Source organism: Sorex araneus, chromosome 7 (genome assembly GCF_027595985.1).
Source record: "Sorex araneus isolate mSorAra2 chromosome 7, mSorAra2.pri, whole genome shotgun sequence".
NCBI lineage: Eukaryota > Metazoa > Chordata > Mammalia > Eulipotyphla > Soricidae > Sorex > Sorex araneus.
The window spans coordinates 47,170,900-47,459,257 of NC_073308.1; the positions used below are offsets into that span (position 1 = coordinate 47,170,900).

General features: G+C 44.3%; 2 protein-coding genes across 3 annotated transcripts; one reads left to right on the top strand and one right to left on the bottom strand.

The window, feature by feature from the left end:
* Window positions 1-24,820: 24,820 nt before the first annotated feature.
* Window positions 24,821-32,400, bottom strand: PNMA2 (PNMA family member 2). Its single transcript, XM_055144726.1, has 3 exons — window positions 32,212-32,400; window positions 29,064-29,145; window positions 24,821-28,733 (listed from the first exon to the last, which is right to left on the bottom strand). The coding sequence occupies exon 3, from the start codon at window positions 28,269-28,271 to the stop codon at window positions 27,180-27,182; it is 1,092 nt and encodes a 363-aa protein (XP_055000701.1). The 5' UTR covers window positions 28,272-28,733; window positions 29,064-29,145; window positions 32,212-32,400; the 3' UTR covers window positions 24,821-27,179.
* A 240-nt stretch (window positions 32,401-32,640) lies between these two features.
* Window positions 32,641-183,808, top strand: DPYSL2 (dihydropyrimidinase like 2). 2 transcript variants are annotated; one of them, XM_004619136.2, is made up of 14 exons: window positions 32,641-33,023; window positions 100,335-100,423; window positions 102,297-102,481; window positions 145,100-145,264; window positions 148,814-148,875; window positions 149,342-149,422; window positions 150,088-150,156; window positions 157,456-157,576; window positions 168,069-168,225; window positions 168,585-168,726; window positions 171,582-171,752; window positions 177,645-177,824; window positions 178,650-178,815; window positions 181,211-183,808. In XM_004619136.2, the coding sequence occupies exons 1-14, from the start codon at window positions 32,679-32,681 to the stop codon at window positions 181,300-181,302; spliced, it is 2,025 nt and encodes a 674-aa protein (XP_004619193.1). In that variant the 5' UTR covers window positions 32,641-32,678; the 3' UTR covers window positions 181,303-183,808. The 2 variants fall into 2 exon arrangements, with proteins under 2 accessions (XP_004619193.1, XP_004619194.1); XM_004619137.2 differs by lacking the exon at window positions 32,641-33,023 and adding an exon at window positions 95,365-95,745.
* The last annotated feature ends 104,550 nt before the right edge of the window (window positions 183,809-288,358 follow it).

A 288,358-nucleotide genomic window follows, 5' to 3' on the forward strand; every position in this document is an offset into this window, starting at 1 on the left:
GCACTAAGCAGCCATCATGTTTGGTCCATAGCCTACTTTCAGCATGCATCTGCCATCCTGAGTGATCCCTCCAACCATCATTTACTTAGTGACTTCTTCTCCATCCCACCTGCCTTTTCCCCCAGCACACAAGATTGACTTCCAAACTGTGGGGTTACCCTCCTGGCCTTTATCTCTACTATCCTTAGGTATTATTCTCCTATCATGTTACTTTACTTTCCACAAATGGGTGCAGTCATTCTGTGTCTGTCCTACTCTTTCTGACTCATTTTGCTTAGCATGATACTTTCCATGTTGATCCACTTATATGCAAATTTCATGGTTTCATTGTTTCTAACAGCTGCATAGTATTCCACTGTGTAGATATACCAAAGTTTTTTAACCAGTCATCTGTTCTCGGGAACTCAGATTTTTTTTTTTTTTACAGATTCTGGCTATTGTAAATAGTGTTGCAATCAACATACAAGTCCAGATGCAAAACTTTTATCTGTCCAACCCACTTAGTACTATAAGAATCCTAGGGAGGAATTCTAACATGGGAGCACTTAAGTACCTAAGAGCTTGGAGACTGTGGTTTCTCCCCGAGACCTTGTCTGCTGAATCACTGTCTGATTTAGCAGCCTCTTCATCATTCTTCTCCACTAAGAACTCATTCATGTCTTTACCCATCCATCCTCCCATCCCTCGATTCATTCATTCATACATTTCATCATCATGTATGGCACAGCGATGCAGTACCAGGAGCTGTAGTCCCAAAGACACAGACTACTTAATTCACTGCCTAGTGAAGATAAATTATGAGAAAATGATCCATTGCAGGTGAATCAGAACTGAAGCAAGTGGAAGTTCCGTTGCTGGAGCCCTTCATGCTGGCACTGAGCCATCATGATGTTCTGATGGGCAGCTCTTTTTTTGCTTTTTGCTCTAGTGACTTGAGTACTTTTTGAGTTTTTGTTTTATTTTTTAAATTTTATTAAAGCATGGTGATTTAGACAGTTATTTATTGTTGAGTTTTAGTCATAGAATATTCTATCACCATTCCCACCACCAGTATCAACTTCCCTCCATCAAAGCCCCTGGGCTCCCTCCTACGCCCCCAGCTTGCCACCTTGACAGTCATATTTTTAGATTAGGTGGTTGTTAGTTTGAATCTCCTATTTTCAGTGGTGTTGACTCCGTGGTTTGGATAGAGAGCTTGTCCACAGTTCTATACCACTGGTGTACTTGTGACTTGGGTGCTTTGGGTCTTATAATTAGAGAATAGCGTTTCATTTTCTAGACCACCTGCAGTTGAACAATTTCTGTGATCTCTTAGATCCTGCTTTCAACTGTGTTTTCAGTTGCATAGTAAAGTAGGGCTGTGAATCAAGGATCAGGGTCAACTTCCCTCTCTATAATTTACAGGTTGGGTGATCAGGGAATCTTGATTTCCTCATCTGTAAGGTGGGACTACTTCAAAGAGATTATTATGAAAATTAAGTGAAATTATATTTTAAAAGTTTCTGGTATAGTGTTTTTTGAAATATAGATAAAATTAAGTATTAGTCTCTTACATTCTACTCTTCATTTTTCTATGCCCTTGCCTCTTTTGCCAACTATTTGCCAACTGTGACTGGAGCAGTGGTTCTCTGGGACCCAGCTTTCCTTGCCACATGGTATTCTCCTTCTACTTGATGCCAAAGCAGAATAATATCCTCAGCTTCCCTGGCCACCCCAATAGGTAGATTACCTTCTATATCTTTGAAATCACTCCCCACCACACCCTCATACCCACTCTGCTCTACTTTGTTGTAGAAGGATAGGCAATGTATGAAGTTTCTGCGATAAACAAGGAGAAATGAAGTTCACTGAGTAGGCTATGTTGAGAAGACACTCAGCAAGAATAAATTCAAGTTCCTTTCTCTTGAACTGATAATTTATAATATTTCTGATATTCCCTGAATTATCTTACTGCTATATTTTCATTTATATTGACTTTTAGTCTTTTTACAATACCTTTCATTTAGCATTTATGGAGTCATTAATTTTTTGAGAAAACTAAAGCTGCATTGAGGATCATTTCTGGCCTCTGAAAGTATTTGTATCAGGGCTGTCTGTCTAAAGAGACGGTGCAGGCAAGATTTAGTAAGTTGCGATTTGAATGGCATCTTCTATGCCCAAATATCTCCCCTCACCAGCTGTCATAGTGTGAGAAGTTCCAAAATTAGAAAAATGCTCTTTTGGTGCCCTTATTAAAATGTTCTGACAAATGCAATTAGTGAAAGGTGTCATGAGATAGCCCATAGGGCCAGCCTGGAGCCTGGAAACTTAGAAAAGCTGGGAGAGGTTTGTTGTCCCACTGTTTTTTTTTTTTTTTTTTTTGCTGCTATTGGTCTCAGCTGTCTGTCCCAGCTGAGACCATGAGCCCAAGGAAGCAGAGGAGTCAGCAGAGAGGACAGGATAGGGGACAGAGAGAGAGAGAGAGAACAGAGAGAGAGGGAGAGTGAGGAGGGGTGTTCCAGATTTCCTTCAAAGATAGACTGCAGCTATTTGGGTCAATGTATTGTTATGAGTGTTAGGATTGGAAGCATCTCAGTGAAAGCACAGCTGCAACTTTGTGACTTGTCCAGGCCATAGTTTCTGGATGGCAAAATCTGTTTCTGTCCATCCACATGCTCTTCAAAACTCCAACACATATTTCAGACTTCTTCTAGACTCCCAATCTTATTGCTTTTATTCGTGCCCCAAGCTAGCAGAGGGAGGACTTCAGGTAAGCTGGAAGGTGTGAACAATTTCAGAATTAACAAAGAAGAAGAAGGTGACAGCGTGAGTCTGGAGTAACGGCCACAACAGTTAGAAACTGTGCATTTTCCTGTGAACAGAAGGGAAGCTGACCCAGCTAAAGAAGACATTTATGTACGCAAGGATGGAAATGAGGGGAACAGGACCATATAGGCCTTGGAATGGCATCAGGAGGAATTAATAATAAATTCTACTTTCACTTATTCATGAGTTCATTTAAATTAGTCTATTGGAAGGGCTTGCTCCTTCAAGCCCATTTTTCTCCCTTGTACATCTGCCTTTCTATATCTCTTCACTTGCTTCTCTTTCAAGCCCATGTTCTCTCTTGAATATTTATTCCTTTCCTTTTCCTGCACTCACATCTTCCTAATTTCATTCCATGAGAACTAGCTTACTTCACTAAAAATGTATTGGGTGCATTCCCCGGGCAGGATCTTGTAGTCTGTAGGCTTTGACCGTCATTGAGATTTTTTTTAATGAGAAGAATGAAAGGACACGTGAGGCAAATGCTAGTAAGTACATGGAATATCATGTCCTTGGGGAGCATAATGCACGAATCCCCTTTAGCTGCTGTCCCTGAGAAAATAAGCTTAGATGAAAATCATGGTTTTATCTTTGTTCTCTTGGCACAGCTGTGGACTCCGTTGGCTGTGTGCTTAGTGAGGGAGGAGTCAGATGGAAGAGCCCAGGACAGGGTCAAAGGACTTTGGATCTGGCCCTGGTTTTCTCCCTGCCTGCTTCAGGCAGGTCAAGTCAAGCCTCTGAAACCCTTATCTCCTCCTCTGTAAAAGAATGTTAGAAACAAAAGATCAGCAAAAAAAATAAATAAAATAAAAAAAAAATTATTTTAAATTTTAATTCCCCCCCCCAACCTGGACTCTCTAGTTAATTTTTCTTTTTTTGGTTACACCCAGGGAAGATCAGGGGTTACTCCTGGCTCTGCACTCAGGAATTACTCCTGGCAGTGCTTGGGGAACCATATGGGATGCCGGGGATTGAACCCGGGTTGACAGCGTGCAAGGCAAAGGTCTTACTCTCTGTACTATCGCTCCAGTTCTTCCAATTTAAATTTTAATTAAAATTGTTTTATTAGAGGGGCTGGAGTGATAGCACAGCAGGTAGGGCGTTTCCCTTGCACACGGCCAACCCGGGTTCAAATCCAGCATCCCATATGGTCCCCTGAGCACCACCAGGAGTGATTCCTGAGTGCAGAGCCAGGAGTAACCCCTGTGCATCGCCGGGTGTGACCAAAAAAATTTTTTTTATTTTATTAGAGAGCCATGATTAAAAAGTCCCTTTTATTCAAGAGCCAGTATCAAAGTTACTGATAGCTGTTCAATAACTCAACACCAATCCCTCTGGCAGTGCCAACTTCCTCCACCAGAGCTCCCAGACCCCCTCCCCACTCCATCCACAAAGTTTCGGTGGGCACTTTTTCTTTTACTTTCCAGCCCACAGCTTCCTTCCCTTGGTCTGAATAAGGTGCATTCATTTATTCAGAGACAGTTATTAAATGCCCTCATGCTAAGTGCAGTCCTGAGTGCCTGGATGCAAAGCGAGAGGAGAAAGTTTCCCAGCCTGCAGGGGTCCCCTGAAGGGATCTCACAGACACTGGGAATGCTCTGAAGCTTGGCCCCGCTCTCCCACCCAGCATCACGCCAGCTCAGGTAGGCCTCCTTTTGCCCCCTCGTGCGCAGTGAGTAACCGGGGTACAGGGAGAGAACAGGTTGTGTAGCTAGTGTCCAGAGCTTCAGACACAGCAGGGAACAGAAGCACCCCCTGGGGACCCCCTGAGGGCAGTGAGTTCCCTTCTGCACTTACTGGGGAAAATCCCTCTCAGGCTGGAACTGCAACGTAGAAGGTTCAGACTGAGTTCCTGCAGTTCCAGTTCTACAAATGACACCTCTGCAGCCTGAGAAAAGTCGCCTCCATGGGCTCTGCTGGCACGAGCCACAGCTGGGAGTGGGGGATTAAAGAGCGCAGATGCACCTTTACACATCCCTGGATGCTGGCAGTGCCAGCCCACATGCCCCAGGCTTGCATTCTCCTGGGGCCCTTCCTCGGCCTGTGGGCATCACTCCTGAACCATCTTAAGTGACCTATTCTCTGCCCATCTCTGGTGTCTTTGTGTATTTGAATCTTTTCATTTTTTATTGGGAAATAGGAGGTGCTTGGGACACACACAAAAGTGTTCAGAGGCTACACTTGGCTCAAAAGGGACCCCTGAAAGTGCTCAGTGGACCATGCCATGTATGGTGTCAGGGATCAAACCAGAGGCTCAGTGGAAGCAGCAACCCCCCAGCCCCCCAACGCCCACAAGGCAAATGCCTTACTTCCAGTACTATCTCTCCTGGCCCCTCTTCCTTTTTATAAAATTTTCCTTCCCTTCCTTCTTTTGCTATTATGTTAAGAGGACTCGGGGAGGGGGGAGAGGTCACCCTCCCTTCCCTTGTGGTGCCCTCACACTTGGTCCTGTCTCACTTGGTCATGGTGCTTGCACACTCACATGAGGCGCCCAGCAGGGTCGCACACTCCAATCGTGTGCTCACAGGAAGTTGCACACCTACCTGCTGTGCTCACATGATTAATAGCAGTGCTCGCCAGAGGCCCAGCGCTTTAATTGAGATGCCCGCACACCGGACTGCAAAGCCTAGAGGTGGCATGCAGCTGCTGGGACTTCGCCCAGTGCATGTGAGTGACAGCAGGGGTCAAAACCTTTGTGCTTGCAAGGAGGGTACTTGGCCCTGAGTGTTCTCCCCACCCTCGAATGCCTTCTTCCTGGGTCTTTCTTGCAGGACTCCCATCAGACAGATTCAGGTTGTCTTGAAGGGCCTTATTTCTTTCTCTCTTTCTTTCTCTCTCTCTTTCTTTCTTTCTTTCTTTCTTTCTTTCTTTCTTTCTTTCTTTCTTTCTTTCTTTCTTTCTTTCTTTCTTTCTTTCTTTCTTTCTTTCTTTCTTTCTTTCTTTCTTTCTTTCTTTCTTTCTTTCAAAATTCTTTGTTTATGTATTGGTTTTGGGGCCACCCTCTGCAGTGCTCAGGGGTTACTCCTGGCTCTACACTCGGGAATTATTTTTGGCGATGCTCGGAGATGCTGAGGATGGAACCCAGGTCAGCCGTGTGCCAGGCAAGGGGCCTCCAGGCTCTCCTGTGCTCAGCCCAAGGGCCTCATTTAAACTTAATCACCTCTTTAAATGCCTTATTCCAGCCCGCAAGTGTCACGTGTCGAGGTTCGAAGGGTCAGAGCGACACTCTTGAGTTTGGAGATACAGTTCAAATTGCAACAGCCGCCAGCCCTGGATTTCGCTCTGCTGGGCGTAGGTGTCAGGGCGAGGTGCATGGAGGTTTGTGTGTGTGTGGGGGGGCCAGGAGCGAATCTCCTGGGGGTCGGGGAAGCAGTGTCCAGGGGCCAAGGCTGACAAAGAAGCCCGAAATGAAGCCAGCAGGCACTGCGGCTCAGGATGTGCGAACATGGCCTTTTCCAAAATTAGCGAGCTCTGCGCTGCTGCTGCTGCTGCTGCTGTAAATAGCGCCTGTTGATGCTGCTGTCAGCAGTATTCAGGCGATCTCCTGGCATCTTTAACTCTTGGGTGAGCAGCAGCCTGGCCCGAGGAGAGGGTCTTTGAAGGCCTCCCTCGGTGTGTGGAGAACCCTGGCGCCATCGGGCTGCGTCTCCTGTCTGGTATCCCACCTCCCTCCCCGTGTGTCTTCTCTGATCTCATTGTCAATGCTGGTCATTGCTCCCCAGAAGAGGAAGAGGGGGGTGTGGAGGAGTGGGGGGGGAGGGGTCCGACTCGCGGAAGAAGAAATTATTTCAAGGAAAGCCTGTTGCCATGGGGACCGCTTGTCAAATGCTTTTCTGTGTGGAGGTGTGGAGGGGGGCGGGGGAAGGGGGTGCGGCTGGGCTGGTCTCTTTAACTTGCAAGAACAATGACTGATGGGAGGTGGGGGTGGGGAGGAAGCGCTCCTCCCCCTGAGAGTGAGCCAGGGGCTTAAGGTCTGGCCTTTTCTAACAGAGCCTAGCCGAGCTGGCAAATCGCAGGCTTGGGGGTGCTTACCTGGTGTGGCTCAGTGGGGTTCTATCTTGGCATCTCATGTGGTGCTCCAAGCCCTGCCAGGAGTGAGCCCTGAGCACAGAGCCAGAAGTAAGCCCTGAGTGTTGCCGAGTGTGACACCCCCATCCCCCAAACCAGTAATAAAAAAAATAATAATAATAATAAAAAATAAAATCTTCCAATTGCATGCTTGGGGATGGGTTGGGCAACGTGGTGGGTTCTGACGAAGAAACAAAGAGGATGAACCTTGGGTGGATCAGAAAGTGTGTCCTGGGCTTTTACTCCGCCAGAGCATTGGGGAGATGGAAACAGCTGGACCGGGAGACCAAGACACCAAGAAGAACAGAAATGACCCAAGCCAACAGGTGGTGTTGGCACAGCCTGTGCTGCTGCTGGAAAGACGTCCTTGCCTGCAGGACAGTGCTGCCTAGAAGGGCTGCAGACTTGGGGGACTCCAGCCCCCGCAGCACTGAAGGGCTGGCTCCCTTTGCTTCTGCCCAAGGCTAGTCTGCAGAATCTCTGCTCCTTCGCGCCTGCAGAATAGCACTGGCTCAGGCCTTCACCGTCACCTCAGCATTGAAGGCAAAGCCACCTCCTCTGAAGAAGGGGTTGGGGGTGGGGTCTGGACGATGACTGGGCCTCTGCGCGCCTGGCCTTTCCCCCCCCACTCCTCCTGCTGACATTTGCTCCTGAGCCCCTCACAGGCAGCAGCACTCAGACTAGACCTGCGCTTTGTCAACTCACCCAGCTCTGCTGCTTCCCGCTGTTTCCTCTCAGGGATGATTCCCTCGCTGTCCCCTGAGCCAGTACACCAGTTGCATTCTTTTTTTTTTTCTTTTTGGGTCACACCCAGCGATGCACAGGGATTACTCCTGTAACTCCTGGTTCTGCACTCAAGAATTACTCCCGGCGGTGCTCAGGGGACCCTATGGGATGCTGGGAATCGAACCCGGGTCAGCCGTGTGCAAGGCAAATGCCCTCCCCACTGTGCTATTGCTCCAGCCCCACCAGTTGCATTCTTGACTCATGCAAGTTTCCCCAAGGAACCAACTGGCAGAGTTAAATTCTCACCAGAATGTGGGTTGTAAATGCAACCAGAGAAAACTTTAGCCTGAAGGACACCTCAAAATGTAGGGGCTAGCTTTTTCTTTGAGAGGAGTGGTCTACACCACTCCTGGCTCAGCAGGCAGACATCACTGCTGGCGGCCTCAAGGGACCGTAGGTGGTGCCAGGGATCAAACTTGGGTCTGCTGTATGCAAGGCAAGCACCTTACCTGCTGTATCATCTCTCTGGGTTCAGCTTTTAAAATTTTATTTAACACTCACCTTGGACAGAAAGGGCAGGGCGTCTAGATGGAGTTTTCAGGGGCAAGAGAAGTACAGCTGGGTGGCCTCCTCCTGAGACTGTGAGAAGAATCTGCTCCCTGCCTCATCTGGTGCCTCTGCCCAGGGAAAATATTCTTTTATTTATTTATTATTATTTTAATTTATTCTTTTATTGAATCACCATGTGGAAAGTTACAAAGCTTTCAGGTTTAAGTCCCAGTTATACAATGCTCAAATACCCATCCCTTCACCAGTGCACATATTCCACCACCAAGAATCACAGTATACCTCCCCCACCCCCCACCTCCCCAGCCCTCCACCCTGCCTGTGTAACTGATAAATTTCACTTTTCTTTCACTTTACTTTGATTACATTCAATATTTTAACAAAAAAAAACACTCACTATTATTATTTGGAGTTTCTCCCTTCTAAAGTTGGAGCTGCTGAAAAGGAAGCATTTGATAATTCGTTTTCCATTGCTGAGAATGAAGAGATAGGAGGTCAAGCGGCCGCACTAGCAGCCGTACCAGTGAAAATATTCTGACGGTGGCACAATCTGTTTCTGGGTATACAGATTGCTAAGCTTGATCCTACATTCTTCCTAGAGCACCCACAAGCTGTCCGATACCTTTATGTGATTCTCTGTCTTCGGGTATTATCTGGATCCAGTTTCAGCTGCCGATCACTAAGAACTATGGGCACTTGTAAACGAGGGGACAGTAGATCACAGGAAATAACTTTTCCTGTGGGTCCTTAGCGGCAAGCTGGGAGCATGCTTGCTCTCGTGAGAGACCCCAGTAAAGGTGTGCTATGGATTGAATTGTGCTCCCCCACCCCGATCTCATATGCTGAAGACCTAAGCTTCAAAGTAACTCAGGGAAGTGAGTTTATTCAGAAATAGAACTATGCCAGAGGTGATTAAGAGAAGTAGCTCTTCCTGGAGTGAGGCGGGCCACCGTTCTAGGATACTGATGCCTTATGACAAGGAGAAATTTGGGCCCCACATGTGCAGGAGGAACACCAGGAGAAAGAGCTGCAGAATTTAACTTGATGCATGGGCCAGCTAAGGAATGGCAAAGATTGACCGCAGATCACCAAGGTCAGGGACGAGGCAGGGAGCAGATTCTTCTCACAGTCTCAGGAGGCGCCCACCCAGATGCGCCAAGAAATCCAGGATGATGAATTTCTGTTGTTGAACTCAGTGCTTCTCAGTTTCCTGTAGCGGTGCTCACAAACTGCTCCGTGGGAGCACTGAGGAGGGAACAATGCTCCCAGGTAGGTAAGAGACCTTGTGGGGGACCAATGAGGCCCCTGGATGAGATGTCATCAGTAACCCCACTTGGAGTATTCTTCGGTCTCCCCTTGCCATGCGCAATCACTCTGTTGTATTTAGAGGATAGAATGGAAAGAACTTGTAGGAGGGAATGGTAACTGATGGAGCCTTTGTAGAAACCTTTGTTCAGTCTTTTTTTGGGGGGAGAGCAGGGGTGATTAGGATCACATCCAGTGTTTCTCAGGGCTCACTCCTGGCTCTGTGCTCCGGGATCACTCTTGGTAGGGCTTGGGAGACCATATGTGGTGCCTAAGAATCTAACCTGGGTACACTGCATGCAAAACAAGTGACTTATCTGCTGAGCTATCTCTCTGGCCCTCTCTACCCAGACTTGAACCAGGAAAGTGCTTCAGTCCCCTAGTAGAGTAGACATTTACCCTTGTGCCAATAAAGACAGCACCAAATAAGGTTTGAATGCTTCCCCCAGACACTCAGAAGGCCACCATGATTAGAGCATGGGTCCTGGTTGCTGTTATAGGAATATGGAGGATGTGGAAGCAGGATGGGTACCAAATGATAACATCTCATCAAAGCTGGTCTTCCTTTCTCCTCCTTTTCCTCGGTGTCCAGGTACTTCCTTGTGTTCCCTCCTCATGCAGCACGAGGTGCCAGGCTTCACCCCAGAATTCTCTGACACTATCCACTGGGCTTTCTCAGTACAGTACCTGGGCTGGTTGGAATGTCCTTATTTTAATTGGCTTGGGTTGCTTGGGATTTTTTCCCCAAAAAGGTGAAGAGCATCTCTCCAGTGGTGTTCAAGGACCTCAGGGCCACTCCTGGCAGTACTCAGTGAGGCAGTAAGGGCATGATGACTCCTTACTTCTGCATCCACAAGCTTGGCACAGCCCCACTAAACACTGCTGAGTGTGGCACTTGGTGGCCCTTGTGAATATCGGATGTGGCCCTGGTGGCCCTCAGCACTGCTGAGCTTGATGGATGCAGCATTGCCATACCTCAGAAGAGCCACAGAGAGCCTCAGAAGCAAAAGTATGCAAGTGCCACAGCTTGGAAATGCTACTCTTGGTAAGCGAGCATGTGAATACCACAAAGACCCTCAGCAGGCACTATAACCAGAATGTGCATGACACAACTAAAGAGTGTGACTTCACAGTGAAAGTCGACAATTAAAGGAATGTAAACATGAGTACCTGATGTGAGTACTGTAAGCTGATGTGTGGGCTCTAGGGAGCATCATATGGAGAGCATCCATGCATCAGGCATGGGGACAATCCCTCTCACTGCACAACATTCATCCGCAACATTTATCCCTTCTCCTTTTGAGAGGGCAATGGATAAAATCGCAAAATGATTGATTCAGACCCATTTAGAATAACTACTATTTTACTAACTTAGAGGTGACTGAATAAAAACATGAACAATAATCAATAAACTTCAGACTATTAAAAAAAGAAAAAATTGAAGTAAAAATTTAAAAATTCATTCAAAACAGTACCTGGATTTGTCTTTGATTGAAGAATTGAGAGGAAATGTGTATGTTTGTGTGTGTGCATAATATAAAATAATTTTGCTTTCCTCTCAGCTCCCAATTATTTTGAGAGAATATATTTATTTATTTATTTATTTATTGGGTCACACCCGGCAATGCACAGGGGTTACTCTTGGCTCATGCACTCAGGAATTACTCCTAGCTGTGCTCAGGGGACCAGATGGGATGCTGGGATTTGAACCTGGGTTAGCCGAGTGCAAGGCAAATGCCCTACCCGCTGTGCTATTGCTCCAGCCCCCATTGAGAGAATATCTTTAAATATCCTTTGTGCCTTATCATAATTGGAAGCATACTGGAAAGGGAATTTTCAGAACTATAGGTCAGCCTAGTCAAGTTGATATATTAAAAACCATTATATTCAGCACTTTCCCAAATTATGAGCTATGCAGTAAGGCAGGGAAATGAGACCTATAACCAGGGAGAAAAATAGAAACCTAGACACGATAGATGACGGAACTGGATAAGAATGTGAAAACAGTGATCATAAACATGCTCAACAATTTAAAGAAAAACCTGATGATAATAAGACATACAGAAGGCATTACATTTAATATAGAAGGCATTCAATATAGAAGGTATTAAAAGAAACTATCTGGAACATCTAGAACTATAAAAATGAAACAGCTAGAGTGAAAGTTTCACCAAATGAGTTTATTTAGACACTATAGAAGATGAAAACACATGTGCTTAATGGCATGATAATAAAAACATTCTTAGTTGAAGCTCAGAGAGAAAAAAAGACAGGAAAAAAATCAACAACTGAATTTGGCTATTTGTTAGGATAGTAGGACAGTACCAAGAGATCTAATTTATATACAACTGAATTCCCAAAGAGAATTGGATCAAAACAATTTGAAAAAATAATTGAATTTCCAAATTTGATGAAAAATATAGGACTCTTTCATCAAATATCTTTGATGAAGAAATATTCAAGCTCAATGATGGAGACCGGAGAGACAGGAAAGCAGGTAGGGTGCTTTCCTTGCACTGAGCTGACCTGAGTTTGACCCCTGCACCCACTGTGGTCCCCTTCAAGCCCCACCAGGAATGATCCCTGAGCACAGAGTCAGGAGTAAGATCTGAGCATAGCTGGGTCCCTTCCCCCCAAATGCTCAGTGAATATCACACACACACACACACACAAATCAAAACACCTCGTGATCTAATTGATAACTAGTAAGAAAGAGAAAATCCTTTTATTGTTGTTTTGATTTTCCAGTCACACCTGGCTGTGCTCAGCACTCTGTGCTCAGGTGGTGTTGAGATTAAACCAGGGTCCGCTGTGAGCGGTGCCAACAGTGGTGTTTTACCTGCTGTACGATCTCTCCATCTCAAAGATAAAAACATGAAAGAAACGGAAAGAAGACACTATATACAAAAGAAGGAAGATTAGATTTATAACAAAATTTTGGAATGGTGCAAGCTAGGACACAAAGAAATGATGTCAAGTAAGCTGAAATAGAGAAGAAGTTTCAACTTTGAATTCTGTATCTAGTGAAAATATTCTGGAAAAGGAGAGATAGAATAATGACATTTCACATACCAATAAGCTGAGATAATTCACTGCCAGTACACTAACACTATAAGAAACTGTTAAAAAGATTTTTCTCTAGACTGAAGAAAAATTAAAGAAACTGAAATGTATACAAAAATTGAAGAGTGCTGGAAAAATTTAATGGGTGAGTTGATATAAAATGCTAATTTTAATTAATTAGTGCTAATTTTAATTAATTTTGTTCAACAACATTGAACACAAAACAGTCAAGAGGAAGTAACAGGGATTGAGTTGAGTTTTGTGTGTGTATTTGGGGTGAGAAGTTTGGGGATTCTGTATCTTTAACTTAAAATAACATTTCATGGGGGCTGGAGTGATAGCACAGCGGGTAGGGCATTTGCCTTGCACTCGGCCGACCCAGGTTCAAATTCCAGCATCCCATATGGTCCCCTGAGCACCGCCAGGGGTGATTCCTGAGTGCATGAGCCAGGAGTGACCCCTGTGCATTGCTGGGTGTGACCCAAAAAGAAAAAAAAAACCAAAAAAATAACATTTCATAAGAGATTAAATATTGGGTAGCAAGGACCAGAGATCCCCGTAAATCAATAAGCCAACAAAATGATTCCTATATTTTTTTTCCCATTTTACAGATTAATGAGGATTTCTAGACTGCAGAGCAGGAGAGGATACAAGCAAACCCAGGTTAACCTGGTTGGTTTCCCTGAAATAAGGAGGTAAAATTAAAAGCATAAGACATATAGAACATCCTGGTCAACTATTCAGCTAACAACTATGAGCTCATATGTGTGTGTGTGTGTGTGTGTATGTGTGTAGCTACCCAATGCTGGAGAAGGAACATCTTATAAAGATTAGAGAGAATAGTTGTTAGTACTCAGAGAAGGGCCAGGAAAGAGGTGCATGTTCCTACCAGCTGGAGTAAAATGTCACAGAATCATGTGGCATTCATAAAGTATCATAAAGATTTTTGCTTTAGAGCTGTGAGAAAAAGTAGACCTAGATATTCTATTCTAAATTCTATTCAGGTGCTACAAAACAATATTTAACAATAAGAAAGAAAAATAAAAATAAAACTGTTACTAAGTCATTTATCTGCACCCTGAAAAAAAGAGATTAAGAATATTTATAAGATTAAAAACATTCCTGCAGGTAAAAAATATCAGTATTTCCACTAGAGATGTAACTCAACACTAATGCACATGCTTGACATGTGTAGAACCCTGGTTTTGACCCTTAGCATCATGAGGAAAAATAGAAATTAACTAAATTTTCAGACAACAGCCACCAGCAGCATACAAAAGCATAAAAAATTATCAGAAACTAGAAAACTACAATTAGAAGCAACAGAACTATAGAGTGTGGTAAGTGAACTAAGAAACTCAATGGAGTATGTTGGCATCAGAGAAACAGCAGCTGAGAATAAAGTCAGTGAGCTTCAAGATAGGATGCACGGAAAAAAATGATAGGATGCAGGGAACATCTAGAAAACAACAGAAGCTAGAAAAGGTGTCAAAATAGAGGAACAGCACACAAAGGACCTATGGGAAGAGTTTAAGAGGAGCAACATGAGAATCATCAGAATCTCTGAAGCACAACAAGGAACTTCTGGTGAAGAGTCATTAGTCACAGAAATCATAGCTGAGGAGGATATAATGTTCAGCAAAGTAAGTGATAAGAAAAAGAAGAAAAAAATAGAAGCATCTCACTTATCTGTGGTATATGGAGTAACAGGTCAGAGAATACAAAGTATCAAAGGAGGATTACCTAGATTATCCAGATCCCTACTTTACAGAACTGAATTAGAAAAAGGAAGAAATTAAATTGGGGGTGGGGGTGGTGGGAGCAAGAAGAAGTGGATGGGAAGTTAACAGGCAGAGGAGTAAGGGCCTCCAATGCATTGGCAGTGTAGAGCTGTGGTTATGTCTTTATATTTGAAACATAGAAGCAATAAAACTGAAAACATGAGATCAAAACTACAACAACTAAACAAAATGTGGCAGTCAAGGAGGAGGGAGAGAAACTGGGGACATTGGTGGAGAGAAGTTGACATTGGTGGTAAGATTGGTGTTGAAAAATGGTATGCCTAAAACTCAGCTATGTGAAGCTTTGTAAATCACAGGGCTTTAATGAAAGAATATATTTTTTTAAACGAGAAAAATCATAACTGAGAAGTTCCCAGAGTTGAAGTGTGCATCACCCAGATTCAAGAGGTACCAGAAAACGAGAGAAGCAACATAAGCAACATTGAGACAAGATATAACACTAATGATAAAAATGTTAAATAAAATGGAATTGGAAGAAATTTCTGAACATAGTTAAGCCATTTATCACAATCCCACAACAAATATTGTACTCTATGGTCAAAAACTGAAAATCAGCACTCGAAGGTCAAGCATAAGTTTTCCACTGTCACCACTAGTATTCAGTACAGTACTGGAAGTCCTTGCTATAGTAATTAGGCAGGAAAGCAAGGCATTCAGGTTATAAAAGAAGTCCAACTCTATATGCAGATGACATGGTTCTATAACTTAGAAAACCCTAAAAACTCTACAAAGAAGTTTCTAAAAATAATAGAATTGTAAAGTATAGTGGCAGGTTACACAATCAAGATGTAGAAATCTATGATTTTTCTATATGCAAATAATAAAATGCAAGAGAGAAATTTAAAAAAACCATTCACAATTGTGCATCAGATAATCAAGTACTTAGGCATCAGCTTAACAAAAAAAGGTGAAAGATTTATACAAAGGAAACTATAAATCACTATTAAAACAAATGAAAGAGGATATGGGGAAATGGAAACACATTCCCTGTTCATGGATGGGACAGATCAACACTGTCAAAATGACAATCTTGCCCGAAGCATTATACAGATTCAATGCAGTCTTTATAAAAATACCCCTGACATTTAAAAAGGACATAGACAAAACACTCTTGAAATATGTAGAATAATACCCCCTTTCCTTTCCCACCCCTCAAATAGATAAAGCAAATCTCAGGGAAAAGATGGAGGTTTTTTCTTCCTCAATTTCAAAGTAAATTGAAAAATTTATAGTAATAAATTTATAGTAAATTTATACCATAAGTTTATAGTAATTAAAACTGTGGTACTGGAATAAGGACAGACTCTCAGATCAATGGAGTAGAATTGATGTCCAGAGACAAAGTCACAGGTATACAGATAATTAATATTTGATAAAAGAGCAAAAAGTATGACATGGAGCAAAGAAATCTCTTTAAGAAATTGTGCTGGGATAAATGGTCAGTCACATGCAAAAATATGAATCCAGACTCCCTTATAACACTATGCACAAAAGTCAAATCAGGGGCTGGAGCGATAGCACAGTGGGTAGGGCATTTGCCTTACACGCGGCCACCTGGATTCGATTCCCAGCATCCCATATGGTCCCCTGAGCACCGCCAGGGCTAATTCCTGAGTGCAGAGCCAGGAGTGATCCCTGTGTATCGCCAGGTATGACCCAAAAAGAAAAAAAAAGTCAAATCAAAGTGGATGAAAGACTTAGTTATCAGACTTGAATCCATAAACTACATATATGAAAACATAGGTAGAACACTCAGTAACATTGAAGGTAGAGGTATCTTCAATAATTCATCATCACTGGCCAAGCAAGGGGAAAGAAAGCTAAATAAATGGGGCTACATCAAACTAAGAAGCTTCTACCCCCAAAAGAAATGATGAATATAAGGAAAAGATACTTCACAGACTGAGCGAAGATATTTGACCACCATTAATCTGAAAAAGGGTTAATATCCAGGATACATAAAGCACTAATAGAATTTTACAAGGAAAAAAAAACCAAATTCCATCAAAAAATGGGGTGGGGGAAAGAGATAAACAGAAACTTCCTCAAAGAAGACATACAAAGAACCATAAGGTTTATGAAAAAATGCTTGACATCACTTAGCATCAGAGAAATGCAAATAAAAACAACAATGAGATAGCTTCTCACACCAGTGAGATTGGCACACAGCACAAAGAACAGAAACGACTAGTGTTGGCAAGGATATAGGGAAAATGTGACTCTTACTGCTGATGGGAAGGATGACCGGTCCAACTTTTGGGAAAACAATATGGACACTCCTCAAAAATCCAGGAATTGAGTTCCCATATGACCAAGCAATTTCACTTCTTGGCATCTACCTCAAGATTCTCTGAAATATATTCAGGAAAGACATTTGCACTCCTATGTTTGTTACAGCACTATTCACAGAAGCCAAAGTCTGGAAATGGTTCTAGTGTCCAAGAACAAATATCTGTATAGAAAATCTATAATACATATACACAAATGGAATGTTACTCAACTATAAGAAAAGATGAAATCATGCAATCTGCTGTTGCATGCATGGATCTGGAGAGTATCTGGCTGAGTGAAGTTAGTCAGGAGAGGGACAGACACAGAAGGATCTCTCTCATACAAGGGACATAAAGACACAGACTAGGTTATAACAAATGTCCAAAGGCAACAGAAACCAAGAACTGGTCTTCAGTAGGAAGTGTATCACAGAAGAGGGTTTCTATGGTAGGTAGGGCATTGCGAAAATGGTGTAAGGAAGTGTATATTCTGGACAAAGATGTGATGACGAATTGTGTAATGCAAGAAACCCTATAACTAGGGCTGGAGCAATAGTTTAGTGGGTGTGGTATTTGCCTTGCATGCGGTTGACCTGGATTCAAACCCCATATGATCCCCATATGATCCCCAGAGCATCATCAGGATTAATTCTTGAGTGCAGAGCCAGGAGTAACTCCTGAGTATCACTGGGCATGGCCCCCAAACAAAAAACAAATAAAAAGAAGCCCTATTGTTAGCAGTATTGTAAGCCATGGTCACTGTCACTGTCACGGTCATCCCGTTGCTCATCAATTTGCTTGAGTGGGCACCAGTAACGTCTCCACTGTTAGACTTGTTGTTACTGTTTTTGGCATATCGAATACACCACAGGTAGCTTGCCAGGCTCTGCCGTGCGGGCAAGATACTCTTGGTAACTTGCTGGGCTCTCCAAGAGGGACAGAGGGATCAAACCCAGGTCGGCTGTGTGTAAGGCAAATGCCCTACCTGCTGTGCGATATATATCTATATCTATGTATATATGTGCACACATATATACATTTACTTATTTTGTTCCTGGTGTCCCTCCAAAGACTAACTCATATTTTAACAAAAGTATCAAATTCCCTACCTGCTGTTCGATGTATATATACATCTATATATATATATACACACATATACACATTTACCTACTTTGTTCCTGGTGTCCCTCTAAAGATTAACTTATATTTTAACAAAAGTATCAAAATATTGCATATTGAAATTATAGAATGTAATTATAGTAGCATTTAGAAATACACCTGTCATTCATTAAAATCATGAAAATAAGAAACAAAATCAGGAAATAAATGAAATGATAATGAATTTTATTTTTATTTTTTATTTTTATTTATTTATTTATTTATTTATTTATTTATTTATTTATTTATTTTATTAAATCACCGTGTGGAAGATTACAATGCTTTCGGGCTTAGGTCTCAGTTATACAATGCTGAAACAACCATCCCTTCACAAGTGCCCATATACCACCACCAAAAAAAAAAAAAAAAACCCACACAGTACACCTCCCATCCCTCCCCCCACCCCCTACCTTGTAACTGATAAGTTTCATTTTACATTCTGTTTACTTTGGTTACATTCAATATTTCAACACAAACCTCACTATTGTTGTTAGGAGTACCCCACTAGATTCAGACCTACTGTAATTTCTGTACTTTAACAAGAAGTCCAGGGAGATTTCTTCCAGATATTAGATAATTGCAGGCTTGAAAACCCAATCTGTGGTCATCTTAATATGGCGGCCACCGCGCCCTTCATCCCCGGAGAGAAAGAGGCGAGAGAGAGAGAAATACCTTTCCCCTCCTGGGCGGGCACGGGGCCGAGGCTTAGTTCTCAGGCTGGAGACATTCTGCGAGGAGTTGCCCATGCCAAAGGAGGTTTTGCTGGGTCTGGATTCACGCTTGTGCAGCTGCGGAGAGGCCGCACATGCGTGCGGCCCCCAGGATCACATCTCGGCGGTGGGCGATAATGAATTTTAAACATGGTCAGAGGAAGAATAGAAGAATAGAAACCTCAACTAATAAAATAGTGATAGGATGAACAAAGCCCAAAACTGGTTCTCTGGAGAACATCAATTTAGCTAAACTTCTGGGACTATTAATACAGACAGAAAGAGGAAAAAAACAAGTAATACTAAGAATGAAAAGGCACCGGGGCTGTAGCAATAGCACAGTGGGTAGGGCATTTGCCTTACACGCAGCCGACCCAGGTTTGATTCCCAGCATCCCATATGGTCCCCTGAGCACCCCCAGGGCTAATTCCTGAGTGCAGAGCCAGGAGTGACCCCTGTGCATGATTGGGTGTGACCCAAAAAGCAAAAAAAAAAAAAAAATGAAAAGGCACCATAGCTACAGATCACGAATATTTAAAACATCCAAAGAGAATGAATGATTATAGATGTAATAAAACAAACTTAGACAGGGGTCGAAGAGGTAGTACAGCAAGCGGGTAGGGCATTTGCCCGTATGTAACGGGACTGACCTGAGTTTGATCCCCATTCAGCTACATGCACCTCAAGTGGTCTCCCGAGTCCTGATGGATTAACCCCTGGGTGCAGAACCAGGAGTAATCCCTGTGCACTGACATGTGTGGCCCCCAAACAAAAACAAACAAAAATAAATAATTTAGATAAATTTAAAAAAAAAGAAGATCTGAGGTTTTCCAATTGATTCCAGCTGAGAAATGGAAAAGCCAAACAATCCCCCTGTACTTCCGGAAGTCCAGCGGTCATGCTAACACATCGGCCCAGCGTTACTGACTCACAGCTAATCTCCGGAGAGATGCAAGCGAAGGCACGGAAACTCATGGGGACACTAGTCTTGTGGCTGCACACTCTGGGGCGGCCTCTGGAGGGAGCAGACCTAGTGCCCCTCCTGCTGACGGGAGGGCAGCCGCACCCACTCCCCACAGCTGCCGCGATGCCAACAGCCCAACTCCACTGCTTCCCAACTAATCCCTGCAGACACCACACGGACAAAACTTCCAGGCACACAGGTTTGCGGGATGAAAACTTTGGGGTCTTCTTGGAGTAGGGGGCAGGCCGGCAGCCTCCTTGCCCCTTTCCTCCCTTAAGCCCTGGCAGCCACACCCACATTCCACACCCACTGCCACTGCAAGGCATTGCCCCAGGTCTATGGATGCTGGAATTTCTGGAGTGTGAGGCTGCGTTCACAGCCATCTGAGGCCTCCAAATTCTGCAATACTGATATCCCAGTAGGAGACATTCCAAATGAGATGATAGGAAAGTAACATAGATGCCAACCAAGCTCAGCAAACAAAAACAATAACACAAAAGGCTCAACTAATAACAAACATCTTAGTAAACCCTCAGACATGGGCTCAAGGACCCCAGAGAGAGGTCTAACAATTTTCACCAATTTTCTTTTGCTGAGGAATTTTTTTATAATTCCATTAATCATTTAGTTGTAACAAGAAATTATTTTGTTCCTGCTAAGTGGGCAGACTTGGGGGTGGGGGCTGGAAAACTTGGGACAATGGCAGAGGGAAGGTCACACTAATAGTGAGATTGGTGTTGGAATATTGAACGCCCACCCATAACAACTGCACTATGAACAACTGTGTAAACCTTGTTACTTAAATAAAGTTTTTATTTTATTTTATTTTTGCTTTTTGGGTCTCACCTGGCGATGCACAGGGGTTACTCCTGGCTTTGCACTCAGGAGTTACTCCTGGCGGTGCTCAGGGGACCATATGGGATGCTGGGAATCGAACCCGGGTCGGCCGCGTGCAAGGCAAACGCCCTACCCGCTGTGCTATCGCTCCAGCCCCTTAAATAAAGTTTTTTAAAAAAGGAAAGGAAAAAGAAAACAAAAATATATTATCATGAAAAAATATAGTAAGTACTTAAAATTTTTCTTTCTTGGGATTGGGGATGTAGTTTATTTTCTTTATTTTTCTTTTTTCTTTTTGGGTCACACCAGCATTGCACAGGGACTACTTCTGGCTCTGCACTCAGGAATTACTCCTGGCAGTGCTCAGGGGACCATATGGGATGCTGGGAACCGAACCTGAGTCGGCTGCGTGCAAGGCAAATGCCCAACCTGCTGTGCTATTGCTCCAGCCCTGATGTAGTTTATTTTTAAAATTTTTTAAAAATTAAATCACCGTGAGATAGTTATAAACATTTCATGTTTAAGTTTCAGCCATACAATAATCAAACACCCATCCCTCCACCAGTGCACATTCCCCATTACCAATGTCCCCAGTATACCCACCCCCCATTTCCCAATCCTCCCCCTGCCTCTATGGCAGACAATCTGGGGATGTAGTTTAGTGGTGATCACTTGCCTTTTATATGTGAGACTCTGGGTTTGTCTCCCAGGAACACACAACAACAATAAAATCTTTCCCCTCACCCTAACTCCCTTTCCCTGCTATCACTTTCAAATATGTTCTAGATTCATTCTGATGATTCTAAAGGCATTTTTGGTGCAAAATTGTTGCCAAATAATATATTCCTGCATATACCAGCCCTACCTTTGGGCCTCTGTTTTCTTATGAGAAGCCTTCAGTAATTCCTATCATTATTCTTCTGTAGTCTGTCATCTTCTGGCTGTGTTGAGATTTTCTTAATCTGTGTAAATTTATCATGAATTTTATGTGACTATATGTGCTTATCCCACTTGTAAGTGAAACCAAAAGAAATTGAATTCATAAAAGCAGAAAGTTGAATCGTGTTTTCAAGGGGTTGGAGACAAGAAATGGGGAAAACTTAGTCAATAGTGTACTAACTCTCAAGTAGGCCAGAAGAATGAATTATTCTGGAGCTGTAGTCATACAACACGATCATGACTGTAGTATTACATTGTGTATTTAAAATTTGCTGAAATACGTCTTAAGCCTTCATAACACACAAAATTATGAAAGGTGATAAGTGTGTTAATTGATTACTTCACAGACATGTATACATCGTGATGTACCCATATATCAAACCATCATTTTGTACTGCTCAAATACATACAATTGTTGTCATTTGCACTTTAATATAGCTGAAGAGGCAAAGCTTTTTGTGATGATTCCTTGAAACTTCAAGACACTTCCTTGGTAAAGTCATAGGCCAAGAGCTCAGGAAAAACTTTTAGTGAGTCTGCCTAAAGGAGTGAGAGCAGAGGCTGGCCTGGGATAAGAGGGGACGGAGTTGTGCCCCTACCTTCCCTTGGGACCTGCTCTCTCAATATCACCAGTCTAAAGAGCTCCTCATTTTGGTGACTTTTCCCTTCAAGGGTCAGTGGGGGTGAAACAGACTGGGAGATGGTCTCAGCTGCTACTTAAATCTGCCTAGACAATTAATGGGGGCTCCAGATGGTGTCCTGAGAGGTAGAAATCCTACACCCCTCTTTTTTTTTCTCCTATGATAGAATTGATTTGGACATACACTGCTGGATTTGCTCTAATTTCTAAGAAAATGTCCCCTGGGAATGTCAAGTATCACGGGGACACAGCAGGAAGTAGGTAATGCATGGTTGCATCAGGGCCAACACCAGGGTCTGTTACAGCAGGGAGGCTAGCTTCTGTGGAGCCCATCCTATGGGCACCATCATCCTGTCCAAGAGAACTTCCAGAGGGGCCCAGGAATGTGGCTCGGGGGTAGAATGCCTTCTTTGCATGCTGAAGACTTGGGTTTGACCAGTCCAAGATATGGCTTCACCTTGGCATGTGCATTTCTGAGCTCTGCCTGTGTGACCCTCCAGTGGAATCAAAACCAAGTATGCAAGCACCATAACCAAGCGTATGTCACCTCCAGTGCACCATGACATCACCACCACCAACATCAATCACAAATCACAAATCATGAAATCCCATTGATCGTTGAGTAGCTTGAGCGGTCTCAGTAACCTCTACATTCGTCCTATCCCTGAGATTTTAGAAGCCTCTCTCTTCTCGGCCATCCCAACAATGCCACACTGGAGGCTCTTTCAAGGTCAGAGGAATGAGATTCAGTTGGTTGCTGGCTTTGGCATATAGATACACCATGGGAAGCTTGCGAGGCTGTCCCATGTGGGCAGGAAGCTCTCAGTAGAGAGTCTCTTGCCCGCACCAACAACAATAAAAGGAAAAAAGAATTAATATCTAAGAGAGGTTGAGCTACTCAAAAAGCATAGACCTTTCCTGGCAAATTTAGTACACTTACATAAAGGGGATGGGAGAGAGGTCTGTCCTGATCCTGGGCAAAGAGAATTCTAGGAAATATTCATTTCAAAAAAAAAATCAAAACCGAAACTCAAACCAAAGAACACATCAAGAATGTCTGGCAATCCTTGTGTCAGATGTTCTTACTCCACTGCTGTTTCATTTTCAGGCTCCTTCAGACCCCCTGGCTTCCAACCCTCTCTGCTTTCCCAATCTAGACATGTTGGACTCCCTTAGATATGGCACATGTGCTTTCATTTTCTTCATCACATTTTTTCTTCCTCTTCTTTGCCACCTTAGGTAACACCTAGCCAGATTCAGTCTTGTTGAGCCCTTCTCTCTGGCTTCCTTGCCTATGTTCTGTTCAGGTTTGTTTGTCCAGACCACCCCATGGTGAGTGGTTGGGCAAGTGTGCTTTTGAATGGAGATGATGCCAGGTCAAAAGAAATGCTACCACCACTCTCCAATCTCTTTTCAGGTGGTGGACACTGAGTAGTTTTCACCCATGGCACTTGAGGGCAGCAGAAAACTCAATCAGCATCCAATGAAGGAACATGGTGACAGAATTCTGAAAAAGCTAGTAACAAATGCGAGTTAGTTGAAGTCACCATGGAATTCCGAGTAGGTTTCATCGAGGGTCTCAAGGATCAGCACCGGGGAGAAAGCACAATACAGCATGGACATAGCAAAGGGGAAATTGATAGTAAGAGTCTTTGTTTTTAGGATGGACAGCAATAGGATAAGAGGCTTGTCCAGAATGGCTGGTACAAGCAGAGATGACAGGTGACCCCATAATCAAAAAAGACTGAGTCAAAAGTACTCTTCAGCACTGAGGTACATAATCTTGAGGGCCTTTGTTCTCATGGATTAGGACTGGACACATTATAGTAATGTTAGACTAGCCTCCTAGGGTTTTTTTTTTTTTAGTCACATCAGGTGATGCTCAGGGGTTACTCCTGGCTCTGCACTCAGGCACTACTCCTGGTGGTGCTTGGAGGGACATATAGGATGATGATCCAACCTGGGTCTGCCAAATGCAAGGCAAACATCCTACCCACTGTGCTATCACTCCGGCCCTTCCTAGGAAGTTTTGACTCAATGGATTGGGAAAGAGTTTGGGAACCCCACAGGAATCTCATCTCTAATGGCCCCTCAGATCTGTATCTGGACCAGGGAAGAATGCACTCCAATGCACTGCAGAGCCAGGAAGAAAAACAATTTCCAAGGGTCACAGGCAAGAAGAATTTTTTTCCTCAACACACCTAGAAGACTAGATAAAGATACTATCTTTATCTAGTCTATGGAACTATATGCACAATGGACTACTACTCGGAGATTAAAAAAAAAAAAGAGGAAACTTCCTGGGGGAACATCGAATGCCCAGAGGCAAGAGCAAAACTGATCTTCAGAAGGAAGCTTGCCACTGGGGCAGGTGTGGGGTTGGGTCAGTTAGGTAAAGGACACTAGAATTGTTGGGGGAAATGGGCCAACCAGAGGCAGCTTGGGGCCAGAGAGAAACTGGGGACTCTGGTGCTGGAATATTGTATGCTTAAAACTCAATCACAAATAACTTTGTAACTCACAGTGATTCAATAAAACTAAACTTAAAACAATTAAAAAACAACCAAAAAAACTCCCTCATCTAGAGAATAAAACAGGACTGAAACATGACAGCACACATGTTTAGGTCATTTCACGCTGGGCAGATAGAGGCTTGTGAATTTATCGGTGCAGTTACTTGCTTAAGTAAAGGAGTGGGAGGTCTCTGAGGGAACTGGCTCCCATCTGTTGTCAGGTACTTTCAAAGGGAAACTGCTGATGGGTGCACTGAGATCTCACTCATCCTTACAGACAAGGCCCTGGTGCTCTTAACTCCCATTTTGCTCTCAGGTTTCCTTGTGTAGAAAAGCTGAGGGCTTCTTGGCTTTTGACTTTAGTTTTATTTTCTAAACTTATCCAGGAAAGGCTTTTTAAAAAGTAATGAAATGCCTTCTCCAAGCAATAACTTGGAACCAGAATACACAAAATAGAAAACAACTCACAAATTTTATTAGCATTTATTTTATTACATAACATTTATAACACTTAACTGTGTATATCAATAATCGATGAGGAAAATGAACCATTTTATGAATACAAAACCACATAAAATCAAGGTGTACAAGATGAGGATTTTTATCACTTTGGTCGAATAGTATTGAAAAATATCACTTGATATAAATGATCACAAATGGTTAGAAAATGCTTTTCTTACTATTTTAACACAGTCTTCAATTAAAATTATCCATGATAGGAAAGAATAAATTATTATTTCAAAGTTGAATCACTAAATAGACAAGAAGTACTGAAACTTATATTAAAAGCTATTAACATTGTCCTAATGCAATGCTATCACAGTGCGTCAGACAGATTACATATTTATTGGCCACTGTAGGACTGCAAGAACATTCGAGAGAGCATGCACTGAGCAGATAAGAAGCATTATGTCTTAAGGGCTTACTATGTTCCACTGACTTATACCATGCTCAGTGCTTAAAAGGCATTAAGTCTTTGATCCTAACATCCACCCTCTATTATCTTCCCATTTTTTCTCTTAAGGAAACTGGTGTTTAGAGAAGTTAAGCAACTTGTTTATGCTAGACATCAATTGCAATGGAGACTTATCGGGTAACTCAATGAGGTTCATTTACATTCAACTACACATTTGACATCACAAGACATGCATGGGCCTGGTTGAAACAGCCATTAGGCACTATAGCCTCTTTCATCTCTTACTAATATCAAGAAGCTTGCTTATGGGTTCAGCTGTTGCAAGGAAATCTTTCTTCCAAAGTCTGCTTAAAATAAGTCAAGCTAGGAAGAAAAAGGAGCCTACTGATGAATGTCAATGTGTTAAAATTTGGAGATAAAGACACTTGAGTCTACCTATCATTTAATAGAGGTTTAAAGAGTTTAAAGTACATTGTAAAGATGAACCTGCTTCACACGTTTCAAAAATCATGATTAGGATGCAGATTAGCATGAGTCAGAAAGTTCAGAACTTTTACTTGATTCTGCCAACTGTAAGCATTCTGATATTGAGAAAAGCCCTTAACCTATTTGAGATTCATTTCTTTTCCTTTGGAAAAGAGCAAAAATTTTACCACATCAGAGTTGCTGTCTATTGAACAATAAACATAAAGCATCTCGTGTATGGGACTTCCTCAATAAAATGCAAGTTCTCTTCCTCTTCTCTGCTACTGTCACACACACACAAACACACACACACATACACACACACACATACACACACACACACACCAGCCAGCTTACTAAAACCATACAAACCTGCACTGCTACTGTCACACACACAAACACACACACACACACATACACACACACACACACACACACACCAGCCAGCTTACTAAAACCATACAAACCTGCACAACCTGACTCTCCAGTCTCTTCCCTCTTACCCCTGTACCTCTTCAAAGCATGGACTGCCTGAGTCATCCGTGTCTTCTGGGAAGAATGGATGCCTGGAACTGTCTAATCAATTCCTAGCCTGGAAGAGGCGGAGGGAGGAGTGCTTCCTAAGCCATCTCAAGGCAGAAATGGTTGCATTCATCTGGTAATGACACTTTCATGGGCCTTGGGAACTTTATAGAGGAGATAATTTAGACTTTTCAGATGTCAAGGTCCTATTCCCAATTGGACTGCGAGCTCCTGACAGCACGGCCCGTGATTGTAAGTTTATAACGGCTAAGTTCCTGTACAATCCTCACATTTCTAAAGATTCCAGAGAGAATGTACTGACTGAGCAAGGAATATACCTGATAAGTCTAACAGGTTGGATTTTAAATACATAACAAAATATATATATATATATTTATATCAATTCTTCTATGGTAAGGGTAGGCAAACTTTGGTCTATTTAGGAGACTTAAAGGTGTTTCAGACTGATTTGTTTTGGGGTCACTTGATGCATGTTTCAGATTTATTTTTATTTGTTTTGGGCTCACAGTGCTTGAGGGCTACTCCTGGTCAGTTCTTGAGAATTGTTTCAGGGGTTGCTTGGGAGACCTCGTGTGGTACTAAGCATCTACCCCAGGCCTTCTGCCTGAACGCAGGTGCTCAGCCCTGAATAATCTTTCTAGCCTCCCCCACCCTCTAGCCCAGTTTAGATTTTTTATGCTTAAGATCACATATTAGCAATTATTCTTTTAATAGTAATATAATGTGGGGTCCAAGATATTTTTTCTTGGAAAGAGGAGTCAAGACCCAGTTTGAATTTCTTGATTTTGTACATTAAAGAAAGCCAATCTTGTTTTAATGTCAGGGTCTTAGCTTGGCAAAGCAAATATTTCAAGCCCAAAGGCTGTGGGCAGACTCCTGAGCTAGTTTTCAGTCATCCGACTCATCCCAGTGGCCATAACCATCCCCCTCATCTGGCTCTTCCGCATTCTCATTCTCAAAAGAAGCCTCTTCCTCTTCTTCTTCCCGTATGATCTTCATCAGCTCCAGGAAGCTGGGAGGTGAGCCCTGATCTTTCATTTCCCTAAGCCTGCACCAGAGAACTTCACTCAGGCTTGCCCCGGCCATGACTTGTTCCAAGCGAACCTGATCTGCAATATTCCGGGGAATAGCCCGTTTCTCCACAGCTTTCCGGAGCAGCGTTTCTAAGCGTAAGACATAGGCCGAGACTTTCTCTCCTTCCTCCTGATAGGTCTTCAGATACTTCACCTGGGAGGTCCTGCGGCTCTCCAGGCTCCCAAATACTTGCTTAAATGCCTCCAAACAGTCCTCCACACCTATGGACGGATCGTCTGCCTGCAATATGTGCATGAGGTCCAAGGCAGGACCACGCAGACTTTCCATCAACCACCTTTTCTTTTCTGCCTCCGCTACGGGCCACTCTCTAATGATCTCAGTGGCCTGTTCCAGCCAGACTTCAAAGGGCTCTTCCTCAGGGCCAGGCACAGTGCTCCCGGAGAACACTCTCAGTTTTCGGTACCTCATGGGGAGCAGAGGCTGAGGCGCATGGGCTATCACCTGTCCCACCAACTGGGCCAATACCTCTGGAGACACGGGGGGCAGAGTGGCTGGATTCACTCCTTCATACCCAAGGACTCGGAACATCCCCGTGATTGTCTGCCCCTCTTTTTCTAGAAAGAGATTCAGTCTTTCCAGAAACTCCATGTCCTGATTAGGGGTCTTAAAGACCACTTTCCAAACCCCCCCTTTCCCCTGCACCTCAGTGGGAATCAGTGCGACATCAGTGTCTTCCAGTAGCTCTAACAAGACAGCATAGGTATTCTCCTGCTTCCTGAATATTTTGCCAAGCACTTTGTAACTGCCTAGAGCTTGTAAAGTTTCCTCGAAAACCTCCTGAATCTCAGCTTCCTCACAGTCCGCTGGGATCCCCGTGACCATCAGAGATTTCTGATCGTCTACATTCATGATCTTGCACCAGTCCTCCAGCAGTGCCAGCGCCATCCTTCCGAGGCTTTCCCTCCCTCTAACCTATGGGCACCGATTCGCTCGAGGCGCAGATGGGCACGCGTTAGGATGGAGACCACGCTGGGTGAGCGTCTAAGCTCAGGGTCCACCAGTGAATGGGCTTAGGTCAAGCCAACAAAGTCACTCCAACAAAGTCTCAGTCTTCCAGGCCCAACCCCCGGAGTTGCCCTGTGGCACGAACTCAGCGCTTCCCGTCAGTCTCAAGGTGTGTGGACGATGCCTGGCACAGCACCACGGCCTGTGGCTGCTGTTTTTCTCACTGACCGAGCAGCTGTGGAGTGATGATGAACCCTCACGCAAAGCTGACGCACCTTCAGGAGCTGCTTTCACTAGTCTCGGATCCTGCTGTGTTGCTTCTCTCTAGATAGTGGGAAAACACGTTCGACTCTGGCACCGGAACTCCGGGAGAGAAGTCTCACAGCAGAGTGGCTTGGACTCCTAGGGAAACAACCGTCAGTTTTAGCACCAAGCCCTCTCCTGCCCACTGAGTTGGGAGGGGAGTGGGTGAATGACTGGGGGCGTTGTCTCACCCCGTATCTCCCTGTCTCTCGCTCCATCAGATCCCCTCTTGGCTTCCAGGCACACTTTCTTCCCTTAGGGACCCTCCCATTATATGACCTATCTACCATTTTTGCATTAGATTTAGTAACAAATATTGGAGACCCCAGTAGGGACAGCCTCTTTCCCCAGGAAGAAAGAAATCAGGACATGGAGCGAGGTACCGGGATTATGGATTCCAAAATGTTCCCCGAGAGTGAAGGAGCTTACTTTTGCAGCTTCTTGCAGAGACACGTGTCCCCCAACTTCACAAAGGCCGCTCAAGGTCCTAGCTCCAGCCAAGTCAACTGCCCTGTTACACATAAACAATAATGTATTTTTATCACTCAAAAATATCCAGTGACAAACCATCAATGCACATAGTTTAAAAAATGACTCACAATTTAAATCTACTAAACAATGTTGAGTTGCTTCATTTCTTTGATTCAAAAGCCCATTCAAAATTAAATACTTTAGGGGCTGGAGTGATAGCACAGCGGGTAGGGCATTTGCCTCGCAAGCAGCCGACCTGGGTTCAAATCCCAGCATCCCATATGGTCCCCTGAGCCCCGCCAGGGGTGATTCCTGAGTGCATGAGCCAGGAGTGACCCCTGTGCATTGCTGGGTGTGACCCGAAAAGCAAAAAAAAAAAAAAGAAAAAAAGCAAAAAAACCCCCAAAATTAAATACTTTAAGCTAAGCCATTTAATAACAATGTTATACAAGTATAAACTTAATAACATAATAATGCAGGCATAAGAACTATGGGTACGGTAATGAAATCTTTTACAGGACTATGTTAGAATAAAGAATTGATTCTCTTGTCACTTCTACTCAGGACTTGCAAAGGCACATCTAAGATTTTCTTTTGCTACAAATGGGACTTTTATCATTGCCACTGAACTTGAATGGGTCACTGGAGGAGAAAGGAGAGGTAGCACCTCTGGGGACAGCCTTAGGGAAGAATTCCTAGTGTGTCCCAGTGACTGTTAAGGAGTATATGTTACGGGCCTGTGTCATCAGTCTGAGTGAGATCCATATGCCACAGACGCTGCTCCCACTGCAGAATATTTCCCTGATATTTGCTCAAGGTGCTGGGGGCCAGAGGGAGATGCTGAATCACATCCTGAGCCAGCAGCCCTAGTGACCACTCCTGCCCACTTAAGAGCCAGTCCTTTCTTTTTTTCCCCCCTTTTTTCTGCTTTTTGGGTCACACCCGGCGATGCACAGGGGTTACTCCTGGCTCTGCACTCAGGAATTACTCCTGGCGGTGCTCTGGGGGAACCATATGGGATGCTGGGAATTGAACCCGGGTCAGCCGCGTGCAAGGCAAATGCCCTACCTGCTGTGCTATTGCTCCAGCCCCACCAGTCCTTTCTGAGACGTGGAACAGACCCCCGCATCCCCTTTTATCTAGAGGAAAACGAGATGAAAAAAGACATCAAATGAAAAAGGCTCAGCAAGAAACCTCTCTAAGGTCTACATAACCGGGGGTAGGCTATTTGGGGGTGGCTCTTCCCCCGAAGGAAATCCCGAATGCAATCTGACCTTCAACTAAAAAAAACTATGGCAACAGTGTATCATGCCCTTGATACACAGTGGGGGCTAGGGATGGAAATATCTGGGATGGTGAATGTGTAGAAATCCTGTACTTTCTCACATAAAGATAAGATAGAAAAAGAGACTTTTAGTCTTCACCCTGGGAAGTGGTGCTGATGATTTAGCATAGAACTGGAGCGAAGAAGAAGGAATTCACGTGGACAAAGGGCTTCCCCCCCTTTTGGGCCACATCCGGCTGTACTCTGGGATTACTTCTGGCTCTGTCAGTGCTTGCAGGACCTTATTGGGTGCTGAGGATTAAACCCTGATGGCTGTGTGCAAGGCAAATGCCGCACCCACTGTTCTACCCCTCTAGCCCTAAGAACATTACAGGCTGTGGAGCGCATCCGGTGCTGGGACTGAAAGCCTGCGGGCGCCATCCACCAACCGAGGAGACTGGTCCTCCCCCTCTGCCTCTCCTCATCTGGGGGCCCCTCCCCTCCTCTTGGGTAGGTTCGTCTCCAAACTGTGACTGGCTGTCTCAAATCTCAAACCGTTCATCAAACTATAACTCAAGGTCTGGGGCCCGGGGATGCGGTACCCGCAATTGCCCCTTCCGGGGGGGGGAAGGGCGGACAATGGGCCCGAGTGATTGGTCGCACTGCCCAGAGCCAGAAAGAGCTGAGCCAAAACCCACCCTGCGTTCTGAGCATGCTCAGAGCTCCCCCTCCAGCGGCCTAAGGATCCGCTTCATTTCTGCGGGACTCGGCTACACTTGGTTGGGATGGATGGGGACAGGTTTGTGAGCCGCCAGCGGGAGTCTCAGACATGGGCAAAGACGTCGGGTGGGAGTACGCCAGAAAGGCCCCATCGAAGATCAGATGGCACAGATCAATCTGCCCCCTGGTAGCCCACCCGCCTGGGTGGGCCGCGCGGGCAGGTGGAGGCTGGCCACATACCGACCCAATCCCCACAAATCTATTTTCTGCTTGGCCTTACACGGTTCAAGGCACCCAGTCGCATCCAGCACCCCACCTCCAAGGCCCGCAAGGCAGGCGCGTTGCCAAGGCCCCCCTCCCCCGCAAGCGGCTCCCGGGGAGCCGGGAAACCCCGTCTCTGGCGCAGTGCGCAACAGGGGCGGGGGAGGGACGCGGCGAGGCGGGCGCCCTAGGCCGCTCACAGAGCTGCAGAAGTGGGGAGTGGGTTTCAACCTGCGTTTCGCCCACCCCTCCTTTCTTTCTATTTATTTACATATATTTGGAAGGTGGGGAGAAGACACCAAATCGAGATAGTCTAAGGCGCCAGCGGGGCTTGGCTCATTCTCTAGGCCGCAGCCCGGGCCCGCACCACCGGGAGTAGGTCGAGGCCCGGAGCTGGAATTTGCAGGCGGCTCTTGCACGCACCGCGGACGCCCGGCATTCTCTAGACCACCCTCCCTCTGCGTTGGCTCTGCCCCTTTGCACATCTGCCCGTCCAGCTGTGCGCCCCCGCTCCCCCCTCATCACCGCACGCCAGAGAGGTCCCTCTCGCCTCCCACCGAGGCCCGTGGGGTCGACTGAAGCTCGGGTGCCCCGCGCCCCGTCTGGCCTGCACCTGTCCGCGCGGCCCGCCCGCCCGATCGCCCCCATCCTCAGTGCCCTGCCGGTGCCCTGCTCCCCGCCCCGAGGGTCCCAGCGCCTTCCCGAACATCGCCCCCCAACACGGGGTGGGGGGAGGGCGCCCTCCGACCCCCGGGCCCCTCCGCAATGCGGCGGGGACTGGGCCAGCCGGCGGGGGGTCCGCGGGCCGCGCCCGGGGGGTCTGGGGGCCGCGCCCGGGGGGTCTCGGGGCTCCGGACTCACCGTGGCGACCGCCGCGCGTCCGTGCGCTCGCCCAGGGTCCGGCCGCCTCACTGCTTCACTTCCGGAGCGCGGGGCCGCCGTCGCCGCCGCCCCCTCCCCGCGCTGCAGGCGGCGCCTCCCCGCGCGCTCCCGCCCGCGCTCCGCCCGCCGCTGCCGGCAACTGGCCGCCTCTCGGCTCGCGCTGCCGCAGCCCAGACCCAACTTTGCAGCGCGGCGGAGCTCGCGGCGCGGGGCGTGGGCTGGGCGGGGGGGAAGCGGGGTCAGGGGGAGGGCCCGCGAGGGGTGGGGAGCCCGCTCGCCCCCCGCCTTCCTTTCTGTGCACCTTGCGGTAGGCAGAGCGCGGCGCCGCGGCAGCAGCCGAGGGTTTGTGCACACGCGACCGCCAGGCTTAGGGATCCGCGGACGGACGGACGGACGGGCGGGCGGGCGGGCAGACGGACGGACGGACGGAGAGGACCCTCCGCACCATGGCCGAGAGGAAGCCGTCCGGGAAGGCGGCCGAGGACGAAGAGGTCCCTGCCTTTTTTAAAAACCTGGGCTCGGGCAGCCCCAAGCCCCGGCAGAAATTCTGTGGCATGTTCTGCCCGGTGGAAGGGTCCTCGGAGAACAAGACCATCGACTTCGACTCGCTGTCGGTGGGCCGGGGCTCGGGGCAGGTGGTGGCTCAGCAGCGGGACGTCGCCCACTTGGGCCCCGACCCGCAGACGCCCTACTCGCGCCAGGGCCGGCGGGAGCCATCTGTTGAATCGGGCCGGAAGGTGGAGATCCGGCGGGCCTCGGGCAAGGAAGCCCTGCAGAACATCTACGACCAGGTGGGTCTGGGGGCGGGGGAGGGGGTCCCCGCGTGCCCGCTGTCCCGCCCGTCCTCGAATACTGCCTCCCGCATCTGCACGCGCACCCCGCCCTTCCCGCCTCTTCCCCGCGCCGGGCGCGCTGCGGCTGGCGCTGGGCGGTGGGCGGCTGTGTGCGCCCCTCCCTGGGCCTGGGCACTGGGGTGGGGGCGGGAGGGGGGAATCGCTGGGATAGGAGGGGCCCCAGCCGGGCAGGGTGGGGTGGGGATGGGCGGCGGATCTGTTCTCGATCCCTCGGGGCGGCATCGGAGGGCAGCGGGGCCCGGGTGCCCCACCCTTTTAGCCTCCGCTGGAGCCCGGAGCGCGCCGTAGAGGGTCGGCCCCGAGGGGCCCGCGGGGTCCCTCGGGGGTCGGGCGGCTGCGGGGGGCTCCGACGGCGGCTCCGGGCCGCGCCCTGTGCACGCCGCACCACGCCTCCTCGAGCGCCCTCCCCGCCCCGCACCCCCACGCGGCTCTCGGTGGCGAGCTCCGAGGCCAGCACCATGGTCAGCGCCTCCCTGGACCGCCAGGGAGAATCTCGCCACCCTCCACTGCTGGCAGTCGGCACGAGAAGACTGAGAGGCGGTGGAGTCGCCCGGGAAACCCAGACGCGCCCCAATAGCCCAGGTGGAGAACAAAGTTCCTCTAAGTACCGCAAGCAAGGGCTTCCCGGAGCGCTTCCCTCGCCGCTATTTGGGAGGCGCGTTGGAGAGGGGGACCAGGCGGATTGTTAACGTGCAAAGGGGGAAGCGAGGGAAGGAAAGGAAATAGACTGTCAAAGACAGAAGCCCTGTGCCGTACAGCAGGGAAACAAAGGAGGCCAATTTGGTAATCCCAGACAGCAGAAAATGCCAGCTCTGACAAATCGCAAGTGTTTTAAGTGCAATGATTTCTCACACCATATTTTTTCTCCAATCAGGGTGACCTTCATAGCCCCCCCAGCCATTATTTCTTCACGGACGAATTACGGTGTGAAAGGTTTTAACACTTGTTTTCTCTTTCTCTCCCACGTGCCTGGGTGAAGATATCAGTCAGTGGCTGGGTTGTGTGTTGAATGCCCATTGTTTGCCGTGTCTTGTGGAGCTGGAGGAAGGTTAGCTATAAAAAGTCCAAGGTGATTTCTTCTTAAGGGGCTTCCAGATTGGCGGGGAGTGGTCTTTACATCTTTCCTGAGTGATTTCACAAACGCTTATCTGCACTCGGGTTGTGCACGGACGGCGGGCAGTTAAGCATGGCTAAAACATGTTACTGTGTCTTGAAGTGGCATAGTATTTTCCAGATGTAGACTTACATATGATCAGTTCTAAGAGAGACTGCAGTCATTTTCTGATAGGGGCTACTAATGAATTTATTTATCCCTCCGCCTTGGCCTCTGATTTATTCATAGAAGAGGGGGGCATCAGCTATAACATTTCACTCTCAGTCAAGCAGAAGAATCCAAATATAAAAACTCACCTTTATTTCAAGTGATCAGACAACCGGAGTAAATTTTTCTAATAATGTGACATCCTGAAAGCTGAATGTAAAATACTTCCGTATATGAATACATATTGGCTGAGGGCCAAAATCATATCTCATCATAGTTATGTGAGGAGCCTCATCTTCAGCAAGTTGTACAAGCACTTGTAACGTGAGTAGGGAGGTGCCTGGACATTAGGTGTGAGATTTACAAATAAGCCATTCAGAGGGTAGAGATTCAGGATGCATTCCCTATAACGATGGAGCAAATCACAATTCATATCTGAAAGACAAACTTTCACTGGGTTGAAGGGCATCACCTTTCTTGACACTTAAATATTTGTTCATCAGAGCTTTCTTTTTTCTAATATTCCCCATATTTAATAGAAACTCCTAAATTGTAAGTCTAGGACTCATGGAGGAAGAGATTTGAAGAGGAAATACCCAACCAAAATCCCAAGGAAGTTTGGTATTAACAAAGTCTGGTTTATTTTAGTGGGTTACTAATGTTGGTTCTTTCTCAAGCCCTTTCTGCAATTTTTTTTATAATGTAGGAGCATTGCTATTTATTCAGCCATTGATTAAGCTGATTGAATTGGGCATGAACTCCACATTACTTTTTTTTAAAATTTAATTTTTTAAGTTAGTTCACAATGTTTGATTACATTCAATTGTGCAATTATTTCTGAATTTAAGTTTTAAGTCTTGCCTTATCACAGAAGGGGTGTTCTTTGGAATTTTTCCCTCAGTCATAAGATCATTTCAGTGCTTATAGAGTTTGAATATTTTCTTTTTATAGAAGAGAGAATAGGTATTTGGGTGTATATGTATATAGTAATAGTGATTTCCAAAACCACAATTGACACATCATTCTAACTGTATTGAGTAGTCATGACATAGATAATAAGTGGGATCACTGCCAGCATCTCAGTAATTACTGTTGGGTACCTAAAGCACAGATGTGGGAGAAACAAGAGGGGTGGATCCTGGCCCCTCAACACGTCCTTCGAAGCTTTATTTACAGACACAGTTGCCCCTTGGTGTTCAGAGGGGATTGGTTCTAGTACCTCTGCCATGAAAGTAAAGAGGGATGCATTGTTGACCTCTTTCTCTCATACCCGAGACTCTTGGGCCTTCAGCCCTCACCCTTGCTTCTAAGAATCTCCTTTGTCCCTTATGAGTTACGAGTTAATCAAACCACCTCTTTCGCTAGGGAAACTGGCCAGTGCATCCATCCCTAAAGGATTCCCAGGGAGTTTTCTCAGCAGAAAATATGCTGCTGACTAGAGTAGTAATGATTTCCCACCTCTCCAGGGAAGTGTCAGTAGTCAGGTTAATACAATAAGTCTGTAAAATGCTTTCTCTTTTTACTTGTAACTTTTAAAATTTAATTAAAGAACCGTGATTTACAAAGTGATTGATAGTTGTGTTTGGGGCATGTCACATTTCCATACCAATCCCACAGCCTGCGTCAGCCTCCCTCCACCAATGTTCCCAAATTCCATCCCCACCCTCAACCCCCACCAGCCACCTTGGCAGGCCCATTACAAAGTTCCGGTGGTTTCAGCTTAGATCTTATGTTTTCAGTATCGAGTCTGTGTTTGGATATATAGCTATACCATTCTCCCACATCGTAACAGAAACCTCAACCCTTGTTTGCCCATTACCTACTTTTCTCTTCCTCTTCCTCCCAAACCTCTTGATTTCTTTCCTTCTCTCTGTTTCTCCCCTCTAAACTCTGGGGCCGAGGGTGTTCCAGACTGTGAAAAACTTTCTGACATTCCCATCTGTTCAGTGACCCCATCTCCACGCCCCCAGTTGCTTCTTCCCCAAACTGATGCTCTGTTTCTCTGCTGTATTCTTACTATTCAACAGTATCCTCCGCCCTATTTTTATGGGAAGGGCCCTTATGTATTTTTTCCCTCTAAAAGTATGGGGCTGGAGCAATAGCACAGCAGGTAGGGCGTTTGCCTTGCATGCAGCCTGAGTTCAATTCCCAGCATCCCATATGGTCCCCTGAGCACCACCAGGAGTAATTCCTGAGTGTAGATCTAGGAATAACCCCTGAGCATCGCCGGGTGTGACCCAAAAAGAAAAAAAAACAATAAAAGTAGCTAGTACAAAATCACTCTCTTCCCCTTTATATACTCATTCCCCATTTTTAAAAAGTCTCTTCTTTGTTGTAATCTTAACTAGAGACAAATCCCTGGGACCGAAATTGCCCATCTCTTACGTGACTATCTATTGTCCTCAGAGACATTTATTTGATAATGGACTAGTCTGTTCAACAAAATGAATGTATAGTTAACAGAATGTGTGGTAGAACTTTGGCTGGAAGCCTACATGAGGCATTCATTTGAGATCTAGAACGTTGTGTTGTTTCAAAAGAGGAGACAAATACCAACCTCTGGGTGTTTAAGGTTCCAAAACCTTAAGACCCATCCAGGCTCTGATAGAAAGGGATGCTTATAGATTCAAAGCAAATACTGACAACTCATAATTATTGGTCACGCTTGACTTCCTAAATAGTTATCAAATCATTGACATAATTAGTTAGGTTCTTAAGAGTTCATTATAGAAACTGTAGTGCATGCTTCATCTGTGCACTCCCCTGAGCTTTCTTCCTGTTCCTTCATGGCCCCTGTTGCTATCAGGTGAGCACTCAAATGCCAGGCTCTCACACTGGGCCGAGCATCACAGGGGAGTGGCCCCTGGGACCACGGAATACTTCTGAGTACTCCCTGTTAAAAAAAAAAGTTAATTGGTGATGGATAGTACAGGGTATAAGGCACTTGCCTTGCTCTTGGCTGACTCTTGTTTGAACCATCAGGAGTGATCCTGAGTGCAGAGCCAGGAGTGAGCCCTGAGCAACTCTGGGAGTGCCTTAAAAAAAAGTAAAAGAAAAGTTAGTTGTAGTGATACATGCAATATGAAAGGTGCTGTTTGAGGGCTGGGGAGAGAGTTCAAAGGGCTAGTGTGCAGATTAGCGTGTCCTGAGAATACAAAAGAACAGCCCCCTGAGCACAGTACATGGCAAGGACTCTGAGCACTGCTGGGCGTGGTTCGAAGCCACCCCAAACAAACCAAAACATTAGCCATGTAAAAACGTAGAAGTAACATCAAATACTTTAATATTGTGCAACCAGAACTCTTCTTAAAAAGCAGAAGCCCTGAACCCATGAACCCATTTCTCACCTCCCTCTACTTTTTTGCGAATCACTGTTCTACTTTCTGTCTATGAATTTGACTACTCTAGCCATCTCATACAAATGAAATCTGACATATTTGTCATTTTGTGACTCGATGATTTCATTAAGCATAGGTTCAACCATGTTGTAGAATGTAGCATAATTTATTTCCTTCTTAAGGTAAAATAATCAGTTGGATTTGAATGAGTCATTGATGACTGAGAAAAGTAGTTGCTCAGTGGCTATATCTGCAATGAATTAGTTGTGGGTAGTAAGGTTTGTGTTTGGGATGAGATAGACTCCCCCCACACCTCTTCATTCCTGGAGCTTAAGGGTTGAGAGAAGAAAACCCTAAGGTCTGAATATCCTTACTATTTTCCTTCTTGGTGGCTCAGAGATGGGCAGAGTAACTGTCACAAACTCCCAAGGGCAACATCTTACCCTGAAGTATAGTCACAAATTGGGCAACTTTCTGCCCTTGGTAAGGACACACCAGATATTCTTATGGATTCATTGGGGTTAACTGTCTTTCTTTTCTTTGTAAAGAAAGGAGAGGGCAGGGGAGGAGACAGGAGGGGAAGGGAAGGTCACGATGCTATATGGATTCGAATGTGTACTACCATTGAATGTCAAAGCTCAAGAGAGTCCTAATGATTCATCACTTCTTCTGAGATGGAAGAAGTAGTCCCCAGAGAAGTCTTGCGGGCTTTCACATCATGGGGCTCAGGTGACAGTGCTAGGTTTGGGTGAAGGTTTTTCACTGCCCAGAAGATCCACTGTTATCTGAGAAAAGCCTTACTACTCATGTAATATTGTATAACTATAGGGTGCTCATTTATATTAGAAATCCTACATTTTAGGTAGAGTATATTTGAAAACTTGCCACAACATCTTTTTCAGATATTGCTATTTTATACATATATCTATTTCTGATATAGGCATTCTTTTTTTTTTGGTAAAAAGACACAAGCTTAGTAATATTTATGGATCTCTCCTAAGGTCTTGCTATTTAATGAGCATTTGAATGGCATTTTCTGTAATCCAGTTCTTTATTTCTTCCAGCACACAATTCTGTCGATTCCAAAACAGTTGAGATTTAGACATAAATGCTCTAGTACCAGTCCCACCACCAGTGTCAGCTTTCCTTCCCTCTACCCATCTTCTCAAGCTTCCTCCTGTCCCCCAGCCTGCCACTTTGACAGGCACATTTTTTGGGGGGGTAAGATATCACCTTTATTTATTCATTTATTTTTTATTGAACCACTGTGAAATAGACCCTTACAAAGCTGTTCATGATAAGTTTTCAGTCATACAGTGTTCCAACACACATCCCTCCACCAGGGTACATTTCCCAGCTCTAAGGTCCCCAGCTTCCCTCCCATCACCCCCAGTCCCACCTTTCTCTCTCTCTCTCCCTCTATTTTATTTTTTGGCTTTTTGGGTCACACCTGGTGATACACAGGGGTCACTCCTGGCTCTGCACTCAGGAATTACCCCTGGCGGTGCTCAGGGGACCATATGGGATGCTGGGAATTGAACCCGGTTCGGCTGTGTGCAAGGCAAACGCCCTACGGCTCCAGCCCCTCCAATCACATTTTAAAGTTTGTTTGGATCTTGTGTTTTCAGTGTTGTTGACTTTGGTTTCGATATAAAGCTATGCCATTCCAACCACTACTGGTGTACCTGAGACCCTTGGCATCTGCTCCTGCACTTACTTCACTATCTCTTCTTTTTCACCTATTTTGGACTTTTCACATAAATAGGAAAATTCAACCTGTGGTCTATGGTGTCTGAATTCTCAGGCTTAATATACTTTCACAATTTGCCCACTTTGTAGCACTGTCACATCTACCTGCCCCCACCTTAAAAAATCACTAGATAATGTTTTATTTGCCACTGCCTCCCCCTGTCCCTTATTCACCCACTGATGGGATATTTGAGCTGTTTCCACTTTAGGGTGCTAATAGTAATGCTATTGTTAATGTTCTTTTACAAGTTTTTGTTAGTGGAAGATAGTATAGGGGTCAAAACACTTGCTTAATGGACTCCATGTCTCACCCCAATGTAGGTTCTTAAACATATGTTTTTGGTTCTCTAAGGGAGAGCTTAAAAGTGGAATTGCTAGATCACATGGTAATTCTATGTCTTGTGCTGGAGAAGCTGCAAATTGTTTCCACACAATGGCTACACTGTTGACCTTCTCATCAACATACTAGCCATTCAGTTTCTGCACACCCTCTGTAACACATACTCATTCTCACTTCCTGCCATTTGGAGTACAGTTATTTGTGTGAGCATGAAGTAGCATCTCATTGTAGTATGGAAGAGTATTTCTATAATGACTAATGCTATTGAGCATCTTTTCATGTTCTCATTGACCGTTTGTATGTCTTCTTATTTTGCCAAACCCTGTGATGCTCAGGGGTTACTCCTGGCTCTGTGTTCAGGAATCACTTCTGGCAGTGCTTGGGAGACCATGTAAGATGCCAGAGATCGAACCCAGGTTGGCTGTGTACAAGGCAAATGCCCTACCTGCTGTACTATCTCTCAGGCCCCTGTATGTCTTCTTGAAGAAATGTTTTTGCCTGTATTAAAATACGGTTGTCTTTTTCTTTTTGAGTTGCAGGAGTTCTTTATATATTCTTGATACAAACTCTTTATAAAATGTAAGATTTGAAGATTTTTTTTTCTCATTCTGTGGGTGGTCTTTTCACTTTCTCGGTCATGTCCTTAGATACACAAAAGTTTTTAATTTCGATGAGGTCCATTTTTCTGTCTTCTCCTTTATTGTTTGTGCTTTGATTTTATCTTATCCTTGGCTGTTCTCAAAAGTGTTAGATCAATTGAAATCTTCAGGAGAAGTCTGAGGGCCTCATTTCCTAGAATCATACTCATGTAACTAAATGCTCTTACTCTATGGGAGCTTTGAGATTTATCTAGATTTGTGATAGTGTAGTATTCCCCAAAAATGTTTTGTTTTTTATGTAAGTCTGCTCTATCTCATTCTGTCCACATAAGGAAAATTCCTTCATGTGTATGTATTCATATTTATTTTATTTATGTGTATATCTATTTTATGAAGTGAAAAACATTTTTTTCTAAAATAGTAATGTGTAATGCAGGGATGTGCTGAGGGCAGTGACTAACAAGTTGAAGTTAGAAAAAATAAATTTGAGAAACATGTTTTAAATTACGTAGTTTGTCATTTTTTAATAGAAATAACATGACATAAGTACCATGTTTATTGTAGGTAAAACTGATAAGAAAATTTAAGACAAATATTGAAAATCTAATCCACAAATAACTTTTGATAGCATTTGGTTGTACTATTTTTCCAGCCTTAATATTCCCACCATAAATCAATGTTATTTGAATTGTTATTTTCTGGTATTCCAGAATCAACTGAAAAAATATAATAGCTCTTAAAACTATTTTCAAAAATATAAAGATGTCATGCGGTCTCCTGGTTTTTCTGCTGTCTTATTAATGTATTCTTATTTTTGACCATTGATGTGTAAATATATTTAAATGTTTCCATTTAATATCATTTGTTACACATTTTTCCTAGTTTGCATCTAGTTTTTATGGACTGGAATTTTTATATATAAATTTATATTCTACATAGTTAAGTCATTTCATATCTCTGGTGCATATTTTGCCTTCAAAAATATTCTTTATAGTTTCTTCTAACACTTTTTTGTATTCTGTGTTAACTTACATTTAAATTTGACAATTTAATGTCAAATGTCTAATTTTTGTCTGTAATTTGAATTAAGGTACAAATTAATTTTGCAGATACTGAATAGAATTTGTTGTATAATTAATGTTTTCTCTAGTTTTTGTTTATTCAACTTTGTATGTATGTCTAAATATGGTTAGTGGCTTCCTTCTTTATTACATTGATCTGCCTTACTAATTTTATGGTATTCAATACCATTATAATTATTGTGTAGTTTTAATATCTATACTTCTCCTTTTTCCCACAATTCAATTTTATTTTCCATCAATGATATTTTGAATTAAAGATTACCGTATCACTTTCACTGTCATCCCGTTGCTCATCAATTTGCTCAAGCGGGCACCAGTAATTTTAATGTCTCCATCATGAGACTTACTGTTACTGATTTTGGCATATCGAATACGCCATGGGTAGCTTTCTAGGCTCTGCTATGGAGGCGAGAAACTCTTGGTAGCTTGCCAGGCTCTCCAAGAGGGACGGAGGAGTTGAACCCAGGTTGGCCACATGCAAGGCAAATTCCCTACCCACTGTGCTATTTCTCGAGCCCTATAATTAAATTAAATAAAATATACAATTTAATTTATATTAAATTTGTATATTATATTATAAGAATTTTTTTTAACATAGTAAGCCACTTACCAAAGTTTACACTATGTTCTACCATTTTTTTCAGGTATTTTATTTTTTCCTCTGAAATATTGTTGCATTTATTTTCAGGTAGTTTTTTTTGCTAATGTGAATGGGAAATTTATCCATTATATTTTGTAGTTTTTCATTATGGAAGGCTCATGAGATTTATACTAATAATAGATTATTGAACACACTCCTAGTTCTAATAGCTTTCAGTTGCTTTTCTTTGTGGCAGTTTTATCTATAAGAAAAGACATTAATGTTTAAAATGAAACATTTAGTATTCCATGCTATGTTCACAATTTTTGGTGATTGTAGAGATAAAACCTATACTGCTGGACTTTTTGTTTATTTATGTAAATAGACCACACTTCTTCCTGGGTACATAAGATTATGCTAATATTGGTAGTGAAGATGACTCGACATATGATTAGAAAATGACTAGAAGATGACTCGAAGATGACTAGAAAAATTTAGCAGCAAAAATTGGTCTCATTAAATGTACTCTCACCCTAGTAACAAAATTAGCAAAAATAAATAATTAGCAAAATTTATTTTTGCAAAATAAATAATTTGCAAAAATAAAAAATTAGCAAAAATAAATAATAAAATGTACTCTCCCCCTAGTAACAAAATTAGCAAAAATAAATAATAAAAATTAGCCAGCCCAGGAAGGGCTGGCTTTAGTTCCTTATCACAAATCTCTGCATAAACAGTAAACTGTGGAATCACTGCATTGTTGCATTTTTCCTGGCTTATCAGTGGTGTACCAGAAAAGATAGAATTATAGTGTTATAGTTGAAATAACTTTCAACAGGTCTAGAGTATTTTCAGTCACATTCTTTTTGGGGTACACTCAGATTTATCCACGTGGGGTTCAGGAACTAAGTGCCCCCATGGAATCATGCAAAGTTTCAAACAGATGGAGCAATGCAGAGACACTCTTAAAAACTTCCCAGCCCCACAGGACCCTGAACTGTTCTAGAACCTTCTGTTATTTAGCATTATGGCCACTTGACTCTGTTCCTTTTCTCTGGCATTTTAATTAGGTCAGAACATGCATTTTTATGAGAAAACAATTCCAGTGTTGTATTTTACATTTGATTCTTGAGGCTTCCTTGAATATCACCACAAGTTTAGTGTGTAGAAGATTAAGATGAATTTTTACTATGTGGTAGGGGCTTTTAAAAATTACTATCATGCTATATCGGCAGAGCCTGGCAACCTACCCGTGGTGTATTCAATATGCCAAAAACAGTAACAACAAGTCTCACAATGGAGACGTTACTGGTACCCGCTCGAGCAAATCGATGAGCAACGGGATGACAGTGATCATGCCATATGGTAGACTTGGACAAATAACCTATTTATTAATCAGGCCTTCCTTGTTTGAAAAGAGCCCATCAGAATAGAGAATTCAGGAGTTCTTATGAGGACTGAACAGAGTGGTGTGTGTGTTTGCTCAGAGCAAGGGCCCAGCTACCTCAGCTGTTAAAATTGTCAGATGAGTAGGAGGTTGATGTGCCATACGGTGACATCATTCATTAGAAAAGCTCTGGAAGTATTATATGGGTGCACCAAGGCCAAAAGCATTTATTTTCTTTTAATTTATGTTTACAGAGAAGTACAGTTTCTCACCATGTGTAGAGAGGAAGGATGGAATATCATTCAAATTGATTGTCAAAATGTACTTATTACGTGCATAGTATAACATAGTAAAATATATACTACACATCATTCATTTATAAGTGTAAGGTATAATTCATGACCTCAAGGTGGATTTTATGTTCAGACATATACTTTCTGCTTATTTATGTAGATATGCTCTCCCCTTTTTGAAAGAGTTTATTGTGATTTTCACTTATTAGGCCAGTTTTGGACTGGAGCGATAGCACAGCAGATAGGGTGTTTGCCTTGACGAGGCCGACCTGGGTTCGATTCCTCTGTCCCTCTCCGAGTGCCTGGTAAACACCTGCATTACAGAGCCTGGCAAGCTCCGTGGTGTATTCCATATGCCAAAAACAGTAACAACAAGTCTCACAATGGAGACGTTACTGGTGCTCGCTCGAGCAAATCGGTGAGCAGTGGAACGACAGTGCTATAGTGCTAGAGGCCAGTTTTAATTCAGAATTCTTTTGTATTTGCTTTTAAGTGGCCATATCTCTATATGACAGTTTGTTAGTCTCCAATCTCCATCAAGGTTTCTTCTTCTTTTTTCTGACTCTGTTCCCTATTTAACTTAGTTTGATGCTTTGTCCCCCAATTTCTGTGATTTTTTTTCACATCCATAGTGGGTCAGATGTTCTTAGTTGAAAGTGCTCACTCAGGGGGCTGGAGCAATAGCACAGCGGGTAGGGCGTTTTCCTTGTACGCGGCCAACCCGGGTTCAAATTCCAGCCTCCCATATGGTCCCCTGAGCACCGCCAGGAGTAATTCTTGAGTGCATGAGCCAGGAGTAACCCCTGTGCACTGCTGGGTGTGACCCCAAAAGCAAAAAAAATAATAAATAAAGAAAGTGCTCACTCAACTAGGCTCTATGTCATCAAATAGTGGATTTAAAATTGATACATTTCTTGATAATTAGTATCATACAAAATTGTGCAATACATAAAATTCAACTTCATAGAACAAATTATCAAAAATTGATAGTATTCATTACGAGAGTTCTAGAAAATTAAAAATTTCATTTGTAGTAGTTTTTCAGAATTAATTCCATATACCAGCGGGTAGGGAGTTTGCCTTGCATGTGGCCGACCCGGGTTCGATTCCTTCATCCCTCTCCGAGAGCCCGGCAAGCTACCAAGAATATCCCGCCCGCATGGCCGAGCCTGGCAGGCTACCCATGACATATTCGATATGCCAAAAACAGTAACAAATCTCACAATGGAGATGTTACTGGTGCCTGCTCGACAAATCGATGAACAACGGGATGACAGTGCTACAGTGCTAATTTATGTTACATATAGATGTGCAGCCTTTTCCAGCACAAAGACAAGTGCTCCACATATTCTTTGTCCTTTCCACTCACATCCTTCTGGGGGGTGTGAAGAGAGCAGTTCTCAAGTCTGGCCAGCACTCCCTGAGGAACCCAGCTACCCAGACTGGAGGCTTCAGTTCCCCGCCTGTCTGAGGATGTGGCGCTGGAGAGCACCAGGGCTAAGCCCAGCAGCACTTGGGGGCGGGCGTATGGTCCTGGGAATCAATTCAGGTCCTTGCGCAAGCACGCTGCGCGGGCGTTCCTGACCTTTGACCTGCCTCCCTAGCTCCTCCACTCCAACATCACACAGTTGCCCCATCCACGTTATCCTGTGATTTGCCACCAAATAAATGTCGCCCTGTCCCCTCTGTTCACAGCAGAGGAAAGGCACCTTCTCTGCTATAGCGACTGCTCTCTAACCCTGAATATTGTAACTTTCTACCTCTTCGAATTCTCTGCCCCATCACGGGACTATCTCTTCAGCATCAGACATTCTTTAACATCTCCATTACAAACAGCAATGACAATAAGACTCATAAAATCCTCTTTTGACCCCACAATCTGCTTCAGGTCTTACTTTTTTTTCAAAGACTATAAAGAAATTTATTTTAAAACAATTCATTGATATCCATGTAAGTCTGCCATTCATTAAAGGCTAAAAGAAAACTCTGCATAAGAATAAGATGGTTGTATTCGTTATTCATAAAGAATTAAGCCTTGCTGGATTATTTCATACTGCAGCAGTCTTCAGAGTTTTCAGAGTTGACTGAAATTTGGATTCTATAATCATTAGTTCTGAGCTCACTATTTTGCATAAATACTTACAACAACATAGCAGTAATATGTTTAGGACATTTCAGAAATTACTGAAAGTTCTGTCTTAATGCTCAAGTCAAAATTCATTTATCATTTAGAAAATTCAAGTTTTAAACTAGTGTCACTTGATAACAGTAAATTCTGTTTGAACTTTTAATGGTAGATGACTGGCATATCATATTTTAACTGAACATGGTTTGTGAACCAAAACTTAGTATTTTGGAATATAAATTTGAAGGAAAGTATTTCTGAAACTGTGTCTCCAGGCACTTCAGATGATTGATTTTAACTCTTACAATTAAATTTTTTTTTGCATTTTGGGTCACACTCAGGAATGCTCGGGGGCTTCTCCTGGCTCTGCACTCAGGAATTACTCCTGGTGGTGCTTGGGCGACCATATGGGAGGCCGGGGATCGAATCCAGGTCGGCCGCACGCATGGGGAATGCTCTACCCACTGTACTATCACTCTGACCCCTACAGTTAAGTCTTGGGGGATGTTATTTCCAAGTATAGGATTATCTGTAGCAGTTAACATTTCCCGACCCCCCCCAGAAAAACCCCAAACCCATTTTTCATCTCATCCTACATATAGAGGACAGAGAGGAGGAGGTAAGTCAGATCTTACCTTTTGATTCCTCTTATTTTTTTTTTTTTTGGCAGTGCGCACACCTGGCAGTACTTAGGGCTTACTCCTGGTTCTGTGCTCTGGGGACTAGCCTGACAATGCTTGGGGGACCCTGGGCAGTACTGGGGATTGAACCAGCATCTGCCACATGAAAGGCAAATGAAATGCCCTGTGCAATATGGCTCTCGTTTTATATTCTTAACAAACTTTTCTGAAAAGGTACCTGTGTTTTCTCTCTAATCTCTTCATTTCTTGTGTACTGTTTGTAAAAATGAACATTATATACGAGTATATTATTAAGTATGGAGATAAAGCTAAAGTCTACTTTGCCCCTTTGCCCCATCCTTGCTCCTCCCCAACTAGAGATAATCAAGATGTAGTCATTCTTGTGTCTTCCTTCCTTCCTTCCTTCCTTCCTTCCTTCCTTCCTTCCTTCCTTCCTTCCTTCCTTCCTTCCTTCCTTCCTTCCTTCCTTCCTTCCTTCCTTCCTTCCTCCCTCCCTCCCTCCCTCCCTCTCTCCCTCCCTCCCTCTCTCCCTCCCTCCCTCCCTCCCTCCCTCCCTCCTTTCTCCTTTCTTTCTTTCTTTCTTTCTTTCTTTCTTTCTTTCTTTCTTTCTTTCTTTCTTTCTTTCTTTCTTTCTTTCTTTCTTTCTTTCTTTCTTTCTTTCTTTCTTTCTTTCTTTCTTTCTTTCTTTCTTTCTTTGTGCTTTGGGTCACACCTGGCAATGCTCAGGGTTTTCTCCTGGCTCTGCACTCAGGAATAACTCCTGGCAGTGCTCAGGGAACCATATGGGATGCTGATGGTCGAACCCAGGTCAGTTGCAGGTTTCTCTTGCATTGCCAGGTGTGACCTCTCCAGCCCCAATACATTAACTACTATTAGAACTACTACTACTATATCAACTTGGGGACCACACTCAGCAGTGATGACGGTTCTTTCTGTCTCTGTGTCAGGAATAACCCCTGGAAGTGCTCAGGGCACTTCATGCAGTGCCAGGATTTGAATAAAGCTTAGCCAAAGTGGCTGCGTGCAGGGCGAGTGCCTTGTCTCCTGCACAGTCCCTCTGACTCTCCAGCCCAATCTTGAGCATGTTATTTCCTGTGAGGATATTAGTTCTTCTCTTTTTGGTTTGTGAAATTTGTTTTCATTGTGCTATATACCACAATCACTTTTCTATCCCTCCTAGTGGGGCTTCTATCTCCGATTAACTTGGCAGGGCCATAGTATCGTCCCTGTAGTGGATTCTGCAGATCCTTCCCTGCTACTCTCCTACTCTGTAACCCCGTGGTTTATGCCCAGGTCCTCTGTAGGGCTGGTAAAGGAAAAGACACGACCAGCAGATGGTAGTAGCAGACAGCCAGTCCCATTTGGGCAGTGCATGGCTAGGCTGCTGGGGATAAGGTAGGGGCTACCACCCAGAAGGCAAGGGAACTTCCTCAGGAGAGGGACTTGGAACACCCGAGGGTTAGAACTGACTTGTGTTGGTTATGTGGTTATGTTGTGCAGCATCAGGTGAGATGTCTCTCTCAGTTCATGAGGATTCCCATTTCTCCACATCTGTTTTTTTTTTTTTTTGAGAGTAGCCATTCTTAGAAGATGAGGTAATAGTGCATTATGGGTTTGATTTGTAGTTCCCTGATGATTAGAATGTTGAGAACCGGGCTGGAGCAATAACAGCAGGTAGGGCCAGGTAGGGCATTTGCCTTGCACATGGCTGACCCGGGTTCGATTCCCAGCACCCCATATGGTCCCCTGAGCACCGCCAGGAGTAATTCCTGAGTGCAGAGCCAGGAGTAACCCCTGTGTATCGCCAGGTGTGACCCAAAAAGAAAAAAAAAGAATGTTGAGAACCTTTTCAGGTGACTGTTGGCTATTCATATTAAATTGAATTGTTTGTCTTATTATTTTCATTATTGAGTTATATGAGCTTCATATATATGTGTATATATACACATATTTATATATTGAATAGTAACCACTTATTAGATGAAGGTTTGTTTACAATTATTTTCTTTTGTTCTGTAGGTTGCCTGTTGTTGTTGTTGTTGGGTTTTGGGCCACAGCCAATGATGCTCAGGGCTTTTTCCTGGCTCTGTACTCAGCTCAGGGATCACTCCTGGCAGACTTGGGGGGACATTTGGGGTGCTGGGGATCAAACAGATTGGCCATGTGCAAGGCAAGCTCTACTGTTGTTTAGCCTATAGATTGCCTTTTCATTTTGTTGATTATTTCTTTTGCTGCATAGAAACATTTTAGTTAGATGTAGTCATATAAAGTGATTTTTACTTTTCTTTCTTATGACTTTGGAGTTATATTAGAATATCATTGCCAAGACAACATTAATTTTTTTCTAGGATTTTTACAGTTTCAAGTCTCATTTAATTTTGTTTTTGTTTTGATTTTAGGCCACACCTGGCAGTACTTACTCCTGACTCTTTGCTCAGGGATCACTCCTGGTGGGGCTGGGGGACCTTATGAGGTTCCAGAGATCAAACCTGGGTCAGGTGTGTGCGAAGCAAGTACCCTACCCACTGTACCTTCTCTCCAGCCTCCACATTTACATGTTTAAACCATTTTAAAATATTTTTCCTGTGTAAGATAATTTAGTCTCTCGTATGTGGTTGTCTAGTTTATCCAACACCATTTATTCAAGAAAAGTATCTATTCTTTCTTTCTTTCTTTCTTTCTTTCTTTCTTTCTTTCTTTCTTTCTTTCTTTCTTTCTTTCTTTCTTTCTTTCTTTCTTTCTTTCTTTCTTTCTCTCTTTCTTCTCTCTTCTCTCTTTCTCTCTTTCTCTCTTTCTCTCTTTCTCTCTTTCTCTCTTTCTCTCTCTCTCTCTCTCTCTCTTTCTCTCTTTCTCCTCCTCTTCTCTCTTTCTCTCTCTCTCTCTCTCTCTCTCTTTCTCTCTTTCTCTCTCTCTTTCTTTCTTTCTTTCTTTCTTTCTTTCTTTCTTTCTTTCTTTCTTTCTTTCTTTCTTTCTTTCTTTCTTTCTTTCTTTCTTTCTTAATTTTGAGGTGGAAAGTAAAACATTTTACTCCTTGAGATTTTAAGGCCCTTCTTTTAAGGAGAAGCTAGCAAGCTTTCCTGAGCAAGAAAGCAGTATGGAACTTAGCAGGAGCTACAGCCAAAATAGCCATCCACAAAGTTGCTTGCTTCCCAGGACCACCACATGCTTTTCTTCACTCTGCTGATCAATTATTATTTCCTTACCATTTTCCAGAAAGTATACATTTTCATTGAATAGTCTTTATTTATTAGGGGCCAGAGCAATAGTACAGTGGGTAGAGTATTTGTTTTGCATGCAGCCAACCCAGGTTTAATCCCTGGCATCCCATATGGTCCCCTGAACACTGCCAGGAGTAATTCCTGAGTGCAGAGCCAGGAATAGTCCCTGAGCATTGCTGGGTGTGATCCAAAAAAGCAAAAAAAAAAAAAAAGGCAAAAACAAAATAATCTTTATTTCTCTGAAATATTAGTTGACTTTGAATGAGGGGGTTTATTTCTAGACTCTTTGTCTTGCTGCACTAATCTATTGTCTGCTTTTATGCCAGTATCATACAGTTTTGATTACAGTAGATAGCAATTGTGACATAGTTTGAATGTTTGAAATCATTGTGACATCTACTTTAAAATTATTTTTACGAATTATAATTGACATGTAACATTCAGGTTGGCAAAATAATGATCTTTGATTTGCTTATATTGTGAAATGCTCCGAACACTAATCTAGTTATCTATCACCATGCATACATATTTCCTTCCCTGAAAAATGTTAAGGCTGACATTTTTAGTAACTTTTAAGTATAAAATGCATTATTATTAGCTATAGCAGTTGTAAATTATATCTCATCAGTTATTATATTCTAAACTGGAAGTTTGTATGTTTTGATATCCTTCATCCATTTTGTCAGCCTTTCTAAATTAATTCTTGTAACCACCAATCTGTTCTCTGTATTTGTCATTGTTGTTGTTATTGTTGTTTGCTTTTTATTTTCTAGAATTTCGCATGTAAATCATATTTATTATGTAGTATTTTTTGTCATCTATCTGATTTAATGCCTCTTAGCATAATATTTTTAGGGTTCACCCTAGTTGTAACAGATTGCATGCTTTCCTTCTTTTCTGTGAATAATATTGCACTGTGTTTCTCTATGTATACATCTATACACCTATAGCATATATTTTCCTTAGTCATTTATCCATTGATAGACCTTTAGTTTTCTTCCATGTCTTGATTTTTTGGTAAATGATTGTATTATAATTATATAATATTATAAATAAAGTGATATTGTAAATAATTGGTAATGAATATGGGTGCACATATTTTTTGAGTTAGTTTTTATTTATTTGGGATAAATAACCATAATGGGAATTGCTGAATCTTAAGGTAGTTCTTTAATTTTTTGAGTAACCGCCATTTTGTTTACAGTAATGGCTGGACCAATTTATATATCATTAACAGTGTGCAGTGGTTTTCTTTCCCCATATTCTCATCAACATTTGCTACTTTTAATCTTTTTTATGATAGCCATTTTACAGATTATACCGAGGCCTTGAAATATGCTAGGTATTTTATATTAGCAATACATCTTAGCTTGAATTAGCTACATTTCTAGTGGTCAGTAGTCCCCCATGGCCAGTGGGAGCTGTATTGGAGAGCACAGCCTTAGTGTGACACTTCTGCTGCCCACATCACCCTCTCTGTCACATCTCTGTTTACTTCCTAATACTAAGCTACAGTTATGGTGCTCAGAGGAGTTACAGGGTCGCAGAACCAGGCCAGTGTAATTCAGTCCCTAGACTCACTACTGTTCTGCTGCATCATCTACAGAAAAGAGTTAATTAACATCTCTATGCCTTGGTCTCTGTATTTATTGACCTAGCATCAATAATCCCTATCTTAGGTTGTTATGAAGATGTCAAGTACTTAAAACAGTGCCTGGTATAGGAGAGTCTACAAAAATTACAGTGTTCTTATTTACTTTCTTAGTATTGCTCTTCCTCTCCTAGCTTATAGAATTCTTTTTAGTGGGGAAGTCTGGGTCATACGTGGTGGTTCTTAGGGCTTCCTCCTGGCTCTGTGTGCAGGGGTCACTTCTAGTGATGCTCAGGGCCCTGTATGTGGTGGTGTGAATCAAACTCGTGTTACTATGTGCAAGGTTAAGGGCTTTACATTCTTAGCTTTTTGTCTCTCGATTTTAAATCTCTTGTTTGAAAAAGTTATGTCTCTTCTAATTTGTGAAAATCCTGTGTCTGGAACATAGATGTGTTTGACATGCTTTAGGTCAAGAATGAAGAATGAAGATTTGGACAGTGGTGCATCAAGGTTAGAGTTTCCGGAGTAGGAAATCTGATCTTTGAGGTTAACTTTGAATACTGGGCAGGATTTTTGACCAAAAGAGAAAGGAACCACAGCAAGCAGTGAAGAGAATAGCGTGGGGCTGGAGGAAGGTGCAATTGTGAGTCATATTATTGCTTGCAACAAGGTGAAAACTGTAGAAGGAAGGAGAGAAAGGGAGAGCCATTAGGAAATGAATCCACAAAAGTACCTCAAAGGGGCAGTGGTTCATGTGGTAGAGCACAAGCCTTGCATGCATGAGGTCATGAGATTGACCCAAAGAAGCACAGAATTGTCTGTCATTGCTGGCAATGACCCACCCCAAGCCCAATTACAAAATCTCTGTTTAATTTTTTTTTAAAAGAGGGACATTGAGGCAGTTGTAGAGGTTGAGGAAAGTCATGCTAAGATATTTGTGTTTTATTATATACCTGGTAGGGGAATGAATATTGTACTGATGTTTTAGAATTTAGAGACATTTCTTCCTTTTGTTCTGAAATGATGGAAATAACATTAGGTTTGCCTTTTTTTTCTTTTGGGGGTCACATCTGGCGGTGCACAGGGGTTACTCCTGGCTCTGTACTCAGGAATTAATCCTGGCAGTGCTCAGGGGACCATATGGGATGCTGGGAATCGAACCTGGGTTGGCCGAGTGCAAGGCAAATGCCCTACCTGCTGTGCTATTGCTCCAGCCCCTAGTTTTGCCTGTTAAGTTTGAATTCTGATTGAACTCTCCTGTAGAGCTCTCAAGGGGAGTGTCACAACTAGACTGCTGCTTTGAGAACAGTGTGCTGAGGGGCTGGAGACATAGTACAGCAGGGAGGGCACTTGCCTTGCATGTGGCTGACCCATGTTAAATTCCCAGCACCCTGTATGGTCTCCTGCATCCCACCAGGAGTGATCCCTGAGCACAGAGCCAGGAGTAAGCCTCGAGTATCTCTCAGTGTGACCCCCAAATAAATAAAAAATGAAAAGAGTATGCTGGTAGAAAGATAAGTAATTTGTTCATTTTGAGCAGATTTTGGTGGAAAAATAGATAGAGATTGTGAATCGGAAGCCAGAAGTATAGGACCAAGAACGGACAAGAGTGGTGACATGGTAGAGAGAATGCTGAACTTGAAGCCATCGAGAGCAGCCTGAATCAGTTACCTAACCCCAGGCCTCTGTGTGATTGATCTATGACTGTGGAACTGCATCAGAGATTGCAAGATGACCCTTATACCTTAGCGTTCTTCAGATGAAAGCATGGAAGTCAGTGCTTTTCTTATCAAGCAGGTGCTTACTCAATGCCTATTTTATGCTAATTCTTATCATCAAAGTCAAGGTGGGGAGGGAAGGAAAGGCAGTTTCGGGAAAGTGTGGGATAATCAGCAGTTTCAAGGTAAACTGAAGTGGAATGAGGTCTGACAGGAGAGCCCAGGTGGGCTGCTCTCTGCTAGGGCTGTGAGAGCTGTCCTGTGGAGGAGGATGGCAGAAGCTCTTTGTTCAGGGGCTGAGGATGCTGGGATGTGAGAGGTGAGGGTAGGGGAATCTCATCCGTCCCTTTCAGAATACAGGTAGTTTGGAAGGAGATGCCTTCCTGCCCTGGTGTGTGTTGCAAGTTTATTCACTTTAGTGTAGTAAGAGAAAAGCCCCAAAGGGCTCAAAGGACTGACCCAAAGACAGAGTGGAGTGTGGAGTGTTCATCTCCTCTGCCCATTTTTTGATGGGGTTGGATTTTTTTTTTTGGTCACACCCAGAGATGTACAGGTGTTACTCCTGGCTCTGCACTCAGGAATTACCCCTGGCCATGCTCAGGGGACCATATGGGATGCTGGGAATAGAACCTGGGTCGGCCGCATGGAAGAAAATGCCCTACCCACTGTGCTATTGCTCCAGTCCTGATTTTTTTTTTCTGCTTAGAAAGTTCTACCAGTGCCTTTTTTTGAGATTAACCTCTTATCTTATGAGTGATAGTTCTTTTAATTTTCTGGATATCGTTTTCCCATATATGATTTGAAAATGCCTTTCCCCATTCTCTGAGGTGTCTTTTAACTTCCTTGATATTGTCCTGTGACACACAAAAGTTTTTAGTTTGGGCGCATGAACGACGCAGCAGGTAGGGCACTTCCCTTGCATGCAGCAGACTTGAGGGTAGTCCCCAGCACCCCACATAGCCCTCCCCACCCACGAGGAGTGATCCCTGGCACAGACCCAGGAGAAAGTAAGCCCTGAACGCCGCTGGGTGAGGACTCTCCCCACACCCCCCCAAAAAGTTTCAATTTTGTTGAAGTCCAAATTATCTGTCTTAGCTTTTATCTGTGCTTTGGTTTATCTTTAAGTAACCTTTTCCTAATCTGAGGTCACAAAGATTTATACTTATTTTTTTCCTGTAAAAGGTTTATAGTTTTAGCTTATATATATAATCGTTGATTCATTTTTGGTTGTTTTTTTTTTTTTTTTGGTCTGCATGTGTGTGAGTCAGGAGTTTAACTCCATTCTTGTACTCGTCTCTATTCTGTTGCTAAAGTGCCATTTGTTGATTGGCAGAATATTTTAGGAGATGGCATAAAATAGAGGTCAAACTTTGCTACATAGCGTAGGAGAAATGAGTGTTTAAGAAGCCACATTGAAGGGGCTGCAGCAATAGCACAGCGGGTAGGGCATTTGCCTTGCATACGGCTGACCCAACTTTGATTCTCAGCATCCCATATGGTCCCCTGAGCACCGCCAGGGGTGATTCCTAAGTGCAGAGCCAGGAGTAACCCCTGTGCATTGCCGGGTGTGACCCAAAAAGAAAAAAAAAAGAAGCTACATTGGAGCCTGCAGATGTGGATGTGCCTTGCATCTGTGAGCCTCTTTGTTCTGGTCCCTGACACTAAATGGCCTCTGAGTGACTGAGTGTGTCACTGGCCCCTGAGCACTGCAGTAACAACGAGAAAAAGGGCACAGAGTAATGAAGCCCATAAACATGGTTGAAAATATTCTCAAGACAAGGTACTTAAGAGGAATTCAGAGATCTCTGATGGGGAAAAGATGGTGTGAGAACAGAAGCTTGAAGGATATTAGTTGCTGATGGACTGGGTTGAGAGTGACTGATGAAGGAACCTAGAAATGCCCTGAAAAATCAAGATGCAATTAATTAATGCAACTGAAAAACACGGTTAGCAAGAATAACTGGGAGGAGAGGGATAGTAAATTTCAGGAGTTTGGGAGAACATGGAAGTTCATGTTCTTTAAATGCTCAGGGAATGTAATAGGAATGGAAATGTTAAGTAGATTGGAGTTGAAGATTTTAGGACTAACAGTAGTAATATTATTTATTAGAAATATCCATAAAATTAGTAATATTATTAGCAACGAGCAAGAAGTAGTTAATGCTAGTAACTACTAGGTCTTAGAAGTTAGACACCCTGCTAAGCTATTTAGTTAGACCCTATTATTTAATTACCAGAAATACTATGAGGTGGAAGTGTGAACTCTGGCACCAGCTGCCTGGCCTGGCATTGGAGGTTGCTACTGGTTACCAGCTATGACCTTGGTTAACCTTTGTCTTCTTTTTTATAAGGACACTGAGCTCATTCTCTGCTCGATGCCTGATTATCCTTTGAATTAACTATTATAAATTGAGATGATTTTAAAATGCCTCTTGTGGGGGGGTGGACGTGGAAAGGGACTCTCAAGTGGTGCTCAAGAGATCTCCCCAAATGATTTTTGAACAACAAGGCTAACAGTTCAGCAGCATCACATCCTTGGGCTCTGAAGTTATAGGAACACCCAGGCCACTGTGGCCGTTCTGGGGAGCCATCAGGGATGCCCCAGCATTGCTCTGGGGACCATGTGGTACTGGATATTGAACCGCAGTTGGGTACATATCATCCTACCCCCCCCAAGTACTAATTTACTTAAATGAGCTGGTCAAAATAAGGTTATTAATTTGTGGTCATCACTTTGAAGTGTGCTAGATAACTGGTAGGGCATATTGCCAAAATATTTCACTTCAGTCTCAGAAGATTTCTGATAATACACAATGCACGGGATAAGTCATATACCTGCCTCCCCCTGTCAATATGGTAAATTCTATATGTGGAGCATGTTTTACAAGTAAATTATTAGGTAGGAAACATATGAATAGTGGCTTCGTAAATGAAAGTAAATTGTGATTGAATGAAAAGATCTGGGAATATGTTTAGGAGAAGCAGGAGTTGGACCGAAGAGATAATACAGCATGCAGAGCACTTGCCTGGCATGTGGCCAACCCGGGTTCAATCCCTGGCGTCCCACATGGTTCTGTGATCCTTCCACCTAGGAGTGACTCTTTTTTTTTTTAAGTTATTTTTATTTTTTTTTATTGAATCACCATGTGGAAAGTTACAAAGCTTTCAGGCTTAAGTCTCAGTTACACAATGCTTGAATACCCATCCCTTCACCAGTGCACATATTCCACCACCAAGAACCACAGTAAACCTCCCCCCCACCCCCCCAACCCCCCAGCTCCCCACTCCCCCCCCCTTTGTAGCTGATAAATTTCACTTTACTTTCTCTTTACTTTGATTAGATTCAAACAAAAAACTCACTATTATTGTTTGGAGTTCTCCCCCTCCCCCAGAGTCGGATCTGCTGGAAAGGCAGCATTTGATAATTTGTTTTCCATTGCTGAGAATGAAGAGATATGAGGTCGTGTGGCCACAATAGTGGCTGCGAGGTTCTGGATTTCTGTATTTTAGGATTTTAGTAACTAAGTCCAGAGGAATTTCTGTCAGAAGTTGCATCATTGCTAGATCGTACCTCTCTGCTACTTTTTATTCCACATATGAGTCAATCTTTCTATGTCTGTCTCTTTCTTTCTGACTCATTTCACTCAACATGATACTTTCCATGTTGATCCACTTATATGCAAATTTCATGACTTCATGTTTTCTAACAGCTGCATAGTATTCCACTGTGTAGATGTACCAAAGTTTCTTTAGGAGTGACTCTTTTAAGAAGAACCTGAGCTCTGTTGGGAGTGGCCCAAAAACAAAGGGAGAGCAGAGAAGGCAGAGAGAGAGAGAGAGAGAGAGAGAGAGAGAGAGAGAGAGAGAGAGAGAGAGAGAGAGATGGCGAGGGAGGGAGAGAGAGAGAGAGAGGGAGGGGGGAGAGAGAGAAAAGAGCTTCTTTCAAAGTAATAATCCTTAAAATTATGAAGATGCTAAATGAGCCTTTTAAATGAGAAGCAGTGAAATGATTGTGAAGAACAAATGCTATTGCTCATTTAGACTCCAGGGGACTCTATTTAGAAATGGGTGAGAAAGTGTTCTCTAAACTTGTCAAGCTTGGGGCTTTATAGCTGAAAAAAAATACAAATGAAGGTTATAATAATTTATGATTGGCATATATCTTATCTGATAGAAACATTTGAAATTGAGTTTCCAGCTAATGACTTTGGTGGATTAGTTTACAGTTAAATTTATGATGAAGGGCTGTAGCACTTAGTGATTCTTACAGAAGTGATTAGGTAATCGCTTCCTCACTACTCTCCATATATTTGTATAATTCGGGTAGAATCAAGAATTCCAGACGAAACTGAGGAATGGCTTTTATTTTTATTTTTTTGCTGTTTGGGTCACACCCAGCAATGCTCAGGGGTTATTCCTAGCTTTGCACTCCTGGCGGTGCTGGGAGGGACCATATGGGATGCTGGGGATCGAACCCAGGTCAGCCACGTGCAAGGCAAACGCTCTATCCGCTTCCGGCCCCTAAACTGAGGAATGGCTTTGATTCTCTGTTCTCTCCTTTGGCAGAGCTCATTTGGACAAATTGCCCAGCTCTGCAGTCAAGGCAAAACAAAAAGTTGGTGTATGATTCAATGTAGGCTTTATCTGTATCTTCACACGTTGAAAAGCCCTATTCTTATACTAATAGGAATGATTTTGATAATTCACATTTATATGCTATTGCTACTATTGCTGCTGCTATTTTTACCATTACCAGTGCATTAGTTACTGATTGCTGCACAAAAAATTACCCCCCAAATTTAGTGACTTAAAATAACATGCATTTTAGTTTATTGGCTGGCACATCCTAGCTGCCTTTCTGTTTTAGGGTCTCTTACAAACTGGGGGTCACTCTTAGTTTAACTAAGAACCCGCTTCTGAGTTCACTCCCAAGGTTGTCAGCAGGTCCATTTTCTCATGCAGTCGTGAACAGGAAGTTTCCCTTTCTTACTGGCCATCAGCAGTCTCTTGGTTACTTGCCATGTGGGCATGCCAGCAGAAAGGGGGTATAAGAAATATGCTGGTGAAATTGAAGTCATAACCTTTTATTGTGACAGTATCAGTCACTGAATTAATTAGGGTTCTCCAGAGGAGTGGAACGAAAGCAATAGAATGTGTGTGTGTGTGTGTGTGTGTGTGTGTGTGTGGACATGTGTACGTGTGTATCTGGAAAGAAATTCAATTAATGAAATTGGCTTGCATATTTATGGAACCCCTAAAATCACCCAGGCAGGCTAGAGACCCAGGAAAGAACTGATGCTGTAGTTCAAATGAAAGGAGGCTCACCTCGAAGTCTCCCGACAGGACTCCCTCCTCTGGCCGTTTCTCTTACAGCCTTCACCTGACTGAATGAGGCCCGCCTACATTCTCAAAGGTGACTTGATTTACCTAGAGCTCACCAGCCTGAATGCTCCTGTCATCTAGAAATGCTTTCACAGAAACAGCTAGCATAACGTCTGACCAAATACCCGGGTGATGCCAGCAGGATCTATCTTCTTATACATTCTCAAGCATAAAGTCAACAATTACGCAGAAGTGTTTTTTTTAATCCCATTTGCATATTGTCTTCTTTCGAAACAATCCACCAAGTCAACTTCATAGTCAAAGGGAGAATATTGCATAAGCGTGTGAATGCCAGGAGGAAGATACCACTCGGGAACTTTAGATGGATTTATCAGGAATGATAAACTATTTGAGGGCATGATGTGGTACTTGAAAAACATTCAGACCCCTTTTCTATTCTAATCTTTAAGATTCTTAGTAAAATCGACACTTGGCAGTTGCAAACTTGAGGCTCAGAAGAGGGATGCTGCCCCTTAGGGCACAGTTTTTCTGTGCCAAAGACAGAATGAATCTGAACTTAGTTCCCTTTACTCTGGGCAACGCTCTTGCCAGTTACCAGCTTTCTGCCTCACCTGTGTGGAAGCCTAAGAGCTGCCACCACCCACCCCTGTGCAGCCTGAGCCTTCAGAACTTACCCATTTTCGTGCTGTAGATAGTTGTTTTTAGAACACACAGCTGCTCATCTCTGCAGTGGTAGACTGTGTGTTCATCATGTGTATTTCTAATTATGTATTTCTTTCCAATCTGAAAGATTCTGAATAATGTGGACCACCTGTGTTTTTTATATTTCTAGGGCCAAGTAGAATACTTGATGGATTATTTGTTGATGGGCAGCAGTTGAGATAATTGAATGTTACTTGTAAGAAACAGAGGCTGAAATAGGCTGAAGCTAAAATGCAGCCTTTGTCATTTACTGTCCTTGGGAATTTGGAGTGTCTAGAATGGGACCTGGAGATATCTGGATGACTTGTCTTGGCTTCCAAGGTCAAATGGGGTTCCATGTTGTTCATGGGTAGGACCAGTATTTGTTAACGATGCTCTGTGGAGTCCCAAGGTGTATCTTCATGTCTCAAGTGCTTGGGGAGGGACTTCTCTGGAGAATCCTTAAAAATCCAGGGCCTCGGAACTGGTGAGCCTTGGAATCGTTTCCTGCTGCCTACTATGACAGACTATATTTCATGTACTGGCCTTCTGAGAAGTAGATGTGCAAACTTAGTGGCAGATTAGTCTTGAAGTCAGAGTATGTAAGTAACATAATTACTGGAACCATTTTTTGTTAAAATTCAGAGAAGAGTGCTATATTATTATCTGTAATACTTGTCAACGATTTCTTTGTTACAGTTATCTGGGAGTCCTTCAGCAAGGCCCGGGGGGTGGTGGTTGAGATCACTTTAGTGAACTATGACCAAATTTTGAGAGAGAAGATAATTTGTTTCATTCAAATTGTGTAGACCCACATATATATGCTGGGTCCTGATATAAAATGTGTTTTTATTTAGTAAGCATCTTTGCCAATATGGTTGTGAAACATGGCTGGCCTTTTGCTGTATAGAATATATGGACCATAATACTTACTTATTTATTAATTAATTTTTTAAAGTAAAAGAGTCTTGCTCAGGGAAATGTGACATGGGAAATAGAGATGAGTTCAAGAAAGAATGTGGTCTTCACCAGAGGGGAGAGCCCTGAAGGTACCCCATAAGGAATTGCACACCTTAGGTCATCATGTTGGTGATCCCCTGAAAAGGGAATGTATTTGTACCACAATTAGAGATATATTTTATCTTTAAAGAGGTAAGAAGAGCTGCAGAGGAGACAAGAGCAATTTATGTGACTTTGAAATGATTTCTGTGACTTCTTCCTCTGCTTTACATTCTTACTTTGTTTTAAGGCAATGTATCTACTTATTTTATTGCACATACACTATAATGCTCTTTGTGAAAAAGTTACATTTTTAGAAGGACAGATATTATGAGGTGACTTCTGCAACTAATCCCACTGAATAGGCAACCACTGTTATTATTTTAAGTGTGTGGATGCTGTAGAGAGGTTGACTGGTTAGAAATAATTGCTTAGGTGAGTTACTTGGCTTCTTTGTGCCTCTATCTGTTCACTTATAAAACTGAAGTGATGGGGCTGGAGCAATAGCACAGTGGGTAGGGCGTTTGTCTTGCACGTGGCCAACCCGGGTTCAATTCCCAGCATCTCATATGGTCCCCTGAGCACTGCCAGGAGTAATTCCTGAGTATATGAGCCAGGAGTAACCCCTGTGCAACGCCAGGTGTGACCCCCCAAAAAATTGAAATGATAATCTCACAAACTATATCATTGTTGTAAGGAATAAGTGAAGTACTTAATTTCTAACAATAACACAATCATGTTTTAATATCTATCATCATCATCATTATCATCATCATCATCATCATCATCCCATTGATCCTCGAATTTCTCGAGCGGTCTCAGTAACGTCCAAGCCCTGAGATTTTAGAAGCCTCTCTCTACTCGTCCTTCTAATGATGCCATACTGGAGGCTTTTTCAGGGTCAGAGGAATGAGACCCAGCTTGTGATTATTTAAACATGTGATTATTTATATTCATAAGCATATGTACATATGTACGATCATGATCACGATAGCCCGTTAAACACTGATTTCTCAGGTGGGCCCAGTAACATCTCATTTTGTCCTTTCCCTGAGATCTTAGAAGTCCATCTGGACTTGGCCCTCCCAACGATGTTGCACTGGGGGCTCTTCAGGGTCACGGGAATGAGATCCAGCTTATTACTGGATTGTGCATATGAATACACCATGGGAAGCTTGCAAGGGAGTCCCATGTGGGCAGGAAATTCTCAGTAGCTTGCTAGTTTCTCCCAGAGGGAGAAGTAGGTTATAAGATGTCACTTCTGGGAGCTTGCTTTTAAGTCTCTAGATGTTGGCTGTTGATGGGATAACACACACCTGGGTTCCTCTGCCAGTACCTTCATGCGTGAGGCTTGTCTGAACGTGTGGAGAGGGGCCTCCAGCATGGCTGTGGCTAGGTTCCAGAGGTCTTCGGCCGCCAGGAGCTCTGCTCAGGGCGGGGAGGGAAGCTGGAACCCATCCCCTCCCCCTCCGAGGGGCCCCAGGAAAGACAGCCAGGCGTGCGGGCAAGAGACTTTCTGTGTATATATGTACATTAAAACAAAAAAGATCAGTTAGGAGGGCTTCTGGTATCAGGCAAGACATGTTAAGAGCTTGGAAGTGTTGATTTTTGTTTTTACAAGAAAAGTGTTGAAGAAATTGAAAATGAACAACCCTGGTTAAATTTCTTTCACATAATTCTCAGGGTAAACTGCCGTACCCACAACCAGAGAGATCAAGCTAATGCAGAGAACAGAGCTTACCACAGCAGATGCTGACCATCACAATATTGGGTTCCTTTTACTCAGAATGACTGGCTTTCAAAAGAAAATTATAAGGCTTTCTGAAGGACAAAAAGGAAATGAAAACAAAATCACAGTTTAAAAACCCAAAGACAGCATTATAACAGATTCAAATATCACAGAGATTTTAGGATTATCAAAGAAGGAATTTAAAGATACCATGCTTAATATACTCAAGGCTCTTATGGGGAAAGTAGAAAAGATGGAAGAACAGATGATAATAATATTAGCTGAGAGAAATTCTAGGAAAGAAGCAAAGGGAAGTTCTAAACTGGGGAGATGGCCAACGGCTGGGGCACACGCTTGCATGTAGGAGCCCCAGGTTTTATCCCCAGGACCACAGAGTTCTTGGTGCCCAGTGAGGAGTAGCCCCCAAAGAACCACCAGATGTGGCTCAAACCCAAAACAAACCAACCAGCCAACCAAGCAAACAAACAAAATAACAGGTCTAACAGGCATAATGGGAATATCGGAAGAAGAAAGAAACTAATGGAAGAAATATCTGAAGCAATAGATTTTCCCAAAAACTATTACTGAAATGCTTTAGAAAATTAAAGAACAACAGATGACACCTCTACTTTAAACAGCAGAAAATTAGAGAGAAAGAGATATTGAAGGAAATTAGAGGAAAGCAAAACCTATAGGAAAAAACAATAAGAATGACTTCACATTTCTTTTCAAGTCTGTGCCTATAAGAAGAGAATGGTATGAAATATTTAAAGTGGCAATGTGGAAATGTTTCTTTAAAAAGACCAAATCAGAATTCTGCCTCAAGTAAAATTATTCTTGAAAAGTAAAGGAGAGAGTGAGAGAGAGGAGAGAGAGAGAGAGAGAAAGGAGAGAGTGAGAATGAGAGACAGAGAGAGAGAGAGAGAGAGAGAGAGAGAGAGAGAGAGAGAGAGAGAGAGAGAGAGAGAGCAGGTGCACACGGTCTTTGGTTTGATCCCCAGCACCTCATTACCACCAGTGCACAACTAGGTGTGATACCTAGAGGTCCCCAAGCACTCAGGGTGAACACTGTTTTCTCTGAAAATCACCCGAAGTGTCATTCATTCGAAACACAGAGAGGAGTCTGGAGCTGTAGTACAGTGGGGAGGGTGCTTACCTTGCCTTATGGTTCCCTGAGCACTACCAGGAATGATTCCCTACTGCAGAGCCAGAAGTAACCCCTGAGCATTGCTGGGTTTGGCCCAAAGACCCTTTCTCCCCCCAAAAATACCTCAAACAAAAATACAAGCAGAGAAGGCCAGAAGGCATAAAACGTGTGGAAAGGGAAACAAAAAATAAGGACTGTTGACAGAAAATAGCAACAAATGAGCAAAATATTAATGAAATGATGATAATAATCACATTAAGCATCACCAATAGCTTAACTACATCAAACTGCAAAAAGAAACCCTCAAAGCTGGGGTGTGGAAGCCTGGGTTCCATCTCCGGCACAGCTCCCCTGAACACCATCGGGAGTGATCTCTGAGCACTGAGCTGGAAGTAACTCCTGAGCACGGCTGGGTGTGTCCTCCAAATCTAAAGAAAATAAATAAATGAGACCTAGTTATGTTATCTCCAAGAAATCCACATTAAATATTAAAATACATTAAAAGCGGAGGAATAGAGAAATTTATGGCACGTTAACACCAATCAAAGAATGGTGATGTAAGGGTAATAATCTCAAACAAGGAAGCCTTAAGAGCAAGCTAAGTTGTCAGGGATAAAATAAGGATGTTACACAAAAATCTGTCAAATTAGTTGAGCAAACTGATAGAACTGTTAGGAATAGATAAATCCTGTATTATCATTGGTAACTTCAACAGCCCTATAACTATGATTGACATCCAGTAAGTTGAAAATTAGTCTGATGTAGTTTAATGAAGTAGCATAATCAATCAGTTGGATCTAATTCATATTTATAAAACATTTTGTTCAGTTGTAGCAGAATACATAGACTCAAGCTTGCATCATTCACATTCAAGAATATAAATCATGCCTCAAAAATTTCGAAGGAATAGAAATATGAAGTAAGCTCTTTAGGGAATAGAGAGATAGCGCAACAAGCTGAGTGCATCTTTGCATGCAGGAGGCCTAAATTCACTCACTAGCACACAAGTTCTTTTTTTAAAATTTTTTTAAAAATTGGATGTCTGTGAGATAGACCATTACAAAGCTGTTCGTAATTGGGTTTCAGTCATACAATGATCCAGCGCACATCTCTCTACCAGTGTACATTTCCCACTGCCAAGGTCCCCCATTTCCCCCCCACCACTCCCACCCCCAATCCCCCACCCCCAGCCTCCCTCTATGGGAGACAATTTCCTTCTTGCTCTCTCTCTCTCTCCTTTTCCTTTTGTGCATTATGGTTTGCAATACAGGTGTCAAGAGGTCATGGTGTTTGTTCAGGGCATTCGGTATTTTTCTCGGGATGGTAAGGCTGGAGTAGCTTTTTAATTGGGTGGCAGCTTTTGGGTAGCACATGATTTCTTTCTTTCTTTCTTTCTTTCTTTCTTTCTTTCTTTCTTTCTTTCTTTCTTTCTTTCTTTCTTTCTTTCTTTCTTTCTTTCTTTCTTTCTTTCTTTCTTTCTTTCTTTCTTTCTTTCTTTCTTCTTTCTTTCTTTCTTTCTTCACACCCGGCAATGCACAGGGGTTACTCCTGGCTCTGCACTCAGGAATTACCCCTGGCGGTGCTCAGGGGACCATATGGGATGCTGGGAATCGAACCTGGGTAGGCCGCGTGCAAGGCAAACACCCTACCTGCTGTGTTATCGCTCCAGCCCAATGCATACGATTTCTTAACACCTCTAGTAGCAATCCTAAAGCAAGAGTTAGCAGTAATCCTTAAGTACCTCCAGGTATGACTCCCTAAACCAAAATCAAACAAAACAAAATAATTTCTTCAGAGAGAGCTCAGTAAGCCCACAATGGAATTAAACTATACATCAATAACATTACCTGGAAATTCCCAGAATGCTTAATGATTAAGCATTACAATTCCAAATAAGCATGGATCAAAGAAGAAATCTCGAGAAAAATTTTAATTAAGTTTTTATTGGAGTTTTGTGGTTGACAGTACTATTGAAGTTGTTTTACAGTTGCAAAACTATCTCAAGAGAAAAAATTTAAATGTGGAGTATCCTTGGCTTTTGAGCTACAGTAATGTTCTACACTAAAGCAGCATCTCAACTGATGGCCATCTGCCTCCCCTCCATTACTCCAACTTATTCTAAGGGTGCCATAGGTGAAAGTCACATAAAGGTCATGGCATGAGACTGGGGTCAGCAGGTAGGACAGGAGAGAAGGGGTGCTAGCAGGAAAGAAGACTGAAAGTCAGCCATGGTCGAAAAAAGTTTGAGGAACACTGCACTAAACATTAGCAGAGACATTGAGCATTATTGTAAATCACATTACATCAATAATAATTTAATTATTTTTTTTTCTTTTTGGGTCACACCTGGCGATGCACAGGGGTCACTCCTGGCTCTGCACTCAGGAATTACCCCTGGCGGTGCTCTGGGGACCATATGGGATGCTGGGAATCAAACCCGGGTTGGCCGCGTGCAAGGCAAACGCCCTACCTGCTGTGCTATTGCTCCAGCCCCTAATTAAAATTTTTTAAAGAAACTAATCCAGAAAGGTAGCTTAGTAGTAGAACACTAGCCTTGCATATGAGGTCTTGGGTTCAATCCTCAGCACTGTAGCACTGTAGCACTGTTGTCTCATTGTTCATCAATTTGCTCGAACAGGCACCAGTAACGTCTCTATTCTGAGACTTGTTACTGTTTTTGGCTTATTGAATACACCATGGGGAGCTTGCCAGGCTCTGCCATGCAGGCAGGATACTCTCCGTAGCTTGCCGAGAGGGACGGAAGAATAGAACCTGGGTCGGTGTGTGCAAGGCAGACGCCCTACCCGCTGTGCTATCTCTCCAGTACTCAATCCTCAGCATCTCAGAAAAATGGACTCAATTTGGATCATAATACAACTTCTTGAAATTTTTAAAATGCAGCAAAAGCAACACTTGGAAGAAAATTTTTTTTTTTAATATTTTTTTTAAATTTATTTATTTTTAATTAGAGAATCACCGTGAGGGTACAGTTACAGATTTATACACTTTTGTGCTTATACTTCCCTCATACAAAGTTTGGGAACCCATCCCTTCACCAGTGCCCATTCTCCACCACCCGTAAACCCAGTGTCCCTCCCACCCTCCCCAATCCCATCTCCCCCCCACCCCACCCTGCCACTGTGGCAGGGCATTCCCTTCTGTTTTCTCTCTCTAATTAGCTGTTGTGGTTTGCAATAAAGGTGTTGAGTGGCCGCTGTGCTCAGTCTCTAGCCCTCATTCAGCCCGCAACTCCCTTCCCCCACATGGCCTTCGACTACAATGTAGTTGGTGATCGCTTCTCTGAGTTGACCTTTCCCCGGAACGTGAGGCCAGCCTCGAAGCCATGGAGTCAACCTCCTGGTACTTATTTCTACAGTTCTTGGGTGTTAGTCTCCCACTCTGTTATTCTATATACCATAGATGAGTGCAATCTTTCTATGTCTGTCTCTCTCTTTCTGACTCATTTCACTCAGCATGAAACTTTTCATGCCCATCCACTTGACTACAAAATTCTTGACCTCCTTTTTTCTAACAGCTGCATAGTATTCCATTGTATAGATGTACCAAAGTTTCCTCAACCAGTCATCCGTTCTGGGGCATTCGGGTTTTTTCCAGATTCTGGCTATTGTAAACAGTGCTGCGATGAACATACATGTGCAGATGTTGTTTCGATTGTACTTTTTTGCCTCTCTGGGATATATTCCCAGCAGTGGTATTGCTGGGTCAAATGGGAATTCAATATCTAATTTTTTGAGAGTCGTCCAAATTGTTTTCCAGAAGGGCTGAACCAGTCGGCATTCCCACCAGCAGTGAAGAAGGGTCCCTTTCTCCCCACATCCTCTCCAACAGCGGTTGCTTTTGTTCTTTTGGATGTGTGCTAGTCTCTGTGGTGTGAGGTGGTATCTCAAAGTTGTTTTGATCTGCATCTCTCTGATGATTAGTGATGCAGAGCACTTTTTCATGTGCCTTTTGGCCATTCGTATTTCTTCCTTGGTAAAGTTTCTGTTCATTTCTTCGCCCCATTTTTTGATGGGGTTGGATGTTTTCTTCTTGTAGAGTTCAACCAGTGCTTTATATACCCTTGATATCAACCCCTTATCTGATGGGTATTGTGTAAATATCCTTTCCCATTCTGTGGATAGTCTTTGTATTCTGGTCACTGTATCTCTTGCGGTGCAGAAGCTTTTTAGTTTAATGTAGTCCCATTTGTTGATCTCTGTTTTTACTAGATTGCTTAGTTCCGTGTCACCTTTGAAGATACCTTTATCTTCAATATCGTGGAGGGTTTCGCCGACCTTGTCTTCAATGTACCTTATGGTTTGTGGTCTAATGTTGAGGTCTTTAATCCATTTTGATCTGACTTTTGTGCATGGTGTCAGGTCAAGGTCTAAACCCATTTTTTTGCATGTGGTTGTCCAGTTGTGCCAGCACCATTTGTTAAAGAGGCTTTCCTTGCTCCACTTCACATCTCTTGCTCCCTTATCAAAGATTAGATGGTCATACATTTGGGGTTGTGTGTAGGGATATTCCACCCTGTTCCATTGGTCTACGGCTCTGCCTTTGTTCCAGTACCATGCTGTTTTAATTGTTACTGCTTTGTAGTAAAGTTTGAGGTTGGGGATGGTGATGCCTCCCATCATCTTTTTCCCAAGAATTGTTTTAGCTATCCTTGGACGTTTGTTATTCCATATGAATTTTAGGATTGCTTGAACTTGGAAGAAAAATTTTAACATTGACTGCATATCTTAAAAGAAAAAATTATCAAATGGATTATGTAAGTCAATAAACCAAACTTTCCCACTGGGGAACTAGAAGAAAAGAATAACAAATGAAATTCATAATAAGTACACAAAAATAAATAATAATTATAAGAGCAGAAGCTGCATAATGAGATTGAAGAATGATAAACTAGAGAAAAACAAGAGACTGAGCTCATTCTTTAAAAAAAGATCACCATAATTCATGAGCTTCTAGGCATATCTGACAAAAAGAGAAGTCATTAATTACTGTTATCAGGAATAAAAGAGGGAAATTAGTACTATTCCCAGATACAGTAAAATGATCATGGGGAAATATTACGAACAACTATGTTTGCCTAAAATTTGAGAATCTAAATGAAATGGACCGATTTTTAGAAAGATTCATGAAATATTTCACAATTTGAATAGAATACCTACTCAAGTATTGATGATCATAATTAATGATCTTCTAAACCAGAAACTCCAGTGATTTTTGACAAACAAGAAGTTATGCCAATTACCTAAAACCTCTCCTAGAAAGCAAGCAAAAGGAACTTCCTCTCTCAGTCTTTTCAACCAGCCACAAGCCCTGCAAAACCATCAAGATTACAAAACTGAAGCTATAGATAACATATCATGGACATGATGCAAAACCCCCCAATAAAATATTAACAAATTAAATTCAGCAAAGTATAAAAAGACTTACATATCAAAGCAAGTGGGATTCATCTTGGATATTCAAGGGCTAGCTCAACATTTGAAAAATTAACTGGTGTCATTAATGACATTCACGGGCTAAAGAAGAAAACTCATATGAACACATGAATAGATGCATAAGAGGCATTTGATAAAATATAATAATCATTTATAAGAAATGGTCTTAGGAACTCAGGGGTACAAAAGATTTTCTTCAACTTTATTTACAGGACACCTACGAAAATGAGCAGGTAACATCATACTTTACATGGCAAAACCAGGTCCAACCCTGAGCACCACACACAGTCCCCCAAGCTCAGCCAGGAGTGACCCCTGAAAGTAGAGCCGAGAATAGGCCCCGAGCACTGCCAAGTGTGGCCCAAAGTAAAAAAAAGAAAAGGAATTTAGATGTAGTTGATATACCTGTCACAAAAATTAAATCAAACTGATTATAGACCCACATGTAAAATACAAAGCAGTAAACCTTCTAGAAGAAACAGAAAAGAAATGCCCAGTGGCTTTTGTTTTAGATATGACATTTTAGATAGATTATTTTTAAAATTACAATCACTGTCATCCCATTGCTCATTGATTTGCTCTAGCGGGCACCAGTATGTCTCCATTGTGAGACTTGTCGTTACTATTTTTGGCATATTAGATATGCCATGGGTAGCTTGCCAGGCTCTGCCATGTGGGCGGGATACTCTTGGTAGCTTGCCGAGCTCTCTGAGAGGGGTGGAGGAATCGAACCCAGGTCGACCTCATGCAAATACAATATATACCAGAAAAAAAAGTAAATTGGAATTCTTTAATGAACAACTTGCTTTTGAAATGACAGTGTCAAGGAGAAGGTTGGGACTCAGGAGACAGATCAAAGAGCCTGGGCACATGCTTTGCATGTGGGAGCCATGGATTTACTCTCCAGGACCACAGAGCCACCAGAAGTGACTCATCCCTGAATAGTGAGAGGAGTGCCCTCCCCCCAACCCAAAAACATAGCAAAAAAGAAAGAAAAGGTAAAGCACAGACTGGGAGAAAATCTTCCCCCAAACACTTATCTGATAGACAGTTTGTGTCCAAATTATGCAAAAAACTTTTAAAACTAAGTAGTAAGAAAACAAATAGCCCAGTCAAAAATGGAGAAAGGATCTAAAAAGAACCTCACTAAGAAAATATATAGATAAAAAGATGTTCAACATCATATATCTTGGGGAACTGCAAATGGAATCAGTGAGATGATGTCAATCTATACATTCAATGCAATCCTAATGAAATCTTTTTCTGTACTTATTACAATAGTCAAACGTGAGCAACTCCAAATCACTGAAAACATTAAGTGCTAATGAACATATAGAGGAACGGAAATTCTCCATTATTACTGTGAGAATGCACACTAACCCAGACATTCTGAAAAGCAGTTTGGAAATTCTTACAGAAGTAAATTTAGTTGGAACCAGAGAGATAGTACGAGGGTAAGGAGCAGTAGCAGACCTCAATTGGATTGCTCACACCTCATATTGTTTCCTGAGCACTTCCAGAAGTGATCCCTGAGCGCAGAGTCAGGAGTTAGCCCTGAGCACCACAGGGTGTGGCCCAGATCAGTCTCCCTCTCCTCAAAAAGTTTTTTTTTCTTTTTGGGTCACACCTGGCGATGCACAGGGGTCACTCCTGGCTTTGTACTCAGGAATTACTCCTAGCAGTGCTCAGGGGACCATATGGGACGCTGGGAATCGAACCCGGGTCGGCTACGTGCAAGGCAAACGCCCTACCAGCTGTACTATTGCTCCAGCCCCTCAAAAAGTTAATGTGTTCTTAACATAACAGTAAGCAACTGCACTGTTTGGTATTTATATAAATGAGCTGGAAACTTAAGCCATATTGAAACCTGCACAAAAATGATTGCATTGCATCAGTGTGAAGGCATGAAAGTTACTATGATGTTTTTCAGTAGGCCAAAGGATAAACATCTTTAAAGCTATAAAGATACATGGAAGAATCTCAAGTGCTTATTATTTAGTGAAAAAACCCCTCAGTTTGAAAGGATAAATCGTGAATAATTTCAACTGTATGACTTTGTGGAGAAGGCAACATTACAAAAAAGAAGAAAGACCAATGGTCATCAAGGGTTCAGAGGGGTGGAATGAAGAAGAGAATGCACAGGATTTTTAGGGCCGTGAAACATCCATTCTGAGTACTATGTTGGTGGACAAATGCGTGCATTTACGAAAACTCATGGAGTGTGAAACACAAAATGAATCCTAATGTAAACTATAGATTTTTGTGGATAACATTGATGCAGATGTCAATTATGAATAAAAGGAGAAACTGTATGGTGGGGAACTGGTATTTGGAACCTTTTGTATTTTTCTTTTCATTTTCTTCTGTAACTTGAAAGCTGCTCAAGAAATAAAGTCTATTCATATAAAATGATACAATGATGTGTAAACTGTTGTAATTTGCTTTATGCATTAATACTATGGTCCACACATTAGAAATTTGTTGCATGATTGGTTGTACTATAAATTCAAGTGATTCTCCATTGTTTCTGCCATTTCACTATTTCATTTTTAGGGGGAGAGGGAGTTGCCTTCCAAGCAGAGCTCCAGAGCCCCAGCGTCCATTTAGCGATACTTACAGGCTGGCGTTAGATGCTAGGATCTGAGGTGCTACCCCACCAAGGCTACCCCACAAAAGTAGTGTTTGGGAGACCTTTAGGGTTACATCCAGGGATGCTCTGTAGACCATGTGTCATTGGGCATCAAACTGGATCAGTCACTTTCTAGGCATGAGCCCTCACCACTGTACTATCTCTTACCCCACTTTAATTTATCTATCATTATTTTTCCGATGTATAATAATTCTGATAAGATCATTCAGAGGCATATCAAAAATAGGTTTGTAAGTTATTTCTTGAGGATGAATTTCTAGAAAGGGGATTGCTGTATCAAGGGAGATGTGCATTAAACATATAATTGAATTTGCCACCAAAAAGATTAGACCCATTTACATTTCTGTATAAGAAATGAGAAAACCTATTTCTTTATACTAGGTTAAAAGAACATTCTCAATGTCTTCAGGTTTCATTTATTTCACAGCTAAAATATGACAACAGCTCATGCAAAATTGTCCTCTACTTGTTTTTGAGGGTTTTTTTTCTCATTTATTGATTACCTGTTGTTTTCCTGAGATATATAGGAACATTTATCATTCCCATTGATTTGTAAGAGTTAATTAAGGCTATTAGTGCTTCACTATCAGATTCACAGTTAATCTCATAGTTTGTCACTTACCTTTTATTTTGTTTTGATTTTGTTTTGACTATTATTTAAATAGTCTTGATCACCAGCTCTGTGAATCTTTTTGCTTATGACATTTAGCTTTGGCGGCATGCTTCACAAACTCCACTTTACCCAGTGCAAATTCTTTTATACTCAGCTAATATGAAATTGAATAAGTTCCAATGGGAATTTGTAGCTAATATGAAATCAAACAAGTTCCCCGGGATTTCAGCTATTCAGGATTATTCAGAAGTCGTGCTGCTGATCTCATTTTGCCGTCATGAAAAATCCCACAAAAGACCTTTCTGCTCTTCTCCCTTCCAGACCCCTCCCTCCCCCATCTAGTTCACAAGAGAAACTGTTGGTCGTTACAATTTAGTTACAGCTAATCAGGGTTGACCAGGTGGAAGGTTACTTGTCAATTAGTTGTCAGGAGCAGTTGCCACCATGTTTGATGGTCTTGGCAGTGACCCACACTGGCCCTGGGGGTATGTTTTAGAACACTCACAACATGAATTCTCTAGACCAGGCTGCCCTGGAATGAGTTGGGGAGGAGCAAGAAGGCAAGTTTCAGGACACGGCAAGAGCCCTGCTGAAGGGCTCACACGCTGGACTGAGCAGAGAAGATGGCATTAAGCTTTACTCACAATGATTGCAGCCCTCGGCAGCAGAAACAGACTTCTGGCTGAGAGTCTGAGAAATTCTGGACGGTCATTTACTCGATCTCGGAGATGAACATAGTTGACTGTCCTTAGCTCATGACCAGGACCTGTGGATGACACTCAGTGAGAACATTTAGGGGGAGGGAGGTGGGAGCCTCCCCTCCCTCTGGCAGAAACATGGTTGTTTCTGATACTCCATAATGTTTCATGAGACAGGTCTATAAGTTGTTGTTTTTTTAACTGAAATCATAAAAGAAGGGGCTGGAGAGATAATGCAGTGGCTAAGGCACTTGTCTTACACGCGGCTGACCTAGGTTTGATCTTCAGCACTACATATGGTTCTCTGAGCACTGCCAAGAGTAATTCCTAAGTGCAGAGCCAGGAGTTACCTCTGAGCATTGCCAGGTATGGTACCAAAGCAGAGAAGGAAGGAAGGAAGGAAGGAAGGAAGGAAGGAAGGAAGGAAGGAAGGAAGGAAGGAAGGAAGGAAGGAAGGGAGAGAGGGAGGGAGGGAGAGAGGGAAGGAGGGAGGGAGGGAGGGAGAGAGGGAAGGAGGGAGGGAGGGAGGGAGGGAGGGAGGAATGAAGGAAGGAAGGGAGGGAGGGAGGAAGAGAGGGAGGAATGAAGAAGGGAAATGGGAGGGAGGGAGGGAGGGAGGGAAAGGAGGGAAGAAAGAAATGGAGGAAGGTCAATAAGCACCCTGACTCTTGGGTAGAGATTTCTTACCAGGATTTGTCAAGCAGTATAGACTCTGATTTTACAATATGTATAGTTGAACCTTTTTAAGTGAACTGAAGCATGTAGACTTCAGTGCAATATAAGTGGCAAAAGTTAAAATTTGCTGATCCCAAATATTTCCCACAGGAACGGAAAGAAATATTACTAATCATATGAGTGTTTGTAGGATCTTCAGTTATAAAGAGGAATTTAAATTTGAATTAGAATCTCCCCAGAGGAGGGGGAGTTACCCTGAGACCAGTTGCTGTAACATCTATTTTCTTACCTTCTGCCTCTCAGAGAGATCTTCAAAGCAAAGGGGACAAGTCAGAGGGAAGACTTTCGCTTGGAGGTAGAGGCTTAATCCCTCATTACTGCTTTCTTGAGACACTTGAACTCTTGATGCTCATTATACCAGCACCATTCTCTACTAGCCTCCCTCTGAGCAGGCCTTTTTCATCTTCACAAGAGATCTCTGTCTAATTGCATTAGAAATATTGGACCTGGGTCTTTTGTCCACCACCCTCATTGCCTCAGATGGTTTCCAAGATCCTTTGGTTTCAGTGACAGTGTCAGTCTCTTGAGGCTTCTCCAAGAGAAATCCACAAACTGGATGTTATGAATAGAAACTTATCTCACAGTTCCGAAGATGGACAATTCCCAGAGAATGGCTGTGACATATCCAACAATTTCCTTAATGTGTTTTCCTTCCCCCCACCCTTTTTATGGTATTTATTGAAAGAAATTTAGGTAAATGTGAGGAGAGAGATACATGTTCAAAAGAGAGCAAGGGGTGGGGGTGGGGGGGTCTCCTTGCTCTATTTTCACATATGGAAAACAGGAATTCCCTTGGGTCTCTTGATTAATATTAAAAAATTGGAGGCAAAGTCACACCCAGGGACACTCAGGACTTGCTCTGGGTTCTGCACTCAGAAGTCATTCCTGGTGGTGCTTGGGGACCATATGGGGTGCCAGAGATAGAACATGGGTTGATCATGTGCAAGGCTACCCGCTCTTCTATTGCTCCAATCCCAACGTAAAAAAATAATTTCATTGAACTAACATTGCTTTGCCAATTGCATCAATTTCTGTCGTGCATTATTGACAATATAGTATGTACATACTAACAATATAGGATGTTAATATGGTATGTTAAATTTAGCACTGTATCACTGTCATCCCATTGCTCATCGATTTGCTCGAGCAGGCACCAGTAACATCTCCATTGTGAGACTTGTTGTTACTGTTTTTGGCATATCAAATATGCCACGTGTAGTTTGCCAGGCTCTGCCATGCGGGCGAGGTAATCTCAGTAGGTTGCCGGGCTCTCTGAGAGGGGCAGAGGAATCAAACCTGGGTCGGCCGCATGCAGGGTAAATGCCCTACTCACTGTGCTATCGCTCCAGCCCTTCCCCTCTCTCATAAATCTATTTTTATTTAAGACTAAAAGTACAATTCTATATTTTGTATCAAAAAGTCCAGAAACTCCCAGTTATGGCAAAAATGCAGTGAAAAAGGAACTCTTAGTCACTGCTGGTGGGACTGTCATCTGGTTCAGCCTTTCTGGCAAACAGTATGAAGACTTCTCAAAAAATTAAAAGCATTTCCCACAATTGCATTTTTTGGTATCTAGCCCAAGAACACACCATTGAATTCACCAAGATATATGCGTACCTATGATCATTGCAGAACTCCTTACAAAAGCCAAGATCCGGAAACAATCCAAATGCTCAGCAACAGATGAGTGGATAAAGAAATTGTTGTGCAATTTCTTTATGTTGTGCTTTATGCAAAGCACAACTTAATACTATTCATCTATGAGAAAAGGTGAAATCTTGCATTTAACTTCAGCTCGAATGGACCTGAAAGTTGTGGTGCTAAGTGAAGGAGAAAGACAAATGCTAATGGTCTAGCTCATATGTGGAATATAAAGAAATGAACAAGTGAATTTATTGGTTAATGGAAGCAGATTTTGGGGATCTTACCAATATAATTGTAAACTGAGGCTGCCACAGGGGTGGGACAAGGTGGGGTCACAGGTGTGGGAAAAAGAATATTAATTATCAGCAACAGCCAAAATAAAACTCCAGATATTCTGGGCCAGGGATGCAGTTCAACATTAGAGCACTTTTCTTGCATATATGAGTCTCTGGGTTCCATCCCTGGCACCACAAAATACATTTTAAAAAATTTAAGTCCAATTCTGTTTTCCCATATATTTGTCCCCCTTTTCAAAATCCAATTTACCTATCTTTGCTCTGATAACACTAAATAATCTTGTAGTCCAAAAGTTTATTTTTATTTGATTTACCCGTTTGTTTTCTCAGTACACCACATGAGTGAGAACATAGGATGTCTGTCTTTTGCTGTGATTTTTTTCACAGTTTTGAAACTAATAGTTTGGTACACGTTATTGCAAATGTCAGGATTAAATAGACTTCTTATAGCTGAATATTATTTTTCTTTATTAATTTATTTATAGGGCTGGAGCAATAGCACAGCGGTTGGGCTTTCGCCTTTCACGTGGCCAACCTGTGTTCGATTCCTCCGCCCCTCTCGGAGAGCCCAGCAAGCTACTGAGAGTATCGAGCCCTCGAGGCAGAGCCTGGCAAGCTACTCCTGCGTATTGGATATGCCAAAAACAGTAACAATAAGTCTCTCAATGAGAGATATTACTGGTGCCTGCTCCAACAAATCGATGAGCAATGGGATGACAGTGACTAATTTATTTAGTTAGTGACTGGAGTGATAGCAAAGCTGGTAGAGCGTTTGCCTTGGATGCAGCCAAACCAGGTTTGATTCTTCTGTCCCTCTCAGAGAGCCTGGTAAGCTATTGAGAGTATCCCAACCACACGGCAGAGCTTGGCAAGCTACACATGTGTGACTTGGCGTATTCAATATGCCAAAAACAGTAACAGTCTCACAATGGAGATGTTACTGGTGCCTGCTCCAGCAAATCGATGACCAACAGGAGGACAGTGCTACAGTGCAGTGCTATTTAGTTAGTGGTATTTAATTGTGCATATATACCAGATCTTCTTTAACATTTATGAGTTGGTGAGTTGGTTATTTCCATTACTTGGATGTTATAAACCATTCTGCACTTAACCTGGGTGCTTATCTCTTTGACTGAGTGTTTTCGTATATGGGGAAGGTGAAAAATACACAGAAGTGGAATAACTGAACCATATGAAATTTTAATTTTTTTTATCTTGCCTCTTTTTTGGGGACTGGAGCTATAGCACAGTGAGTAGGGTGTTTGCCTTGCACATGGCCGACCCGAGTTCGGCCCGGGTTTGACCCGGGTTCGGAGGGAATCCTCTTTCCCTCTCAGAGAGCCCAGCAAACTATCGAGAGTATCCCTCCCGCACAGCAGAGCCTGGCAAACTACCCGTGGTGTATTTGATATGCCAAAAACAGTAACAACAAGTCTCGCAATGGAGATGTTACTGGTGCCCGCTTTAGCAAATTGATGAACAACGGGATTTCAGTGCTACAGTCCTACAGTGCCTCTATTTGGGTGGAGGATAGGAAATTGGGTCTAACCTGGTGGTCCTTAGAAGCTATTCCTGCCTCTATACTCAGGAACCACCCCTGGTGATGCTTAAGGAACCTTTTGTGGTACTAGGATCCAAACTAGGATCAGTGGTTTGTGAAGCAGGAGCTTTAGCCCCTAGCTGCACCTCTGACTTATTTTTAATTTCTTTAAGAATCTTTATAGTGTTTTCCATAATGACTGCACCAATGTACCTACTTTAAGGTTCCCTTCTCTTCATAACCTCTCTGACTGTTGTTTTCGTCTTTTGGATAATAGCTAGCCCCATAGGTGTAAGGCAAGTGTTCATGTTGTTAGTTTCAATAATTTTTATCTTCCCAGTACTTCCCAAGAAATAGTGTACATGCATAATGGTATGAATGTAAGAGATTTATCATCATGGTTTCATTTATACATTTTGTGCCTGGGAGTTTTCTTTGGGGGGGGGGCATACCCAGTAGTGTTCAGGGGTTATTTCTGGATTTGTGCTTATAAATCACTCCTGGTGGGCTTGGGGCCCATATGGGATTCAGAGGATTGAACCTGGGTGGGCTGCATGTAAGACAAGCAACCTGCCCACTATACAGTCCCTCCAGCCCCATGTGGGGTGTGTGTTTCTTTATAAGGGTATTAATTCCATTTATGATAGCACCATTCTCATGATACAGTCCCTGCCAAAGGACCCACGCTTAATTCCAGTTCCTTGGGTATTAAATTTCAGCATATTAGTCAGGGAAGACAAAAACAGTTTTTAACAATTATCATCCATGAACTGATGACTCCTAAGTTAATATCCTAAGTCTTAATTTCTCACATGAATGCCTCGTTCTTTTCCATGTGATGGTTATAAAGGCATCTCCCATTACCAGGCCTCAAATGCAAATCTTACTCCTGCCCCAGTGAAAATCCCAACCAGCCACCAAATTGTCACACTTCCACACTCCTCAGCTCCTCTCCTGGTCTTCGATTATTATCAGTACCACCACTCACACAGATTCTTGCCTCAAATATAAGATTCACTTTTGAAAAGTTTCTTCCAAATGCCCATCTCTAATCAACCAGTGGCTCTTGGTGACAGTAGCAGCTCGGGTGGGTGAGAGAAAGGACAGACTCCCACACCGCAGAGGCCGATTCCTGGCTCTGCACTTTCTAGTACTCTGGTCTGGAGAAAGTTCTTCTGTGTCCATTCTCCTTCACATGGTGTTTGTGAGATGTAAATATAACTATTAAGGCGTGTAGCCTGGATTTGCACGTGTAAAGGACTTAGAACAATTACTGGCACATGAATGCTGAGGTGATGTATTATTATCTCCAAAATAATTGGCACATGCGTCCATTATCCCAGTCCAGCCCGTGTCCCCGCTAGTCCTGCTGTCATCAGCTCTCTCTTTCTGGCTTGACTTCTGGCAAATCTTTCAGCGCACCCCAGGAGGATGGCATAGAGAAAGTACAAAACAGGTTTTGTTGCTCCCTGATGAGCACCTGTTAAGCCTTGAATAAAATCCAGATTTACAATTATGACCCGGAATGTCCTTTGTATGTAACCCCTACTTACTGCCTTAGTCAGTGTCACCTATACAGGTAGATGCCGCTCATGTCAAACAACACCATAACGTGGGCGTCAAAACCAACAGTAGTTTATTTATTTTGGGGGGAGGGATCACACCCAGCTATGCTCAGGGGTTACTCCTGGCTCTGCACTCAGGAATTACTCCTGGTGGTGCTTAGGGGACCATATGAGATGCTGGGGATTGAACCCAGGTCAGACACGTGCAAGGCAGACAAATGTTCTACCCGCTGTACTATCGCTCTGCCCCCCCTCCCCCACAGTAGTTGATGTGTGCTCATGGATCCCGTGGGTCAAAAGTCTGGACTCAGTCAGCTGGTGATGTATCGTCTCCACCACATCTGGGGCTCATCACAAGAGATATGGGGTGACTTAACCATCGGGCATAGAATCATCTGGAGCCTCCTGCATTCCCACAGCTGAACTCAGCTGGGACTGTCTGTGGAATTTGTGTATTGCCTCATAACTGGGGCCTTGGAGCTGTTGGATGTCTCATCTGATGACTAGAACTCAGAGCTAGGAGTGATGGAAACTTAGAAGTTTAGAAGGTAAATGGCTTCTCTTTTCAAATACTCCCTGATCCTAGCCAGAGGTTTCCAAACCTATTTAGCCGCCACCCCCTTTCACAGGGGAGAACGGCACTCAGCCAACCCTCCACCACCCACAAAAATTTACCTTGTCTAAGTGTCTAAGTGAACAAACAGAAAGCACTGTCTGGGGAATCCAAGGCTGTGCCCTCTGAATTGTTCTAGCACCCTCCCACTTTGGGTACCACTGTTGTAAGCGGCCCCCAGCCCGGTGGGGTTCAAGGAGGCAGTGCATGAACCCCATTTCTATCAGATGTGGAAGAACTGTGGCGAGGTTCTTATACTCCTCGGTCTCTTGCTCACAGTCTCTGTCTCCTGCCACACAAACTCCTTTCTATCCACCTGCCAATCTCAGAACTTTCTCTTCTTTCTAATGTGAACTCCGTACACACGTGGTTCCTTTTCTTCTAAAGATGAACTAAGTCTTCACTTTCCAATTACAAAATGAGACAGAACTTTGCAACAAAAGCTGATGCTGTGGGATCTCCTTCCAGAAACGGAGTCCTGAACTCACTTTCCAGATATCCACCTGTCCTGGTTTCTCTGTGTGGAGAGGAAGTCTCACTCTCTGCTGCCTGAATAGGCGAGTCTGGGATTAGCTTCAGGGCGAGTGAGTTTCCTCTGGCTTCACTCACTAGTTTTGATACGAGTTGGTGAGTTAGGGTTCCTCCAGGCTGCAGTAGCCCGGTGTTCAGGTGATGGACTGTGGCGTCCACCTGTGGACACAGAAGGCCTGTCAGCTGGCCTCAGTGCCTGCTGTGTGGAGAGGGTTCACGTAGTTCTGAGAGGAAATAGGTGAAGAGAAGGTCAGACCAGGGTCACTGAGGTAAAGAAAATGAAGGAATTTAGGTGTGTGTGTGTGTGTGTGTGTGTGTGTGTGTGTATGTGTGTGTGTGTGTGTGAGAGAGAGAGAGAGAGAGAGAGAGAGAGAGAGAGAGAGAAATTTTAAACAAAAGAAGTGTGATAAAAAGTATAAAAACCTTTGCTGCTGTAGTAAATAGATTCCAATATGTATAACGGCTCAAGCACAAGAACAGTTTGTTCTCTGTGTCCAGTTCAAGGAGTGTGGTTCCGCCTCAGAGGCACGAACGGGCCCAGGCTCCCTCTTCCATGCAAGAGTTGGACCCTTGGGTTGCAGAGAGCTCTACCACTTAGAACACTTATCTCTCAAAGTTGATTGGTGGGCTGCCACCCTAGTCAGCTAGGCGAAAGGCCCTTCAAGGAGCACAGAGGGAATTCTGTGTACCTCAGCGCCTTCCAGAGATATCCATGGTTTCCCTTAACTTTAGCTGGCTCGAACTCTGACTCTGTCTCATTGATTTCCACGGAGACTGGAAATCCAGTCAGTCAAATAGTCCTTTGTGGTCTTCGTGAACAGCGAGCACAACCCCTGCCACATTGCCATCCTACAGAGACTCAGCCAGCTGCTTATGTCTTGAATGAATGTGGAGAAATTACACGGAAAGAGACGACTATGGGAGTCCTACAAGATGACCAAAATGTGGAGTTCTGGAAATGGCACTGTAGGGTGAATAGATGGTGTGCACAGGGGTCAGAGTCGCCTGGATCTGAATGCTGATTATGCCACCTTTTAGTTTTCTGATCTCATTTGTATTCAATGTTGGGGAGACTCCCAAAAGTGTTGAAGGGGCCCCGGGGTCACACCTGGTGGTACTGGGTCCAGTGGGCCAGATGCTTCCATGTGAGAGCCTGAGAATGTGGTGCTGCTGGAACCCTGTGGTACCAGGAGCCAGGAGTGGCACCCTAGTGTGGTGCTTGGGGTCACCCAGGCTGCATCTGGCAAAATTGGGGAGGTGGTGCAGCAGTGCAGTGCTGGAGATGAACCGGGTTCCCTGAGTCCAGTGCTTTAATCCCTGAGTGTCTCCTGGACTCTCATCCTTATTCTTCATCTTCTTCTAGCCATAGTCTTCTCTGGAAAGTCAGTTTCTGATTTCACAGAGTTAAATGAATCATGTATATAACAATTCTCTGCACACCAGATGCTCCAGGAAACCTGTCTTCTTCTATTCATTTTATACTCTTCAGAGCAGAGGGAACTTCAGGTAGAAAGGTTGGGTGAGGTCTGTGCCTGGCTAAACCCATTTGGCATGTCCATCACTGTATCACTGTCATACTGTTGCTCATCATTTGCTTGAGCGGGCACCAGTAACGTCTCCATTGTGAGACTTATTGTTACTGTTTTTGGCATATCAAATATGCCATGGGGAGCTTGCCTGGCTCTGCTGTGCGGGTGGGATACTCTAGGTAGCTTGCCAGGCTCTCCGAGAGGGGTGGAGGAATCAAACCTGGGTCGGCTGCGTGCAAGGCAAACACCCTACCCACTGTGCTATCGCTCCAGCCCCATAGGTGTGCAGAAATCATGAACAAAAGAGGAACAGGAAAATGCTGAATAGTGGCTGGAGCTCAGCCTCTGTGTGAGGAAGAGTGGCCTGGGTACGGGGAACGAGCTCAGGGAACCAGGCTCCGTCTCCAGGGCCAACTACTGCCCCCCTGCCTGCTAACATGTAGGAGAAGGCTCTGGAGTTCCTGAGCACTTCTGATCTTCCAAAGAACACGACAGCATGTTATTGTCATGGGACATCTCATAGTTCTTAAACATTGGCTGCAAATTCAAAAATCCATCGCGTTCACTGTGTGGGCAAATCAACTGAGCTTCCGGGCTGAGCTCGCTCATGACCCACCAGTGAGGGCCTCAGCGAGGGCCAGGGATGGGCTTTGGCCTCAAGCTCTGTGCTCCTCCAGGTGGCAGCCAAAGTCACAGAATTATTTAAACAGAAATGAACTTAAGTGGAATAAACTTTGAAATTGGACCCCTCCCTCTCAGTAACCACATTTCCGGTGCTCCCCATTGATAGGGACCCAGTGGTTGCTTGTGCTGAACAAAGTAGCTGGAAAACATTCCTCTCATTACAAAATGTTCTTTGGCAAAGATGGGAAGGAGCATGAAACGCAGTACTATGGCTTCAGTGGCTCCCATTCGTAGGCTGAGATGCAGTCATTTTTTTATCCACACCGCTATGTCAGGCGCTGTCCCACAGCCAGGATCGGGGTCAGGGAGGGAATCATACAGTTTCATGGTTCTCCCTGTGCAAGAGGAAACTATTTCTCATGGCTGTGCCATGAATTATGGTGAATTTGAAGACTGGATATGTCAGATGGGGAATTATGAAGACCTGCCAGGTCAGACAGATTGAGTCTCCCCTGCCACCTGGCTCTCTCCACTAGACTCTGAGTGCAGAAGATGAGATATAGCCCCAGGGGAAGAAGCATTATATATATATATATATATATATATATATATATATATATATATTTTGCTTTTTGGATCACACCCAGCGATGCTCAGGGGTTACTCCTGGCTCTGCACTCAGGAATCACCCCTGGTGGTGCTCAGGGGACCATATGGGATGCTGGGATTCGAACCTGGGTCGGCCGTGTGCAAGGCAAACGCCGTATCCACTGTGCTATCACTCCAGCCCGAAGCATTATATCTTAATGCCTCTGAGACAGAACTCTTGGTTCCTCCAGTGGGAAGGAGTCGTGGCCTGTGGGAAGGATCCATCTCGGTCCTCCTTCTATGTCTTCTTGGCTATGGAAAGAAGTTGGTTCTCATGCAGAAATTGGGACTGGGCAAATGGACTGACTGTCCTTAGTAATATTTCAGGCAAAAGGGGTGACCATGGTAGCAATTGGTGGGGACGGAGAGAATCTCTACAGTGTCAAAGTCAGTGACTTCATTGCTGTCCCCGAGTCAGGTCAGGCCCTGGATGGCAACTCCAGGAAAGGGCCTTCTGAGCAGCCCTGGGTGGGAGGCAGCCGGTTGGTCTCTCTGAGGAAGGTCTGCTACTGTGTCTGAGTCCTCTCAGAGGAAGATCCTGTCCCTGAACGCCACCAGGCCTGCGTCCAGAGGGAGGATTTCCATCCCAGGAAATTATTTGGCAAGAGCCACGTGCACCCAGACCTTACACAGGAGATGAGGGATGGGCAGGCTCGGGGTGATACACTTTGGAGGGGCTTACGCTCATTCCTGCACTCCCCGAGAGGCCCCTGAAGAAGAAGACGAGGCTGTGGTGACATGCTTTTAGCTCTAAAATGCTGAGTTCTCAGAGACCTCATGAGACCTTGTGACATATCCTGTCAAGACTCATCTGGAAACTGCAGAGTGCATGACAGAGAGGTGGGGATCAGAGAATTGGGGGCAGGGAAGACACCAACAAAAGTCTTGGGTCAACCCTCTGGCAAGCTTGACATAGAGGCAAAAGGAGTAGAAGATTAGAGAGGGAATAGAAAGAAGCAGCCACAAGGGGCCCAAACTCTCCTTGTCCTTTCATTACCTGAAGGAAGTTCAAGATAAGAAGCTATAGGAGAAATTTGGCCCTAGAGGCCAACAGAGAATTTTGTCCAGGGGCTGGAGAGATAACACAGCGGGTAGTGCATTTGCCTTGCACGTGGTCGACCCAGGTTCGATTCCCAGCATCCCATATGGTCCCCCGAGCACCGCCAGGGGTAATTCCTGAGTGCAGAGCCAGGAGTGACCCATGTGCATTGCCAGGTGTAACCCTCCCCCCAAAAAAAAAATAAAAAAAGAATTTTATCCAGTTTGAAACCTCTGTCTCTCTGTCTTGGTCATTTCAGCAATGAGAACATAAAGTCACCTGGGGCCACCTATTCTTCATGCTTAGGTGAGAGTGTCAGCCTGTATGTTCCAGATGGCGCCATCTCTCTCAGTGGTGTGTAAGCTGGCAGGACGCAGACAGCTGTGGGCATAGTTATCACTGGAGAACAATGTGGGGGTGCTTGTGTGGAAGCTGTCGGGACACCCTGGCAAGGCTTGTGGAGGGCACCGGGGCAGGCATGGCCATGGCAGCTTTTGAAGGTCTGAGGCACAAAGACAATTCATTCCCTGTGGTTCTAGAAAGGTCTGTGGTGATGCAGAGGTAGAACCGGGGGACAAATTAATTTTGCTAAGCAAGGTGGGGTGGGGGGACCTCGAAGGTCGTCTCAGTTGGAACTGCTGTTGAGAGCCCGGATGACATGCAGGAGTCCTGAGTTTGGCCTGTGGGAACTCATGGTTCCCCAATGCTACCAAGAACAACCTCTGAGCACTGTACTGGGAGTAGCCCTCAAGTGCACGCACACACCACACACACACACACACACACACACTGCTGAATATTGACTTGAATAGGCTGAAGGGGCAATGCAGACAGCTGCATTTTGGCTAACTGGCTGTGGGTACTGGATGCTCACAGTCTGAGGGGGTGGCCGAGCCAGGAGCAGCCGTATCCCCTGATACTGCATGCTATGTTTTTGTTTATTACTTGGAAGCCCTTGAATGTTTTGCTGCATTCTTGCTATTAGAAAGGGCAGTGGCCGGGGCCAGAACTACTGTCAGGAGGGTGCTTGCTTTGCAGGCAGCCAATCAGGATTCAATCCCCGGCATCCCATATGGTCCCCTGGGCACTGTCAGGATTCCTGAATGCAGGGCCAGGAGTAACCTCTGAGAATTGTCGGCTCTGAGCCAAAAGCAAAAAGAGAAAAAGAGAAAGAATGACAGTGGCCTTGACATTCTCTGCTGCCTTTGTGCACAGTTCTGACTTGGAGGCTGTCACGTGAATGCCCGGATCTAGTTTCCCAGCAAATGAGGACTCAGGAAATGATTGACATGAGGTTCACATTGAGTCTATCAGTGCTGGCGTTGATCCCACAGGAGACTAAAAGGGATGTAAATGGATGTACTCAAATTGCTGTCTCCCTATGTGTCACGACCTTTAAAATTCATATCCTGGTGATAACTCTGATTATCCATAAGATTATGACAGGAATTCTCTGAGGAAAATGGCTAAGTGACTTGGTATAGCCAAAAATGAGAGAGAGAGAGAGTGTGTGTGTGTGTCCCCGTGTATATGTCGCGCGAGAGAGAGAAAGAGAGAGAGAGAGAGAGAGAGAGAGAGAGAGTGTATTTGTCTCAGTATTGTATATATTGGATTGAAAGAGCATTCAGAAGGTGAACTTGGTCACTTGCCTCTTTCTTTTCTTCCTCCACCCCGCCCCTCACACACAGTTTATTTAGACACCATGGTTTACAAGTTGTTCTTTTTAATTTGTCATGGGCATTCGATATTCCAGCACCAATCCCTCTCACTCATCTTTTTCTGACCTGAACTTCTCCTCATGACAACAAAGGTATTTGTCACGAAGATTCCAATGTTCCATTATCTTTGTTCAAGATCACCCATCTTGTTCCCATTAAGAAGAAATGTCTGGAGACATCTTTGCAGATTCTAGGAGTTTCTGCAGCATGAGGACTGTCTCCCAGAAAGAGCCTATTCTGTGAATAAAAGGTGGGGTCAGTACCAAGTTAGAGGATCCCAACACAGAGATGGCGGTTTCATGAGTGCCCGTTGGTCACCAAAATAAGAAGAGGCCAGAAGCTCTGAATTCCATGCAAAAGTTCATTCGAGTCCTGAATATATGGGGCCCAAGACCAAATTTGGTTGCAAATTTCACGTCATGGGAGATCATATTTGATTCAAATCCTAGTGCAGGGGCCGGAGCGATAGCACAGCGGGTAGGGCGTTTGCCTTGCACGCGGCCGACCTGGGTTCGATCCCCGGCACCCCATATGGTCCCCCAAGCACTGCCAGGAGCAATTCCTGAGTGCAAAGCCAGGAGTAACCCCTGAGCATCGCTGGGTGTGACCCAAAAAGCAATAAAAGAAAAATCCTAGTGCAACTGCATTTTATAGTTGGGTTTTTATTTAAGGGTCTTAGTAATTGCTTATCTATTCACCCACCCACCCACTCACTCAAGGACCCATATTTCATCCACCCCTCTACCAATCCATCTATTCTGAAAGGAGTAATTTATGACTGCGTGTACATTCCTAGGTAGGGCTGAGGAAGGAAGGGGAGTCTCTGCTCTCTACAGGTTTATTGTCAAGGAGAAGATGACTGTGTTTAAGGAAACAGCATAGGAGGCTTTGAGGTGCTCTCTCAGACCTCTCTGCAGTGTCTGGGCTGCAGAGCAGGTGGTCAGTTCTACTGAGAGGCCGCATAGAGGAGTATGTGAGGGGCCAGAGGGGAGGGGTGCGGGGAAGGGCAGAATGTGAGTCCAGACGCAGTGAGAAAAAGGGACAATGTGGACGTGGCTGGAGCGTGGGCTGTGGAAGAAGGATGCTGAGTAAGTGAGGGCAGGCTGGAGAGATCGGCGAGGCTGGATTATTCAGGAAGAATGGGTGCCATGTGGAAGGGGTTGAACTTTCTCACGTATGTATCATAGGGTCAATTAAAGTAGTATCAGGTTTGTGCCTTTGAGGAGGTCTGACTGTCAGATGAAATAAACCCACAAGTGTGTGAGAGATGATGAAGTGTCAAACAAACAGTAGTCATGAATGAATGAAGGAGAGGGACACCCCCTTAGACTTTCAGGCCCCCAGAATTGCAGAATTACATTATTACTTTCCAAATTGTCCAACCACATTGTTGTACAGAGACCATTTTCACTCAGCTATATCCATTCGTTTTTATTGGGGGGGTGCTCTCAAGTGGTGCTCGCGGGCCCAGAGGCCCCTCCCAGTGCCCCTCAGCTAACAGGGCTGCACTGCCCCGGGATGCAGTGCTGGCAGCTGCAGGGCTCTACTCAGAGATGCTCAGGGCCGGGTGGTGCAGGAGATTAAACCGAGGTCAGGCGCGTTCAAGGCACCTAACTCCCCTCCTACCTTCTCGAGCCACTAAGTTATCTTTATGTCCTCAGTTCCTGATGGAAGTGGCCAGGAAGGAGTGCGGGTCCTTAGTTTCCTTCTCTAAGTTGACTGCGGGGCTCCCACACGCCCAGCGCTGCCCACCAGTGGAGAGGCCAGTGGCCAGACCTGCGGGGAGAATGAAGAGCTGGTTCCCAGCTGCGCCGCTGGTGCTCTCCCAATGGTTTCCAGCCCCGCTGTATCCTAGTGGGCCCCAGGGAGGGAGGCTGGAGGTACTCAAACGTGTTTGGTGAACCCTGCGGACACAGAGTCTCCAGTTCTGTCCGGGGGCAGAAGAAAACAGCTGTTCTGGGGCCAGGGGAGCTGGCGCGCAACTGCCCCGTGCCCTCTCTGCGCAAGTCAGCTCGGGCACCGGGGGAGGAACCCATGAACTCACCTCTGACCCATTTTTTTGTCTCCTCCTGCTGACCTGCTCGAGATGGGACACTCTCACAAACGTAAAAACAGCCGGCAGCCGGACCAGCCCCGGAGACGGTGTCCTGTGGTGCGGGGGAGGAAGACCCACGCATTGTGGGAGAGTCAGCATTGCTTTACACCCCTGTAATCTCCGATCCCAAGCATTTCCAGCCTAGGGGCCAGAGCAGGACAGTGGGTAGGGCATTTGTTCTGCACGCGGCCAACTCCGGTTCAATCCCCGGCATCCCGTATGGCATATGATGCCCCAAACACCACCCGCCGTTGTTTCTGAGTGCAGAGCCAACAGGAGTAACTCCGGAGCATTGTCGGGTGTGGTCCAAAACCCGAAACCATAAAAGAATTTGCAGGCTCAGCTAAGCCAATGTTGTTTCTGTCGAGTGCCTGGGAACCTGTTTGAACCAATGACCAAGAAGCATGATGAGGGATTTTAAATAAGAATTTAAAGTCAGAGCCAGGGAGGTTATGCAAAGTTTCAGGCACTTGCTATGTGGCTGTTCGTGACCAGGGTCCAAATCCTGGCTCCACGTAGGGCAGATCCCCCAACTCCACCAGGTGTAGCCCCTGAGGCCTGCAGGTGTGGCCCCAAAACGATGAAGCAAAAGAAATAGAGGCATAAATTCATGAAATATTTGCATGTAGATCATACTTTTTTTTCAGCCCCTGTTGGAAAAGACACCGCTTGTCCTTTTCCTCCCATCTTGTCCCCTCTCCTCTCCTCTTCCTTCCCCTCCTCTCCTCTCCCCTTCCCCTCACCCCTTTCCTCCCTCTTCCTTCCCTCCTCTCCCCTCTCCCCTTCTCTCCCCTCCCCTATACTCCTCTCTTCCCTCCCCTCTCCTCCCCTCCCCTTCCTTCCCTCTCCTTTCCCACAGACTCCTTGGAATTAGCATCCTCATCACCAGAACTATTTGACTTCACTGTCAAAACCAAGCAAGTCACCCAGTAACACTTCTGAGTCCTGACTGTGGCTGCTGAGGAGAGGTGCTGAGATTTAGATAAAGGGTACCAGTGAGGTCTTCCAGGGAGAGCAGAGAGGGTGGGCAGGCCTTTCAAAGGTAGGGAAAGGGGGAACAGTAGCTGAAGGAGGAAATGCTGGGAAACAGGAGCCTTGGAGCGGGGTGGGTGGCCCACGGTAAGGCTAACAGGGAGGCACACTTGATCAAGACTTGCACTTAATCAGGTAGTTAATATTTCTCATGTGGGAGGCCACATCCAGCAGTGCTCAGGAGCTACTTCAGGCTTGTGCCTGGGGGTTGAAGCTTGTGCCCTGGGGACCACGTTGGGGACAAGCCTGAGCCTGCTATTGAGTTGTAGACCCAGTTTGATCTTTGATACCACATACGGTCCCCTGAGTACCTTTAGGAGCTGTGTCTCTGAACTTTATTTATTTGTTTTTTTTAATTATTTTATTTTTTATTAGTGAATCACCATGAGTTAATATGAACTTTCATGTTTGCATCTTGTTTATATCCCTCCACCAGTGTCCAGTCACTTCCACCAATGTTCCCAGTGTCCCTCCCACCCTCCCACCCCATCCCCCACCCCACCCCACCTCTGTGGTATTTATTTATTTTTGGGGGCCACCTTCAACAGTGCTCAGCAGTTACTCCTGGCATGGTGCTCAGAGGTCACTCCCAGTGGTTCTCAGGGGACTGTGCAATGCCAGGGATGGACCCAGGTCTCCAGAATGCGAAGGACCCTCTCTCGTTCATTGAGATCTCTCTCTCTCTCTCTCTCTCTCTCTCTCTCTCTCTCTCTCTCCCCCCCCCCTCTGGCAATCCATCCTTTTATCCCAATGCCTCCCATCAGGGAATTTTTCCTCATCTAGCTGAGGGGTGGCAAGTGTTAGGGGCTCATCACTCAGAAATGATTTTTACTGGATTATGTTTCTTATGTTAAGAGAGTTGGGGAGGGGGAGGTTGGCTCCATAGCTTGGAAGCTGGCTTCACACACTGGTGGAAAGTCATCCCAGATAGAGAGGGGAACACCAAGTAAAATGTGATTGGAGGTCCTGCACGGGAAGGGAGATGCGTGCTGAAAGTAGACTAGAGACTGAACAGGATGACCACTCAATACCCCTATTGCAAACCACAACACCCAAAAGGAAAGAGAGATATCAAATTGGAATGCCCTGCCACAGAGGCGGGGTTGGGTGAGGGGGACAGGATTGGGGGTGGGTGGGAGGGATACTGGGTTCATTGGTGGTGGAGAATGGATACTGGTGGAGGGATGGGCTCTCAAACATTGCATGAGGGAAAAACAAGCATGAAAATGTGTGAATCTGTAACTGTACCCCCACTGTGACTCACTCATTAAAAAATAAATAAATTTAAATAATAATAAAAAAAGAGAGCTGGGGAGGGGCTGGAGCAATAGTACAGCAGGTAAGGCTTTTGCCTTGCACGTGACTAACCTGGGTTCAATTCCCAGAATTCCATATGATCCCCTGAGCACTGTCAGGGGTAATTCCTGAATGCAGATCCAGGAGTGACCCCTGTGCATCGATGGGTGTGACACCCCCCCAAAAAAAAAGCAAAAAAAGAGAGCTGGGGAAACTGAGTACTTTGGGGAAAGGAGGAGGAAAGAGAATTTGGAGATAGGAAGAAAGAACGCAGCTCCTAGAAATGAAGGAAGGCTTGGCAGCTTCAAGCAGCAGCTGAGACTATGGAAGGGACAAAGTGACAGCAGGTCACCGGACACGTGCCTCTCCCCCAAGGTGGGTCCTGGTTTCTCGGACTTGGAGCCCCACAGACCTGGCTGAGAATCCTTCTCTCCTTGTGGAAACCTGACTCAGAGCAACAGGCTTCTTTAAGCTTTACTCTCTTGGCTGCAGAAGAAAGAAATGAGGAGATGTGGTCCAGGGACAGAGCATATGCCTTGAATCTTTGGCACTGCAAAAAACCCAAAAATCAACCAACCGAGCAAACCAACCAACCAATCAACCAACCAACAAAACTCAACCAAATGAAACCAAAGCAAAATAAGGAAATGAAGACTTACTCGGTAAGACTCTGGAGAGGACTAAATAAGCTGTTACTTAAAGCCTTCCTCCACCCCTATGTATAGCTCGATTATAATAGGTGCTCAATAAATGTTAACTCTTTCTATTTATCCATCTGGAGTGCAGATGAGTAGGACAATAGCAACGGAGTATTTTTGTCCTTTACTAAGTGTTCACACTAATAAGGATCAGGGCCATCTGTGTATTCAGGGAAGAGGGAAAGACGTGGGTGGGGGTGAGACCTGTGTCTACCCGAGCTTCCTCTTCTATAACTGCACAGGAAGTACAGGTTGGGTCTGAAGAGAGGAGCCCAGAGAGACTAAGAAATGTTCCTGAGCCTTATCGCTGGAGATCTAACCTAGAGATGGGAACCGGAAGCCCGAGGAGAGGTTGATGTGGAAGCAATGTCACTCCAGGGGATGCTGACCCTGGAACACTTGAACCAGGTTCTTTCTTAGCTCTGAGTCATCACGTTGACCGGAGACCTAAGGGACCGGATTGCACAGTCCTCATTCGCCACCAGAGGGCGGGCCTGAGGCATGATGCCAGCGCAAGGTGCGATCTTGTCTGGCTGCGTTTCTTGACTGAAGCGTCCCGGGGAAGATCGTCACTCAGAGAATGATGTGCAAGGTAGGTGATGCAGGGGGCATTTGGAGAGCTGCGTGCTAACTGGAGGTCTGGGAATGAAGCCAAAGGCTGCTTGATTCTGTGGAGTGCCCACGTTCCCTCATTCCCCTGACGTCCCTCAGGTTTTGGACAGACCAGCCCGTGTCTTCTCGCAACAAAGCCTTATACCCTCACTGGGAGTGCTTTGACAGCCCCAAGAGTGGTTCTTATGGTTCTAGAAGAAGCAGCATCTGACTCGGAGACAAGCTACTTCTTACCTTCATGGGCCACACCCAGTCCTTCCCGAAAAGGACCCATCCACAGGGGGAAGGGATGGGCAGGCTTGGTCTGTGGGTCCTTGGCTGTCCCTCTAAGGTCTCTGCCCCTTCAGGGTCTCTCTCTCTCTCTCTCTCTCTCACACACACACACACACACAAAGCAAATCATTATGGCCCCCTTCCATCTGCTGCAAGGAAGCCTTCACTTCCAGATCAAGTGCTGTTCATTTCTGGCAAAGAGCAATTCCGGTACCTTCTCTTCACCACTGCATTAATTAAAACCTTCTGCAAAGACTGTTTGGCGTCAGGACAGCAGCTTAGGGGTTTCTCTTCTTTGCCGCATGTAGGTTCCGTTCCTCCTGTCAGCTATTTGTGTGACAGAGTTTCCCTATTTTGCGACATCCTGAGCCTTCCACTTTCACAGAGCCCCGGGGGCCGGGGGTGCGGGTGCTCAGAAGCAGAAATGGTTACTCTGGCTTCCCAAAGAGGGAAGATGAAACCAAGAGCTGGGGAGGGCCTGGCCTTGAACAGCCCAGGGACTGTGCAGGCTGCTGAGGAACTGAAAGTGTAGTCACACCAGCGCGCCTGAGTGTCAGGGTGGCCTCATGAACATCTTAAGAAGCTGGTGTGCAGTAAGCAGTACCAGAGCTCTTGTAGAATTCTGGAGTCCCTGTGAGGGCTTCTGCCTTGCTTTTTCCCTGTGTCCCAGCAGGCCGTTTTGTTTAGGGCAGCATAGTTAAAATGAAGGCAGCTAAATGACCCAAAGAAAAGCAAGCTGCATTATAATAAGGTTCCTGCATAGTTTGAGAAGGCGAGAGACTGGACTGCCAAGAAGGAAGACCCCAGCAAGGGAAGAGCCTGAGGTGGCATTTTTTTGTTGACATCAAACTCACCTCTGCAGGCTATGGAAGAAAATTCTTGAAAGAGCAATGACAACATTTAAGTATCAAAAGTTTAGGGCACCTAGCATAGCGGGTAGGGCATTTGCCTTGCACGTGGCTGACCTGGGTTCTATTCCTCCGTCCCTCTTGGAGAGCCCGACAAGCTACCGAGACTATCCTGCTCGCAAGGCAGAGCCTGGCAAGCTCCCCGTGGCGTATTTGAAATGCCAAAAACAGTAACAAGTCTTACAATGGAGATGTTACTGGTGCCCGCTCGAGCAAATCAATGAACAACGGGATGACAGTGACAGTGACAGTGACCATGGACCAGCCTTTGTGCTGGTGGGTGGAAAAAAAAGCAATGTAAGACTGCTTTGAGGAGAGTGCCTTAGGGGGCAGAAAGAGTAGAAGAAATGGAGGAAGAACCAAGAGCTGGCTCTTTGAAAAAATAAATAAGATTGATTAACCACTAGCAAGACTCACAAAGAAAGAGAGAGAACTCTACTAAACCAAATCAGAAATGAAAAGGGGGACAACCAAAGAAATTCAAAAGATCATCAGAGATTATTTTGAATGCCACAAAACAGGAGAACCTAGAAGAAATGGATACATCCCTGGATTCTTATAACCTCCCAAGGCCTAACCAAGAAGATCTGGAATACCTGGATAGACGTATCCCTATCAAAGAAAACAGTAAGCCAAAGTCTTCCCAGAAACAGGAATGGAGGGAGAATGCTTTGGGGGCAGGATGGGGCAGACTTCGGGGACGTGGAAGTGCCACTTGAGCTCCCTTTAGCCGAAGTGTTGGGGAAAAGGGAAGGAAGAGGCTGCAGCTCGGAGGAAGGGACATTGCTTCCAGGGTGTGTTGTGTGTTGTGACTTTGTGCACCCATCTCAGGGCATGAGGGTGTTCTGGGGTGGGGGTGAAGCTCACGGGAGCCACTGATGCAGGCAGCACGTGGCCCGGGCTCCGTCCTCCTGCTCACAGCTCTGCAGGAGTTCTTCCCCCTTCCTCTGCAGCGTCACCCGAGTGTCCTGGAGAGAATCATTTCATTAAGTGATTACCTCCTCTAGTTCCCCTCTCTTGCTCTTTCCTGCTGCTGGGGGAGGAAGATGGGCATTGGGGAAAATGTCATCCATGTGGGATAGGCCAACTTATAATGCCTTGCCATATTTGATATGTGTCTTTTATTTAGATTCAGAAAAATTACACTAGGTTCAAAACTACAATTGAGACTAGGTTCAAATATCTGGTAGCACTGTAACACTGTTGTCCCATTGTTCATTGATTTGCTCGAGTGGGCACCAGTAATCGAACCTGGGTTGGACTCGTGCAAGGCAAATGCCCTACCGCTGTGTTATCGATCTAGTCCAAATATCTGGTACAGGGATAATCTGTAATTTTATAAGAAGTTTTCACTGTCTAAAGGTGGTACAGGATGCATATGAACAAGCCTTTCAGTGTAGGAAAATGGAAATTTTCTTTCCCCCACTCTACTTTTCTGCATTGTGTTCAGTGGTAAGTATGAAAAGAAATACAGTTCTTTTCACAGGTCGACAAAAAATTATTTGATAACTTTATGTGCCAAGTACTTTTGGTCTCCTGTCAAAACAGGTAAGTCCATTTAAACCTTAAATCTTTGGATATTTATGAATAGGAATGTCAATCATTATGGACTACAACCTCATATAAATGACTATGAAATCAGACCAGCGCAACTAAGATTGATGCAAAAGCTCATGGGAGCTTTTACCACAACATAAAACAGTCAATGGCAAACTGGTAAATAGCCAGATACTTAAAATCCATAAAGGTCGAACAACTCAAAAGTAGGAAAATATGAGAGCATAAACGATTGGAAATCAGTTTTAAATTAATCGGAAGCTATCTTCTTATTAAGTACTTGCTTGATACGCCCCGTTTCTTGTCATGATTTACGAGAACACGGTCCCCAGCTGTGCCTTGCCCTCCATACCTGCTTGGAACTTATTGTTGATTTTCACAGGGAGGAGGGGTACATTTCATGCTTCTTCAGACATATACTTTAGCTGACACCAAACTTGCTGACACTAACTCACCCTCTGCTCTTAGCACATCACATAGTTGGATGGGGACGTGATTGCTTTCAAGATGCAGAGCTAATTGGAACTGGAATGAATTAACCAATCGTGCTGCTTGCTGTACACCCAGGGCCCCTTTCTGAGACTAAACACTTAAGGGCATCGGAGTGAGAGGATGCACTTGCACGACCTCCGCGCCACTGAGGGCTATAGCAAGTGCCCACAGGCAGGGACATGGGAGCACGGGGCCCACCATAGTCCCAAGGTGACTTGGTGTTTATCTGGCTAATCTCTGCTGAGCAGGTTATGAGCTAATTAAATACATCCACTTCTTCCCTGGCTGAAGTGGCCTAGAATAGATTATGCAGGGATTTTAGCTATTGCTTCATCACCAGTGCAGGACCCAAAGCTGGGTGGCAGCCCAGATATTTCAGTCACTGCATTTGCCTGAGCAACTTTTCACAGAGGTGACCCCTGATGGGCTGCCCAGTCCCAGCGGGACCAACTCTTCTGCCACGGGGATTCAGGACTTGACTTGGCCAGAAAGCCCAAGGTCCCGCCTGTTCAATTTGTTAGAACCCAGAGGTTCTACTGTTTCAGGTAGCACCAAGACGCTCTGGTTTTAACTTTGATGACCCGGGGGGAGGTTTTCTCCCGGACTCAGTTTGCCCTTTGGGGATATAAACCCGCCTTTCATTCCTCCTGCTTCTCCGCAATGCATCTTTCAGCCTCCTTCTGTGGAATGAGGACCAGAGACAGCAATACAAGTCCTTTGGGCCCCCCTGGGGCATCCCAACACAGACCCGTACACCCGAGTGTCACGTGCAGCCGGCTGCGCTACCCCCTCTCCCCCCCTCCCCCGCCTATTTCCCAACTCTGGACGGGGCGTGGCAGCCCCCCCAAAAAAAAACAGACGGGGATCCGAGATCGGGCCTTTTCCCCCCCCCCCGCCCCCCTGTCCACGGGCCGCTACAGCTCCCCACCTCCGCCCTGTCAATTGCGGGTGGCCCCAAGGCACAAAAGAACATTCCAGGGGCGGCCTCCCCGGGCCGCCTGCCTTCCTGTCCCCGGAGCAGGAGCGGCTCAGACTTTCCAGCTGCCACGCCGCGGACGCGCCCCTACCCAACCCCCGGGGTGGGGGGGCTGCGGGTGGGGGAAGCCCACCGGGCCCGGGACGCGCCCGGGGCGTGGTCGTGCCCTCCCCGCGAGTCCCCCGCGCCGACGCCGGGCGCGGAGCAGTCGCGCGCTCGCCGCCAGCGAGGCCATTGGCTCGGCGCAGTCACCCCACGCGGGGCTGCAGCGGCGGCCTCCGCGGATTGGCGCGCGGGCGGGCATCCTTCGGGGCGCGCGCAGGCCTCTCCGAGGCAGCCCCCGCGCCCCGTGCCCCTTAAAGGCACCCGATCCTTTGCAAGCTGCCGCCCGCGGCCCCACCCCGAGGACCCAGCGGGCGGAAAAGGGCGCGAAAGGCGCGCTCCCCCGCGCCCGGGCGCACGCTCCGACCGCCGCCCTCGGCCGCTCACTGCAGCATTTCGCGCGCTCGCGCGCCTCCCCGCCCCTCCGGCGCACATTTGCATATCCCGCCCGTGTGGCCAATCAGGACTCGCCTCTCTCGAAGCGGATGGCTTTTGCCGGAGAGGAAAGGGAGTGGCTGGCGGCGCATGCGCTGCGGTGGGTGACTTGAACCGAGGCTTTTATTGCTGTAGTTTATTTCCACCCCCTTCCCTCCTGTTCTCTCTCTCTCTCTCTTTTTTTTCCGCCCTAGCCGGGGCTGTGTTGGAGGGCAGGAAGAAAGAGAGATCGAGGATTGCATTTATCTCTTACGTTCCTGAAATTTGCTATCAGCAAGACCAGCTAAGCTTTTGCACCTTCTTCAATTCTGCCAAAATAATAATAATAATAATTAATAATAATAATAATAATAACAAAGTCTCTTTGCCTGCAAATTTTGCTCTAAAGCTGTCCTCTTGAAATTAATTTTTTTTTCCCGGGAGAGAAATGTCTTATCAGGGGAAGAAAAATATTCCACGCATCACGGTGAGTTTGGTACTTGGGAAATCTCCGGTCGGTCAGCAACCTTTTGTGGCACAGAACATTTTAAGGAATCTATTTTAAAAGAAGGGAGGAGGATGAGGGTCTCAACTTTCCCCTCCCCTATTGCTAAAGAAGGCGATCGTGGTGGTGGGAGACGCATTTATATAGAATGTTGAGCCACATACTTTGTAAGGAATGAAAATAGCGTGATTGCATTCAGGGCGTCGTAGGTAGCGCGCCCGATCCGCTGTATCCTTTTCATTGTCAGAGAGATGCTGCAGTGCTGGCCTGCCGGCTGCAAGCAAATGGATGCCAGATTGAATATGCATGGTTGAAGCTCGGATATTGTTCTCGGGCTTGCATGCTGCGTGCTGCGAGCCTGGGACTCCTGGAGCTGCGGTGGAAACGCACCCACCCTGGGTCTCCCGTCCCCACCCTAAAAGGGCTTTCTGGAGGCTTCGTGCGGCTCCTTAGAAAACCGGGAGGGTTTCTCAGCCTGGAGGCATAATGATGACAGCCGAGGGATGCTGGAAAGGGCTGGGCTTGCGGGCTGGCTGTCGGAGCGGAAAGGAAAATGCGGGGACGCGGTGATGGGCCGAGGAAAGGGGGCCGGCGGGGGGCTTTTTGTTGACCGGCTCTGCTCGGGGAGGGGGGGTGGGTTTGCACCCTTCTCGTTCTCGCCCGCTGGCTGGGAGCTGCGACCCTGGCAGGGCTCGGGACTCGCCATCGCGTGTCTTTCTTGCCCTCCGGTGGCCAGGAGGGACTGTCCGTGCGGGCGCATACAAAGCGGGCTGGAGGGTGGGCGTTGGGGACCGCGCCGAGCCGGGCTCGGAGGCGCCAATGGCGCAGCGCGACGCGCCGAGCAGATGGCCCGGCCGCGGCTCGGCCAGACAATGATCGCTGCGGCTGGAGGTGTGGGTGCAATTCTGGGGCCGGGGTGGGGGGCGTGTGTGTGTGGTGTGGGGGGGTGCTGGGGGGTGTGAGTTTGTCTATCTAGAGAACCACCCTCGGAGCGGTGAATCTGCGTAGCGTCGGCGCGGAGCACGGATTCTTCTTGATCTCGTTGCTTCCCTGCCCCCACCCTCTTCCCATCTTTTTTTTTTTTTTTCCTGGAAAAAAAAAATCTTCGCCAGTCCTGGTTCTCTACATCCCCCCAAATGAAATCCCCAGAGGGAGGGACGCGAGGGAAATTCATTGTTACGTAAGGATGTGCGGTCGGCCGGCCGATCGCCGGGCAGAGAAGCCCCGAGAGCGAAAGACGCTTTTGCAAAGTCAAGACGTGTTTGGGTGTGGATCGAGGGCGCGCTCGCGCTCAGGTTTCCTCCCCGGCCGCGGGCACCCCTGCTTCCTCTGGATGCACTGGGGCACACCCATCCGCGGGGAGCTGGGGCCCGGGGGCGTGCGATGGGCAGGCTTTGTAAGATGACCGAGGCCGATCCACACCGCCACGGTGGGGGCGAGCTTTTCCTTAAAGGCCCAAGAACCAGGCTCCCCAGGGGCCGGGCAGGGCGCCCCAACATTCTGTGTTTCTTGCCCCGAAGGAAGGAGCGTGTGGGAGGCGTATTTGCTCCAAGCCACAAATAAATTCGCAACCTCAGTGCGTGAAAGAGACAGTTTCGTTTTGACAGCGAGGGGGAGGAAAAAAAAAAGATTTAAAGCTAACAATCAGGGCGACGATTTATTATTATTATTATTATTATTATTATTTTTTAAAGAGCGCCCCCTCCATCCCTAAAGAGTGAAAAAAAAAAGCAAAATTGATTGTATTCACTTTCTGTAGCTTGGTTTTCCTCCTTCCCTCATCAGGGTGGATTGTTATGTAAGCAGCCTTCTGGAAAGCACTAGGATGAACAGGGCTGGGAGGGATTTTTTTTTTCTCTCCCTCTGGGCTTGATGTTGGCTAGGGAATTCGCGGATTCGTTGTGATGGCTGGCACGGTTCCGCAGTGACTAAGGGAGCTGGTGGTGAAGGGCAGGGCGTTTTGCCTCTCAGGCCCAATTTATACTGTCAAATTGGCAATCCTAAGAAAGGGGAATCCTTCTCTCAGATGAAGGCGGGTAGGGTCAGGTGACCTAGGTAAGAGGCTTAATCTCTTACCTGGAACTGGAACCTCAGTTATCTTTTATGTCATGAGACAGTCCATCTAACAGATTGGTTTTCAGGATTCAGTGATGGGGTGGGTGTGTATCAGGATTTTGTGAAGATCTTTGCATTTCTCTTGTGTCAGTGCAGGTATTGTTGTCTCTCGTTCCCCATGGAATCATTATTCTAAAATCGATTGCAGGATGAAGGTTCCCCAAGGTACTCAGTGAAAACGGTCTTAACTGTTTTGCATGATGTTAGAGAAATGATAGAGCTAGGTAATCCTAGAACCAGGTAATCTGTGCCATTTGTGTCTAAAAGTACTTCTCCCCATTTCTCTAGTAGCGTCTTTTTTTTTCTTTTTGGGTCACACCTGGCGATGCACGGGGGTTACTCCTGGCTCTGCACTGAGGAATTCCCCCTGGCAGTGCTCAGAGGACCATAAGGGATGCTGGGATTCGAACCCAGGTTGGCCGCGTGCAAGGCAAACGCCCTACCTGCTGTGCTATCACTCCAGCCCCTCCTTTTTTTTTTTTTTAATTAAAGATTTCCCCATCGTTTTCTTTCTTGGTACATGCTAAATATAAAGAGCACTTGCAGAGAATGTCGTTTTGTACCTGACTTTTGATTTCACAGTTGTCGAGATGAATGTCATGCTTGGAAATGTTTTGCATAGTAAAAAGGCAATATGTGCTTCCACCTGTAACTTTAATTAAAATCCAGTCTGGGAAAACATAGGTGCCTCCTTACTGGCAGCAGGATTTTAACATTTTGTTCTGCAACAGGATTTGGAATCGAGAAGAGTCAGAATGTAACGTTTCTTTTGCCTTCCTGGCTTTCATGTGCTGTTTGTCACATAGACTTTTGCACCTATGAAGTTGATGAACACCAGAAATCCATAGTGGTTTCAGGCCTTAGAATTTGCCCATCACAACCTTGTTATGGAGCTACCTTTTAAAAAAAAAAGTTTCCTAGATATCTGAGGTGGGCTTTCTGCCTCCACCACTGCGATTGACCCCAAGATAAATGGGCGTCTAAAGGATATGATGAATTGAAACTTGGCTTCAGTTGCACTTAATGTTGTTTGTGTAAAGGATCCCATAACAACAGACTTTGGTGAATTTTCCTGCCCCAGATTTTGGCAAGAATTGAGTGCATTACATGTGGGGGTGCAGTTAAAAAAATGTTTAACCTAAAGGCATTTTAATTTGTTTCATCGGGAGAGATAGTACTGGGGGTAGGGTGCCTGCCTTGCTCGTGCTGGCTTTGACCTTCGGCATCCTGTATGGTCCCTTGAACCCTGCCAGGGTGAACTCTGAACACAGCACAGAGCCAGAAATAAGCCCTGGGCTAAGCTAATGTGCTCCCCGTTCCCCGCTCCCCTTCCAAAGAGTTTGTTTATCTTTTCTTTGTCTAAAATGTTTTCACTGCACTTTATTATGATTTTTTGTTTGTTTTGGGCCACACCCAGCGGTGTGATGGGGCTGCTCTTGGAGCAGTGCAGTGTCTAGGATTGAACCTTGTTCTACCTGAAAAGCATGTGCGCCAACCCTTTGGAAGGTCACCCAACCCCACCCCTTCACTTGCTTTGAAGGGAGATTTTGAGGGGCTGGAGCAATAGTCCAGCGGGTAGGAAGTGTTTGCCTTGCACATGGATGACCTGGGTTTGATCTCTGGTCCATAGGGTCCCCCACGCACTGCTAGAAATAATTCTTTTTTTTTTTGCTTTTTGGGTCACACCCAGCCATGCACAGGGGTTACTCCTGCCTCTGCACTCAGGAATTACTCCTGGCGGTGCTCAGGGGACCATATGGGATGCTGGGATTCGAACCCGGGTCGGCCTCGTGCAAGGCAAACGCCCTACCCGCTGTGCTATCACTCCAACCCCTAGAAATAATTCTTGAGAGCAGAACCAAGAGTAAACTGAGCATCGCCAGGTATGACCCCAAACTCTACCAAATTAAAAAATTGAAAAAATAAAGGGAGATTGTGAAGCTCTCCCTCTCCCTCCCTCTCTCTGCCCTTCTTTCCACCCTTTTCCTTTCTTTCCTTCTTCCTTTTGTATCTTTTCTCCCTCCCCTCTCCTAGCTCCCTGCTTACAGGTTTAAAATAAAGGGTTTTTCAAATTTTATTTTAACCTAGCATAAGCTTTGAGCTTTGCTGGTGGGTTCTGAATCATCAGGTGCCATCGCATACAAACTTACCTTTGTTCCTAAGCCTTTCCAAAATTGGCTTATTTTGGTGATAGGAATGTTGGTCAATGGTAAAGAATTTGCTTTGCACACTGTATGTTCAATATCAAGCGCCCAAATCAATGACAGCCACTAAAACTACAACCCCCAACCCTTCCAAAAAAAAAAAAAAAACCCAGAAACCAACACTGACTCATTTTGAACATCTTTTTCAAACAGTGAAAAGTATCCTTAGTGCATTTCTTTTAGTTCCTTTGTTTCTCATTGATCAGCCAAGCATACTTGGCTTACTGTACTTTCTATACTTCTTTGTTTCAGAGTGATCGGCTTCTGATCAAAGGAGGCAAAATCGTTAATGATGACCAGTCGTTCTATGCAGACATATACATGGAAGATGGGCTGATCAAGTAAGTGTAATCATTCTATGGAAATGTCTGTCTGCCTTCCAGTATTCTTAATCGTTGTCTACTATTCACATAGAGAGTACCAAGCTTGAGTGATTTAGCTTTGTATCTGTTTTAGCCCGGCTTTCATTCCTGGTAATTAGTGAATTTGAAAACTCAGATTCAGAGAATTCAAGGTTACAATTAAACACTCACCCGGTTCCTTAGGTATTATGTAATCTACTATTTTTAGCTGAGGTGACACAGTATCTTCTTATTGCCAGCTCAAATACTTGGTTTATGATACATTGTATATATTTAATGTTTTCCTAGAATGTAATTGTTGGGATGGATTGCCCAATCAGAGAACACAAACTGTGGAGTACAGCTTCTTCAGTAAGCCAGCACATCTGTTTTCTTAATCAAGACTCTGAAGTTGGAGGAACCAAAGGACAGCAGATTAATTACCACATAACACAGATTACTCTTTCACCCCAAGAGAGTTTCAGGCTTTGTTCATTAAATGCAGTTAATGCCAACTAACCCTTGTGTTTATTGTGCATTGTGTTTGGAAGGAGAAAGAAACAAGAGGTTACTGATTTTAAGATACTTTGGGCATTCAAGGGTTAAGTAAGCTGAGTTCATACCAGTGTCCTCATGCCCTTCCGACTGGGACAGCTCCCAGGGTTCTGGAGAAACGGCACATCTGTTTAAAGACAAACACTCCAGTCAGTGACATCTTTTAAATAAGCAGCATTTATCAAGTGCTCGCATCAAACCCGTCCAGAGAAGTGGAAGACTGGAGTAGATGTGTGTGTTGCTTGGAAACTTACGCCGTCATCTGTGGACCTAAAATAGGTCTTAATAGTCCCACATTTAATGTTTTCCCCATGTGTTTGCTTGTGAGCACCTTAACTCCTTGCTTTGAAATGCCAGCACTTCCCTGTTCCGTCAGGAGGCAGCCACATCTGCACGGCAGCCTGAGAGGTACTGGCCTAGAAGCTAGCAGGCCTCAGTGCTAATTTTGGCCATTCCTAATTTATTTTAGAACGTTGTCTGCTCTTCCTTGAATCCTTTTCCTTTTTAACAAGATTGGTGGAGAGATGTCATAAAGATAGATGTTTTCAGATTGGAAGTGAAGCCGTGCCCCTCAGCCTAGTAGATACTGATTTTCTGACCCCCCCTTTTTTTCTGAATTACTGATCAGATACTTTTAAGTATTTCATAGAGATGCCATCATAGAAGTCGTCTCCTTCTGATAGCTTTGTTTAGTTGTCTTCACCCTCTCTTTTTTTTTCTGCATTAAAAGAATATATTTTTTTTCTTTTTGGGTCACACCCGGCGATACACAGGGATTACTCCTAGCTTTGCACTCATGAATTACTCCTGGCGGTGCTCGGGGGTACCATATGAGATGGTGAGAATTGAACCCGGGTCGGCCGTGTGCAAGGCAAACGCCCTACCTGCTGTACTATCACTCCAGTCCCCTAAAACGGATGATTTTCTATGCTAAAAACAAATGAATATTGGTTAAATGCCATCAGTTCTAGAGAAGAGGTCCTCTACGATAATCAGCTCCATTTTTCACGATCTAGAATTTTACAATTAGCAGCGTTTTATGTGACCATCTTTGGTGGTGATGCTTATTATTTGATGGTAAGAATTTTCTCGTCTTTTCTGTGGGTCCTTTGAAGTCCTGCGGAAATTGTGTTTTCTTGTGTACTCTCGAGTGCCTTTTAGTTGGGGGAAGGTCATGAGGAGTGCACCGATCATGAATAATAGGGAAATCAAAGGAACACAAGGAAAAGTAATATGTATGGCTTGGTGAGATGTCCGTCAGATCGCCTTTGATGCAAGGTGTCATTGACATCTGACCTTACCCACCCTGTTTGTTTAGGCAAATCGGAGAAAACCTGATCGTGCCAGGAGGGGTGAAGACCATCGAAGCCCATTCCAGGATGGTGATCCCAGGAGGCATTGATGTGCATACCCGCTTCCAGATGCCCGACCAGGGAATGACCTCCGCTGATGACTTCTTTCAAGGCACCAAGGCGGCCCTGGCGGGGGGAACCACCATGATCAGTAAGCCAAGTTGAAAAGTAATAGCCCGCGTGCCTCGGAAAGGTTCTCATATGGAAATGAGCCTTTGTTGTTTGGGGCTGGTCTGAGTGATGGTTTGGTCTGCCACGTCGCTAGGGGGAGAGGGGCTGGCCATCTGTCTGCTTCCCTTGCCTGCCGTTTTGATTCTTAAGTTCTTCAGATCAATGTGAAAATAAAGTTCCAGAGAGATTTGGCAGGAGGAGAAGAATGGCTTCATTCTCTTCTCTGCTCGAGGACTTTCCCCCCTTAACCTCAATGTGTGGCTTGGCTTGCGGTCGAGTTTGGATAATGCTGAGAGCTATCAGTTTTGAGTCTTGAATTTTAAAGGGATTCCCGAGGGGGCATCCTCTGAAAATGAGGACCCAGCAAAGTGGATGAACCTTTAAACCAGCCACCTCACCATTCCACTAGTGAGAAACCCGCGCTGGGCTTCGAGCCGGGTGACCTTTCCTGGTCTGGGCCTGACATAATTGGGCTTGGGCAGATGTGCACGCAGGACTGATGTGACGGATCTCTGATACTCCATTGCTTAGGTCTGAACATTGCTGCCAGTAGCAGCCAGTTGCCCTTCATAGATTGCTCCAAAGTATTTGTGTCTTTTCGTTCTGCCAGACCTGAGGAGTATTTCCTGTGAGCCGAATGCGCGTGTTAAGACGTTGTTTGTACACTGTCAGTTTGTGATGTGGCCACACGTATTCCTGCTGACAAATGCCATTTTGTTTTTGAGAAGGTGATCAGGATGCCTTGGGAGTGTTCCACATATGAAACCAAAAAGTGAAGGTTCATTTCAAGGCAAGAACTTAGCTCCTTAATGTTTTAGAAGAGCCAGTGTTTATGATTCTTGTGGAGTGACACACTTGTCCCTGCATCTTGAGCCTCCTTTTTTTTCCCCACCCCCTTGTCTGAGCTCCCTTCCTTGCCACCTGCACACTCATGTCCCTGCTGTCCTTCCCATCCTGCTCTGAGGATTTGGACCTCATTTCTTCCTATGTCACATTTCTCATTGCTGCCTTTGAGCATCTGCTTAAAATCTCCTGATTTTTTTCTTGTACACACATCTCTTTATTCTTTTTCTTCTTTTTTTTTTTTTTTTTGGCCACACATGGCAATGCTCAGGGGTTGCTCCTGGCTCTGCGCTCAGGAACCACTCCTGGCGGTGCCTAGGGGACCATAGGAATGCCGGGGATTGTTGGATCAGCTATGTGCAAAGCAAGCTCCCTACCCACTGTACTATCTCTGCGGCCTGCATAGAGCATCTCTTTACCTAGTGAGTGTCATTGTGAGGGGGAGGGCTTGAAGGGCAGAAGTATGGGGACTGGACCACTGGAGACAGGTGCCATTTTCTCCGGGGCAGGGGTGGGAGCTGTTAAGACTGACTTGGCATCAGCAGGCATTTTTGGCGCTTGTCAGGGCTGTCTCTGGAGCGCCACAGGCTCACAGGGAAGCAGAGACTGCTGGGATGTTTGCCGGGAAGGTGACGTCCAGGTTCAATTCTGTCTCATCCGGAGTGTATGTGGGGAGCCCAGAGCACTCCGAGTCCCCAGTTATGCTTTTCCCCTGAGCAGTGGGTGGAGTCTGTCATTGCTGGGCATGCCGAGGGAGAGATTCCTCTGCTGGGAGTGCTCCCATCTGGAGTTCTGGTCTCCCACCGGCATCAGCCTGTGGTGTGACCTGGAGCAGGTCACATCCTGGCTTGGGGCTGCTTGTCTGCACCATGACGGCGAGGCTTGCACTGGCAGCTCGGAGGGCCCTGTCTGTCTCTGGTAGTTGGAGCTGTGGGAATCATCTTGGACTCCAGACAGATGCTCTCTGCGAGATGGAGAGCGAGAGAGACACCCTGTTTTATTTTCTCTGGAAGATGCACCCATCTGTTTTCTTGTTCCCTCCTGCATTCCTGAGTGTGCCTCCCCACCCCTCCGACCTGACCTGCTCCTCATCCCGCATCTCCCATCCGTTCTTGCTGGACCTTCTTTCCCAGTGACCGTGTGTCTGCCAGCTGGGCCCTCTGCAGGGCTGCGGGGTGTCCCTTGAAGTGCCGCATCTGGCTTCCGTAGTGCAGAACTAAGCGGTAGGTGACCTGAAGCCAGGCAGCGACGGAGAAGTCCAACCCAGACTTCCCCCCCGCCCTGCCCCCTTGGCCTCTCCGTGTGGAGTCGGCACCTGCGGCTGTGAGGTGGAAGTTGGGGATTTAATGAGCAATGCCCCGTGGATGAGGGGACATCAGAGATGGCTGCGGGGAGTCTAAGTGATCACACCTCAAGCCCTACTGCTTTGATAGCCTGGGAACAGTCTGAGCACTCGCCAATGACCCGAATGCAGTTACCGACTCCCCAGGAGTCCCGGGAGCCTGCCCTTCCCTCAGAAGAGAGGGTACTAGTGCAGATTCGGAAAGCGGAAGCTCCCACTGCTTGCTGGCGAGCCGTTGTGAATTGCTTTGGTGAGATGGTGGCCGGCGTGTGCCCTCCAGCGAGGAACAGCCGCATGCCTGTGACATCATCGGTGCCCAGGGCCTGCGTCCATGAGATTGTAGCTTTTCTTTTCTTTTTTCTTTTCTCTTTTTAGTTTTTGGGCCAGACCCTGCAGTGCTCAGGGGCCACTCCAGGTTGTGCTCGTGGGAAGGTGGATGGTTCTGGGCATTAGACCCAGGTTGGCCACGTGTAGGGCAAGGGTCCTGCCTGCTGGACTGTCTCAATGACTGAGGGCATTTGAAGGGGGTCAGCGGATGGCGAACCACTGCAGGGAGGGGTTTCAGAAAGCCACACCCTCTTTCTCCCCAGCTTCCTGACTTTCTCCCAGTGGGTGCTTCCCTGACCGTGCCGTGGCACCCAGAGTCCTCCCTGCTGTCCCAAACAGCCCTGCCCGTGGCGGACAGGGGAGCTGACTGTGTCCACTTTAAAAATGGCAGCGACTCGTCAGCAGCAGAAAATAATATTATTGCCGTCCGACAGAGCTGCCCATTGAGACCCGCACAATGGGATCTTTGTCGGGGCCTGCGTGCCGGGCAGCGGGAACGCCCTTTACCCTTCCCTGGGCGCTGGGGCGGGGGCAGAGCTGCAGACCCTCCTGCAGGTGGCATCCAGATGGCGGAGAGGGCCCAGAGGTGGCAGGCGGGGCTGCCGTTTGGGCAGGGTGGTACGGCTTTCCCGAGGCTTCTGTGCTTATCAGGGTGGGGAGGGCGGGGGAGGCGGGGACAGCCACACTGTTGGCGGCAGCGGGGAGCACACACCTGCACATCTGGCGCCCCCACCTGCAGCGGTGTGACCTTGGCTTTCAGTTGCAAGAGTGGGGCACGGGGCTTGGAGCTCTGTGTGTGTGTGTGTGTGAGAGAGAGACTGTGTGTGTGAGAGTGTGTGTGAGAAAGAGAGTGAGAGTGTGTGAGTGTGTGTGAGAGAGAGTGAGAGTGTGTGAGTGTGAGAGAGTGTGTGTGTGTGAGAGAGAGAGAAGAGAGAGTGAGTATGTGTGTGTGTGGAGAGAGAGTGTGTGTATGGGTGAGAGAGAGTGTGAGTGTGTGTGTGAGAGAGAGTGTGTGTGTGAGAAAATGTGTATGGATAAGAGAGAGTGAGTGTGTGTGAGAGAGAGAGTGAGTGTGTGCGGAGAGAGTGTGTATGGGTGAGAGAGTGTGTGAGTGTGTGTGTGAGAGAGTGAGTGTGTATGTGTGTGTGAGAGAGAGAGTGTGTGAGAGAGTGAGTGTGTGTGTGAGAGAGTGTGTGAGTGTGTGTGTGTGAGAGAGTGTGTGTGTGTGTGAGAGAGTGTGTGAGTGTGTGTGTGTGAGAGAGTGTGTGTGTGTGTGTGAGAGAGTGTGTGAGTGTGTGTGTGAGAGAGTGAGTGTGTGTGTGTGAGAGAGAGTGAGAGTGTGTGAGTGTGTGAGTGTGTGTGTGTGTTTGTGTGTGTGCTGGTGCTGGTCTTCTTACCCAGATGCGCTGTGGAGCAGCAGGACAGGTACAAGTTCTGAGTAAGTCCTTGGATGTAGCAGGGACTCTTATTCTAGCCCGCGTCAGGGGCCAGCAGCCTCCACACACGCATCTCTGTTCTCTGAGAACTGAGAACCTCAAGAGAGGCTCGCGCTGCAGGAGGAGGAGCCCTTGCAGAGAGCGGGGAATCTCTGGTCTCTCTTGGGGTCTCTTCTTCTTCTCTGCAAACACTGGCGGTTGTTTAGTTGGTTTGTTTTTTATTGGGGGCTGCACCCGACTGTGCTCAGGGGTCCCTCCTGGGTGGGCTTGGTGTGCGGGGTGGTGGGAGGGTATATGCGGTGCTGGGCTTGAAACCAGATCCAAGCGCATGCAAGGCAGTTGCTGTAGCCCCTGTACTGTCTCTTGGGCACGAACACTGGGTTGTATCCCGTGGCCTCCTGGCCATAGGCGTGCCGAATGCGAGGCCTCCCGGCTTTCGGTTAGTTTTCCTGCACATCCTTTGGCGCCTGACTCACCGAGGCCCTCCCGTGATACTCCTCACTGAGGAATGAATGAACAGAGCACTTGGCTTCTCGTGGTGACTGAGTGATACCAGACACCCGAGCGTCCCGAGCTTGGGAGCAGCACGTGCGTCTCAAGGGACCAGTCTTCTCAGCATGCCCCCGTTGGCTGTCCCAGCTCCGCCGTCACTGGGGTTCATAGCACGTGGCAGGAGGGACAGGGCGGGAAGCCAAGAGCCCAGCACTGGCCTGCAGTTGTGGCAGCTTCGGCTTGCCCTGGACCTGCCCTGCTGCTGCTCCTGCACGAGAGACCTCTGGCCCTGAGCTGCTGGTAAAGCCCCGGGAAGAACTCAGCTGTCACGCCTGGAGCCCCCCTCCCCCACCCCTTGAGCCTCGCCTGGGAGGAGGGAGGATGCAGGATGCAATGCGGGCGAGGTGCCTTTGCAGGGCCCTGGGGAGACGTGGCTCAGGAGCACCACTGCGGTACATCCCCTGCTTGTCATTTTTGTATCCATGTGGCATTTGGGTTTGCTCCCTGTGCCTGCCGAGAACACGCGTGTGAACACAGACACCCTGTAATAGAAATGTGTCTGTAATTGATACTTTGATGAGTCCCTTTGCGGCATTCATTTAGCTCGGGTTAGAAAATGCTTGCAAAAAAGGCCCGACCACATCAGAATAACGATTCAGAGTCTAGGACCAACGTTGGCACCACAAAACTGGCTCATGGCCCCTCGATTAGAAAGCCACGTTATCCGATGGACTATTGGGGTGGGCACTTTCTCTCCAGGTCCCTCACAGGCCAGGGCACACGTTTCACCTAAGGACACAACAGACACTGCGATCTGGGTCTCTGGATACTATGGGCCTACTCAGGTGTCCTGTGTGAATTTTTTTTTTTCTTTTTGGGTCACACCCAGTGATGCTCAGGGGTTACTCCTGGCTCTACACTCAGGAATTACTCCTGGCGGTGCTGGGGAACCATATGGGATGCTGGGGATTGAACCTGGGTCGGCTGTGTGCAAGGCAAATGCCCTACCCGCTGTGCTATTGCTCCGGCCCCCTGTGCAAATCTTGGGCTTGAATGAAGACTGGGAGAACAGGCATGCCTGGGAGATTTGGGCTGATCAGAATGGAAGAGAGTGGAAAAAAAAAAAAAAGGAGGCTCCTGAGAAATTATAGTTTGTGCTGATGAGTTAGTGCCTCATTTTACTAAGAGCATTTCTGGTGAAAGAAGCTTTGGCTTGGGCTGACCCGAGGGGCCTGGTTTCCCAGTGTGCAACTTCGGTAGCAGAAATAAGCCATTTGGATGCCTATGCATGTCCTGGTGCTGTGGTCATCCTGCTCTGGCTTGGATTGTGTGCAGGTGGAGAGAGCTGTGGAGTCCCTGGAGGGAGTGAGCCTCTGCATCTTAGTAAGGCTCCAGCACCCGCTGCCGGCCAGACCCCACTTTGCCTGGGGTGTTCCACTCAGAGACTCTCTGTGCTCGATGCTCCCAGACTCGATTCTCAGGTTTTCCACGGAGCAAAACATTCAGGATGACTTGGAACTTTCTGATCCTCCTGTTGCCCAGAGTGTCAACCAGAGTTAGGGTGGTGGTGGGGGTCAGGGTGGTGGTGGGGGAAGTGGAAGTATTGAGCCCTGGCAAGGCCCTTCTTGCCTTTGGATGTGAGTGGGTCAGCATGCCTGGGGCTCAGGGTTCTAAATGGTAGATGTGCACATGTATACACACATGGGTACACACACACAATACTTTGCACACCCGTGCATGTGCATATGTGCACACCCTTCATGGATTTACACACACACACACACATACACACACATACCACATTGGGTGTCTAGTTCTGTGTCCCAGTTCTGCCTGAGTAGGGCAGGGATTTCTGAGGACATTGACTATATCCGGTCCGGTTTATATGGACCCTTGTGGTTGGAGGTGGCTGGTACTGGCTTCCTCATGAACTGCTGAATGAGTCTGGACCGGAACCTGCATCCATTGCCTCTTCTGCTCTTGATGTGTAGACCTGTTTTGGGGGTGGGCGAGCCTCCCAGCAGTGCTCAGGGCTTTCTCTGATACTTAGCTCTGGGATCACTCCTGGCAGGCTCAGGGGATCTTCTGGGGTGCCAGTGATCCAGCTTGGTTGGCCCTGTGCAAGTTATTCACTGTGCTGCCTCTTCGAACCCAATGCTTAGACCTTTGTCAGCCGAGGACATGGTGCCGCCCTACCTGGCACACAGGGAAGGGCATAACCAGCTGTACTGACTGGGATGATGGTGGTGGTGGGCCCATGCCATCACCTTCTATATTTTTGTCTTCCTTTCCTCAGTAGCCCGGCAAGCTACCGAGAGTATCGAGCCCGCGCGGCAGAGCCTGGCAAGCTACCCGTGCGTATTGGATATGCCAAAAACAGTAACAATAAGTCTCTCAATGAGAGACGTTACTGGTGCCCGCTCGAACAAATCGATGAGCAACGGGATGACAGTGACAGTGACAGTTCCTCAGTAGCAACTCTGCCTCTTGAGTATTCCTGTTACTTGGGGATACTCCAAAAGTTTGGCAGCTCCCCATTTCATTGCTCTGTTGCTTTAGGACTTATTTTCCCTCCAACGCATGGCAATCTAGCTACCCCCTCCCCAGCTCTCATGTCAAGTCACATGCAGGGAACTATGAAGAGCCCTCAGACACACCAAGTTTTCAGTGAATAAAGTCGTTCCTTTGGGGCTGGAAGATGATCCCGCAGGTAAGGTACTTACTTGCCTTGCGTGTGGCCAACCTGGGTTTGATCCTTGATATCCTATATAGTTCTCCGAGCCCACCAGGGGTGATGCCCGAGTGCAGAGCCAGAAGTAAGCCCTGAACTCAGCTGGGTGTGACCCCTGAACAACAAAAAAGTGTCTTTGGTTCCTATTGGAGCTGAAATCAAACATCCATTCATCCTCCCTGCCTAAGTTTGCTTTGCTTTTTGTATGAGGGCCCATTGTCTCTGTTCATTGTTTGCAGACAAACAGGACTTTTTTCAAAGGAAAAACCATGGGTTTAGGGGTTCACATCCTCTTGTCATCCCTAGGCTCAAGGGCCAAGTCACTCTATTTGAGGCCCTCTCCGTTTTCCCTCTGAGGAAACCTTTACAGTTCTTGGAGAATGATTATTTATTTCTTTGGGTTTTGAGGGCTCTGCCTTTGACTCGCTGCTGTTGTTGGGTAAAGCTATTTACCCAAATTCCATGCTTCTAGTCTGTTTTAACTGCCATGGCAAAGATAAAGGGGAATTACAGTGAGTAGAAATTAGAGTTCTTTCTGGTTAACCCATTTGGGAAGCAGCTTTCTTTGAATGTGACTAACTGTTCCCCTAATGATAGAGAGGGTGCAGCTCGGGGTTGGGTTACTGTGGCCAGGGCTGACTGTCTGGTGAAGGGAATTTTGCAATGAGCCGAGGCAGTAGCTACAAACCTCCATGAGGTTTGTAGAATGCTAGAATCCCTGGGGGGTGCGCTCACAGAAAAAGCAGGAGTGAGGACTTCTGACTTGGTTATTCTAGGTGTGCCTGGGCATTGGTAGTTTTTACTTTTATTTCTCTTCCCATATCACTGTGTCACTGTCATCCTGTTGCTCATTGATTTGCTCGAGTGGACACCAGTAATGTCTCCATTGGGAGACTTGTTGTTGCTGTTTTTGGCATATCGAATATGCCACAGGTAGCTTGCCAGGCTCTGCGGTGAAGGCGGGATACTCTCGGTAGCTTGCCGGGCTTTCTGAGAGGGATGAAGGAATCGAACCTGGGTCGGTGGTATGCAAGGCCCTGCCTGCTGTGCTATTGCTCCCGCCCTATCTATCGCTGCAGCCCTTCCAGATAATGGCCAGTGTGGAGTCATGAGTCTCAGATGCCTGTGTCAATGGTCTGATTCCTGTGGAAGCTAAGTGAATATCTGCCCAGCTTTTCTAAAAGCTGGAGGTGTCCCGCTGTGTTTCGTCCTCTTATTGAAGGGTTGTGGGTTACACTGCATGGCTTACTCAGGATCCTTAGGTGCCCCCACCCCCATAAACTTATGCAACAGGGTTGGGTCACAGTTGCTGGCCTCGGTGTCTGGGACTTTTCTTGGTGAATGCTCTAATAGGGTCCCTGTTAGGGGGTTATCCCTGAGTGGGGATGAGCAGGGTGGAGGGTGGGCTGGAGTTGCAGAGAGGAGGAGCTGGTACTGTGACCCTCCCCGCCCCATGGGCCACCTGCTGTGTTGGTGTCCCCGAGGAAACACTGCTGTCTTTAGGTTGAGTCCATAGTGTTTATGACCTAATCTCCCTCTAATGATAGGGCCGAACTGGAATCCTTCCTTGTGGGGAGCTTATGAGGAAAAAAAAAATCAAAAGGGCCTGGTAATAACATAGAATCATGGACCCTTAAGGAAACCATTCAGAACTTCTCTCCCAGTCTCTGCCCGGCAGCTGGGTGAAGTTTATTGAACTGTGTCTCAGGGGGTGAGGTTGACAGGCATGCAGCAGGAGAGGGATGGGCGAGGAGGAAATCAGGGGAGCAATTTCCCTTTCCAGTGCTTTCAACTTTGAGGTGACGATTTACAGGCCACGTCTCAAGACTGAAGATAGTCAATTGCTATTTCATAGGATTTGGGGAAATGTAAGATTGTTAATGTTACACTATTTAAAAATGATTACTGTGATACTTTTCAAATACATGTAGTCTCTCCCTAAAGCAGTTATATAGTTAAACTGTCACATCTAATTATCTATTGGTAATGTCCTGAGCTGTAATCTACCTATCTATTATTTAATCTGCATATCTAATCTATCTAATCTAGGCATTTAAACTCTAGAACTGTAGTCTGTTGTCATCTCAAATTTTATCATCTGATCTATTTATACTTAATATATCTGTTCATCTATCTGTTCATCCGTCCATCCATTTATCCATCCATCCATTCATCTTCTATCCTGATACAGAGATCCATTTACATATCTCTGTATCATATGTAGAGTTGGCTTATCTCTCTTCTCTGCCACTTGATGAGCTGAGGAAGAGTTTAGCACTGTCTGTAATAGAATTTGTGTATTGAACATCTCAGGAAAAACAGTTACATATAGGAAGTCCTTTAAAATGGCTTCTTAGAAAAAAACAAACACTTTTTAAAAAAAAATTTTTTTTTTCAACTTCTTTTCCCTCCCTCCAAATAATTGCTGGAAAATTTGAGGCCTAAACTTCTTGACAACACACCCAGCCTCACAGATGCAAAGTGATGTCACCAGGAAATAGCTCATCAAGTCAATAACTCTTGCTAGATTTGCATTTTCAGCCAAAAAAGGAATTTCAAGGAGGCCAGCTTTATAATTGGTTGTGACTGTGCTGCTCAGTGCCTGCACCCCTCTGTTCTTACGGTGGCTTCATCACACTCTCCGCAAGGAGACCCAGAGTCCTCGCTGGCTGCCACCAGCTCCGCCTGTCTCCCCGCCCCGCGGGCTGCCGGGCTTCCAGTGTGCAGCCAGGGTCATTTCTCTGGCAGCCCTGGTGACAAATCCTTCCCCAGGGGCTGTTTGAACAGCGGAAGCATTTAGTCATGGGGGGCTCTTTCCTCGCTGGGCAGAAGTGCTGAGTGACTTGTCCTATTTTATGACATCAAATGAAGGGCCTGTCGACCCCTTCGAGATGTACGAGCTGGTCCCTGACCCCTCTGTGATTTCAGGGTTGCCTGATCTGGCAGCGCCAAGAAGCGGCTTTGCCTCGGCGCAGAGACAACAGCCTTCTTTCGTTCCTCTTGCAGTGTTTACTGTGATTTTGCTTTTGCCTTAGCTCAGAAGCAACACATCACTGGGCCTTAAAAGGCAGGCGGGGCGGGGGGGGGGCTGGGGCAATAGCACAGCAGGTAGGGCGTTTGCCTTACACGCGGCTGACCCGGGTTCGATTCCCAGCATCCCATATGATCCCCTGAGCACCGCCAGGGGTAATTTCTGAGTGCATAGCTAGGAGTAATCCCTGTGCATAAGCCGGTTGTGACCCAAGAAGAAAACAAAGAATAAAAAAAAAAGGCAGGCGGAACAGGCCCACCCACACTTACCATGAAGAGAGTGGAGTGGGAAAACTAGGCCCGAAGGCTCGGCCGATATCTGACGGGGAGGAACGCTGGGCCCAGGAGAGGGGAGGGGACTTCATATTTTGACACATCAATTTTTGGCCTCCGTTTGAGCTAGAAAGCCACACCAACACCCCAGCCCAGGCCTGGGATGGGTGCGCTTTAAATGTCCTTCTCGGCAAGCTGTGGGGACTCCAGCTCCGTGCATGGGATGGGCCTTGGCGTCCTCGTCTGAATGGACGTTCTCTGACAGCAGGAGGTGCTGCCGCCAGCTAGGAGCTCGGGACAAGCCAGACGCACAGGGTTTCCACTCTGAGGGGCTGCTGTCGACGCTTCTTCTTGGGGAAGCCGAGAGGAATGCTTGGTGGCTGCCGTCCGCACCCCCCAGCCACCTGCAGGGGGTTGTGGGAATAACTGTGACTGCCCTCGGCACCTGCGTCTGTTAGAAGAAAGTGCGCTCGTTTGGGCTGGAGCAGTTGTGCAGTGGGTAGGGCATTTGCCTTGTATGCAGCTGACCTGGGCTTGATCCCTGGCGTCCCGTATGGTCCTCTAAGCCCTGCCAGGAGTGATGTCTGAGTACAGAGCCAGGAGGTACCCTTGAGTACTGCCAGGTCACTGTCACTGTCATCCTGTTGCTCATCGATTTGTTCGAGCGGGCACCAGTAACGTCTCTCATTGTGAGACTTTTTGTTACTGTTTTTGGCATATCCAATACGCACGGGTAGCTTGCCAGGCTCTGCCATGCGGGCTCCATACTCTCAGTAGCTTGCCGGGCTCTCTGAGAGGGGTGGAGGAATCGAACTCGGGTCGGCCGCGTGAAAGGTGAACACCCAACCGCTGTGCTATCACTCCAGTCCACTGCCAGGTACCACCAAAAAAAAAAATATGGCAATTTTGGAGGAAACAGATGAGGGTCTTCATCTCTGGGGGAATCTGCCACGACAGTCCTGTGTGCACGTTCCTAGGCCTCATGTTAACCTTGCAGAGATGGGGTTCTGGGGGTGGGGGCTTCATCCTCCCTCTTCCAAAATGAGAAACTGAGAGACTCACAGAAGCCAGGTGACATCCCTAAAACTACGGAACCTGCCTAGGTGAGGACTGAGCGGCTCCTCAGGCCCTGGACTGATGATGGCACTTGCTGGTCACCGAGTAGAATCAAGTTTGCTTCTCAGTAATGAAAGACGGCAGGAGCATCCCCAGTGACCCCCCACCCGCTCATGTCAGCTGCTTCCCAAACACTCATCCCAGTTGGATGCAGCCCCCGGGAAGAGGACAGTTTGATATAGCATCATTGGCCTGCATTTTGATCCAAAACTGGGATTGAGAAGTGTCGGTTATTTATTTGTTGTCTATTTATTTAGATTTTTTTTTTTTAAATATGAAGGGAGGTAGAGATCAGACAGCACCGAGCTTACCAAGCAGGAGTGCAGCAGAGGCCCCCCCCCCACCTCGGGGGATGGCAGGCTGAGGGTCTCCGCCTCGCAACAGAAGCTCTGGAGTTCGGTGGCTTGGGTTTCTCTGCGCCTGGTGGGACACAGCAAACAGCTATTCAGAGGAGTGATGCTGTGTGTTTGTCCACAGAGCTGCATCCTTTCTGGGAAGCCCGAGAGGCCATTACCCACCCGGGGTTGGAGAGTCTTGGGTCCCACCAATCGTGTGAGCTTCTTAAGGTCTTTGTGCTCTTGCCTGAGTCTTGTGACCTGTGTTTCTCTGAATCCCTCTGGCACAACCCGAGGAGGTTCCTTAAGCCCCAGTTCTTTCCAGGTCGGTTGGGAAATATATTAGGCAGATGGCGCTTTTTTTTTCTTTTTTACAGGAGGAGCAGGGTCAGGGAGAAAAATTAAACCATTTCTCAGCATTGGGATTACTGTCCTTAGCATTGTTTTTTTCCTTAATGGAGATAATCCAAGGAGAAGTATGAGGTGCAGTGGAAAGAATTTGAGGCCTCATCTTTTTGACGCCACATCTTTGCAGAGCTGGGAGTCCAGAGACCTTAATTCTGCTTATGACCCTCTGTGTGTTAGCTCAAATGAGTGTCCAGAGTTTGGTCCTGCGGGGGCTGGGGCAATAGTACAGCAGGTAGGGCATTTGCCTTGCACACAGCCGACCCAGGTTCGAATCCCAGCATCCCATATGGTCCCCTGAGCACCGCCAGGGGTAATTCCTGAGTGCAAAGCCAGGAGTAACCCCTGTGCATCGCCAGGCTTGACCCAAAAAAAGCAAAAAAAAAAAAAAAAAACACCAGAGTTTGGTCCTGGGTTTGTCAGTTGTCAGAGGGTCCGGATCTGTGTTCTTGTGAAATTGGGCTGCTGTGAGGATTCTGTGCAATGCCAGGGAACAGAGAGGCCATGGGTGTGTGTGTGTGTGTGTGTGTGTGTGTCTCTGTGTGTGTGTGTCTGTTTATCTGTGTCTGTGTGTGTGGTAGTGGTGGGGTGTGTGTGTGTATGTGTGTTTGTCTGTGTGTGTCTTTGTCTGTGTCTGTGTGTGTGGTAGTGGTGGGGGGTTGGCCAGCTACAGAGCTCTGCTCCTTCCCTCATGAGACCTTGCCAATAAGATATTTGAGGGACCAGATTTGTTGTGGGTGACTTGACTTCAGTGATTATCTCCCATTTCATCATATACTGCTTCTCTTACTTCCTTTTTCACTTTTGCCTTAATATTTGGGGAAACAGTGCTCAGCGGCTGTTTCTGGCTCTGTACTCAGGAGTGACCCTTGGGGGTACGCAGGGGACCAGCATGGACAGTACACAAGGCAAATGTCTTCCCTCCTGTACTCTCTCTCCCTCTCCTCTTTCTTACTCCCTTTGCATCCAGAGCCAGTTAGCAGGGACAGCACAGCTATGACACAGTGACAGAGGAGCACCCTACCATCTCCTGAATTAACGTTCTTGTACACGCATGTAACTCCACTGGAAAAGTGTCCACGCCCATCCCCTTACCCACCCCCTTATGAAAGCATCTTTCCCAACTTACGTTGGAAGAGTATTTGCTCTGCTCAATTTTGTATTCTGCTTAGTGGGAGATTCATTTCCTCCACTATATTATAGGAAAAAGTATTTTGAGAGGAAGGACAGGTAAAGCTTCAACAACCAAAATTTTTATTACTGAGGGTGGGTGGGCCGGCACCTCATGGCAAGTTCAGGTGAGGGCCATATCTGGGATCTAAGGCTGTTTTTTCTCCTTTGGGAATGATGAGGGGATGCGCAGGGACTGAGACCGTATCTGTAGCCTTCCATGGTATTGTCCAGTGTAAGCTGTCCAGTTCTAGCTGGATGAGTGCTGTGAGAGTACTAAGCTCATTACCCACGGTCAGTGCTGGGAGTGAGCTGACAGCCTGGCATCAGTGCAGATTCTGCCTCAACAAAGAAGTTGCCCCGAGCAGAACTAGAAAAGGTGTCATTTAACCCTGCCTGTGCTGTGACATTTAGGTTTTCACCAAGTGAATGGCACCACCTCTTATAGACAGCTGAGAAGCTGGTCAGTGAATAAGAAATAAGTTGTTCACTCTTGGGGGTGCTGTTTTCTGGGCATCTTTGGCTTGTGAGAATCAATATTTGAGCATCTCTATTTCAGTTCTGAGAGATTCCAATGTTGGCAACACATTTTCTGCTTTCTGACATAAATGCCTCATCTTCATTCTCTCCCTGCAAATAAGAGGCAGGTGGCCTCTGGCTATTGACAGGTTTTCCATCCTTAGTTATGCTAGAAAAGGTTATTTTCCTGATTGATGTCCTTTTTTATGAACCATCTGAGCCCTTTCTTAATTTTATTGTCTGTAGGGCAGTTTGCAAAAGGTAGATTATTCTTGTTTGCTTTCACAAATTCTACCATGAAAAGATACTGAGTAATGGCTGTCTGTTCAGTCTTGCTTCTTTTCTTCATCATTTATTTATTTAATTATGTATGGATTTACTTATATAAACTGTAATTGACCCTCGAACAAGAAGACCCATTTGAACTCTTTGGGTCCACTTATACATGGATTTTTCCCCCTCTGTCTGTGGTCTCTGCATTTATGAATTCAACCGACTGTAGATATAGTTAGTTGGTTGAATTCAAGAATTTGGAACCCAGGAATATATAGGGTCAACTATTTGTACTTGGATTAAAAAATACATCAGGAAAAAAATATATTGGGGCCAGAAAGATAGCATAACAGGTAAGGTACACACTTGTCAGTACACAGCTATGGTTTAAGTTCTACCACCACATAACAGTTCCCTGAATACCACGAGGAGTGATCCCTGAGCACAGAGCTGGGAGTAAGCCCTGAGCACTGCTGGGTGTTGCCCCCAAACCAAGATATAGATACATATGTATATCTAATCTACCACAAAATCCACCTTTCAAAAGTATATAATTCAGTTGTTCTTAGTGTAATCGTGAACTTGTGTAACCATCACTTCTCATTTTGGAACACACTACTCCAAAAAGAACTCTTCCCCACTCCCCAATCAGCAGCTATTTTCCCACCCTGAAGATTGTGGTCATCACAACTCTACATTCTATTTTACTGATTCTTGATATTTCATACAAATGGAGTCATCCAACATGTGTTCGTGTTGTGCTTGTTGTGTCTGACTTCTTTTACTCTTCATAGGGTTTTCAAGGCTCATGCATGGTATAGCATGAATCAGCGTTTCATTCTTTTTTTTTATGGCCAAGTGAAGTTGTATGGACATACTATGTTTTGTTCCTCCATTGATCAGTTGATGGCACTTGGGTGGTTTCCACTCTTTGGGTGTTGTTGAATGAATGCTGTTCATTCAGGCACCAGTTTTCTGTGTGCACATATGTTTTCGGTTCTGTTGGGTATATGTCCAGAAATGGAATTCTTAGGTCATGTGGTAATGATTTCTATCTTTAACTTTTTGAGGAGCTGCCAAACTGTTTCCTGAAGTGACTGCACCATTTCCCATTTCCCACAAGCCGTGGATGAAGGCTCAAGTTTCCCCACTAACTTGCCATCACTTGCTTTTGTCCGTTGTTTGGATTTTAGCAGTTCAGGGGCTAAAATTGGGGCTTTCAGGTGGCATCTTGTCATCGTTTCAGTTTGGAGCTTAATGTTAAGGCCGGGTCACTTTTTCAGATTCCCAATTGCATTCATCTTTGATGGCGATGTTGCTTTTGAGTATGCTTCCTTAACTTTGCACGGGAACATCTGCTGTGAAAAGTACAGGACTGTTCATCGATAGGAGAGGGAAGAATGAGTAGTATTATTTGTTTGTTTTGTGGCCACACCTGGCAATGCTCAGGAGATATTCCTGACTGCACTCAGGAATTACTCCTGAGAGTGCTCGGAGACCATATGGGACTTCAGGGATTGAACCTGGGTTGGCCGCAGGCAAGGCAAGCATCCTATCTGTTCTCCAGCCACCGGAGAGAGAATTTTTGACGTTGGGGACACCCAGCAGAGCAGAACTGGGAGCCTCCCAGGTGACAGCCCCAGAGCTCTCTCACTGTCCCTCACTGACCAAAGGGGCCAAGAGTGAAGCCGGGGTGATGACTTTCCAACCATCCTTTGGCTTTATAGGGGCTGGGCAGTATACAGTCCTGGGCCAGGGCTGGGGCCAAGGGTGGGGTCCAGCACTTGGATGGAGACCCCCCCCCTGTCTTATTTATCTTAGTCCCATTTCTGTGACCTGCAGGGTCCAGGCATTCTCAGTCATGGTCCAGCCTCTCCCATCTCTACCTCGGATACCCGTCTCCAGCGCCAGAGGCTTAAACACGCCCTGTGCTTTTCCAATACAGCCCTTTACTCTCAGCTGTTTCTTTCTGGGACCTTCCTTCTCATCCTGAACACCGGGTGAGAAAGTCCTCCGTGCCCCACGATGAGATGGTAGCATGCCGAGATGTAGTAGCACTGTAGCACTGCCATCCCGTTGTTTATCAATTTGCTCGAGTGGGCCCCAGTAAACCATTGTGAGACTTGTTGTTACTGTTTGGCATATTGAATACGCCTCGGGGAACTAGCCAGGCCCTGTCGTGTGGGCGAGATACTCTCGGTAGCTTGCCAGGCTCTCTGAGAGGGATGAAGGAATAGAACCCAGGTCAGCTGCGTGCAAGGCTAACGCCCTACCTATTCTCCTGCCACTGGAGAATAGGTGAGATATACTGTGAAATATAGTAACTTGTCTAATAACCCAAGGCCGCCAGGTGCAGACTGAAACGTTGGTCATCTGGTGGCCTGTGGTCAGGCCCCTCTACTCGGGGGGTCGGGGGGGGGGGGAGGTGCTCAGAGTGAAGCATGGCTTCAGCGTGTGCCTGGATTGGAGGTGATTCCATCCTTGCTCTCTGGACGTTTCTGAGGTAAGGATGACAAGCAGCGGCTGAAACTGCTGACAGGGGGAGGTGCCGTGTGGGCAGCGAGGTTGCACGGATGTGTATGATGACGAGATTGGGTGATAACAAGAAAACAGGCCGCAGTCTCCGTCCCGGTGGCCTCAGCTGCTGCTCCCGCCCACCCCAGCCCCTCCGCGCTGTGGTGTCCACTGCTGAGAAAGCCCCGGTCGCATCCCGTCTCTCGCCCACCCACGCCTTGGCACTGTGGGTTCTAAGCGGCCGTATTTCCCGGCACACACAGGCGCTGGGAACTAAAGATGCAGTGAAAGTAGCTCCTGTAACACAGGCGGAACCTTCACAAGCGGCCGCAGAGCGGCGGGGGGAGGCCTCTGGGCACCCCACACGGGCTTGGCATGAGCTGGGACTTGAAGGCCAGCTGGGCGTGGGCCCTGGGTCTGGAGGGAGCTGCAGGCACAGAGATCAGCCCGCAGGCAGGCGTGTGCAATTGGGTCCGTAAGCCTCCGGAGTGCTTGAGAATCGACACTGGGCTCAATATCGCCAGGTATTGGGGGCGAAAAGGAAGTTCTAGCATGAGGGGCAGGCAGGGTTGGGAGTTGGGAGGGAAGAGGGGAGTGGGGCGGGAGGGAGGGGGCTGTGGCTGCTAGCCTGGGTGCAGCAGGTCCAGTGCCGCCGTCAGAAGGGGGCCCAGCCCCTCTCGATGGTCTGAGGCTGCCGGGAGAGCAGCCCTTCCTCCCACGGCATGCTGTGGGCTCTGGGCTCTCGCTCCGGGTCTTGGCCGACCAGGGGCCGGGACTGAGGGAATTTAGGACGGAGGGCGTTGGCAGTGAGGTCTGCTGTGCAGGGTAGAGTTTCACAAGCAAGAGCCCGAGGGCCAAAGATGTTTGTGGGGAGGTATGAGGTAGGTCTGGGTCTGAGACTAGGCGGGGTACGTAAGTTTTCATTTTTCGGAGTTACCTCCCTCCTTCTTTCCTTACTGGGCAAAGCAATAGTGCAGCGGGGATAGGTCACTGGTCACTGGTCACTGGCCTTGCACATGGAAAACCCAGGGTAGATTCCCGCCATCCCGTTCTGGTCCTCCAAGCACAGCCAGGAGTAACCGCTGAGCATCGCCAGGCTTGACACTGACACAGAGTCCTACCCCGACCCCAAAGCAAATAGCTGTAACCTGTACGTAACCAAGTCGACCATTTTCAGCATTTTAAACCTCTCAATCTACTGTATTCACAATGCTTTCTAACTTCCCGCCTTATCTATCTGCAGAGCTTTTTTTTTTATTATTTTGGAAACAAAAAACTATGCTTTATAAAAATTTTGGGGCAATACATGGTAGCATTCAGGGTTCCCTTTTCTTCTTCTTCTTTTTTTTTTTTTGCTTTTTGGGTCACACCTGGTGATCCTCAGGGGTTACTCCTGGCTCTGCACTCAGGAATTACTCCTGGCGGTGCTTGGGGGACCATATGGGATGTTGGGAATTGAACTCAGATTGGCCGCGTGCAAGGCGAACGCCCTACCCGCTGTGCTATCGCTCCAGCCCCCAGGGTTCCCTCTTGATCATGTGATGCTGGAAATTGAATCCAGCCTTCCCATGTTCAAAGCATGTGCGCTCGCCCCTTGAACCCTCTCCCCAGTCTGCCACACTGAAGCTCTGTACTCATCAATCAACAACTCTGCCTCGTTTCTCCCTCTACCCAGTTCCAGGCAACTAGCATTCTACTTTGTTTCTCAGTTTGACAGCTCTAGCTACCTTTTATCAGTGAAATGACAGGACATTTGTCTTTCTTGTGACTGATTTATCTCACTGAGCTTAATGTCACCCACCTTGCTGCTTATGACAGAATTTCCCCTTTTGTGAAGGCTGTATACTATTCCACTGTGTGCTTTTATTACACTTATATCAGCTTGACTTTCCTGCGTCAGTTCTTGGGGATGTATACCCAGAAACAGAATTGCAGAACCACATCATCATTTTGAGCCACAGTTTTGTGGTCTGCAGTGCATTGTTCCAAAGTTGTTGTGTGGCTGAGATTTGCTCCAGTGTATAGATGAAGGAGTATGGCCTGGCTCTTGGTGTTAAGTATCTTCCACTTTCTCCTAAAGAACTGGCCTTTAAACTATTTCAGTGGAAACTATCTCTTCAATGGTAGAGCTCAGTTCCTTCCAGGTGAAGGTGACAGACATCAGCTAAGTGTTTCTTGGAGGCTCGGTATTTCGCATGATGTTGTCGTGCTGTGCTGAACTTTCGGTTCTGTTTGGGCTTTAAACGACTCCCCCAAATGATTTGCAGGTGCTGGGAATCAGTCTCCAGTTTATCATCCTCCTGCTTCCTCCTTCTGGTGGACTCTCTCTAGTGCTCCAGACTGTAGTGTCTCCCTCCTTCATTTTAAGTACAATTGCACCTTTCAAGTTACCTTTGCCTGAAGGCCAGATGGCTTAGTGCCTCCTGCCTTGTGAAACAAGGAAGATCTGGGCCGTGGGTGAGAATCCGTCACTGACCTGAGAGCAGTTTCCACTAAATCCTTGTGGACAGTTGTGTGGAGCTGAGTGAGGTTTCAGAAGGTCAGACTTGGCCTAGTAAGGTGTCCTTGGCTCCCGCATGCCAGGGGGGAGGTAAAAGCCACATGAGTGCTTTGCCACGTTTGAAGTTGCAACTGGCCAGCTTCCCTCTGGGTGGTCTTGGAAAGCTTCCTGGAGGAGGGTCAGATGGAGCCAGATGGGGAACGAGGCGGTGAAGAAACTGTGGGAAGAAACTGGGCCTTTTCCCTTCCTTTTGACAGAGTCAGCAGGGTCCCCAACCGGGGAATCAGCCACTAGATGCCCCTCAGACTCCGAGGTCACCGTGCCTTCATTATTCCTTTGCTGCAGGACTGATGAAAAGTTCGCTCTTATCCAGCCTTGTCTAGTCTTGTGTTTCCCACAAGGAAATATTTGCATGGCATTGTTTGATCTGTTTTTCTTTTTTGTTTTTTTGTTTTTGGGTCACACCCGGCGATGCTCAGGGGTTACTCCTGGCTCTGCACTCAGGAATTACTCCTGGCAGTGCTTGGGGGACCGTATGGGATGCTAGGAATCGAACCCGGGTCAGCCGTGTGCAAGGCAGATGCCCTACACGCTGTACTATCACTCCAGCCCCTCATTTGATCTGTTTTTGAATCTGATACAGCCGTGCTTCTCAAAGGCATTTTGTTTGATAGTGGGCTGGAATATAGCACAGCAGGGAGGGCATTTGCCTTGCACGTGGCTGATCCTGGTTCGATTCCTCTGCCCCTCTTGGAGAGCCCGGCAATTGACTGAGAGTATCCCGCCTGCATGGCAGAGCCTGGCAAGCTACTTGTGGTATATTTGACATGCCAAAAACAGTAACAATAAGTCTCATAGTGGAGACATTACTGGTGCTCGCTCGAGCAAATCGATGAACAATGGGATGACAGTTCTACAGTGCCACAGTGGACAGTGTATGGAAACTGCTGACGTGTCCCCATTGAGTCCGTAGGCTGGAACTCTTGGCTGACTCGGCAAATGCTTCCGTATCTCCCGTCCTAGAGCAAAGAACGAGAATGTTAGTTATTACCACTCCCACTTACCATTGTTCTGTAAGTCCTAGCCAGTGTAAGTCCTAATAATTTGTAAAAAATCAAAATAACAGGAAGGAAGGGTTAGGGAGACGTGCTTGCCTAACATGTGTGAGGCCCCAAGTTTGACCCCCAATACCATGACATCCCCCGACACTGCTGAGCTACCTGGAGATACACTCCCAGCCACCAGGGTAGCCCTTGAGCCCAGCACCACTGGGCCAAGTGGCCCCAGCAGTGTCCCCAGACACTCCCACATTGCTGGCTGTGACCTCTACTAAAAAGTACAGGAAAGGAAAGAAAGCAAAGTTATTTCTAATTTGTTAGAAGGTTTGTTTACCCTAACTAAAGGAATTGAAGTTAATATTGGGTCTAAGAAGAAAGCTTATAATGATTACTTTAAAATGATGTCTTCTGGGGGCTGGAGCAATAGCATAGCGAGTAGGGCGTTTGCCTTGCACATGGCCCACCCGGGTTCGATTCCCAGCATCCCATATTGTACCCTGAGCACCGCCAGGAGTGATTCCTGAATGCAGAGCCAGGAGTAACCCCTGTGCATCGCTGGGTGTGACCCGAAAAAAAAAACCAAAAAAACAGATGCCGCAAAATGATGTCTTCTGGGGCCAGAGAGATAGCTCAATGGGCGGAGTGCGAGCTTTGCATGTGGGAGGCCAGGGTTTGATCCCTGCCACTGCTTGGGCTCCTGAGCACTGCCAGGAGTGACAGAGCACAGAGCCTGGTGAAGCTCCCGAGCATTTCCGGGAGTGGCTCAAGAAAACACAAGAAACCCAAACCAGGAATAGGCATTCAAACATAACCACGTTCTCGTGGCCCAGATATAATCAACTGGGAGCTAGACTCGAAACATTTCATTCTCAGGGTTGGGGCTGGTATATAGCTCAGCAGCAGTGCACTTGCCTTGCGTGTGTGAAGCCCTGGGTTTGATTCCCAGCACATCAAAGAAAATTTCCATTTTCAATAGCAACACAAACTACAAAGTCATGGGGCCAGAGTGAGAGTGCAGTGGGCAGGGCGTTTGCCCTGCACATGGCCAACCTGGGTTCGATCCCCAGCATCCCTTATGGTCCCCTGAGTACTACAAGGACTAATTCTGGAGTGCAGAGCCAGGAGTCACTTCTGAGCATGCCAGGTGTGACTCTAAAAGCCAATATAAATATATATTTGTATGATCAAATGAAATGATAAGAATGCAGAATACAGGTTTGGGGACCCTGGGAGGGGGGCGGCTCATGACTGAAGCACCTGCCTTTAAGCATCAGGCAGCAGCTCCCACCCCCAGTACCAGCCACGTTTGCTGAGCATAGTCCTCGCCCCATCTGGTGTGTATGAGCACTGCAACTAAAGGTGTGCAAGCCCCTGTGAGTGTGTGTCTCAGTTCCGTGCCCCACAGCGAGCACGGCAGCCAGTGTGCATGGATGCAGGTAAGAGAGTGGGACCCATGAGGAGTACATTCTGAAAACTGGGTCCCAAGAGAAGACTTAACCAAACTTTTAAACATTCAGGTTAATGGTGGATAGGACAGGAGGATATTATGCAGAGTGAAGTTAGCAGAAGGAAGGATCGATACAGGATGATCTCTCATAGGTGGGTCTTAAAGACACACAGCAAGGTGGCTGCTAAGGAACAAGAAGGGAACGTTGATTCTTGGAAGAAAGTTTGGAATGGGCTTGAACGGGAGAGGAGGGAGGCGGGGATACCGGTGATGCTGTGGTATTGGAATTATATACACGGGCAGCCATCATTGGCAGTACTGTGCTGTAAGTCACAGCACCTCAATCAATAATTTTTTAATTTATGTTCATGAATAAAAAGATCTAAGTGGGGGGGAGGAAGCAATTTCTCTTGGTTGTTTTTGGACTGATTCTGGTTTTCGGGTAGAAGAATCAAGAGATGATAAGAACCTAGAAAATCTTTAAGAAGAACGTACTGAAGATAAGGAGACTATGGTTGGATAGATACTAAAGAAATGATAAAAATATAATAAAAGTGATGTGGTTCTAGCTCGAGAGTTACATCAAGGGGATAAAGTAGAAAATTGAGAAGGGGAGTCCTCTGTGTCTGTGTCATTAGTGTGTGACTAAAGACTTCTCAAATGCCCGGTAACATGGTGATAGTCACAGGATCATGGGAATGGCTGTATTTAGAAAAACACAAAAACAAACTCTTTACAACATGTGCCAAAATATCTTCCATATGGGTTAAAGTTAAATTTAAACAAAGTCAAAAAGAGCTGAAGAGCCGGGGAGAGAGTACAACAGGGAGGACGCTTGCCTTGCATGTGGCCTCCCCAGGTTCAATCCCTGGTACCAACTATGGTCCCCCAAGTCTCGCCAAAAGTGATCCCTGAGCACAGAGCCCTGATACCACCACTGGGTGTGGCTCCCCAAAATCACAAACAAAAAATAGCAGCCCCTCAAAAAACAACAACAAAAAATATAGATGAAGAGGATTATGTAACTTAGGTACTTAGAGGTAAAGATCAGAAATAATGGACAAACTGACTCTATACTTAAGGATTAAAAGTCTCATAGCAAAATAATTAAGAAACAAGAAATTAGAGCTCTACTGTATAAGATGTTCATGCATTTTTAAAATACTAAATTTTCACAACTTATAAGATAAATTTTAATAGAAAAATAGGGTGTAAAGTGATACAAAAAGGAGTAATTCTATAGTTAAATTTATAGGAAATTTTGAATAGTAATAAAAGAAAAATTAAAAGAATAATTTAGTAAATTTATAACAGTATCTGAAGTTATGTTATGGTGAAAGTTATGATGAAAAGTACTGGCTGGTATGTCTTTTGTGGAGATTAGCAAGAAATTTTTAATAAGAGCCTTAATGTTTTATAAACAAAATATTTAATCTCTCTGATCCAGAATAATTTATGTGTATTTAGTTCTGAGTCTAGTAACATTATTTATGATGAGAGAAAATTAGTAACAATAAAAATGACCAAAATAGGCGATTGGTTAAGTAAATTATAGCCATTTCTAGGGAGGAAATAGCGTGTAGTCATTTAAAGTCCTTGTGGAAAAAATATTTATCAGTCTGCAGTTGTCACAAAAGATTGATGAAAAACAGCAGACCTGTTTGATTTGGTGCTTCTTCAACAACAGCAACAGTTTTTAGGAGCTGAGAGATGGTATGGGGTCTAAGGCACTCGCCCTGCACACAGCCAGCCCGAGATCTGTCCCTGGCACCGCAGTTTCCTCACGTCGCACAAAGAGAGATCCCTGAGCACAGAACTAGAAGTAAGCGCTGGGTACCGCCCCCAAAGGACAACAGCAACAGCAACAAAAGCTATTAAAACAGTTTTAATATTAAGGAAATGCAAATCAGAAAGTGAGATATCTCACACGAGTTAGAATAACATATACCATAAATCAAAAAGATGGGAGGGACCAGAGCCATAGTATGACAGCTAGGGTCGTTACCTCGGATACTACTGACCCGGGCCGATCCTCGGCACTTTATGTTATCCCCTGAGCCGGCTAGGAGTGATCCCTGAGTGCAGAGCCAGGAGTGAACCCTGAGCACCACCGAGTGTGGCTCCTCCCCTCTCTGTCGTCCCACCCCTAAAAAAAACTAACTGGAAGCCAAGGATGTGGTTGTAAAGGAAATTCACTGTTGGCGGGAATGGGGCCTGGTTCAGTTTCGGTGGAGATTTCTTAAAACACTAAGAACAGAGCTTCCTTATAACCCTACAATTCCAATTCTTGGCAGCTATTCCCCAGGCATAAAAACATAGTTTAAATGTCTGTATGAATACCTACATCATTGCTGTAGCCAAGGTATGGAAACAAGCCAAATATCCAAAGCCAGAGAGAAATGACCAAGAAGTTGTGGTATACATACACAGTGGAATACTACTCAGCCATAAGAAAAGAGGAAAGCGATGGAGTTCACTGTGACTTGGGTAGGATAGGAGGTAGCTTGTTGAGGTATCATGTTACATGTAGCAAGTCGGAAGAAGGACAGAGAACCTCATTCAGGTCACCTTGCACATCTGTGGTATATAGAGATAGAAGACAAGGAAATGAAGATATCAAATGATGGCAAACGCTTCGCCCTGGATTATAGGACTGAGTAAGGGGGTAGTGGGAAGGGGAATGAATGACGTGACTGGAGGTGACATTAGGCCTGTGGTGGAGTTTGGTTTTGGGTACTTTGGTAGAGATGAGATGAGGTAACTATATCGAAACCATAAAGGTTTACACGGTTATAAAAATTTATAATAATGAATGTTTATAGTATATTGCTATAAAAATGAAAACAAACAAAGCATTTGCCAATGGGGCGGGGCAGGTTTTGGGGGAGGGGACCATGAGGCTGTGGTGGAGGGATGCTGACATTCTAGTGGTGGGTGTGGAGTTGGAACATTGTGTGCCGGAAACTCTATTATTAGCAGTATTGTAAATCCGAGTCCCTAAATGAAAACTGGAAAGAAATAAACAGCTTTATTGAAGGATACCTTCTATACTCAACAACTACAGAGCGGATTTTGTGGAGGCTATATATGTGGAACTGTAAGTGGGTGGGACAGAATTTGAGTTTACTCACCAATTTTGTTAATAATGATTTTCTTTGGATGATGGCCAAAAATAGCTGAAAATTCCCCCCCCCCCCCATTTCTTTCTGTTTTCCTGTTTTTGGCATTTAAGTATCTTTGTACTTAAAGGAATTACATACAGAATTCCCTTGGAGCTATACTTTGCATCTAGGTTATCATCTCCAAGCCTGTCCTTCCGGGCACGGAAGGGAACATAATGTGAGGAAGTGTTTGAATTTATGTACAGAGCTCCGGGCTGGTGTCTGTAAGGACTCTGGACTCTCAAACTACCCACACAGTTATCAAGTGTCATTAAAGGCCACCTGAACAACTGGGTCCCTGATCAAGCTTAAATCTATTGTCCAGATTCATTGGCTTTTATTCAGAGTCTTATTAATCCTCTGGAAGAAGAAAAGCCCATTGAACAGATACCCCCCAGCCCTCGTTGAGGCACCCATGGTGGTACAATGGCCACGGCTCAGACTCGAGGATCTGCTATGCCTTTGAATGTAGTCCAAGTCCCTAGGAGGAAAACACCCGTCAATTATGTTGACTCTAGATAGATCCCAGTCAACAGATGACATCAACTCCTTGTTCCCTGCCCAACTTTATTTGGAGGGGATACAAGGATCAGAATTGTGCAACCTTGGAGTAAACAGAACAAAAACCAAACTCTTGCTTTTGCTTCTGGCTTGAGCTGTAATCCAGGGAGGAATTATGTAGGGTAATGCATAGATGACCTACATAGGGTCATCTTTACCCTACACAGAGAAGCTGTGTGTGTGGAATTGTCACTGACTTCCGGAGTCCTGTGTACACACCATTTGTTATTTGTACTAAGAGCGCCTACCTCCATCATTTGGCGTATGGCCATAAAGGAGATCCTGAAGTCGAGTTGGAATAAACATCACCTCTTTTATTGCGGTCCATAATTTCAGAACCCTAAGGTTTATTTTAGCAGCCTCTCCTTACTCGTCTTTCCCAACGATGGAGACGTTACTAGTGCCTGCTCAAGCAAACCGATGAACAACGGGATGACAGTGATACAGGGTTTATTTTAGTTTTCTCCTTCTGTAGAACTGACCATTTCATTAACTTGTGTGGTTTTCCCTGTACTTTTAAATAAAGAAAAAATTAATTTGGTTTTTGATTGAATCACAGTGAGATACACAGTTAGAGTTGTTCATGAGTGGGTTCCAGTCAGACAGGGTTCCAACACCCATCCTTCCACCGGGGTATATTTCCACCACCAGTGTCCCCAGTTTCCCTTTTACCCCACCACCCACCTGCCTCTATGGCATCTTTTCTGCTCTTGAAAGTGACTTTGGCTGGAGCATTTTGACATAGTCTTGCATTTTATGTTTGTAAGTACATGTGTTCTGTTCATCAGTCTTTGGACCCCCTGGCCCAGTCCTTGAGTTTTCCGTTGGAATGCCTTCTCAATAGGGAGCCGGCTGGAAGGAAAACTCAGACAAACTCTCTTCGCACGTGAAAGCACTGTGGCATGACTTTTATTTTTGTGTGGATGTTCCACATAGCCCTGTAATCTCTTATTTTTGGCAGGCCGGTACCAAATCTGTGGTCTGGTAGCCCTGGGCAACGAAAAGCGGAGACAAACAGAGGAAGTGTCATTACTCACATGCTTCCCCAGCCACCTCATCGTGGCCTGACAAAACCAGCTGCCGCCCCTCTTTCAAGGTGGAGTGCCTCGGTCTGAATTGGACCTGGCTCGGGCCGGAGCCATAGTACAGTGGGTTGAGCGTTGGCCTTGCACGCGGCCGACCGGGGTTCGATCCCCAGCATCCTCTATGGTCTCCCAAACACCTCCAGGAGTGGTTCTTGAGTGCAGAGCCGGGAGTAACTCCTGAAGATCGCTGGATGTGACCCTCAAAGCAGAAAAAAAAATCCCCCCAATCATGGGACCTGGCTCTGTGTTGAGTCCCTTTTACTTGTTCATGCGCCTCACAACCCCCAGACCCGGGATCACATGCCCGCAGTCTTTGTACAGTTTGTATGTAGTTTGGGATTTCTTTATGGCAGACTTGGTGGTGGAAATTGGGAAGTCGCCTTCATTTCCTTAAAGCAGCCTGAAGGCCCGGGAAGTACAGTAGATAGCGTGGGCCCCATGTCTGCTGCCACACACGGGCTTGTGCACACATATGCATGCTCATGCGTGCACACATACACAGTCTCACCCTGATCATTGTCCTGGTAGCCAAGACCTGTGTCTGGTAAGCGGGGATGGTGACAGGGGTCAGCTCAGGCTAATCTGCAGGACCCCAGACTGCCTGCAGTGGCCACTTTCACTTGTATCACTTGTAGACCCGTTGATCTTCGATTTGCTCAAGCAGGCACCAGTAACGTCTCCATCTGTCCCTGTCGAGAGCCAGTGCAGCCCAATGATATCTGCTCGCTCCAGGAACAGGAAGAGCCTCAAATCGTTCATTCAGAGATTTGACGAAGAAATCTGACCATCTAGTTGGTGGGTGGCCACGAGGTCTTCTGACGTCCTGTGGAATCTAGTCGGTAACAGCTCTAGTCCAGCGGTCGTATCTGAATCGCATTACATGACCGGCCCATCTGATTTTTGATGGCTTGGCAAACGAGACAGCATCCCTGATTTTTGACCATCAACGGAGGTCAGAACTCCAGATTCCTTCTCTCACCTGAGTGAGACATAATATTCCCAGCATAGCTCTTTCGATTCCTAGTGGCCACTTTAGGGGAACTTAATCTCCTTCTAGGACTTCTCTTCTCCTTGTGGAAAGGAAAAGGTGAGCCCCGCCTGAGAAGATCATCTGTTACAGGGGTTCTCAAAAATAACTAGTTTTACTAGTACCCGGGTGCTGGAGGCAGGACTGAAGTGATGGGCCACGGGCAGCTGAAGGATCATCTTCCCTGGTGCTGTGAACTTTTTTTTTTTTTTCTGCTTTTTGGGTCACACCCAGCAATGCTCTGCACTCAGGAATTACTCTTGGCAGTGCTTGGGGGACCATATGGGACGCTGGGGATTGAACCCAGGTCAGCCACGTGCAAGGCAAACGCCCTACCCTCTACTGTCGCTCCAGCCCCGATGCTGTGCAGTCTTAATGAGGTGGTTTGTGTTGTCTCATTTTTACTGGGCCTTCTGTAAGATGGAAGCCGAGTTTGTTCATCACTATATTTTGCATTGCATTTGATAGTAAAATTATTTCCATTATGATGTCAGGGGTCTGGGTCAGGGCGGGCCCTGAGTGGTGCGAAGGCCTCTTGTCCTGGCTGCTGACAGAGGGCTCTGTGCTTCTTGCTCCAGCGTTTTGCTGTCTTTGTTATGGCAGTGCTGCTTGCTAAGTGAACAGGAGCGATTTGCTTTGCTCGGTTTGGCCTTGCGAGGTTCCATGTGGAAGACTGTTCCGCTGCATGAATCTCCCAGAGTTCCTGCCTGCCTCTCGGAGAGGCGCCTGCTGCGGCCTCCTCCCGTGGGCCCTTTTCTCCTCCTCCTCTGGGTTCTCCTCCCGAGTCTCTCCCAGAGACCATTGCCTGCCACCTGGGCCACAAGCAGCCCTGGAGCGGCCGCTGGCCCAGCTGCTGTGAACTCAGGATCCCCCAAGGCCTCAGCTCTTGATGCTACATCTCCAAGTCAAATGGAACCTTTTGGCCCAACTGTATGCCAGGGGTTGGTTAAGCATCTCCAGACGTGAGCGAATGTTCTGTTCCTTGCAGCACTGCGAGTCCTGGAGGTAGTGTTATTATCTCTGTTGAAAACCGAGGACCAGGCAGGGTCAAGGATGCCCAGGTTGTACAGCTGTAGCTGGCAGAGCAGGAGTTCTGACTCAGCATTCTTTGTTTTGTTTGTTTTTTTCCTGCTTTTTGGGTCACACCTGGCGATGCGCAGGGGTTGCTCCTGGCTCTGCACTCAGGAATTACCCTGGCAGTGCTCAGAGGACCATATGGGATGCTGGGAATCAAACCCAGGTCGGCCGCGTGCAAGGCAAACACCCTACCTGTTGTGTTACTGCTCCAGCCTCCCCTTAAGAGCCTCCCCTTAAGAATTCCTGACCCCCGGCATTTGTGCTTTTTTTTTTTTCTCTCCCTTGCTTTTAGGAGCCACACCTGGTGGTGCTCAGGGTTTACTCTTGGCTCAGTGCTCAGGGATCACATTTGCTGAGGATTGATTGAGGAACTGTCTGGCATGCTGGGCATCAAACCCAGGTCAGCTGCACGCCAGGCAAACGCCCTGCCTGCTGTACTATTGCTCTGGTCCCATAGACTTTTAATCCCTCTACCCTGGGTAGCCACTATTGCTGCTCTGATGTAGCCGATCGGGAAACGGAGGCACGGGAGGGTTAAGTAACCTGCCCCAGTCCTAGAGCCTAGAGCTGTGGGTCCTTGGCAGAGCCAGCTTTTCACCCCGGCCAGATGAGTTCAGCAGGCAGAGCGCCGGACCAATGCAGTATTCTTTGTCCCTGCGGGTTTTCTTCATGCCCGTTTCCAGAACATTCGGTATGGACAGTTGCAGCTCCGGAGGCCATTTATTTCCACGCAGCTGTTTTTGTTTCCCTAACACCGCTTTCATGAGTGACGGTGGTGTGGTGGCCCAGATGTGGCCCGGCGCCTCGGTGGAGAAGCCCCTGGAAACAGCGTTGCTGTGAGGGTTCGGGGGTCGGAGCGTTTCTCTGAAGCAAACTCCGTCTCTGCCAGCGGTCGGTGCGCGGGGAGGAGAGCCCATCAGCGTTGGCTCCTCTGCAGCCCTAGAAGGCCCGTCTAATTACAGGAAACAGAACCGTCTCTCCGTCAGCCAGCGATTTCAACATCTCTTGGAAAAGTGCAGCACGGACCTGGAGCATACAGCTTGCCTGGGACCTTCCCCCCTGCCCGCTCCCCGGGCCGAGATGTCCTCATCCTGCTTTGGAGATGGCATTTCCTATTAAGGGCTCGAGTTTGTCCACGAGCATGTGTCGAATGCAGACAAAGCACAGCGTCTCTCTCAACACCTGGGTCCCAGGGCCTGGGCTCCCCCCCCCCCCCCCCGCTGCTGCCCTGCCCACTTCCTGTCTCAGAAGGAGTCGTCTTTTTTAGGGTGCTGGGAGAAGGCTGCCGGTTCTTGAACAGCGGTGCTGGACTTAGCCCTTTAATGGGGCCCGCTCCTTGTCAGTAACTTCTTTGTTCCGTGGGTTGATCTGATCTCGTGTATACTCAGTCTTTTGGATCTTGGAAGGGGGCCATTTATCTGAAAAGCAGCCCGATGAGAGGCCTTTGCTTTGTTTAAACTTTTAGTTTCTCCAAATAGCAAGCAACTCAGATGAAAATATCAGCAGTGGCTGGGTCACATCCTGAAGTGGCGATGCTTTTGGAACGCAAAGTGGTCATCTGTATTGAGAGCGGTGCTTCTCAAGGGTCCCAAATGTAGGCATCCTCTCTAGAGAACGCTGTCTGATGTACTCAGGGAGATACTTGTGCGAATATGTTCATAGGAAATTCTGTATCCTAGAGGGAAATTGGAAACAATTGGTAGTTTCAACATAGGGCAGTGTTAAAAGTATAGCAGATTTCACCAAGAATAGTTCTCATTAAAAGCTGTGAAGGGCTGGAGGCATAGTGTAGCAGGTAGGATGTTTGCCTTTGCATATCCTACTGACCTGGGTTCGATCTCCAGCATCCCATATGGTCCCCTGAGCACCACCAGGGGTAATTCTTGAGTGCAGAGCCAGGAGTAACCCCTGAACATTGCTGGGTGTGACCCAAAAAGCAAAATAAAAAAAGTTTGAAGATTCTGGACCTATGAAGATGGTTTCAAAGGACTGAACCACCTGCTTTGTATGTGGGAACTCCAGATTTGATCCTCTGTACTGCATGTCTGAGCACAGCTGGGAGTGAGCCCCAGACACTCTTGGTTGTGGCCCTCCATCCCCCCCCCCCGCAATTAATTATGGAGATCTTAAGATCACTTGCTATTCCAGAAAAACAAAACCAAAACACAACCAGCACAATTAACAGTGGAAGATCCTGTGATTACACCCACATAGACATGATCTGGAGGAGGTCCACATACATATGACCTGGAAGATGATAAAAATAGCTACTAAATCATTATTAATGAGTTCTCTCCTGTCATAAGAACAAACAAGGCAACAGCCCAGATTTTGGATTTAGACCTGGAATTAGCTCTTACATTGCTACTTATTATTGTTATTGTTATTATTATTATTGTTACTATTATTTAGGTTTTTAGGCCACATCCTGTGGTGCTCATCCTTGCTCTGTGCTCAGGAAACTTGTGGCAGGGCTTGGAGGATCATATAGGGTGATTGAACCTGTATCGGCTGCATGCAAGGCAAGCATACTATCTCTCCAGCTTCACCCATATAACAACTAGAAACTTCTGGAACTCACATTCCTCATGACTGAAATGATGAACAGCCTCCCCTGCCTCCTCCTTCTCTTTCTTCTTCTTCCTCTTCTTCTCCCCCTCTTTCTCTTCCTTCCCTTCTCCTCCCTCTTCTCCTGTCCTTTTTCCCTTCTTCTTTCTTCTTTTATCCTTTCTTCTGTTCTTTCTTCTTGTTCCAGTCATTTAGCTCAGAGCCTCACACGTTTGAGGGCCCTACTCATGTTCTCTACATTAATCTACACCCCAGTCTTTTAACAGCCTTTGATTGGAATCTGATTTCTAGCCATTCGTGTCTCTCCAAATGTATTCTGGAGGTTTGTTTCTATCAATAAGTAACTCCTGGTCAATTAGTAGCATCATTGTGCAAAAATGACTGAAGCTCTCCTGGTGGTGAAACAGGTTGCTCAGGTACACTTCCTTGACCTTAATGGTTTGGTGAAACCTTCCCTGCAGCCACGACTCTTTTTGGGGGGTTGGGGGATCCCTGGCTGTGCTCAGGGCTTACTCCTAGCTCTGCACTCAGGGATCAATCCTGATGGGACTTGGGAGCACCATATGGGGTGCTGGCAGTTGAACCCAAGTTAGCTGCATATAAGGCAATATAACGGTGGGGAGCACCCACCGTTCTGTCTTTCTCTCCCTGCAACCAGTTCTGGATGCACATTCCTGCCGAGCGGGCCCAGAGCAAACCGAGTCCTTCCCTGGAGGCTGGTGAGGCCACTTGGCAAAATGGGTCCCATCAGCGCCCCTCGTGGTCCCTTTCCTGGGAAGGTCGACCCCACGCTGCCAGCCTATGGGCTTTCAGGCCCTCCGCCTCCTCTCGGTGTCTGCTTTGGATGACGCCAGCAGGGGATTTCTGCCGGCTGTTCGGGTTGTCGCTTAAAGGATTTGCACATCGTGAACGATCCTTCCTGCCACACACAGATTTCATTAGCCTGGCCTTTGATCCTGCGTGCACGGCGGCCATGTGCGAGCGGCACCAGCCCTCAGAAGGGTTTTACGAGGTGCTGACATTTTGACAAGCTTTCTACCTGACGCCCCGAATGACTTTCAGCTACCCCTGTTGGCTCTCTTCCCCCGGCTGCCCGCTGGGGCTAGTTCATTTGCTCCCCATGTACGTGACCTGCATTTTGGGGTGATAGAACCGGGTTTAGGTGGAAGGCTGAGTGAGAGCTACTTGTAGAAACGCCACAAGTGGTACTTAGGACAGACTAAAACAACGCTTTGTAGTTGGATCCCGGCCCTGAGTCTGTGTCTGCATGACGACGACAGGCAAATCCTGTGACCTGCAGGGTCCTCATTAGCTTCGAAGCCCGCGCTGACCACCTGGCGGAGCATCAGCCGAGGTGTGAGTCAGGAAACATTTCTACCCAAGGGAATGCAGACAGTGACCGGAAGGGAGCTTGGTCCTGCTGTTCCCACTAAAGTCAGTCTCGAGGGGCTGGTTTGTTTTCCTGAAGTGGGGCCCTTTGGTCATGCCTATGTGGTGAAAATGGGAGGAAAGGTCAGTGATGTCTCTCCAAGAGCGTCTTTGGGATCAGAAATGACTCTGGGTGTGGCCACCGGGTCTTCTTTCCCACACCCAGTGCTGACTCCTCCTGGACCCCCAGCGTTCCATTCCAGTGGACACAGACTCCCAGACCTGCAGCGCCGGGGCTGTAGTCCCAGTGCTCTCTCTCAGCTCCTGGATAATTCCCTTTGCCTGGGAGGGGCGACCCTGACAAGTGCTGGGACTGGAGTGGGGCTGGGGGTGGGGGGAGTCCTACCTCTTTCCAGGGGGTTGTCATGGAGATATGAAGGGGTTGGATGTTCAGATCTTCAGTGAGTATTAGATCAGTTGCATCCAGAAAAAAAAATCGCAAAGAGGATTGGGGCGGGATATATGGAGGGGAAAGAGAGGAAGGAGCAGAGAGAGAGTGTGGGGAGGGTGGGGGAAGAAGGGGTGATGAAGGAAGAAGGAAGAGGGGAGGGAGGAAGAAAGGAGGAGGAAAGGAGGAAAGGAGGAAGGAATGGGGAGGAAGGGAGGGAGGGAGCAGAGAGGGTGGGAGGGATGAAGGGGGAGGGAAAGGGGGAGGGGAAAGAGGGGAGGGGAAAGAAGGAAGGGTGAGAGGAAGGAAGGGGGAGGAGGGGAGGGAGGGAGGAAGAAGGAGGAGGAACGGGGAGGGGATAGGGGGGAGGGGGAAGAGGAAGGTGAGAGGAAGGAAGGGGGAGGAGGGGAGGGAGGGAGGAGGGGAGGGAGGAGAGAAAGGGTGGGAGGGAGGGAGGAGGGGAGGGAGGAGAGAAAGGGTGGGAGGGAGGGAGGGAGGAGAGAAAGGGTGGGGGGAGGGAGGGAGGGAGAACGGGGAGGAAGGGAGTCCTCCCTGCAGGCCAGCCAGAGAGGAAGTGCTATTCAGTTGTTCAGGCCCCACCCCACCCCTCCACCAAGGCCTGTTGGATAACTCTAAGTGATTCAGTTAAGTGAGAGAGCATTGGGGGGGGGACACGGGCATTGAAAATGTGGAGGAGCAAAAGGAGCTGGAGCTGCTCTTTTGTCCCAGAAGGGGAGACAGGCCCAGGAGTTACGACAGAGCGGGTGTGGGAAGGGGGCGGAAGGGGTGGTACAGGGGGGATGGATTTGTCACGGCCAGGCCAGGCAGGGCAGAAGCTGGACCTGGGGGCCCAAGAGTGAATGACAGGCGGGAGAAAGCGGGTGTCGCCCGCCCTGAACTCTGCAGGGCCTGGTGGCCGGGAGAGCCCTTCCCTCGGCCCGGGGGCTTTCTCTCCAGCTGAGTTAAAAACCCTTCAGCGTGCTGTTTCCAACAGTGGCCTCTGCTTCCTCCACAGCTGGCCGATAGATCATTACCCCACGGAGAGGGCTTGTTTATTTTACAAAGGCCTTTTACTGGCTCTTGCCCCGGTTCATGCTCTCGGCAGATCAGGCTTCCCGACTCGAGCAGTGCTCGGTGGCTGCTGAGTATTTGCTTATGGCTCGCTGGCTTTCAGGAATATATTCACTTTTTTTTTTTAGAGCCAAACAAAAGAACGTTTGGGAAAGAGACACTGGGCTGGCCCGTGCCCCTTGGGGGGTTGCCGAAGTGAGGAACAGGTGGTGGCGTGCCAGGAAAACGTCACCCTTTTCCTGTCGGTTGGATTGGGCGCTTACTGCTGTTAAAGGGCTAGGCCATCAGTCATGTCTCCACATACTCCGTCTCCCCACTCTTCTTTGGACTGGGGTGGCTAAGAGATGGGACTCTGGGTGACACCTAGGTCTCTGCGGGCCCGTGTCTGCACTGGCCAAGTCCATGGTCATTGTGCTGGGAGCTTCCTGGGGCGCGGCTGGTGTCTGAGTGCTGACACCTTCTGTATGCCAGACCCTTGTCACCTTTTTAGTAGTGTGAGGGAGTTACTTCCTCTCGCTGGTCTTTGGCTTCTTCACCCCGGGCCAGCACTGGCTTCTGCCTCACGGGGCTGTTGGAAGGAGTCACTGAGAATCGAGGCTGAGTGGCAGCACAGAGGGTAGGGTGCTTGCCTTGCCCGTGGTCAACCTGGGTTTGATTCCCTGCTCCCCTCACGGTGCTCATCAGAAGTGATCCCTGAGCTTAGAGTCAGGAGTAAGCCCAGAGCCCCGCCAGGTATGGTAACTCCCAAACCAAAACCAAACAAAAAAATCAAGAAATCAAGATTCGTTCTTGATTCCAGACTCATAGGAAGGACACGATAAGTATCATGTTGGCCATTTCTCTCATCTTTTGAAGTACGTTGCCAGCCCTTCCGCCCAGCTAAGGCTCTTTTGTGGGCTCCTACCAAGGCAGGGAGGGATGCTGGTGAATGTGTCTGGGGGACAGGTGGAGAGTTGTTCACCTCCGAGGGCTTTGGTGGAATGCTGGGGGGTCCTCCAATTGGGGTGTTCAATTGTGGTGCCCATGGGAGCCCTCAAAGGGAGATTCTCCAAAGTGCCCGAACTGGGGTTGGCTGGGCCCCACCTCCCAGGGACACAGACCAGCGTGTCCTCTGATCTCTGCAGTGCTCGCTGAGTGCCTTCTGGAGACCAGCTCCCCTAGGTGGTGCTTTGAGGGGTGTCACAGAGCAGAGAACATAAATGATGGCCAATCCTGTTGGACCAGTGTGCGTCTGTGGTATACAGACTCCATCTCCTACCAGGCTACAAACATGCAACACCCTCAAAACTGATTTTTTTTTTTTTGCTTTCTGGGTCACACCTGGCGATGCACAGGGATTGCTCCTGACTCTTCACTCAGAAATTACCCCTGCTGGTGCTCAGGGGACCATATGGGATGCTAGGAATAAAACCTGAGTCAGCAGTCTGCAAAACAAACACCCTACTTACTGTGCTATTGCTCCAGCCCCTGAAAAAAATTTTTTTCTGGCTTTCTGGGTCACACCTGGTGATGCACAGGGGTTACTCCTGGCTCATGCACCCAGGAATTCACTCCTGGCGGTGCTCAGGGAACCATATGGGATGCTGGGAATCGAACCCAGGTTGGCCGTGTGCAAGGCAAATGCCCACTGTGCTATCGCTCCAGCTCCTGAATTTTTTTTTTTTTAAGTAAAATTTCTATTTATTTATTTTGGTTTTGGGACCACACCTGGCAGTAATCTGGGCTTATTCCTGGATCTACACCCAGGAATCATCCCTAATGGTGCTCAGGGGACCCCCCCTGGGATGCTGGGGATCAAACCCAGGTTGGCCATGTGCAAGACAAACACCCTATCTGCTGTCCTAACGCTCTGGCCCCAAGCTGGGATCTTTATTATGGTTGCTTGATAGATGAGAAATCTAGGCCCCAGATTCTAGCTTGTTTCAGCAGTTAGGAAAACGGTTCTTGCACGGTGGGAGAAATAGGATGTTCGTGCAAGGCAGGTTGTATGTGTAAGGCTGCACGGACACACTTCCTAGAGGTTGGTGAGTTTTCCTTCTAAAGGAGTATGATGTGTCCCTGCAGGGCTGATTGAGCCCATCTGCTCAGCCAGTTGCCGAATTGTTCCCACATGACTCATTGGCTCTCACCAGAACACTCTGGGTTAGGTGCTCCGATTAGCTCCATTTTGTTGTGAAGAATCAGAAGGCCAGAGACATATGTTGTCTGATGTCACCTGGTGAGGACCTGGTGTCACACCCCAGTCTGTCCTCACTCGGTTCCCAGGCATGGCTTTCTCTGCCCTGTGTGTCTTTCTTTCAGAACAAAACTGTGTTATCCTCACTGGCAGGCAAAGCCCCCGGATACTTTTATCTCTCCCAATCAAAGCCATCCCTTGTTGGACAGGTCACTTGAGAACCGACTGAGGAAGGACCGGCTTGGGAGGCCACGTGGACAAGCAAGCCGGAGCCTGTGTTCTTATCCCTCGATGGTTTGATTCTGATTCTGATAACTGATCTGAGTTGAAAAAAGAGAGGCTGGTCACATGCACAATTAAATGCAGGGAAAAGGGAGGGAGGCAGTGATGGTTCTGGAACAGGAGGCAGGAGAAAGGCATCTCTGGTAGTGGACAGATCCCGGGAGTGCAGGTGGTGTGTGCGGGACTGAGGGGCATGTGTTGCCCCAGCAGGACTCTCTGGGGCTTTGGAGAGACTGTCTCCCCTCCTCCTCCTGGCTTCCTGCTCAGTCACTCAGGTCTAGAATCAAGATACAGTCAGGGCTTCGCTGGCATCTTTGATGTTGCTGTTGTTGTTACTATTATGGTTAGTTTTGGGACCGCACTAGTGGCCAGTGCTCAGTGCTGACTCCTGGCTGTGTGCTCAGGGATCTCTCCTGGCCATGTGCAGTGCTGGGGTCATCAGTGCCTTCCCCTTTGTACTATCTCTCCAGCCCTATCTCTGTGTTTTAAATATAAAAGAACTGATCTCAAGGACCAATCAGAAACACCAGCTGCTAACTTTATGCAGACTGGGGTTCTTGGAGCACATCCGTGTTGACCCCCCCTGCTCTTGATATTTCACTAAGGTTAGGCAAGATGTTACTGGTGGAGAGTCAGGAATCCCTGTCGCTTTGTACAACTGATTCTGAATCTACGCTGATCTCAAAATAAAATGGGTCATTTAAATGCTGCAAACTCCAAAGCTACGTGTGTGTGTTAATGCTCAAAAAGAAGCTTGGAAATTCAGTGGGTAACACTTTGCTGCAACCAGTAAACATAAAAATAGCATACGTAAACCTCTCAAGGCAGTGAAAAGAATGAAAAGGAATGGAATGATGATTCATGCTTGAACACTGAGGAACTTTGGAAATATGCCAAGGGAACAAAGGAAGATCTTCCATTTACGTGAAATGCCAAAACAGGCAAATTCATAGGGACAGAGAGTGAATGTTTGGTGTCATGGAAGGAGAGGTGAGAGAGAGGGAGAGAGAGTGGAGAGAAAGAGGGGAGAGAAAGTGGAGAGAAAGAGGGGAGAGGGAGAGAGAGAGGAGAGGGAGAGGGGAGAAAGAGACTGCTCAGGTAACAGGGTTTCCTGAGAGGGTGTGTGTGTGTGTGTGTGTGTGTGTGTGTGTGTGTGTGTGTGTGTGTGAGAGAGAGAGAGAGAGAGAGAGAGAGAGCTCAGGTACAGGTACAGGCTTTCTCTTTGAGTGGTGGCCTAAAACAAGTTTTGCTGATGTTTGTCCAACTCTGATTATATGAAAACCACTGACTGTTACAGATGACTTAAATTGTGACCTGTGAGTTACACCCCCCTCCCCCCCAAGTATAGTGTTTTTTTTTTTTTTTTTTGACAGTTTGAAGAGAAATAGTAACAGTCCTTTGGAATCGGCTGATGCCTTCTGGGTAGAGCACTGTGGCCAATGGTTGTAGCACCTCAGTTCCGGGCCACTGTACCAGGACACGCTTTTAGCGCCCTCATCAGCCTGGTCCTCAGGCCTGTCCCAGAAACCAAGGAAGGGTTTTAGTTGTTCATCTTGGGGACCAAAAATTCTGTGTTGCATGGCGTCTTGCCAGCTGCTCTCTCCTGCGTTTTAGTTTCCTACAGCCCTGCACAGTAGGTTCTTCCCGACCTGCTTTCTAGGAGGGGCCAGAGAATGGACTGCAGGGGCGCTCGGAGGCAGACTTGGCCTCAGCTCGGAGCTCTTGGACCTCACAGCCTTTTCACCGCACGGTCCCTGAGGCCTCACATAAGCACGGAGGTGCGGGTAGCGGGACAAAGGGCTGGCTCTTAGGGAAGTTGAGAGAAACCTGTGAGGTCACTGCACATTGTTTCAGGCATCAGCCCTTTTATGGGTGTGTTTTATTTTGTTTTATTTTTACATTTTTATTAATTAAGTCACTGTGAAGTTGCAAAGTTATTCATGATTGGGTTTCAGGCATACAATGTTTTAGCACTGATCCCTTCATCAGTGCCCACTTTCCTCACCAGTCCCCCACCTCACTCCTATTTGCCTCCTACCCACCAGTCTGCTTCTATGAGAAGCACTTTATATATATACATTTTATATATATAAAATAAAATTTATATATGTTATAACATATCTACAATTTTATGTACTTATATATATTTGGACTGGAGTGATAGCACAGTGGGTAGAGCGTTTACCTTGCACTCGGCTGACCCGGGTTCAATTCCTCCGTCCTTCTCGGAGAGCCCAGTAAGCTACCGAGAGTTTCCCGCCCGCACAGCAGAGCCTGACAAGCTCCCCGTGGCATATTCGATATGCCAAAACCAGTAACAACAAGTCTCACCATGGAGACGTTACTGGTGCCCACTTGAGCAAATCGATGAATAACCAGACGACAGTGCAACAGTGCTACTTATATATATTTATATATTTTTATGTTTATTTATATCATATACTGTCACTGTCACTGTCATCCTATTGCTCATTGATTTGTTCGAGCGGGCACCAGTAATGTCTCTCATTGTGAGACTTATTGTTACTGTTTTTGGCATATCTAATACACCACAGGTAGCTTGCCAGGGTCTGCCGTGCGGGCATGATACTCACGGTAGCTTGTCGGGCTCTCCGAGAGGGGCAGAGGAATTGAACACGGGTCGGCCGAGTGCAAGGTAAACGCTCTACCCACTGTGCTATCACTCCAGCCCTTATATTATATACTATATATGTAAATTTTTTTTTTCACAGAGGGTACATAACACTTGCAGCCGAATGCTTCCCTCCACCGTAGGCATTGCCCTCCACCCCACCACCCCTCCTGCCCCCACCATTCCCCCGGCCCCCCGAGGAGTGGCATGTTCCCTGTTGAATACCATCTCTCTTGTTCTATGTTTCCAGCACCTCTGAGTGTTTGTTATTCCACCGAGATGTTTCTTTATATCCCAGTAGCAGGCATGAGTCCTTAGGACACACTGCTGCCCCCGGAAGTGACCGTGACATTCTGCCCTGCTTCTGGGAGCAGCCCTTCCCAGGAGAGCGGCTGTGGAGAGAGGACTGTGGGAAACATGCCGAGCTTTTCACGGACACGTTTCACAGTGGCGTTAGCTCTGGGAGAGAGAGACATGCTTGTTTCTCCAAAGCCCTCAGCTCAAGCTTTGCATTCCGGGTGAAGAATGTCTAACTGTGGGAGCTGTTTGGGGGTACTCACAGAAGCCATATGATTGCAGAACTGGGGAACAGATACTATTTGTTAGAAATACCGTGGCTGTGTCCACGGTATTTTTACCAAGAGAATGGGCCCTCTTGGTAAAACAGACATGACAGCATAGAGGGGCTGGAGAGGCAAGTGAGAAATGACTTACAGGCAATGAGCGATGCAGAAAGTGGCTCATGGAAGAATCATCAGGCCCCAGAGGGCAGAGTAAGAGGCATATTCTCTAGTTCCGGCCAGCTGTAGTGAAGCTGTTCGGGAGCCGGACTTTGGTGTGTTCTTGGGTAGTTCTTACGCACCCCGAAGTTTGAGGAGCATTGTTTGCAAGGGATGGTCTTGCACACTTTGGGGGCTGAGCCGGGAAATGTGGAGAAACAGCTCCTTCTGTGTTTGATGTGGTCTCGCAGGGCGGAATGTTAGCTGGATGGGAACATCGCCTCCTTCACGGAAAATATTTATTGAGCATTTCCTTAGATGTGGGCTCCGGGGGGAGTTCACATCCCAGAGGCAGAGGCAGATAGCACGCTAAGGGAGCTGCTGCACAAGCTGCTACCCATGGTGATGCCACCCTGGGTTGGCAAGGATGAGCAGGAGGAGTGAGTGCCAGGAGAATGGATTTCCACAGAGGGAGGACAGCTTGTGTTGGAGTTGGGCTGGTCAGAGAATGAGAACTGGTGAGGGGGCCCGGGAGAGGTGAGCGGGGCTCGGGTCTGGGGGAGCCAGGAACTGGGGGAGGAGAGGTACCCGAGGACTTGAGCAGCCAAGAGTCAGGAATGGATAAAAAGTTTGAGGAGATCCTCTGGCTGCTTCTGAACGTGGAACTTGAGGTGGGGAGGTGGTAAGAGATGAAGTGAGTGACCTGGCGAGGCTGGTGAGGGGAGTTTCTGTCTCTGTTGGGAGACAGAATAGGTGTCGTTTTATAGTTTCTTCCTCATCGGTGTTGCTCTCTTTGTCTCCATCATTTTCCTTTCTTTTGTCTGGGTAGGGGCAGGCTTGCTTTAGAAGGGTTTGTCCTTACTGCTTTCCCTAGTTAATGTTATATACAGTCCAGTGTGTGTGTGTGTGTGTGTGTGTGTGTGTGTGTGTGTGTGTCTGCATTAAATTACGTATGCTTCTACTTACAAGTTTTGTGACAAGAGACATAGTACAGGGGTTTAGGCTCTTGCCTTGCATGTGGTCAACCCCATTTCAGTCCCTGGCATACATGATCCCCTCAGCATCCCAAGGTGCAGCCCTGCAGTCACCCCATGTGCTGCCAGGGTGACCCTGGAAATCCCCAGCACCACAGGGCCTGAGCAGCCCTGCGTCCTCCATCCCTTGTGCTGAATTGCCACTTGGTTGGCCAAGAATTGCGGTGAGGGGCTCCCGAACCGCCTCCACACTACACAGGAGACCTGAGCCCCTCCCCCACCCCAAGTGAAACTTTTCAAGAGTAATTTCAGCTTAGACATTCATATTTTTGAGGTACACAAAGCCAGGCTCAGCTCATTGCAATTTAGCTGCGTCCGCGTGATTTGTTCCATTTCAGAAATCTGAGCCCGCTATTATTGCCAGCACTGGCATTTTCTTCGCCGAGAACTGCTTACCTGGTTGCAGAAAATCTAATATACTTTATTTCAAAGAATGATTCATGACATGTTAGGAGTCAGGAGTCCAGGGTTTTATCTCATTTTTGCACACGTTTGATGCGACCTAGGGCAATTTAGTTTAGTTCCTATAGCGTCTTGGCCGTGGGGCGACCGTTCTTCTGGTAAACCTTCTATCAATGCGGAAGTTAGATGAATGCTTCAAGACCTGGTTGGGATAAAAGCAAAAGCATGTGCAAATGCAGGAAGGATCAGGCTGATGTTGCAGGTGTGGGTCTCGAGCAGCGTGTGAGAGAACCATGATTCATGGTAATTGTTGTAGGGGCAGGTAGGCAAGAACCAAGCTGGCCACGATTTTGGAGATTTTGCCAGAGATTTTTCTCTGTCTGAAAAATAAGGAAAACATTGGAGTATTTGAAGGGAGGAGTGGCATACGATTGGTAGATACGCCATTGCCTGTAGTCCCCATAATAAATGTTGGTAGTATTCTCATTTTAAACCAACACAGAAACTTAGGGTAGTGGAGATTAAGTAACTTACTCAGCAGTACCTGCTGCTGGGTAGTGGAGCAATTTCAGGGCAGTCCAAGTCCAGAGTTCTCTGTCTTCCCCATTCGCCTCACTCAATAATAATGTAACAATAGCCACCATTTTAAAAACACTTTGAACTTTTAAGATGAAAGATTACCCTTGAATTACAAAGTGGTATTATGCTGCCGAAATATGAGTGGTGATGAGAGAGTGGATACGCCGGGACCTTTGAAAAGGCCCCGTCTGCATGGCCTGGGGCCAGCGTCTTCAAGTTCCCTGGCATCTGGTGGAGGGGCATCTCACAAGCAGCCCTGGAGGCCGTGAAAGGGCTTGAAAGCTCTGGCCAGCCATTTGACACGGCCATTGTCCAGAAGGACCATTGTCCATGAAAGGGGGCGATTTCAGGGATGGGGAAATCAGATCAGGGCAGTGCATGCACGGTTTCACCCGGGCAGCAGGCCATGCCAAGTTTCTGCTTTCTCCCTCTCCGGCCAGCCGCTGGATTCAAGTGGGCTTTTAGAAGCTGGTTGCAGACATCACTATCTTGGTTTTGGACCCGGGAAGCCTTCCCGAGGGTTGAGTTGCGTAGGTAGCTCCTGGTCCCCGGCGCTTGAGCCTCCTACTGATGATGCGAACGTCTGTTCCTTTCTAGTTGACCACGTCATTCCTGAGCCTGGGACCAGCCTGCTGGCTGCCTTTGACCAGTGGAGGGAATGGGCCGACAGCAAGTCCTGCTGTGACTACTCTCTGCACGTGGACATCACCGAGTGGCATAAGGGCATCCAGGAGGAGATGGAGGCCCTGGTGAAGGACCACGGTAAGTGGCGCTGACCTCATATCCGCCAGGGATGTTTCCATACCAGCACAGGAGTTGGCGCTGCTCTATGAAGAAAAGATCTGAGCAGTGCTTCAAGATCCAATCACGCCTCACCCCTGTGTCCGCTGGGAGAGAGGGTTTGGGCCACAGCAAACTCAGGGAGAAATCAACAGAAAGCCTGAGAGCCTGAGTTTATTAGGGGGACTTATTCTTATGCAACCACTGTTTACAGTGTGGTGGTTAAAGAGAACTGTGTGCTCTGGCCAGCCTGGGAGTGAAGGCTCTGGGAGTAATTGCTCCCAAAGAATAATAATGCGTGTCCCAGAGGGAATTCTGGGTAGGCTTAAGAATGCACCGAGACCCTTGGCAGGCTCTTCCTGCAAACCAGAAAAGAACAGGAGTTGAGGGTAGTGGAACTCCAAGATAACTTGAGGTGTCTTTTTTGTCCCAAGACTTATTTGAGGGAGCAAGATTCTAGGCGTTAGGTTCTGAAACTCTTTCGGGGGCTTGGTGGACACCTGATGACTTCAGTGTGTTTTGAGACCTTGTCCTCTGGAACCTGAGAGATTTAGTCACATTGCCAAACCACAGAATTCTGGGAGACTAGATTCCTGGGGTCATATGTTGACCTCATTGGATTTTTTTTTTTCCTTTTTGGGTAACACCCGACTATGCACAGGGGTTACTCCTGGCTCACGCACTCAGGAATTACTCCTGGTGGTGTTTGGGATTCTGGGAATTGAACCCGGGTCGGCCCCTTGCAAGGCAAATGCCCTACCCGCTTTGCTATCACTCAAGCTTCCCCTCATTGGGCCTTAACCTACGGGGAGATGCCTATTACTTTTGGGTTCTGGCATTTCTAAGCTCAGAAGGATACGCCCATGAGCTGGCAATCAAAGGGCAGGTGGAAAATTTCTAGGCATGGCTGTGAGAGATACCCATAGGCAAAGTAGAAAAGCCAGAGTTAAAGTCCAGAATCCTTGGCTGTTTCGCTGCTCTTCCTCATACCAGCTGCCTGGCCTGGGGCAAGCCCTTTATACTTTGTGAGTCTCAAATTTGAAAACCACTCACACAAGGGCATTGGACTAGATAACCTGAATCATGCCACCATGAAGGATCCACATAACAGAAAAGAGATAACTCTGACCCTTCCCATGCTTGAGAATGTGGAGACGCAAATGGAACTTCACGTTGGAAACATGTAATGAGTCTAGTCCTGCTGGCTGGGAGGGGCATCGTAGCAATGTTGTTCTGAGACCAAGGGGGCAGGCTATTCTGAAGTACTAAACTCAGATGGCACCAGCACCCCCAGGTGGCTTGAATTAAGCTCTGAGGCCAGAAGGTTGCCAGTACAATTTTATTTTTTTTCTTTCGTGATGGATGCTGGCCAGGGATGTTTGGTCTGGTGACTCTGAGATAAACTCTAAAATGCCAGGACAAGAATCACCACATTTGCTGGTTGCTCTAATGGACCGTCCCTAATTTAAAAGTGTTTTTGGAAATCAGTGTGGAGGATGGAATGTTTACCCAAAAAAAGACATTTGTTATACATCAGCCACAGTAAATTCATTCTGTTGTGAAAGTCACAACTGTAGGGACTAGGGCAGCTGTGTTTTTACCCTCTAATTATGGCAAAGTACAATATAATGTAAATTTTACTCCCTTTCTTTATGTGTTTTGTGTGCTTTTACTATATATGTATATATATATATTTAGGTTATCTTTGATTTATGCTGCCATTGTGAATGATATATTAATATTGAAAATATTTTGGAGTTTATTTTTGCTGTTGTAAAACTATTGCCTTATTTAAACTATACCCATGAAAGTCTATGATATTGTAACTTAATGATAAATAAGTTTTAAAAAATGGTGGGGAGAGAAGTAGAGAAAAAAGAAAGGTTTTTTTTACGCAGTTGTTTTGCATTAAAATGTTTAGCTCTATTAATTTTCAGAATTTTATATTATGCTGAAGCTTCTTTTTCAATAATGACTTCATTTGAAGTAATGCTAAGTTTCTTTTTAGCATTGGTACTTTTTAATTTTTAAATCCAACAATCATGCATGGGAGTTTATTCAATACATGCTCTATAATTGATTCAATGATACATTCATTTTTGATCCACATAGTGAATTATATTGATAGATTTTTTTTTTGCTTTTATTTTTAGTATTTCTTTAAAGTTTTCTAATTACATCCAGCTGTGCTCAGGGCTTATTTCTGAGTCTCTCCTCAGGGATTGCTACTTAGTATTTGGGGGACTTTGTGCAGTGAACCAGGGTCAGCCACGATAGACCCAGGGTCAGCTGCATATAAATAAGGCAAGCATCTTAACCCCCTGTTCCATCTCTCCAGTCTCTAGAAGAGTAAATTTCTTTTTTTTGGTCACACCCGGCGATGCTCCTGGCTCATGCACTCAGGAATTACTCCTGGCGATGCTCTGGGGACCATATGGGATGCTGGGAATTGAACCTGGGTCGGCCGAGTGCAAGGCAAACGCCCTACCTGCTGTGCTGTCACTCCAGTCCCAATTTCTTTTGTTTTTAATCTTCATTTTTATGAGATTCAATTTTTGTTTCTTGGGCCACACCCATTGTGCTCAGTGATCATTCCTGGTTGTGCTAGGGGATGGTATTTGTAGTTCTGGGGTTGAACCAGGGTTGGCCGCAGACAAAGCAAGCACCTTACTCACTGTGCTAGCTCTTCAGCCCTTCTGCTTTTGTTTTATTTCATTTAAAACTGAAAATTAGTTATTATAGTTTTCATCACATGTTTGTTTACAATAGTGTTAGCATTTATGTTTTTGATGTACTTAATAAGCGTCCTTCAGCACCACCAGAGTCTCCAAGATCCGCCACCAGTGCTTTTTTGGTACTTCTAATTTGTCTGGTCATCCCCCCCCACTTCCCTTGATCATTTTTAAGCTTGGAATTCAGTGGCACTAAGCACATTTTCATTCTTACGAATTGTTGCCCACATATATCTGAACGTACCTTTCGAACCCGAAACTCTGCATCCAGTAACTGATAGCCATCGCCTATTCTGTTATTCCCCCAGCTTCTTACAGTTCCTGTTCTATATTTTGTCTTTATGAACAACCCATGCAAGTGGACGTCTACTTATATGACTAATTTGTTCTTTCGAAATGATTTTATTTACCATAATGTCCTCAGTCTGGGTGTATCCCTGTGGTTAGCATGTATCAGAAATATCTTCATTTTAAGCTTTGATTGTTCTAGTGTGTGTATAGAGCACATTTTGTGTAGTAGACACTTAACTTTCCTCCTCTTAGCTTTGTGAATTAAGCTACTGGGAAGATGTATGGACAACTTCTTTTTCGAATAGTTTTTGACTGAGAAAAATTGGAAGAATACTCCTTTGTGCCCACACGAATTAGTTTTTATTCCACAAACTTTATTATTCTGTCTTCATCTCGTTTTCTCTATCTCAACACATATTTATAGTATTTAGAACTTGCTCATCTTTTCGGCCTTCTTTGGGTGACCTGGCTCTGTTGAGGTCACACGCCACCTCTGTTTTGTCCTTAGGGGTGAATTCCTTCCTGGTGTACATGGCTTTCAAAGATCGCTTCCAGCTGACAGATTCCCAGGTAAGACACGTCCACCTTGTGGCACAGGGTTGGTGGCGCTGGTGCATTCGGGTCAGTGCTGTTGGCTCGAAAGTGGCTGTCCGTGCTTTAGCTTCATGGGAAATGGCTGCTGGCTGAGGTCCCTGCTGTGACTCTACCTTTAGGGAGTGTAAGTGCCCTGGCCCCAGCCCCCTGGACTGCTCCACCAGCCTCTCCATCTGCCGGGGACAATGTGTGTGTGGTTCTGAGTGTCCTCGGTACCCATCTGGCTGTGGTCACGGCTTCTCACCTTTAATCTGTGTCCTGGTTGGTTCTGCTGCCCGTTATTTCCTAGAGAGTTTGCTGCTCTCTCTACAGCCCTTGGCGCTTGGCTATTGTCTCAGCAGAAACGGCCCAGGGGCACTGTTTCTGGTCCCTGAGGCCGACAGGGCCATGACTGGACACCCGTGGATGCCTGTCTCTCATGTCACCCTCCTTCTCTTCTCAGATCTATGAAGTCCTGAGCGTGATCCGGGATATCGGTGCCATCGCCCAGGTCCATGCAGAGAATGGTGACATCATCGCAGAGGTATGGCCTTGTCTCCCTCGTTTCTTTGTGACCCGCAGAGAAAAAGCAAGGACTCAGAGTTTCTGAGAGGCAGCTTCCAGGGTTAGCACCCATAGCTGGAGTGCAGATGCCTCAATTGGATCCCTGGCACCAGAGGGACCCCACCGAACACCACTGGCTGCAGGCCTGATTGCGGCCCGGCGCCCAGTGCTGAATCACCAGGCCCCGGGCACCAGCCTTCAGGCCTGCATGGCCAGACTCGGTATCTCCAGGGGTGGCCCCGGGGCTCCCTCAGCCCTGCTGGGGCCGCTCCTGAGCTCAGAGTCTCCCCAACAGTGTGAGACGTCAGTCACGGCGTGTCCTGGTCATGCACCTTATTCCTCTCCGTGGGAAAGTAATTTCTCTCTGTGCAGCATCTCCAGCCTGGGGCCTCTTGGCCGTACAAGGCCATTACCCCTCTAGCCTCAGGCTGGGAGAGTGGCCGCGACCCCAGGGAGCACAGATATTTTGGGGAGGCTAAAATTGAGCCCTTCTAGCTTAGTGGGAGGGGGACCCAAAACCAGACCTTGAACCCTTCTCTTCTCCTCCGGGCTGAGCCATGGGTGTTTGCCTGCCCCGGGGAGGAAGTGAGACCCGGCTGCCCGCAGTCAGCTCGCCTGCAGCCTCGCCCTCCTTAACCATTGCAGGAGCAGCAGAGGATCCTGGACCTGGGCATCACCGGCCCCGAGGGACACGTGCTGAGCCGGCCTGAGGAGGTGAGTGGGGGGCAGCTCTTCCTGGGCCCCGTAACGCAGTCACGCGGATTGGAAAGCTCTTCTTGTCATCTCCAAGGCACGGGGCGATCTCTAGCACTTGGGGTCCCTGAGCACTGCCAAAGCTGCCCAGAACCCCTGGTCCGTGGAGGGCGGCTGCGCCTCACCACGGGGTGTGGGTCCTCTGGAGGCCCCAGTCCCACATCCGTGTGTCCACACAGACACCCCGGGTGCAGGCTGAGCTGTGGGCCAGGTGGCACGGCTTGCTACTCCTGCTGACGTCACGTCACTGATTGCTAAGATCTCTCTTGGCTCGCCATCACCAGCATCTTATCCTGCAATCTGGGGTTTGTGGTTCGTGTCTGGGCTCCGTAACACAGTCACAGGGGTGTCAAAGCTCTTGCAGTGATTTCCAAGGCGTAGGGCGAATGGCACCTGCTCAGTGCTCCGTCTGAAAGGGTTATAGCAGCACCAGCCGAGTCGCTAGAGAGAATGTTTCCGGATGGAGGGGATGCAGCCCAGGAGCCCTGTGAGCCAGGGTGCGAGCTGACGCAGGGTGAAACACAGTGTCTCGGGGGCCAGGCTAAGCTTGACGTGGGGTGTGCACATCTTCGTGATAGAGAATCTGGTTTTGGAACTTAGGATTTGTGGTCTTTGAGTACTTCTCTGAAATTGGCTTCCCCGTGGTCTTTCTAAATCCGGCTTTGAAGAACGGACAGTTCTGAGCCCAGACAATGGAGACTCTTCTGGAAGTGGAAGGCTTTCTCCTCAGGGGAAAGGAATGATGGCAGAGGGACTAGGGCAGGAGGGCAGCTAATCACTGAGGACCTGGACATGGGTGTCGAGCATAAAAGTTCAGAGTTTCCTTCTAGACAGGGAGGGGGGTGCTTAGGATGCTGGTTTCACTCTCAGAACCACTGCAGCAGAATGGGTCTGTTCTCTTGGAGTCTGGGAAGCTGTTCGAGTTAAGTCCTGGGGCTGGCAGGGGAGGGTTCTGCCCACCTCATCAGAAAATGAACCCGGGAGGCTGCCTGAGTCAGGATGAGGTGCCACTGAACCCACAGCCCTTAGCATCAGACTTTGGGGGAAGCTGATGAGACTGGAAGGGGAGAAAGGACACTAATAGGAGGCAGAGAAAAGCCAAGGTGAGAGCTGCTTGGAGGAGCGTCTGGCACACATGGGAGACACTGTCCTTTTCACGCACACATAAGATGTACACACAGGTGCACATATCGACACATTCATCCAGATGTTCATATGGATACAGGTAGACACACACAAACAGAAACTCATACAGACGTGTACACACAGTGCCCATCCAGACACGCAGAGACACGCTCACATGGAGACGGGCGTGCAGACACACAGATGCATACATGGACACATTCATACAGGCACTCTGTAGGCACACTCAGATATGCTCGCACACCAGATGCTCACATAGACACAGACATGTATGGATGCTCATATACACACAGACGTACACACAGAATATACAGAGTTGCTCAGACAGGCACACAGAGACCTGCAGACACAAATTCTCATGTACACACGCAGACCCACCCATCAGATGCACATGCAGACACACATACAGACACACAGGTGATCCTACAGGAAATACAGGTAGACGCGCGAGTGCACACACACACACACACACACACACACACACACACGTAGGGATATGAACACACCAGGGCGCCTGCAGTACCATCTAAGACCCCAAGGACATTTTCCTTTCTGCAGATGAAGGATAATAAATTCTGAATTTTGTCTCCATGGGCCGTGGACATATGGGTTCTCCAAGAGCAGCCAACCTTCCCATGTACTCTTAGGGGAGTACAAGGCTAAACTGGGGCCAGCACAAGGTCGAGGGAGGTGGAGGTCTCTGTGTTAGCTGCAGAGAGCCCCATGCCACGACTGAGGCTGGTGGCCAGTGATTTGGAGGAGCGAGACAGGATTATATTTTATATATATATATGTATATATATATATATATATAGAGAGAGAGAGAGAGAGACAGACAGACAGACAGAGAGATAGAGAGGCAGAGAGACAGTAGGGATGCTTCAGGTACCGGAGCTGATTTTATATGCCCCTCACACGTGTATAAACACTAATATGTGCCCATATAGGTATAGATACCATTTTCCTGGCCCAGATACCAGAAGATTGCCTTCTGGGACTTTGTTTTCCTCTTGCGCCTCATTTCCCTGCTTTAACCAATATCCTGGATAAACTCCTTGGGTGGGAGGGCCAGCACGAGCTCTGAAGCTTCAGGCTTCCTGAGTTTCTTGGTTCTGCCCTGAGTCCTGAAATACTTTGGGCTACCAGCCTTTGTGCCGCAAGGACCCGGGGAAATGGAGGGATGACTTGGCTTTTGTGGGCTTTCTTTGTCCAGTGTTCGGGGGCGGGGTTTCCTGCGCACCCGTGGGTACCAGAACTGCATCTCAGTTCCACCGCACTTGGTGACAGTTATGAGAGAGACACAGCAGAACCTCCTTCACGCAGTTCTCGGGGGCCCCTTCACGTGAGCTGTGCGGCCGTCTCTGGGCATCCCCCCGACCTCCCACTGCCAGAGGGCTCCTGTGGAGATATTAAAGTCAGACTTCCCCAGACTGGGGAGCTAGAAGTTTCCGGGTCTAGCCTGCTCCCCCCCCCACACCTCCTGCCCACCCACTATTTGTAGACCATGTGCATTGTCCCTTCCCCGACACCCACCCGTGAGTGCAGAGCCAGTGGTGTGTGCCGTGTGGTGGTCGCCCCGGGACAGGGATCCAAACCCGCCCTGCACTCACTGCTGCTTCGAGGAGAGCAGATGTCACTCACCCTGTCACGCGGGGCCCCTTGAGGGAGCCTGCTTCTCCCTTCCTCCTGATGGCTCTGTCCCCCAGGTCCCTGCAGAGCTGACAGCCCCATCTGGGCCTCACGCGACAGCAGAGGCTTGCGGGGGAGAGTTGTTCTGATCTCAGAAATTAGGGTTTCTCTGGATTACACTCAGGAGACTCTCTGCTTTTCCTGGGTCAGAGGCAGGAGACTTCTCGGGGCGGTCGTGACTGACAAGTCCAGAGTCCCCAGCAGTTCCTTAGCGGGTGGACAGATGCAGGAGGGCTCCCAGGAGCTCTTCACGCCCTGTCAAGCCTTCGCATCTCCTGAGCGGGTCCGTGGGGTGATGGTTACACGCTGGACTCTGCAAAGCCTTCATGAAAGGCTGCATGGCGTGGGGCTCGCTCCTTTATCCGCTTTCCAGAGTCTTCCGCTTCTCAGTTGACTCTGAGGTACTGCTTCACTGGATTTGCTGCTGCTCTGAGCACCGCCATCCTTATCACGGCCCCAGGCACCGGCCGGCACTTCTTCCTCTGCCACTGTGAACATTTTTCCGTTTGTCTCTAGGGTTCTCTGTGTTCAACCTTGTTTATTAGTAGAGGGGAAACAGAGGACCATACTGAGGGCACTTGGGCTTCCCGGGCTGTGAGGTTGTCTCTGCCAGTAGAGATGATGGCTAGTTCATGTGCAGAGGAGAACGCTGATGGTTTCCGGGTCAGATGCTGGTGTCCTCCTGGCTAACTGTGCTTCCAGTGCACAGGACCATGTCCTGCCACTTTTTTTTTTCTTTTTCTCACAACCCAATCATAAGCTTACCCTGCAGGATATTCTGCGTAGAAAGGGAGGTGGTAAAGGATGCTGAAATCTAGAAACCATCCCACCTGCAAAGGGTGTCTGAGCCCGAGTTAGTGCCGAGAAGGTGCTGGGCCCTCTGGGAAATGGTGAGTGAGAAGGTGGTTCCTGCTAGAAGCATTTCCGGATGAGTTGGGAAGGAAGGCATGATGGGGCGGGTGGCATGTGGTGGGCCCGGGAGCCCGTGGCAGCAGGGAGGCTGGTGTCTGGGAAGAGAGTGGGGACTTGGAAGATGATGAATTCTTTGCAGTGAAGGGAGTTTTCTCAGTGGGACTTAAAGGAAGTGTAATTAGGGGAGTGGGCTGTGAAAGGCAGGTCTTACATTGACACTTGTACTAATACTGTTGTGTGTCCTGATACAGCTGTGTACTGGTACTTGTGTGTACCGACACTGTTGTAAGTCCTGACACTGCTGTGTATACTAGCACTTGTGTGTCCTGACACTTGTGTATACTGGTACTTGTGTATCCCAACACTGTTGTGTGTCCTGACACTTGTGTATCCTGACACTGCTGTGTGTGCTGATGTTTACTGACACCATGGTGTGTCCTGAGACTGTTGTGTGTGATGACACTTTGTGTATTCTTCAAAGATTGTTTCCGTCTCTGGACCCCAGGGCCTCGGTTTTGAAATCAGAGAACGGAGCCAGGTCACTGTGAGCTCTGTTCTGAGCAAATGATAGTTTCAAACGGTGACACTATTTTCTTTTTATTTTTTAAAAAAACTTTATTGAATTACCATGAGATAGTTACAAGCTTTCATGTTTGGGTTACAATCACACAATGATCAAACACCCATCCCTCCACCAGTGCACATTCCCCACCACCAATATCCCGGGTATACCCCCCTTTCCCACCCTCCCCCTGCCTCCATGGCAGACAATATTTCCACACTCTCTCTCTACTTTTGGGCATTATGGCTTGCAACACAGACTCTGAGAGGTCATCACATTTGATCCATTATCTACTTTCGGCATGCATCTCCCATCCCAACTGGTTCCTCCAGCCATCATTTTCTTAGTGATCCCTTTATTCCATCTGCCTTCTCCCCTCCGCTCATGAAGCAGTCTTCCAGCTATGGGACAATTCTCCTGGCCCTTGTATCTACTGTCCTTGGGGGTGACACTATTTTCATACTGTTTTCAAGCAGGACAGTGCAGCCCGGAGCCTAACAAGTGAAGGGCAGCTTCTGTTCCTTGAGAGCTTCTGCGTTTATGCACAGAAGCCTAGTGGAGCTTCCTCCGGGCTCTGGGGGGCTGTGGAGAGGGGGATTTAAACAACCTTCACGGTTCACGAGGCACCCTTGGAGTTTGGTACTTAGGTGACCCTCACCCAGGCCTTTGGGGGGCAGGGCAGGGGCGAGACAGCTTTCAGTGGAGGAGCGGAACTAGGCCAGTGAGCGTGGGAGCCGGGCGTTCCGAGTGGGCTGGGGAGACCTGGCGCCTTCCTTCCTCGCGCTCCCCGGTGAGGATGTCTACACTGCTTGCTCTGCCTGTCCCAGTCGTGGCTCTGGCCTGCAGCGCCCAGTAGTGACGAATGTCTGCTGCCGTGTGGGGGTAGGTGGTGGATTGGGAATTTACCAGCGCTGCTGGGAAGTCCTGAGGATTCTGGAAAAATCCTCTGTACTTGGACGCTGTAGAATTTTAAGGTGATTTCAGGGTCCGCCCCCCCACTTCTCCCCTAATCCCCCCCCCCCCACCTCCTCTGCTGCTCAGGCCAGAGGCATTGTAACTGGGCCAAGGACAGGGAGGGCTGACCTCTCAGCTATTCCAGGAATTAACATTTCAATGTTTAATGAGCTTTTTCAAGAGCTCTTTTTCGGTTGGCCTCTGGATTTCGAGGCATCTCTCTTCGCACAGTGGATGCCCGAAAGGCCAAGTGTGAATGAAGCTGTCTTGGTTTCTGCAGTTAGATCACCACTTAATGCAATCAGAGAACTTCAGGTCTAGGCCAGACTCTGGCAGAGGCTGGGCTGGCCGGGATGGTTTAGTCAGGGGCTCAGTTATTTCTTGTGAAAAATAGCAGTTCTTTATGGAAGAGTCTAATTTTAACCAATCTCCTAAAATGAACTCTTTTGTTGTTGTTTTTTCCAGTAAACATTTTGGAACACCCTCGGTGCACTGGTGCCGTGGGGACAGTTTGGGGTGGGGCACCGTGGACCAGACCTTAATGAAATTCAGCCCCTGGCCTCTTTAAGAGTTAAAGCTACAGTTGCTGTCAGGACACGGGAGGGAGCAGTGGGCTTGGGCGACCCTGTTGTTCCACAGCTTCACCTTTTTCAGTGGCTAATTACCCTGAAAGAGAGAACTGGAACTAAGTCTTAGCTGGGGAGGTGCTTAGCAGTAATCTCTCAGGGTCTTCGAAAGACCAATCGCCGAAGCGTCGGAATGAAAGAATTAGATATTAATGAAATCAGCTCTTACTGCGCCTGCCAGAGGACAGTCCGTACCAGTCTGGGCCTCGCCACATCATGTTTCAGAGACAGAGGCCTTTGGTATGCACAGCAGCTATGTGCTGTGCGCCCTGTGAGACCCATTCTTTGTCCGTGGGTGATGTTGGCAGCCCTGGGGGCATCTGACAGGAGCGTGGCACAAAACAGCACGTTGCTGGCCAGGGACACTTAGGAACAGCCGAGCAAGTGTACTAGAACGAGAGCAAGCAGTGTGTGTGTGCCTGGTGGGTTTCGGACGTTACCAAGCGTAACATCCCCTAGCGTGTGATTACCCATCTTATCTGGGTCCCTGCCCAGAGTTACCGACACTTTGCGTCTCACACTGGGCCTGGGCCTAAGAACCTGCATTTCTCATAGCCTGCAGACTGATGACTGATTACCCATCGTGAACCCTTCACAGAAGGGCCACGGCCTGGAGAACTATTACTAGGCTAAGGCGCTTACTGCAGATGGTCCCCCCGAGTACCTCTAGGAGTGACCCCTAAACATTACAGAGAGCTCTAGGCCCTGAGCACGGCCAGGTGTGGCCCAAATCCTCCCCACTACACTTCCCCTGTGACAAATAAGGTCAGGATGAGCCAGGTAGATTGCTCAAATGGGAGAGGGCTCGGAATTAGGCCTTGGTACTGGACTGGAGCGATAGTGCAGCGGGTAGGGCGTTTGCCTTGCACGCAGCCGACCCGGGTTTGATTCCTCCATCCCTCTGGGAGAGCCCAGCAAGCTACCTAGAATATCCCGCCCCCACGGCAGAGCCTGGCAAGCTACCAGTGGCGTATTCAACATGCCCAAAACAGTAACAATCAAGTCTCAGAGTGGAGACATTACTGGTGCCCACTCGAGAAATCGATGAACATCAGGACAGCAGTGTGACAGTGTGACAGTGCTACAGTGCTACTGCATTGCGAACCTCCTTCCCATCCCCCCTACACACACACACACACACACACACACACACTGATCTATTCCCTATATAAGCAGTGAACATGGGATCAGGAGAAATGCCGTGTGATGACAGCTAATTGTTATTAAGTGACTTTGGGGTGAGTCACACCCCTTCCCATGGGGTCTTGAGGATGCGGTGGCCTCACTGCCCCCTCTGGCCTCACGGTGGGTGGAGGGGGCTGGTGGCGCGTCATCAGCTGGACCCATTTCTCACATGCAGATGTTCTGTTGTAGGTGGAGGCCGAAGCCGTGAATCGCTCCATCACCATCGCCAACCAGACCAACTGCCCCCTGTACGTCACCCGGGTGATGAGCAAGAGCGCGGCCGAGGTCATCGCCCAGGCCCGGAAAAAGGGTGAGCACTGCCGCCGCCGGTGACAGCGGGCAGGCTGGAGGTTGCGCGGGCAGGTTGGAGGATGCGCCCGCAGGGAGGCCCCTTTTCCGTACCCCGGTGCCAAGTGGCGGCTTTCATCATGTTCCAGCATTAACCTAATTACCGCCGAGCAAGGGAAGGAGCTCCAGTTTCCCCCGCTCCGGTCCACCGGGCCGGCCTGGCTCGGCTCTGTTTCAAGGGCACGCAGCAGTGGGGGGTCACGGATGGCCACCCCCCTCCACCCCATAGGAAATTTGGGTTTAATTTGGCGCAGTCTAAATAAACTGGGCACACACACGGATGATGTCACTTTCCATCTGCTGCAGACTTCTGGGGGGGGGGGCGTTACATTGCAAAACCCGTTTCCCCTTGGTGGCTGGGAGGGATTTCTGCCTGCCAGGGTAAGTGGGAGAGTCTTGTGCGCGTGTGGGGTGTGGGGCTGGGCTCTGCGCGCCCCCCAGGGTCCCCGTGCGCAAGTCACTGACAATAAATAAATGACAGTGATAGATTCTGGGCCCAAACTGGCTCTCTCTGTGCTGTGTGGGAGTCCAAGGAGTGTGTTCTTGGAAGCCAATTTGCTAAGTGCTTCTTGCAGAGACTTAACCCGGGGTGCCTCATGCATTATGGATGCAGCGTGGCCCTGTGCTTACCTGCTGTCAACTCCGAGTGGAGAATCACACTGTGTCTTTCTTTCTTTCTTTCTTTCTTTCTTTCTTTCTTTCTTTCTTTCTTTCTTTCTTTCTTTCTTTCTTTCTTTCTTTCTTTCTTTCTTTCTTTCTTTCTTTCTTTCTTTTTTTGTCACACCCGGCGATGCACAGGGGTTACTCTTGCTTGGCTCATGCACTCAGGAATTACTCCTGGCGGTGCTCAGGGGCCCTATGGGATGCTGGGAATCGGACCCGGGTCGGCCACGTGCAAGGCAAACACCCCACCCACTGTGCTATTGCTCCAGCCCCCACACACTGTGTCTTGGGTGCGTGGGAGTGAGCCCCACACGGAGAGGAGAGTGAGAGCGTGTGGCCAGCCCCGAGGTTGAGGTGAAGGCAGCCGTCGCACAAAGCACCCGCCCTCCCTCCTTTCCCCACTCTTCCTCTCTCCCTCCTGGGCTTCTCCACCCTGGGGCCTCTCTTATCTCTCCATCTCGAGTCTCCCTTGGGCTCCTCTGCAGGCATCTCTTGATCTCTCATCCCGTCACGCTGCTCCCTGTATCTCTTCATGTCCTTCTTTCTGTCAGGAAGGCCGCACTTGGGCGGAGAAGCGTCCAGTGAGCCGTGACCCACACAAGTAAGGAGAGCAGGAAGGGTTTTTTTTTTTTGTTTTTTTTTTCTCCACTGGTGGAGACTTGGTATGGGCCCTAGAACAAATTGTCCAGTGGCCACTGAGTCAGCGTGTCCCAAGAGATGATGGCTCCCAAACAGACCCAGCCTTTCCTGGCCCCCGGAAACTGGAGCTCTCCTGGGGCCTGAGTCCTGAAGCCTTTTGGATCCACTTCTTGCTCTGTTGCCTTCTTCTCTGAAGCCTGCCCTCTGCTGGCCGTTAGGAGGAATGGCCTTGTCATCTAAAAATGTGGCACCTATTCGGGTCACTTAGGACTTCCCGATTTCTGGGGAAGATGACTGTGGGTGACCCTCCTCCGCGCTCTGCCACCCACACACACATTTTGGAATACGGGACTCTGCCGCTGCACCCAAAGCTCATCACAGAGCGGCTTCTTCTGACTAGCATGGGGGGTGGTTGGCACTGGGTCTGAAAGGAGAATTTCCTGCTTGTTTGCAGCGGTAGCATCCCAGATGATAGTAAGCAGAAAATGAAGCAACACTTTAACATAGTATTTATTTATTTATTTGTAATTTATTTTCTTAATTGAGTCACCGTGAGATACACAGTTACAAAGCTGTTCAGGATCGGGTTTCAGACATACAATGATCCAAAACCCCTCCCTCCACCCGTGTTCACTTCCCACCACCAATGACTCCAGTTTCCCTCCCTCCGCCCCCCTCTCCCTGATCAACATAGTTTTTAATAAAATTTAATCTAATTTAAGAGCTCAGGTCTTATTTTCCAAAGCAAAACTTAAAAATTAAAAATAATTAAAAAAATTTTGACACACATGTGGTTCTATGCAGGGCTGACTTCTGCCTCTGTGTTTAGGGATCACTCCTGGTGGTACTTGGGGGGTTACTCGGGGTATGTGATGCTGGGGATTGAACCCAGGTTGGTTACAAGCAAAGCCAGCTCGGTAGCCACTGTACTGTCTCTCCAGCTCCAAATTCAAACTCTTTTCCTGTTCATATCGGAAGAGAGGACAGTCGTTGGCAGACCGGGGTCCAGGAACCATGGTCCTTTAGCATTGACTGCTCTGTGGCTGCAGAGGGTTGACCCTGCTGCATGTCCTAACTACTTTCTGTGCCTCCGTTTTCTTATTGGAAGAGACAGAGATGGTATCTGCTCACCCAGTTCCACTCTGTTGCTCTGTGACTTGGTGCCTGTGTCCCTCTGTTGTCTGCATAAGCTTAACCTAATCTGTGTGGGAACCGAGTATCGAGGAGAAACGACTTCACTCTCTTCTTGAACCTTCAGCCTGTAAGTTCAGCTGTGTCTCCATTGTGGTTCTTGAGATGGTACTTTCATTCAAACTGGATCCTATCCTGTAATCCTGAAACCCTCTGCTCTAGAAGAACCAGAGCTAGCGGAAAGGCGCCAGTGAGCAAGCCTGGAAGGTTTTACTTGCTCTTAGGATCTTCGTCTCATTCCATCCTATTGGAATTTCATAGCCACACGTGGAGTTTGTCCAGGCAGGAATTTTGTCCCTTGCTTTACTTTGCAACGGAGTACACTCAAACTCTGAGCTAGTAAATGATGGAATGGGGGCTATGGGGATTAAAATATTCAGGAACTGGAGCAATAACTAGTATAGTGGTTAGGGCACTTGTCTTGCATGCGACTGACTCAGGTTCAATCCCCAGCATTCCATTTGGTACCCCAAGCACTGCCAGGAATAATTTCTGAGTGCTAAGCCAGTAGTAATCCCTAAACCCAAAACCCAAACAAAAACCCCCAAATCACCACCCCCCCAAATATTCACATGAGTATCTGACTTCCCTTCATACTGTGAGATTATTTGAATATGAGAAATGCGGTGGTTTCCGTTTTGGTGCCTGTTGGGGTTTAGTTCCTCAGCCAACTTGATAACACTAGAGACAGACTGACACCCAGCAGAGCCATGGACAGATGGAAGCAAAAGATTCCCCAGCGACTAAGCAGGAAAGCAGCATCAGGTTATCTTAAGGGCTGGCACTCTGAGGTCAGTATCCTCTTGCTGATCAAGTCCCAGCTCCACAGCCGGTCACCTGTCCTCTCTAGGTCTCGTTTTCCATCTAAAGGGAGAAAAGTCATAGTGACTCATCCTGTAAGGCAGTGATGGGCGTGCTGGAATGAGGCAATACATGCAAAGATGGAGATAGCAGCCTTGCACACTCTGGGATGGGAGAATGGAGGACTGGTTCGGAAATGAATGCTCGAGCTACTCACACGAAACAAACTCCAGAAACATCTCAAGTGCTCAGGAACAGAGGACTGGATACTGAAACTGATACATATACTCAGTGGAATACCAGAGGCTGGAAGCAAAGATGCAGCCTTGTAGTTGCTACTATGTAGAAGGATCTGGAGAGTATCATGCTGAGTGAAGTTAGTCAGAGGCAGAGGAACAGACACAGAATGATTTTTCTCAAATGTAGGATATAAAGAAACATAATAGAATAACAAATGCTCAAAGGCAATAGAAATGAAGAGCAGGAGAACTGGTATTCATTAGGAAGCTTGCCTCTGGGGTAGAGGGGATATATCAAGGAAGGGAGCACTCGGAGAATGGGGGAGGGGAAAAGTGCCTGCCGTAGAGGCAGGCTGGAAGGCAGGAGGGAAACTGTGGATGGTGGTGGAGAGAAGTGGGCACTAGTGAAGGGAGTGGTGTTGGAACATTGTACACCTGAAACTTAATCATGAATAATGTTGTAACTGCAATTCATGGTGATTCAGTTAAAAGAAAAAAAAACAGAGTGTGCTCACCCAAATCAAGAGTTTCTTTTCGCTAAGGATTGCTTTTCGACGTTCCACGTATTCTTCTGTTCCCTGGAGGCGGGTGTAAGGCACTGCCTCCTTTGTGCTGCTGTTTGTTCATGTGCATAATGGAGGGATTCTTCATTCTTTCCATGAATCTTTTGTTTGTTTGGGGGCCACACCAGGTGGTGCTCAGGGGTTATTCCTGACTCGGTGCTCAGGCATTATTTCTGGTGGTGCTCGAAAGACCAGTTAGGATGTTGGGGAATCGAGCCTGGGTCAGCCATGTGCCGGGCAAGTGCTCTTCCCACTGGACTATTGCGCCAGCCACAATACTCAGTGACTTTTGACCATGTGATACTACAGGCCTTTCCGTTGGAGAAGAGGAACGGTCCCAGCCTCAGTCAGCCCCTTCCAAAGGAGGGAAAGTCACATGGGAAATGGTCAGTGTTGTAAACATAGCGCAAGCCAGGTAGGGTTGAGCACAGGAGAAGGAGCCACACGCACCAGCTGACAGGAGGACCAGTGTCCGTCTATATTTCTCTACTGAAGGCAGCTGCTGAAAAAATCGTGACCTTATCTCCCCTCTCTCACTGACCCCCGGGTGCCTCTGTACCCAGTGACCTCCTGATCCTAAACCTCAGATGGGGTACCGAGGTGCCCGAGAATGTGGGGTGATGATGTTGATCTCGCGGGGTGGGAACTCTCTTCACGTGCCTGCTTGCCTCGTGCGACAGCCGGCCCTCGTCCCCGAGAGGCACACGCTGCTTCCTGCGTTGTTGGTTTCTATCAGGAAGTGGGGATCACCAGCCAGTCCTGCAGGGAAATAGAGGAAGATACAGCAGGGTCAGAATACTTGGGGCCGATAGCATCACTTTCACTCTCAGGAAGAAGTGTGAATCCTATACTATAAATTCATATCTTGGAGGAATTGAAATGTGTCAGTGGGATATTTTGTTCTAGATTGCCCGGTCTTTGGGAGCCTGGGGTTCCAGATTCCTGGCTCTCTCGCTCTCTGCCTGGGTTACAGCACTGGCATTTTCCTAGAACGGACTCCTTCAAACCACCGCGGGTAGACCTATGAAGCCTTGCCTGACCGTAGAGGCCTTCCAAATGAGAACGGTAGCATGTGGGCCGTGCTGATGACTTCATTTGGGAGACACTGTCCTCACCTCACTTCCAGACCCTCTCCACCCCCATGCCAGGACCCAGATGCAGACACAGGACAGTTGTGGCTACTGAGGTTCCATTAAATGCTGGGAGCTCAAATTTGAGACAAGACTTCCTGTGCCCTGCAGGTCAATAGAAGTGGCTTGGGCGTAATGAGAAACAGATGTCCAGGAGCCCCCCCCCCCCCCCCCCCAGAACCATAGCTCAATTTGGGGGCAGAACCCTAGTAGGATGCTAAGTTTTATTAGCTTAAAACCTTGCATGCAGAGGGGCCGGAGCAATAGTCCAGTGAGTAGGGCGTTTGCCTTGCACATGGCCGACCCGGGTTCGATTCCCGGCATCCCATATGGTCCCCCAAGCACTGCCAGGAGTAATTCCTGAGTGCAAAGCCAGGAGTAACCCCTGAGCATCGCTGGGTGTGACCCAAAAAGAAAAAAAAAAAAACCTTGCTAGCAGAGGCAGGAGTATGGGCTGCCTTTGGCGTGCCATAAAGCCTCACCCAGAGCTATGATGGTCAGGGCTTGCCAGAGAAATGCTGAAGTGCACGCACACACATATGGAGAGAGGGAGCGAGGGCTGAGCTGTCTTCAGGGACTGGCACATGCCATTGTGGGCACTGGCAGCTCTGGAGTCTGTGCAGGCAGACTGGGGGCGCGGGGAAGAGTCGCTGTTAGAGCTCAAATTGGAAGGCGGGCTGGAGGCAGAATTCCTTTCCGGCCAATGCCCCCAAATAATAGCAGATGCTCTTAGAGGCTGAGAATTCAATTTATGTTGTAAAGTAGCCATTCAGAGGCTCCTGGGGAAAAGGTTGTTTTGGTTTTTTTGGGGGAGGAGGTAGATATATAAAAATTATAGAGGTCTTCAGATCTCAATCCCATCATGCCAGTATCAGAGATCACTCCCACCTGGGCTCTGCGGCCATATGGGGTGCCAGGACCGAACCTAGATCAGCTGCATTGCAAGACAAACGCTGTAACCACTGTCCTATCACTCTGGCTCCTATTCTGTGGCTTTTATCATAAGACTACAAATACTAATTAACTATGTTGTATATTATATATAATGAAGATAGATTTTAAAAACTTCTTAGCGATATGTAAATTGTGATTCTGACTTGAGATAAAATGTTCAGTAATAGTATCATACACAGCTTACAAAGGTCATCCTATTACAGGAGAGGAACCCCAAATGTTAGCAACTGAAATCTTTTATAATGTATAGGAAGCCTATTTAGCCTCTGCTCAAGAGAGAAAAACTATTTTAAGTATACTGCAAGGAAAACTATTCTGCTTTTTGCTCTGGGAAAACATACCATCTATCTTACAAGGCTCCATTGTGAATAACCACATGAAAATATGATTCATAAAGTTACTGGATATCAGAAGAAACTGTATCACTGTATCACTGTCATCCCGTTGCTCATTAAAAAAAAATTATAGAGGTCCTTGAGTTATGAATTTGCATCCCTGAAATCATCCTTTTCTTCCCCTACTTTGTCCAGCCTAATTAGGAACAGCCAATTCCCTTATACTTTGTTTCACAAAACTGCTTCTGGTATCAAATCCAATACATGGACCCACAGAACTTGGTAAATATTTGGTGGAATCCAATAGTGTACTTTGTTTATCTCCATTGCTTTTACCATGCCATGGGCGGTAAGCACTCTGCTTTTTTTTTTTTCTTTTTGGGTCACTCCTGGCTCATGCACTCAGGAATCACCCCTGGTGGTGCTCCAGGGACCATATGGGATGCTGGGATTTGAACCTGGGTCAGCCGCGTGCAAGGCAAACGCCCTCCCCGCTGTGCTATCACTCCAGCCCCAGCACTCTGTTTTTATCAGAAACCTATTAAGGTTCTGTTACTTAGCACGCCTGGCACCAAAGTGTGGTGAGAGGTTCTCTGTGGAGAGGCTCAGAATATTGACTGTTGGCTTTTGGAATGGGCTTTCTGGGAGCAGAAGAAAGTTTGGAAAGTGTGAGTGAGTGTGAGTATGTGTGTGTGTGTGTGTGTGTGTGTGTGTGTGTGTGTGTGTGTGTGAGAGAGAGAGAGAGAGACAGAGAGACAGAGAGATAAGAGGGAGGAAGGGAGAGGAGAGGGAGAAAGAGAGAGAGAGAGGCAGAGGCAGTTGGTGTTTGTACTATGCTGCTATTTCCTTGTGGCTGTTTTTAAAATGCATGGACACAATTTTCTGCAATGTCTATTCTGGATTTGTCATCCTGCCTCTCATTAATGGGAAACGACTAGCAGTCAGAGCTGGGAGCTGTCAAACCTTTCGAAACTCCAGCTTTTCCTTCATTTTCCCTGAATGCACTCGGGTCCCCGCCTGTTGTGAGCAGACACCGCCCCCAGGCCCCTGCAGCTCCCAGCCTCCACGGCAGGCCTGCCAAAGGCTGCTCAGGGTCACATCCTCCCGCTCAGACTTTCCCCAGAGAAGAAAATCATGAAGGTCAGTTTGGTGCCAAGAAAGCGTCAGCAGTGTGTTTAGAAAAGTGTAGAAAGGCCAATTAAGCCTGTTTCGTGGTTTATTATTATTAGTGGTAATCATTCCTGGCATGCGGTTTAATGGTGTCCGTGACTGACTCAGCACCAGAGTGCGGTTCCTCCACTACTCCCTCGTGTACGCTTTTTGTAAAGTGGTGGGGGGGGGGCGGCGTCGTCCCTGGGGAGCCTCCAGGCCTTGGTTGCTGGGAGGAAGTGCCGGCCTGTGGACCCCGACTTCCGCTAGAGCCTCCTATTCTAACTCCTACCCTGCCCCTCGGGGCTGACCTCTGACTCTGTGGAATTGAAACAGCAAGAGCAGGAATGCGGCTGCCAACACCCACCTCCTCCGTGAAATGCCTGCCCTCCTTGCCTGGCTCCAACTCTAGACTCCGGCGCAGCCTTGATCTGAGAAGGCCTGTTTGGTCGGCCGTGGCCGTGGGTGCCCCAGCCCAGCTCTGGGTTCTGCGGAGACAAAGGGCCAAGCTGATTTTTCTCTGGGCAAGGGCTTCGACCCAGTGTCCCCGCTTCCTGACCTTGGCCCTGGCTGTATTTCACTGCCGCCAGCAGCCGTGGGCCTGATGGGACCCAGGATGGGTCCAAGAAGCAGCCCCGCCTTGCACCCAGCTCTTCCCCAGGCGGGGCGGCATGCAGAGCACATCACTGAGAGGAGTGTTTGGGAAGGCAGGACTTGTTATTCTGTCCGAGGGCTTTTGAGCGAATCTATGCCTCCAGTCTGTTCTGCTCTCTTAAACTTTCTCCTGTTGTCAACACCGCGGTTCTTTCAGGGCGAGAGGTCCTTAAGTTTCCCTCGTGCTGTGCCCAAATCACACCTGGTGTTCAGAGAACAGCCAGGGGGATCCCAACGCCTGATGGGGCGAGAGTTTTGGGCTCTGCCACTTTGAAGGATGCTCCAGCCAAAGCCACAAGCGGACGCATTTGCATTTCGTAAATGTCCTTGGCAGCACCCAGGCCTCCTCATTGTGGTATTTTTCCATTTGGGGAATGTGTGGGAGCGGTGTGTGCAGTCCTCGCTGCTGACTCCCACCGGGGACCTTGCAGGTGATTGGGGGCGGGGAATATTGACCCCTTTCTTCCTCGGGGCTTCCTTCTCTGCGCAGCTGCCCCTGGATTCTGGGCTCTCCTTCCCCATTGGGGATTTTGACTGATTTCCTCCAAGGCTCTGCTTGCCGCCGCCTCCTGGGGCTTCTTCCCTCTCCCTGGCCCAACAGCAACAGCAACTCTTTTGTGCAGTTCCTGAGGCTGGAGGGGGCAGCTCCTCAGAGCCAGCAGCGGATTGCAGCGAAGAGGGTGATGCAGTGTACTAGAAGAGATAAGGCCGGGGGGAAGAGGCCATCGGAGAAAGGGAGACGCATTCCTGACTGGGTAGTGTTTGGCCTTGAGCACACTGTGTTGGAGAAAAGAGACTGACCTCTTGGCCCAAGGACGGTGGGGCGGGTCAGCCCTGGGGAGGGTGAGGCGAAGTGAATTCCTAGCGGTGGTAAGACTAGCCTGAGATCAAATTCCAGCTCGGAGGCCTGTAATTAATAACACACTCGAGCTTTCAGTCACTTGAACACGCATTGAGGCTTACGATCCTGTGCAGGCTTGGGGGGGGGGGAACTGCATCTAGCAGAGAACCCAGGGGGTCAAAACCAACCGGTGACTGTTAGAGGGTGGGGTTCTCAGGTGGAGAACGGCTCCATTTTTGTGGGGTTGGGCTTGGAGGGTGTGGAAGAGCAGAGCGGCTCTGAATGAGGCGGGAGGTAATTCTGTGAGGAGAGTTTGTTTCTGTTCTCGGGAGAGGGCGACTGCTTAGAGTTTTAGGCAAGGGCATGGGATGGGACGGTTTGGGGAAGATCACTTGGGGTCATGCAGGATGAATGCAGAGTTGGGAAGAACAGTGAGGGAGCAGTCATCAGTCCAGACACTAGTTCGGAGACGATTGGAATGAGCTGGGGGGGTTGGGGGGGCGAGGGTGGAGTTCTGATTTAAGGCACTGAGGGATTGGCATTCAGTGCACATGTGATCCTCAGTGGTCTTGGCTTCCATCTGAGGGGCTAGAGCAGGAGACAGGCGTTGAGCGTGCGTGAATTGGCATTCTTGGAGGCTGAATTAACTTAGGCTAGACTTCCGGAAACCCTGACGTCTGAGAGGCATAACTCATCAGAGCCTCATATTTCTCACACTGGCCAAGTTGGCCTTGGTGGCTTGTGAGCTTACCACCCTGCAGGTGCTGACTCAGGGATCGAGTTGTCCAGTGGGCACCTCTAGATGGCTGTGTCCTTGCTGCCAAGGGCTTCAAACCACCACGGCCGTGGATAATTTCTTTCTCTGTCCAGTAGTCAGACACTGAGAGAGAGAGGCTGGAGACTCTGGGGATAAAGGAGTGTTTGGGGAGCAGTGTGTGTGTGTGTGTGGGGGGGGGGAAGTTTGAGGTATACCCTGGGCCACCCTAAAGAGTCGCCGTGTCACTGGGGCTTGTTGGGATGTGAATTGAGGAGCGATCTGAGACAGCTGAGAACAACAGGTTAGCAGGCAGAAACCTTGGCAATGTTCAGCGTCAGCTCAGGATGCTGCTGAGTTATCGGGGTAGGTCAGAGGCAGCATCTTGGGGCGCAGGGCCCAGGTCGGATCAGGTATTTAGGCTGAGCCTGGCCCCATCGGGAGGGAATGACGGAGAGGGGGCCCTGGCGTGCCCTGACGCAGCCAGTGACTCCTGATACTCCTTCCTCATTTGTACCATCCTTGTTTTTCTGATGGGCAGGAACTGTGGTGTATGGCGAGCCAATCACCGCCAGCTTGGGGACTGATGGCTCTCACTACTGGAGCAAGAACTGGGCGAAGGCAGCGGCGTTTGTCACCTCCCCGCCCCTGAGCCCTGACCCGACCACTCCGGACTTTCTGAATTCCTTGCTGTCCTGGTGAGTCCCGGAGACTAAGTCTCATGCTCTGTCCTTACTCTCTCCTCAGACCAAGCTGCCCTGACAGGAAATCTGGATAAAAGTCAAAGCCACCTTGGAAGTCAACCAAAGGAGATAAATTAAAGTATCAGGAACATTCCACTGTGGTGTCCGGTCACCCTTGATACCTCATCAAATTGATTCAGGGCACAGTTGTGTAGTGAAGCTTCTGGATCATGTAATAATCTCCCTGAATTATCTGTCTCCCGAGAGAAAGATTCAAAAGCTTTCTCTGACCTGGCCCATTAAAAGACTAGGCTGAAGGACAATTTGAGGTCATAGATGATGAGTTAACGTCCGGTTTGGTGTTTTCTGTCTAGTGGAGATCTCCAGGTCACTGGAAGTGCCCATTGTACTTTCAACACTGCCCAGAAGGCTGTAGGGAAGGACAACTTCACCCTCATTCCTGAAGGCACCAATGGCACTGAGGAACGGATGTCCGTCATCTGGGATAAGGCTGTGGTAAGAAGCCGGCTTCTTCCTTTGATCTCTGCTTTCCTTTGTCCCGTCCTCTGAGGTCCTAGGTCTTTGATGACCTTGAAATGGCAATCAGGAGAATTCTAGAAGCTGATACTTGGGTGACAGCTTCTAGAATTCTTATGTTTTGAAACCCCAAACCACTAGGAAGGAACCAGGTCATTTGCTCCTATATATTACATGCATGTTTCTCACCATTAAAAAAACACAATAGAACAAAATTTTTTTCAGATATGTCATTTTGGGTCAGTCTAGTCAAATTTTCAGTTTCTTCACTGGGATATGAACTTAGTTCCTTAATATTGACCTTCAGGCTTAGCATTTCACTTTAATTCAGGCATTAATAGGCCTGCATTGAACATAGGATGAGTAAGGACTTTACATTTTTTTAAGGTTTTAAACATAATTAACAAAGGTGTTCTGTTTACCTTCAGGCTTAGCATTTCACTTTAATTCAGGCATTAATAGGCCTGCATTGAACATAGGATGAGTAAGGACTTTACATTTTTTTAAGGTTTTAAACATAATTAACAAAGGTGTTCTGTTTCCTACTGAAATTTTTTTTACTATATATGTACACATATATATAGAAAATGGAATTATATATGTAATTTCCAATATATATATGATGTAAATAATATCTGCTTATTCCAAAAAGAATAAGGTAGGAAAGAAATTGCTCATAATACCATATTTCAAGCACAGAATTATAATGAGCATTTTGGCTTAAACGCCTTTCAGTTTTTGCCTAGGCAGGAGTACACATACATATGTGCATACAAATCATGCATACATTTTTGTTCATGTGTTTTCTAAAAATAATATATCATGACTGGGGCTGGGAGATAGCTCAGCGGGCCGGAGCACATGCTGCCTTTGTGGGATGCTGAGGATTCGGTCCTTGGCACTCTATGGTCTCCCAAGTACCACCAGGAGCAATTCCTAGGTTCCAGCTGTTCCTTCCTGCCTACAAAAATTCTTCGTATTTAAATATATTTGAGAAACTTTTATGTCTTAATGCTGAACAACTACTCATTTCTCATTGGTAATTAAACATTTATGCTGCTTTTGACTTTTCTGTTGGAACCAATGTCCTTGTAGGCACATCTTGGATATATTATGCCTGAAGAAAAATGTTCTAGATGTTGTATTACTTGATGCAAGGGTATTTAAGGCTTTTGGTGTATAGTCAAAGTTCCTTCCAGGAAGACTGTACCACCTTACAAGCCAGCAGCAGTTTAGGACTGTCTGTGTTTTACCAGGCCCAGATTGGAGTTCTTGGTCATCCCCAAGAACAAGGCCTGCTGATTTGGTGAATTTGTGTCTCATTGACTTACACTTCATTTCTTTGGTTATTAATAGAGTAGATCTGTTCTCATATTTTTTAGCATTTTTAAAATTTTCTTTTACTACCTGCTCATTAAAGTTAATTTGATGTATTTTAGTTTGGGGGCAGAGCAGCCCTCCCAAGTGCTGCTCACAAGACCCCCTGGCCGTGTTGGCCCAAAGTTCAGTTGCAAGGGCTCTGGAGGGCAGGGTCACCCAGGTCACCTTGGCAATGCTTGTGGGCATCTGGGATTACATTGGGCAGTGCTTGGGAGACCAGGTGGTGCTGAGCTTGAACCAAGGTGGATCTCATACAGGGTGTGCACCCTGACCCCCATACTGTCTCTCTAGCCACAATACCAGCTCTTTTTTTTTTAATTTTTAAGTGGGAGGAGGGGTGGTCACACCCATTGGTGCTCAGGGCTTATTTCTGGCTCTGCACTCAGGACTCACTCCTGGAGGGCTTCGGGGACCAGAGGGGGTGCAAGGCAGGTGACTTACTCTCTTTGGCCCCAATAACCTTTTTATTTCTTTGACTTGTTTTCTGATTGTTTTGAGCAGATTTCCTAACTCAGAGATATATTCATTTTCTCCAATCCTGCATTTATAAGAAAGTGGAGTAGTAGGAGGGAAAAAGAGAAACAGGAAGTAGAATACGAGGAAGTGTGATTGGCACTTGGATATACTGTGCCAGATGCCAGGCTAAGACTTCCCTGTTATCTCAACTAGAAGCCCAAGTCTGTGGCCTGTGTTTAAAAGATTGTCCTGTGAAGCCAAATGCTATTTCCTGAAGAGGCATCACACTCTCTTCTTCAACATTGAGCTTTCATTTCGAAATAATTATAGATTCCAAAGATGTTACAAAGATAGACACAAAGATCCTTTATACCTTTGCCCAGTTTCCCCAATGGCTGCATTGTCTGGTGATTATAGGACTCAGAGCAAAACTAGCAGATGAATGATGGTGCAATGTGCATCTGTGTGGTTCCATGTCATTTTGCTCAAAGAGATTCATGTATCCACCTTTGCAATCAAGACACAGATTTGTCACTGCAAAGACTCCCTTCTAGTGGCCCTGGGAAGCCATGCCCTCCTTTAATCTCTGGAGGAATCTCCGAATCATCCTTCGACTTGTTTTCCATTTCTATAACTTATTTTTGGATTGTAAATGAATGTACACTTTGGGGAGTTCCTGAGAGTATTCTTTTGTGTTTAGCACTGTGCTTTTAGCATCATTCTAAGTTATAAATTTCAAAAATCTCTCATTTTTTTATTTCACTCTTCAACTTTTTTTGTAGGAGTGGCAGTTTGGGCCACACCCATTGGTGCTCAGGGCTGGCACTTGACTCTATACTCAGGATCACTCCTGACAGGGTTCAGGAGACCATATGGGGTGCTGGGGATCTAATCCAATCAACTGTGTGCAAGGCAGGTGATCTACCCATTGTACTATCACTCTGGCCCCTCCACTTTTCAACTATTAACCCACTTTTGGTATATGTATTCTTCTTCAGGTCACTGGGAAGATGGATGAGAACCAGTTTGTGGCTGTGACCAGCACCAATGCAGCCAAAGTCTTCAACCTTTACCCCCGGAAGGGCCGCATTGCTGTGGGATCTGATGCTGACCTGGTCATCTGGGACCCTGACAGCGTTAAAACCATCTCTGCCAAGACCCACAACAGCGTAAGGAACCGTACACGACTAACCCAGATGAATTCCACTTATAGGAAGGGAGAGCCGGGGAGGGGGTCACCAGATTTATGAAAAGACTTGCTGTGTTAGGAATGAACTATTTCCTAGGTTAGAGTGCGACTTGCATTTAACTGAGAAATAAGTAGCTATGTCCTTTTCTTTTGTTAGTCAAGTCACAAGACTGTGACTTATGGAATGTCATGGTCTCTCAATGACTAAAGATCGGCTTCTGTCTTAGGAATCTTTAGAAACGCCAAAGTTTTTTTTTTTTTTTTAACTCATCCCAGGATGGTAGAAGCTTCAAGAACTTCTTGAAGTCAAAATGACATTTCATGCTATGGTTTGGTACAGCACCTTTCCAGTGTTTTGGCAGCACTTGGAACAAAGGATCTTTTAAATAAAATATTCAAAAGCCCATGCCCAATGGGGCACTATTGATCTCTTAAGCTACTTTTTTTCTTATGGAAATGTGAATGACATTTTTTCTTATTGACCCGAAGGAATTGGTTGACTTTGACTTTTCCCAAATAGAAAAAAATCTCCTAGGTGGCCATTGTGATTTTAGGGGCTGCAGATTTGGTGCCTCTTATTTCTTGGTCTGAAAGAATGTAGGAGTATGCTCTGCCTTGGGAAGGGCACCATGCCAGGTGACTTCATGCCACCTCTCAGGCTTCAGGTGAGCTTAGAGGAAGGAGGTCTCCAAGATTCTGGAGTCAATGGGTGTTCGGCAAAAGTGATGGATGCCATTGTTTTTTGTTTTTGTTTTTGTTTTTCTTCTTGGGTCATATCTGGCGATGCACAGGGGTTACTCCTGGCTCATGCACTCAGGAATAACTCCTGGCGGTGCTCAGAGGACCATATGGGATGCTGGGAATCAACCTGGGTTGGCTGCGTGCAAGGCAAACGCCCTACCTGCTGTGCTGTTGCTCCAGCCCCGCCATTGTTTTTTGATAGAAATAATTTTTATGAATGTAGACATGTATGTTTATATATGAAACATAATTGAAAAAACATGGGCAAGGGGAAAACTTTGAAAAAAAGGTAAACATGGGATGGAATTATTTTCTGACCGAAACACACATGAATCTTCAAGTAAATTCTCGGTGAGGATATTTTAGAGGAAATTCTGAACTGAAGGCCGACTCAGTAGAGATTCTGATCCTAGAGTGCCCACTGCAGAGAGCCTGAATCACCAAGTACTGGTGCTGTCCCCAGTTGTCACGGCACTTCTGGTGTTCCCCAGGAGAACCCTGAGCCTGCCCCCAGAACCCAGTTTTCTCTCAGCAGTTTTCTCTCAGCATTGCACACCTCTGACCACTGCTGCTGGCACCTGTGGGTGCTGGTGTGTTGGGTGCCTTTTGCAAAGGCTGCCCGACTCTCAGAATGTACAGTGGACTTTTTCTCTCCTCCCCACTCACACCCTCATCCTACCCGCTCAACTCTCTGGTCACACCCATGGGGAACTTGGGCCACAACACTTGGGGGTCCAGAATGGCTTCTTCGGGGGTGGGGTTCCCACTGACCCAGCTCGTCACCCGCACTTAGCATCCCATTCCCGTTTGCTCTTTCATTTGCCTTTCTCGATAGCGGGATGCTGTTATTATCCCAGCTGGGAAGATAAATGAACTGGAGGCTTAGCGAGCTGCGCGGCCAGTCTAACGTTACATAGCTATTTTGCGGTGGAGCCAGAATTAGAACCCAGCATTGCCCGGACTCTTCCCTGCCAGACAGTGTGTGCAACCCCTCGGTCAGAGGGCGAGGGGGACAGTGCTGCCCTTCCCCAGCAGAGTCCTTCCCCCAGATACTAGGACGAGCTGGACCCACCGCGTAAGCTGCTGATAGCCTCTCCGGAGAACTTGCATTTGGAGTTCTTTTTCTTATTTTGCCTTTTTTTTTTTCTTTTTGGGTCACACCCAGCGATGCACAGGGCTTACTCCTGGCTCTGCACTCAGGAATTACTCCTGGTGGTGCTCAGGGGACCATATGGGATGCTGGGATTTGATATCGGCTGCGTGCAAGGCAAACACCCTACCCGCTGTGCTATCACTCCAGTCCCTGTCTTTTTTTTTTTATTAAAACACTTTTTTAATGAATCACTGTGAGGTAGACCCTTATAAAGCTGTTCAGGAATGGATTTCAGTCATACAGTGTTCCAACACCAACTTCTCCACCGGTGTCCATTTCAAAATCTAGCACCAGGGTCCCCAGGTTCCCTCCCATCACCCCTACCCCCTGCCTGCCTCTATGACAGCTGATTTTCTTCTCTCTCTCTCTCTCTCTCACACACACACACACACTCCTCTCTCTCTCCCCTTTTGGGCATTGTGGTTTGCAATACCGATGCAGAAAATTTATCAAGACTATCCCTTTACCTACTCTTAGCATTTGGAGTTCTTAAGCCAAGAGAGGGAAGAATAAAGATTCAGGGGGACAGATGCTGCCCTGTAGCCATTCCATCCAGACCTCCTCAGGACAGTGGCACTGCCCATCCTTGGCCCCAGGAGCCCCCTGTGACAAACGCACACTGTTTGTCACTCTTCTCCACCCTGACCGTTTGAAGGAGCATATCCGTGCCGCATTCATCGTCCCGAGAAGACACGGAGGAGGCTTTTCTGGTGTAATCCAGCAGGCTAATTAGCTGTAATTTGGAGCATTTAGCTAACCATTATTGACAGCCCTGTTGCTCAGCCTCTCTCTCTCTGGGCTTTCCAGGCATCCCGCCATATGACTCATATAGGGAGCATGTGTGCGTAGAGGGTAACGTGCCTTTACCCGGAGAGGGATGAAGCCTCTGTCGCTCATGGTCAGATGGAGGCGCTGAACACCTTGGACTGTGATGCCCTGATGGGACATGTCCCTTGGGGTCCTGAGCTGGTTCCTCCGTTTCTCCAAATCAGGACATGGCCCCTAGCTCTTCTGATGTCTACAGGCAATGAGATGCAATGGGTAGATTTTCTCATGTCTCTGACTGCAAAGGGGCCATTGAAAGGTGCCATTGAAAAGTACATGATTGTAAAGTAAATAATCAAGTATTTTCTAAGGGTGTAGTCTGAGAAGTCATGGGCACGGTGCTTTTCTTTTCTTTTTGGGGGCCACATCCAAAAGGCAAGTGTCCTCCCGCTGTACTGTCTCCCTAGACCCTATTTTCTTTGATCTTGGCATTGGTCGTCCAAAGTGGGTGGGATTTTGAGGTTTGGAAGAGTGGGTACAGAGACGTCTTCAGAGTCAGCCAGCCAGTGGATGGCAGCGGTGGTGTGAATGCAGGGTAGAGGGCTTGCGTGCACACTGATATCCAAGACAGACTAAGTCCAGGTGTAGACAGTTGACTGCAGAGTTCCCTGGATGGGCTGAGGCTCGCTCCAGCCCCGGCATAATTCACCCTTTGAAGGTCGTGCCAGAGCTGATAGGATTCTGTCATGGAGGCCTGAGCACGTAGGCGCCCTCTTTAGTAAGCCGGGGGAAGGAGGTCCATGAAGAAATTGGTGTTTTCAGATAGTTCAAGCGATCTGCTTAGCCTCTCACTCATTTACTCTTGGATTTCACAAAATCTCTTCTCTGACGCCAACGGCTAAGAAATTCCATTGATGTCTGTATCAAATTTGATTAAATTATGATCAATGTAATTGATTTATACCCCACTACATATAATTTCCACCCTGCTCTATACAATTGGATATGTGCTTGATACGCTTGATTTGACGGAAACATTAATTTGGCTGAATTATGGAGTTCGATACATTCATCACATTCCACTGATGTATATGTCAATCATCATTATTCAATTTGTGTTTGAAAGAAAAAAAAAATCCAAGATGTGGGGCTGGAGCAATAACACAGCAGGTAGGGCGTTTGCCTTGCATGCGGCCGACCTGGGTTCCCAGCATTCCATATGGTCCCCTGAGCACTGCCAAGAGTAATTCCTGAGTGCAAAGCCAGAAGTAAGCCCTATGCATCGCCGGGTGTGACCCAAAAAAAAAGCAAGAAAAAAAAAATCCAAGATGAGGAGTCAGTTAGAAGACTCCTGTAGAAGCCCCTGTGCCACCAAGGCTGGAGTAAGTCAGAGGTGAACCCTGTGACCCTCAGTGCTGGCATGGGTGCTGAGAGGAGTGCAAGTTGCTATTCACTCAAGACCGTAGTCTGAGTTCTTGATCCAGCAGGGTCCAAAGGAATCTCCACCTGAGAATTGAATTCAGTGTCTTCTGCACAGTATCCCACGAGGCCAGTGGAGAAAGCACCCCGGCATCCCCCTCTAAGGACCCCCGTTCGGTCTAGGTTGATGGCCGTGGCATAGCTCCATCTGTTGGCACATTCTGATTTCCGGACATGTGAGTGTCTCGGACTTGAGAAAAGACAGTCGTGTGCAGCCCAGGGCCTGAGAATGCAGGCATAAAGTCTGCTTTAGACCCAGGGACCTCTCTGCCGCATTCCGGCAGCAGCTTCCTTCCACGTTACACCTTTGAGTCTGAGAGCAGCGCTTTCAGCCAACGCTGCTGCCTTTAGACACCAGCTGTGAGCTGCTAAGCCAGCCTGGCTGCGTCTCCACGTTCACGAGCTCCCCCGGAAGCATTCTCCTAGTAGCACAAAGATCGAGGCAGAGCTTTGTGATTCAAGACTCACGCCTGTGGTGCAGAGAACCTGGACTGAGTTCCCCAGAAGCCCAAAGCTGCTTTGCTGGCTTTGAGCTGTCTGTGATCCCCTGTAGCCCTGGATTCAGCCCCAGCCACGCTGGCTGTGAACAGAGCAGGAGGAAGCAGGAGAGCGGAGGGGCTTGGGGAGTGAGTAGATTTCCCAAATCCGGGCGACAGCACTGGGTGAATCAATGCTTGGAGTTTTTAATGCCTCTGTTCTCAGTTGCCTTGTTCCACGACCATTTACATGCATGTAGAAACTCCCCCTGTTTTCCAAGAGAGCACAGAAATAGGTCACTCTTTCACCCCAAACACTTGAAACCAAAAGGATGGGGGTATTGCTTGGAAAATGAATGAAACCTCAAACGTTTTATCAGAGGTTTGTGTCCGAAGTGGCCGCAGTCCTTTTATTTAGGGATGTCTGTTTCACCACATTACTTGCGTACGGGAACGCGAGGCAGCCAGTGGTAAAACTACTCAGGGCTGACCCATTTCAGGACAAAATTTTGAACTTGGACAAAGAAGGTCATTGGATCTTGCCACTAGCAGGAGCAAAATCAGACTAATGCAAGGAATCATTTACTGCACATTTGCACACCATTTACAAAGCCATAAACTTTCTTGTAGGATTTGTTTTTCTGTTCAGTCAATAATCCTCTTTCTTCCAAATTCAGGAGAGGCAAGAAAAGATTAACCCGAATTTTTTTTTTTTTTTGGCTTTTTGGGTCACACCCAGCGGTGCTCAGGGTTCCTCCTTGCCCTGCACTTAGGAATTACTCCTGGCATTGCTTGGAGGGGCCTGTATGGTATGCCAGGAATCAAACCCGGGTCAGCCGTGTGCAAGGCAAATGCCTTCTTCGCTGTACTGTCACTCCAGCTTCTAATGCATATTCTTTTGTGTGTGTTTGTGTGTGTGTGTGTGTGTGTGTGCGCGCACGTGCGCACGCGCTTTTTTGGGTCACACCTGGTGATGCACAGGGGTCACTCCTGGCTCTGCACTCAGGAAATACCCCTGGCGGTGCTCAGGGGACCATATGGGATGCTGGGAATCGAACCTGAGTTGGCTGCATGCAAGGCAAATGCCCTACCCGCTGTGCTATCTCTTCAGCCCCTCTAATGCATATTCCTGACAGGGCTGTTAAGACAGAGAGTGTGTGTTCCAGCTTGGGCTGTGATTCTGTCCGCATGGGAGCGGGGCTTGGTGGACCACCCTGGGGACAGCAAGGCCTTCTCCGACACTTGCTCCCTCTTCCAGGCTCTCGAGTACAACATCTTTGAAGGCATGGAGTGCCGTGGCTCTCCCCTGGTGGTCATCAGCCAGGGGAAGATTGTCCTGGAGGACGGCACCCTGCATGTCACCGAGGGCTCCGGGCGCTACATCCCCCGAAAGCCCTTCCCTGACTTCGTGTATAAGCGGATCAAGGCAAGGAGCAGGGTGAGTAGCTTTAACCTTAAGAAATATATATATATATTTTTTTTTTTCTTGGATTAGATCCACTTCCATAAACAGCAATTTGGGTCCAAATATTAAGATAAATTTGGAGGGATTTGTGGGGGGGAGAGGCGCAGTGTAGTCTTGTAATGCTGAAAATCAGGATACTGGCAGGAGGATCAGCTGTGACCAGCCAGAATAAATGAATCTCTGGCCTGTGCTGTGGGGAGGTGAGCGGGCAGGGGTTTTGGGGCCAGAGGAGGGAGCCACTGCTGTGGACCCAGGGAGACGACTATTTTAGGTAGAGGGCTTTTTGAGTAGGGTTTTGAGAGTATGTAGGAGTCTGATAAAGAAGGTATGAGGTATGAGGATGGTATGAGGATTATGTATGAGGATGGAATATGCATCTTCTTTAAAGCACGGTGAACGGTCTATAACACTGATACTTGGAGACTGTGACATAGGGAAAGAGGAGAGCTTTAAAGGGAATTAAAATAGGGGGAAATTTGTAAGCATGGAGCTAGATTTTGAATATAAAAGGATAGCCTGCCAGGGGATCCCTATCAGGTTTAAGTTGAAGTGCTTTGAGGACAAGAAGTTAAGAGATGTTAGTCAGTTTGATCAGCCCCCGTGTCCCATGACAGGGAGCTTTGATGTCACGCTGGTGTTTGTCCTGTTGTTGAACCGGTCTGTAAGGGAAGCCCTGCATCTCGTGACTCATACGCTGGCCATGGTCTTGGCCCCTTCCCCCTCCCCTCCGGAGGGTCTCCAGGGAAGACATGGCCTCCATGAATGGCATCTGGGCTGACGGGCTTTTGTGTTTTGCAGCTGGCGGAGCTAAGAGGGGTTCCTCGTGGTCTGTATGATGGACCTGTGTGTGAGGTGTCTGTGACCCCCAAGACTGTCACTCCTGCCTCCTCGGCCAAGACATCTCCTGCCAAGCAGCAGGCACCCCCCGTCCGGAACCTGCACCAGTCGGGATTCAGCTTGTCTGGTATGGCAACGCTTTGGCAAAATGGGCAACTCTTTGGGCCACAGTCAGTACAGTGGAGGGTCTTGAATCAGTGTTGTCGAAAGAGCAGAAGTAGAGATGAAGGACAGTTGGGAAATACTGACATCAGCAGGGAACATTCTCGGCCAACAGCCAGTTGGGCTTTTTTAGAAGCTTCACATCATGCTTTACCGCATGTTAATGCCACGTTGCTTACACTCGGTGTCATACCCAATATAATAAGATGACATCTTACCAAAGTACTATGTCTAGTGTTTCTCTATAGACTATTGTAGAAGTTCTGCATGTGGCATTTCAGTCACTTAGCCACATAGCCTAGATGCTAACTCTGCCACAATCTCCTTCTCTAGAAACTGGCTTTATTATTTTATTTTATATTTTTGCCTTTTGGGTCACACCCAGTGATGCTCAGGGGTTACTCCTGGTTCTGCACTCAGGAATTACTCCTGGCAGTGCTCGGGGGACCATATGGGATGCCGGGAATTGAACCCGGGTCGGCCACGTGCAAGGCAAACACCCTACCTGCTGTGGTATCGCTCCAGCCCCTAGAAACTGGCTTTAGTCATAGTAATAGCTGATCATGAGGCAGCTATGGGGATCCAATGTGGTAATATGCATGAAAAGTGCTCAGACAGAGCCATTTGATTGTTGTTATTTGCTTGGATAAAATATGAGCGCCATGGCAGATAAGGAGAGAGAATCCAGATTTAGTCTTTCTTACTTGAAACTATCAGTCCTTCACTTGACCCTTTCCAGAATTTTGTCTTCCATGGGTTGGAACAATAGCTTGTATGGTATTTGCCTTGCACATGGCTGACCCGTATTCTACCCCGGCATCACATAAGTTCCCTGAGCACCACCCGGAGTAATTCCTGAGTGCAGAGCCAGGAGTAACCTCTGAGCATTGCTGGGTATGATCCAAAAACAAACAAACAAATCTTTGGAATTCTTCTTTCCACTCCTCTAAGCCCTCTGACCCAGATACAGAGCCACAGTTTCCTGGTTGTTAAAGAAACAGTTGTTCACATTTAAAATTTTATAGGCATTCCTTTTTTTTTTTTTTTTAGGTGAAATCTTCCTCCTTATATAATTCAGCTATTGATCATAGTTTTTTATTTTGGAATTAGGGAGCTATCTCTTCTTCATTAAAACCTTCTAGTGTGTGAATGGGAAATATTAAATTTATTCTCATATTCACAGCTCTTCTACCAGATTCACATTATCTTTCTTCACTGTCACTGTCATCCCGAGGCTCATCGATTTACTGAAGCAGGCACTAGTAACATCTCCATTGTGAGACTTGTTGTTTTTACTGTTTTTGGCATATTGAATACGCCACAGGGAGCTTTCCAGCCTCTGCCATGCGGGCGAAATACTCTCAATAGCTTGCCGGGCTCTCTGATGGGTTTAGAGGAATCAAACCAGGGTCAGGGTCAGCTGCGTGCAAGGCAAATGCCCTACCCACTGTGCTATCGCTCCAGCCATTATCTTTAAAGTTGATAAACACGGGACAATTAGTGTACATCTCCCTATGTCTTCAGTTAACAGAAGCTCACATTTCTGCATCAAGGTCATATCACAATAGAAAGTCAAGTCGGAATGACTTGTCTGTATCATATCACTGTATCACTGTATCACTGTCATCCCATTGCTCATTGATTTGCTGGAGCGGGCACCACTAACGTCTCCATTGTGAGACTTGTTACTGATTTTGGCATATCAGATACGCCACGGTTAGCTTGCCAGGCTCTGCCGTGCAGGCGAGATACTCGCGGTAGCTTGCCGGGCTCTCTGAGAGGGACAGAGGAATTGAACCTGGGTCGGCTGCATGCAAGGCAAATGCCCTCCCTGCTGTGCTATCGCTCCAGTCTGATCATAAATAAAGGGAAATAATTTCATGTTCCAAAAAAAATGAAACAGTTGTTCAGCTAGATTTTGTTTTGTCATTTTAAAAAAGTTACCATGCATGTCATTTACAGGTCACTCATACTTTTAGTAAATCATAAAGGTGAACATGGGAGTGTATATGCTGCCATTTCCCACCTGGCCGTTTAAGTGTAAAGAACCATCATTCCGTCTCTGGAGTGAGGCTGGAGGGACAGGGCTGGGGGAAGGCAGAGAGAGGACCGAGTCTTCGCCGACGCCCTACCCACTGGGACCCTGAGATCAAGCTGGAACGTACAGCGTGTTATTTTATAAATAGTTCGACTTACAAGGAGTGGATCCAACGCTCTTCAGCAAAGACTGCTTTTATGGTCTGAATCTCTGTCCACTGGAGGCCCCGGGGCCCGGCCTGCTCTCTCCCAGGAGTGTTATTTCAGTTTGTAGCAGGAACTCTCATAACTCACTTTTGACCCTCACCTTCTGTTCTCTGCAGGCGCTCAGATTGATGACAACATTCCCCGCCGCACCACCCAGCGTATCGTGGCTCCCCCTGGTGGACGTGCCAACATCACCAGTCTGGGCTAAAGTTCCATGCAGTCCACTGGGGACGTGGGACAAGACAGCTGAGGACATTCGGAGACTTCCTTCCTTCCTTCCTACCTTCCTTCCTTCTTTTTTTTTTTTTTAAGAGCCTGTGATAGTTACTGTGGGGCAGCCAGTTCATGGGACTCCCTCTGGGACCCTTCATTCCATCTTTCACCCAGAGTCACTGATTTCGTTCACCCACTTCCCTCCATCCCTCGAACATCACACACAAGTCTGTCCACCAACCCCGATCACAGAACCACATCAAACATGCAGACATATAAACCAAGCAAATCACAAGGGTGTTTCTCTCTGCCCTCTGTTGTACTTCATTAATCCTCTTCCTTTTCCTGGGGGGGTGGGGGGGTGGGGAAGATAAAGTGAATTGCCCAGAGCTGCCTTTTTCTTTTTAAAATTTTTTAGAAAAGTTTTGTTCATGGGGCGGGGGGGTGGGAGGGCTAGGTGGGGTGGGAAGGGGGAGGGATTTTTTTTTTTTAATACTAAAATTGGAAAGCCTAATTCAATACTAATACAAGGGTTTGAACTGGACATCCTAATGATGCAATCATATAACCATCAGGCTGATCAGGATGGACAACTGACTTCCGATCCTCCTGAGAGGCTTCAAAATGTCCACATGTCATTCCGTAGTCTTTCTTCTAGGTCACCTGTAGATAAAGGGCAGATTTTCATTTTGGCCTAGATTTTGCTGCAGATTAAGTCTATGGAGGAATTGCTTCTCCTCTTTTCACCTCTTTTCTGCTCTCTCTCTCTCGCTCTCTCTCATCAAGAATATTTTCACAGCTGTCTCTTTTCACTGTGTTTCTGCTAGCTTGTGTCTCTGAGATGCTGTTTTCTTCTCCTTTCCTCATTTTCTTTCCAAATGACCAGTTCCATCAATCGACTGTGGTCCTAAGAACCTACCTAGAAGGATTTGAGCTTTGTCATGGCAACCATAGAGTAATACTCTGTCCCTATCCACCCAGGACTGGTGCCGCCTCCCACTAGGAGGATACACACTTGGGTCTGATGCCACATCTGTTGAGGGGAAGGGATCCACCAGAGTATCCTATGTGGGACCAAGGGTGGAAGCATACGGAGAAGTTCAAGTCAGGCTACAGGATGTCAGGACTGTCTCCCCGTGCGTTAGTAGTGCCTATAGAGCCAATGCAACCTGTAACTTGTGCTCCTGAACCCAGTGTATCAGCCAGTCTCAAACCACCCACCAGCCCAGAGTGTTGAGTAAGTGGGCGTCTGGCCCTGAAGCCTATTCTTCTGTGCAAAGTGTCTTTGGAATTTCCAGGCTTCCCCTGGAGGTGGGAGGTGGAGACCACCTCAACATTTTTCTTCTCTAAATATTTATATTAAAAACAACAAAAAGCTAATGCAATATAGGTAGCCCTCCTAAACTCAGAAAATCATTGGGAAATAGACCTAAAATCCATTTCACTGGGTCAGAGTGGGGGTGGGGAACTGTATTCTGAGTGGGATGTCATGTCAGCACTGCAGTCGGGAGGACATACGTCATACTAACCGCGTGGCTCTCTTTAATAAAGGCCACGGCTGAGCTTGGCTCTGCTTCCCGTGTCTATCTCTCCCATGATCCTTTTCCATGAGCTGCCTCCGGGCCCATCTCTACATCTGCTGATTTGTGTCGTGTTTCCTTCCAAACATGTTTACAGGTTCTCCTAAGCTCTCTCCTAATGTTATGTTGGCAGGCTTTTATAAAACCAAATCTGCTTTTGTAAAGCATAACACAAAAAAAATGTAGGTCATTCCATCGTCACTGAACTTGTCTCTCTGCATTTTTGCCTTTGGGGTTGTAGTTGGGGTGTATTTTTTTTGTCGTTGTTGTTTATTTGTTATTTTAAAAGTAAATTGCACTTTTAAAGAATAATTGGTTAACTTAATATATTTGCTTTTTTTTTTCTCACCTGCACTTAGAGGAAATTTGAACAAGTCGGAAAAAAAAATTTTTTTGTTTCAATTCTAAGAAACACTTGCAGCTCTCTAGTATTCACTTGAGTCTTCCTGTTTTTTCCTGTACAAGCTCATGGTGATTTTTGGTTATTTTCAATGTTTCCTTAAAGCAACATAAAACCTGAAGATTACCGCAGGCTTCGTCAGCATGTTTACCTGTTGGCTTGCTTTGTGTGTCTGTTCAATGAATGTCCTATGTAAATGCTAAAATAAATGGACAGTGTCTCAGAACTGAATAACTGCAGTGACTTGATGCTCTAAAACAGTGTAGGATTTAATAATAGATGGTTTTTAATCCTTGGAATTGTGATTGTGACCCATGAGTGGAGGAACTTTCGATGCTAAAGCCGATAATATGTGTGGCCAGAAGAGTATCTTTGGTTTTTGGCTTTTTTTTTTTTTTGTAACCACTGTCTTAATGGCAAAATAATTATGGTTAAAAAACAAGTCTCGTGTTTATTATTCCTTCAGAACGCTGTGTTATATCACCATGGAACACCTAATAAAGCAAACTGTGGTTGTTTCAGGGGTGTGTGTGTGTGTGTGTCGAGATGTTCTGGGAGGCAGCTGCCTGGTGTGGCTGCAGCCCCGCCTCCCCTCCAAAGCCTTTGGGGCACCTTTGGCTTTGTTTTGTTGACTGTGCTCACTCAAGGGTTCTCACTGCCTGTCCCGGGTTGTTACGGCCCCGGCCACCGAAGGTGAATTTTAAGTGTCAGAAATGTGTAGACTCTAATCCCAGAGAACCTCCACAATCAAGCTGCAAATAGGTGATCCGGGAGCTGGGTGGACCCCTAGGGGTTTGTGTGGTTACACCTTAGGGCTCTTGGTAGCCTTAGGGCTTGTTTACCCTGCAAAGCCCTTGAGGTCTATAAAAGATTGGGAGATACAGACCAGAAGTTTTTTATGTCTTTTTTCCTTTTTGGGTCACACCCAGCGATGCTCAGGGGTTACTCCTGGCTCTGCATTCAGGAATTACTCCTGGTGGTGCTTGGGGGACCATATGGGATGCCTGGGATTGAACCAAGGTCGGCTGTGTGGAAGGCGAACACCTTATCCACTGTGCTATAGCTCCAGCCCCCCAGAAGGGTTTTGACAGGCTTCCAGGGCTCCTCATGAAGCACATGCCCGCCAAGCCAGGCCAGACCACGTGTAGGAAGGAGCGATGAGAATCCCAGAGGATTGGGTGCCTGTTTTCACATGTACGCCGTTAACTGGCACAGGCAGTACTGACTGACAACAAGAAAAAAAAAAACCAGTTTGTGTCTGGGACTCCCTGGGCCCATTATCTGTTGATAGTATGATTTTTTCTCTTCCTTTCTTTTTTTGTTTTCTTTTCTTTTTTGCTTTTTGGGTCACACCCAGTGATGCACAGGGGTTACTCCTGATTCTGTGCTCAGGAATTAGTCCTGGCAGTGCTCAGGGGACCATTTGGGATTCTGGGAATTGAACATGGGTCAGCCGCATGCAAGGCAAACGCTCTACCCACTATGCTACCACTCCAACTCCATCTTTTTTTTTTTTCTATCCAGTACTGATAAAACAGGATATGAGATGCTTGACCAAAAAAAAACAAATCCCCAAATCCCAGTTTTTGTAAAGTATGGATGAAAAGAAAATAAGAGTAGAAAAAGCAAGATCAGGCCCAAGTGGAATGAGTACAACAGGTTCAGAGTTAGGTTGGAGACGTATGCGAGAGCTCCGATTGTTCTAACCAGAAAAACACAAAGGGAAGACATGGCTGGTTACAACGTTTATGGTGACCAGAAGATAGAAGTGTTGGTTTATCAGGAGGTGCACAGAGATTTGCGGTCATCAGACGTGATTGCCGGAGTGTTGAGTGTTTAGGGATTGCTTGTGTCCGGTCCATGACTCAATGTTCATGACTGAGCACAGGAAGATGTTTATGGCACCTGTGTCTCAGTTAACCTCAGGCCCAAGAGCCATCCTCTTATTTTCTCCTTGGCTTTATCTTACACCAAGACAGCTCTCATATCATGCATGTGAACACCCCAGCTAGCAAACAGACAGTCCAAGGGATACCTGCACCGAGTATGTGGTGCGTTCTCTAAGGATGGACTTAGCAGAGGGGCCTTTGTAGAATGGTTGGGCTCCTCTGAACTGGAAAGCAAGAGGCCCAGTGCCAAAGCTGGTTGAGGAGAGGCCGCACAGCCTCGGGTATACAGGCTCTGATCCAGAGTTTCTCATCAGCTCCGACTCCTATCAGGTAAGTGGTGTGACTGGAAGATGGCTAGAAAATGCATCTGCAGAGGGAGTATTGTGGGAGCCGAGGTACATGCTGGTGTGATTTAATCTCATATATACATTGTGTGGATTAAATCTCTTATCAGAGAAAGGTGTGATTTAATCCCCAAATTGAGAATGAGAAGAATGGAATTGGAAAGCATTCTCTTTCAAGAAATTTTTTTTTTTTCCTTTTGTCTTGCTGTTGTTTGTCCCATTTCCTGTTTGGTTTCTGTAGCACTTATTCTCTTAAGGAAGACACATTTATTCCTTTGCTCAGCCACTAAGATGGGGACGAGTCTACACAGTGCCACTGGTTACGTGTGTATCGTTTGGAAAGAGTTTAACTTCTGTGGGCTTTAAAAAAATCTTTTTTTGTCCTCTTTGCAAGAAATAAATGATGCACTGCGTTCAGCCTGAATCTCAGCTTGCCCACCACTGGGAAGGACAAGTCTTTAGTCAGCCCCCCAGTACATATGTGGGGATAGTGGGCTGGAGCAATAGGACAGTGGGTAGGTGCTTGTCTTGCACATGGTTGATCCGGGTTTTAGCTCTTGCACCACATACGGGCTCCCAAGCACAACCAGAAGTGATCCCTGAGTGCAGAGTCAGGAGTAAATCCTGAACACCACCAGGTTTGCCCCCTAAACAAATACTGTCACTGCCACTGTCATCCCATTGCTCATCGATTTGCTTGAGCGGGCACCAGTAACATCCCCATTGTGAGACTTGTTGTTCCTGTTTTTGGCATATAGAATACACCACGGGTAGCTTGCCAGGCTCTGCCGTGTGGGCGAGATACTCTAGGTAGCTTGCTGCGCTCTCGGAGAGGGGCGAAGGAATCAAACCTGGGTCGGCCACATGCAAGGCAAATACCCTACCTGCTGTGCTATCGCTCCAGCCAAGAACCTTAATTTGGGGATGACTAAACAGCAACAGGATGTGTTGAAAACAGTCTCCTAAGTGTTTCTCCAAAATTAGAAATAGACGAGCAAGTGAGGACGAGCTTAATGAAGTGCCGAGAACCAAAAGCTATGAGACAGTAAAGCTGGTGTTGATTGTTTAATGAGACAATCTGTTAGTTCATAGCCGTGTTGATGATAGCTAACATTTATTGTGTGTCAGGCTCTGACCCAAGGGTGTCATACATAAAAACTTCATTTTTACAGAGGCCCAGAAAAAGCATGAGTATGTTTGCTGCTATTGATGAGATGAACCTGATCAGAGGTCAATACTGTATTATCAATCATTTATTTCTCTTCTCTCTCTAATGGGAAAGTTTCAAGGGCACGGGGAAAAGAGAGATGGTAAGCTCCACAGAATAAAGCAGAGCCATTGAAGAAAATGAGAGCTATGCAGAAAAGAGTTCAATGAACTCACAAAGCCAACACAAATGCGGAGTTATGTCGACTCTCAGAGAAGAAATCAGAGGTCTGTTGAGTGAATAATGTTTATTGAAAGTGTGTTGAAAAGGAGCAAAAGGACTTAGAGATGTAAATGTATCATCATTTGAAGAGTGTCAGGAGACAGGGACAGGTGGTGCTGCCCTTGGCAATGAGGAGAATGACCAGTGTTTAGGGTTGGGCAGAATTCGAAGGGCCCATAGGCTTCTGGAAGTGTGGCATCTAAAGGTTTGTGGTGCCGATGATTCATTCCATTGGGATTGTCATGTGATTGGCTTTGGCAACTCAGCCTCTTCTGTGCTATAATACACAAACCCTCCTTATGCAAACACATTTTATCCCGCAACAAATACAAGTTGTTCTAAGCTCTAACTCTGAGATCTCCAGGGACCCTTGAGAGAACACTAGTGGGATCCCAGAGGGGAGAAGGGGCAGGGAAAGGAGATATTTGTTGTCTACAAATTTACAAAGGCTTAAGGATCAGTCCGTACACAGGCGGAGTACATTGGGACTTCCCATTTTTGCTGATTATTTTCTCTACTACTCCAATAAAGGCTGTTTAGGCTCAAGCTCTCTGAAAGGAGAGGACACTTGAGGACACCAGTGAAGCACCCACGAAGTTAACTTACTTGTAGTGTTGTGCGTCTCTGCTGGAGACAAATGCTTTTATCTTTCCTTTCAGATTTAGATGTAAGGTGAGAAATTCCAGAAAGGGCATTATCTCTCAAAAGAACAAGGAACAGGGCAACCCTAACCCCCACTCTCACCCTCCACTTTTATGGATTTGGGGCATTCTCCTAGGGGGAGGACTCCCAGCTGTATTGTCTATACCGTGCCAGTTATGCTGCCCACCTATTCCCACTATTCCTGTTTTATTTTTATTATTTTATTTTATTTATTTTTGCTTTTTTGGGTCACACCCAGCAATGCCCAGGAGTTACTCCTGGCTCATGCACTCAGGAATTACTCCTGGCAGTGCTCGGGGGACCATATGGGATGCTGGGACTCGAACCCTGGTTGGCTGTGTGCAAGGCAAATGCTCTACCCTCTGTGCTATCACTCCAGCCCCACTACTCCCACTTTAAAAGATGCCCTGCACCATTCTCATGTGACTCTTTTTTAAAAAAAAATTTTAAAAGATTTTATTAATAGCATTTTGCTTTTGGGGTCATACCTAGCGATGCTCAGGGGTAACTCCTAGCTCTGCACACAGGAATTAGCTCTGGCATTGCTCAGGAGGCTATATGGGATACCAGGGATCGAACCCTGGTCAGCCAGGTGTAAGGCAAACACCCTCCCCACTATACTATGGCTCTATGCCCTCTCACGTGGCTCTTAGCCTCCCCCTTGTCCCCTGCTAGGACCCCATGGTAGACACTTTAATCTCTTTTGAATTCCCTCAATTTCCTTGACTCTGTATCTTCCAGTTTTATCAGTTAAACTCAGCTCAGGATTCCTGCCACCTGGAAGCCTCTGCATGGCTTTAACTTAATCTTTAGCACGACAGGGATAACTCTTTAATGAGGAAAGAGCTGATTTGGTGCTTCCTGGCAACCAACGCCGGGTGCCAGGGGTTGGAATGGTGGTAACTGCATGGCCCTTATCCAACAGCGTGGCCTCCTTCCAGGCCATGGCTCGATGCTGAAAGGACCCGCCCAATTGGTCCACACAGAAACCCAGCCCGTCACACCTAAGCTCACTTGTCACCCACATGTTGTTCTGGTTATTAATCTTTCTCGTGCTTTCCTCTTGCCCACGTGCTCCACTTTCAAACTAATAGGTACTTCTGATAAACACACTCATGTTATTCAATAAACTCCCATCTTCACTGAGCATTTCCCCTTCTGCCTTAGCACTTAGTTCTTTATTTTTTTTAATCCTCCTAATCTATTTCATTGCCTTTTCTGTATAATCCAAGCATTTTAAAATTTAAAGAAAATGAATTTCTCGTGAGATGTCATATACTGGGACAAAGTGTATATATTTTGTAGAAGGCCAAGAGTTATATAAACAAAAAACGTCAAATTGGAATTCAGTATCACAATGGATAATTCAATCATTGCTCCTTTACTGCCTTGGCAATTTCCAGTGACTGCTTGGAAGAGATTTATGATGCTTAGTTATCCCAGAAATAGCTGAATCAAATTTGGGCTAGCTCCTGAAGCTGAAATAAGCTCAATTTAGCTATCAATCACATATCTGTCAGCCATGTGAGTGACATGAGTAATATCTGTCAGGAGTAGTGCCTCTTCACTGACTAACATACATCAGTCAAGCAAGCCCCTTTCTCATATTTCTCTTTAAGACCAGGATGCCACTAAGGCAAATACAGCCTACACAGCAATATAAAAGCCTGGAACTTTGAAAGTAAAAAAACCACCATTTCAGCAGTATATCCCTTGTTTTTTGGAATAGTCAATGGAAGTGAAGAGAAAATGAAAATAACATATTCAGGTTTTGCCCTTGAACAATTAAAATCACTTGGTTGACAAGCCCTTATACTAAAGATTTTATTTTCCTATTTTAATTTTTTATATCAAAGCCTTTAATAATAATATGGTGAATTGGCTACTTGGTTGCAATTAAGTAGCATCCAGTAAAGAAGTTTAGGTAATCAATCATCTTTATCAACCTCATTTGAGACTGAGAACTCCCTTTTGTTGACTGATTAATAGCAGTCTAAGAAGAGAAGATTAGCTGTGGTTGGGAAGTAGTTCTGTATCTCCCTCATATTCTAGTTTTATATACCCCATGCCGCACCCCACCACCTTGGTTTACAGTCATTCTTGCATCTTTCTCTTGCTTCGATGTGGTCCTTACTACCATTCGCTCCACACTGAGGCCAGTGATTAGTGGCAGAGAGTAAGAGCTGACTTCCCACAGTCAAGCAGCTGTCCTCACCCTGCCTTTCCCCTTCACCCTCTCTCTTCCCTTCATCTCAGTCCAGCGCCAACTCTATAACTTCTTCCCCTTAACCCAAATTTCCTGATGAAGCTGAGATCTGGTCCCCCTGAGACAAGAACAAAATTTCATCCTTAGTCTTCTTAAGTGGAGGTTTCTCTGCATCTCTCTGCATTTTTAAAATGGTGATTGGGGTGGATGCACTGCCCAAACATCAATACTTTCCCCATTCTTTGCCAGCTGGCTATGCTACTCTCAAATCCTGCTCACTGCTGTTATGTAGTGGTTTGGAAACAGCCTCACTCACTGTTATCAAACCATGGCATGGTTTTGCTCTCCAGCATCTGCTATCATCAATAAAACTTCAGTATCCCTGTAGTTGACCCACCCAATGTTGTGGACTTTTGGTTTTGTGATCTCTACTCTACCTTAGCTATCTGATCCCTGTGTCATTTACTTTCTCCAAATGCTGGATCTGCTGAAATAATCAATGCAGACATTCCCTCTCTGACAAATATTTTGGTGTTTTTGGTTTGCTGGTTCCAATGACGCTGTTCTGTGCCAGCACCTGGTCTTCCTGTTCAAATTTGCACCTGTCCTCTTCTGTCCACCAGCTTCCTCCTGTCCTTCTTCTTTCTCCTTGGTACATAATATTTTATTCATTCTCTAAATTTTTGACTCTTTAACTGAAACTTTTTGTCTATCCATGATGTCACATGAACCCAACCATTCTCTTTTCTAGCTTGGGCATAAGCATAAAACTATGCAAATGAAAATTGCAATGACAAAGAGGGTTGAAAATGATCACTCTAAGAACTACTTGTGACAGGAACGACTCCTCCGCTCCTGAAAGACCATGATCCCCGGAAGCCCACTAACCAATTTTGGAACCTAGCAGCTTCTTGCAGAAATGCTTCTAACTGTGAACTAAGCTATGCTCCATGCCACCCCAGGAGAGGAAAAGTTTTTGTCCCTAGACTTTTGGTAGCGGCAGCATGGTGACCGCCATCATTTGGAGCCCATTAGACAGAGATACGAGCTTACAAAATTTCTGGTAGAAATTTTTCTGGACTTAATTACTAAAATACCTGAAATCCAAAACCGCACGGCTACTCTTGTGGCTGTGTGACCGCATATGCTCTTCGTTCTCAGCAATGGAAAACAAATTATCAAATGATGCCTTTTTGGCAGGTCTGATTGTTGGGGGAAAATTCCAAATAATAATAGTGAGTTTTCTGTCAAAATTTTGAATGCAATCAAAGTAAAGAGAGAGTAAAGTGAAAATCATCAGCCACACAGGGCGGGTGGGATGGGAGGTATACTGGGCTCTTGGTGGTGGAACATGTGCTCTGGTGAAGGGATGGGTGTTTGGTCATTGTATGACTGAGACTTAAACCTGAAAGCTTAAACCTGAAAGCTTTGTAACTTTTCTCATGGTGATTCAATAAAAATAAAATAAAATAAAATAAAAAGAAAAAAAAAGAACTGATTGCTGAGAATAGGTAAAGGAACAAACAGGATAACCTCTCAGTATTTGTATTGCAAACCATAATACCCAAAAGCTGGAGGTGGGGGGGGCGAGAGAGAGATAAAGACAGAGAGAGACAGAGAAAGAGAGACAGAGACAGACAGACTGACACAGACACAGACACAGATATAGAGACAGAAAGACAGAAAGAGAGATAGGGGAAAGAGAGAGAGACAAAGAGAGAAAGAAGGCAAGTGCCTGTCAAAGCAACAGGTTTGTGGGGGTAGAGTGGCGGGAGGGAAACTGGGGGCTTTGGTGGTGGGAAAGGTGCACTGGTGGTGGAATGGGTGTTGGAGCACTGTCTGACTGAAACCTGACCATGAACAGCTTTGTAACTCTTTATCTCATGGGATTCAATTAAAAAAAAGAAAAAAGAAAGAAAATGCATAGCTAGACAGGTTGTTATCATGAAAAAATCAAGGCACTGACTCCAACTGTTCACTGGACACTTGCCAGAGACCTTATCAACCTTGCTTTATTGTAATTTGTTTTTATTTTGGGTCACCTGGGTATGCTCAGGGATCACTGTGCTTGGGTGATGCTGTGTGGTGCTGTGAGCAAACCAGGGTCAGCAGTACACCAGGCAAGCACCTAAACTGTACAGTCTCAAGCTTTTAACCCACGTTTTAAAATTTAAATTCTGCTGTTCTACTTTTGTGCTTGTGGAATCCTGTGCATCCCTCTTTCCCCTGTGTCTTTTTCAGGAGGTGGTCTGGCCTCCCAGCTCAAAGCTGTAAAACTTTGATCTCTTTCAACCTAATGAAACTACTTGGAGCTAAACCCACCCACCTATTCTATCCAACCCACGGTTCTATCCACGACATCATCCTTCTCTCTGCGCCAGCTGCTCCCACTTCTCAGGAAGCCTTACTCAGAAATCTCTCGGCATTGTTAGTAAGTGCTCTTTGCCAGCTATTTCTGCTCTATTTGGTCTATGGACTCTTTTAAGGTTCTGTCATATCAGTTCTTTCATTCCACTTCCTCTACATTCTCTTTCTAGACAACTTCCTCTCCTTTTGTGGATTACTATCTGTGTGATGGTAATTACCAAGACATTATGGGAAATGATTCCTCTTCCATCCAAGGTGAAACAGTAGATCTAACTTTTACTCAGGCCTAACTTGCATAATTTAGGGCCACCTCAAACATATGTGAAACATGTAATTGTTTTCATCCCCTCACTTATCAACTAAAGTTTCAACTTCTGTATCTTTATGGCTTTGAAACCACAAACCACCTAATTGTCTCAAACCAAGAATCTAGTGGTTACCTTCAATTTCTAGTTGTTCTTCACCCATTGTAAATAAATCATATGCAAAGTCTGTTAATCGTAACTCTTTGGTATCTTGGAATTACAGTCTTATCTTTATTCTAGTTAGTCTTTTCTCCTTTTGCCTTTTGTCCAACTACTGTTATAAATCTTTAAGATAACTTGAGAATATTAGTGGGTTTATTACATACACTTTTTGCTTGTTTTCTTTCTTTCTTTCTTTCTTTCTTTCTTTCTTTCTTTCTTTCTTTCTTTCTTTCTTTCTTTCTTTCTTTCTTTCTTCCTTTCTTCCTTTCTTTCAGCTTTCTTAGGTTGAGGAATAGAAAGAAAAGAAAGTGGCTTACATACAATGTAAATAATTCATTGAATCTCCTAGACATAACCAAAGTCTCAATTAAAATTTAGAATATTTCTATTATTCAGAAAATTCCCTTGTATGCTTTCCTAGTTATTCTTTGCCCAAATAATCCTAGGCTGGGGCAACTAAACCTGATTATTATACCATAATCTGTTTTAGATTTTTATGTATTTATAATTTCAAAGTATGCTTCCTTGTGTCCAGTATAAGGTTAATAGAATTTCAGGGATTGGAGCTATATAGTGCAGCTGACCAGTGTTCAATTTCCAGGACTCCATATGGCTCTCAAAGCATCACCAGAAGTGGTCCCTGAGCACAGAGCTAGGAGTAAACTCTGAGCACCACCAGGTGTGGCCCCCAAACCAAAACAAAAAAATACCACAAAAGGATTTATAGAATTTAATGAATAATTCTTTTGTATCAGGGAGAAACATTCCATTATAGGGATTTATCACAATTTGTCCACTACCCAGTGGATGAGTGTTTGGATGAGTTTGTTTCTCTAAAGCTGATATGTATTTTTATACAGTGTGTGTAACATATGCTGTCATATATCTTAGGGAGAAATACAAGTGAAGTTGTTAAGTATGTAGTGTACATTTAGTTTTCCAAGGAATTTGCCACCATCACATTTGCTGCCTATTTATGAGGGTTCTAGTGGCTTGCATTCTCACCAACTATTAAAATTATTGAACTTTTAGATTTTAACCTTGAACACTTTGATATATTTATTATTCATGTATTTCTATATTCTTTGTGAGGTGACTAAGTCTTTTACACATTCTTAAATTGAGCTCTTTGGGATCACTGATGTCTTCTTTTTTTTAATAATTTTTAAATTGGAATTAATTAAAATTCCATCTTGTTGTGGGAGTAGACATCTATATTCTTTTGGTTACATTAGAAAGGAATTGATGGGGCCAGAGAGATGGACAGCAGCTAAGGCACTTCACTTGCACTTGGCAGACCCAGGAGTGATCCCTGAGCCCAGAGCCAGGAGTAAGCCCTGAGCAGAGCTGGGTATGGCATTCACCCTAATTAAAAAAAAAAAAATTGAAATGGGAAAGAATTTGCAAGAACTAGGCTTAGATTCTAGAAAAGAGAAATATTCACTCAAGAGTTAGAAAAATATGTTTTGCTGACTGCATTTGAAAGAGATTGACAAGAAAGACATTGACCTTGATGCCAAAGAGAAAAGAAGATGAGAGTAACTTCTTAAGTTTCCTTTCTGTCATTTTCTTTTAAATAGCCATTTACCCTGATTTACTTGACTGTTTGGACTGATTTTCTTCAATCCAAAGCAGCCGCTTACTTTAGAAAGCAGAATATATGGGAAAACATTTCGGTTCCACCATACAATTAGTTATGACAACAAATCCAGCACATCTGTCAGGTACCGCTGAGGTAAGCCGGTACATGAGCACACTAAACAGAAACTGTTTTGCTTGTAAAGAATTTCTTCTTCTGCCTGGGTCTCCTGTACTCATTTCAAGTACAGTATATTTTTCAGGTCTTAAAGAATTTCATGAGTGCTCCATGAAATTCTTTATGACATCTCTGCTTTAGTGAGAATGGTGTCTATTGTTTTCCAAACATAACTGTTTCCTTCACTTTTCTTCATTTCATCCCATTTTCATGCTTAGTATGAAGGGGATCTTTTGGTAACTTGAAATTATGCAATGGAGTGATCTTAGTCAGCAAGAAAGGTTGATCCCTCCCCCCCCAAGCCTCTCCCAGCTCCCTCTCACCCCCCACCATCCCTTTCATATAGGAACTCCTCTTTGAAGAATATAAAGGTCCATTGCCAAAAATATAAAAAGCATTATCCAGTGGGATTTTCTAGCTGAAGCATAGGAATGAAAGAGAATGAGGCTGGTGACCTGAAGTTGGAAAAGGAGGATCCTAAAGGAATCATGGGTGAAGATTACCTAGATAGGCCAGAAAAACCATCACCAATGGGAAGATTCCTGAAAAAATAACAAAGAAACATTTTGTTGCCAGCCATGACTACAGGTCAGCGGGAAGAGCATGAACTTGGAAACCAGGCTTCTACCTGGCTGCAGGAGCAAGTCTTTGCCACACCGTGCTACCCTCTCCTCTGTGATGGAGAGATGATATACTTCCTGTGATTGTTAGGAAACTTAAAATGGTTAAGAATGAAAGTGGTCCACCAGTTCTCAGGATAGCAGGGGCGACACCAGTGAGTCCAGTTTGCTTTCTCTTCCTTGGCTTCTTATGTACTCACCATAGTGCACAAGATTCCTCCGAAGATGTGTCTCAACTTTCCATCATGTGTGACTAATTTTAAGAATAGACATGTTGGGGCTGGAGCGATAGCACAGCGGGTAAGGCATTTGCCTTGCTGACCCAGGTTCGATTCCCAGCATCCCATGTGGTCCCCAGAGCACCTCCAGGAGTAATTCCTGAGTGCAGAGCCAGGAGTAATCCCTGTGCATTGCCGGGTGTGACCCAAAAAGTAAAAAAAAAATGAATAGACATGTTTTTGTACACCCCACTAGTGTTTGCCTTTTTTATTTTTAGCAAATAGGTATTGAACAAATATCAACTGCCTGGTATTATACAGCAGAGAATATTTAAAAACGTAGACTCTGGCGTCTGACTACTCTGGGCTCAGTTCCCAGATCTGCCAATTTCTAGTTATGTGCTCTTCTGAGCAAGTGACTAAAGCACACAGTGCCCCAGTTTCTTTTTCCCACACTGGGGACAATAAATATTTTCTACCTGGCTTGTTTCTAGTAAGGATTATATAAATTATTACATGACAGATGCTCAGAATAACACAGGAGGAGTTGTTATTTAAACGTTGTTATTTTTCCTTTAATGGTTTATATCTTATCTCCTGGGCTAGAGTGATAGCACAGCATTTGCCTTGTAGGCGGCCAACCCAGGTTCGATTCCTCCGTCCCTCTCGGAGAGCCCGGCAAGCTACCCAGAGTATCCCACCGGCTTGGCAGAGCCTGGCAAGCTACCTGTGGCATATTCGGTATGCCAAAAACAGTAACAACAAGTCTTACAATGGAGACGTTACTGGTGCCCGCTCGAGCAAATCGATGAGCAACGGGATGACAGTGACAGTGATACAGTGATCTTATCTCCCAGAGTAGACTGTAAACTTTTGGGAACCAGTGACTTTCAATCCCGGTGGCTAATGCAGCAACACTTCACTTTCCATTCATGCAAATTCCAGCATGGAATTTGCTCCCAGCCAGGCTGCTCAGAGTGAGGAGGCTCCTTAGTGTGACCTTTTCTAGGTGGTAACTCCGTGACCTGGATTTGCTTCCTTCTCTGAGATCAGGATAAGTCACCGATCTTATGGCCAGCCCTGATAGTGGAAGACTGAAGGACCGGAGGGTTTTCAGGTCATTCACAGCATTTTTGTTTGCATTTCTTTGGCCAGGACGCTTCTCATGACCCACCATATGCGAGAGTCTTGGACAGGCCAGTTTTCCTGATGGCCTAGGAGAGCACTGAGGTAGTTTGGTTTGCACAGAGCATTATTTGGCCACGTTATTGAGGGCCCAATTCCCCAAAGGAAAACTGAGATGTTAGTAGAAGAGAGATGGGAAAACGTTATTGGTTAGATTAATTATAAGGTTATTTATGTGACTTAAGTGTCTCTTCAGTAGATGCTCATCTTATCACTTTGTCTTCAGAATAATGGTGGGGGCCGGGGCGGAAGTACAGCAAGTAGGGTGCTTGCCTTGCACACGGCCAACGTGGCTTAGATCCTGTATGGTCCCCTGAGCACCACCAAGAACAATCGCAGAATAGAGCCAGGGGTAAGTCTTGAGCACTGCTGGGTGTGGCCCCCAAACCAAAAACAAAAGGTAAATATTTTGGGGGGTCACACCTGGCGATGCTCAGGGGGTTACTCCTGGCTCTGCACTCAGGAATTACTCCTGGCAGTGCTTGGGGGACTATATGGGATGCCGGAGATCCAACCTGGGTTGGCTGCGTGCAATGTAAACACCCTCCTGGCTTCATTATCGCTCCTGCCCAAAAGGCAAAGATTCCTTTTTCTTTAAAAAAATTTTTTTTCAATGAATCATCATGAAGTACAGTTACGGACTTACAAACTTTTGTGCTTACATTTGAGTCATACATTGATCTAGTACCCATCCCTCCACCAGTGCCCATTCTCCACCACTAATGTTCCCAGTATCCCCCAAAGCTAAAGATTCTTAAGCACTTGAGTCAGCTGCTTCGGACTCGGAATTCCAGCTCATCCAAATCTCTTGCTTGTGTTCTCAATTATTGCTTGTTCCGAAGGCAAGTAGTGTATATTGTACCCGCAACTCCACAAATCTCCCTCTGCCTTAAATTTGTGGAGAGCATGATCTCTATGAAACTTGCAGGCCTGGGACTGGAGCGCGGGCATTTGTCTTGCACGAGGAGGATCTGGGTTTGATTCTTGGCACCCCATAAGGCTCTCTGAGAACTGCCACTGATCCCTGGGTGCAGAGTCAGGAGCAAGCTCTGAGCAATGGCAGATGTGGTCCCTCAACAAAACACCACCGTCACTGCCAACAGCAGTAAACCCCTACAAAACTCGCAGAATTGGAGGACATATCCAAGCAGAATTAAAGGCAAAGAAATGTGATTAGTTTTGTGATTGAACTATAAACAACCCGCAAGATGTAGGCAATTGGAAATTTAGCTTTTAAACTATCCAACGTTGTTTAGGATTAGAAAAGGATAGATGCTAAGTTAATTTAGGAAAGGATTCCTTACTAGTGAGCTTTGACAATTGAAAATAAAACCCAAAGTGGACCATAGGCCCTTGGAATTTTTATCTCAGGTCCCCCAGTTTATTTCCAAGGGTACTTAGCTGATTTTTCTTTTTTTCTTAACAATGTTTTAATTTTATTTATCTACTTTTTATTTTGGGGAAAGATTCTTTATTTTGGGGGGGTGGTCGTTACACGCAGTGGTACTCAGCACTTACTCCTGGCTCTGAACTCAGGGATCACTTCTGGTGGTGCTCGCTGGGGGATACATTATTCATGGGAGGAGAAACTGCTAAGTTAGGTTGGAGAAGGAATTGATTAATTCAAATTGATGATTTGATTATCAAAGAAATAACAGATTAGATTATTTTTGGTGTGTGTCCCCCACCCCCCAACCAGCCTTCTGTTATTTCTTTGGGTGATCTCTTATTATCTGTTTCTTTTGATGATCTCTTAGCTCCTCGTAAAGGGAATGCAAAAATTTCCCCCCAAAAGTTAAAACTGTGTTAGATTATGACATCCTAGCTCAAACTCCACCACGAAATGAGGTCAACGGCTTGAAAAGAGGAAAATTGGAATACTGAAAAACAGTTGTTTCTAAAGGCAAAAAAATGATAGGGTTCACAACTTTTGTCTAAACAGTGAGGACAGCCTTGTTTCTTTTGATATTATTTTGACTGAGGGCAGGGTGAGAGAGTATATTAAATGACAAAAGAAATGTCTCAGTTAACATAGGGAAGACTTTTTCAAATTGTGAGCTTAAAATTTCAGTGAAACATTAAATGTCCTCTCAATGAGTTTTTACAGCCTTAATTGAGTCCCAGACTTAGTAACTCCTCTTCACCCCATCATACTTGCCCATCATGTGTCACATTTGATTATTTAATCTGTAAAAATCTGTGAACTCCATGTTGAATTATTAAACTTTTTAAGAAAGTGGAACTTTCATTTTTAAAACCTTAGTAATATTGGCAGAGCATTAGCACAGCAGGTAGGGCGTTTGCCTTGCCTTGCACACAGCCGACCCGGGTTCGATTCCTCCATCTCTCTCGGAGAGCCCGGCAAGCTACCGAGAGTATCCCGTCCACACGGCAGAGTCTGGCAAGCTACCCGTGGCATATCCGATATGCCAAAAACAGTAATAACAAGTCTCACAATGGAGACGTTACTGGTGCCCGCTCGAGCAAATCGATGAGCAACAGGATGACAGTGCTACACAGTTCATCTATTTTTAAAATTTAGTTTTATTTTTGTAAAACATTTTTGCAAAGTTGTTCACAATAATTTGTCACATTTAATATTCCAACACCAATCCCACCACCATGACATCTACCCACCACCATATTTTGAATGTTTCCATCCCGACCCCAAAACCCTGCCCCCGAAGCAGGACTAAATAGTTTATTATGTGTTGCTTATGAATAATCCTCAGATGACCTTCTAATTTAAGGGTTTGTTTTGTTGTCAGAGTTTAGGGCTTACTCCCAGCTCTACTCTCAGGGATTTCTCTTGGAGGTGCTGGGGCACAATACGGGATGTGGGGATCAAACCCAGGTTGGCGTTGTGAAAGGCAAAGGCCTTACCCGCTGTACTATCACTCCAGCCATGAACTATTTTAGGACAATTTCCTGTTTCTCTGTCCTTTCTGTTCATTGTCCAAGAAGGTCTTCTCATTTCTTTTTTTCTTAATTAAAAATTAATTATTATTTTTTCCATTTAATTATTTCATTTAGGACTGGAGTGATAGCACAGTGGGCAGGGTGTTTGCCTTGCACACGGCTGACATGGGTTTGATTCCTCTGTCCCTCTCAGGGAACCTGGCAAGCTACCGAGAGTATCCTGCCCGCATGGCAGAGCCTGGCAAGCTACCTATGGAGTATTCGATATGCCCAAAACAGTAACAACAAGTCTCACATTGGAGATGTTACTGGTGCCCACTCAAGCAAATAGATGAACAACAGGACGACAGTGCTAACAGTGCTAATTAATTTATTTATATTTTCTAATTTTCCCCTTACACTGTGGTTTACAAAGTTGTTCATGATGATTTGGCAGAGGCCTTCAATATTCCAACCCCAACCCTGCCACCATTACACCTCCCCTCACCATTGTCTCCAAATTTCCCAACCACCCCCTTTAGTCTGCCCCCATAGCAGATGCTCAATAATTCATTTAATATTGCTTACTACCAGTGATTTGCTAAGAGAAGGATCAAAAAATGGTTCCTTAGAAGAAAGTTAGTGAGGATTGCTGTAGCTCATTTTGAAGCCATTAAGGTTTTGTCATCTCTGTGTAGTATATTTGTGAACCTGAAATGGGCCCACTTTCGAAATGCCGTCTTTTTCACGAAGAATGGAAGTTTTGTAATTATGACTCTTGCTCTCCACTATTTACAGTTCCTCACCTTCTCCAGACTGCCTGAACCGTCTTGTTCCCCCTTTGTTACAACTCTTCTTATTTAAAACAATTGCTCTTTCCTGATTGCATCTACATTCTTTTTTTTTTTTTTTTAAATTTTATTTATTTTTAATTAGAGAATCACTGTGAGGGTACAGTTACAGATTTATACACTTTTGTGCTTATACTTCCCTCATACAAAGTTCGGGAACCCATCCCTTCACCAGTGCCCATTCTCCACCACCCGTAAACCCAGCGTCCCTCCCACCCTCCCCAATCCCATCTCCCCCCCACCCCACCCTGCCACTGTGGCAAGGCATTCCCTTCTGTTCTCTCTCTCTAATTAGCTGTTGTGGTTTGCAATAAAGGTGTTCAGTGGCCGCTGTGCTCAGTCTCTAGCCCTCATTCAGCCCGCAACTCCCTTCCCCCACATGTCCTTCGACTACAAGCGTAGTTGGTGATCGCTTCTCTGAGTTGACCTTTCCCCGGAACGTGAGGCCAGCCTCGAAGCCATGGAGTCAACCTCCTGGTACTTATTTCTACAGTTCTTGGGTGATAGTCTCCCACTCTGTTATTCTATATACCATAGATGAGTGCAATCTTTCTATGTCTGTCTCTCTCTTCCTGACTCATTTCACTCAGCATGAAACTTTTCATGCCCATCCACTTAACTACAAAATTCTTGACCTCCTTTTTTCTAACAGCTGCATAGTATTCCATTGTATAGATGTACCAAAGTTTCCTCAACCAGTCATCCGTTCTGGGGCATTCGGGTTTTTTCCAGATTCTGGCTATTGTAAACAGTGCTGCGATAAACATACATGTGCAGATGTTGTTTCGATTGTACTTTTTTGCCTCTCTGGGATATATTCCCAGCAGTGGTATTGCTGGGTCAAATGGGAATTCAATATCTAATTTTTTGAGAATCGTCCAAATTGTTTTCCAGAAGGGCTGAACCAGTCGGCATTCCCACCAGCAGTGAAGAAGGGTCCCTTTCTCCCCACATCCTCTCCAACAGCGGTTGCTTTTGTTCTTTTGGATGCGTGCTAGTCTCTGTGGTGTGAGGTGGTACCTCAAAGTTGTTTTGATCTGCATCTCTCTGATGATTAGTGTGCATCTACATTCTTAATTCCACTTTAATATAGATTCTGCCTTCTCTTCACAGCCCTTTCCCGCCCAGATATCAAACCTGATTTTTAAAAAGTTAATGTAGGCACCATGGTTTACAATACTTACCAAATCGGATTTATATTGTTTTTTTTTTATTTTATTCTTTAATTAGTGAATCACCATGAGGGTACAGGTATAGATTCACACATTTTAGAACTTGTTTTTCCCTCATACAGTGTTCACAAACATCCCTCCACCAGTGCCTATTCTCCACCACCAATAAACCCAGTATCCCTCTCCCCAACCCCATCTCTGCCCCACCCCACCCTGCCTCTGTGGCAGGGTATTCCCTTTTGATCTCTCTCTCTCTCCAATTGGGTGTTGTGGTTTGCAACAGGGGTATTGAGTGGCCATTGTGTTCAGTCTCTAGTCTACTTTCAGCATGCATCTCCCTTCTGGGCGGAATCTCCAACCACATTTTACTTGGTGTTCCATTCTCTATCTGAGACCAGCAAGTGAGACCAGCTTCCAAGCTATGGAGCCAACCTCCTGGTATTATATACTATTATTCTTGGATATTAGTCTTCTATTCTGTTATTTTATATCCCACAGATGAGTGCAATCTTTCTATGTCTGTCTCTCTCCTTCTGGCTCATTTCACTTAGCATGATACTTTCCATGTTGATCCACTTATATGCAAAGTTCATGACTTCATTTTTTCTTCATTGAGGACAAGGTCGGCAAAACCCTCCACAATATTAAAGCTAATGGTTTATTCAAAGATGACACGCAACTGACCAACCAAGAGGAAACAGAGATAAACAAATGGGACTACATTAAACTAAGAAGCTTCTGCACCACAAAAGCTACAGTGACCAGAATACAAAGACAGTCTACAGAATGGGAAAGGATATACACACAATACCCGTCAGATAAGGGGTTGATATCAATGGTATATAAAGCACTGGTTGAACTCTACAAGAAGAAAACATCCAACCCCATCAGAAAATGGGGCGAAGAAATGAACAGAAACTTTCCCAAGGCAGAGATACGAATGGCCAAAAGGCACATGAAAAAGTGCTCTGCATCACTAATTATCAGGGAGATGCAGATCAAAAGAACCATGAGATACCACCTCACACCACAGAGACTGGCACACATCCAAAAGAACAAAAGCAACTGCGGATTTATATTGTTGACGGAACTGTTTGTGGAAGGATTTGGAATGAAGCCTCTGAAAACGGAGCGCTGACTACTTGCACAATTATCCCACTAGATGGCAGTAGTGTATGGGCTGTGGAAATGCAAGTTCCTAACTCTTCAAGTGGAGTATCCAAAGAGAATACGGATGATCTGCATCTCCCTTATGATTAATGACGAAGAGCAGTTTTTCATGTGCCTTTTGGCTATTCTATTTCTTCTTTGAGAAAGTTTCTGTTCATTTCATTGCCCCATTTTCTTATAGGGTTGGGTGTTTTCTTCTTGTAGAGTTCAACCAGTTCCTTGTATATCCTTGATATCATACACCCAAGAATAGTGTATGTAGATGAATACCGGGAGGATTGCTCCACTGCTTGGAAGCCAGCCTCACATGCAGGGGGAAAAGGCAGCTCAGGTAGAGAAGGGACCACCAAGTATGGGGTGCTTGGAGGGCCTGCTCGGGATGGGAGATGCTGCTGAAAGTAGACTACAGACCGAATGATGACAATTCAATACCTCTATTGCAAACCACAACACCCATAAGGAGAAAGAGAGAGAGTGAAAGGGAATGCCCTGCCACAGAGGTGGGTGGGATGTCGGGGAGGGAGTGGGAGAGGTGGGAGGGATACTGGGATCATTGGTGGTGGAAAATGGGCACTGGTGAAGTGCCCAACTCAATCATTATATGACTGAAACATAAGCACAAAAATTTGTAAGTCTGTAACTGCACCCCACGGTGATTCATTTAAAAAATAGAAAAATTAAAAAAAGAGAATACGGATGAGATTTGGTGCATTCAGGGTGGTATGGCTGTAGATGGAAAAAAAGAGAGAGAGAATACAGAATCTTAGTCGTGAACACCCCAGTTCTTCAATGGCACCCAGAAAGCAGTGTGAGTGCATTTCTTTCTGTAAGGAGACCAATGAAAGACTCTGATGGAGAGGATTAGTATTAATGCAAACTGGGTATTGTAGATTTAACAAGAGCCAATAAAAGTGTTGATGACTCCATCTCAGATTGCTCCATTCCATTAAGTAAGACAATCTTCCTGTTAGATGGAGCTTATTGCCCTATAAAAGTTACAGCGCAGTGGTCTGTTAGCCAACCAGACATAACAGGACAATAGGATTTGTGCACTTCATAGCCTCTTGTAACTTATTTGGCTACAAGATGTAGCCAAATATTTACGTAGCAATACACAGTATTCTATTGTTTTGATAATAACTCTTGAAGTCACTTAGGATTGTTATTCAATCTCTGCACGTATTTTTTCAAAGTTGCTAGGACCTTTGCCTTGCACGAGGCCAACCTGGGTTCGATTCTTGCATCCCTCTGGAGAGCCTGACAAGCTACCAAGAGTATCCCACCCACACGGCAGAGCCTGGCAAGCTACCCGTGACATATTCGATATGCCAAAAACGGTAACAAGTCTCACAATGGAGACATTACTGGTGCCCACTTCAGCAAATCGATGAACAACGGGATGACAGTGCTACAGTGCTACCCTCCTTCTGATCTAGGATTCAATTCAGGATATTCATGTTACTTTAGTCATTAGGTTTCCTCAGACATTGCCTGGCTGAGGTCCTGAGCAGGTGTCTCTTTGAAATCCCTTCCCCCTTTCCCTTGTTCTTTTGGGAAGAAATCACCTCCCAGTCTCACTGGCAGGGAGATACAGCACTTCTCAGCCTCAGGTGCTGGGTGGGGGCCCCCAGAGCCAAGCCCAGAGATGCTTAGGGGGTCTTGAGGTAGCAGGGATCAAGCTGGAGCAAGACTAGCATCTGGCCTGGAACTATTTCCTCGGCCCCACCTGCAGCATTGTACTTTCATTTAGCTAATCAGACCATCTCTACGTAAAAATAAAGTAGCTCTTTTTTTTCCATTCTGCACACCTTAATTTCTTTTCCTGTAACCTAAAGTTATTAGTGCAATGTGGAGTAGAAGCAGACAGAAGCATCCTAATCAAGTTTAATTTTTTTTTTTTTATTGAATCACCATGTGAAAAGTTACAAAGCTTTCAGGCTTAAGTCTCAGTGATACAATGATCAAACCCCCATCCCTTCACCAGTGCACTTGTTCCACCACCAAGAACCCCAGTATACTCCCCCTCCCACTCTCCCCCCCCCCGGTATAGCTGATAATTTTCACTTTACTTTCTCTTTACTTTGATTACATTCAATATTTCCACAAAAAACTCACTATTATTGTTTGGAGTCCCCTCCCCCCGCCCCCAATCAGACCTGCTGAAAAGGAAGCATTTGATAATTTGTTTTTCATTGCTGAGAAGGAAGAGATATGAGGTCTATTTTGGATTTCTGTATTTTAGTATTTTAGTAACTAAGTCCAGGGAAATTTCTGCCATAAATTGCATCATTGCAAGCTCGTACCTCTCTTTAATGGGCCTTAAAATATGGTGGTCACCACGCCACCTCCCCCTTCCCCACAAAGGAAAAGCAAGAGAGAAAAACCTTTCCCCTCCGGTGGCGGCATGGCACTGTGGCTTAGTTCACAGCCTAGGGACATTTCTGCAAGAAGCTGCTGGTGCCAAAAGTAGACAGGTGGACTCCGGGATCATGGCCATTCAGCAAAGGAGTGACCGCACATGTGCGGCTGCTTGGGTCACGTCCTGGCGGAGAGCCCTAATCAAGTTCTTGATCTTGTCAGGTAAAGATTCAGTTTTTTTATCTGTAAGTATAATGTTAGTAGTATTGTAGCCACTCTATATAAGGTTGAAGAAGTTGCTTGTTTGCTAAGAGGTATTTTTTGTTCTTCTTAAAAATCAGTTAGCGGGGCTGGAGCGAGAGCGCAGCAGATAGGGTGCTTGCCTCTCATGAGCTGAGTTGGGTGTGATCCTGACACTCCATATGGCTCCCTAACATACATGCCTCCCCCCCCTCCCAGGAGAAGTCCTGAGTGCAGAGTCACCATTGGGAGTGACCCCAAACCAAACTGACATAAATCAGATAGTACAGTGGGTAGGGCCCTTCCATGAACGTGGGCTGAAAACGTGGGCTTAATCTCTGGCACCCCACGTGGAACTCCAGCATGGCCAGGGGCAATCCCTGAGGGCAGAACCAGGAGTAAACCCTGAGCCCCAACTGGGAGCGGCCCCCAAACAAACAAAACCAACAAATAAAGCAAAACAAAACAAAAATCAGACAGTACAGTGGGTAGGGCACTTGCCTTACCTGCGGCTGATCTGGGTTAGATTCCTGGCACCCGGAACGGTCCTCTGAGCCTGGGCACGAGTGATGCCTGAGGGACAGGAGTCACACCAGAGCATCGCTGGTGTGAACCCCCCCTGAAAGCCAAGTGAACAATAAATAATCAGGAATGCATTTTGGATTTTGTAAAATTTTCTTTCTTTGAGATGGCCATATGGTTTCTTTAAAAAATTTTAATATGGGGCTAGACTGATAGCACAGTGGGTAGGGCGTTTGCCTTGCATGCGGCCGACCTGGGTTTGATTCCTAGCATCCTATATGGTCTCCTGAGCATTGCCAGGGGTAATTCCTGAGTGCAGAGCCAGGAGTAACCCCTGTGCATCACCAGGTGTGACCAAAAGAGCAAAAAAAATTTTTTTTAATATGAATAATTACATAGATTGATTCTCAACTTCAAAGAAGTATTTTTTCTGATATTATTTTTTGATCATAATTCATGTTAGAAAACAATTTCAAAATCTTATTTTAGAAAGGAATCTTTAAAAATATCTAATTAAAAACATTTGGGGAGTTGCACCTGGCAGTGCTCAGGAAATACTCCTGTGTCAGTGCTCTGGGATTGCTCCTGGTGGTGTGTAGGGGACCAGGTAGTTCTAAGAATTGACCCCGAGTTTTCTACTTGCAAATACACTCCAGCTGGTTGAGCTATTTCTCTAGCTCCAGAAGGAATCTCTTAAAAAAAAATAGAGCATGCACGAAATTTTAACAAATCCATTGAGATGATGATGTGATTCTTCTTTATTTTTTGAAGTGACAATCAAATTTATGTTTAGAGATCATTTTAATATCTTAGAATTTTTTTATAGCTTCATTTAAAAATTTTGGATCAGTATAATTGAGGTAGGTCTAATTATTTCCACTATAAACTAATTTGATCATTTTGGCTTTAGGGTTATTTTCTTAAATTAGTTAGGATTGCTTGCATTATTTCTGTGCTGCAGAATAGTTTACATAGCATAACTGTTTCTGTTGTTTGAAGGTTGCGAAGAGTTGTCCATAAAGCTGTCTGATCGCGTCATAGCTAGGTTATAAATGTGTGCAATTAAAAGAATGCAATTTGTTTTATATATAAAGACTAGAGGAAAGTTAAATATTTGACTTTTTCAAGAGACCTCCTTGAATAATAAAGTCAGTTGACACCTATTATAAGAAAGCAGGAGTTCTTTCTATGTTATCTGACTAAGTGTTTCCCTTATCAGGGAGTAAACAGCATTTATTAGCTCTAGTTTTTTTTTTAATTGAATCACCATGAGATACAGTTACAAACTTTCTTGATTATGTTTCAGTCATACAATGATCGGGCACCCATTCCACCACCAGTGCACATTTTTCATCACCAATGTTCCCAATATCCCTCCTGCCTCTGTTGCAGGTATATTCCTTCTTTCTCTCTACTTTTGGGCATTATGGTTTGCAATACAGATACTAAGAGGCCATCATGTTTGGTCCTTAGTCTACTTTCAGCATGCATCTCCCACCCTGGGCGAACCTTTCAACTATCATTTACTTAGTGGTCCCTTCCCCATCCCAACTGCCTTTTCCCCCAGCGCATGAGGCCAGCCTCCAAAGCATGGAGCCATCCTCCTGGCCCTTATCTCTACTGTCCTTAGGTGCTAGTCTCAAATTATGTACTTTATATTCCACAAATGAGTGCAGTCATTCTGTCTGTCCCTCTCTTTCTGTCTAATTTCACTTAGCATGATAGTCTCCTTGTCCATCTACTTATATGTAAATTTCATGATTTTATCATTTGTAACAATTAGCTCTAGTTTTATGTAACAGCTATAAAGTCAAAGCTATATTTTAAGCAGAATAGAGATAAAAACATAGTAGTTTTACCAGAAGCAGAAGAAAACAAATGTGGATAAATACCTTATTAAGCACCAGATAGCTTGACAGTTACAGGGTGAGAAACTGATGGACAGAGCACCCCTCTAAACAAGGCGCTCATGGCCCCGAGATGCAGGTACAGTATCACCAGGCTGTGTGCAACCCTGAGCTTAATCACTGGCACCAGCTTCAAGGTGAGAACTCATCTGTCATCATCCATCAGAACACTCTGCTCAGAGGCAAATGAGTTGCCTGTCTCTTAGTACTTGCTGATTTTGTATTTGAAGTTGATAATTGGAACATGAACCAGGAGTCTTCAGAGTGAAATTAGCTTCTGGTATCAGCACGGTGACCTTCCTCCCTCCCTCCCTCCCTCCCTCCCTCCCTCCCTCCCTCCCTCCCTCCCTCCCTCCCTCCCTCCCTCCCTCCCTTCCTTCCTTCCTTCCTTCCTTCCTTCCTTCCTTCCTTCCTTCCTTCCTTCCTTCCTTCCTTCCTTCCTTCCTTCCTTCCTTCCTCCCTTCCTCCCTCCCTCCCTTCCTTCCTCCCTCCTTCCTCCCCCTTCCTTCTTCTTTCCTAGAACCCTCTCCCTTAGGCTCTGCTGTTGGGGAGTTACTCCTGTGGTTTCTGCAAGGCAGTGAGGGCCTGCCAGCTTGGTACTCAGTGCTGATGGGAAGGGGCCGGGCTGTGTGATGCTGGGGATCACACTCAAGGCCTTGCATATCCCAGGCAGGGGTCTAGCACTTGTGCTCTCTTCTTGGCCCTTATTGCCCTGTTTCAGTAGTTAAGTGGCCACGAGGACATTCACATGATTGTGCAGTCATCACCAGTATCTTCCTCTAGAACTTTTTCATCTTCCCAAACAGATTCTGAACTGAGGAGCACTAACTACCCATTTCTCCCATCTCCCAACATATTACCTTTGCTGTCTCTATCTCACCACTATAGATATTTCATATAAATGGTGTTGACTAAAATAAATCATTTTTGTGTCTTGGATAGAAGAATAAGCTTTATTTCAGAGTTTTCGGGCTACCCTGAGGGAGAAGTAAGTGCATTCTGCAGCTTCTTTATCAGATTAAAAACAGACTTTTGGTGCATATACTTTTGGATTTCAGTAGGGAAGGTGGTTACATTCGACGTAAATCAGGGAAAAACAACACATTTCTCTTTTAGCAAACTCTTGGAAAGTTCCAACATTCTGGATGATCAAAGACAGTGCTTTCACTTTGGGAGGTCTGAAGTAGGAATATTTAACAATCATAAAATATGTTCAAAGATTCCAGGCTCCAAAGCCCATTGCTAAAATTGCCTGTTTTCCAGAAGAGGTCAGAATTGTAAAGTGCTGGGGTTTATCTCAGCACTTTGATTCTCAAAGAAAACCTTTTATTTTTTCTTTGAAAGAGAAAAACCTTTGGGAGAATTTACCTCTGCCCAACAAAAAGTCATTATTTTTTATCCTACAGTGGAATCCTGTTTATTTATAGTTGTTTGTGACCAGTTTGCATTGTCTTCAAGATTTATTCACACAGGATCAGGTGTTAGAATTCCCCTTCTGTGTTAGGCTGCCTACCTTCCCCCTGTGTGTCTTTAAAAAAGAAAAAGTAACTTAAACACCATGATAGACATAGTTTTTAATAATACAGCTGTTCACCCATTTGATGTTCCAACACAAATCCTACCATCAGTGTGGCATTCCCTCCACCAACACCCCCAATTTCTCACCTACCCCACCCCAAGCCTGCCCCCTTAAGAGGCACAAGTATATTTATTTATTTATTTATTTAATTTTGCTTTTTTTTTTTTTCTTTTTGGGTCACACCCAGCGATGCTCAGGGCTTACTCCTGGCTTTGCACTCAGGAATTACTCTTGGCAGTGCTTGGGGGACCATATGGGATGCTGAGGATCGAACCCAGGTCGGCCGCGAGCAAGGCAAACGCCCTACCTGCTGTGCTATCGCTCTGGCCCCTTAATTTTGCTTTTTGAGTCACACCCAACGATGCTCAGGGGTTACTCCTGTCTCATGCACTCGGGAATTACTCTTGGCAAATGTTTGGGGGGGACCATCTGCCTCCGGAATGCTGGGAATTGAACCAGGGTCAGCCATGTGCAAGGCAAACGCCCTACCCGCTGTGTTATCCCCCAGCCCCCAAAGGCGCAAATTTAACTCCTATTGCTTGTTATAACAAAATGGCAAATGGAATGAATAATCAAAAAACAGATCAATGGAAGAGAATTGGTGAAATTTTTATATCTGCTAATGGTGTTATTGAATTCAACCAGCTCAGTAAATCCGCAGACAATGACTTTAGGACGCTAGTGACGCTACCGTGTATCTTTGAATCGTGGGGTCTGAAAATCACTGGCCCTGACCCTCCCCTGCCCCCAGCCCGGTATTCAGGGCTCCAGAGGCTCTGTACCCCTGCAGTTCACCTTACAAGTTGCCTTCTCGGCTCTGCTTTTGATCCGGAGAATTCTTTCAAGTTTCCCAATAAAATTCTCCCACCAACTCTCCTCTCCAAAGCCCGCCGGAATCTGGTGCTGGCCGTCGTCCACTCCTTAAGGGCTGTGTCCCTGGGCTTCATTTCATCCTGCGACTGTCACCGAGATTGATTACCAGTGAGCGGCCCCATTGTTCCTTGGAGGCCGGCTCTCTGCCGGCTGATTCACCGGGATGATTCATACCTGAAGTGGCTCTCAATTGAATTCATGGTTCAATAAACCCGGGCTTTAAATAGCTCTCTTTGGAAGAAGGCTGCGATAAGAAATGATGCACGTGAATGTGTTGAGAAGTGACCCCACGAGGAGTGAATGACTCCCACCCCCGTCATAAAAAAAGATGCAGAAACGGCCTAAGAAAGGACGGACGAGCTGTGATCTTCCCGAGCAATCTTTCCCCTTCAAAGAATTCAGAGAATCAGAGAAATGGAGCCGAGGAATTTCTGCAAAGATATAATTAGAGAAGGAGGCTTCGGCAGAGGGATTTGGCTCGCCAAGACACTGAGCTGTTCCGAGTGGAATGGGTTTACTGAACGGGCTGAGCTTGGCGGTGTCCAAACAGGAAATGACTTGCATTTCCCCCAGCACAGCTTTCAGATTCTGTGATCTGCTCCCCACTTTTCAGGGGGGATGGGGGTTGTCTGGGCTAGCTTCGACTTTTTTTTTCTTTTTTTGCAGGGGTGAGGGGTGCCTGGGGATGGAACCCAGGTTCTCACACTTGCTTCGCAGGGCGTCTACTCCTGAGTCACGTCTCTCATTCTTGTTTCCCTCTCTTGGAAACTATTTTTCTACAGAACCTCCGGCCCATAGATTGCTTTTCGTAATTAAAAGTAAAGACGGGGGGGGGGGGGATGATGTTCATTTGGGTGGTCACGACCTAGTTCTCACCCAGCAGGACCAGTTCCAGTCAGATCTCCTGCCCAAAGATGCTGCTCCCCAGTTCCAAGCTTAGCCCTGGCCCAGGGGCTCCTATTCCTTTACTCAGACTGCAAAACGAAGTGTCACAGACAGTCGGGTTGAACAAGTGAAGTGGAAAAATATTTAATTCTGGAGACTAGGAGCCTGAGAATGGAAGGTCAGAATTTCTTCTCTTTACAGGGAGGAGGACGTGGAATGCCCCCCCTCCCAACACACACACCCCATAGTGCTCTAGAGTTGCTCTGGGGTGGTGCTTGATTAGAATCTGGGCCTGCACTCCAGCAGCTGAGCTGTCTCTCAGTTCCTGGAGTTTCTTCTGAGCTCCCCGCTTCTGTTGGTAGCACCTGGCCCTCCACCCATGGTCTTCCCTCTACATGTCTGTATTTCATTTTACTTACTTACTTACTTAATTAAAAGTAAGTAAGTTTACTTACTTACTTACTTAATTAATTAATTAAAAATTTTTTTTGACTTTTTGGGTCATACCCGGCAATGCACAGGGGTTACTCCTGGCTCATTCACTCAGGAATTACTCCTGGCGGTGCTCGGGGGACCATATGGGATGCTGGGAATCGAACCTGGGTCTGCCGCGTGCAAGACAAATACCTTACCGGCTGTGCTATTGCTCCAGCTCCAAAATATATTTTTTTAAATAATTGTTTTATTTTATAAAGTAGGTCACAATATTTTATTACGTTTATTATTCAAACTCCAATCCCACCACCATGACACTCTCTCACCATCATATTTCAGATGTTTCCATCCTGAGCCCCAATCCCGGCCCCAAAGCAGAACCGAAATAATATATTTTATATTATTTGTTATGAAAGACTGCTGAAAAAGCTACAAAAAAGTATCTTTAGAGAAAAGAGTGTGGAGATTGTTGCATATCTGTATTTCAATGTGTTTTATTTTTAAGGACATACTAGCATAGGGCCCACCCTCACCCTTATCACTTCATTTTGGGTGGGGGGTGGTCGGGAGGTTTGGGCCACAGCCAGCTGTTCAGGGCTTACTCCTGGCTCTGTGCTCAGGGATTACTCTTGGTGGTGCTTCGTGGTTGGGGGCAGGCAAGGGAGACCATATGGGCAGCCTGGGATGTTGTATGGACACTGATGCCTGGTTCTTTGTGTTCCGTAGTCACGCTTACTAGGTTTGAAGTCCTAAGGGCTCCCCAGGTGGGGTGAGAACCATTTTCTTGATACATAAAGCTTATAGACCAGTAGCAGGTGGTGGTAGTTTGGATTGTGTTAGAAATTCAGTCAACAAGGGCCAGAAAGCCTGCCCCATGAGCTGGGGGAGAAGGAAGCTGGAATAAAGAAGGGATTCACTAAGTCAGTGATGGTTGGAGGGATCGTTGGAGACGGGAGGTGTGTGCTGAAAGTAGATAAAGGGCCAAATGTGATAACTTCTCAGTATCTGTATTGCAAACCATAATGGCCCAAAATAGAGAGAGAGTATGGGGGAAATTGTCTGCCACAGAGGCAGGGGGAGGGGTAGGATGGGGGGCATGCTGGGGACATTGGTGGTGGAAAATGTGCACTGGTGGAGCGATGGGTGTTAGATCATTGTATGACTGAAATTCAAACATGAAATCTTTGTAAGTGTTGCTCAAGGTGATTTAATGAAAAAAAAAAAAGAAATTCAGTCTCTCTGGCCCCACTCACCCCACTCATCCAGAATCTGTATGTCACTAAGGTTGCAGTGCATATGTATGTGCGTGAAAATTTGAGAGGTTCTGGCTTCCACCAGGTGGGCAGTCATCCAAGATCATCACTGAGGTGACAGTGATCAGATGTGTTCTGTTAGAACTGCATCAGCATTCTCTAATGTGCTGGTATATGCCTTATGGAGTTGCAAAGACCACCTGGGCCTCTCCCAGTTGGCAGAACAACTGCTGAGAGCTGAAGCTTCATTTGCTCCCCCAGTTCATCAGACTTTAAGGCTGAGTTGTTCTTTTCTATCTTAAAATTCATATTCTAATTCCCAGTGCCTGAGAATGTGACTGGAGGTATTTTGTGAACTGGGCTGGAGCGATAGCACAGTGAGTAGTAGAGCATTTGCCTTGCATGCGGCCTATCCGGGTTCGATTCCTCCATCCTTCTTGGAGAGCCCGGCAAGCTACTGAGAGTATCCCGCCCACACAGCAGAGCCTGGCAAGCTACCTGTGGCGTATTTGAAATGCCAAAAACAGTAACAATTCTCACAACAAAGACATTACTGGTGCCCACCTGAGCAAATCAATGAGTGAGCTACAGGATGTCAGTGATAATAGTGATACAGTAATTAAATCCCCAGTGAGTCCCTATTAGAAGAGAGAAGAACACAGGTCCACAGAGGGAAGCCACATGAGGCTCCAGGGGACTGGTGACAATCTGTTAGCCATGCAGATGGCCCCTAAAGAATTCAACCAAAGCTTGCCACAGATATATGGGGCGGAGAAGAGTTAGAAGAGTTAGAATAGACAAGTAACCACTCTGACAATAATAGTTGGAAATGATGACTCTGGACAAGAACTGAGTGCTGAAAGTAGGTAAAGGGATAACCTTTCAGTTTGGTGAGCCATAATGCCCAAATGGGGGGAGAGAGAAGAGAGAGAGAGAGAGAGAGAGAGAGAGAGAGAGAGAGAGAGAGAGAGAGAGAGAGAGAGAGAGAGAGAGAGAGAGAGAAGTGTCTGCCATAGAGGCATCTTTCGGTGGTGGGGAATGGTGGAAGGGAAACTGGGAACATTGGTGTTGGGAAATCTACACTGGTGTTGGAACATTTTATGACTGAAATTCAATCATGAACGACTTTGTAATGTGCATCTCACAGTGACTCAATTAAAAACAAATTAATTAACAACAATGACAAAAGAATACAACAAAGCCCCCCCCCAATAAACCAATCTAGCACACATCTCCATATTGAATTTCCAGTCTAGGCCAATGAGAAGCAAGTGTTTGTTTGCCCTAAGCATGTAGCATTTTGTTACGGTGACCCTGGTGAAGGGCTCCCCAACACTCTATAGCTCCCCTCTGGCCACAGAGTGGATGTTTGGTCTTATTCCTGGGGATAAGTACCTTTGTGACTAGTATACAACTATACTACTTTTTCCAAGTTCTAGCAGTCCAGGTGTTCGCACACAATCCATCAGCCCTGGTTTTTTTTTAAAATTATTTTTTTAGTGAATCACCGTGAGGTACAGTAACAGACTTACAAACTTTCATGTGCTTGCGTTATCCCTCCACCAGTGACCATTTTCCACCACCAATGGTCCCAGCATCCCTTCCACCACCTCCGTCCCATCCCCCCCTACACTACTTCACCTCTGTGGCAGGGCGTTCCCTTTTGTTCTCTCTCTCCTTTTGGGTGTTGTGGTTCACAATAGAGGCATTGAATGGCCATTGTGTTCAATCTATAGTCTGCATTCGATCAGTCCTGGTCCTTATAGACTGGTCATGCCACCACCTTGCACCTGGTTGCTTTTTTTGTGGATAGAGATCTGCACAAAATAGTTTCTCAGGCTCTAAGAGACACACAGCTCAGCAAACTCTTCTCAGGCTTTGTCTTACCTATATCACCTATATTACCTAGCTAGGAAACCTATATTACCTAGCATCTTACCTATGTCACGTGATGTCAGATAGGAAGAAATGATAAGTGCATTCATGTAAAGAAATGCCCCATATTTCTTTATGATAGATTAGAAAGAAGAGCAGAGACTTCCCATTTCCCTCAAGTTAGAGTTATGATAAATCACTCTGCATCAGAGAAAAAATCTTAGAAGGTTATGCTGGCCCCACTAAGGGGCCACAATCAACCCGAGACTAACAGTATAACAGTGTTCTGGTATCACTTAACAAAACTTAAGACCAAAGACTTGAAAGGATCAAGCCATTTCCCAGGAATTTAACTGCATCCTAGGACAAAACAAAGGAATATTGACAAGCATTACAATGTGTCTACTACCAAACAAGGTAATATTCACAATGTTTGGCATCCAATAAAACATCATTAAGCATGCAAAGAAGTAGAGAAATACAGCCCCAAATGAGGAGAAAAGTCAGTCAATAGAAACAAAGCAAATAAAACAGATGGTGGAATTAGCATACAAAGACATTGAAGCAAGTTTAGGATTTCATTTCATACGTTCAAGAAGGCAGTGGAAAGAGGACTGTGTTAACTAGAGATATGGAAGATTTAAAAAGGCTCAAAATCAGAATTCTACAAGTAAGTAAAATCCACACATTAACAAAGAACACATTTTAGAAGAAAATGCTAGTAAGATTAAAGATGCAAAAATGGAAAATATCTAATATGAAGCAGGAAAACAAAGGAAATAAAATGGCATCAATGAGTGTGGAATAACTTTATATATGTGTAATTGGAGTTTTCAAGGAAGAGAACAGGGGGCAGAAACTCCAAGGTTTATAACCTAAAAGAATTGAAAACAAAGACTCAAATACATATTTTTGCCTATGTTCACAGTGGCAATATTTACAAAAACTAAAAGATGAGAATAATCAGTGGAAATAACTCATATTTGTTGATGTGTCTATCAACAAATGAATGGATAAAAGTGCCATATATGTATATATATATATATTTCAATCAGTATACACATACATCACAGGTCATAAGTAGGTCATAAAAAGGAACAGCATTTAAAGTTTTTAAATTTTTAAAAATGGAATATCACTGTGAGATACACAGTTACAAAGCTGTTCATTTTTGACTTTTAGTCCTGTGATGTTTCAACACATATCCTCCACCAGTGTACATTTACCACCACCAATGTCCCCAGTTCTCCCCCTCCTCCCCCCCAGTCAGTCTCTATGGCAGGCATTTTTCTTCTCTCTCTCTCTCTCTCTCTCTCTCTCTCTCTCTCTCTCCTTTTGCAATACAGATACTGAGAGGTTATCATGTTTGTTCCTTTACATACTTTCAGCAATCAGTACTTATCCAGAGTGATCATTTCCAGTTATCATAGTTATATTGGTCCCTTCTCTATCCCAGCTGATGAACAACATATTGATACATGATGCAACACGGATGAGGCTTCAGGACATCAGGGGGTAACCTTGTGTGAGATAACCCTGACAAAAAGCACAGATATTACATAATTCCAATATGTGCTGTATCGAAAGTTGGCAAACTCAGAGGCGTAACATATAAAGGAAGTTAACAGTAAGTTCTTGAGAGGCATCTTGAGATCAAGAACTTGAATTCATTTAGTGTTAGTCACTGATCTAAGAAATTTGTACATATTTTCCAATTTCATTGTTGCAGCATTGTAAGATACCTTACATAGCAGGAAACAAGCACAGGAATCAAAATAATTTTCTATTTATAGAGCTAGAAAGTAGGTTTCCCTGACGTTCCATCACGTTGTCTCTCATTGTATTATGAGGTACTAGATATTATTCAATAATGTTAGCATTACAATACATTTTGGAAAAAAAGGAAGATATGCTTGACTTAAAAGGTTCTAGTATGCTAACAGTTTAATTCAAGAGGTAGCATTCTTTTAGTCCACCAGAGGGCGAGTCCTGCACAGTCTCCAAGAGTATTTTTTAGCATCTCCTGGTTCTCACACACGGATCCTTGTAATTCTCTACTGATGACAGTGGCCAGCCTTATAGGCCTCCATCTTTGACAAAATAAAAGGTGTCCAAATCATACATGAAGGAATCATTACTTTCAAGTGGATTACAGAGAACAGTGTCACTGGAACTGAGCCATTTTCTCACTGTGGTGTCCTGTTCATGTTTTTTCTCAAAGAGAGGAGAAGGGCACCCAACTGCGACTCACAGTGGATCCAAGAGCAATAGTTTCAGTGGAATGTCCAGTAAGCACACGCCAGACTGGAATTATGAGGCATGCAGGGTGCCCCTACACCGGACATGTCAAGTTTGTGGTTTAGATTTGGCATGTTGAGTACTAGTTCTCAGTTGCTAATAATAATTCAAACTTTTGCACCCATATATTGCCCTGGTTGGGGAAAAAGTTTCCTATGTTAAAAAGATATGACTTTGTTAGGGTATCTTGTGACAGAGGGAGATGAAAAAGCTATAGATTAACTCTATTTTATTTTTTGCTTCTCTCTTTCTGTGACTTTAAGTTGTCATCAAACAGATGGGTTGTGAAAAATCTGCTGTGCATGTTTATAAAAATAAACATGCAAGTGGAAATGGTCAGTACTATGAATATACACGTCCACGCGTACACACGTAAGATAATTCAACAGGACATTTTTTTTTTCCTGATAATTTGCTTTTGTTTTTGGTACAAACCCGGAAGTGCTCCGTGCTTACTCCTGGCTATTTGCTCAGGGATAATTCTTGTGGAGGCTCAGGGGATCATATATGATGTAAGGGATCTAACTTGGGTTGGCTGTGTGCAAGGCAAGTGCCCTGCTCACTGTACTATCTCTCTCTTCCCTTTTTTTCCTGATAACGTTTTATATATTTATTTTTTGTTGAATCACCCTGAGATACAGTTACAAAGTTTTCATGTTTGAGTTTCAACCATACAATGATCAAGCACTCATGCTTCCACCAGAGCACATTATCCACCACCAATGTCCCCAGTAACCCCTCCCTCTCCAGCCCTCCCCCGCCTCCATGCAGACAATTTCCCCCATACTCTCTCTCTACTTTTGAGCATTACGGCTTGCAATACAGATACCGAGATAACTTTTACGGCATTTGCCTTGCTCACAGCTGATCCTGATTTGATCCCTGGTATTCATATGGTCCTCCAAACACTGCTAGGAGTGATCGATGAGCACCAAGGGCAAGAGTAAGGCTTGTGCACAACTAGGTGTGGTCCCCAAATAAAAGCAAAAACAATAAAAGAAGAACTATTCCTATCAGAGGCCCACATTTAGAGCTCACTTGCTTAGTGGCCCCAACCCCATTGTCCTGCAAATATAACCACTCTTGGTTAGGACTTTAACATGAATTTGGGAAGGGGCATGAGTAGATGATCCATCGCTATACAATAAATCTTTGTTTAACAGAAGAAAGTGTCTGTTAGGAATGGATCTTCCCCCTCATTTTGTGAGTGCCTCAAGGGAGACCGAAATCTGATCTGCCTAACTCCAAAATGGTGCTTTTCCACCTGTGCCTCACTGCCTCACACCCTTCTTCTCAGAGCTGGAGAAAACCCAATGCTAAATCTTTGCTGTTTGTTGTCTAGTCCAATTCTCCAGAGCCCAAGAGTTCATATGGATTTGGGGCCATAGCCCTTTCTTGAAACAAAATATGCATTATTTTCCCCTCTGGACTAGGGTCATAACAAGAGGAGCTCTAGCTAATATTCTCGAAGGATTCTGTATGGGGGTCAAGACATCACCCTGTGAATTTTGGAGTGACACAAATGAACAGGTAATACTCAGAGCACTGTCCTTCATCCATAGCATCCTGTTTGACTGAGCGTGCCAACATTTTTGGCTCAGCTTCTGGGAAAGATGGGCTTCATCATGAGTAGAATGCTTCCAGAAACATGGATTGTTTTTTCTGGGAGCACCCCAGTTTACTTGTGTACCCCATCAGTGTCAGGGTAATACGGACAGAACTTGAAAAATGGTTTTACGTTCACTGAGGCAATGTGACTTACAAAGTTATTTGTGATAACTTTCCCCCTGTGTCCCCAGTTTCTCTCCCACCACCCAGCCTGCCTCTATAGCAGGCAACTTACACATTTTATTTTTTTCTCTTTAGCACTGTGGTTTAGAATACTGTTACTGAGAATACTGTTACGGATACGGCTTCATGCATAACACTTTACCACCTTCCAGCATCTCCTTCAGAGTAATCACTTCCCTTCACCATTGTCTCTGTGTTCTCCAACTCCATCCCCTATGCTCCCCCTGCACCCCCCCTCCTATTCCCTCCCCCCACCCCGTGGCATGCTTCCCACCGAAGACCAGGTCACCAGGTCTCATATTTGATTTTATTGTCTCTGGGCATTTGTTATTCTACTATGTTTCTTTATATCCCACATATGAGGGACATCAATCTGTGAGAGACAGAAATTTTAATGAAAACAGCATTCTTTTTCTGAACTCTGGGATTCTTCTTCTGTCACCAGGAAACATTGATTTTTCTCCACTAGATAGTATCTCTGTCAGCTTCCTATTTGCCTTTCTCCTAGCATTTATCTTCTGTTCCCTCCCATCTGGCAACTACTAGTGAGTTACATAAATTGCTTCCTTACCTACCATTACACATAGGAGTAGCTTGCTCTGGTACACAGGGTACATGCTGTTCTCTGAAAAGGTCGTGGAGTTATGAAACGAAATCAAACTAGAACTTTAGAACTATTTGGGGAAAGCTACAGAAGCACCCATTGCCTTGTCACACCATAGGAAAATGGATTATTTCCATCTTGCTTGTTGCCTGTGGTTTTTTAGTGTTTATTCACATATATTTGTTCGAGGAGCTTGGAAAGAAGCTGGATGTGGAACCACTGCTGTCATCGTTCCGTGGTGCTGGCAAGATACGTGGACAAACTGCATAGGGCATTAAGGCACGGCAAATTCCCTCCCCAGCCTTCAAATTGCTAATGGTAGCTTCACGTATACACCAGGGTATCTTCTTCCCTCTGCCAAGTCCCAAATGCCCCTCTGGTAATATAAGCATCCCCGGGCTCCAGCCTGGGCCCTTTAAACTAAGTTCTATGGATGAAGAGTTGTTTTATTTTTAAAAAGAATCAATAAAATTGACAACCCGCTGACTAGACTCATAAAGAAGAGAAATGACTCTGAAAAATATGATAAAAAAATCCAACAGATGCCTCAAAAATGCAAAGGATTACATGCAATCACTAAGAATACTTTTACATCTCTAAATTGGAAATTTAGAGGAAATGGACACAGTCTTAGAGTCTTACAACCTTCTAAGTTTGAGTCAGAAAATAGAAAAGCTAAATAGATGTACTGCTCTCCTAAGAGATCTCCTAAATAGATCTACTGCCTTACTAAGTTGAGGAGTAGATCTATTTGGGTTTTCCTTCCTTCCATTAGTGAAAGGAAGATATATCATTTCCATAGATGCAGAAAAAGCATTTGACAGGATTCAATATCCATTCATGATGAGAATCTTCCAAAAACAGGGATTGAAGGAATTTATCTCCATCTTGTAAAGGTCATATACAACAAACCCACAGCTAATATGATCTTTAAGGGGGAAGAACTGGAAGTTTTCCCTGTAAGGTCAGGCACAAGACAAGGATGTCCACTTTCACCACTACTATTCAACATACCATTAGATGTCATTGTCATGGAAATTAGGGAAGAAAGAGAAATAAATGGAATTCAAATTGGTAAATAAGAAATCAGACTATCACTATTGCAGGTGGTATATTGTACATGAAAAATCCTAAAGACTCAACTGAAATACTACTAGAAACAATAAGCTTATACAGTAAATAGGCTAGAAGACCAATGCATAGAAATCTGTTGCATCCTAATAAGCAAACAATGTTATAGAAAATAAAAACAAAAAGCCATTCAAGATCTGATAGTGTCAAAAAATAAATATCTTGGAATCATTCTAACAAAGGAGGTAAAAAGACCTATGCAGTGAAAATTATAAATCACTTCTGAGAAATAAAAGAAGAAAGAAGGAAATGGAAACATAGTCCTTGTTCATAGATAGGAAGAATCACCATTACTAAAATGACAATCTGAAAGTAATTAATAGATGTGATGAGGTCCCCATCAAAATACCACTGGCACTTTTCAAGGACATAGAACAAATACTTCTACAATTTCTATGGCACTATAAAACTACTGGGATAGTTCAAGCAGCTTGGAGAAAAAAATGTGGAAGGTATTTTGTTCCCTGGCTCTGAACTATGCTACCAAGCACTATAGCACTGCACTGTCATCTTGTTGTTCATCGATTTCCTTGAGCAGGCACCAGTAACATCTTCATTGTGAGACTTGTTGTTACTGTTTTTGGCGTACTGAATATGCCACAAGTAGCTTGCCAGGCTCTGCCGGGCTCTCTGAGAGGGATGGGGGAATTGAACCTGGGTCAGCCGAATGCAAGGCAAACGCCCCCTACCCACTGTGCTTGAACTATGCTACCAAGGCAATAGTAATTAAAACCACATAATACTGGAATGAAGACAGATCGCTGGAATAAAACTGAGAGCCCATAAAAATGCCATTTGATGTTTGGCTATGAATTTATGACAAAGGATCAGGTGCATGAAGTTGAGCAAGGACAGACTCTTTCATGAATGGCAAACTTGACAGCCAGATGGAAAAAAGATCCCTATATCATCTTGTACAGAAAGTTTAATTAAAAATGGATTTATAGGGAGCCAGAGTGATAGTACAGAGGGTAGGACATTTGCCTTGCTTGTGGCTAACTGGGGTTCGATCCCCGATATCCCGTATGGTCCCCTGAACACTGCCAGGAGTGATTCTTGAGTGCAGAGCCAGGAGTAACCCCTGAACATTCAATGGTTGTGATCCAAAAAGCCAAAAAAAAAGAAGGTGGATTTAAAGATCTTGACTTCAAAAAAATACCTTGAGGAAAACATAGGCAGGACTCTCTAAGATCTTCAATGATATGATTCCACTGGCAAAGAAAACATAAGTAGGTTAAAAATATGGCCCTGCATCAAACTAAAATCCTAGCACAAAAGAAATGAGACCTAAATAGAAAGACATCCCAATTATTGGGAGAAAACATTCCATATTGTATGTCAAAGGGTTACTACGCAAGATATATGAAAGCATTCTCAAAACTCAACAACAACAAAAGAAAAAGAACCTCACTAAAAAATGGAGAGGGTAGTAGAGGGGTTAAAGTGCTTGTCTAGCATGTGGTTGCTCCTGGCTTGACGTCAGCACTGCAGTTTGAGCATCTCCAGGAGTGACCCCTAAGCAAGAGCTGGGAGTAGAACTCAAGACAACCAGATGTGGCTCATAAACCCTTTCCTCTTAATTGAGAGAGGAGACAAACTACATTCTTCAAATATGGCATGGAGATGGCCAACAGGCTTATAAAAAATTACTCACGTCATTTATTACTAGGGAAATTAAAATAAAAAATGATAATGAGATATCCCCTCACATCCAGGAGAATGGTTTATATCAAAAATTTCAGAAACAATGGTGTGGGGCTGGAGCCTTGCATGCGGCCGACCCGGGTTCGATTCCCAGCATTCCATATGGTCCCGAGCACCGCCAGGAGTGATTCCTGAGTGCATGAGCCAGGAGTAACCCCTGTGCATCGTCAGGTGTGACCCAAAAAGCAAAACAAACAAACAAACAAAAAACAAACAAAAAAACAATAGAAACAATAGTGCTAGTGGGAATGTGGAAATAAGGGAAACCTCTTTCATGGTTGTTGGGATTGTTGCTTGATTTAGTTATTTAAAAAAAACTAAGAAGTTTTCAAAAATAAATCTCAAAATTTAAGAATAGAACTTGCATTTGACTTAAAAGTTCAATCTCAGGCATCATATAAAATCATTATAATGAGCATCTCTTTTTTCGTATTGTTTTGCTTTAATTTTTTTGGCCACATCTGGTGGTTCTCAGGGCTTATCTTGGCTCTGCGTTTGGGACCAGTCCTGGCAGGCTCAGAGGACCAGATGGGGTGCTGGGGATTGAACCTGGGGCAGTTGCGTGCAAGGTGAGTGCCCTACCTACTAGTCTATCACTCTGGCCAAGGCTGTAAAAACATTACTCTGAAAGACATGGACACCTAAGAGTGGATCACATGATAGCTCTACTAAATGTTATTTTATGTGATTTGTCCTTACTGTTTCTCATACAGACTGAACTAGTATACATTCCCAAGAAGGGTAAATGAATGGTCATTTTGACCACATTCACACCGGCAATTATCATTTTAGGTCTTTTTGATTTAGGCTTTTCTCACTGGTCAGGATGTTGTGCTGTTTAATTTGCATTTCTTTCTAATCAGGAAGACTGAGCGTTTTTCATGTGCCTGCTGGACAACTGTGGAGAAATGTTTAATTCTTCTCCCCATTTTGATGGGATTATATGTTTTATTTGTTGTTGAGTTTTGTGAGTCTTTTATAAATAATGTTTATTAGCCTTTTGTGAGATGCACTGTGTGTGAATATTTTCTCCCATTCGGAGTATGCAGTTTTCTTTCAGTACTAGTATACTTTTTCACAGATAAACAGGATTTTAGTTTATGTAGCCCATTTATTTATTTTTGCTTTTACTTTCCTTGCCCATAAGTTACCTGCTTTTCCCTTTACTCATCTCAACACTCTTTCCTTGTCTTGAGCTCTTGGTATTTTTACTACTGTGTGTCTTGGTGCATGGCTCTTTGTATTAAGATATTGGAATTTTTGTTAAGTTTGTAGAATTGTCTTTTCAGTTGCTTTCCTGTTTTGAGAAGTTAGAAACTATTGATACTTTGGATAACCTCTTTTCTCATTTTTTTACTTTTTAGCAACTCTTTTGGAATTTGTTTTGCAATATGTATCAAGAGACATGAGCAATGATACTCTAGTATCTAAATGAAAAAAAAATTAAAAATACAGAAAATGTGGACCAAAGCACATGCCTTTCTTGTCTAAGACCCTGAGTTAGATCCCAGGCAGCACAAAAATAAAATATACATAAATATACACAAAAAATAGCACTGTAGCACTGTCATTGTCATCCTGTTGTTCATCAATTTGCTCGAGCAGGCACCAGTAACATCTCCTTTGTGAAACTTGTTGTTACTGTTTTTGGCATATCGAATACGCCACAGGTAGCTTGCCAGGCTCTGCCATGCGGGCGGGATACTCTCGGTAGCTTGCCAGGCTCTCCGAGAGGGACAGAGGAATCAAACCCAGGTCGGCTGCATGCAAGGCAAATGCCCTACCCGCTGTGCTATACACAAAATATACATAAAATGTATGTATGTACATAAAATGTTTGTAAAGTGATATTAATTTCAGATTATAATTGAGAACATAATTCTTAATTACATTCCCTTGCCAGTAATGGAGATGTTATTGGTGCCCGTTTGAGCAAATCAATGAGCAATGATATGACAAGTGATACAAGTGATATTCCATTGGTCTGAGAATTCATTTTGAATCCACTATCACAGCATTTTGATTACTTTAGATTGGTTATATAGTTAAGGTCAGAGGATACAATGCCTCTTACCCTTTTGTCTCAGAACTGCTTTGGCCATTTGGAGATGTTTATTATCCCATAGAAATTTTAGTAGAAATAGTTCTTTTTCCTTGAAGAATGTCACTGGAATTTCACAGGGATTTTATAGCACATGTAAATTGCTTTGGTAGGTGTTCATTTAAACCATGTCAACTCTTCCAAGCCATGTACTTGGAACATTTTTCTTGTGTTCTCGTCTATTTCTTTTAATAGTGAGCTGTAGTTATTTTGTGTGTTTTTTTGAGGGAAGGTTGTGATCAAATACCGAGCTTCACACATTGAAATTATGTAGTTTTTGATATATAACTTAAAAAACCTCCTTTGCTGAGTTGGTTTTCAGGTGTTTATTTTTTTAAGACATATTGTAAATTGGAAAAACCTTCTTTGCATTTAGATGTATTGTTGAATTTGGAAATGCCAAAAATATCTGCATATCGATCTTAAAGTTTGCCACCTTACTGTACAGATATATTGTTTTGGGGAGATATTTGCCCTTTTTTGGTGGTATCTTAATGTTTGTATATTGTCATGTCATCTGAGAATAGTTACAATTTGATTTCTTTTACAGTTCTTGAACAATTAAATCCTTTAAATTGTTCTTTTGTGTAAAATTGCTGTGACTAGGACATCTAATAGTGTACTAAATAATAGGAGTAAAAAAGAACATCTTTGCCTTGTGCCTTTATCTTAGAGTGAAGGTTTTTAGTGCTTTAGCATTGATATGACATTAGCTGTGGGATTATTTTACAAAATTTGTACTACATTGAGGCAAGTTGCTCCATCTCCATTTTGGTGAGTGGAGATTTATCATGAATGGGAGTTGAAATTTTCTCTGAATATACTGATATTATCATAGGACTTTAATCTGTTTGTTCACATGTTATATCGTATTAATTTTTTATTTGTTGAACTTTTTTTGCATTCCTGAAATGAATTCCACTTGATCATGGTGTACAAAACATTTGATGTCTTGTTGAAATTATTTCATTAAATTTTTTTTGAGGATCATTTATTTACATTTATCAGGGATATTAATCTTTAATATTCTTATTTAGTAATGTTTCTACTTTGGTATCAGGGTAATGTTAGCATAGTATATCTGTCAGAAAGGATTATTCTTTGCTTCAACTCTCTGGAAGATCTTGAGAAGGTTAGGTAATAGTCCTTTTTGAAGATTCAGTAGGATGCACTAGTAAACCCATCTAGATCTGGAGTTTAGATTTTGGGGAGATTTTGAACATGGTTTTCATTTCCTTCTATTAGTTGTTCTTTATGTTTTCTATTTCCTCTTGATTTATCTTGGGAGATTACATGATTATAAAAATTTATCAATATCTTCTAGGTTCTCTTCTGGCATGAAATTGTTCACATAGTAATTTCTTATGATCTTTTAAATATGACTTATCCCTTTACATATTTCTTCAGCTTATTAGAGTATTTTCTATCTTGTCCTTCATGAGTCTAGTAGAGGGTTTGTAATCTTATTCACTTAAAAATAGGTTATGAATGTTTTCTTTTCTTAATGTTTATAAAATTTACTTCATTTCTTTAAATGTTATTAAAATTTATTTATAATTTCTTTTTCTAAACTTAATTTTGATTTTATTTCTATTTTTTTCCTCGCCTCCTGGGAATGTGAGCTTAGGTTATTTTTAGAGCTTTATGTGTTGTTTTCTGATATTTTGCTATGGACTTTGGTGTACACTTGTATCTATTCTTTCTTTACTAGGAATCTTTTTATTTGTTTGATTTCATCTGTGATGTATCAGTTGTTCAATAGTATGTTGTTTAGTCTCCAATTGTTTGAGGTTTTACTGGTTTTTAAGAATTATTTTCTACTTTAGAGTATTGTGGTCTGAAAAACATATTATTTCTATTTTTCACGACTTTATGGACACTTGTTTTATGTTCCAACATCTGTTCTATCCTGAAGAATACCCATGTGTACTGGAGAAGAATGTAAATTCAGATTTTTGGGAATGGAGAGACCCATACATGTCTATTAGTCCTAACTCTTCCAATTAATCCTTTATGACTGTTCGCTCATTGAGTTCTGTTTATTTGACCTGTCTAATGATGAGACCTGGGTATTAAGTTTTCTATTACTATTTTGTTGTCAAAAACATTATCTCCTTACATTTACTGGTTATTGCTTTCAAAACATTGCTGTTCCTTCATTTGGTGCATATAAATTGGTAATAGTTAAGTCTTCTTGTTACATTGCTCCCTTACTCAATAGATAATATTCATCCAGAAGTCTTATTTACCATTTTAGCTTATGCATCTTTATATTGTTTGGGCTTTATTTTGTCTGGAACTCTTTGAGTTTCAAGGATCTGGTCTGTGACTCAATCCTCAGATTGTAAAAGTTCTTGGCTATAATTACTTTAACACTCTCACAGTATTTCTCTCTTCTAGAATTCCCTATGAAGTGAATGCTATTCTTACTGATACTGTTCCATAGATATTTTGTGTATTCTTCATTTTTTCTTAAATATTTTCCCCTTAAGTTTTAAAAATTGATGATTTTGTGTATTTTATCCTCAAGCACACTGAATTTTCTCACAATTCTATTATTCCGCTGAGCCCATCTATTGCTATTTTTCTAGCTAACCAACAGGTTTTCAGTTCATTGTATTTTTGACTGAATTTTCTCATGCTTTTTCTTATGTTCCTTTGACTCTCTTCCAATTTCCTGATTCTGGGTGAATGCTTGCAATTAGACGCACTGGGAGGCAGCCTTTTACCCCCACCACGTCCAGTGGCCCTCAGGGCTTACTCCTGGCTCTGGGCTTAGGGGTCACTCCTGGAGGGGCTCAGGAGACTATATGAGCATACAAGAGACTGCACCTAGGTTGGCAAGGATCTTACTTGCTCTATTATCTCCCCAGCTTTTGTTTTCACCTGGGATAAATAGTTTTCTGTCCTAAGAATGCCATGATATGCATTTTTAGTTTGGGTTGTCAGTGGGTTTCTTTTCTCAAAAAAAAGAAATTTGACACTGGGATTTTCAAGGTTAATGGTTTCAGGCTTATCATCAGTGTTCAGAGCTCCTCCACCAATACCTCCAGGTTCTTGCCCCACTTCCGGTCCACCTCTTTACAGACACAGTTACACAGTTTTAGGTTTAATTATTGTGGTTTGATCCCCAAGGTTACAGTGGTGTTGGCTCCTGCAGTTTTGGTGTGCACAGATGTCTCACCTCCAAACCACTAACCTATCCAAGGTCTCTGACCATGCTCTTGTTACTTCTAGACCACTTCTTCCTACTCTCCACCACCGGCTTCTATTTCTCTTCTTCCTCGGTCATTTCTGTGATCTAGGATGGCAGTTGGTTTGCTCCCTGACCTGGTTAGGTTTTGTGAGGGCTGAGTTGTAACAGGTTGGGGCACAGATATTCAACCCATCACTTTTTATTTCTTTTTGGTTCACACCCGGTGTTGCACAGGGGTTATTCCTGGCTCATGCATTCAGGAATTACTCCTGGAGGTGCTCAGGGGACCATATGGAATGCTGGGAATTGAACCTGGGTCAGTTGGGTGCAAGGCAAATGCCTTACCCGCTGTGCTATCACTCCAGCCCCAACCCATCACTTCTTTTTCTCAGAGTGTTTTGTGCCTCAGTGTCTCCTGCCCTGACTCCTTATCTGTGTTCCTGTTTCTCCTTCCACTATGGAGAATTGCATGGAGCTTGTCTCTGTGAGGCTATCGTGAGATTCTGCGTTTTTTACCCCCCTTCATAAAGGTGCTTTTATTTTGGAGACTCAGCGCGCTCTCAAATGACTCTTTTCTCCCATCACGGGCTTACCTTTCCAGCCACTGTCACCTCCATACATTTCCTCCATCTACCTGTGCAGGCCTACATGAGACTCCTCAGCAACCAAGTGCAATCTGTGTTGGTCTCTGACGAGCGGGGAGTGCTGTAGTCTTGTTACAAGCTGCAAGGTTCTCCAAGAAAAAGTGTCTCTTTCTGACTAATTGTTAGTTTTTTTTCTCTTGGGAGCAAAGAAATAAACCTCTTCTCTCCTACTGCCATCTTGGTGTTATCCTCCTCCTCAAACTCTTTAGGTCTGAAATTTGTGTCTATTTATCTTCAGAGACCAGAGGTCTGCTTCAAATTCTATTTTGTTTAGGCTTTGGTCCCTTGCTGGTGTGCAGAATCTTTTCCTTCGAGGGCTGTGGTCAAGTTTCTTGCAGCCCAGTACTCTCAGTTCCTGTCTGGATTCTATCATCTTTGGAGCCAATGTGTTGCAGATGACTATAATTATGACTTCAGTTCTTCAAATTGGTTTATCTATTTCTGTTGCTTACACAACCATGACTGATTTTCCTTTGCTTTGTTATTACGGGGTTGCCTTGATGGGTGTAATTATCTCACTTTTGTTCCTGTTGGTAAAAGTACTGAATTTGTTAGGAAAATTAACTACAGGAGTAAAGATCTTAAATGAGATCTTCTAGAGATCTCTGTCCCCCTGTGCTATCTCTCCAGTCTCAGGAAGCGTCTGTGTATAATGTCCGTGGTCAAGTCTAGGCACACTTATCCATCATAACTGATTTCTACTCTCAACACAGTGCTGAGTAGCATTTCCATTGCCCGACTAGGTACTGAGCTGTCAGGTTCCTAATCCAGACTGGATTTCTGGGAGTGGTCTTCAGGACCCCTAAGCACCGCTAGGGAAGTTCCTGTAAATATCAAGTCTTTGGCAGAGATGACAATACTAGGGTACCTTCCTTAGCTGATGTATTTTTTATTGCATATTGGCCACAAACATGTGTTGACCTTACTGGGTCAATTTCTACAAGTAGCATGTATAGAGTCACTGGTGTTGATTCCTTAGTGATTCCCTGAGAACTGTGTAATCACCCCTCACCCTGTGCTCTGAGCTGACCATAGACAGAGATGGGGAGAAACTACTTTGAAGGGTTGCTAGAGTTTTAATTAGAGAAAACAGCCATAGTCTGTTTGAGAAGCTACAAAATATATATAAGCTTTTACATACATTTATATATACATATATATTATTTATATATTTATATGTATACATATATTATAAATATATTTTATATACTTTTATATCACTGTCACTGCCATTCCGTTGTTCATTGATTTACTCAAGCGGGTACCAGTAACGTCTCTATTACACTCAGCTGTATAAAAATAAAAAGAAAAGGCACGGACGAGGGAAGGGACGCCTCACCGCACCGAGCCAGGCACAGGGCCTAGGGCAGCAGCTGTCTCTTCCGCCACCTGAGTTCGGTAGCCTCTGGCCGCTTCCCTCACCCCGGGGAGGTTGATGGAGATGATGTGGCAGGCGAAGGAAGGAACGGAGCCAAGATGGTTGGTCTCACTTGCAGTTTATTCCAGTCTTCCCTCTATGCACGTTCTCCTCACCTTCTCTCGAACCCCTCTTATTGATCATGGCCCTTCCAAAGGGCGCAATACATTGACGTCACCAAAGGCACCAAAAGATCTTACAGGAAGAACATTGAGGCAACATAATTCTCTTGTATCTGCAGGCCATTAATCTAGGCCGCCCCACCCCCCCAAAGAAGATACATAACCAAAACCAAAGCCTTCTTTGGGCTGAAAGCACTCGGATTTACATCCCAAAGACTAGGCTAGGCCAGAGCCTGGAATCTACAATGTCAAGTCAGGCCTGGCTAGCACCTAAAATCTGCATGTCAAAGATTTGGCTTTGTGATTTTTTCAGCTAGGCTTCTGTGACAAAAGGGAAACTGCCTCTGAAATTAACTCCAGAAGGCAGCTGGAAAAGGGGAAATATTCCAACACTCAGCCCTGAGATTTTAGCAGCCTCTCTTTACTCATCTTTCCCAATGATTGGAGGCTCTTACAGAGTCAGGGGAATGAGACCTATTGTTACTGTTTTTGGCATACTGAATACACCACGGGGTAGCTTGTCAGGCTCTGTCGTACGGGTGGGATACTCTCGGTAGCTTGCCGGGCTCTCTGAGAGGATGTATATATCTGTTACTGTATTTTGGATATGAATACACTACGGGGAGCTTGCCAGGCTCCCAAGTGGGCAATAGACTCTCATTGCTTGCTTGTCAGGTTCTCTAAGAGGGAGAACTAGGCAATTAGATGTGGGGGGCAAGAGACTGTGTTGCTCTCTTCTGGGAGCTTGGTTTTATAGTCTCTTGATTTTGGCCATTGATGGGATTACATGGGCCAGGGGGACAGTCTCTGGGTGTGACTGCCTAGCTACTGGAAAATGGGGGATCTGGGTGGAAGAGATCCAGTCCTGATCCAAGCAGCTTTGGAGACCTTGGCCCCGGGTCCCGCACACCTGGGTTCTTCTGCCGGCTCCCCCATGTGTGAGGCTCATCTGAACATGTGGAGAGTGGCCTGAGCATGGCTGTGGTTGGGTTCCTGAGGTCCTGAATTGTTGAGGCTCTGCTGGCGGGCGGAGGGGGGAATGTATTGTCAACATCAACAAGAACTGCGCAGGATGTTTACTGCTTATATTTTGTTAAACCTGGAATTCCTGCTGCAACTACAGTTTGTTCGTGAGAATCAGAACTTCAGAATCTGACATCTGTTCCCCAGAGCTTACAAGAGAATCAGGTCATGTAAGTCCAGATCTGAATTCACACCTTATATTATGAAGGTGAAATTACAGAGTATCAGATACTAATACAATTTGAACATATGTCTATAGCATGCTATTTTGACATCACTCAAGGGACACAAAATTAGGTAGGTGAGTCTACAAGAAATGCAGAGATTGCAGAGATTGCTTGGAGTTTAATACAGTCTCAATAGGACATTTTTGGAATTGCAGTTGGCTTATTTTTTTTGTCCTTGTTTAGAAAATGCTGTCTTTTAACTTATTTCTTGGGAGATCATGAAAATATAGAGTTGTCACTATATTTCTTGACAGTTCAAAGCATACTGGGCAAGATTAATAACCTTCTATTTCTCCATAGCATGTCTACCACTTAAAAGTTTCTCTAAATACTCATAATTTGTTAGCTTTTAAGCTACCTAGTTTGTTAATTATTATTGTTTTGCTAATAAAATGGTCACACAAGCAGTATTGAGTTGTCTGGTCCTCTGTGTCTCGTCATTTACAAGTAGAAGTTGAATTCCAAATTTCTACTTAACAGGTAGGCTGGTGTGGGCACTTACATAAGGGTGAGTTCTAATTAGAGTCTGTGAACGGACACTATCTTTCATTGATCACAAGCCTCTGCCTTGCTCGTGGGAATCACATTCACATAGGATATAAAGAAGATTAATTACAGCATAAGGAAGATATGAGAAATACATGTTTAGGAATTTCTATTCTTGTAAAATAATGACCAAGATGTGATAAAATGTACTAATCGCATCATTGATACTTATGATTCCAATAGCATTAATTCTGTAAGAATTGGACAGGGATAATTTATAAATGTTAAACTATTGGGAAAGAGTTAATGGATTCTCTTTGTATCCTCTCACTTTGAGAGATGTTAAAATTAAGAATGCTGACTGGTCCACATTCAGTCTCAGGTGGATTCCATCTATTCAAGGAGTTTTGGATATGAATTTTACTTCCCACGAGTCTCATAGAAAATATAAGAGACCCTGATTCTAGATCAGTTGGTAGAAGTATTAGCAATGAATATCTCTTTAAATCAGGGTTGGAGGTGAGTTGTTTTATGTCTATGCTACATGTCCCTTTAATTTAACTTTTCTAAAAATATCATAGTCATATTCCTACAATATTTTAATCCATGGTGGGAGCCATAGTCCAGTGCTTAAGGCACTTGCCTTGAATGCTGATGAACCGGACTGGAGGCCCAGCACCCAGAATGATCTCCTGAGCCCTGCCAGGAGTAATCCTGAGCACAGCTGGTGGTGATCTCAAAACAAAAACACACAAATTTTAAAAATCAGGGGAGGAGTCACTAAGGAATTGCATTTGTCTTTTGGCTTAGGCAGTAGAAAGCCTCCTACAAGTGCTTTTTGTTTCTGAGAATCAAGACATTGGAGACTATCTTTCTTTTTTAAAAAAAGTTTTTTAATTGAATCACTATGAGATACACTTACAAGACTTTCATGTTTAAGTTTCAGTCATACAATGATCGAACACCCATCTCTCCACCAGTGCACATTTTCCACCACCAATGTCCCCCATATCCCCGCTCCTCCCCCATCCTAACTCTCCCCCTGACTTCATGGCAGACAATTTCCCCAATTCTCTCTCTCTACTTTTGGGCATTATGGTTTGCAATACAGATGCTGAGAGGCTATTACGTTTTGTCCTTTATCTACTTTCAGCACACAGCTCCCATCCTGAATGATCCCTCCAACCATCATTGACTTAGTGATCCCTTCTGTATCCCAGCTGCCTTCTCCCCCAGCTCATGAGGCAGGTTTCCAACCATGGAGCAATATTCCCGGCCCTAGGGAGACTATCTTTCTTATCGTTCTGAGAACTCACTGGAACTGCTACAAGTACACTTTCAATAAACAAATTAGCTTTCTAATTGTGAATGGTGCACCCATCTTTACCATATATTCATCATTATATTGAAAGCAATTTAACAACAGGTAAACTAAGCATGTAAAGAAACCTCTAAGAAGTCTAGTATTAAATCACAAATACAAGTTTGTTGGCGAGAAATATTTTGTTTGTTACTGTTTTTGGACTAAACCAGTCTGGCTTGGTAATCAGGATTACTCATGGCAGGTCTCCTGGGATCATGTGGGGTGCTGGGGAATGAACCCAGGTAGGCCATGTGCTAGGCATGGCCTGTCTGTACTATCTTCCCAGACTGCAAGAGGCTTTTTTAGTTTGCTTGTATGTTTTTGTTTTTGGCCCACACCTCATGGTACTGTCTCCCGGCTCTGCATTTAGGGATCACTCCTGATGGTGCTCAAGGGGGCCATATCTGGTATCAAACCTGGGATAGCCAAATGTAAGGCAAGTGCCTTACCTGCTGTACTATTGCTCTGCCCCCAACATATTTTTTTAAAAAATAAAATGTCATAGAAGCACACCAGCTATTTGCCTCAGGTTTTGGTCTTTGAATAACAAAACAGAGAAGCAGAAAACATAAATATTCAGCAGGAGGAAAAAAAGGGAAGAGTTAATAGAATATTTCCTGACCTCTCTCAAAAAAAAAATGATGGTCTTAAGGTTGGAAAAACCCTCCAGGACATTGGAACTAGAGGTATTTTCAAAGATGACATGCCACTGGCCAAGCAAGTGAAAACAGAGATACACAAATGGGACTATCTTAAACTAAGAAGCTTCTGTACCTCAAAAGAAACAGTGACCAAAATACAAGGACAGTCTACAAAATGGGAAAGGATATTCACCCAATACCCATGTGATAAGGGCTTGATATCAAGGATATACAAGCACTGGTTGAACTCTACAAGAAGAAAACATCCAACCTCATCAGAAAATGGGGAATGGAAATGAACAGAAATTTTCTCAAAGAAGAAATCCGAATGGCTAAAGGGCACATGAAAAAATGCTCTACATCATTAATCACCAGGAATATGCAGATTAAAACAACAATGAGATATCATTTCATGCCACAGAGACTGGCTCACATGTAAAAGAACAAAAGCAACCGGTGTCGGCGTGAATGTGGAAAGAAAGGGACTCTCCTTCACTGCTGGTGAGAATGCCGACTGGTTAAGCCCTTTTGGAAAACAATATGAATGATTCTCAAAAAATTAGAAATTGAGCTCCCATTTGACCTAGCAATACCAATTCTTGGAATATATCCTGGAGAAACAAAAAAGTATAGTTGAAATGACATCTGCACTTATATGTTCATTGCGGCACTGTTTACAACAGCCAGAATCTGGAAAAAACCCGAGTGCCCGAGAACAGATGATTGGTTAAAGAAACTCTGGTACATCTACACAATGGAATACTATGCAGCTGTTAGAAAAGATGAAGTCATGAACTTTGCATATAAGTGGATCAACATGGAAAGTATCATGCTAAGTGAAATGGGCCAGAAAGAGAGGGACAGACATAGAAATATTATACTCATCTGTGGAATATAAAATAACAGAGTAGGAGACTAATACCCAAGAATAGTAGTATATAATACCAGGAGGTTGGCTCCATAGCTTGGAAGCTGGCCTCACATGCTGGGGGAAAGGCATCCCAGATAGAGAAGGGAACACCAAGTAAAATGTGATTGGAGATCCCATGAGGGACAGGAGATGCGTGCTGAAAGTAGACTAGAGACTGAACATGATGGCCACTCAATACCCCCTTTGCAAACCACAACACCCAAAAAGAGAGAGAGAAAGAACAAATTGGAATACCCTGCCACAGAGGAGGGGTGGGGTGGGGGGATGGGATTGGGGAGTGGGAGGGATACTGGGTTCATTGTTGGTGGGGAATGGACACCACCATTCGAGGCATGGGCTCTCGAACATTGTATGAGAGAAACAAAAGCACGAAAATGTGTAAATCTGTAACTGTACCCTCATGGTGACTCACAAATTAAAAATTAAATAATAAAAAAATGAAAGGTCTCATTCTATTTTTATGACTAATAGTTTTCCGTTGTAACTACCTGCCTTATTATTATTTTTTAATTCTTTCATCCTTTGATAGATATTTCTCCCTTGCGCTCACACACAAAAATGATCTTGACTGTTGTAAACAAGCTCAGTACACAACAGCTGCAATATATACAGGGAAGCATCTGTCTTTTCAAATTAGTTTTTTGTATTTTCAGATCAGTCCCCAAATGTAGGATAGTTGAGTCACACAGTAATTTTACTTTTACTTTTGGGGGGAGGCTGATCAAATGGTGCTCAGTGTGTGGGCCCCGCGGGTGATTCTGTCCGCCAGGCACGTGGCTCAATGCAAGAGCTGGAGGATTTGGTGCTGTGTAGGTCCTGGAGGGCCAGGGGTTATCCCAGCCACCCTGGCAGTGTTGGAACCACTGTCAGCAGTGGTTCACTCTGCATAGCTTGGAGGAACATGGAGTGCTGGGGATTGAACTGTGGGGGGTTCATGCCAGGGATGCACCCCAACAGTGATACTATCTCCCTGATCCTTTATTTTTGCATTTTGCAGGAACCTTCATATTTTCTTCATTTGTGGTTGTACCAACTTACATTCTCATCAGGCGTGTATCAGGGTTCTCTTTTCTCCACATCATTGACGTATTTATTTCTTGAATCCCCCCCCCCTTTTTTTAATTAAGAAGAATTTCTTTTTGGCCTGCATCCAACTGTGCTCAGGGCTTACTCCCGGAGGTGTTTGCGACCATGTACAGTGCCAAGAGATGAGCAGGGCTCGTTTTAGGGCAAAGCAAGCACCTTAACTCCTGTATGATCTCTCCAGTTCTAAACTAAACTTTTAATAGCAAGAAAGAATTTTCTTAATTTATGCTATGCCTTTTTTAATATTAACTAGGATAGGATGCTTAATAGTCTGAATCTAATCTATGAGTACTTTATTCCAGTTTAGTATTCTCTAAAGCATTTGCTTGCTGTGCAATTATATTTTAATGAATAAAACTCATAAATTACCATCTATTTAAGTCCAGTGTGTAACTACATTAGAAATGAAAATGTACAGAATTTCATCTTCGAGCAAGAATAAAAAGTCACATCTAATAAAAATTTGTTCAGAAATTGTTTATTAGGCTATGACATTATTTTTAGAATAGAATCCATAAAGATATACAAGGCAACTTTTATTAAATATCAATATTTAGCAGTGTTTTGTGTTTCTACAATATCATTTCAATTGCAAATTACAAATTCAATTTCATCTATCTTTGGTTACAAAAAATAACCATAAAACTTATTGGATTTAATTTGCTTTACAAATTTCTAAGGAGTCTTAAGCTAAATATTGTTTTAAGTAGTAAAAAATAATTTCTAAATGGGCATAGTATTTCTGTGATTTATGTGCATATATTAAAACTCGATTCTATTACTGGAAAGAACTAGAAATTTTATCACATCAAGCATGACAAATAAAGGCAAGAGCTTTTGCCTTAACGAAAATACTGTGTATTTTTTAAAACAATTTCAAGAATTAAAAGATATTATTATTTAATGGTTGATTATTGTCTGCAACACAATATATGACAGAATACATTTACTTGATTGTGTTTCAGATGGAAGCTGCCTTTGGCATCCAAAATAAGGATTTCCCACAAAGAGAAGCTGCAGAGCAATTTACTTTGTGGTTACTGTAGGTCAATCCTTCTCCCCCGCCCCCATCACTTCTCTTTTCCTTTCCACGTCTGCAGTCTCAGTATATTATTAGAAATTTCAGCTATCTGGAATTTATGCTGAAAGTCAAGACATTATTTGAATGTTGAGACTTTTGAATGAAGTACAGGTTTTCATGTAAAAAACTATGCTTATGGGGCCAGAGCGATAGCACAGCGGGTGGGGTGTTTGCCTTGCATGCAGCCGACTCAGGTTCGATCCCCGGCATCCCATATGGTCCCGCAAGCACAGCCAGGAGTAATTCCTGAGTGCAAAGCCAGGAGTAACCCCTGAGCATCGCTGAGTGTGACCCAATAAAAGCAAGAAAAACCCAAAAAAACCAAAATACCAAAACCAAAAAAACTATGCTATGGTCACAGTTCCTTCAGAAAGTAATTATATTTAAATAACCAGGCTTATCAAGCTTTAGCAATTACAGAACCATGAATTTGACACGTGGCAATTTATGTTAGTCAACTGTGAAATATTAGAAGATGTGGACCACAGTTCTCTTGCTCCAGTTTAGAGTACTACAAAATTCTAGTAATGAATTTATCTTTTCAGTTACTATACCAACCCACAGTAAAGTATACTAAATTATACAGTACAATCCAAGGAAGACAATACCTTTATTAAGTCATACAACTTTGGCAAGTTAATCATATTCTTTAATATAATAAAAGTCGTTTTTGTATTGGAGTTGTATCTTACTATGATGAAAACTTTCATACCTCATATATCTCTTAAATATCAAATTAAAACATTGGCTTTTAATTATGGCTTTTATAAAATCAAATTATTTTAGAAATTAATGTCACTGAAGCTATTCTAACAGCTCTTCTCTCAAACCCATTTCCCACAGGTGATGAAGGTGTAATGTGAACTCCAATTTTCCAGGTGTTGTAGATCCTGAGGCCCTCAGGGACAGGCAAAGCCACATAGTTCCTTCTGCACTCATTTTTTGCCTTTTTGATTGTGGTCATCCTAATAGATGTTACATGACCTCTCATTGTTGCTTTAATTTGCATTTCTTTACTAGTAATGTTGAGCATCTTTTTATGTTGGATGTCATAATTCTCTCTTTATTTTTTTTGAGAAATGTCTATTCAACTCTTCTGCCTGTTTTAAAATCAAATTGTTTTTTAATCTCTATGTATTTACATAATTTGGATATTGATCCTTACTAGATGCATTATTTAAAAATATACTTTACTGTTTAGTAGGTTGCTTGCTCATTTTGGTGACGATTTCTTTTGCCTAGGGTCATACAGTTAATGATTACACTAAGACTAGAACTTTACATTGCATCCAGAAATACATGACTAATAGACTCTTCCTGACAGTGTCAAGCATATATATTCCCAGGGAAAAAATAAGATAATTCCATTAAAGTTTACTGGAAAATTGCTCAAGCATTTGATTAGAAATGTTATTTCTGGAATGAGCTCTGTTTTATGTACTAAAGAGCTTTTTTTTTTTTTAAAGAAATTTTAGGAAACAACTCAAAATTTACTTTAAATAAGTTTTTTTTTTTTTTGAGAAGAACATGACCACAGTACTGAAGTGTACTGAAGTCCAGAGGTTTTTAACTTAAACAGCTCCAAGCCGTGAATTCCTAGGGGATGGGGTACAGTAGTAGCTCAGCTCCTTTCCATCAGTTCTCACAAAGGGAGCTTCTCTGGGTCCAGCAGGCTGGCTTCCATTGAAACCAAGTCCCCTTTTCTTTGGCTTCTTCGTCGTCGGTGTCATTGTCATCGTCTCCTCCTCCTTCTTCTCTTTTTCCTATGTTTCATGCATTCAACAAGGTTAATTGCTTTATTGCTGCCCATTTTGAAGATGCACTGATGTAATTAAAAAATCTATTAATTGGTTTATTTTTATTGAATCACCATGAGATAGAGCCTTGCAGAAATGTTCATGATTGGGTTTTAGTCATACAGTGTTTCATCACCCATCCCTTCACCAGTGTACATTTCCCACCATCAATGTCTCCAGTTTCCCTTCCACCGTCTCCCACCCCACCCAGATTCCCCCAACTCCCTCTACCTCTTTAGCCAGCCTCTAAGGCAGGCACCTATCTCTCTCTCTGTGTCTGTCTCTGTCTCTCTCTCCACTTCTTTTTCGGACCGTTTTCCCCTCCCTTGTTTCAAGAAGCTGTCCTGACTCTTCAAGTGCTTTGTATGCTAAATGAGAACATCCATTCTCTTGGCAAGAATATTACCCTTTATTTGCTTATGGCGATGCAAAGAGCATGCTGGGTACTCTGGGGACTCTTCCAGTATTGCCACAGGAATATTTGTGCGCCACTCCTTTCTGAATATTTCCTTTATGTCTACAACTTCAGGTGATATTGCTGATCTTGTAGATCTGCACATATGTGGCCAAAGGAACAAATGCATATTTTCTAAAAGGTCTAGAAAACATATAGTGGGGCCCTTCTTTTCTTTTGTGTTGATTTGGGGATTTACCAATTATAATAAAAATTCATTTTCCTTCAAATTCTATCAGCAATTGTCTGTGATACTTTTATAGAGGTCATTTTCACAGGTATAAAATGATATGGTTTTAATTTTCATTTTCCTGATCATAAGCTGTTTTTCATGTGCCTATTGGCTTTTTTTGGTATATATTGTGGAAGAGAATATTGTTTTGATGGTGTGTGTTTATTTAACCTCAATTTTCTTGGGGAGGCCACACTCCTCTTGGTAAGGGCTTCCTCCTGGCTTTGTGCTCAGGGATCATTCTTGGGGGCTCTAGGGACCCTATGGGATGCTGGAGATCAAACATGATTCAACCAGATATAAAGCAAGAAGAACCTTACCCACTGTGCTATCTTGTTGGCCCCCTCTATGCCCAATTTTCAGTGAACTTTTCATTGTTGTTGAGTTTTGTGAATTCTTCATCTGTCTTGGTTAGTAGCCCTTTCTTATATATATATATATATATATATATGCATATATATGTATATATATAGTGCACAAGTTTTTTTCTCCTATTCAGTAGAACAAGATTTCATTTTATTTAATTTATTGACTTATTTTAGTGAAGAAAGATTTTATTTATGCTTATGTAGAAAGATCTGAGGGGAGAGAAAGGTAGAAGTATGTGTTGGAGAGGGAACAGGGCTTCTGCAGAGCACAAATAGGCAAGCAGAGAAACACAGAGACCACAAGAGAGATATGTGGTCGAGGGAGAACACAGACTTGAAGAGCAAGCTGGATGTGTTTTTATTTTAATGGTGGTTATTTTGATGCAAATTTTTTTTGGGATGGGCTCATCTGGCATTGCTCAGGACTTACTTCTGACTATGTTCTCAGGGATTATTCATGGCAATGCTCAGCGGACAAAATATAGTGCAGGGGATTTAACTGGGTTTGGCCACATGCAAGTTGTCTGGTCCCTGCAGACAGTTTAATTTGATATATTCCTATTGTTGCCTTTACCATTGGGATCTGATTGATCCCAAAGATAACACTGAAATAAACATCATAGAACCCATGTCTATTTATATTTTTTAAATTGATGTTTTCTAATTTTGGTCTAGCATTCAAGTCTTTAATCCATTTAGGTTAATTTTTATCCATGGCATGAGATAGGGATCTAAATCCATTGTTTTGAAGTGGCATCAAATTTTCCCAGCACCAGTTTCTTTACTGAATATTATCTTTTTCTTGGGAAGCATACATTTTATGCTCTGTTTCTTTGGAATATATTAGCTTTTCATATATGTGAAGATTTATTTCTGGGATCTCAATTCTACTTTCATTCCATACTGCTTAGATTACTATAGCCTGGTAATACATCTGAAACTGAGGAATCATGGTGCCATTAATGTTTTTATTTTTTTCCTCAGAATTAACCACTAAGCAATTGGTTACTTGGGTTCTTTTGTGTTCCCGTATAAATTTCAATGAAGGTTAGTCCCTTTCCTTGAATAATTCCATAGGCATTTTGATTAGAACTGTATTGAATCTGCATAATCCTTTGGATCTGACATCATTTTAGCAGTGTTAATTATTCTAGTTTATGAGCTTGTTATATAATATTTATTATATATCTAGTATATATTAATTTCCTATTTTCTTGTGTCTTTGATTTCCTTAAGAACAATTATAACTTTCACTGAACAAGTCTTTCTTCTCCTGTGTCAAATTGATTCCAAGGCTCTTAGTAATTTTTGAATAGGATTGTTTTATCAATTGCTATGCTATCATTTGCATATATAATGAAACAAATTTTTTGTATATTAATTTTGTCTCTTGCTACTTCACTGCATTGGCTATTTGCAATAACTAGAATTTTGCGCTGTTTATAATAATGATGAGAATGAAAATCCTGTCTTTTAAATTTTTTTTTTTTTAATTTTTACATGAATCACCCTGAGGTACAGTTGCAGACTTACGTTTCAGTCATACAATGATCGAGTACCCATCCCTCCACCAGCAGCCCATTCTCCACCACCAATGATCCCAGTATCCCTCCCACCACCCCCACCCTTCCCCGCCGGAAATCCTGTCTTCTGACATATTAAAACTATTGTGTTTTTGTCATTGAATATGACTTGTCATCTATGGTCTTTACTATGTTCAGATGTATTTTTTCTATTCCCATTTTGTGGAGCTTTTTCAATACATGGATATCTAGTAGCACTGCACTGTATCACTGTCATTCCATTGTTCATTAATTTGCTTGAGCGGGCACCAGTAACATCTCCATTGTGAGACTTCTTGTTACTGTTTTTGGCATATCAAATATGCCACAGGTAGTTTGCCAAGCTCTGCCATGCGTGCTGGATATCTAGTACTGTTAACTTTTTTTTTGCATCCACTGATAATTTTTTAGTTTTTATATTTACTTTTGTCGATATGGACTGGAGTGGTAGCACAGTAGGTAGGGCGCTTGCCTTGCATGCGGCTGGCCTGGGTTTGATTCCTTCATCCCTCTCCGAGAGCTCAGCAAGCTACAGAGAGTATCCCGCCTGCATGGCAGAGCCTGGCAAGCTACCTGTGGCATATTTGAAAAAATAGTAACAACAAGTCTCACAATGAAGATGTTTCTGGTGCCTGCTAGAGCAAATAGATGAACAATGGGACGACAGTGCTACTTTTATTGATATATATTATATAGCTGGTTTCCATGTATTAAGCCATTCTTGAATGCTTGAAATAGTTCCTAATTTGTCATAATTATTTCATTTATTTGTTTTTTGAGCTACAGTAGGCAGTGCTTGAGGTTTGATCCTGAATCTCTGCTCAGGAATTACTCTTAACAATCCTCAGGGGACCATGTGCAGTGCCAAGGAGTGAATCAGGATTGGCTGCATGCAAATCAAATGACTTGACCTCTGTACTGTATTTCTAGCCCAACTTTTGGATACTTTTAATTGTTAAATTTGTTTCTCTATAGTTTGTTGAAGATGTTTGCATCTATGCTCATTAGGGATATGCAGGAATTTAAAAAATGTTTTTTATGACCTTGTTTGCTTTTAGTATCAGGGTATTGCTGGCCTCACAGGACTTATTTGGAAATTTTTTCTTTACTTCAACGTTTTTTGGAAGAGATTGAGAAGGACAGGTAACACGTCATCTTTGAAAGTTTGGTGGCAGTCACTTGTAAAATCATTAGTCTTGAGGTTTTATTTTGGGAGAGACTTGATTGTTGTTTCAATTTTATTACTTGTAATATATTTATTTGAATTTTTATTTTTCCCTGATTCAGTCTCTGGAGGTTGCATGACTCAAAAATATTTTTCCCTAAATCATCTAGCATCTGCCCCTGGCAGGCAGGCTTGAATGGTGGTGGAAAAAATTCAAGCAAACCATAATACCCAAAAGTAGAGAGAGAGTAGGGGGAAATTGCCATGGAGGCAGGGGGAGGGGTGAATTGCGGGGTGGGGAATACTGGGGACATTGGTGGTGGAAAATGTGCATTGGTGGAGGAATGGGTGTTCAATCGTTGTATGACTGAAACTCAAACAGGAAAGCTTTGTAGCTATATCTCGAGGTGATTCAATAAAAAAAAATTCCCCTACATTCTCTAATTTAGTAGTACAGAGTTGTTTTAGAAGTCTCTTATGAGTCTATACATATATGTGATATGTATTGTGACTGCTCCCTTTGAAATTCTAATCCTATTTATTTTAAATCTTACTATGTAAGGGTATTCTGTCATTTTTCTTAGTCTTGTTAAGGATTTGTCAGTGTTTTTTAAAATTTTTTTTATTAGTGAATCATCGTGAGGTGCAATTACAAACTTATGAACTTTCGTGTTTGCATTTCACTCATACAGTGATCGTTTATCCATCCCTCCACCAGTGCCCACTCTCCTCCACCAATGTTCCCAGTATCCCTCCCACCACCCCCACCCCATCCCTCTCCACCCCACCCTGCCTCTGCCGCAGGGCATTCCCTTTTGTTCTCTCTCTCCTTTTGGGTGTTGTAGTCTGCAATAGAGGTATTGAGTGGCCATCATGTTTGGTCTATAGTCTACTTTCGGCACGCATCCTTCAACCGGAATGGGTCCGCCCACATCCTCTACTTGGTGTTGCCTTTTTTATTTCAGTTGCCTTTTCCCCCAGCATGTGAGGCCAGTTTCCAAGCTGTGGGGCAGACCTCCTCCTTCTTTTGAAAAATCAGTTTTTGGTTTTATTGATCTTTCGTATTGTCTTTTTAAAGTTATATTCCATTATTTGTACTCTTCACTATTTTATTCCTTTTATTGAATTTGAGTTTCATTTTCTTTTCTTTAGGTGCACCTTTAAATGTGAAGCCTCCCTCGGTTGTCTGAGGCTTATTTTGTTTTGTGATATAGACAGTACTGTTCCAAACTTCCCTGTTATTGCTCCTTTTGCTGGGCCTCTTATTGTTTTGGTATTTCATTTGTTCATTTTCATGTGTAGAAATTAGAAATAATTATTTTTGATTTTTTATTAATTCTAAGATTATTCAGTAGTATGATGTTTAGCTTCACAATGTTTGAGTTTTTCACAGCTTCCATTCGGTGATTGTTATTTAGTTTTTTCCATTATGATATGAAAAGATACTTGATAAGATTTTAATCTTCATGACTTTATTGACACTGGTTTTGGTTCCCACCATGTAGTAGATCCTTGAGAAATTTCCGTGCTTGTTAAAGAAAAATGTATCCTTTTGGGGGGAGGGGAAGAGTGTGTTGAAAACCCTTTAGATGTCAAGTTAACCCAATTTGTACAACTTCTATTTAAGACTGTGATTTTCTTGTTGCTTTTCATTTTGGTTGATCTGTCGACATTATATAGTGGAGTTTTAGCATCTATTACTAATGAATTGCTGATTGTCTCTGCAAGCTAATTTTTTAATATATATTTTGATGTTTATTTGTTAGAGACACATTTTAATGAGTGTCAAATATTAATCCATGAATAATTGACTATCTCTGTCTCTTGTTACCTTTATTAACTTGAAGTTTATTTTGTCTGATCCAAGTACTACTGTACCTATATTTTTATATTACTATTTGTTCATATTATTGTTTCCTAGCACATTTAACTTCCTGTATTAGAGTGTCTGTTTCTTTTCTCACTTTGGGAAGTTCTTTGCTGTTACTTCTTCAAATAAGAATTCAAGTCCTTTGTTGTTCTCCCTCTGAAACTCTTATGAAGTGAATGATGCATCTCTTGATATTGTCCTAGAAATTTCTGGTTACCTCCATTAGAAATATTTTTTATTTTTGACCTCAACATTAGACCACAAACCATAAGGTACATTGAAGACAAGGTCGGCGAAACCCTCCACGATATTGAAGATAAAGGTATCTTCAAAGGTGACACGGAACTAAGCAATCTAGTAAAAACAGAGATCAACAAATGGGACTACATTAAACTAAAAAGCTTCTGCACCGCAAGAGACACAGTGACCAGAATACAAAGACTATCCACAGAATGGGAAAGGATATTTACACAATACCCATCAGATAAGGGGTTGATATCAATGGTATATAAAGCACTGGTTGAACTCTACAAGAAGAAAACATCCAACCCCATCAAAAAATGGGGCGAAGAAATGAACAGAAACTTTACCAAGGAAGAAATACGAATGGCCAAAAGGCACATGAAAAAGTGCTCTGCATCACTAATCATCAGAGAGATGCAGATCAAAACAACTTTGAGATACCACCTCACACCACAGAGACTAGCACACATCCAAAAGAACAAAAGCAACCGCTGTTGGAGAGGATGTGGGGAGAAAGGGACCCTTCTTCACTGCTGGTGGGAATGCCGACTGGTTCAGCCCTTCTGGAAAACAATTTGGACGACTCTCAAAAAATTAGATATTGAATTCCCATTTGACCCAGCAATACCACTGCTGGGAATATATCCCAGAGAGGCAAAAAAGTACAATCGAAACAACATCTGCACATGTATGTTCATCGCAGCACTGTTTACAATAGCCAGAATCTGGAAAAAACCCGAATGCCCCAGAACGGATGACTGGTTGAGGAAACTTTGGTACATCTATACAATGGAATACTATGCAGCTGTTAGAAAAAAGGAGGTCAAGAATTTTGTAGTTAAGTGGATGGGCATGAAAAGTTTCATGCTGAGTGAAATGAGTCAGAAAGAGAGAGACAGACATAGAAAGATTGCACTCATCTATGGTATATAGAATAACAGAGTGGGAGACTAACACCCAAGAACTGTAGAAATAAGTACCAGGAGGTTGACTCCATGGCTTCGAGGCTGGCCTCACGTTCCGGGGAAAGGTCAACTCAGAGAAGCGATCACCAACTACATTGTAGTCGAAGGCCATGTGGGGGAAGGGAGTTGCGGGCTGAATGAGGGCTAGAGACTGAGCACAGCGGCCACTCAACACCTTTATTGCAAACCACAACAGCTAATTAGAGAGAGAAAACAGAAGGGAATGCCTTGCCACAGTGGCAGGGTGGGGTGGGGGGGAGATGGGATTGGGGAGGGTGGGAGGGACACTGGGTTTACGGGTGGTGGAGAATGGGCACTGGTGAAGGGATGGGTTCCCAAACTTTGTATGAGGGAAGTATAAGCACAAAAGTGTATAAATCTGTAACTGTACCCTCACGGTGATTCTCTAATTAAAAATAAATAAATTTAAAAAAAAAAAGAAATATTTTTTATTTTTGCGGTTAATTTTATATATATTTTAACCTCACCTTGTAGTGATTCAATCTTTAGCCTTGTTAGTTTGCTGTTGAGACCGTTTTTTGTATTTTTAGTTGGACTAATATAATGCTATGATATATTTCGATTTTACTTATGCTTTCTCTCATATATATTAAAGCGCTTTTCCATTAACCTTTTCATTTCAGTTAGCAAAATCAAGGCCCATTGCTTTAAAGTCTTCTTTTTTTTTTATAATGTGAGAATACTGCTATTTATTCAGCCATTGATTAAGCTGATTGAATTGAGCATAAATTCCACATTACTTTTTTAAAATTTTATTCTGAATGTTAATTTTATTTTGTTATTATTTCCCCCCTTTTTATTGATTCACCGTGAGATACAGCTACACATCTTTCATTTTTAAAAATTCATTCTTAAATTTTTTATTAGTGAATCACTGTGAGGTACAGTTACAGACCTACAAACTTTCATGCTTGTGTTATTCATACAATGCTCGAGTACCCATCCCTCCACCAGTGCCCATTCTCCACCACCGATGATCCCAGTATCCGATCCAAGTGGGCTTGGAGTTCTCAGTCATGGGTTTCCACATACCTGTGTTTTCCTGCCAGTCCATTCTCTGGTGAGGTTCATCCCGTTTTGGGTAAGGCTTGTGCCCTTTTGGGTGAAGCTTATCTGAACATGTGGACATGGCAGTGGTTGGGTTCTGGAGGTTTTAGGCTGCTGGGGTTCTGCTTGGGGCAGGGAGAGTAACTCTACTCGCCCCCTCCAAGGTGCCCCAGTGAAGACAGCCTGGCATGGGATCAGGGCATTCTGTGGCGCTCTCTTCTGGGAGCCTTAGTTTATAGTCTCTGGATCTTGGCCATTGATGAGATTTCATGGCCTTACATGGCACCAGGGGCAGTTTGAGGGTGTGACTGCCAAGCTACTGGAAAACTGGAAACCTGGAGGGAGGAGACCGAGTCCCGATCCAAGCGAGCCTGGGGCTCTCAGTCATGGGTTCCCAACTACCTCTGCACTACAGGCCCTAACTGCATCTTTTGATCTCTTTTGAGGTTTATGGGTGTCTAAAATAAGGCAAATAAATGAGCTTATATAGCCGAGCCGGAGGTGGTTTGTGGGTGTGGTTCCCACATACCTAACTTTTGGTCGTTTAATTCCTGGTAAACTTGGTTCTAAGTTGTTGGGGTCTAGCCAAAGGCACAGCACCAATTTTGGGGTATCTGGAAGTCTGAAGGAACCATCAGGCTGCTGATGCACTCGACCCACAGGTACAGGTTGACCTGCTGGCAGCACCAGATCCCGCTAAAGTCTTCTTTAGGAATTTGCATATTTCTATTGTTAATTGGGAGTATTTTGATGTGTTTCCTGTTATTCATGGGCTCACGCTTTCTCTTATATACATTCCTAGGAGGAGACTAGCTTAGTACCAAAGTATATAAATATTTAACTTTAGAAGACTATGATAAATTATTTTTAAATATTGTTTTATCAATTCATATCTATAAGTAATTTATAAGGAATTTAATGATTCAACTTGCTCTACAAAACTTGGTATTTCAAACTTACTTTTTTCACAATTGTTGCAAAAAGTCATCTTATTATAATCATGACTTATGTTTCACTAACATGATTATTTTGAACATTTCCACACATTTCCCCCCACCTTATGTATACTTCCTCTTGGGTGAAATGTCTCTTTATTACATTCTTGGAGATGAGTAAACAGGCTCAAACTTAGTAATTCACTTATGGTTAGATAGATTCCAAATGTCAGACTTGGCTCCAGTCTCTTAATTTCTGTGAGCTAAGTGGGACTATTACTGTTTGAACACAATGCATTTGTTTTCTCCATTACCTAACACTTGTTTTCTTTAGCAATGGGAGAGTTAAGAAATTATATACTCTTAAACTAAATATATGAAATTAAAAATATATATGAACTCAACTAGAACTTTGTTTTAAAGGACTCACTTTAGAAGTCTGTTCCTTTATTCCAATAATGAAATCATTTCAACATTTTTAGATTTATTTTCATGATCTCTACCATTTGGAACTGTCAGTTTATAAGCATTTTAAGAAAGTATTACTAAATTAATTTTTCTCACCTTTTGAAATTTAGAAATCCAAATAATATTTTGTCATATTATTTTTTCACTGCAGCAACCAGATGTACCCTGAATGACTATTAGTTGTTTCAAAAATAAAACAAAACCGTACCAGGGCTAGAGAGATTGTTCAATAGGCTGTAGCTGATGCTTTGCTTATAGGATGTTGAAGTTTGATCCACAGTAGAACATGCTTCCCTGAGCACTGCCAGAATAGATACCCGAGTACTGAGTCAGGAGCTGCTCTGAGCACCAGTGGGTGTGCCTGGTAAACAAAAATTTCTGCACTAGAAAATCAGCCAAAAGCATATAAACAAAAACCAAAATCAATGCCACTTGGGCTGATTGTCAGTTAGTTTTCCTGCATGTCCTTTGAAGCCTTAGGGTCAGGATCGTGGCTGAATCAGAGCACCCTTGAGGTGAATAAGAAGCTGCATGTGCCATTGGAAGTAGTCATTTTTGTGTGTTTTCTTTTCCTCCAAATTTTGGTATTGGAATTCTGTATAATGTTCTTCTTGGATGAAAAATAACTCATCAAAGAAATCAGTTTATGTGATGTCTTTCTTAAGTCTTTATTTTTTTTCATTTTTTTTCTTTTATTTTTTTATTGAATCACCATGTGGAAAGTTACAAAAGTTTCAGGTTTAAGTCTCAGTTATACAATGCTCAAACACCCATCCCTTCACCAGTGCACATATTCCACCACCAAGAATCACGGTATACCTCCCCCTTCCCCCCACTCTTTCTTAAGTCTTTAAACTCCTCTACCATTTCCTATAACTTTTCCTCTTCACCATGTTCTGCATAGCACTCTTCCAACGGATTATTTATTTATTTATTTATTATCTATTTTTGCTAGACATTAAGACTATCCTCACTAGGATGTAACTTCTATGAAGGAAGGAATTTGTTGTGCTATACCCCTCTCATCTTTGCAAGATCCAGAGTGAAAAATACAAGAGGTGGCTACTGCTTTTGGAGGCAATTTCATCCCAGATTTATTTGTTCTGTGTCCATTCATCTACGTCTAAAGAGAGAAGGGTGTGTCGTGGTTGTATTGTGTCATGTGATGTTGAAAACCTTCCTCCTTTCCACATCTACCTCCCTGTTTAACAACTCTATGTGGGAGTCAGAGACTGTAACATCTTTTACAAAAATTGTTTATTTTTTATAAATAAGTAATGTCACTGTGAAATAGAGAGTTACAAAGCTGATCATGGTTAGGCTTCAGCCACACAGTGTTCCAACACCCATGCCTCCACTGTGTACATTTCCCACCACCAATGTCCCCAATATATCCCCAGTTTCCTTCCTGCCACTCTCCCCACAACCTGTCTCTGGGGGGAAGGTGGCAGACGCTTTCCTTCTATGTCTCTCTCTGTCTCTGTCTCTGTCACTCTCTCTCTCTCTCTCTCCCCTCTTTGGGTCATTATGGTTTGCAATACAGATACTGAGAGGTTATCATGTTTGCTGCCTGTTTTCAGCACGCAGTTCTTATCCAGAGCGATCATTTCCAACTGTCTTTCTCCTGTTGGTTCCTTCTCTATCCCAGCATTTGAGGAGTTTTCCAACCACGGCTTCCCCTTTTTGTGGTGGGGGGGTTTCACCAGCTGCATTTAGAGCTTACTCCTGGAGTTGTTCAGTGGTGCTGGGGAACTCCAAGGCAAGCGCCTACCAGTTGTACACTCTGTCCCCCAAATCTTGATAGAAATACATTTTGAGGTGTAGGTTTTAAAAATGTGTTCTATTTATTCACAAGGTCAAAAAATTAAGGCACTAGAAATAAAGTTTGATGATACTTTAGCTTAATCACAGCAGATAAAAATTTCATAGATGTGAAAAGTGATCCAGAAGCTGAGCGGAGTGGCTTCTTTCCAGCTGCATATTTGAGAATAAAATCCAGTTAGTATTACCAAGAGTTTAGAGGCAAGGTCAGTCCACACTTGAATTTTAGTAAACATTGAGTCTAGATAATATCTTTTATTTATTGAATAAGTCACCACAGGCATTTCATCATGCATGTATAAAGTCCTTTTTCAGAAAAAAGGAGAGAGAAAGAAGAGAGATGTTTAAATTAGGAACAATCACAATGCAATTAAAATGTAAGTGTTGAATTGCTCTCTAAACTTGAAAGCAGTAAATAGTAGGGTGGACAAACACACACACACACACATAACACAGAAACACTGAAGTGGAGAACAAATGTTATAATTTCTTCTGGAATGCAGAGGAAAAGTACCAGAATTTTTAACTAAAAAGATGTGGAAATGAATAATAGCATTGAAAAATAAACAAGGAGTCAATCTGAGAATTTTAGATGTTTTCAAGGATGAAATAAAACAACTAAAATGGAAGCAATAATTCATAATCTGCTTGAGCCATCTTTTCTGAGTCTATTCCAAAAAGAACATGTGGTTATTTCTAGGAACACAGTGGAAGGTCTCTCTCCCTCTTTTCACTGCTTTTATCCTTGAAGCTGAAATTCTGAGGCAGTGCAAGGAAATATATCAATGATCTGATGTGGTGTCTTGGAATAGAAGTATAGACAGGGATGGGTAAATCTGTAGTTTTTCTAGAAAGATTCAGGAAAGTGGTTTATTGCTAATTTTAGTGTTTTGTTTGTTTTTAGGCCACATGCAGTGACACTCTAGCATTACTCCTGGGTCTACACTCAGGAATCATTCCTCGCAGTGCTCCAGGGACTATATGGGATGCTCAGGATTGAATCTGAGAGGCAAGCAGCCTACCCACTGTACAATGTCTCTAGTCCTTTACTGGCTGGTGACCAGCATCTATGAATTTTAATCATGTATTAGGATTTTTCAGAGAAACAGTCAATGGCAGGTCTATACAAATGTGTGCATAACTAACACACACATACACATATAATAAATATACATATGTATTATTGCACATGTAATATGTTGCACATGAAGTTCACATACACGTTAGCACACACTAATTGAAAGAAGTTACATGATTATGAGGTTTGATAAATTCTGAGACCTGCTGGATGAATTGGCAAGGTAGGGAGCCAGAAAAGCAAACACATTATTTCAGTTCAAATCTGAAGAACTGAAAACTAGAACTGGTGATGTGTTCCCAGTCTGAAGGCTAACAGGCTGGAAGCTTCAAACCTCGGAAGCGATGATGTTTTAGTTTGTGTCTGAAGGTAGGAAAAAGCTGATGGCCCACTTCAAAGACAGAAAGAATTCTTTCTGTTTCTGGACATATAACAATTCTGACAACCCCAAATTTCCTTGGCAGGTCCTTAAAATCAGATCTTTGCTCTTTATCTCTAATTTTTAAGAGGGTCACCTTTTTGCTATTTGACCTACAATTGATTGTATGAGCTTCCTCCATATTAGGGAGAGAAATCTGCTCCTTTGAAGTCTGTTTATTTAAATGTTGACCTCATCAAAACACTCCCACAAATGCAGAGTAATATTTGGGCATCTCATGACCCAACAAGTTGACATATAAAGTCATATGTCAAACATAAAAATATTTTAAAAATATTTATTTTGTTTTACTAGGTGGGCTGGAGCGATAGCACAGTGGGTAGAGTGCTTGCCTTGCATGCAGTCGAATCGGATTCGAGTTTGAAATAGTCTAATGTGATCAAATAAATAGATGACTCTAGTCTCTTTTGTTTCACAAGACTACTCTTGGAGAGCCCGGCGAGCTATCGAGAGTATCCTGCGCTCACGGCAGAGCCTGGCAAGCTACCAGTAGCATATTCGATATACCAAAAACAGCAACAAGTCTCACAATGGAGACATTTGCTGACACCCACTTGAGCAAATTGATGAGCAACGGGATAATAGTGACACAGTGATACAGTTTTACTAGGTAACATGGGTATAATAGTGCTAATGTTTATGGTTTAGACCTAGTTACAGCAATTTAATCAACACTATCCTTTTGTCATCTCTAGTCTGTTTCTTCCTTTCATCCACAGCACCCTACTCCATACTTGGGAATCTTTTATAATCAAAGATCTAGGGTTCTCCAATTTTTATTGAGATACTATAGGCATTATGTTCTATCTTGTTCTATCTCACACGTGAGAGTAATAAATCTGTATCTGTCCTTCTCCTTCTGACTTACTTCACTCAGCATGATACACACTCAGTTTCAACTATGTAGCAGCAAATTGCATAATTTCATTTTTTCATTATAGTGGAATATTATTCATTGAGTATTTACAGTTCCTGACTATTGTTAATACTGCTGCAATGAACATAGGGGCACAAGTGTCTTTTCAAAAATCGTGTTTGGGGGACCTTGGGGTAGCTGCCGAGTAGTGGAATTGTTGATCATATGGAAGCTCAACTCTTAGATTTTTGAGGTGTCGATTGTTTGCAGAAATATCAATTGAGTGACATTTCCACCCCTTGTGAATGAAAATTCTTTTAATCTCCACATCCACATCAGCAATAGTTGCTTTCACCCTTTTTGATGTGTGCCAATTTCAGTTGTGTGGGGGTAATATCGCATTGCTTCTTTGATTTGCATTTCCCTCATGATAGAGATGAATAGTGCTATTTCATAGACCTACTGGATATCTGTAGTATCTATTCATCTCTTTTACACATTTTTCTTGATGGAAGAGTTTGTTTTATTGTTTCTAAGTTTTACAGATGAGTGGAATAGAATGTAGAGCCCAGAGACAGACCCTCAGATACATGATTAGATAAACTTTGACAAAGGAGCAAGAATTGTGCAGTGCAGTAAGGAAAATCTCTTCAAGAAATGGTGCTGTGAAAATTGGTCAGCCATATGTGAAAATGAATCAAAGCCTTGTTTCCTTGTTTCACACCTTATACAAAGTCAATTTAAAGTGGATTAAAGACCTTGATATCAGCCTTGGATCCATAAATTACATTGCAGAAATGATAGGCATAGACTTTATGGTATTAAATATTATATAGCATCTTTAATGACTCAGTGCCATTGGGCAAATGAAGAAAACAAAAATAAATGGAACATTAAATTAAAAATCTTCTCTATTAACAACAACAACAACAACAACAAAAAAGACTAAAATAAAAAGACACCCCATGGACTGGAAGAAAATATTTAACCACCACTTATCTGACAAAGGATTAATAGCTAGGATATTTATTTATATATTTTGTGACCGGAGAGATAGCACAGTAGGTAGGGTGTTTGCCTTGCACACAGCTGACCCGGATTCAATTCCTCTGCCCCTCACAGAGAGCCTGGTAAGCTACCAAGAGTATCCTGCCCGCACAGCAGAGCCTGGCAAGCTACCCATGGCATACTCAATATGCCAAAAACAGTAACAACAGTCTTATAATGAAGACTTTACTGGTGCCTGCTCGAGCAAATTGATGAACAATGGGACAACAGTGACAGTATTTTAATGTTTCCCTTCCCTTCCCTTCCCTTCCCTTCCCTTCCCTTCCCTTCCCTTCCCTTCCCTTCCCTTCCCTTCCCTTCCCTTCCCTTCCCTTCCCTTCCCTTCCCTTCCCTTCCCTTCCCTTCCCTTCCCTTCCCTTCCCTTCCCTTCCCTTGTCTTCCCTTCCTTTGCCCTCCCTATCCCTTCCCTTGTCTTCCCTTTCCTGCTTTTGACCTGCCATTTCCCTTGACTTTCTTGTCCCACGATGCTGTGCTCAGGACTTACTACTGACTCTGCCTCAGGAATCACTCCTGGTGGTGCTCAGGCCTCCACATACTTTTTCTCTTGTTCCTGATATGTAGATTATTATTTGATAGGTCTGATATGAATCATTTTTTAAAATTTATACCCTTTATTCATTTATATTGAAACACTGTGATTTCCAAAGTTATTCATAGTTGAGTTTTAGGTAAACTTTGTCACAGCACCAATCCCACCATCAGTGTCAACTTCCCTCTACCAGTGTCTCCAGTTTTTATGGTATAGATCTCCCATATCTTGTTGTTTAGTTTATTCCCAGATACTTGATGTATTTTAAAATTATTTTTATTTTTATAAAGTTGTTTATAATGTTTTATTGCATTCAATATTCCAACACCACTTCCACTACCATTACACTTTTCTACCACCATTATTTCCAATTTTCCCAACCACCACCCAAGCCCACTCCAATAGCAGGCTCTAGATGATATTTTGTATTGCTTGTTTTGATTAACTTGCTAAAAATGATCAAAAAAGATTTCCTTAGAAGAAAGTATGTGAAGATTGTTGTATCTCACTCTGGAGCTATTAAGTCCTTGTATAAGAGATTACTAACACTTTGTTACAGGTTAAGCCTTGTGTGTTAATATTTTCTTAATTGATATTTGTTGCCTTCTACTTTACGTCCCGTCCAATGTGGTGTGCTACTCCTGACATGATGTAGAGTATTAAACGTTGCTCCAGAATTTCTAAAGTATTGATGGGGTGATACAGCTGGAGTTAAATTTTTAAATGGATGGTGACTTTGGGATCCAGAAACATTTCTGCAGCTTGTTTATCTGTTTCAAGATTTACTTATGAGTCTCTAAATCATGGCCCTTAATGAGTTTTTATGGTACTAGAGACAGTTCATGTGCGTGACTGCCAGGCTCCCAGAAGAACAGGAAGTTTGGAGGGGAGGTTGCCCATCCCTAACTCCATGAAAGCCTGGAGATTTTGGTCACAAAACCCGCATACCTGAGGTTTTCAACAGATTAAATCCTGGATGAGGCTCCTGTGAGCCTGTCGCGGAGACCTTCCAGTGGGTATTTTATTTGGTAAAGCATGCTCTTCAGTTCTATTATCTCTGATTGCAGCTTTCTCATTTCACCTTCATACATTCTTATGCTTTACTGATTGCCATTGGGCTCATTAAATGTTCTGTTATGGTACCTCTGGTGTTCTCATCTGGAGATTATAAACCAGTTGGCGTGGGAGAGCCTTCTGGATTGTTCTCTGGAGTTGCTAAATTTTTGGCTAGGTTTTGTGTGACTGCTGTATTATGAGCACTATGGATGAGTTTTGAACTTCCTGGTGTTTCACCTGGCCTTTTTGCTTAAGTCAGAGTTCAGAATTTTGGTTTTCCAGGTTCCAGAGAAGCTTAACTCCAATCATCCTGAACTTAAGACTTAATGGGGTGAGAATAGGACACTATCTATTTTTTTTTTTAGGGCACTATCATTTGTACTTATTGGGTGTCTTGGCTTGAGGTGCTTCCCAGTGAATCTCTGAGTTATATACTTCTGAGCTTTTACTTTTTTTTTTTTTGGTTCCTGCTAAGTGCTTTACAGGCTTCTAAGTGGGCTTTACTGTTAGAGAGAGCTGAAAGCTGGTGGTAAGTGACTGCTGAAACCCATTATTTTACAGTTTACCTTAGTCCACACTGTAGGTTTATGCCACCTGCCCAGTATAAGGCTTACTACCCCTCCCCCATTCTCAGCTGTCTTGGTCTGCTTCCTCAGCTAAACGTTTTTGACATGTAAAATTAGAGACCACAAAACTCTTGCTTAACTCTAATCATATATACCAGATTTTAATTTCTTTTACCTTCTGTGGTTGAGGACTAAAGAGCACATTAGACTATTGAAATAGTCTAATGTGATCAAATAAATAGGTGACTCTAGTCTCTTTTGTTTCACAAGACTACTTTTAAGGTGCTGTGCAGGGGTTCCAGAGAGAGAAATCTGCATTATTCAGAAGGAATTTTTTTTTTTGAGAATCTAATCACAAAAACTTACCTACCTCTCAGAATTTTAGAATATAGGCCCATACTGATAAAGTTTCTGTTTGGAAGGTAGGGAATAAGCTGTGAATGATGCAGCAACTTTCTTTTTTCTTTTTCCCTTTTTTCTAATGAATCACTGTGAGCTACACTTACAAAGCTTTCATGTTTGAGTTTCATCACACAATGATCAAACATTCATCCCTCCACCAGAGTACATTTTCCACCACCGATGTCCCCAGTATCCCTCCACCCCCACCCTTATTCCACCCGGAGGGCAGACAGTTTTGATTTTATTCTCTCTCTACTTATGGACATTATGGTTTGCAATATAGATAATGAGAGGCCATCATGTTTGGTCCTTAATCTACTTTTAGCACACATCTCCCATCTCGAGCAGTCCCTCCAACAATCATTGACTTAGTGATTCCTTCTCTATCCCAGCTGCCTTCTCCCCCAGCTCATGAGGTAGGCTTCCTTGGCAATCTTCTTGGCCCTGTCTCTACTGTCCTTGGGTGTTAGTCTCATATTATAATATTTTATATTCCACAAATGAATGCAGTCATTCTATGTATGTCTCTCTCTTTCTGACTAATTTCACTTAGTTTAATACTCTCCATGACCATCCACTTGTAAGCAAATTTCATGACTTTATCTTTCTTTAGCAACTTTCTATGTCAAACTAACATTACTGCAATAAACCTTAATTGCACAATAAAAAACACAGAGAATCTTGACAATATAAGTGCTGATAAGTATGTGGAATGATTATTGGTAAGAATTTAGTACAGTCTCTGAAAAATAGAATGGAAGGTCCTTATAAAATTAATGAAAGAATTACATGTAATACAGCAATTGCAGTTCCAAATATCTACCTGAAAAATACAAAAACATTAATATGAAAAGATATATGTGATATATTCATTGCAACATTGTTCAAGATAACCAAGGTATAGAAATAACCTGTGTCCAGTGACAGATGAACGTTAAGATGTGGTACAATATATGTAATAGGATAACACTCAGCTATGAAAAAGAGATGAAATCAACGTTTGTGGCACTATGAAATAAAAGGAGGTGATTAAGTCGAGTAAAGAAAAAAAGGATACATACCAGATGATTTTACAATTATGTGAAAATAAAGAAACAATGCAAATAGCCAAGCTAAATAAAATAAAAACAACCCTTAATATTCTAAAAACAAAATGGTAATTTGTCAGTGGTGGAAAAATGAATATAGGGGGAATGATTGATGTCAGAGGAGGTTGTTGTAACTTTGCTGGTTGGGTAATGAGTTATTATATTATAAAGTGATAACCCCCAAACTTAGAAACAGTATAGTAAAACATTACTTCAATGAAAAAAGTACACGTTTGTCACTTAGAAAAATTTAAATTAATTAGTCTGTATATGGCCTAAGAAATAGAAATTACCATAAAACAAACACAATATTCACTTTTTTGATGCACAGTTCTAAGAAAGTTAGTACCTGCATAGGTTCTCAAAATTCAAAGAACCTTAACAGATGCAAAGATCATCATAATTAGGATACAGAGCAATTTCAAAACCCTCCTAAATTTCCCTAACACTTCTTTCAAGTCCCTCCTTCGTCTTAATCACCAGACCTGGAAATCACTGTTCTGAGTTCCTATAGTCTTCCCCATCCCTCCTTTAAGAACATTCTGAGAGTTGGGATTGGAAAAAAAAATCTTTCTTCATGATTTGAATGTGCTGCCAAAGTTGAGAACACCATCTTTATAGCTTGTTCCTTCATGAAGTGTGAGGGCTGCTTACTTTGTAACCAAATGAACAGGAACATTTGATAGAGACCCAAGAACATTCCAACAGGAGACTCAGAAAGGCAACCCAATGTGGAAAGAAAATAAATCATTTTTAAAGGAAAACAGGTGATGCAAATTATCAAAAAATTAGTCCAGATAAAAAATATCCTAAAATGGCATTGTTCTAGGAGTTTAAAAATAGTGAATGAGACTTTCTTGGCAAAGAGGAGCATCCAGTGACATGCGAGAGCGCTGCCTCTTCTAACGGCCATACTTGAGGGTTTGCACACAGGGGAGGAAATAAGACACTATTCATTCAGTTTAAATGAGTAAATGATGATTGCTGCCAGATGTTCCTAGGCAAAAACTGAATTTCAAGCAACTGATAAAGCCTATCTATTTTTTTGGGAACTTTCTGGTAAGACTAGAACTATTACAACAGTGAGATTTTAGGTAAGATACTATCTACTTACTAGGAAGCCAATTCACCATGGAAGAGCTATCGGATTTGGAAATCAAAGTTAAGAGTTCTTAATGCATTTCGATGTGCCAGGGATTTAGGAGGACTTTCCTTAGAAAAAGAACAGTCTTCAGGGGCTGGAGTGATAGCACAGTGGGTAGGGCATTTGCCTTGCACAGGGCCGACTCGGGTTTGATTCCCAGCATCACATATGGGCCCCTGAGCACCGTCAGGAGTAATTCCTGAGTGTATGAGACAGGAGTAACCCCTGTGCATCGCCAGGTGTGACCCCAAAAGCAAAATAAACAAACAAAAAACCAAAAAACAAAAAATAACAGTCTTGAATTTCCTCTCTATTGACTGGTTATGCAGTTAGGATGTCCTTCCTATCTTGCACTATATCAACTATATTTTCCCCACTCAACCTTCATCCATTCAGTAAATATTCTCCTTTTGCTCTCAAATTCCATCTTCAGGCACCACCAAGAGAAGAATTAAAATCTAGACATGAGTAAAAGGTAATAATTCTGAGGAAGCCCAAAATTTGTCAGAGTCCACAAAGCATGTGTAAGTGCATATTGAGGTGAGATTTATAGTTGAATATTCTTTAATGGAAATAGAAGCTTCTCTAAGTAATTCTAGAAGTCCAGGAATAAAAAAATCAAAGCCCATAATTTAATTTAACTTCCACTTTCAGTTCTGTGAACTACAACAGGGTAGTCAGTGATACAGTACTTTTGGGTTCACCTAAAAATAGCCAGACCGAAAACCTGAGAAAGTAAAGCCACAGAGATATTATTGATAATAAGAGTAAACCCTGTTTTATTGAAAATTGAGATACTCAGAGTACTTTTCACCAAGAAGACTCAGAGTTGAGAGATTATTCATTGTCATTAGACCTTACATAAAAATTATTATTTATTTATTAACATTTATTAAAGCAATATGATTTAAAAATTTCTTATAGCTGAGTTTTAGACGTAAAATCTTCCAGCATTTAACTCTCTATCAGTGTCAATTTCCTTTCACTAGTTTCCCCAGGTTCCCTGTAATCCTCCCATCCTGATTCCTTGACAGGCACATTTTAAAATTTGGTTGTTATGATTTGAATCTCTTGCTTTCAGTGTTGTTGACTGTGGTCTCAAAGCGTAGTGATGCCAGTCCTTTACGCCACTGATATACCCGAGGTCCTTGATCCCTGTCCCCCATTACTTCCCGTCCTTTATTTCCCCTTTGATTTATTTCCTTCTCTTTTCTTCTCCCACCTATACTCTGAAATCAATGGTCATTTGTGCATCTCCCGTTTAATACCTTGCATTCCCTCATCCAGTTATTCTGTATACCATTGATCAGTGAATACATCCTGTATTTAGCCTACTTCTGGCTTCACTAAATATGATGTCATCCAGTTCCATTTAAGTTGCAGTGAATTGCATGATTTCATCATTTCTTGCAGCTGCATAATATTCTGTTGTGTAAATAAACTTACTTACCACAGGTGAGTTGGGAGGTTGTGGTTGGGAAGGGACCCTGAGACAATGGTGAAGCACACTGGTGGCGGGTGTGGTATTGGAAGGTTGTATGCAAGAACCTTAATGTTAACAGTATTGTGAACCCTTTGGAGATCCCGCGTGGTAAGGGAAATGCTCGCTGAAAGTGGACTAGTGACCGAACATGATGGCCACTCAATACCCCTATTGCAGACCACAACACCCCAAAAGGAGAGAGAGAGAGAGAGAACAAATTGGAATGCCCTGTGACAGAGGCGGGGTGGGGCTGGGGGAAGGGATTGGGGGGTGGGAGGGATATTGGGTTCATTGTTGGTAGAAAATGGACACTGGTGCAGGGGTGGGCTCCCGAACACTGCATGAGGGAAAAACAAGCACGAAATGTTTGAATCTGTAACTGTACCCTCACTGTGACTCACTAATTAAAAAATTCTAAAAAATTTTTTTTTAAAAATCAAGAACTAAAAAAAAACAGTATTGTGAACCACAGTGCTTCAAATTTTTAATTAATTATTAAAAAAGAGTAGTATAGTTCAAAATATTAGCAGCATATCGGTTTATATGATGTATATACAATTCCCTATTCATAGATTAGCAGATTATTCATGTAAGATAGTTGTGAATATGCATTGTTGTGAATATATAGTTTTGTGCACTAGTATGAATTTGCATAATAAATATGTAGAAATGAACTTAGATATGTTAGATATGAGGGCAAGGATATTTTAAACTATTACAGATTTGAAAAACCCTTTACCAAAATATTATACCGATTTCTATTCCTGTCAATGTTATATATACTTGTCTTTTCCTTTATACTTGACTATTTATTTTTAAAAGTTCAGGACTTGTTAATGCAGGAGAAGTAAAATTTGATGAGAAACACGAACATTAACAACATCATGGAGCTTTTTTGACATTGAATTGACATTTTAATTAACAGGATCTCTCCACAGCTGCACGATCAAGCCTACCTTTAATTTCAGAAATGACTCAAATTATATCTAGGTCAGTATTAATCAGAGCCTTCAGAAAGAAAGAAGCAGTAAGCTATCATATATGTATTTATATAAAATAGGAGAAATGTTATATTTATTTCCCTCTGACACAATGGTGACCAAGGTGTGCCTGTATTCCTGCTTGATTAAATAAAGGTTCAGGGTCAATACAAGTAATGAAAATAGTTTATCTTAATGAATAAAAAAAATAAGTTTGAAGTTAACAGGCCCAAACCTGTCCTTGATTCAGACCTAATTGGTCACGGTAGGCCTATGTGGAAAGTAGTAACACAGCTCAGGATCCAGTTAAGTCATATCCTCTGGACCAGACTTTTATGAGTGATGAAAGACTGACTGTGGACAACACCAGGAGAATACCTCGACTCTTGCCCTGTCTCATGGCCCAGAATAAGGTAGCCTCAATAGAATTTTTTTTAAAAGAAGGTTAATTTTATTTATTTATTTATTTATTTATTTATTTATGTTTTATTAGTGAATGACCGTGAGATAAAGTTACAGACTTGAGACTTACAAGTCTTCATGCTTACTTTTCAGTCATACAATGATTGAGCAGCCATCCCTCCACCAGTGCCCATTCTCCACCACCAATGGTCCCAGCATCCCTCCCACCACCCCTACCCTGTCCCCTTCACCCCACCCCGCCTCTGTGACAGGGCATTCCCTTGTGCTCTCTCTCTCTCTTTTTGGGTGTTGTGGTTTGCTATAGAGGTATTAAGTAGGCATCATGTTTAATCTATAGTTTATTTTCAGCCAGTATCTCCCATCCCTAGTGGGACCGCCTAGCACCCTTTGCTTGGTGATCCCTTCTCTATCAGAGCTGCTTCAATAGAAAATTCTTAGAGTATAGCTGATAATCTTCTTAATAATTAATGCATTTGTAACAAATTCCAAGCTCAGTATTCACTGTACCAATTTCCCTATAGGTCATATCATCATTTTTCCTCTTGAAGAGAATAGAATACAGTTTTTATCCTTTTAAATTACAACTCTTTTCTTCTGAGCAAATGTCTGGGCAAAAGTACACACACATTCCCCTCAAAACAAAAAATGCTCTCATTGATTGTAAAGCCACATTTAATTTAAGAAAAATTTTCTTAGAAATAGTTATGCCAAAAATACAGAGCAATTAAGCATTGGAACTTGAAGGCCCTGGAGATAAGTTTTAATCCAATGTTCAGAGCATCTACAGAAATTTACGTAACTTAGCAATTCTCAAGAAGAGGTCTTTTCCCAAAGAGAAGTGCTGTCTTGAAGATAATTTTGTTCTTCACTATCAAGTATAGAAACTTTTTATTGATTCTGTGTTAACTAAATACAGAGCCATGGGAGGGAGAAAGACCTGGGCATTGAGCAATGTAAATTCTATCTAGTTGTATGACCTTTCTTAAAATTCCGAGAGACAAGAAGAATAGAAATTAATCATGTTGGACAGATGAAGAATTGTGTTTAGAGAAGTTAAGTAATGGCTGATAGCCATTTGGCAGTTAAGTTTTGACTAGATGCCAGGAACTTTGAGCCTCAATGTCTAAATATTCATCATAAATATTCTCATTCTTGTCTATCAATATTCTTTCTGGGTTATTGCGTTTCCTTCTAATGTGACATTTTTTTTTTTGGATTCAGTAGATTTCCTTTCATTTTGCCTTTCTGATCTCTGGGAAAAATGAAAGAGCATAATAGAAATAAGACTCTGGATATGGAACTAAATAGGTTGGCTATAGGTCAGTCCTAAATTAACCAGGTTTTTACTTGTATTCATAAGCAGCTTTGGCAACCCTTGTGAAACAGAATATGGAGGAGCCCAGAAGAATTCCTTCACAATTTTTTCTAGATCCTTCAAACATTTTCTCATAATTTCCAAGAGAAATGCTTTCTCCATCTGGCAAGGCAACCCACCATATCCACACTGACTCTGACTCATTCATCTTTCTTTCTTTCTTTCTTTCTTTCTTTCTTTCTTTCTTTCTTTCTTTCTTTCTTTCTTTCTTTCTTTCTTTCTTTCTTTCTTTCTTTCTTTCTTTCTTTCTTTCTTTCTTTCTTTCTTTCTTTCTTTCTTTCTTTCTTTCCTTCTTTCTTTCCTTCTTTCTTTCTTTCCTTCTTTCTTTCTTTCCTTCTTTCTTTCTTTCCTTCTTTCTTTCTTTCTTTCTTTCTTTCTTTCTTTCTTTCTTTCTTTCTTTCTTTCTTTCTTTCTTTCTTTCTTTCTTTCTTTCTTTCTTATTTCTGTCTTTCCTTTGTCTGTCTTTTTGTCTTTCTATTTTTCTATCTGTTGTTTTGTCTTTCTGTTTTTCACTCTGTCTATTTTTTCTGTCTGTCTGTCTGTCTCTCTTTCTTCCACTACACTTGGCGATGCTCAGGACTTATTCTTGGCTCTATACTCAGGGCTCACTCCTGAACTTGGAAATTTGAATTTGCAGAGTACTTCAAGAATGTTGGTTATACAGAAGTGCTTGTCAGTTGTTAATGGTGAGGATGATGGGGTTACCAGCTTAGCACAGAGGCTTGTCCAACTCACGATGGCTGTTGGTGGCAGCAGAGGAAACAGAGAACCATGTATGGTGCCTTACCTGATTGGTTCTGTACTGGCTTTATCTAAAACGTGTGTGTGTGTGTGTGTGTGTGTATTGAAAATTAAATCCAGGGTCTTTCATATGTATAAAACCATACACTCAATATTGAGTAACGTGACTTCCCTCATTTTATCTTATTTTTAAAATTCAATTTTTATGGAGCCATCATTAAATCATTTACATTAGAATTGAAATCATTGCTTAATACTTGTAGTGCTTCAGTCCTCCCTCCAGCATGTACAGACTCCCCCCACCATCATTCTATTGTCCCTTTCCCCATCTCAGCCTGTTCAATTCCCAGTTCTATTGATCAATTCTCAGAACTTGCTTTCGTTGGAGATCATCTAACCTCTTGTTTTGTCCTTTTACATTTTGCCTATGAGTGAGATCGTTTGGTATTTGTCATTGACTTTCTGGCTCACTTCACTTAGCATGTTACCCTTAAATTCTTTCCACACTGCAGCAAACTGGAAAATTTCATCTTTCCTTATAGTTGAGTAACACTTCACTGGGTATATGTATATACACCACAATTAAAAAAAATCAGTTCTTCTGTGGTTGGGCATTGGGTTGTTTTTAGGTCTTGGCTACTGGATGTAATGCTGTAATGAATCAAAGCGTGCATGTATCCTTTCAGATGAGTGTTTTTGTATTCTTGGGATAGATGCCCAGGAGTGCAATCACTGGGTCTTAAGGTAGTTCTGTTTTCATTTTTTAAAGAAATATTCATGCTATTTCCATAGAAGCTGAACCAGTTTTTCTTCACTCTAACCGTGAATAAGAACTCCTTTTTAAAACAGTTTTTAAATTTTTTTAAATTTATTTTATTCTTTAATTAGTGAGTCACCATGAGGGTACAGATACAGATTCACACATTTTTGAGCTTGTTTTTCCCTCAAACAATGTTCACAAACACATCCCTCCACCAGTGCCCATTCTTCACCACCAATAAATCCAGTATGCCTCCCACCCCCCAATCCCATCTCTCCCTCACCCCACCCTGCCTCACCCCACCCTGCCCCTTTTGATCTCTCTATCTCCAATTGGGTGTTGTGGCTTGCAATAGGGGTATTGAGTGGCCATTGTGAAGAACTCCTTTTTTTTAATGGATTGTGTAGAAGTTCTGACACAAGGTTTTTTTTGAGAGTTTCCCATACCAGTTTCCAGAGATTGAACCATGCAATAGTCCCACCAATAGTGAACAAGAGCTCTTTTTCACCACATCCTCACCATGCTGCTCATTTTCTTAGTATGGTTTTTCATTCTTGCCAATTTTCTGAGCTTGCTGAGTTAATTTTCAGTTTGTGATAGTTTCTGTTGTTCATAGTCAAAATGTCTTGTCTGCTGCATCTGACAATGTCTAGGTAATGTATGCCAAATTCAGTTAATATGTACCGATCATCACTTGAGCGGAGTCAAATGAGCTAGTCCTCTTTCTGTGAGCTAGAGGTCAGACTGTGAAGGGCACCAACATCAGACTAGAGAGTCTACAAAGCAAATTTGACTTAACCTGGGAGCTGGGACTGAGGAAGCAGGGGGACGTTGATTGAACCATGTGTAGCAACCATTTGAAGAGTGGGAGGTTCAGATAAAGAATATATATATATATATTTAAAGTGATTCAATAAATTTCAAGTGTTTAATTGTTGAAAGAGTGCTTTTATTAATCGTTGGAGGTATAAATATGCTATATATATGAATTTTTGAACCAGATTTCCCCTACAAGAAAATTGATTAATTGAGGATGGAAGGATATGAAAATTATGTTTGGAATAAAGATGAACCTTGGAAATCCGGTGGGTGCTAATACTGAGACCTTCTAAGGTCGCTTAATAGATTTGATTCTAACTTCTTCTAAGATCAAAACTTCATGTATTACAATTTTATAGAATCTGGCACAACTCACAATTATCCCGGGTCAGAAAAAAGAAATTATTACTCAAGGCACATATTTGTGCACATACAATTTTTTCAAATGAGTTAAAAGCAAAATACTTTTATTTGCTGTCACTGTCATCCCGTTGCTCATCGATATGCTCGAGCAGACACCAGTAACGTCTCCATCGTGAGACTTGTTACTGTTTTTGGCATATCGAATACATCACGGGTAGCTTGCCAGGCTCTGCCCTGCGGGCAAGATACTCTTGGTAGTTTGCCGGACTCTCTGAGAGGGGCGGAGGAATCGAATTTGGGTCTGCCGCTTGCAAGGCAAACGCCCTACCCCCTGCGCTATCGCTCCAGCCCTTTTATTTGCTAAATATGGCAAATTTAGGTACAACACACTGCATGAGCATTATATGTTTTTTAATAGCCTCAGCAAACCCAGCCTCAGGTCACTGGGCTCATGGGGATAGTGGGGGTAACACTAGCAGGTTACTGAGGGGCCAGGGATTCGTGGGCTTATGGTGACAGAGTCAGCAGCGATGTTCCCCCGGCTGCTATGGCACGCCTTACTCAGCTCAGGACCCAGTGTGGATGGGAGGCTTCCAGGTCAGGTTTCTTAGATTAAGGTGACAACTCTCTTTTCCCATTCCTAGCCATTACAACACATTTAAAAACGAATTCCTTGCATTACATTCTTCTTTATATTATTTAGAATGATACCTAGTTCTCTGGTTTGAACTTTGACTGATCTAAATGTAGTGGCATATTCTTGATTCTATAAGCCTATGTGTGTAGAAAAGTGTTCAGCACGTAAATGGGAGAATGAGGAATGTTTACTGAAAGTGAATTAAATTATTGCTAGAGACTCATAGATACAGATCTAGGATAGTATTATTCTGAAATAAATGGGACTCAAAGGCACTGGTAACTATCATAGAAAAACTTTTTATGTCAAGTATAAAAAAAGGTGGTGTAAGGTAAGGCATTATGTACAGCACAGAAAAAGCAGTAATGTAAGAGATACTATTGTAGTGAAAGACTTTTTCATTTTCTGTACATTTTATTCATCATATCAAGCATGATTATTCATCTATTCTCATTATAAAATAAAACATAGTGTATATATATTAAGTATTTCATGATTATTTTACATGAAGTAAACATAAAAAATTTCAAACTTCATAAAAATATTTCCTTTGAGAACAAGTAAAAATGTATCTCATATAATCATGAAGTTAATATTTATTAAATCATGAAGTTAATATTTATTATGCATTATGCACAAAGTACAGGGTCTTAGGCATGTACTACTAATTTTGAAGTGACATTTTTGTTCTAGCACATGAGCATAAATGAAGTCTCAAGGTAATCTTAGATCATTTCTGTTGGAATTCATGAGCTTTATTTCTCAGTCTTTCTTATGAATACATTTTCAGAGTTGATCACATGTTGAAACATGGGCTGGGATGGTAAGAGATGAAAAGCTTTAAATTTTGTTCGCACTGCAAACAAATGTTATTTTTATGTTATTGCTCCTGATTTAGGAGCAACAGAGGAAGAACAGCAGTGCATTCCCAAGCCTTGCCCAAAGATCACATACTCAAATTATTTAGAGAAAACCTGGAGGAAGATTCAGTGGTTCCAAGTTGCCCAGTGTCTGATTCTACAATGCATTAGTCATCAGAATAATCATTAATATTTATAAATAATGAATCATCAATATAGGGCCAGTTTTTCTCCCTGTATATTATCTTTGATGATTAATATCATGGGTTAAATGAACGTTGGGTCTTTGAGAACACAGACATTTGATCAAATATTATTCTGTGGAGGCACTGAGGGTGTTTCTGAATGAGATTGATTATTTTTTAGGGGGCCACACCCAGCTGTCCTCAGAGCTTACTCCCGGCTCTGTACTCAGGGATTACTCCTGGTGGGTTTGGGGTAGCCAGGGATTGAACCCGATCGTCCATGTACCAGGCAAGTGTCCTACCTGCTCTATTATTGCTCCAGTCACTGAGATTAACATTTGAATTGATAGATTGATTAAAGAAGATTTCTCTCCCTGACATGAGTGGGACTCCTTCAGATAGTTGAAGATCTGAATAGAATAAAAAGGCTAAATCAAGTATGGACTCCTGCTCTAGTGCATGATTCTAGGCATAGGTCTTTTCAGACCTTTGGCCACAGATTGAACCATCAGCCCTTCTCCAGAGTACAGACTGTAGATTTTGGAACATCTCAGTTACTGCGATATATGGACTAATACCTCATGACAAAATTTCACCATTTCTTACTGTAAATACGTCTTATTTGTTCTGCTTCCCTGAAGAACTTTAACTAGTACATTCTCTAAATTACGATAATAATTGAAAATAAATTAGGATAATAAAGGTTTGAGACTTTTATAAAGGAAGTGATGACAGTACACCAGGTTGGGTGCTTGTCTTGCATGCAGCCTACCTGGGTTGGGTCCCCATTACCCCAGAGTCTCCTGAACCCTCCAGGACCAGCCTTTGAATAAACAAAATAATAACACTTACGGTACTCATCTTCAGGCTGAACCTGGCAAGCTACCCGTGGCATATTCGATATGCCAAAAACAGTAACAAGTCTCACAATGGAAACGTTACTGGTGCCCGCTGGAGCAAATTGATGAGCAGTGGGATGACAGTGCTACAGTGCTATGGTACTTATCAATGCTAATGGACATCATCCAATTCAACCTGACTGAGCTGGAACAATGATCTTTTCTTATCCTCTACCTTCTGGTTCTCAGATCTTCCAGCCCACCTTGGAGTCTGTACTGTTGACTTTTTGGCTCTATGTACTGTACTACTGTTCTTCCGGTGCCATAGGACTTCTTAGCTTCCATGACTGCAATTTAGTGCCATATTATAAATAGCTTGATATTAAATGCTTATCTTTCTTTTTGTATTTTCTGGTGTTCTGTTTCTCAGGAGAATCCTGTTTAATATGGTTACACTTAAATTTAATGAGAACATTTCTTTGATATTAATCTTTAAGTATGCACTGTGCTGCCTGCACTCTCGTCTTGTTGTTCATCAATTTGGTTGAGCGGGCACCAGTAATGTCTCCGTTGTGAGACTTGTTGCTACTGTTTTTGGCATATCGAATATGCCACAGGTAGCTTGGTAGGCTCTGTCATGTGGGCGAGATACTCTTGGTAGCTTGCCAAGCTCTCCGAGAAGGACAGAAGAATTGAACCCAGGCCAGTCGCGTGCAAGGCAAACGCCCTACCTGCTGTGCTATTGCTCCAGCCTTATCTTTTTAAGTATATACACCTAAAAACCGACTTTCCCCTCCCCACCTTCTTCTTCCTCTTTTTTTTTCTTTGCTTTGTGGGTCATAGTCAGCAATGCTCAGGGGTTGCTCTGCACTCAGGAATTACTCCTGATGGTGCTCAGTGGACCATACGGGATGCTGGGAATCGAACCCTGGTGGACCGTGTGCAAGGCAAATGCCCTACCCTACCCTCTGTGCTATGGCTCCAGCACCTCCCCACCTTCTTTTTAGTGCAGCTAATTCTATGGCTTTCTAATTCTATGGAAAATTTAGTGCAGCTAATTCTATGGAAAAAAAGCTCTGTGGACTGGAATAGGAAATTCTAGTCCACATATTATTGGTTCTCAGGAAGATGATGACATAGATGTCCTCCAGATCTAAATTTTGAGGACTGGGAATGAGTCTAACTCTTTACTGACACAATTTTGTTGTATATCAAAATGATCTTATGAGGTACACTATCTTCCTAAAATATGAAGAAGACACCCAGGCTTCGAAGTCATAAGGAAAAGGTCAGGACACACAGTTGAACAACTGTAGAATTAGAAACTGACTTTCATAACTTTATAGGTTTATAACTCTTAACCACTGTGAACAGTCATATAAGCATGGAATTTCAGGACGTCTAGTGTTGACAGTGCTGTTGGAGATTGTCTAGACTGCAGGTGAGATTTATTTGTGTACCAAAGCATTAGATTGTGGTTTTGACTGGTTCACGGCTATCCTCGACAAAAAGACTAAGAACCTTTATTGCAGCAGTTTTATTTTGTAAAGGCATAGATAGTATGGCATGGAAAAGATTTAGTGGCATTCACTTTTCTTTAAGAGCAAATCAGCAATTCATTGGTAAATAATGGTAATTTGTGCAAAAATAATTTGCGGGACACTTAGATTTATGGAGCTTGTAATAGAAAACACAGCTTAAGAACGACAATAAGGAGGATCATAGTTCATTGAGAATATTCCAGTGTTTATTTGTGAGAGCTCTAGTTGGTAAGGACTTAAGAGAATGTTTGCCATTTAGGGTCACTGAGCCTGTCTTTTGCACAAAGACCAAAAAAAAGATAGAATTTAAATCAGAATGGAAAAAAACTTTGGAATTCTTTAGTAGTTATAATTTGCCAGGGACTGGTCTGGGTGAACAGGCCTGAAGCAGGGATGCCACAAAGATTAAGAAAAGAGACAGAAATAAGAGGGAAAAAGCATGGTATCAGGAGGCTAATAGTCTCATACACAGAGAGCCCTGAGGGTTCTCCACATAAAATATTTACTATTTGGAACCAGTAATCATCAGGAGAACACTTTTGTGTTAGATGTCTATCTTAATTTATTCGAGTGAGACTTTTACATATCCTAGGGCCTTAGTTTACCAGGACAGACATCTTTGTAATGGGGTTTCTCTAGGGGAGATTCTTCTGAGAGAAGGAGCAGAGTTAGAGCAGCTACACGGCCCCTGCTAGGGTAGAGTTCCCCTTCTAGCTCTAGCATCTGAGTTTATTTATTTATTTGTCTATTTATTTATTTTTTTGGGGGTCAAGCCCAGCAATGCTCAGGGGTTACTCCTGGCTCTGCACTCAGATATTACTCCTGACAGTGTTCAGGGTACCCATATGGGATGCTGGGGATTGAACCTGCTTTGTCTGCATGTAAGGCAAATGCCCTACCCACTGTACTATCACTTTGGCCCCTCATTCTGGGTTTAAAGTTCCCATAAAGTATCCATTGTGTCTGGCTCCTTTCTCTATCTAGTTCCAAACAAGAGTTAAAACTGGAATCCCATTCATTTATTCGCCCTGTTGATCGATAGTTTTGACTAGATCTATCAGTCAGAAGTTGCCCTAGATAAAGAGAGAAGGAATTCTGAAAGACGTGGTCTCCATCTGCATGGTGCTCATGGTCTGTTTAGCAAGATGAATGTTGACCAAGTAACTATGAATTGACCAATTAACCAACGTAACTAAAATTTATTAAGTGCTTCTCAGAAGTATAGGATTCCAGAAAAATGTATATAGAGAAAGGGCCATGACATAGTATAGAAGTAAGAGCCTTTTTGCCCAATTCATTGGAAACCTGGACTCATCTGGCCTTCTGATCTCTGGTTGCAGTCTTGGAGTCCCTTGAGGATGGCTGGGATGGAGCTGATGGTCCCCTGCACCACAGAGTCTGAGCAGCAAAACATCCTTGAATCCTACCATTGGTTTGTTGCTCTGGTTGGCTAAGTGTCACAGGGAGTGGTCTGTGGGCCCCTTAGGCACAGCTTGAGAGTCTCCCATGCCCACCAAATATGTATGTGTATCAATAGAATATGAACACAGTCTTGAGGTCAGGGTAGCAGCTGGTAACACTAAAACTGAGAGAGGGGGGATGGAGTGATAGCACAGCAGGTAGGGCATTTGCCTTGCACACGGCCGACCAGGGTTCTAATCCCAGCATCCCATATGGTCCCCTGAGCACTGCCAGGGGTAATTCCTGAGTGAAGAGCCAGGAGTTACCCCTGTGCATCGCCGGGTGTGACCCAAAAAACAAAACAAAACAAAAAACAGAGAGGAAGGATGAATAGAAACAGGCTGAGGGGAAAAGGGAGGAGCTTCTCAGATAGATGTTGGGGGTCCTGAAAAGACAGAGTAATGTGGGGGAGAAAAGAGAGGAAGGAAAAAGAGGTCTGTTTAGTCAAGGACTTATGAAGGATTTTTGATTTTATTCTAAGAGCAATGAGAATGTCATTAGAGGCTTTTTAAGCATGGAGTGATATGATTGGTTTGGCAGGAGTTCAGAGAGATATTGGGTCAAATCTTTATTAGTAATAAATTGTCACTTATTAAGCTGTCATTTGCCTAGCCATGTACTATTTGCCTGTGTGGCTTGGAAACTCAGTAGGAATAGCTATAAATATAACAGGCAGCAACATTTCTGGATCCTGAACAGCCCCTCATCAGGATATATTTGACACTGTTAGCAAAAATCAAAAGGGATTTGTGTGACATTGTTCTTCCAGACCCTGTCAATGTGTCACCAGGTGTTCTTTTCTTTGACAAATTTCATGAGAAGAAATTCTCAAAGGAAGAAAGGGTATTGGGTATTGTTGGAGGTAACCAATCGAAGCCAGGACCGTGGAAGGGTTAACCTGGGCAATCAGTTCCTTTTGGCAATTTTTCCAGTGAATTAGGAAAGATCCGGCCCTGGAGAAATCAGGTTTAATCCAAAGGACATAGTACACTCAGCTCAAATTGACCTCCAGGTGTAGTCCTTAAAGTTGAAAATGGTTTGGCATTTATCAACTTGTTTTTTTAAGTCGTTTTCATTTCATTGTATTCCTTAGCTTGGTTGGTAGCTCCTTGGCACTTGTGTGAAAAGATTTTAGTGGGTACCATCACAGGACAAAAATTGAAAATAATGGATGCATATTTTTCTACTATGCTATTATCTCAAACTCAGAGACTGTCATGGATTTCTGAAGAGGAAAAAGAAATGACTAATATTACCTTGATGTGCTTGGGGTAGAAGCATCAGTAGCTTAGACAGGGATGTGATTTGTTATTTATTTGGAGATGAAAATTCAATGACAGCAAACACTTATTAATTCTTATGCAAGGTTATCTATGTGTTTAAGCCTTTCACATATAATAACCCATTGCATCATTAAATTAATAATCGCAATAGGTAGATGCTGTTCTTTTTTTACAGATAGTTATTTATTATTATTTTTTAAAACACTACTAATTAACTTTTATTTTTTCAATATAGTAGATCATGTTATTCTCTCTCTTCTGTTTTATTAATAAAGCAAATCCCTTATGCTGTTATATCTCACCCATTCATATCAATGAAGATTAGTGATATTTTTCCCCCAAGATATTTTTATTGAAACTTATAACAGTGGGACACGCAGGCGATCTCAGGCTGGTGCGCTCTCCGCCGAGATGCGACCCAGGTGGCCACAAGTTTGTGCGGCTGCTCTGCTGCTGATTGACCATGACCTGGAGGCCAGCTAGACAACTTTTGGTACCAGCAGCTGCTTGCAGCAATGTCTCTAGACTGTGAACTAAGCCATAGCCCCATGCTGCCGCAGGAAGGGAAATGATGCAATTTCTAACATATATCTCCCTTGACTTAGTTACTAAAATACTAAAATCCAGAAATCCCAAACTGCGCAGCTGCAATAGCTTCATATCTTCATATCTGTTCATTCTCAGCTATGGAAAACTAATTATCAAATGCTTCCTTGTCAGCAGGACTGTTTATGGGAGGGAAACTCCAACAACAATAGCGAGTTTTGTGTTGAAATATGGAATGTAATCAAGATAAAAAGAAAGTGAAGTGAAATTTATCAGCAACGCAGGGGGGTGGGTGGGTGGTGGGAAGGTATATTGGGGGTTTTGGTGGTGGAATATATGCACTGGTGAAGGGACGGGTGTTCAAGCATTGTATAACTGAGACATAAACCTAAAAGCTTTGTAACTTTCCACATCGTGATTCAATAAAATAAATAAAATAAAATCTTAATAAGCCTGATCTTAGCAGCTCTCAAAAAGAAGAGAGATTTTTTATTGAATCACTGTGAGAGAGACACTTATAAAGTTATTTATGGTAGGTTTCAGTCATACAGTGTTCCAACATCTATCCCTCCACCAGTGTACATTGCCCAGCACCAGTGTTCCCAGTTTCCCCCTCATCACTCTCCATACCACCCCCACCCCTCATCCTGCCTCTTGGGCAGGCACTTCTCTCTCTCTCTCTCTCTCTCTCTCTCTCCTTTTGGGCATTGTGGTTTGCAGTACAGACACTGAAAGTTTATAGTATATATCCTTTTACCTACTATTAGCATTCAGTTCTTTTTTTAAAATTAAATTTTTTTTATTGAATCACCTTGAAATCCAATGACAATGCTCTCATGTTTGAATTCCAGTCATACAAGGATCGAACACCAATCTCTCCACCAGTGCACATTTTCCACCACCAATGTCCCCAGTATCCCCAGGCCACATCCGACCCCTCCCCCTGCCTCTACAGCAGACAATTTCACCAATACTCTTTCTCTCTCTACTTTTGGACATTATGGTTTGCAATACAGATACTGAGAGGCTATTATCTTTGGTCCTTTATCTACTTTCAGCACACAGCACCCATCCAGAACTATCCCTCCAACCATCATTGACTTAGTGATCCCTTCTCTATCCCAGCTGCCTTCTCCCCCAGCTCATGAGGGAGGCTGCCAACCATGGTACACTTAGTTCTTATCCAGCTGATAATTTCCAGTTATTTTTGTCATCCTGGTCCCTTCTCTAGCTTAGCTACCCTCTGCCTCCCATGCAGTTGTGGCTGGTTTAGATCATTGACCAATATTTCTAGGCCCTGTTTTTACTGGCCTTGGATCTTAGTCTTCTACTATATATATTTTATATACCACAAATTGATATAGTCATTTTATATCTGTCCCTGTTCTTCTGATTCATTTCACTCAGCGTGATACTCTCCATGTCCATCCATTTATAAGCAAATTTCATTACTTCATTTTTCCTAACAGCTGTGTGCTATTCCATTGTGTAGATGTGCCGTAGTTCTTTATCCATTTGTCTGTTCTCAGGCACTTGGGTTGTTTCCAGATTCTGACTATTGTGAATAGTGATGCCATGAACATAGGAGCGCAGATGGTGTTTTAGTTGTGTGTTTTTGGTTCTCCAGCAAATCCCAGAAGTGGTATTGTTGAGTGAAATGGGAGCTCAATTTTTAATTGTTTGAAGAATGGCCATATTATTTTCCAAAAGGCATTCCCACCAAGAGTGAAGGAGAGTGCCTCTCTCCTCAAATATGTTCCAACACTGGTTGTTCTTGTTCTTTTGGATGTGAAATGATAGTAGATGCTGGTATTAATGACAGCCATTTTAGTGATGTGCAAATCAAGATGCAGAGTTAATATTTCACTACTAGTAAGAGATTTGAACACACAGTTTGATACGCAAGGTGAAACATCTACTGTAAGTGTTGGGTGTAAGAAACAGGAGAATGAATTCGTGCCCATCCATTTTGGAGAGTACTTCTGATAAATGTCCTGTAGCCTCTTCTGTGTGGAATTTTAAATGGAATTTAAAAATTATTTTCATATTTGAAAGGACACTACAATAAATGTGATTTGGGAACTAGAAAGGCCACATTCATATTACTAAAATTGAAATAATCGCAGCTACCTTTCCTTCGTGGCAGAGGAGTTGATTCCTTTAGGTGATGAATTCTATTCCACCACTCCCCCCAGTACCAGTCAGCTTTATTATTGTATCTCTCATATGCCTTTGGGTTCATAGTCAGACTTTGTTAGATTTTCTGATAGCCTAAAGAAAAGAGATACCAATGATTCTTTTTCCTCTTTCTTCCCATTTTCTGCTTCTTTCTTTTCTTTCCTTTCTTTTTTTCTGAGAAACACAAGTTGTACTTCTGAGAAACACAAGTTCCAGTTGTACTCTATGGCTGCTATTAGAAATGTGTCATTCTCAATCCAACTTATGTGCGTGTGAGATATTCGACCAAATGAAGAATGAATGCTTATCTGGCGCCAGGAATCAAGTCTAATTCTGAAATTACTCTGTTTTTGACATTCCAGGACTGAAAGGGAACACAGAATATTGAAAAAGTATGACTTGTGGGCAGTTAGGTTTGATTTATTCTAATTTTGGAGGCATTAAAGGCTCTACATTAGTACTAGGATCTGACATCTTGGCTCTAGCAGCTGAGAGGCGGACTCAGACCCAAGCATTTGGATGGCACCTTTCCGTTAGAGATTTTTCTGTTTGTGAGTAAAGCAGTGAACTGATAGAAAAGTAAGTTTATAATGTAAACAAGTTATGTGGTGAGGATGTAGATGTTTAAATGTATATGTGGCACATTCTTAGCTTATCTGTTGATTTAGGATGAATGAGACAACTGATTGCAATTAAAATAAAAAAATAAATGCAGAGTCCTGATTCAGTAGTTATTGTAGCAGGAGAAGTTAAATTCAAATATTTATTTACATACTAGAAATGACTCATCTATCAAAGTTTTAAAGAGCCAAATGCTTATTTCTTTTATTCAATGTGAATTGATATGTGAATTGATAGAAACAATTATAAGATTGAAAGTTCACCACTGAAATTTGCTGTCAGAATTTGATACCTATTTAAAAAAATCTTGAATTTGGGGCCGGAGTGATAGCACAGCAGGTAGGGCGTTTGCCTTCCATGTGGCCGACCCGGGTTCGGTCCCCGGCATCCCATATGGTCCCCCAAGCACTGCCAGGAGTAATTCCTGAATGCAAAGCCATGAGTAACCCCTGAGCATCGCTGGGTGTGACCCAAAAAGCAAAAAAAAAAAGTACCAAAAAAACCCTAAATTCTAATCTTTTATCTTAATATAAAAAATGACAAAGCACAGAGAAATATAATTTACAAAAAGTTAAACTGAAAAGAAATGCAATTGGAAATTATCAAGGACTTCTAAACATAACTAAAATGAGATATAATAGAGGAAATATGAACAGATGACTGCCTAAATGCTTATATAAATTGAAGCAAAGTAAAAGCACATCACATAAAAAAATCAAACAAAATTTAATAATCAATAAGAACAATAAACAATATTTGTGGTATATGTAATAAAGGGTTAAATTCCTTTGCATGCACAGTTTTTTTTTCATTTTAGATTTTATTGAATCAGCGTGCGGTAGTTGCAAGCTTTCATGCTTGGGTCACAATCTCACAATGATCAAACACCCATCCCTCCACCAGTGCACATTTCCCACCACCTATATCCTGGGTATACCCACCTCCTTTCCCACCCTCCCCCTGCCTCCATGGCAGACAATATTCCCCATACTCTCTCTCTACTTTTGGGCATTATGGCTTGCAACAGACACTGAGAGGTCATCATGTTTGGTCCATTATCTACTTTCGGCATGCATCTCCCATCCCAACTGGTTCCTCCAGCCATCATTTTCTTAGTGATCCCTTCTCTATTCCATCTGCCATTTCCCCTCCACTCATGAAGCAGACTTCCAGCTATGGGGAAATCCTCGTGGCCCTTGTATATATTGTCCTTAGCTGAGCATGCGCAGTTCTCATAATTGAATCAATAAGAGAAGGAAACACTGCAGTGAAAAGAGATAAGGGATATAACATATAATGAAGGTAAGGATTGTCAATACATTTTCAAAGTAATAATAATCCAATATATCAATTCTCAAGTATACTACAGGGCAATATGCAATTTTATTTTTTAATTTTTTTTCCTCTTCTCCACAATATGTCATTTTAGCCTACCGGATAGATAAGAGTAAAATAGACTCATAATTTGATTATGCTAGAATATGGTGCTAGAGTATGGGAACATCTGTAATTTTAAGAATTATTGGAGCTTGAGTGATAGCACAGCGGGTAGGGTGCTTGCCTTGCACGAGGCTGATCTGGGTTTGATTCCCAGCATCCCATATGGTCCCCCAGCACTGCCAGGAGTAATTCCTGAGTGTAGAGCCAAGGAGTAACCCCTGTGCATCGCTGGGTGTGACCTAAAAAGGAAAAAAAATAAAAAAAAAGAATTATTGACAGAAAGGTAATTGCATGCTTTTCTGGGGAGCAGGTTGGTCTTTGCTGTTAGAGACTTACTGAATATACATATATTTTCAGCCAGAAATTTTGCTTCTGTTTATTAATCTTTAGGAAAAGGTAGTAAATAAGTGCAAAGACTTGATCATAAGGCAGTTTATGAAAGAGTTATAGTAGGCAAAATCTGGAGCTAATATTGCAAAAGAAATTAAGGACCTCACGTTATGAAAAATCTATAAATCTAGGGTTTATTTCTGAGCCTTATTTACTGATTTCATAAGAAAAGAATTATCAGGGAATGTAGGATCTGTAGTCAGAAGCCAAGGTAGACAGATTTTGCTCTATTTATTGCTGACTATGTACATCCAGCAAGCGATTTATTTATTTATTTATTTATTTATTTATTTATTTATTTATTGCTTTTTGGGTCACACCCAGCGATGCACAGCGGTCACTCCTGGCTCATGCACTCAGGAATTACTTCTGGCGGTGCTCGGGGGACCATATGGGATGCTGGAATTCGAACCCGGGTCGGCCACATGCAAGGCAAACACCCTACCCGCTGTGCTATCACTCCAGCCCCTTCAGCAAGCTATTTAAACTGACTGTGCCTTAGTTTCTTCATTTTTACAGTGTATACACATGTACATAGGTTGGTTGTAAATATGTAAATAATTCATTTAATAACAAAATTATATTAAATATATGACATTAGTGCATAAATGTTAGCTGTTTTATACTGCTGTAAGGTGAATAAATCAAACTATAATTTTGTTAATGCAGAATAACAAGAAAATTAGCATATTCTAGAATTTTATGCTTTAGTTACAGTGGTTTTTGGAGATAATACACACATATACACAATGGTCAAAATAATTACTAATATCACTGTAATCTTTGGGTGATAATATAAAAACACTTTTGGAGAGGGCTGGAACTTGTGCGCAAGGCCTCACATACTCAAGGAAACTGCTCTACCACTAAACCACATCCCATCATCAAGAAAGCACATTATTTGAATGTCACAAATATAAATTTGAATAACTGAGTGTTAGGTCCATTTGTGTCATTTATGTCTATTGATGTCTATTCATTAGTCTGTTTTCCCCAGGGGCCATACTTGGCATTCAGAGCTTACTTCTGGCTCTGCACTCAAAGTTGTCAGGGTTTGGGGGACAATACATGGTGCAAGGGATTAACCATGGGTTGGTTGGATGCAAGGCATAACCAATCTGATGTGCATAACCAATCTGATAGCCTCCCATTTATTATTCTTAAGAAAATAATAGAAGTGCAAAATTTATATCTATTAAAAGTATTCAGGTTATATCATTATATAAGGATGAAGAACCTTTGGCTCTGGGCACATCTTTTTGACTCCACTGTTCTTCCTGCACTAACATATGCCTCAGAGACCTGGGCCCTACAAAAACAGGATGAGAACGCTATTCAGGTATCCCAAAGAGAAATCGAAAGAGCTATGCTTGGAGTATCACGTTTCACTCAAGTGAGAGAAGGAATCCCAAGTTCCGACCTCTGTCGGATGATCAAGAATCAGGGACGCTGTCTCGTTTGCCAAGGCATCAGAAATCAGATGGGCTGGACACGTAATGTGATTTAGAGATGACCCCTGGACTAGAGCTATTACCGACTGGATTCCATGGGACGTCAAAAGACCATGTGGCTGCCCACGTATGAGATAGATGGTCAGACTTCTTCGTCGAAACCCTGAACAAACGGTTTGAGGCTCTTCGTGTTGCTGGAGGGAGCAGATGCCATTGGGCTACACTAGCACGTGACAGCGATGAATGGAGACATTACTGGCGCTAGCTTGAGCAAATCAAAGATCAATGGGATGACAAGTGATACAAGTGATCATCATAAAAGCATGCTAAACTTTGCTTATATGGTTTTATTTTTTATTTTTTATTTTTTTTAATTTTTTTTTCTTTTTTTTTGGGTCACACCCGGCAATGCACAGGGGTCATTCCTGGCTCATGCACTCAGAAATTACCCCTGGCGGTGCTCAGGGGACCATATGGGATGCTGGGATTCGAACCCGGGTCGGCTGCGTGCAAGGCAAATGCCCTACCCGCTGTGCTATCACTCCAGCCCCTGGTTTTATTTTTTTTACTTAAAATTTTTTATTTAGTCAGTAGGCTCTGCAATACTGCCTAAGTATTTTAAGCCATAGGTCTACCCATGGCCCAAATCCATCTATAGAGTAAATCATCATCATCATCATCATCATCATCATCATCATCATCATCATCATCATCATCATAATCATCCCGTTGATTGTCGATTTTCTCAAGCAATCTTGGTAACGTCTCCATTTGTCCTAGCTCTGAGATTTTAGAAGCCTCTCTTTACTTGTCCTTCCCAATGGTGCCGCATTGGAGGCTCTTTCAGGGTCAGGGGACTGAGATCCATCATTGTTACTGGTTTTGGCATATGAATATGAATATGCCACGGAGAGCTTGCCAGGCTCTCCCATGTGGGCAGGAAACTCTTGGTAGCTTGCCAGGCTCTCTGAGAGGGAGAACTAGGCTATAAGATGTTGTGCAGATGCTTTGCTTCCAGGAGCTTGGTTTTATAGTCTCTGGATGTTGGCTTTTGATGGGATTACACGGCGCTGGGGGCAGTTTCTGGGTGTGACCACCTAGCTACTGGAAAATGGGGAATTTGGAGGAAAAGGCTCAGTCCCCATCCGAGCAGGCTTGGAGATCTCAGCCCCGGATCCCGCACACTTGGGTTCCTCCACCGGTTCCTTCATGCCTGAGGCTCGTCCAAACTTGTGGAGAGGGGCCTGGAGCACGGCTGTAGCTGGGTTCCGGAGGTCTTCAGCTGCCAGGGCTCTGCTCAAGGCAGGGAGGGAAACTCAACTCACCCTCTCTGAGGGGCCCCGGTGAAGACAGCCATGCGCGGGGGCAAGAGACTGTGCATTGAGTAAATACATAGAGTAAATACAATCCATAAAAAAAAAAACTCAGTAGAATTTTTCACAGAAATAGAAAAAAATCTTAAACAGTTAGGATTTAAAAGTTTGTATGAAATGGCAAAAGATCCTAAGTAGCTAAAACAATCTCAAAAACTAAAAGCATAGCTGGAGGCTTTTAAAACTGTATTACAAAGCTGTAACAAGCAAAAACAGCATTGTATTGACAACACCAGACATGTAAGCCTATGAAATATACAAGAGAGTTCAGAAGTAAACCCTTGTAATAACTGACAGGGAAACAAGAAATATTTAAAATGAAAATGTTAGTTTCTCCAATAATTGTGATGGGAAAATGAGTATTCATAAGTTCGTTCTTATTCTACTCACAAAGAATGAATGCAGAACAACTAAAGACTTAAACATAAAATCTGAAACTATGAAATTCCTAGAAGAAAACGAAGAAAAAATATCCTTATTATTGGTAATCATGTTTTGGCATTACATAAGAGGAGTAGACAACTAAAGCAAACATGGGGCTGGAGAGGTGAGACAGGTGTGAAGGTGCTGGTCCTGCATGTAGCTGATTCTGGTTAATGTGGTCTCTCTAACACTGTCTATGATCCCTTGAGTACTGCAAGAGTGCTCAATGAGCACAAGCCAGTAGTAGCTCCTGAATACTTCCAGGTGTGGTCCAATGCTTCCCTCCATCCCAATATAACCAAACAAATATAAAAGCAGAGATAAGCAAGTGGTACTACATCAATTTTAACAGATATGCATAGCAAAAGAAATAAGCAACAAAATGAGAAGTCAACCATCAGCCACAGAATGGAGATCAAACTTTTAAGTAAATATTTCCGGCAAAAAAAGTGAAAAAAATATCAACAGGCGCACCAAAAATGTGCTCAACATCACTAATAGTCAAGGAATACTAACTAAGGCCACAATCAGCTATCACATCATATCTGTTAGGAAGACTATTGTACAAAAGATCTAGGGAGAATGAGGTAAGTTAGAATCATGGGTCTGCATCCTGGATTGTTCCTGAAAGTTCTAGCAGAAGCAGGCTGTGCCACGGTGTCTGGAATAGCACCCTCTAATGCTGGATGCTTGTCAGAGATGCTTTTTATAAAGATAATAAGGCATAACTTGTGCAGCTCCTGTCAATACATAGAAATTGATATGAGTACCTTCCCAGTATAACTCAGATTAATTTGCAGAGTTGAGGATACAGTAAAATCTTTCTCTGTTGAGACAGAAGTGAAGACCTTTGAGTAGGAAAATAAAAGCGTGTTGGTTTGGAATCCAAAGCATGTGAAAGATTTAGAATGACAGTAGAGAAGAGTGAATCGATGAATCAAGGACAAAGTGGTTGAGGGTCTAATTGAAACTGGAATCCACCGATCAATACATATTGCTTTATAACACCATTTCTTTAACTGCTTGATCCTGGGAAAGTTACTCTACTTCTTAAAAGCTTTATTACCTGATAGTTACAATGTGGATTAATAGGGGCAGGGATGTGGTTCGATGGTTGAGAGCAAGCCTTGCATGTGTGAGACACTGAGTTCAATGTCAGGCACATTAAACAATATACCGAGATATTTTGAAAATGTGGGTTACTAATTTCCACCTATAATATTGCTACAGGTAATAAATGGCCAAGCATGCAAAGCATTTCAAAATTGCCTATGTCATAACATGGAAATAAAGTAGGAAGGTAGATGGAGAGGAACAGGGGGGCTGGCCGTAAGTTCTCAGGAAGTAATAAAATTCAAATGTGATTTAAAGAAATTACTCTGTCACCAGTTCTAAAGTAGCAAAAAGAAAGAAAGAAAGAAAGAAAGAAAGAGAGAAAGGAAGAAAGAAAGAAAGAAAGAAAGAAAGAAAGAAAGAAAGAAAGAAAGAAAGAAAGAAAGAAAGAAAGAAAGAAAGAAAGAAAGAAAGAAAGAAAGAAAGAAAGAAAAAGAAAAAAATAAGAAAAAAAAAGTCTGGAGCTTCTCCCTCTCACCACACCCAGCCTTGTACCTGGGACCCTGCATGCTTCTTACAGCCCCTAGATCAGGGAGTTGCCTCATCTGACGTCAGCTCCAATTCTCCAAATCAAAAACCCCACTCCTCATATCAAAGCGTATGCAACAACTATCCTTCACTGACCTTATACAGCCACATATCTTAGTCAACTAAGTGGAATGACTAGTTCAAAAGTCCCTTGTCATCGTCTAATAGCACTACATAGTAAAGGGAAAAATCTGAATAGCAGAGGGATTATCAGTAACTCTCTGGTCTAAACAACTGAACACATCAGTCGGGAATCTAAACTTTCGAGAATTAAGGCTGGAACCACTTTGTGGATAACGGGAACTGACAAAATGTTAAGTGGTGCTAGCACAGGGATTAATAGGGACAGGCATGTGGTTCAATGGTCAAGAACAAGCCCTGGACCCTCTCTGGAGAGGAGCTCTAGCAGTTCCATCAGGTTATGATAAGAACATGAAGGTGGAGCACCAGAAGTTCCAAGGTCTTCCCCTGAACAGTAGCAGAGCGCTGGATTTATATCTCTCTAGAAGGCCCCATGTGGGGACAGTTTGGGAGAAAACCTATAAGCTAATGCTGCAAAGGCAAGCAGGGAAGTTCCCTGTTCTGAGTGGGTGAGCTGCTTCTCTACCTGAGATATGGACTCTGCTCTCTCCTCTCTAGAAGCCCGCTCTCTCTCTTGAATGCATTATGCTTACTCCTTCCTCATAATCCATAAGCAAAACTGTTTAACTTTATGTTACCCGCAGGAGAAGCAAGGATTATGTTGTAGGAGATGATGGAGTCAGGAGACCGAAGGCTCCTGTGGTGAAGAGGTGTGACATGGGAAGGACTTAGGTCCAGGACGGAAGAGATAGCTCAGAAGCCTGAGTGCATGTTTGGCATGCAGGGGACCCAGATTCCATTCCTGGCACCTCTGTAAGCAGCCTCTCATCACGGAGCAACAAGTAGCTCCTGAGCACTGGTGGCTGTGTCCCCCAAACTAACACCCCCTGTCCCTATAAACAACAAAAAGGAAAGTTCTAGCAGAGAGGGATAAAGTAGGAAACCTAATGGGAAAAGGGGATGATTCTTTGGCTATAACCAAGCAGTCTAGTACTCAATCATGTGATCTTTAATTTGCTTAAGTCAATAGTGGGTAAGGCGTTTGCCTTGCATGCAGCTGACCCGGGTTCGATTTCTCTGTCCCTCTCGGAGAGCCCGGCAAGCTATCGAGAGCATCCCGTCCTCATGGCAGAACCTCGCAAGCTCTCTGTGGCATATTCAATATGCCAAAAATAGTAACAACAAGTCTCACAATGGACATGTTACTGGTGCCTGCTTGAGCAAATCATGAGCAACGGGATGACAGTGATACAGTGATACTCAAAGTCAATAGCACGTTTGTCCATGTCTTGGCTGCTGCTCACTGAGGAGTCTGAGGAGTCTCTAGTGAAAACCCGAACAATCTATTACATCCTTATAGAAACACCGTTCAAAGCTGTGTGAGTGGACTGATAGTTTTCCTTTGACCAGAGACTAGTTAGAATATAGCTCTGGAGGAATCTATTTCTTGACTTCTAAAATTTTTAGGCCAAAGACTGTCAATGAATGCCCCACTATCATACCTGCTAAGGATTTATTGCTACTACTACTACTACTACTACTACTACTACTACTATTACTACTACAACTATTTTTGAATTAAGCACTGACAGTTCAAAGTTCTTGACAATAGAGTTTCAGGCAAGTATCAAACAATCAACCTGACAATTTCCAAAATCTATACTTGCAAATTTTCCTGCTTGCTAAAATTTATTTATCTCAATAAATACTCCAGACATTCTTACTATCATTGGTGAGTATAGTTAGGGTATGCAAATTTTGAATTGCATAACACATTTCCAACTGTAGTTAAAAAGAGAAGGCTCTGCATTCTTTTTTAATCTCTCATTCTTCAAGGTTTTACCTTTAAGCTTTTGCTGTTTTCTTTTTTTCTCATTTAAATGACCCCAACCATAGGGCTCAAATGCTGTTGGTGTTTTTAATGTAAGAAAGTTGTAATGAACCTTTGTACCCAATGGAAGAAATGCCAGTTTGATACATTTCCTTAGGCATGAGTTATAGTGTTGTTAACCAAGAGGTCAACACTAATTTAGTCAACAATGGTGTTAAATGTGGTACTTTATGTTAAGCAGAAACACATCAATAAGGGTAATGTATTTGTTGACAAAAGCAGCCGAAGGCTTTCAGGAACCAAACTCTATGTTTCCCTAGGGGAAACAGTATTCTCTAAATCTGTATAGGTGACCTCTTTACAGAAGATGGCTACTATAGATAATAAGAATCTACTGTATGTTCTACCTCTTAGCTAGACAAAAGTATATTCATAATGATCTGAAAAGAAGGTTCAAATAATCTTACTTGTGCTGAAGCTAAACCCTGGGTCTGGAGCTCACCTCTCTTTTTTGTGCTACCAGATTTATTATACGCCTGTCCTGTGTTTGGGCTCCGTAGGTATAGGCCCAGGGTTTGTTCACAACCCTATAAAATAGTCCTTCGGGTTTCATCATAGAGTGGAGGAAAGACCAGGGGAGACTTAGGAAGTAGCCTTGGGGTTGTCTGGGTAGAACAGTTCCTGACTAGGCTAGAAAGTCAGGCATGTGTGGGATCACCCTGGCTTCATGGATTTCTTGATGTTTCTCAATTAGTATAATTTTTATTCCGTTCTCAATGGATTATTTCTTGCCTAACCACAGTCCAAAACAGTGCACAGGAAGTCTGTGTCAGACACTTGAGATTCTTGTCTTTGTTGCTCTGTTCTAGTATTCTCTCTAGATTTACAGTTGCAGGCATAACTTGCAGATATCTCTTCTAAATATGGATGTGAATTCTTGTCACACCTTGATAGTCCCGACTGTCCACAGAGCAGTGAGTCTGGAGAGGAGATTCTCTTAGTTCCTTTAGCACGATATGCTGGGAGCCTCCTACCCTTTATGTGAGTGATTAAATCAGCAACTCTCCAATTACAACAAACACAAGGCAAGGGGGTTAACTCTCTTTGTTTTGCAAGTAATTAAGAACAGTGTTACTGAGATAAATTCTGGGAGGAAATTTTTCTGGAAGCCATACTTAGCTATCTGGAGAGTTTAAAGGTCTAGGTCCTAAAGATGCTCTTCAACTAGGGAACTGCAAGAGGCATGACACACTCTCAGTGCCTACATGTTGAAGGTTGGTGCCCACACTTTTTGATGTTGTTTTTCTCACTAGTTTCCTCATCAGAAAATTAGATTGTATCTGTTCACTTAGGGGATTATGAGATTAGTTTAGCGGTTACTCTATGTCACTGAATGTAGGAGCCCAGTGAGCTGACCATGTTCGCTTTGGGAACCCAGGACTAGTATAGTTAAGCAAATACATATCCAGGGATGTCCCAAATCGAATATCCTGTGTTTTGAAAACCCAGTATCCTCACTTTGGAAAGAGAAAATACTGTGAGCTATGAATGGTGAATGTGTTTTTGTAATGTGGCCACATGGAATATTTTATTAAGAGGTTTACTATGTGCCGTGGAGAATTTTAAAGGCACTGTTCTAGTTTAGGGTAGTACTTGAATATTTTGCTTCACTTTGCAGCCAGTTTCTCTTTCTTTTTAATCAAAGGGTGAGGTATAGCAGAGACAGAGAGAAAAGATAACTTTGACATTTACCAACTGGGACTGGTAAGGATGCCTCACTTTTCTCTGTAAAAGTAGGGGATATGCCTTATCTATTAATTTATTTATTCCTTTTTGGTGTTGTGGGAGCCACAGCCAAGAGTGCAGGCCATGTGGTGTTCAGAATGCCATGTGGTGCCAAGAGGATCAATCCCAAGGTGACACTCTCATAAAGTGTAAAGAATTATTGCCCCAGTCGTGTTTCTGACCCTGATGTACTTTGAAAGTTGGCTGTAAAGAGCAGGTTGGACAGTGTTGATAGAGTGTCTGACATAGATGTGTTTGAGACACATAATAAACGTAGTTGCTGATTCTGCTTAATCCTTGGTTTCACATTTGACATTTTTGTAATAGTTTACGTGTTCTAGGATTCAAATTTAGAACTCCACTCATGCAAGGCTTGCACTCTGCCACCAATCTATAGATACATCCATAGTCCTAGCAATTTTTTAAAACCCTAGGGTATCTTCTGGTTTTTGAGCATTTGCAGGGACTCTTTGCCCTTTTTGCTGTCTGTTTATATTGTGCCCAATGTTGTCTGTAACAGGAATTTTGAGCATGACGCCCCCAACCTCTGTGAGTTGCTTATACACGCCATGGAATTAACTCTGCCTGTTTCCACCCCTTCCCTCCCCCGCGCCCCTCCCCGCCATCTTTCCTTCTGCCCTTCCCCTAAGGAAATTTGATCAAGCTGGAAATCTGGATTAAAAACTGTGTGGCTTTATTTCAGATTCTTTTTATTCCTTTTGAGTGTGAGCAGGTCCAGGAGAACAGAAGTGTGTCATTTTCATCCTGTGTCCTTCCTGTGTGGCACTGGGGCCTCGTGCCTCTGACCTGTACAGCTTGCAGAACTGACCCTGATAAAGTTAATTTGTGCAGACATAGTGGCTGAGTTCTCCATTATGGCTCCCTTATTAACAGTAAAACTGGCCATCCAGTTTCCAAAGACATCATGGCAGATTGATGAAGAAAGGTCTCTGGGGGCACAATAACAGGTTTTAATTTTACCTGGGTTCCTGCCATCAATAGTAAACAGCTGTTAACTAATTGCCAGTCCTTCCTACTCAATTTATTCAGAACTTTCTCAAGGAAGGGGATGATGGATACTGGGCCCCTCAAAGACCCAAGCCCAGCCTTTACTCTTTCTCAGGTCTCCACCACCACCCCTGCTCCTGAGTCAGCCCCTCCTGACCACCTCACCTGCCATGAAGTCCCACTTAAATACATGCTACTTTTCTGGGTTTTAAATGTGATATTACATCTAGCAAAGAAGGGAGAACATTAGAAGTTGAGTATTTGTCTTCTCCCAGTTAGCATTACAACATCTTCTAGAGAGTATCGCAAACTCTGTGCTCTTGCTTCCATGATTTTAGTAATCAACATCAACCCACAGCCTGAAAATAGAGCACAAAGTAGATAGTAGATATTTTCAGAGAGAGAGAAAGAGAAAGAAAGAGAGAGCGAGGGATAGGAGTCCCATTTATCGTTTATTTAACCTTGCTACAGAATAATAATACAGTAGACTATAGTCTATTGTGAGTGATAACTCTTTGCTATGGTTATTGTTTATATCTTATTGTGCCTAGTATATAAATTAAACTTTACCATAGGTATGTATGTATTGGAAAACAGTATATACAGAGTTTGCTACTATTTGTGGTTTGAAGCATATACTAAGGCTCTCTGAAGCCATTGTTGATGGATATGGATGTAAGGGTAAATCCCTTTACTTCCTTTATCTGTGTTTATAAACAGCAGCTTGCACATCAGGAAAGTGTTCTGCAGATATCAGCCCAAACCCGTGTGTAATGATCAAACCTGTATTTTGTCATCAACTTTGGTAATCAGCCCTCCATCTGTCTTTAGTTTTATTTAATAACAGAGCTTTTCTGGGGACATACCTAAACTTCTAGACCATTTACTACCTAATCTCCTACTTAATTTTGGGATTTTTTTTCTTGATTGCAGTGTCCAATATCTAAAAAAGGTGAGATCCCACTTGCCAAGGTCTGTGCTCTAGAAGAATGCACAGAGTCGTTGGTCAGCGGTGCTTAAATCATGCTCCAGGTGGTTTTGAGGGTCCCTTAGAGGCTCCATAGGTGGTATATGGTAGAAAGCATGTGTGTGTGTATGTGTGTGTGTGTGTGTGTGTGTGTGCGCGAGAGAGAGTGTGCGTGTGTGTGTGTGTGTGTGTATGGGGGGGGGATGTATTGATTTATCGTGTTCTCCATTTCATTCCAGAAATTCTCTATTCTCTTTGTTTTGTATAATTGGGCTTTCTGCATTTGATTGCATCAGACAAAAGGATTCCACATTAAAAATTATTTTGGGGGGAGGTGCTCTGTGAAAAACCTTTTGTGGTCAAAGTTAGTACTATTTGCAGACACAAGTACATAGCATGGGATTTTTGGAGGGAGGTGTCACAAATAAAATGACTCCAAAGGCAAGCTCAAAAGAGTTCCAAAAATATTTTAAGCAGCAACAACACTGTTGAAATAAGTTTATGGCCCCTTAACATGCTAGAAGCTCTAAAATAAGCTCTAAAAAGTCTTTGTAAGACTCATAATATCAAAATGTAACTTTCCAAAGAGCAGAAGACTGGATTTGGCTTTAATACTTTTTAAAGTATTCATTAAGGCAAACTCTCAGAGAGTTAAGATAATTAGAAATCAACCAATGTTTAGAACACTAACATATAAAGTCATGCCTAATGTGATCCATCAGAATAACTAAGCTCATTCTGCTTTAAGAAATGTATGAAAAGACCCACATATTTGCATCATATAGCCCATTTACGGCAGAGCCTGGTAAGGTCCCCGTGGAGTATTCGATATGCCAAATACAGTAACATTAACAGGTCTCATTCCCCGGATCCTGAAAAGAACCTCCAATTGTTGGGAAAAACTGTAAGGAGAGGCTGCTAAAATCTCAGGGCTGGGATGAATGGAGACGTTACTGGCACCCACTTGAGTAAATCGATGAACAATGGTATGGCAGTGATACAGTGATAGTCCACTTATGTCTGATGTTCCCAAATGGATTTTACGTGGTAAGTCTTCTGCTCACTGATTTGTTTGCAAACATAGTAGGAGATTAAATATGGCAGTTGTTGAATAGATAAAAGAAGTAAAAATTTTCTCAAGAAAATGGTATGGCGGTTATCTTGGTAGAATAGCATGAAAAGTAGTATTACTTTTCTAATTATATATACATACGGTATTTATATGGGGGATATGAGAAGACTGTCTGCTTCTATCCATGTACCTATGCCCGTAGACAAAAAGAAATTCCCTCCCTTATAATTTAGCTCTACTTGCATTCCTGGTGGGCATTGTTCTATGCTTTCTTTTCTGATTTTCATCCCCATTGCAAAGTAAGTGGGCCTCAATTCCTTCACTTGGCATGTT

What these genes read in the sequence shown, in the direction of transcription:
- PNMA2 (XM_055144726.1), bottom strand. Translation starts at nt 28,271, where the DNA reads ATGGCGCTGGCACTGCTGGAGGACTGGTGCAAGATCATGAATGTAGAC.
- DPYSL2 (XM_004619136.2), top strand. Translation starts at nt 32,679, where the DNA reads ATGGCCGAGAGGAAGCCGTCCGGGAAGGCGGCCGAGGACGAAGAGGTC. An exon ending in TGCTGAGCCGGCCTGAGGAG is followed by an intron (nt 150,157 to 157,455) that starts GTGAGTGGGGGG and finishes GTTCTGTTGTAG; the next exon opens with GTGGAGGCCGAAGCCGTGAA. An exon ending in CTGCCAAGACCCACAACAGC is followed by an intron (nt 171,753 to 177,644) that starts GTAAGGAACCGT and finishes TCCCTCTTCCAG; the next exon opens with GCTCTCGAGTACAACATCTT.